Source organism: Lytechinus pictus, chromosome 5 (assembly GCF_037042905.1).
Source record: "Lytechinus pictus isolate F3 Inbred chromosome 5, Lp3.0, whole genome shotgun sequence".
Lineage (NCBI taxonomy): Eukaryota > Metazoa > Echinodermata > Echinoidea > Temnopleuroida > Toxopneustidae > Lytechinus > Lytechinus pictus.
The window spans coordinates 48368360-48629165 of NC_087249.1; the positions used below are offsets into that span (position 1 = coordinate 48368360).

The 260806-nt window shown below is 35.7% G+C and overlaps 4 protein-coding genes and 1 long non-coding RNA gene across 6 annotated transcripts; 3 read left to right on the forward strand and 2 right to left on the reverse strand.

Moving 5' to 3' along the window:
- Window positions 1-10060: 10060 nt before the first annotated feature.
- Window positions 10061-51670, forward strand: LOC129261161 (sushi, von Willebrand factor type A, EGF and pentraxin domain-containing protein 1-like). 2 transcript variants are annotated; one of them, XM_054899220.2, is made up of 29 exons: window positions 10061-10883; window positions 12551-12768; window positions 14600-14755; window positions 16238-16399; window positions 19805-19987; window positions 20704-20910; window positions 21874-22071; window positions 22852-23094; window positions 23898-24158; window positions 24401-24622; window positions 25708-25997; window positions 26363-26561; window positions 26957-27112; window positions 27888-28049; window positions 28433-28594; window positions 29310-29561; window positions 30312-30466; window positions 31740-32025; window positions 32573-32843; window positions 33040-33250; window positions 33804-33954; window positions 34739-34867; window positions 36191-36313; window positions 36924-36961; window positions 38151-38249; window positions 39390-39441; window positions 40266-40791; window positions 47916-48220; window positions 49384-51670. In XM_054899220.2, the coding sequence occupies exons 1-29, from the start codon at window positions 10429-10431 to the stop codon at window positions 49560-49562; spliced, it is 6051 nt and encodes a 2016-aa protein (XP_054755195.2). In that variant the 5' UTR covers window positions 10061-10428; the 3' UTR covers window positions 49563-51670. The 2 variants fall into 2 exon arrangements, with proteins under 2 accessions (XP_054755195.2, XP_063955197.1); XM_064099127.1 differs by having other exon boundaries at window positions 10527-10608.
- Window positions 51671-57767: 6097 nt separating this feature from the next.
- LOC129261321 (uncharacterized) lies at window positions 57768-73623 on the forward strand. The gene is made up of 6 exons (XM_064099128.1): window positions 57768-58394; window positions 65536-65666; window positions 66773-66879; window positions 68512-68587; window positions 69340-69471; window positions 70351-73623. The coding sequence occupies exons 1-6, from the start codon at window positions 58078-58080 to the stop codon at window positions 70527-70529; spliced, it is 942 nt and encodes a 313-aa protein (XP_063955198.1). The 5' UTR covers window positions 57768-58077; the 3' UTR covers window positions 70530-73623.
- A 10444-nt stretch (window positions 73624-84067) lies between these two features.
- LOC135154058 (uncharacterized) lies at window positions 84068-92634 on the forward strand. Its single transcript, XR_010293500.1, has 2 exons — window positions 84068-84342; window positions 89226-92634. It is a non-coding gene; the product is annotated as an uncharacterized LOC135154058 (long non-coding RNA).
- Window positions 92635-126083: 33449 nt separating this feature from the next.
- Window positions 126084-235349, reverse strand: LOC129261160 (arf-GAP with Rho-GAP domain, ANK repeat and PH domain-containing protein 2-like). The gene is made up of 43 exons (XM_064099129.1): window positions 234486-235349; window positions 233701-233754; window positions 223744-223787; window positions 219831-219912; window positions 216089-216157; window positions 204183-204255; window positions 202782-202834; window positions 201032-201061; window positions 191953-192006; window positions 191420-191454; window positions 190626-190674; window positions 190284-190396; window positions 189218-189302; window positions 183548-183608; window positions 182288-182341; window positions 180888-181068; window positions 180384-180471; window positions 179931-179999; window positions 179138-179168; window positions 178268-178311; window positions 173825-174164; window positions 173028-173089; window positions 172252-172263; window positions 168849-168922; window positions 168207-168309; window positions 167157-167240; window positions 165298-165406; window positions 164687-164750; window positions 163975-164047; window positions 163564-163657; window positions 162845-163057; window positions 161954-162059; window positions 160742-160826; window positions 159645-159803; window positions 158922-158990; window positions 156276-156393; window positions 154577-154695; window positions 153370-153581; window positions 151774-151815; window positions 151099-151162; window positions 149121-149156; window positions 140714-140785; window positions 126084-130207 (listed from the first exon to the last, which is right to left on the reverse strand). Exons 1-43 carry the CDS (start codon window positions 234624-234626, stop codon window positions 130160-130162), a joined length of 3768 nt encoding a protein of 1255 aa, XP_063955199.1. The 5' UTR covers window positions 234627-235349; the 3' UTR covers window positions 126084-130159.
- A 9335-nt stretch (window positions 235350-244684) lies between these two features.
- LOC129261320 (proteoglycan 4-like) lies at window positions 244685-249791 on the reverse strand. The gene has a single exon (XM_054899385.2). It carries the CDS (start codon window positions 247718-247720, stop codon window positions 244847-244849), a length of 2874 nt encoding a protein of 957 aa, XP_054755360.2. The 5' UTR covers window positions 247721-249791; the 3' UTR covers window positions 244685-244846.
- Window positions 249792-260806: the final 11015 nt, after the last annotated feature.

Consider the following 260806-nt stretch of genomic DNA (forward strand, 5'->3'; position numbering starts at 1 on the left):
TAATCACGATAAGTTGGTGACCGTTGTGTATGTGTGTGCGCGCGCGGTGTGCGAGGGTGTGTGTGAATTAAATGAAGATGTGAATTCTGGCTCTTGCGATTTAAAAATCGATCAAAAACAAACAATATAGGCCTACAAATTGCGACAATTCTTGAAAATCTGTAATAAAAAATATTTATAAAAAAAAACGCGATTCAAGAATCAAGTCTCAGATTTAACCCATTTTCCGGTGTGTGAACACCACTTAATATTTTAGAAAATCGAGAAGAGATTTGTTCGTATTGTTCTTGGCCCTTTACTTTTACTTTTACTTTACTTCCTGCATTATTCCAACGCACCAAAGTCACTCCCAAGAAACCAAGAACTCTCACATTATTCTTGACAGTCAGCCCGCTTTGTCATTTCCGCTTCGTTTTCCCCCCTAGCTGACAGAATCTACTGGATGTCGAAGTGAATGCCAAGTTTCTGCCGTAAAACACAGGAAATATGTTGTAAACATTCAACGAGCATCATCTGCCTTGTCAGAATATGTAAACCGATAAATAGTTTTCATGGGATCAAAATAAATCTTATTTTGATCCTCAAATTGGCAACAACAATGATTTTTTTTTCTATTCATTTTAATACTTTGAAAAAAATATGTTATGGACATAGCCTGAGTCAAAAGTAATGATAACAAAAATGAGTTCAATGCAAAGTTGCCAATTTGCATTTTTAAACAGCGATTTTGTTGTTTTCGTGTTACCAATTTGAATCAGCTCAAGTTAAACAGTACCGCCCACCAGTAGCGTATATGAGTCAAAGATTTTGAGGGGCCGGACATGGCGTATGGGGCAAGATTTTAAAAACACCCTGCGAAGGAGCAAAGCAAGCAAGCAAACTTTTTGACTGTATTAATTAATTATACATTAATCTAATTTTGGGGTAAATTTTGACTTATGTAAATAAAATATATATATATATCATATTTCACCTTTTCCTTCCTTGTCTTTCTGTTTTTTTTTTTTTTTTGTGAAAAATGAGTGAAAATTTTATAAATGTCATATCTTTCTTATTTTACATCTGAATATGAAAAAGAAGGAGGAGGAGGAGGATAAAAAGAAAAAGATTATGAAGAAGAAATGGGAGAAGGAGGAGGAGAAGAAGAAGAAGGAGGAGTAGGAGGAGAAGAAGAAGATAAAGATGATGAAGAAGAAAAAGGGGAAGAAGGTAAAGGAGGAGAAGAAGAAGAAGAAGAGGAAGGGAAGAAGAAGAAAAAAATATGAAGGAGAAAGGGAAGAGAAAGTAGAGGAGAAGAAGACGAAGTGTAAGAAGGAGATGATGATAATGATGATGAGAAATAGAAAGTGAAGTAGCAGAGGAAGAAGAAGAAAAAGAAGAGGAGGAGGAAGAAGAAGAAACAAAACAAGAAGAGAATAAATTAAAATGACGGAAACAATGAGAAACTTGAAAATTGACATTAAAAATCAACAGGCTTTAAGCTCGCTAACATCTTTGGTATAGTATAAGTCTTATTTAACTATGATTTAAATAATAGCCCCACCTCAAGTCTTCAACTGTTCATATTTAGCCAGGTTCCTTTAATTCCCATGATACCCATAATGCAACATTCTGAGAGTGTAGTCTTGTGATTTAAGCCCATTTGAATGGTAAATTTATAAATTAACTGCTCAAATCATTCATATCACAATAATTATCAAGAAGCAAAACAGGTACCTTTCCTCTCGACATCATTTTAGTTTCCCAACACAAATAAAATTATTGACGAATTTAATTTATCATCTACAACTCCAAATAGTAAAAGGTATATTAAGACTGGCCATTTTTAACACAGAGCGACGACACACAGTTCCCTCCCCTTTTAACATTCTAACCTTACAATTTGTAGTGACTGTTGTGTTTTTTTTCTTATCCATTGATTCTTTGTGAAAGTTTTCATTATCCTCATTTCAATACTTATCAACACATATCATCATCTGACAATGGTCTTTTAGATTTAACCAGTCTCAATACATGCATGTTTTAAACAAATATGTGTTTGTAATTGGACAAGACTTGGCTCAAGTTTGCATTATTTTGCAATTTCAGCAATAACTATTTAAAAGGAAAATAAATCTATTTTAGTAACATTGCTTCATTTTCAATAGCAGGATAAGATGAATGATCCTTTCGTTTGTTTAAATATCCTGTCTTTATTTGACAATGATTTCCTTCCTCAATAGTGGCTCTATATAGTTTCCCCTTTACTGAATCACTTTCTGGGGGTGCTGCTTAGGATCGTTGTCCTTTATGTGTTATTCATTAAATCCCAAATTTATCCCATTTTTGTTATACATTTTAATACCAAAATGTATTGTAGAACATATCATCCATATCGTCAGTTCGGGGTAGTATGGGTATCAACTGTGTGCTCGGCCTGGTCTAGTGGTTCTGACTCTCTCCTTTCAAACAGAGGATCATTGGGTTCGAATCCTAGCCATGGCGCGTTCTCCTTCAGCAAGGATTTTTTCCACACTTTGCTGCACTCGACCCAGGTGAGGTGATAGGTGTATGTCAGGATTTATTCCTGTCAATGCACTGAGCGCCGACGAAAACTGCACTCTAAAAAATATTGGGTCAAAGTGCTCCATGAGGGTAATTATGTGTTCAACCAACATTGCGCATTTCTTTTGGGCATTTTTATTTATTCACTGTTATAATTATTATTATTACTATTATCATTATTTTTTTATTATTATTGTCTCACCTGCATAGCAGAGTGATACTATATATAGGCGCCGCTTTTCCGACGGCGGCGGCGGCGTCAACATCAAATCTTAACCGAAGTTTAAGTTTTTGAAATGAAAGCATAACTTAGAAAGTATATGAACCTAGTTCATGAAACTTGAACATAAGGTTTATCAAGTATTACTAAACATCCTGCCTGAGTTTCAGGTCACATGACTTAGGTCAAATGTCATTTAAGGTCTATGAACTTTGGCCAAGTTGGGGTATTTGTTGAATTACCATAACTTTGAATGTTTATGGATCTGATTCATATAACTTGGACATAAGAGTAATCAAGTATCACTGAACATCCTGCTGTCTGAGTTTTAGGTCACATGACGAAGGTCAAAGATCCTTTAAGGTCAATGAACTTTGGCCATGTTGGGGTATTTGTTAAATTACCATCATAACTCTAAAAGTGTATTGATCTAGCGAGTTTCAGGTGGCATGACCAAAGTCAAGGGACATTAAAGGTCAATAAACTTTGGCCATGTTGGAGGTAATTATTAAATTGCTGTCATAACTTTCAAAGTGTATGGATATAGTTTATGAAATGTAGACATAGGGGTAATCAAGTATCACTGACAAGCCTTAGGTCCCATGATCAAGGTCAAATGTCATTTAGGGTCAATGAACGTAGTATTGTATCATTATATTAATTCTTATTCAGCAAAAAATTAGTTTGGTGGTGCCACTGAAGTTTGTGATTGTAAGTTATTGTTTAGCTGTCAGGTATCTTCGGAGCTATTGATTATAACTTATTGTTGTTTTCGCTGCAGTTCTGTTTTTTGTTGTTGTTTGAGACATTTCCATTTTTTGTTATTCTCTTTTGATGTTTTACTTATTCACATGTTTTCCATATTGTATCCCACAATGCATCATCAAGATGAATCAGCAATAAGTGCGAGAGGCATTCATTGATTTCTCCAGGTGCAAAATCTTGGCTGCTCTGTTGTTTTGACGTCGAAACAGGTTCCGACTGTTGTCATAATTTCTCAGACATCAAGAGTCCCCTGTGATTGCTGGTAGGGAGGTTTTTGCACCGCAAGGCAGAACCGGATACAAGAGCATCGAAAATGAATCATCAAATTAATGTCCATCATGACAGTAAACAGCCAAGAAGTCTTAGTCGAAAATTGGTGAATCAAAACAGCAGTTTCGTACCGGACTCTGGACTGGACAAACGACCTAATTATTTGCAATTTTTCGTCAGCTTCGAAACTCAGGACGAAACTGCTGTTCCGGTTCACCAACTTCCAACTTTTGTCAAAGACCTCCCAGCTGTTCTTCGTCATTTGGCAGGTATTTCCAATACATTTCCTGTGTTCTTCAAACTGTCGTGTGTCGCCGTGCGAAACTCCCCATTTTCTCACACAGCAAGGGTCCCTTGTGTTCGCCAGTGTTTCGTAGTATTCTCACTACTTTCCCACATTAAAGGGGAACTCTCTTCCCGTTTTGTCGATGTAATAGGCTTCTGTGCTCAATTACTACTCTTGATACGCATACCTTTTGATAACACAGTATACAATCATTCAATATTTTGGAAGCATATTTTACATCTGTAATGAGTATGAATGTTGTTACAAAAATGGCTTGCTAATGGGCATAAATTATATCATAATTTACTATACATGTACATATTGCATTATTGGTAGGGGGTTAGGTGCGGTAACTTGCCTATTCCTTTATTGCCAGCTCGTCCACTCATTACATGGTTTACCTTCATTTAGTCTATTGCCATTCCGTCCATCAACATTTCGTCTAACAACCATTTGGTCCAATAATGTCTTCGTCTAATCACCAGTTCTAAGACTATTTCGTCTCACAACCATTTGGTCTAATATCCACATTATTTTCATTCATTTCGCCCAATTAACAATTAGCCCAATGAGACCAAATTGTAAATAGACGAAATGGCTATTGGACCAACAATTATTAAGCGACATGGTGAGTGCACGAAATGGCAATTAGACCCTATGGATAGTGGACGGACTGATAGTTGACCAAATGATAGTAGACGAGTTTGTAATTGGACGAATTGGCATTAGACCAATTGAAAATAAACCGTTAGAGACAGCTGATTGTGCGTCATCCAACACTAAAACGCGTTCAAGTTGTATCTTATACATATTAGTTAGTAATACTGATAAAGGTTTAAATTTCTTCCGGGTGTGGGAAAGCCAAAGGCATATGTCAGACAGTTTTGGAAAGGCCCTTTTTATTTTAAAACATATATTTAGTGTATATAGAGGGAAAATAACCGTTGCCCAATGAGTTAAAATTATTTAGGGAATGAGGATTTTATAGGAAACTAAATTTTGGAAAACGTGCAAGCGAGCAAGCAAAGCGAGTGATCTAATCCAACCATGGCGCCTAAGTATACTTGATATTCAGGGAGAAACCATTATTTTTTTTAAGCGATCACACGATTAAAAAAACAAACATCCGGGGGAGGGGGGGGGGGGGCAAGACGTGTAAAAATTTCGAAGAAAGTCGAAATGCACACTTTTGGTAAAGTTTGTGAAAATGTTCAGTAATAAATGGAAGTTTTCAAAGTTTCGGGGAGGGGACACATGCCACCCTGCTCCTCAGCTTTGTACGGCCATGAATCAAAATATAAACCACGTGTTTGAAAACTCTTTAAGAAACTTGCGATCAGTTCAGATCAAATTGTGGTCCTTAAATCAGTCTTTAAGTCTTTACATTCATAAATATTCCATTTGATTGTTTGGCTGGATTCTTGCTACAGAATATAAATTTTTTTTTTTTTCATTGTTCCCCATTAATTGCATATTTGCGATCGAAATTTGCAAACATTTGCAAAACAAATTTCGTGCGGCATCCCTTACCTGGCCTTAGCTTCGCGGTATATCATGATTTGTCATGTTTCCCTTGGCTTTCTCTAGTAATGAGGGGAAAAATATTTTGAGGGTGCCAGGCATATGGCCGATGCGGGGGAAAAACTTTCTTAAGAAGCTGTGGGCGAACTAGCAAAATGTTGACCTATTTGATAAATAAAACAATAGATAGATTTTGAGTACTAGTATCCATTTTACTCTTTTCCATTTCTTTCCTCTCCTTTTTAATTATATAGATCGTCAAAAAAAATTGGGTAAAAGGCCGCTTATTGCAAGTGGTTTTACAGAGTAAAAACATATTGTGTTAAACATTTTTTTTTCTTTTTTCTTTTCCTTTCGTGCATGTCTAACATGATGGGTTATTATTAACTGAAATTGTATATATTTTATCCTACGATTGGAGATAGTCAAGCTCTGTTTCCGTTGTCACTTCTATTTACCTTATTTGGCATGGACATGAAAAAGTGCTGGTTTTGTCGATTTATCTCCTGCATGCGGATCTCACTTTTAAGGTCATAAGATATAAAAAGTGAACATTGCTTGGTATCGAATTTCTGGCCATTCCCCTTTTTGTCCATTTTAGATAACTTTAGTTTGTTAAATTCATGTTCGTGATGACATCGCGGACGTTGATGATTAATTTGTCAACTAACTCACCAAGCGCAAGACCCCAGTTCCCGCCTATTATTTCTAAATTAGAAAGATTTGTGGGTGTTTCATAAATCTCTTCGTGAGTTACGAACGACTGATGAGCCTTTCTTGTGGTAAATGCTATGAAGCAAATGTCAATTGGTTACGCATTAACGCGTAAGAAAGGATAAACAGTCGTTCTTAAAGTCGCTTGTAACTTTCGAACAACTTTTTTGAAACACCCACCAGATAGCCCGTGGTTAATAAACAATCATAATCTGGACATAATATGAACTCTAAAGATTCTTTTTACATATAAAATGATTTCAAATCAATCCAAATCTACAGGCCTAATCTTTAATATTTAGCTCCAGTCAAAAATCAATTATTTAAGTGCTATTCTATTAATGTCACTCCACCACGGGCCTGTTGCCAAATAAAGTTGCAAACAAACATAACTCCTAATCAAACCTAAGTTTTATTCTCACCCAATCAGAGACGCTCAGTTGTAACTTGCGTTTGATTGTTTTCAGTTACGTTTAAACACAGTTTTTTTGTGTAACCGGCCCCTTGTACAATGTCAGGGTCAGCTGTCAAAGTGTTCACAGGTTCATGGAGTTTTATTGATAAGGGAAAACCCCGATATTTTTCCCCGGGGTTCGAGAGCTCATCATGATTACCGGGGCCTTATGTTTGACAGGAACCGTGGCTTGGAAAACAATGCTGTAAACAGGTTTGTTTTTTTGTGAAAGGAAACGAGAGACAGTTGCCAATGAATAAATAGACCTATCGCTATTGAACACTTGTAACTTTGAGACAATATTCCCATTAAATTTGACACCCTCATTTTCGAATTTCCCACCATCCTGCCACCATCGCCCAACCCCATTTAAGTGTGGTTCATGGCCCTGATGAGCGGGAGAAGTTTGACAAAAATCACGTTTCGGGAGTGAAACCATGGCCCTGAGACGCGGGGGTGCTAACCCCCCCCCCCCCCAGATTTTTCACTATAGACAGCATCACCTGGAACTCAAGTAGGTATAATCATGGACCTACTTCAAATGGTATGCTTAATAGCATGCAGAAATTTAACCAAAATCATCTTCATTTTGTAGTCGAAACCTTTTCTCTCTCTCGTCAAATTTTTCGTGACCAAAATGCCCTTAATTCTGGAGTGAAATCCTTTTTTTTTGCTCGTCAAATTCAAACCAGTACCCCTTTTGAAATGCCCTTCCCATGGCCCTGAGTGTAACCCTTTTTCTTGGGGGGAGGGGGTGTCAAAGTTGACCAAAATCACCTTCCGTCGGGAGTTTCTTTTGGGGGTGTCATTTTTTCTGAACAAACCAGCACCCATTCTGATAAAATGGTACCCTTGCCCTTGAGTTAACTTTCTCAACGAGTTTAACATTGCAACTAAAAAAAAAACCTTGTTCAGATTAAAATTCAACTAACAAATATTTATATTTCATAGGCCTTCTTGTGCAGCATTTTAATATGTAATGATGAATGGACAAAGACATAATTTGCGTGTGGGAAAAGGATACTTTACCGGATGTCCACACACACACACACACATACAGAAAAAAATGAGGCATATGAAGCAAAACTTATTGTAAAACATTAGCCCCCCCTTCATAAATTCATCTTGTAAAATTGGTGTAAAAAATATTTCTATTTTGTTGGCCTGTGTAAAATATGTATGTTTATATTTATACATAACATAAAAAAGCCAAACAGAAAACTCAAAGAGTGAGAGAGGGAGAGAGAGAGAAAAGAGATTCGTTTACCTATATCAAAACCGGATTATTTCAATGAAGAAAAAATAGTATGTCATATTCAGGTTGTAGTGCCCCCCTCACCCCCTCTCTTTCTAGATTCCCTTGTGTCGCCCTTGGGGAAGAGGAGTGAAATATACAGAAGGAAGGGCAAGAAAGAGAAAACCCCACGAAGAGATCGGAAAGGTGATGATAAGATGATTCCGATGATTGATGAGACTTCGTTGATATAAACTTACTATAGTCGCGAGAACGATAAAACCACCAGTATACAATGCTCCTATTGATAAAACCAAGATTCATTTTACCAAAGAAAAAAAAAAGTTTCAGTTGTCATATGACATTCAGTATCTCCCTCCTGTTGCACAAAAAACAGCATAATCCCTGACAAATAGACCCTTGCATTATTATGATAGTTAATTGTAGTCGCATCGGGGAGGGAGCTTGCTGCCTCCCCCCCCCCCCCCTTCCTCCATTACTGGTAAAAATCATGTGATCCTACCAACTGTATTGTTTACTTTGATTGTATGACTTTTTTGTTAATTGTGATAGTCCACAACAAATCATCCATTTGCAATTGGGGTTGTTGGGTTTTTTGTTCCTTCTAAAGCGTTTTTGAACACGGGTTTAATTTTTTTTTTTGCTGTCATTGCATTGTGTTTGTCAAAATGTATGCGATTTCGTGGGTTGCATTTTTGATGGAAGTGAATAAGTTGAAGTCTTTAAACAAGTCACCACCCATTACATATTACAGTAATGAAATAATGATAATTTCATTTGATATTGCTCTGAAGATAAAAGGCTCCATTTCAAGTGAAGCGGACATTTCGGTAGAAGACCATAAATCCACAAACACCATCGATTTATCAATCTTTGAGTTGTATTGAATTATTGTAAATTCTGGTGAAAAGTGAGATTAAGAATAAGATCAACAAAACTTTGAGAAAAATAGGACTAGCAATAAAAGAGTTATGAGCATTTGAATGTCGAGATCACTAATGCTATGGAGATCCTCCCATTGGCAATGCGACCAAGATCTGTGATGTCACACACGTACAACTCTCCCATTTGGACACTGAAAATATACCCCAAAACATCTCTTTTTGCTCATTCTAATCATATGACAAACGATTCATCAATGATATAATGTTGTGAAACCTCTGTACTTGTCATCTCATAAAGAGAACACCTCACCTTGTGATAGACTCTATAAAAGTGAGAATATAAGTGAAATAAGTACTAAAGTAATGAGGGAGTTTACGTGTGTGATATCACAGATCTTGGTCACATTGCCGTTGGGAGGATATACATGGCACTAGTGATCTCAATATTCGAATGCTCATAACTTTCTTATTATTCATTCAATCTTCCTCAAACTTTCAACAATATGTTTCTTTGATTTTTCTCTTTGATATGGATTCAGCTGGTTTCAAGGGTTTCATTCTCCTTTAACCCTAATTACCCGTCCGGAACACTATCGCTCTGCATGCTCTGCCTATATATACGCGTGATGAGTGGAATCGTCCAGATTAATAACATCGAACCAATCACAGCTCAGTATATGACAAATGCATATTCATGATTCGAAGCTAGTCTCGGAGATGGGTAGTGCTTTAGGGTAGTGGCCAAGTACTGAATCTAGTACTCTTGGAAATAGTTAGAAAGAGGGAAAGGAGACAAAAAAGTGAGAGGCCCAAGTGGTCTGACTGTATGATACCCTGTGGTTCAAGCGAATAAGAACAAATGGCATCAACCTTTCGTCGTCCTGCCTCCACCTCACCCCCCCCCCCCCCCACCGCCAAGTCCCATGAAATATCCAGTCATCGCATGTGCTGCTATATTTATTGACATATTAGCCTTTTCTGCAAAAATTAATGTTGGTGATATTTTGTGGGCTTTGGTAAATAGTAAAATTAGGGTCTGTACGCAAAGACTTCGATACCTGCCCCAGATACCACTACTGACCAATCACGGCATAGTATTCCAGATATGCATTGTTCATGAGCATGTTTGTTGCGACTGCGTAGTACCGCACTTCGTAGGGCTGCGTGTGGATCATTAGGATATTTTGTACAGTGAAACATTCTATCGCAGGTCAGGTTGTAAATATCGCTGAAAATCCCAGAGAATCTCGTTTCATAGAGACTAAATATACTTCTCCTTTACCTGTTTCGTTCATTCGTGAAATTGAGTCCATGCAAGTCACTGCTGTCGCAGTGCTCCGCGCTATAAAACCAACGAAGAGGCTATTGGAATAATGGGATTGAATTCTTCATGAATCATTAAGTGTTTCCAAAACATCATATTCATGTTGGGTATTTATAAGTTTGTTTTGATTTCCATACCAACAAGGAGTTTTTATTTCTGTACATTAACATTGAACAATCAAGAAGGACAAGATGATGAAATTGCTACGAATTTTACTGCTTCTTCTCTTTCTTAGCTTCGAAAGTACACTCCGAAGCAATGCAGAAGTCACCCAGGAAGGAGAGCGATTCAGGATGAAACTGAAAGAGGTGTTTGACGACCGCCCCGAAAGCGAGCTCGTTTTCGTGCTTGACTCGTCAGGAAGCGTCAGCGTAAGTCAGTTCAAAGCGGCAGTCGACTTCGTTAACATCTCATTGACGCTTATAAGTGTGTCTGCGAGTACGACACGAGTGGCAGTCATCTCGTATTCGAGCTGCGATAAGATATATACTAGTGTTGACTACATCAGCTCGTCTATAGACAAAAACAAATGTACGTTTGGTCAGGATTTAAGAAGTGTTGAGTACGATGCTGGCGGGACGTGTACTGCAGAAGCTCTACAGCGTGGTCGTGAGGTCCTGACCAATGCGCGTCCTGGTGCCCAAAAGTACGCTCTACAAGTCACATTTGTATTATCAAAAATTATATCAACTAGTGGAGATATATAGCTTTTCTTGCACCGCAGCATGGGCTTAATGAAAGTGTATTTGCATGGTGTTTGATTCCGTAATTTACTTGTTGTGAGCGACTGTTATCATGGGTGTAAATTGATGACGCCATGCTATTCAAGTGAGGTTGAAACAATTATAGTTCACCCCCCCCCCTTGAACAGTAGGTTCACCGCTTGGATTTACACCAGTGGTTATCATACAATACCAGCTATCGTAGACCTACCCCCTCCCCACACACACACAAATATAATCCTTCTCCACTGCATTCAAACATATGAAAATAAACTGTCAAACAGGAGACGAAGAAAACGATATCGCGAGCATTGGAACAAAATTGAGAAAGTAGTTCGCTCTGAAAATTTTCTCTAAATCATTGCGATATGCCATCACCGTTTACTCGAAGACAATATATGTGACCGTTACTCCATTAACTTTCAGATTTCAGATTCCCACTTTGTATAAAAGTTCTTATACCAAAATATGTATATTTTTCAAATAATTGTACAGGCAAATCATATTAAGGACGTTCCACAGTTAAGTGAAATCCATGTAATTTTCACCAAACTTTGCACACAGATACTTTAGCACCTGAATAATCCAAATAAGCAAAAATTAACATGGGTCTATGTGCGTGATTTTTTGCCACAGTGCTTCAAAGTTCACAGAAACTGATGTTCTTAAGAATTGCGCATTAAAAAGAATTTGGCATTTATAGACCTCACTAGATCACTACAATGAGTTTAAACCTCTACTACTCTGTCAAAATCCATGAAAATTTCATCAAATTTCGCAATATAGATAACTGTATTCTCAAGATGGATAATATATTTATATTGCTATTGCTCTCTTAAGACAAACAGCACTGTCAGTTCTTAAAAATGGTGTGAGAGATAACAAAACCCCAATCTCAAAAATGTGACCTTTTAATAACAAACTTGAGAAGTACAATAAATGCTGTTCTTTATTCAAAACCCATGTCATTTTCACCAAACTTTGCAAAATTGTAAAAGAAGGTATATCAAAGAGGTATAAACATAAAAAAATAGGGGTTCATGTGTTTGTTTTCAAACTATCAGTACTTTTATTAGAGCAAATGTGATTTGTAAAACACCAAGACCGCGCCAAATGCTTTGTATCTCTGTGAGGAAAAATTCCAAATACACCATTTATTCAAACTCGGGGTTACATCCGTCATTCTTTGCAGCACTGCAAAGTAAAGTATTTTGAAATTGTAGAGGTATTTTGAAAATGGTCCATGGAACAAACATAACTGTGGAACGTCCTTAAACTGCATTTTAGTTCCAGTAGATCCCCTCAATAATACGTGCACTACAGGTACTATTTGCTTACAACGTTCTTTAAACCAAAATGTGCACTTATCAAAAGGTGTCATAACACGATTATTTGCGAACGAACAAGCCGAAAATGTACGTTTAACAATTTTCCATTATGTCAATTTAGCTTGTAAGAATTGAAATTGGTCACATATTCCAGGAAATTCTATGAAAATACTAACCATGCTAACGATGTACATTACCATTAGCTAATCTCTGAATACATTTCCCATGATCTAAAATTGAGATGTGTATGCCTATTTTTCCAGAGTTCTGATGCTTTTAACTGATGGTTCATCTAATGATGGTGGTTCTCCTACTCCCAACGCCGAACTTCTTAAAGGTGACGATGTTCTTATATTCACAATCGGCATTGGTAATATCAATATAGAGGAGCTGAACGCTGTCGCAACCAATGTGAACGAATACAAGTATATCCTCGCCAACTTTGGCGATGTTTCGAAGCTAGCTACCGTGACGAAACTAGGTAAGAACGATCTTGAAAAACAAAATCAAAGATAAGAGTAAAAATAAACGTCGAGATTTCCATCAGCTTTTATTAAAGTGGAATCCAACCTTGGTCATAAAATGTGTTGGAAACAAGAACAGAATGGTGAAAGTTTGAAAGAAGTCGCACAAGCATGCAAGGTCAAGTCCACCCCAGAAAAATGTTGACTTAAATAAATGGAGAAAAATCAAACTAGCATAACGCTGAAAATTTCATCAAAATCGGATGTAAAATAAGAAAGTTATGACATTTTTACATTTCACTTCACATAACAGTTATATGCACATCCTGGTCGGTATGCAAATTAGGAGACTGATGACGTCATCCACTCACCATTTCTTTTGTATTTTATTATATGAAATATTCAAATTTTCTAATTGTCAATTGAAATAACGATTAATTCCTCCCTGAACATGTGGAATTAGCTAATACTATATGGTTCAGTCAACTTGGTCCTTGTTGTCAAATCTATTTTAAAAAATTGTATAATTTGAACTTAAAAACACAAAAGAAATAGTAATTGAGGGACATCATCGACTGTCTCATTTGCATGTCACTGAGTTGTAAATATCACTGTTTTGTAAAAAAATAAGCGAAACTTTAAAATGTCATAACTTCCTTATTTGTGCTTGTTGGATTTACCTCTTTTTATTCAAATCAACTTTTTTGTGGGATGGACTTTTCCTGTAAGAAAGGTTTGGCTGCTTTAAAAATTGAGATCCCTACGACTATGTACATTTCAAATTGGCAACTGTGTAAGTAGATTATGACAAGGGGCAACGACAACGTTCCCATAGACCATGGACTTTTTTATCATGCTTTGGTGGTTTTCTCCTAAGTGCCTATATTATGGAGCAATTATCAAAATATATCCCAGGTAGCATATTGTTTTATGTCATCATGACAGAAATATATAATTTGAAGTAAAACCTTTTTTCTAAATATGACGTTTTAGCCATTTTATACATTGGAGTAAGTGGAAGAGAGGCCTTTGTCTTACATCACTATGACATCACAAATGGAACCTATTTGAAATCTCCATGCTTTTTATCAATTACCGATTTTTACAGCTTAAAAAAAATAATAACTTTCCTATTGCTTGTCCGATATTGTTCAAACTTTCACCTATCAGCTGGTCTTAATTTTTTTTATCTAAAAAGAACTTTTTATTTGGGTCGGATTCACCTTTAAACTTTTTGCAAACGTTGTAATCATTTGTCCACCGAAATTTATGATCGGCATCTTTGAATCTTTGGAACGAAAGTGTTGTATTAATTTCTCACTATTAATCACTAAAAATGTAAGACACGTATTTTTGTAATACTTACCCTGCTTGGTAAAACATACTCATAGAGGGAAATTAATTTAGGAAACGATGAACATGACGTCAGTTTAGTAACGCTGTGAATTTTCGAATCATTTTGCCCACTTTGATCGAGATGTATATACTTATTTGGAGCTACCTGGGGGAGCTACCTATAGAGTACTCCATTTTTCAAATAATGGTTACTGTTTCAGTTTTTAAAGAAAGAATCTGGCTATTAACAACGCTAAAACAATCATTCGTATATTCAATATTCAACATCACCATGCAGTTCTACGATTCTTTTATTGTTTGGGTTCTTAATAGGATAAAACCAAATTCAAAGAATAACTTTCTCGGGGTTCTACGAATGAGACAAACAAACATTTGATTATGATTCTTTTGTTTTCATTCATGTAAAATGGCACCAAATCTCCCGTTGTACATTATTATCTACTTAATAGAGTGTCATTATTATTGTACTTTTTGTTCGTTCTTTATTAACAGACATCAAGGATTTCGATGCGTACTTCGACATAGTGCAAGATGCCCAATGTGACCGTCCGTGCGACGACCGTGCTGTCTGCACATGCGCTACCCGTAGCGGTTCAACTGGCTGCGCATGCGAAGCTGGCTTCACGGGCGATGGAAATTCGTGCCAAGGTAATTTGATATGCTTATGGATTTTATTTTTAAATAATTGTTATAATAATTGTATAATGATAACCCCCTCCCCCCCCCCCCCGCAAACTTCTCTTGGCATGCTTTATACATATTATAGGGCAATCACCCTCCAGAACAAATTTCCACTAACCCCAGACGAACTACCCCCAGGACATGTAAAGCACGGTTCTGGACAAATACACCATTCAAGTTAGCCTCTTGTCGAGGCCCTGTCGGCTGCTTTCCGAGCGAACATGACGAAGCATGCAAGGGAGAGAGCGAAGCAGAGCGGCAGGCCTAATTCGCGGCAGGCCTAATTCGCTTCGCGAATTAGGAAATCCCTCGCTTCGCTCGGGAAGCAGCCGCCAGGGCCTCGACAAGAGGCTACATTCAAGTAGGATTAACCACCTCCCCCCTCCAAACAAAATTTTGTACTTGACAATCGATGATCATAGTGATAATCATGATATTTGTGACAATGATACCTTTCAGGTATAATTGCCTAGTGGCAGCAACGAAATGTAACTTGCGTGTATTATTATTTTCCCGGGGGGGGGGGGCCACTTACATTGACGAGTGGATACCATGCGCGACCAAAAAAAACACGTAAAAAGGATGTCTTTTTCAAGATAGGGCACGTAAGGGTATCTATTTCGCTAGGAAAGTTACGTGTTTAGGGTCCAATTTACGAGGGTATAAAAAATCAAGACTAAAATGTTTTATAAAGGATGTAATTTTTGCCCCAGAAGTCAACACTACGTGTTTAGAGTATGATTTGTGCGAGTTGGGCTGTACTAAACCCAATGATGTAGGATTGTAGGTAAAGCATAGATAGCTCTATGGGTAAAGGTAAAACCGACGACCGACGTGCGTGACATAACATTGAAATATCGCTGTACTTGTTTAGGAGTTCAATTCAGGAAATACTTGCCAATAGTATCGTTTTGTTTCCAATACTTGTTAAGTGTAGGCTTTCACACGCAAATACTTGTTAAGGGGTGCATTTTCAGAATATGGAAAATACGTGTTTAGGGTGCTTTTTGAGATCTCATGGTCGCGCATGGTATCCACTCGAAAATGGAAGTGGCCCCCCGGGATTATTCTATAAGTGGCATATGGCGGCGTCACAAGCTAGATGTCTCAGGCTGGACTTTCCGGTGCGCGATGTTTTTCCGTACCATGCACTAATGCGTCAAATCGGCAAATTTTACTCAGTAGGGCGACTTTATAGAGGCTATTGACCATGCACACGAAGTACGCATGTGCGTAGATTTAAGGTCTATGCATATCGTCCGGGCGAGCTTTTCTTGGGAGGTTGGTTGTCCTTTAGGGAGTAGCTATCTGGAACGAGTCCCTATTAAGTCCAAGTCGACCGTTCTATCGAGCATGTTAATGATAAATTTAGATCAGCAAATTAGAGAATAAGTTGATTTTAAGTGGTCAATAAATCGTTCTGTTAATCAATTAATCATCTCGTTACAGAGTGTCCCATTGGAACATACAAGACAAGCTATGGGAACGGCCCTTGCGATGACTGTCCTATGCATTCTACGACTACATCTGCGAGGAGTAGTAGTAGATCGGACTGCTATTGTGATGATGGGTATGAGGGCAACCCAGGCGAAGTAGGAGGCACTTGCCAATGTAAGTGATTAATGTTACCACGTTGTTGCCGTTGTTTTAAGTGAGGGTGGGTACGTGCCAGAGGGGAGGGTGCTGGTTTAAATTTAACAAGCCAAAAGTGGGGTTTTTTGTTCTAGAAAGCAAAAAAAGGTGGTTCACAAAAAAATAAGGTCATTTGGTCACGAGAAATTTGACAAGCAAAAAAAAATACGAAAAAGGTTTGATACATTTTGGTTACATTTCTGCTAAATAGTATACTTACCAGATTTCCATGGGGGTGCTGCCTTTTGAAAATAATACACGCAACACCCCCAGATAAATCTTGAGAGTGCTCCAGCATCCCCGCTTCACAGTGGTCTGCAGGCACGGACCCTGATTGAAACTTTGATCAACAAGTGTGTCTCCACGCAAAGACTAGCACATACAAAACTTGCCTTCATTGGACAAGGCATGAGTTGGCTGCACATTCAGACCCTTAATTCGAGTGAAGGGTTTGCACAGCAGACTAGCTTCACAGGGCCACGATGCGTGTGTGTGCGTGTGGTACTTGTCCGAGGACAGAACAGAAAACGATGGATACCTTATTCAAATTTGTGGGTGTGTGTGTGTGTGTGATTGGGTGCGTTAGGGTGTGCTCGCGTGTGTGTGAGGGTGTGTGCTTCAAAAATTAGGATATTTTTCTGTCGTGCTTACTCAACACTGCGTTTGTTTTTGTTCTTTTATTGACGATCAGTCATGCATCAAGTCTTGTGTTTCGTGATATATTTTACTACAGTGGACTGGGTGAAAATACATTTTGTTTTACTAAATAATGGAAATAAAGCATTGATTCAAAGAACAGAACTTTGATATGTTATGACGATTAACTGTGATTGAGGTATCTAAAAAAAGAGCAGATTTTGAATTTCTGAGACAAAGTTATGATAAATTATCGATGATTCTTTGTTTAGTTTTCTATGGGACGCATTGTATGCTTATTTAAAGTACCACCGAGAAAATACGATAAAAAATTATCAGATTACCAAGAGCTAATATATAAGAAGTTCAAAATATGTATGGTCTTTCTTTTGAAACCTCAAATCACAAAAATATATATATTTCAAAAGTTCTGGGGTTTTTTAACTGACGCTTGTACTTTTATAATTTTATTTTGTTCTTCAAAAATGGTATTGTTTATTAAATGTACAATACAAAATTTGAAGAAAAAAATCTTATTCTCTGTAAAAATCAAATGCCATTTTAGAATATTTTTTTACTTTTCTTTTCTGGAAAGTAAATCTTTTTACGAAGCCTCAAAGAACCTCTCAAATCACTAATACCCTTTTTACACAGGATTTTCTTAACCCCGGACTATCGCTAACCCCGTACTATCCTTAACCCCGTACTATCTTTTTTCCTTTTCACACATGCCAAATCGTTATTGCTAACCCCGGATAAGGAATGCTTGCTTTTCACACACGAATCTCGCTAACCCCGGACTAGTGGTAGCTCATGAATATTCACGAGCACACTGATGGTTCATTCCTTTTTACACACGCTAAAATTTCCTTAACCCCGTACTATAGGTGGGGCTAAATTGCCATTTAGCCCCACCTATAGTACGGGGTTAAGCTTAGCCCACTTTCGTTTTACACTAGCGATCTTAACCCCGTACTATCGCTCTTAGCACCGCAATTGCTGGGATAACCCTGCTATTTTGCAGGGCCAAATAATCCCGTACTAAAGGTGGGGTTAGCCCACTTTGCAAAAATGATGTGTAAAAAGAAAGTGGGCTAAGCTTAACCCCGTACTATAGGTGGGGCTAAATGGCAATTTAGCCCCACCTATAGTACGGGGTTAAGGACATTTTAGCGTGTGTAAAAAGGGTATAACATTATTTGTATGAGTAAGAAAGAAACACCTGAACAAATATGGTACAGGTACAGTTTAGTATTGAACTATTTCCGGTTGTGTTACGTAAGGAAGGGTCGTAATTGCAATATTTGGATAGGCCTTAATGCAATCTCTATATCGCGCTAGGACATGGCATATCAAAATCTACTAAAAATTCTTTAATCATGACATTACTCAACCAGGTCGTGAATACTTGGGTCTTGTTTATTATCAAGAAAATATTATGGAACATTTGACCATTACATCAAAGAACTTATACCAATACATCATTTAAAAATCAGTATACTGAGAATACATTTGTTATGAAAATGAGTTTTCTTTGCTTTGATAGAAAAGTAGTATGGTATTGTGAAAACACTACTGTAAAAGTACCAATATGTTTTTACACCAGGCCAATAAAACATTTTATTGCCTAAAATTATGATGTTTTAAAAGATTTTTCTAAGATCTTTTGACAAAGTTATGACAATATCATGTGCTAAGTTTGCTAAGTGGGGTGTCTTATAAACCAAAGAACTTGGTGCAGGTTGTGAGGTCTTTCGTACTTCGGACTATACTTCAGCTGAAATAATGTTTGTCACCTTTTAGTCATCTCTTGACACTATCAGGTAGAACTTTACCTATTGAATTAATTCTTCCGATTAACAAAAATCCAACTACAATGACTGACATTCCTTCTCATAAAACTCTTATTCCTGATAACACCACTGTTTGGCCATTATTAGCTAATCACATACAGGTTGTTTCCACGGTTTTAGTCATTCCTATTCGAATTTTAATTCATGTTTCTGAATCTAATAATACACTGTTTTTTATTGTATTTTTCCCTATACAACATGTAATTGAATTGTGTTTCAAATAGGTCTACACCCTTAATATTGAAAGGAGAGTTTTGCTCAACATCATTGCCTATTTTATGGTGCTCTTGAATTGGAGGCCACCATGAACAATCTTCGTGTAAAAAACTTGGATTACCCTATGACTCCCCAAATGCTAAATGTTATTTTCCCCCAACATTGTCCATAGTGCATGGAAACCCCCTATTGGGGGTTATCGAATTCCCTCTATATTTCGTGTCTGGCATGGCTGGTATTATTTTTCTCCTCAGAAATGTGTGTTTTCGATGTTGAATCGTAGCTCTAGAGAGCTTACCCTCAATTTGTCAAAATCATAAAATAATCCTTTTTGTTTGGTCTATGCGTAACATCCTGACTGACAGAGCAGGGGGAAATTCCATCTTTTGTTTTAAAGAAATTAGTGGCAATATGTCCAAAAAGAGAAATGTTCCTTATTTTCTTATGCAGCCTCATTCATTTATCATTGTCATTTGAAAATCACTTTGGGTGAAGACATTTCTCTGGTTCGTTAAATTGTTGCACAACTTAAAACTTTAATTGACGAAGTTATAGGGCGACCAATGTTGTGAAAACAGACAATAGTGATAATCATCTAGCTTTACTTTATTCATTATTTCATTTCTTAATCAATTAATTAGTCCATATTTTTATGTCTTCTATTGTTAAATATTTTAAGTGATACGATGTCCAGATATAAATAATGCAAACGGAAATGGTGTGATCATGGATGACTGCGATGTGACATTTTATTCAACCTGCCAGTTTCAATGTCGAGATGATTACCGACGAATAGCAGGCGACCAACAGATCACGTGCTTTGCATCAAAACAATGGTCGGGAACGCCACTACAGTGCGAAAGTATGTAATCCAAGTGTGTATAATTGTTTTATCATTATAGATACTTTTATGAAATATGAAGTAGATACTGCCCATCACTAGTCCCCATATAATGATAGATATCACTTGACGAATTAAGAAGGCCAACTATAATGAAATAGCTGCTGAATATATTACTGACTTTCATATTTACACAGCATTTATAAGTCTAGTTTAGAACTATTTGTATAAAGGTGCGAATTATATTATTTGGCTTCGGGCCAGGGTTTTATAGAGCATTTGTGCATTTGGCTATTATGGCTCAAGAAGTGTAGAAATAGTTATAATCTAGGAACATATATGATATAAGAATTATTTATTGGTATTCTCAATTGTGAATTATACTAATTTGATAATTAACCTTGAGATAATAGATACTGCTCATTCATCGTTTCAACTCATTTTTTCAATAATTTCGCAGCATTTTGGTATCCTAAATTTAAAGTTTCAACGATTTGAAATAAATCTAGAGCGACGATGAAAAGTCGCCTCATCAGCGGAGGAGTGGATTTATTGTAAATCCCAATGATTTTTTTTAATCTAAACCAAATGATTAAAAAGTTTAATGCTATCTTTAATGTTCTGCTATATAGTCACTTTTCATAACCGTTTGGATTTTTCCAATCATTGAAATGTGGAGTGTACGTAGGCGACTTACCAAATTATTTGTGTGTTATACCCTCTGTCTCTCCGGCCAGAAATCACATGCCCTCCGCTGCCGGACCCAAACAACGCCGTTCGTACCTGCAACACCGCTGACCGCAGCATCGGTACCGCTTGTGAGCTGCAATGCGAACCGGGGTATGAATTCAAACAGGATGCGGTAACCGAAGTCACATGTCAGAGGGATAGTGAAACTACCGCTCAGTGGTCTGCCGATGATACCGAACAGGACCCGTGCAAAAGTAAGGACCTACATGTAGGTGTATCGCATTTCCATATTATGAATTTTGTATTGAATATTCAAATGTTATATACACTGTATTTATATTGTAGTATATAAAATGATTGATTGATTGATTTTTTTCAGATCATAATCTACCTTTCAGATCGTCTTTCCTAGTTTAGTAAAATCCTGCAATGTTAAGAGATAATTTCAGTATTTTCCATGATGGTACTGGCGACCCTCCCCGTGCCATTCCAGTGATGAGGGGGGGGGGATGAAAATAGAATAACTGAATCAAAGAAGATACGAAAGGGGAAAAGGCCTATAAAAAATGTATGTATTCAAAATAGATCAATTTCATTTTGGGGGTCATCTTTATACTCACCTTATACCGATAAAAATGGAAATTCCGTCGACTCCCTTCTCTACTGAAAAACCCCCACAGTGTGTTCACATAAGTGGACATTGTGAAGATGTGTTCAGACTATTGAAATGCTCATATATATAACAGTGTGACAGGTGATTCCACACTGTGCTACACACTGTGTGATACACTGTAGGCATGGCCACTCATTTTACTTGAAATTTTCACTAAATCACCAAACGTGTGCACGAAATCTTTCAATGTCACTTCAGAACATAAAGAAAGTGCCTCCCGTGACAAGGTCGGCCGCTTCGCTCTCTTGCTTTAGAGCTTCTTTAATTTGTTTTATGCATGAGTCTTACCCCTTCCCCCCTGGAAAAATAATATGAGGACAGTCATGATTGTTGGACACTGTTGTTTTCAACACGGTTACGATGGGCTATTCACTCTATATCTCTAAAGCCGGGGTAATAATAATAGTAGGGCTCGCTGGGAGAACAGTTTTCAGAACTAAAGTGGCTTCCCTGGGTAAATATACCTATATTATTATTATTATTATTATATCCAACAAATAATTTGTTTCTCTGCTTTAATTCCCTTATTACCACAATGACACAGAGGTATCTTGTCCTCCCTTATCTGTCGTCAACCCTTTGCGTATGCAGCCAGCTGGCATCTGCTTGGAGATCCCCAGATTCGGCCAGATGTGTACGTACGATTGTAAGCCTGGATATCAAGCTGAAGGAACCGTTGATACTGTCACCTGTCAGGCTAATGGGACTTGGGACCCTCCTGCTGCCAACGTAAGATGTCGAGGTGCGGATAGAAATCTTTAGACCTTCCAACTTTCGATGATTTGGATGATCTTATTTTCTAATTAGTTAGCAGATAGTATTGGATGAAACAACTAATTATCCTTTCAATGAATGAACATATCCTACGTGACCGTCATTTATTTACATTGACCAATTAGTTGAACAGTGTTCCTATGTGTTTTCGTTGGCAACTCCTATGTCAAGCAGGATGAAGGGTATGGACTAGTCCAGATGCTGGCCCTTCGAGATTTTGTTTGCCCTCCACCCACTGCTCTTCAGATTAGGGGTATATCGCGTGATCAGTAGGAAAGTGCAGTGTGGAGGAAAAGCGTTTAGTGGGTGGAAGGGGCAAAAGCTTCTGGACAAGATACGATCTTACGTCCGGACACTTCTGCGTCTTGATTAAACAAGGGATTCCCTTTGAAAAAAAAGTACTTCCTTCCTCTTGCCTTCTCACTCTTGACCATCATCTTCTCATGTCTCCCCGTTCTACCAGCTTCTATAATTTCTCTCTCTCTCCCACTCTTTATAAGTTTTTCTCTCTCCCATCAGTCGTTCTTTTTGTCCCCCCTTTATATTTTTCTCTCTCTTTCTGTAACTTTGAACTTAAAGAGTCTGAGTTACTTTTTGCAATAAATGAAGGAAAATAAATAAATGTCAATGAAAAAAATGAGGAATGCTGCAACGAAACATTAAAGAGGAATATTGATGATTATCATTTGATTTGAGCGAAACTCAACACCTTTATTCTTTATATTTCCTTACTTTCTTTTTAACCCAGACAACACGCCCCCGGTTTTAATCTGCCCCGATGACATAAGCAACCCAACGGACCCCTTCATGTCAACTTGCCGAATCAACTGGGAACTGCCTGACGCCACTGATAATACCGGTGTCCCTGTCAAACTGAGATCAACACACTCGCCTCCGTATCGGTTTGACATCGGTACTACAACGGTGATGTACTCTGGTACCGACTTGGAGGGGAACATGGCAAACTGCAGTTTCACTATCACGGTCAGAGGTGCATAACTATTTTAACCCCCCCCCCCTCATCCCCCCTCTCTCTCTCTCTCTCTCTCTCTCTCTCTGTGTCCTCTTTTCTTCTCCTTTCAGTCATACCTTCAATGTCAGGCCTACACAAATTTGTTCCAATTTCTTATTTGTGCGACAATCAACAACAAAGACAAACGTCGAATAAAAAATATTCGAATAGATCTACTATCCCCACTAAACTGATTGCTTAGTGGAAGGGAGCTTTCCTCCAGTTCTGAGATCGAGGGTTTGGTCTCTTGCCGAGTTACTAATTTATTACATGCATGTAAAATGGGGCCACCCGCCTTCTAGTCAGTCGACGAGGTATTAGAATGGAATGAGTAAAGATAACAAATTTATGTTCTATAATTAAAAAAAAATAATAAAGTGTTCTTTTGAGTTAGATCTTCAAAGGACATTTTGTTATTATAGGTGTGATAAATATGTTGAAAAAAATATCATTTACTAAGTTTCCTAAGAGCACTCCTTAGATCTAGAGGTTGATACACCGAGAAGCAATGCGCGAACTGGCGAGGAGATTTTTAGTATTAGTCTTGTACCATGTGCAATACATATACCTCATCAGGGAACTTACTTTTTACTTAGTATACCCATGGTTTCTCTGTCACAGATGGCAATATGGAATTTTATTCTGCTTGGCTGTAGGGGAAAGCTGTTATGCTTATAGTTATTTCCAAGATATCAGAAATTAAATGTACAAGCATCAGGGCTGGGGTCTGATCCAATTTTCACCATATTATTTTCTTCGTCCATTCTTTTTGGTCTTGTCAGACGAGGAACCTCCAAGAATCGGGAACTGCAACGGCGAATTCAATGCCATTGATCCAGGTTTGGATCCATCTGGAGGCCTTGACATCGACGATGAGGATTGGAATACGAGCATAATTGACGATAACTCTGGGTCCGTATCTGTAGATATACTCGGTGTCCCATCGGGGTCCAATTTTCCTCTGGGAGAATCAGAAGTTGTTGCGAGAGCAACGGATTCGTCTGGAAACTCACAAGACTGCAACACGACTATCATAGTGTCTAGTAAGTCAAAGATAAACTGGTCACACTGCCCGAAACCCGAGTTAAAACGCAAGACCTCTGTTCAAACGTAATAACTTCTATCTCCTTAAGTCCTGTCAACATTGTGTAATTGATATTCGTTAAACTCCTAGATGGAAATAGACACACATTGCTTGATTGAATATCAGTATTAAGACAGTTATTGTAATCGCTTGTTCTCTTGATTTTTTTTTTATTCTAAACGATTTGCCTCTTTCACCCAGACTACTTCTGCCCGTTCTACCCCCCGCCACTGAATGGTGCGGTGGCTTGCGCCAACGTAGCAGGTGGGCAACACTGCAGGGTATCTTGTAAGAGAAAGTTCCACTTCACTGGGGAGGTGAAAAATCTCTATGCTTGTGTTCAAGATGCGAATGGTAAACACTTCTGGAGCCTACCGGATGGCAGTAACACACGATTGGAAATGCCCTGGCCAGACTGTGCAAGTAAGAATTCCGCAGGAAGATTTTCATGACCTATATTGCTATGAAGCCATTCTCATTCCATCCAAATATTTCACGGTTTGTAGGGTGATTGCAACCTCTCTCTATTAACTGTATCCTATGCCAGTAATTTTGAGGCCTACTTTCCCAGATTTAGTCCAATCTAGTTTTCCCTGAATTTTCTCGCTGTTTTAAGTCAACTTCTCTACTCCAAGTTGATTCAAGAGTACTATATAGCACAAACGTTAGCGATTTATGTGGGGTTGCTGCGTGAATTATTCTTTTTAGACAGCACCACAATGTATTCCGGAAAATGTGAAAAAATTTGAGATATATAACCAAAATGTCCTTCATTTTGTACTGAAACCCTTTTTGGTTTTTTTTTTTTTTTTGGGGGGGGTTTCAAATTTCTTCGGACCAATTTGATCTCTATTTTGTAGTGATAACCTTTTTTTTTTTCTTTTCAAATTAACATCAGCACCCCAAGTAAAAAATATCGTCCCCAGTGCCGTGGAAAATAAGGGGGTGGATGCTTTGAATGGACAATATGCTGAACTCGTAAGAAGAATAGGGGTTAAAACAATGAGGAGAGTTATTCATATAGAAGGCTAGAAGCAGAGGATGGTGGAACACCATACTCGCCTAAGTTAAATGATATGGCCGGTGTAGCGACGGATCCTGTGCTATATAGGCAGATACGGTCAAGGGAACACTATCTGCCGGCGGATAGTGTTCCAACTCCGGCGAATTCAGAACTAATTTCTCTTCGGCAGATATCGTTCTTGCTATCGTTTTGGGATCTGTATGCACACGGTACCCATTTCCTTCAAAATTATATAGGACATACAATTTATATTCATCTATTTTAATAGGAAAATGAATAATAAGAATATCAATATGGTTCCGAGTAAAGAACGATATCTGCCGTTAAGAACGATACTTGCCGACGGATAGCGTATCCGCCGGTGGAACCAGATCTGCCGCTACACTGGCTCTCAATAGAGGAGACATGGGGGTAGAGGAGAGAGAGGGGAATCTTTATTAATATTTTCTTCCATTCTCTATGTCCATTGCTCTCACTTCATAAGGCCCGCGTCGTGCCAATGCTGGCCTCATCAGAACCGGATTTCGATTCACAGGACCTTGCCTTGACAGTGATTCACAGAACCAGACAAGGATCAACTTCGTATCGGTATTCGAGCATCTCATAAACACAGGAGCTCTAGGTCCATGTTCCCAACCGAGGGTCCAGTGTACGTTTGACGATGTCGTTGTACAGTGTGGACAGACCCAACGACGAAACAAACGACAGGCAATAGATGGACGAGGAGGGACAGACGTTGTCGAGATAACTTTCACATTGCGTCTGGAGATGATGGTAATGATCTTGGAAACCTTGCGAAAACCCACCTTGGTCCATAGCCATAATATCTTGTTTGCTAATTCCAAAACATATAATTGTGAAAGAACAATTAGCTTTAATAAAACCACATTCAGCGTCTTAATGAAAGCTACAAGTTGAGAAGACCAATATTTCATCCTGAAGTTTTTGAAAACGTGCTTTCTGACTACAAAATTTCTTTCCAACACCTAAAGACGGTTAGCGCTTCACCCACCCTGCAGATAATATTCGCTCTCAATAATCAATCAAAATTATAATTTTTCCCTTGCCTCTTAATTATCTGCTTTCTCCCCCCCCCCCCCTCCCACTTCTCTCTATTTCTCGTACTCCTTCTTCCGTAGGAAACCGTTGGGCCAGATTTCAATATCTTGGAATACGTCGAAGCAGCTACTATTTCCGCACAAGACAGTATTGCCAGTGGTAACGTGACACTACGCGTGGGTGGAATCGACTTGGCTCTGAGCGATGATCCTTTTCTCCAACTGGAATATTCAGTCATATGCGAGGCCGGCCATGTTCCATCATCAAACGGGAGCTGCGGTAATTATTTCTTGTTAACGAATGGCCTAGGGAATGTGTAATACAAGGATAGCAACAGACCATAGCTAAGTGAAATTGACCTATGGGGAATATATAAGCTGCATAGTACAATAATGTATCTTTGATTCATATCACCGCTTGTCAGCCGAGTATGATTTTTAACATGTTCATGACCGGAAACAAAAGCTTTGCAATCAATCGGGGAAAATATCTATTGCTGATCAATTTCATCGTTACATGCGCATTTTTTTCAAGGAGTTAGCAGTGGGGCCGAGGCATTCAAAACTGTTTCAGTAAATTATTGAAACAATTCAATGCAAGTGATCGCGAGTATATTCTTTAGAAGGGAGGTTTTATGGAATGATCTTGATGATGTGGTTATTCTTCCAAACTAGTTCCTTGTGCCCCTGGAACTTTCGAGAACATGGGTGTATGTGAGAGATGTCCGGTAGGAACCTTCCAAGACCAATACGGCAATACCACCTGCCGGAACTGCCCTGCGGACACATCTACTGCCAACCCTGGAGCCAAGTCCGCCTTCAAATGCAAATGTAAGTATTGGTGTCCTGTTCAATTTCTGTTGATGATGAAAGGTATACAATGGCAACTATATGCACTTTCCCAGCAAACGCAGTGATGGATGAGACAAGAAATAGTGTCCTAATTTCCATCCGCTCCAGTCCTTTCACTGTCCTCAGATGTCATCCTGACGGAATACCTGGTGGGTGTTTCAGAAAGCTGTTCGTAACATACGAGTGACTTTACGAACTGGTTATCCTTACTTAAGGTTATTTCATTGATGTGGATTTAACTACTCAGAAACGATCAACAATCGTTCTTAAAGTTGTTCGTAATTTATGAACAACTTTATGAAATACCCACCAAGCACTAAAAGCTTCAAAGTAAAAAAGCTGATCTCCTAAAGCATATAAAGCAAACTAGCAAAGGATATTACGCTGCATAACTGTGTTAAGTGCAATTAATAAGCAATTATAAGTATTATAATTGGAATTATAAGCTTCGTTACCACTGAACATTTACCATGTTTATACACCATAAAAATTGCATTCTTTTGATAAAAATGTCCCCAAATTATGGAGAGCTTCTGGTTACTTTAGATTATGAAATCTGATGGAGAATGCGTGAATCATCAACTTTTGCTAATGCGTCCGGCAGAGAGAGAACATGGAAAGATTATTTTTGGTGATTCTTTCTCAGGGTTTGGTGTATGTTCTTTGTTAAAAGTCATGAAGTTAGCAGTATGCTTTAAATCGTACCAACCAACTCTTATCAATTAATGTTGATTTCTTGTATCCAACACATTAGCTCGTTGTCGGCCAGGAACCTATTCCATGAGTGGTGTTGAGTCGTGCAGCGCGTGTCCAATTGGTACCTACGAGCCTGACCGTGGTTCAACAGAGTGTAACGCATGTCCTGATGGGTTGACAACATGGACGAATGGCAACACTGACGTCGAGTATTGTACAAGTAGGTCACTTTCAATTTCTGAAAATCGTCGCGAACCATTATTCAATCTCGAGAAAATGAATGACGGCGATGAGAGTGGAGAGAGAGAGGGGCAATATACTTCCCTGATAAAAATAGAATTTGCTTCTACAATGATCGTTAATAGTATTTAACTTTCCATGAAAGAGAAAGTAATTACTTTCTCGGAAAAAATACCAATGGAAATCTCTTTTCTAACATACTGCTCATGCACGTATGAGGCTGCAATTATATACACTCCCGCAATTAAGTATTTCTATATACATGGATATGAAAGCTCAATCTCTTAAATATATCCTTAAAAGGAATTTTCAGATATAAAATATTATTCAGAAGTATGAAACTATTGTTCTTTCATCTGACAGATATTTGTCCTCGAGGTACATTTTCACCGACAGGGTTTGCTCCTTGCCAAGATTGTCCTAAGGGAACGTACCAACCGCGAGCTAGTCAGACCTCGTGTACGCTGTGTCCTGGTGATAAGTACACCCACCGTGAGAGGGCGCATGCCATACAGTACTGTCAGAGTAAGATAAAGTACTTTCAGGATATTTTTAATTTGTTAGTAGTTTGAAAATTTATCGTTGTACCGAGGTTGTCACAACGCAAACGTTAGCTTGGTCAAAGAGACACCTGATATAAATTGGGCAATGGTGTACTCACAATTTCCCACCAGTTTAATCAAATTCTTTTCCTCACATTAGAGTGACCATGGAATATTTCCTCTATCTGTCTAGCTTCCTTTATCTTCCGAAGTTACTCCCCTCCATAATATTCTAGTAGCCCAGGACTCTTTCGGATTGTATCTCGTTTCTTCGTTTACATTTTTTTTCATTCTCCCCCAATCGTCTTAACTTTTTCGTTTTTACTATCAAATTCTTTTTATGCTATCCCTTTCTAAAGATAACACCTTGGTGGGGTCATGACATAATTATTACACTCTCTCGTAAGTACATCCGCCCATCTTTTTCCCCCGAATCAACCTCAACGTTCATAAAATAATATGTTGATAGGCAACCCATTTTTCTAATTTTTTAACTTATGAGCACTAGCGTACTTCGGGAGATTTTTGCTTTCTTTTTTCTAGTTGTCAGAATTTTTTCCCCCATTTAAAGTTCAGATACGTATGCCATTTCTGAAGAGTGTGAAGTATTGATACACACAGTTATAGTTGAATTAATCCGGAAATCTAGACAGTACACGAGTTATCAAAACTGAAATAAACCTCTACTTTCCCGCCAGTTATCAACGAATGCGAGTCGAATCCATGTGCGGATGGAGCGACTTGTGTGGACATCACGCGCGGCTACGAGTGCGTCTGCCCTCCCGGTTTTACGGGCGATAACTGCGAATTGGACATCGACGAGTGCTACGGGAACGACGTCTGCCTGAACAACGGAACCTGCATCAACCTAGTGAATGCCTACGTTTGCGAGTGTGCAAATGGTTTCATGGGGGAGAACTGCCAGATTAACATAAATGATTGTCTTGATGGTGAGTGTTGTCAAAAAGCCATCATTTTTCAAAGAGGGGCCCAGAAAGAAGGTTTTTTTTACTTAACAATTCTATTTCTACAATAACTACCTCAATGAATGCAATTAACATATTTCTTTTTCAAAAGATGATTTTTGAAAATAATTTGTGAGATTGAAGAAAACAAATTTCCGCGAAATATTCCTCAAAGCTGTAGAAATTTATCGATAAGTAGCAAATTTACATGGACTTCGTCTTTTCTCCTCTTTGTTTCTCTCAAGTTTGAAAGAATCAAAAGGGAGGCAAAGATCACATTACAAGTTTATGTACTTAAAAGTACTTGGATGTATTTATGTATGATCATTGTCATTATGTGTTCACCGTATATTATTTTGTTATTTTAAAAAAATATTCAGATTTCTTTGGTAATCATTTTTGCTGATTTTTTAAAGACAAATCTATGACAGAACAATTAAAACGTGAACATTATTTCATTTTATGATAATCTTTTTCTTTGGGTACACAGTTATTATTTTGAGGGGAGCTCGGTCTCTTGCTCATAATTCTCAGAAAAAGCAATATGAGTTTGGTGTTAATTCGTTTTTGTAGGTTTTGTGTTTGTTTGCTTGTTATTTTTTTCTTATTTCATACGCAACTTTACCATCGATACAAATACTTCAATAAAACTATTTCTAAAATAATGAAATAGAATCCCACATTTCATTTCAGTCCCACATTTATTGGAGTTTTAAATGCACTTTATTTTTCTAGCCGACTGCCGTTATGGCTCTACTTGTGTGGATGGGATAGCTTCTTACACCTGCGCATGCGCTGAAGGTTTTGCGGGAGAACACTGCGAGATTAACCTTTATGACTGCGCTTCGGATCCGTGTCAACATGGGGGATCTTGCATCGATCTCAAGTCTGTGAGTAAACTACCAAATTAGTTTGAAATAATGACCCTTTTACTATGTTCATTACTATCATTATTACTAATAGTATTTTCATTGATATTTTCATCAGTATTATTATCATTAATTTCTATTACAATTTTATTTCATTTATTATGATAACAATAATAATAATACATTGGATTTATATAGCGTCTTTTCCATTCTGATTATGCTCAAGGCGCTTAGAAGAGAGCAAAAACATAAAAGTAAAGAGAACTTAGAGAAGTACAAGAAAAGGTACGTTATAAATAAGGAAAAAAATATTAATACTATGACAATAATATTGTTATTAATAACATTACATCAATAATAGTATCGTTATTAATAATTAAATCATTATTATTAATATCATAACAATAATATTATTGTGTTGTTATTATTACAACTAATACTATTATCGTCATTGATATCATCTTCATCATCATTATCATCATCGTCGTCATTATTATTAATATCATTGATAATTCTTATACTGCACCTTTTCCAATAGGCCCAAAGCGTTTATAATGAAGAAGCTATGTACAAGTATGGGTAAATTGCCAATTCGTCTACTGCCAACTCGTCAACTCACCACATGGTCTACTTTTATTTAGTCTAATGCCATTCCGTCTAGCAACATATCGTCTAGCAACCATTTGGTCCAATCATCACTTTGTCTAATCACCATTTCGTCTATGACCATTTCGTCTCATAACCAGTTGATCTTATATCTATTTCATTGTCATTCATTTTGCACAATTTGATACTTAGTCCAATAAGACCAAATGGTCTATGGACTAAATGGCTATTGGACCAACTGGTTGTTAGACGGAATGGCATTAGACTAAATGAAAGTAGACCATGTGGTGAGTGGACTAACTGATGGTAGACCAAATGATAGTAGACGAGTTGGCAATTCGACGAATTGTAATGAGGATGTTTGAATCTATTCGCTTCTCAATTTCAAATTTCTGTTATTTCATGCCAATGTGGTAGGCCTATTTATTTATTATTATTTATATATTCGGTTTAAAACATAGATGAATGATACAAAAGTCCAAGGACCAAACTGAATATATTTACAATAATACAACATAATCGTAGATAAAAACATCAAATCATCACCTTCTCCATCAAAACATTTAACTCTAATAACAGAAAAATACTCTCTGACCCTTTTCATTAAAGAGACCTACATTCTCGCATCATTCTTAAAATCAAAAGAAAATGCATTTTGTGGTCGATCAGTGCTATTTGTCATTTTCAGAACTTCAGCTGCTGCTGCGCCCCTGGCTACACGGGACGGTTGTGCGAGCTGACCAGTGACCACTGCCGATCCTCCCCGTGCCATGGAGACGCAACCTGTACAACGTCTAGGAACAGTTACACCTGCACTTGTCCGCCAGGGTTCCGGGGACGGGATTGTGAGATCAACATTGATGAATGCCAAGAACTTAGCATCACTTGTCAAAATGGAGGGACCTGTGAGGATGCTATCGATGGCTACAATTGTATCTGTCCTCTTGGCTTCAATGGACGCCATTGCCAAACAGGTGCCTCTTATTCTCCCCCTCATTCTTTTTATTCATCTCATTATTATTCTTCTTCATTTTTCTTCTCCTTTTCTCCTTCTTCTTCTTCTTCTTCTGCTTCCCCTTGTATTTCTCTCTTTTTCCTCCTTTTTTTAAATCGGGATATTTGATCTCTTGAGACGTTCGTAAAGATAAAACATAACTTGATTGCACGTTATGAGGAAGTGTAAGAATTATCAAAAAGATACTTTCTGATAAGGTTTTGAAACTTTCAAACGAAACTGCATTTACGACTGTGTTTCAAAAAGTTTGTTTCAATCAGGTGAATAGATCGTTTAAGGCTAAGACAAACGTATCAATGTCAAATCTAAATCTTGGATGATTTTTTTTCTGTTAATGAACTGAAGTGGTAACGATTTACCGTGGTATTACGTAGACAAGACTTTTCGAAGTTGCTATTTAACTAGCGTGTAATTAACTGAATATTATTATATCAGTAGAATATGTAGATGGTCATTTCATATGGAAACGTGTCCAAGTTTGCTTCTTTATTCCCATCTTACTTTAGAACTGCCGAAAGACTACGACCTGTCTTTCCCAGCCGCACGAACGGCTGACAGGGTTGCTTTAGAGGGAGTATTACCCGACCTCTATGAATTCACCCTAGCTTTCTGGATGAAGACTTCTGATCAAGATAACTTTGGAACTCCCATCTCATATGCGACCAGAGGGCCAAATGGCGCAAGCGACGTAGATAACACCATAACACTTTTAGACTACAATAGCTTTGTCTTCTTCGTGAATGGACAGTCGGCGTTTACGTACCAGCAGGCTAACAGGTGGGTACACAGAAACAGGGTTTTTTTAGGTCGGTCTCAACAATGCCTTTCACATAAAAGGGAATCATCATACAGGCAATATTAAAACCAAATTATAATAGAATGACCACTGAATTAGCTTTTTAAATCATTGATTACTCACGGCCCTCCGATCCTCACTACCCTAATCGTCGGATAACATCATACCCCCTTACAGCGACACCAACTGGCACTTTATCGCAGTAACTTGGACCAGTGAAACTGGGGCCTGGGCGTACTATCTGGACGGTTCGGAAGCAGCATCGGGAACGGGTCTATCTACTGGGACCTTCGTGAAAGGAAGAGGAATTTTTATTCTAGGCCAAGATCAAGACACCTACAACGGATCATACGTCGCCAAGGAAACATTCATTGGGAGTTTATCACAAGTGAGATTCGTTTCTTTACCTCATTGTCTAATGTTTAAATTATTTTCATGGTAATTGTGTCGTATAACATGAAACAGAACCTATTGTTGAAAGATATGTATAATTCCTTATGCTTGGAATGGCCCAATTGATATCGAACAAAGGATTTTCTGATAAGTATTCCTAGAGGAAGTTCCGTTGAATGTATACTTCGAGATTTAGGCTAGGACTCAGAGCTGGAACCATTCTGCTTAAAACAACTTTCTATTAAACAAAACAACAATTGTTGAAATAAATGCTATATGTAAGGGTATATAAATATCATTTGTAATTTTAAATGCCGTAGACAAATAGGGGGAAAACCTATTTCTTCTACAGTAGATTTGAGAATTCATTTACTCATTTGATTTGAGGTGAAGGGAAGAAAGTATACACAAAAATGAAAGAGTAATGGTTTGATGGAAATTGTCATTAAGAATAAGATGATAAAACACAATCATTCATTCGGAAAAAAAAATTATTTGACACAAAAAACTGTCAAATTCCTACAAAATTAAAACGTTCTTACATTTAGGTTAATATATGGGATTACGCGATGACTGGAGAGGAGGTTCGGTCGCTGAGAACCTGCTGCTCTCAGTCTGGTAACGCACTATCTTGGGCCCAGCTGTCGACTGGTTTACGAGGAGCTTTGCGAAGAAGTGAAAGGTCGGAGATCTGCAATGGTGAGAGTACTGAAAAAGATGGATTATGTTGATAATGATGATTGTAGAACAAATAACAATAAGCAAAATATTAATATTGATAACAGAAAATATAATAGCAATAATGACGATGATGATTATGATCATACAAAATGATAAGAATGATAAATAGTGGTGATAATAATAGTTCAATAATGATAAAAATAATGAATGAACATGATGGTAAATAGCAGTTGTAATCGTGATCATCATAATAACGATGATGATAATACAAACAATAATCATAATGATAATGTTATAATAATAAACAAGGCTGTTAATAATGATTTCTTTAAATCCTATTAAAAATAAACCATTAAAATGTCATACCAAAAAACACAGTTACATATCAGTCATTGCGGTGCGTTGAATTAAAAAAAAATACATATGACGCTCATGACACTTACTTTTGTTACGAATGTGATAGTTTAGGAGTTTGGCTATAATCCTGTATTGTTACCAATGAAACCTGGGGAGCGTTTTCTGAAAGGACTTGCCGGACATTTTGACCGTTATCATGGTAACAGTGCTTTTCATCCAATCAAAATCAAGGAAAGTTATCGGATCTGACAAATTGTCAGACAACTAATTTAGATATAACGCTCCCTGACTCTTTTTCATCACTTCCAAAAAAAAAGAAGAAGAAGAATGGTAATAAAACTGTTTTTGAAACGGGTATTGGAGTCTATGATGGCCTATAATTGAAAACCTAATGCTTCTGTCCATCACTTTGCCTATGTTCTTTCGTCATTTCTGTTTATCACAGTTGGATCATGTGGACATCGAGGTGATTGTCGTGGTCTGCAATGCCAACAAGGGGGAGAATGTACCATTCAAAATGGACATCCAATCTGTCAGTGCCCTGACGGTTTCACTGGACGACGTTGCCAATTTGGTGAGTGTCTTAATCCTCAACGTCATCATCACCATCGTCATCACCACCGTCATCACCCCATCATCATCATCATTGTCATCATCATCGTCGTCATTGTCATGCCATCATCGTTACCATAGTCATCGTCATCACCACTAGCATCACCATCATCATCATCCCCACCACAACATTCATCATCATCATTATGATCATCATCATTACCATCATCATAATCACCATCACTACCATGTACCATCATCATAGTCATCATAATCACCACCAGCATCATCATTACCATTATCATCACCCATCATCATCACCATCACTAGTATCACTATCAGCACCACCATCATCACCCCCATATTTGTTTGAAGGTAATCTTGATATGTTACCCCAAACTTCTTAATGGCGCTGAAAACCCCTTGCTCGTATTTTCTCTCTAATCAATAGCAACATCATGCGCTTTCCAACATTTGCAAATCTACTTGGATCGATTTTGACATCTTATACTTTTAAGGGAAGTTCCTTCACAATTTAGAAAAACTGAAAGCGAGCTTGGATGACTCTACACTGATGCAAACTGGTCATTCAGATGTACACTATTTCAAATCCCAATCATGCAATAATCTTACCATTGACGGATTGGACGGATTTTTTTTCATGAATCAATCTAAAATGGACTGTTCTTCTGTTATGCTGTTCTCTTATCTGCCATCTTTGTTTGTTTTTTATTCCAAAAATTATTTTGCTATTTTTTTGCAGTTCCATCATGAATAATTCCGATCAGAATATTTTGGGAATTGTATAGAAATAAATCTAAGTCAATTTTTGTGAGACATGAGAAACAAGAAATTACATTTCAAATAGCTTTTGTTTAGATTAGCTAAATGATTATACAGTCATTTTCTTGATTCGAGAAATAAATGAAGAATTTGGTTAATCAATGTTCTTCAACTTTAGAGATAGAGGAAGAATTTCATGATATACCTACTGATTTTCACTGACCATAGGCTACCAAAATCTTTATATTCGATCGCTGCAGAGCAAATAGTCACTGAAAATCACTATTTTCAATGGAATAATTTGTTAAACTTTTTTCAGCAGTCTGCAAAATAAGTTATTTTGGGTGATTAGGGGCATTAAGCGACGATTAGGGAATTCAATTATTAAGATCATGAAATATAACATCATTTTTTTATCAGTACCAGTACAATACCATATACCCTTATTTACATTTCCTTCCTCGTGTTATTTTTTTCTCTTTGTGTCACTTCTTCCCAATATCATGATGATTGTACAAACAAATTGCCCAATGAATACCTTTATTTTTTCCAAACAATACAGATATCAACGAGTGTTCGGTTAACAACGGAGGGTGTACTCATCAATGTCAGAACACCATTGGATCATTTGTTTGCTCTTGTCGTCAAGGTTACGCCCTTCAACCCGATCAAAAAACTTGTAACTGTAAGAAAACCAACATTTCTAAAATATTTCTCATCTTGAGGGTGTCTTATCAATCTTAAATTCGATCGAAGGTCCCCATATCTTCCCATTTATGAAATATATCATTTACATTATTGCGTAATTAATCTGTAGAATTATTTTGATTCATATGTCTTTAGAAGTATACAGAACATGTCACATGGTATTAGGTATACAATGTTCATGTCAAGAACTATGCTAGTTGTTTTGTTTAATTAAAAACCAGTTGAAGCTTTCCTTTTAATGGTTATCTCCTTCGAAGAATAATATAATTATGTTTGTCCACGAGTTCCTCAAAGACTATGATATTCAGTTTGTTACATTGACCTTTAAATTCCATTAGTATTTAACCATCTTTTGAATTTCATGTTGCATTTTTTTCTAAATTAGTCTGACAATAAATTTTGTACCAAAAGAACCCAGTTTTAGAGTTTCTTATTCTAATATTATTTAGTTTATTAGTCGTTGAATCACATTGTATGTAGCTAGATTCGATATTTACAGCATTGAATCTATAAAATCCACTTTAAGGGTATTTTGTGAAACTCCAAAGCTAAGTGCACCCTAACATTTCTTCTTTGGATTTTTTTAGCTGTAAACTTCTGCAAACACTATGGAAAATTTCATTCGGTAAGTAAAGATGAATTTATATTATGTTCAAAAGTTGATTATTCCAGTATATAAAAATCATCACAATTGTATTGTTACACAATGATGTTGGTCACTGGATCTATTGTTAATTAATAGGGAATGTTTGTAGGTAGGCATACTGTACTTCTTTTGCTCCTTGGGGACTTATTCGTGGACAGGTACGAATGTTTGAGGTGCCGTGGCCGAGTAGTCTAAGGCGCCTGACTATACATGGAAAGTCCGGGGTTCGATCCCAGGCCACGGCACCTATGCCCGTGAACAATCCATGCAATCAACAATGCTGCTTTATCCTGCATGCAAATAAATGAAATGCTATACCCATTCTTGTTAACTAGTTGTGCGCTTGTTTTTGTTTTGTTTTTTAAGGTATGAATATAATTAAGAGTAGCAATTGTGACCAGACAACCCGATACCAGCAATAAGATGAATAAGTCGACAGGGTAATTCTCTATAAATAGCCAAAATATTCATTTGGTTTTCAAAAGGCAAAAGGAGAAACTGACGAATTAGCTTATCAGGAAGAGTACTTTTTCTTCTTCAAACTGTCAAAATCTCAAGTAACGTACAGTTGATTAGAAAACAAGATACAGTACAAGAGTTTCTTTGACACTAGTTTTTGCGGACTGCTTGGAAGTATCACTAAGATTGAGTGAGCCCCGAACGGCAAACGTCGTTTTCTCCATGTTTTTGAAGCCCTCGCAGAATTTCTTCTGCATTCAATCAAGTACATGTACTTTTGTGGGTTATTTTATCAATGTTGACAAGTTAAATATCATCTTAAAGCTTAGGATGTACTATTTAGGGCGGTGATTGATCGTTGGTGTTGTGGTGGTTGGTCACAAATATATCTTTAATCATTCTTTTTGCTAGGCATATATCATCAGAATATTGCATGGGGTATGAAATCAAGTACAATCTACACGCTAAAAACTAAAGTTTTAAAGGAGTTAATAAGCTTTCCCAAATGTTCCATCTACCACTTTAAGATATTCGATCAAACAATTATTTTGCTTGATTTAGATATAACGTTTGGAAAAGGTTGTCACTACTCCAACATTTAAATTCCTGAATTAACATGTCAGTTTTAGCGTGGAGCAGATAGTTTATGTGGCTGTGTTGTGTTGTGTTGTCCTTAATTAATTCAATCTTTCTTTGCATTTCGTTTCAGGCTGAGGATACATGGGAAGAAGACTGTGCCCAATGTTCTTGCCAAAATGGAAGATCTGAATGTGTACCGAAACCATGTCCTAGACTACTCTGCCAAGAGGTTGGTACAACCCAGAAAAAAATGAACAGAAAAAAAGGGTCTCAATACAAAATGAAGGTCATTTGGTTACATTTCTGCTATTTAGCACACCTACGAGATTTCCAGGGGTGCTGCATATGGTGAATAACACGCAGTATCCCCCAGGTAAATCTTCAGCACCCCCGCTTCCCTGGGCCATGCTACAACTCGTGGATTCTTGAAAGATATTTTACTTACAGAGGTATCCCTTACACATTCCTCTTTGGTGAGACGAAAGACCAGTCATTTTGGAGTGAGAAAATTGCATCGTTTGAGAGTGGTATTATTTCTACCAACTTTAAAAGTGAAAGGGTCTAAAACGATGTTCAGTTCACTCCAGTAGGAGCTATAGTGCACTCTACAAGGATTTACAGTTCACTCCAAAGGAATCGGTCCCGTATAGTTTCACCCCAAGAGTCTGATGAAGGACTAGATTAGCTTTGAATTTAGAGAGCAAGAAAGAAAGTTAGAAATGTAATCTTAGATTGTCTCATAAGACTGTTCTTAAAGTGGCTTTCCCCCTTTAATAGAAAAATAAAATACAAAAATCAAACACGAAAATATCACATTTTACATAAACATGATTGAAATCAAACATGTTCACAACAGCTGTATGCATGTAAACTATCATCTAATTTCTTTTTTTTTTGTCTCTTTTGGCTCCATCCTAATGCCATTTATCGGCGGGAAAAGTACTGTCTTATTAAAAAATGGTCTAGCTTGGCTTGCCGATTCGCTAGGGATTAGGGGGTTGATTTGTTTTAAGTAAAACTTTCTCCTGCAATTGCACTTAATCTGTTTTGATTACGTCTACTCCACCTTCTCATCCGTTGTGTACGCATGATTTGTTTTATTTCTCAATAACTCTTTACTGCTTTATTGTGTGAGTATTTCAGTATTTGTAATAATGTTACCGTTTTTATCGATGTATTTGAGATATTGTTCATATTTTAACTTGTTTTTATGTTACATTTGTGTATTAATGTCTATTCCTTTACATAATAATTTCCTCCTGGAAAACTACTTTTTGAAATGGCTCATGGCCTAATTTTTAATACATCGCAATTAATGAATAAATAACAATATTAAACTTTCTTTAATTTGTTTGGTTTTTATCTGCAGATGGAAACAGAGGTCATTTTGCCTGGTGACTGCTGCCCCATCTGTATGCCAGGTAAGGCGAATAATAGTTCAAAGGCTAGCAACATATCCATTTTTCAACATTTCCACAGATTCATACTTGAAGCATAATAGCCGCATTTGACTCAGCAATTACATTTTAGAATCATTAGACATGTTAGAAGTATCAGTTTAGTATAGACAACACAGCATACTGGGCAGCATACTCTTTACTCTGTAATGCGCAGTTGAGTATAAGTCATAGTGATTGCGCAAAAATGAATGTACAAATTATTGTTGTTATTGAGTCACCTTAAAAATAATTATTGAATACTATTGTCATTAAAAGATTACGGTCTTGTTTTTTTTGCTAAGATGCAAGGCCTTTTCAAAGTAGTTAAATAAATTAGTTACCATCCCTCATGCCTGACGCTTTTCTAGATGTCAAATATTGCTTGTAGTCATTTATGTTTTATTTCTCAATAATGCTTTACTGTGTGAGTAGCGTCTTTGATATTGTTCCCTTTTCAGAGAGTAAAAACATTTGTTTGATATTGTTGCATAGGCCTGTTGCCGGTTTATATAATCCTCTTTTGTACAGTCGTATTTTGTGAATACAGTTGTTATCAAAAAGGAAAATAGAAGCTAGGATTAGATATAACAAGGAATTCAAAGCTTTTTTCAAAAATTCCTTTCTGACATACCATCTTAAATCTTTCTTGATTTCTACCAAAGCCAACACTCTTTAAAAAAATATGAGGAATATACTGTTGATGACAATGATTAGACAGAACATACTTGATATACAGTAACGGGAAAAACAAATTTGTAACCAAAGTTGTTTAATGGTTTTCTGCAATTTTATCACTTGTTTTGAAGAGATGAAAACATGTTCCATGAGCAACAGTGGCAACTACGAAACATTTGATAAATACGTATTTGACCAGCACGGGGAATGCCGATACTTACTCACCCGAGACTACAGCGGTACTTCTAATTTCGAAGTCCACGTAGAGCACCAATTCATCGACACCAATCAAACCCGGCTCGGCATAGCCGTTTTCGTGTACATCGACTGTGTCGAAGTCAAGATCACTGTCAGTGGCAGGGTGTTCGTCCAAGACGAAGTCGTCTCGCTACCGTATGCACACCGCAAGCCGGCGAACGTTCGCATTGCACAGGTCGGGGACGGAGATATCGAGGTTTTCTCAAATAAGGGATTGACCGTGACGTGGTCGCAGTCGGGCGGGGTCCGCCTGGATTTGACCGTAACGCACCGTTCCGGCGTCCAAGGATTGTGCGGGAATATGAATGGGAACAAGAAAGACGATAAGATGACGAGGCAAGGTATCTCAACATCCAAGAACAAGGAATTGCTCCACAGCTGGAAAGTCGAAGGATACAAGTAAGCTAGACTCTGTGCCCCTGTTGCACCCACAAATGTAATAACGCCCACAAATGTAATAACACTTTACCCACAAATGTAATAACGCCCACAAATGTAATAACACTTTACCCACAAATGTAATAATTTCACCCACAAATGTAATAATGCACTTTACCCACAAATGTAATAATTTTTGATCGCCCACAAATGTAATAATGACTTTACCCACAAGTGTAATAAATTTGAAGGGATTTTTGGCGAATCCGTTCTAAACTAAAATCCTATAGTATAGTAAATCCTTCATAAAGCACAAATGTGCAAAGTCTTTTTTCCAGACCCGGTTAATAAAACATTATAGTACAAGTCCAAAGTCTTTTTCCAGACCCGGTTGTTTCAAAATTATAATGTACGTCCAAAGTCTTTTTTCCAGACCCGGTTAATTAAAAAATTATAATGCAAGTCCAAAGTCTTTTTTCAGACCTGGTTGTTTAAAAAATTGTAATATAAATCCAAAGTCTTTTTCCAGACCCACTTGTTACAAAAATTATAATATAAGTCCAAAGTCTTTTTTTCAGACCCGGTTGTTTCAATAATTATAATTTAAGTCCAAAGTGTTTTTCCAGACCCGGTTGTTTAAAAAATTATAATATATGTCCAAAGTCTTTTTTTCCAGACCCGGTTGTTTCAAAAATAATAATATAAGTCCAAAGTCTTTTTTTCAGTCCCGGTTGTTTAAAAAATAAGTCCAAAGTCTTTTTTCCAGACCCGGTTGTTTCAAAAATTATAATATAAGTCCAAAGTCTTTTTTTCAGACCCAGTTGTTTAAAAAATCTTAATATAAGTCCAAACTAAGATACAATAATGATATTCCAGTGGGGAAAAAACTGAGAATCGAGCTTAGTCTTTTCTCCAGACCAGTTAATTAAAACTGGTGGAATTAATGTCTTTGTTGTTGTTTCAGCTTATATGGCATATATTGTGAATATATGCGCTAAGAGTAAATTGAGAATCAAGCGTAGTCTTTTCTCCAGACCTGGATAATCAAACAATTACAATATAAGTCCAAAGTCTTTTTTCCAGACCAGGTTGTTAAAAAAATTATAATATAAGTCCAAGTCTTTTTCCAGACCCGGTTGTTTTTAAAATGTTAATATAAGTCCAAAGTCTTTTTCCAGACCTGTTTATTTCAAAAATTTTAATATAAGTATTAAGTCCATACTAAGATACGATAATGATATTCCAGTGGAATAAAGATGAGAATCGAGCTTAGTCTTTCCTCCAGACCCAGTTAATTAAAACTAGTGGAATTAATGTCTTTGTTGTTGTTTCAACTTATACGGCGTATATTGTGAATATATGCGCTAAGGGTAAGTTGAGAATCAGGCGTACTCTTTCCTCCAGACCCGGCTATTCAAAAAATGAATTAAAAAACTTCAAATCTAAGACCAATTTTCCAAAGTTTCACCCAGTAAAAAAATATGTCTTTACCCCACACCCATTTTTTAAAAATAGTACTACGACCAGGGGCGGAAATCTCTCCCAAAAGGTAGGGGGACAAGGGTCTCGAAAATTTGACAAGCAAAAAAAAAAAGGTTATCACCCGAAAGTAAGGTCATCTCGTCCTAAAATACATGTTTTATTTCGATTTTGAATAATGAATTTCTTACCATCATAGAAGACCAGAAATAGTAGGGGGAACATTTGATAGTGTGTCCCCCTACTAATTTGAGTAGGGGGGACACGTCCCCCTGGGATTTCCGCCCATGACTACGACCCCTACAAAACACTGTAATAATGCATGGGTTAAGCAAACATCCTTTCTCCAGACTTGGTTATTATTTAAAAAAAATAAAATAGTTTGTACAAATATTCTAAATCGAATACCCAATAATAAAATTACTGTGGAATAACATGAAGACCGACTGTCGAAGATCGACTTTCCTCCAGACACAATTATTTCAAGAATAAAAAATCAATAAAACCAACAATCCTCCAAATTAAGACCATGCATGTAGAAAAGCACATGTTTAGAGCATTCTCTTTATTCCAGACCCAGTAATTTAAAAATGATTTTAACAATCTTAAAAACAAAAGACTTTGTCATATTCTTATTCTTGTGGAATAACACGAGTATTATGCTTAGTCTTTCGTCTAGACTCGGTTATTTAAAAGATAAAAAAATATTGAAAAAAAATCACAGCTAAGACCAATCTTCAAAATTAAAACCACTTAAAATGCTTGGACTTAGAGTGTTGTCTTTAACCATCACGCAGTTCTCTTAAAAAATACAAATTAAGCGAAAAATTAATCTTAAAACTTAGACCCCAGCATCTTCCAAACTATGAAACCCTTGTGATAACGCATACTTAATTTGACCAGACCAGTTTATTAAAAAAAGAACAAAAAAAAATTATCCCTCTTCCAGCCTAACATCCTGTAATAAATGATGTAATTAAACATTCACTTTTTCTTCCTGGCAAAGAAATTTATAATTAAAAAAAACATCAAAACTTAGAGTCCGGGGAGCATTTCATGAAAGGAGTTGTCTGACGTTTTATCCGACACTTACCATGGTAGCACTGCTTCTTAGCCAATCAACATCAAGGACAGTTGTCAGATCTGACAACTTGTCGGACATAAATGTTGATGAAATACTCCCCCAATCATCTTATTCATGTTGAACAGGCACAAGAATATGATTGTGTCTTAGTTATAAGGATTTCATTTATCTTATTTTTTGAAAATGACAAGGTCTGGAATAAAGAAAACTCTCTAAACTTTTATTTATTGAAGGTTCTTAGTTTGAAGGATAGTTGGTCCATAGATTCCGTTATTCTTTTTTAATGATTTTGGTTATTTTGAAATAATTGGGTCTGGAGGAAAGACTACGCTATATTTCCATGTTTTTCAACATAAAGAGGATCGTGGGTCTTTGTTTGCTTTTTTATTATTACTAATTTATTATTATTATTCATCATTTCTTATTTGAAAGATCTGGGTCTGGAGGAAAGACTACGCTATATTTCCATGTTATTTAACATAAATAGGATCGTGGGTCTTTGTTGGCTTTTTTATTATTACTAATTTATTATCATTATTATTATTCATTTGTTATTTGAAAGATCTGGGTCTTGAGGAAAGACTACGCTATACTTCCATGTTATTCAACATAAATAGGATCGTGGGTCTTTGTTTGATTTTTTATTATTACTAATTTATTATTATTATTATTATTCATTTGTTATTTGAAAGATCTGGGTCTTGAGGAAAAACTACGCTATATTTCCATGTTATTCAACATAAATAGGATCGTGGGTCTTTGCTTGCTTTTTTATTACTACTAATTTATTATTATTATTATTCATTTCTTATTTGAAAGATCTGGGTCTGGAGGAAAGACTACGCTATATTTCTATGTTATTGAACATTAATAAGAGAATTGGGGTCTTTGTTACTTTTCCACCAGTTTTAATAAACTGGGTCTGGAGAAAAGTCTAAGCTTGATTCTCATTTTTATTCCACTCGAATATCATTATCGTATCTTAGTTTTGACTTATATAATAACTTTTCAAACAACCGGGTCTGGAAAAAGACTTTGGACGTATATTATAATTTTTTTAACAACCGGGTCTGGATGAAAGACTTTGGACTTATATCAACATTTTTGAAATAACCGGGTCTGAAAAAAAGACTTTGGACATATATTGTAATTTTTTAATTAAACAGGTCTGGAAAAAAGACTTTGGATGTATATTATAATTCTTGAAACAATCGGGTCTGGAAAAAAGACTTAGGACTTATATTATAATTTTTGAATTAACCGGGTCTGGAAAAAAGACTTTGGACATATATTGTAATTTTTTAATTAACCGGGTCTGGGAAAAAGACTTTGGACTTGCATTATAATTTTTTTAACAACGGGGTCTGGAAAAAAAGACTTTGGACTTGCATTATAATTTTTTAATTAAACGGGTCTGGAATAAAGACTTTGGACGTATATTATAATTTTTTAATTAACCGGGTCTGGAAAAAAGACTTTGGACTGACATTATAAATTTTTGATTAACCGGGTCTGGAAAAAAGACTTCGGACGTATATTATAACTTTTGAATTAACCGGGTCTGGAAAAAAGACTTTGGACCTGCATTATAATTTTTCAAACAACCGGGTCTGGAAAAAGACTTTGGACGTATATTATAATTTTTTTAACAACCGGGTCTGGATGAAAGACTTTGGACTTATATCAAAATTTTTGAAATAACCGGGTCTGAAAAAAAGACTTTGGACATATATTGTAATTTTTGAATTAAACGGGTCTGGAAAAAAGACTTTGGATGTATATTATAATTCTTGAAACAATCGGGTCTGGAAAAAAGACTTAGGACTTATATTATAATTTTTGAATTAACCGGGTCTGGAAAAAAGACTTTGGACATATATTGTAATTTTTGAATTAACCGGGTCTGGGAAAAAGACTTTGGACTTGCATTATAATTTTTTAAACAACGGGGTCTGGAAAAAAAGACTTTGGACTTGCATTATAATTTTTTTATTAAACGGGTCTGGAATAAAGACTTTGGACGTATATTATAATTTTTTAATTAACCGGGTCTGGAAAAAAGACTTTGGACTTACATTATAAATTTTTGATTAACCGGGTCTGGAAAAAAGACTTCGGACGTATATTATAACTTTTGAATTAACCGGGTCTGGAAAAAATACTTTGGACCTGCATTATAATTTTTCAAACAACCGGGTCTGGAAAAAGACTTTGGACGTATATTATAATTTTTTTAACAACCGGGTCTGGATGAAAGACTTTGGACTTATATCAAAATTTTTGAAATAACCGGGTCTGAAAAAAAGACTTTGGACATATATTGTAATTTTTGAATTAAACGGGTCTGGAAAAAAGACTTTGGATGTATATTATAATTTTTGAATTAACCGGGTCTGGAAAAAAGACTTTGGACATATATTGTAATTTTTGAATTAACCGGGTCTGGAAAAAAGACTTTGGACATATATTGTAATTTTTGAATTAACCGGGTCTGGGAAAAAGACTTTGGACTTGCATTATAATTTTTTAAACAACGGGGTCTGGAAAAAAAGACTTTGGACTTGCATTATAATTTTTTTATTAAACGGGTCTGGAATAAAGACTTTGGACGTATATTATAATTTTTTAATTAACCGGGTCTGGAAAAAAGACTTTGGACTTACATTATAAATTTTTGATTAACCGGGTCTGGAAAAAAGACTTCGGACGTATATTATAACTTTTGAATTAACCGGGTCTGGAAAAAAGACTTTGGACCTGCATTATAATTTTTGAAACAACCGGGTCTGGAAAAAAGACTTTGGACTTATATTACAATTTTTGAAACAACTGGGTCTGAAAAAAAGACTTTGGACCTGCATTACAATTTTTGAATTAACCGGGTCTGGAGAAAAGACTTTGGACGTATATTATAATTTTGAAACAACCGGGTCTGGAAAAAGACCTTGGACTTGTACTATAATGTTTTATTAACCAGGTCTGGAAAAAAGACTTTGCACATTTGTGCTATATGAACGCATTACTATAGGATTTTAGTTTAGAACGGATTCGCCAAAAATCCCTTCAAATTTATTACATTTGTGGGTAAAGTCATTATTACATTTGTGGGCGATCAAAAATTATTACATTTGTGGGTAAAGTGCATTATTACATTTGTGGGTGAAATTATTACATTTGTGGGTAAAGTGTTATTACATTTGTGGGCGTTATTACATTTGTGGGTAAAGTGTTATTACATTTGTGGGCGTTATTACATTTGTGGGCGATTATTACATTTGTGGGTGTAACAGCCCCCCCCCCCCCCCCAAAAAAAAAAAAAAAAAAAAAAAAAAAACGGAATTCATATATATTCATTTTTTTCCTTTTCTTTCCTAAATTTCTTTTTTTTTTTTTTTTAAGAAGTGATAAGCCATATACCACTTCAAAAGTGAGCATATTCTAATAGTCCTCTCTATTATACTGGATGATGTACATAAGCAATTTGATCCTATATAACTCTTCCTCACCGCATTTTTGTCTCACCTGCATAGCAGAGTGAGACTATAGGCGCCGCTTTTCCGATGGCGACGGCGGCGGCGGCGTCAACACCAAATCTTAACCTGAGGTTAAGTTTTTGAAATGACAGCATAACTTAGAAAGTATATGGACCTAGTTCATGAAACTTGGCCATAAGGTTAATCAAGTATTACTGAACATCCTGCCTGAGTTTCATGTCACATGACCAAGGTCAAAGGTCATTTAGGGTCAATGAACTTAGACCATGTTGGGGGAATCAACATCAAAATCTTAACCTAAGGTTAAGTTTTTGAAATGTCATCATAACTTAGAAAATATATGGACCTAGTTCATGAAACTTATACATAAGGTTAATCAAATATCACTGAACATCCTGCATGAGTTTCACGTCACATGACCAAGGTCAAAGGTCATTTAGGGTCAATGAACTTTGGCCGAATTGGGGGTATCTGTTGAATTACCATCATAACTTTGAAAGTTTATGGATCTGATTCATGAAACTTGGACATAATAGTAATCAAGTATTACTAAATATCCTGTGCAAGTTTCAGGTCACATGATCAAGGTCAAAGGTCATTTAGGGTCAATGAACTTTGGCCAAATTGGGGTATTTGTTGAATTACAGCCATAAATTTGAAAGTGTGTTGGTCTAGTTCATAAAACTTGGACATAAGAGTAATCAAGTATCACTGAACATCCTGTGCAAGTTTCAGGTCACATGATCAAGGTCAAAGGTCATGTAAGTTCAAAGAACTTTGGCCACGTTGGGGGTATTTGTTGAATTGCCATCATATCTCTATAAGTGTATTGGTCTAGTTCATAAAACGTGGAAATAAGAGTAACCAAGTATCACTGAACATCTTGTGCGAGTTATAGTAGTTTTCAAAATCAGCACTGCTGCTATATTGAATCGCGTGATGCAGGTAAGACGGCCAGAGGCATTCCACTTGTTAATATTTAAAACATGTTGAAAGTGATTCGTGTGTGAGATCTTATCATCCAAAGTTCAATTTAAAAATGAATGAATAAACCATCATACAACTTTGATATTGCCACTTTAATGCAGGTACTGCAAGCAAAGAAATACTCGTCCTTTGACTTTCGGCTACCTGAAAATCGGAAGCTGTTCCTCGGTCAGCTACAAAGACTTTGGCCTTGCGTTTAAGAAATGCCGCGTTCTCCTCAAGAAAGCCTTCAAGGACTGCAACAAGATGGTGGATCCGAAGCCATACATCACTAATTGCATTGAGGATGCCTGCACGTGTGGCGTTCGTCAGCCGTGCCACTGCGAGGCTGTTTCATCTTACAATAACGAGTGCCATCGCCAGCTTGGTCAGGAGATTCAAGGCTGGAGAAAGTTATCCTATTGTGGTAATTCTGACTTCTTACCAACAAAATGGGTTTAACCCTATTCTAAAGTGGGATTTTTTTTTAAACCGCTTTTCTATGGAATGCTGGGATTGATAATGTTTTTGTCATATTCGTGGCATTTTAATGGCATTTTAACTGGTGCCCCTAATTTTTTTCAAGGAGTTGACCCATATTAAGTCACTCTTGCAGGGGCCGCGGAACGGTTTTCAAAGTGGGGGGCTGACCATGCAAAAAATCACTATCATATGGTAATTTTTACGTTTTTGTACACGGTTTGGGAAAAAAATGGGGGCTGAAGCCCCCCCCCCCCCCCGCTTCCGAGGCCCCTGTCTTGAAGTACCAAAGGAAAAACTATCAGGTTTTAACGGCATACACTTTGAAGGCAGTGTCTTCGAGATGCTAATTTCATTCCAATAGGATCAGCTTGACGATTCCAAGTCCAGTACTTCTCTATTTCATGTATACAGTATAGCAATAAATTCCAAAAATTTGACAATTGTGCTTTTCCGTTTGCATTTAAATTGCTTAATTTTATGTTGAAATTGGAAAATATAAGTAAAAAGAAAAGAATTTGCATCTATCATAATGATTTCGAACAATAAATAGGAAGGGATGACTTTTTTCTTAACTTTGTTTATTAATCCAGTATATCTTCCTTACAAGCTGAACGAACTGCCCACCTTTTTTATACTTTGTTTTATACTTTTCATATTCAGTTAAACCTTCGGTAGGCCCTATTTGTTATTAAAAGGAAATACAGAATATTTTTATTATCAAATTCCTAGACTTGTCTGGCTCCCCCCCCCCCCCCCCCCATCCCATCCAGTTCAGGTTTAAATGTAGGTTTTCTTTCTAACCTGATATTTCGATTTTATGGTATTTTGATGTATAAGTACTCTATTATATGTATATTTTTTGTTTTTATTATCTATAATGATCATCACAATATTGTGTATAAGTACTTTGTTGTTTTGGATTTACCTCATACAAGTCCCCCCCCCCCCCTCTTCTTTGGTCGTTACCTTCCGTACTTTCTTGAATTATTTTGAAGTACATTGTTTTCCATTGTCTGTTACATATATTTCTAGATATCTTGGGGAAAAATAAATGAAACTTGAAGTGAAGCTTTTATTTTGTTTGTTCTATTTTGATTGCACTTACAGCATTAGAATGTCCATCGTCGATGGTATATGATGAATGTGGTCCCCCGTGCCAACCTACCTGTTCGGACCCCGATGGAGAACGGTGTGCGGCCCCCACGACCGCCTGCGTGGCTGGGTGCCATTGCCTGGCGGGCCAGGTGCTGCTTAATGGCGCCTGCATCAGTAGAAGACAGTGCTGAAGGTCACCACACCTGAACTTATATAAAGAAAAGTTCCCAGCTAATTATATATAATTGTGATTAAAAACATTTCACTGTGTTATGTTATGTTTACTTCCTCTCGAATCGGGACAGAAGCCTCAGAATATAGTTATTAAATTATTTAGAAGAAAGATTGAAGAACAGAAATGTCTTAATCAACGAACGTATATGGGTGTCTACTCATAATGCAGCACTCAGTGGCTTAACTACGGGGGGGCACGTGCCCCCCCCCTTAATCGGCTGGCGAAAAAAAGAGAGGGAGAATAGAAGACAAACGTGAGCGGGAAAGAAGAAATTATTTTTCATTATAATTATGTTATATTACAAGAAACATTTTTTTATAACTTTATAGAACATAATTTGCTCAGGGCCTATGTCTTCATTGTTCCTGGTGCTCGCATTGTCTGTTTAACGAGATATATAATCCTGTTGTACTAAAACCTCCCGTTTTCAAGTCAATATACACCAAATATATTTCCTCGCACTTCGAGTTATTATTGTTTTATGTAGTGACATCTGCTTCTTTTTCATGACTACTTAAAGTGATTGCCCCATTTTAAGGTCTTAACATAAAACATTTCCTGTCCGTGCTTACGTTCGCATTATTGGATTGGTGATATATGTCTGCTTTTCATGAATTCCTAAAATCAGTCCTTAAAATGTCCCTTTTTCTAATGTGAATATCAACAATTTTCAGCTCGCGCTTCGCGCTCGCATCATTCGGTTAGTGAAATACGTATGGTCTTAGTGAATTCCTACAAACAAGCCTTAGAATGCCCCTCTTGAGTCACGCGCTTCGCGAGTGACTCAAAATTTTTGCTGGTGCCCCCGCAATGCCGTGACCCACAGTACGCCACTGGCAGTACTTACTCTGGTACTGATATGTTGACGCCCTCTACGTTCGTTTGCATTGATTAATAGTAATCCACCACTGATTTGTTCATTATTACTATACACTATGATAGTATTCAGATCAGTGTTATCCACTCTCTAGATAAATCGCAGTTCTTTTTTGTCTTCTTCTTTATTGTGTGGTGCTAATTGAAAATAATGTAAGAATCGGTACGTGTGTTCCTACGTATTTTACATGTCCATGTTTATTTTTTATCTAAAGTATTACTCAGAAAGTATTGAAATGACTGTACGTGATTAATTGATATAGGCCTGTACAATGTTATGTATCATGCTGTTCAATTTGATCACAGAAAATAGACATATGTTGTAGAAGTTGAATTTGATTAAGATTTAAGATAATGCTTTAACTACAAAAAACGTTATTCCAATAGAATTTACAATGTGAATATTTTTATTCGTATTGTTTCATTAGTTTATTCCATTTGTTTCTAATTAAAACGCGTTTTAATTGTGTCGTGGGGTTGATATCCCTTTTTAATGTAAAATATTCTCTATCCAACCGGAATTAAGTCGTCAACAATATTTCACACCACAATGGATATTTAGACATGTCAATTAGATCTTTGTATATATAATACTTTATATAAATACTTTATAAATACCATAGCATTGTGACACACCGCCCCAATGACGGAAAGAACACAGTGAGGCAAAGTATTGATCACAGTGTTTTCATAATGTGTTCACAGTTTGTTTTCAGTATGTCCACAGTTTGTTCATATTGTGTTCACAGTGTGTTCACAATGTGCCCATAGTGTGTTCAAAGTATGTTCACAGTGTGTTAATGTGTGTTCATAGTGTATTCACTGTGTGTTCATAATGTTTTCATAGTATGTTCACAGTATGTCCACAGTATATTCACGGTATGTTCATAGTTCGTTCTCTTTATGTTTACTGCGGCTTCATAGTGTGTTCCCAATGTGTTCATGGTGTATTCTATGCCAAGATGTCATTCACACTGTTGGTTAAATTGCCCGAATTTAACAGTGTGAGGAAAATCCCACGCTTCGTTCCACACTTTTGAAACATGCACTTTGGATACTGTGAGATGAAGGACTTTCTTACTCACCCCTGTATGTGGGTGATCCTGGCCCATTATGGAAAAAAAACGCATTATTACAGTTATTAAAATTCAGTTTGTATTTTTTTTTTTTTTTTTTTTTTTCTCTTTACACATCTATCGGCATTGGTTTCTGTTCCCACGATGCCAGTGGACTTTGAAATGGTACCAGAATATATGGGCTAGTTAATCGATCCTAATAATTTGTTCTTCATACTTATCAAATAATCGTCATTATATTCAAGTCATGATTGATCCAACAAAGTAATAACGGTACAGCACTCAAAATCATTTAACTTGAACCCCGGTCGTGCCGACAAGACGATCAATAGACCGAAGGGAAAAAGGATACAGAACAATTTTATATACGATATTTTTATGTAAGACACCGATGATCTATGTTTTAATTTATTCAAGATGTAACGCATGTTTTGTAAATTTTGATTGTTTTCCTGACGAATAAAAAATGCAAAGCTTAAAAAAGAAATAACGGTACAGCACGATATATATATATATATATATATATAATCATTATATGAAGTTATTATATGTGCCATATAAAATGTATGCAGCCTATACAGTTTTGTACTGACAGTTTGTAAATAAATACACGTAAACATTTCGAACTTCGGTGGTATCGTTTTATGATTCTTGTAAGTATTGAAATAATTATTTTGTAAGAGACCTGGTGAGTGTTTCATCATTATTTTTGTCCGACAAGTCGTCAGATCTGACAACTTTCCCTGATTCTGATTGGATGATATTCACTGTTACCAGGAGCGGCGATACTGGGGGCACAATGCACTTTCATATCTTTTAGAACAAGAAAAACAGTATTCTAATATTGCAAAAATGTTGCTACTTATGAAGGAAAAAACTTGTAATAATCATACTATGAGTCAAATGAGTCATACATGAGTCATGTGAGTGGGGTAGATAAGCAGTGGCGTACAGATGCGGGGAGCTTGGGGGCTCTTGCCCCCCCCCCCCCAATTTTCCACGACCAAGAAAAAACGGAGAAAGGACAGAAGAAGAAAGAGAGATGGGTGAAATAATATTTTTTTAATACTTTATGTCAAAATCTATCACAAAAATGAATTTTAGTTATAAAAATGTCAAAATTTTTGCTCACTCGCTCGCTTTGCTCCCTCGCAAATTTAACGTGCTACGACATATCTAGCCGCCCGGAAATTTTTGGCTCATTATATATATACACCACTGTAAATAAACCGTTTGTTTTCTTTGATTTAAGATTTCGAAAAAATGTCCCTTTTCACCTGTGCCCCCCACTTTCAAATTCCCTCCGCAGCCCCTGATTGTTACTATGGTAACTGTCGGATAAAACAGGGCTTGTCTAATAATTTCTTCATGAAACGCTCCCCAGCTATGTGGGGAAGGAAAGAGAATGTGTGTGGGACCGGAAAATAGTAGAGCGAGGGGCAGAGAGAAAGATTATTTCCATTCTGCGCGACTAAACCCGAGACCTGCAGGGGTTCTCAAACTATATACGGCCTGTGAGACTCTCTGCTGGGTTTTTTTTTCAATCACTTTTATGTCACAAAATGAAACATAGCTCAATATAATTACATTTTGTATCCGTGTAGACCTAACAGTAATAAAAGTAATGGCAGTCAAATTAATTTGACTTTTAAACAAAGTTCAGTGGAGTCTTTTCTGTCTGTTCGATCTAATTTCTTATTAGATGACCAGCGCTGTTCTCACCATGTTTGGATCTATACATACAGGTGCGAAAGTGCATTTTCCACAATGAACATTTTAAAGAACTAATTATACCGAAGTACCTTGACAGCGGCCGTGGAACGGTTTTCAAAGTGGGGGGGGGGGTGGCCATGCAAAAAAAAATCACAATCATATGATCATTTTTACGTTTTTGTACATGGTTTTGGAGGAAAAAAATCCCCCCGCTTCCGCGGCCCCTGCTTGACCAGTGAACATTTGCACCAGTGCCTTCGTCGGGCAATTATACCATACTTCTTGCTGCATTCAGTGTGAAAAACCAATTGCCTGAATCCAATTAATCAAGCCTGTTAGATCCAGCTGAATAGCAATAAATAAAAATATCAATTGATGCCTGACTACATGTACTGCGACTCAGCCTGAATAATTCATTTTATACTAGAGTACTTCATGAAAAGTTGAGGATGAACGGCACTGCTCATCAATTTATATTTTCATTACTAAAATTGATTGCTCCGAACAGTGTTTGCAGTATCTGTTTGGTAAATTGCCACTTGGTCTAACACTGCAATCACTCCATATACACTTCTATTAATTCTAATTAATATGTTCAAAATGCAATTTCTCAATAGAGAGGGGCGTATGTCCCTTACACCCCTGCATAGATTAGTAACGTTATGAGCCAAAAAATTTGACGTGCCTGACATGGCTTGTTGGGCTTGATTTTTAACAAGGTGCGAGCAAGCCAAGATTCCCTTTTCTCCTTTTTTTCCCCTTGGTTTATGAAAAATGGGTGGTCCATGGCCCCCAGCCCCCTATCTGTACACCATTGGTATGGGTCCACCATTCTCCATTTAAGGATGGATAATATTATTCATTGGAAATTCATCTGAAATTGATGCTCTTTTATTGATTTAGGCCTATATTTTTTTTTAAGCATCAATTGGCTTCCATGTAGGCCCCTCCATTGTTACTATTAATGTCTCTTGTTTTTAGATTTTGGCAATTTGGTGGGCTAATTAATTATCCCCTATGTAATCCTATCTGCTGTATACAGGCATTATATAATTTAGGCCCCTAATGGTTAGATTTACAACCTGAGGGCAATTACAAATGACAAATATCAACGGTTTATAAATGTAGTAAAGATAAATGCAAGTTGTGTACGATCTCAAAAGGAGTTCGAACAGAACCCATTGACTACCCAAGTATTTGTATGTATGAATAAAAAAATGTGTACGAAATGGCTCTGGGAAAAACTGTGTAATTGCTGCGAAATGAGCAAAATAAGCATGGAATGTCCCACATTATGCCACATATGCCTTTTTGTGTAAGTGATGCAAAAAAAAATCACAATCATATGATCATTTTTACGTTTTTGTACATGGTTTTGGAGGAAAAAAATCCCCCCGCTTCCGCGGCCCCTGCTTGACCAGTGAACATTTGCACCAGTGCCTTCGTCGGGCAATTATACCTTTTGTGCCAAGGTTCAAGCAACGTGTTGCTGACAGACTGTCACGTTTCCCATATTGAAAGTGATTAGACTGACACTCTTGTTAGAGTATACAACAGACATGCACTATTATTCATTCTACTTTGACTAGAAAAAATATTGATACTTCAAGATATTATCTGTCTCCCCAATACCAGGTATATATACGTACAATCTAGATTCCTTTTAACAAAGTACACAACTGTACTACAATTTTGTTATCATTAATATTGACTCTCGCTGTATTTTGAATTATTTTCTTATTTTGCCTGCGTTCCATATGAAACTGTTATAAATCTGTTGGATTAAATGCTCCCAAAGTAAGGGCCAGATTGCACAAGTGAGCATCTAGGACCCCGACCGCAAGGGTCTTTGCGCTTCGCGCACATTTTTTTCTAGGTATCCACTTCACCATGGCCCTTTCGGGTTTATTTGGAGTCTCATCTGGCCCTTCAAGGAAAATTTTGAGAACCCCTGCCCTAGACGGCGACACATTTCTCCTGCGACAATTGCTCTGTGCTTAATATCGTCTAAGATCTAGGTTGAGGTTTGCAATAGGGTTATACGTTAGGTTGAAGGGTTGAAGTTGGTCATTCGATTATTGTGTGGAATTAAGAGCGGAGCAATTGTCGCTGGAGCGAATGTCATGGGACCGACCTTTTTAAATCATAGTCTAGACATTATGTTTGATGAGCAAGTGCAGATCCAGAGTCGGACTTTAATGCATTGCGAACTTGTCTGACAGGTTTGACAAGCAAACAAAATGTATAAGTCCAAAAAGGGTGACATTTCGTCCCCGAAAAATTTGACATGCAAAATATTGATTTAAATAGGTCATCGTTTATTTTACAAGGTATGCAAATAATGCACCATTAGATTTTCAATTTCTACGAAAATATGTAGATTGCAGATCTTTGCCCGATGAATATGATGAGCAAACTGAAAATCAAACATAAATCCTCCTCCAATCGCACGGCATTATTTAAGATTCAAACACAAGACACCAGTGGCGTTATGAGCCAACACGTTTGAGAAGGCTCCACATGGCGTATTGCGTAAAAGTAATAAAAAGTTGCGAGCGGAGCAAGCGAGCAAAATTTTGACATATTTATTGCAAAAATCCAAGTTTGTGATAGAAAAAATATTCATAAAATGTTATCATATTTTACCATAACCCCTCTCTTTTTTCTTTCTTTTTTTTTCTTGGTCCTGATGGTCGTAATGGGGTCCCCCCCCCCCCCCCCATCTGTTCGCCAGTGCAAGACACTTTATTAGACATGTTCTAAGAAGTTAGGTACTGCTACTTTTGATGATTGAAAAAAAATATTTTTTTGTTTTCCTTTTTTTTTATGGCATAGAGCTATTAATAGCTCCATGTTTATGGTGTAAGCTATACGAATTCCTTGACAAATAGTGCAAGCCTAATTTGTGTAAGCAATGGTGATTAACGTCTAATCTTTACAAATACTGAAAATATGGGATTATGGGTGGGTGTTTCATAAATATGTTCGTGAGTTAAGAGCGACTTTAAGAACGACTGGTGAACTTTCTTGCACGCTTAAATAATAATCACCAATGAACATTTAATGGTGAATATCATTTACCACAAGAAAGGATCACCAGTCGTTCTTAACGTCGCTCGATGAAACAGCTTAATGAAACACATACCAGAAAGGATAAACATTCGTGCAAAGGAAGCAAAGCGACCGAGTTCCCCCCAAAAATGTGGTATTTTAAATATTCGAAGCTTCATTTTTGATGTATTTATCTATCTCTATTTTCTTTAAATTTCTTTCAAATTATTGGTTTACCTTTAAAAATACTGCAAATGTTGGATCCAATCATGCTTTAAATATGAAGAGGAAAATAAAAAAATAGATATTAGGGGCGCGAAATTTAGCAATTCTGAGAAGAAACATGTGAGAGAAAAAAAGCAAATCATCCCTTTAAAGTCTCTATAAAATATTAAAAGACAAGTTCTGATGCATTCACCATCAAAGGGGCACAAATTCTCTAAACACACCGATATCTGCACTTTCCTCCATTTTTCTTCATTTTCTCCTTTTTGGCGCCCCCATTAATTTGCCGCCAGGGACATGTGCACCATCATCGGATTTTGATGAAATTTGTAATGTTTTACTTGTTTAATTTTATACTCTATGTATTCAATTAATACTACTCAAGTTCAGCCTGGAGTACCCCTTACTCTGTTCTTATCCATAATGTGTTTACTAAACTGCATTATTGTGTGGAATAACGGGCTATCCATCCATTTCTTCTTCTTCCATAGTAAGCGCTGCTTCAAGATGATGAAGATAAACGCACTGGTGTATGTGTGGAAGTTTTCACATACTATTATTACAGTAAAAGCATTATACGGAAAATATTTGTTTTACAAAACTAAACTCTACTATTCAACAGGGTAACCGGTCTATCAGTCATTAAAATACTTTTATTAGGAAGCATTGCATAAATAAAATACATTAACATAACTATAAATGAGATATTTATTTGCCAAGATGATTATGTAACATCGGTACAAATATTAGAAGCTGGCTCTCTTAAAGATAGCTGGCCCCTGTATTTTACTGAACTACATATCACATGATTTATGTATAATTTAATTGTCATTATTTTTCAGTATTATTTATCTCTTCAATTGTTACATCTAAAATGTATTCATTTATATCTTTGTTATTACGTGATCATGTTAATTCATTATTGATTTATAGATGAAATGCTGAAACTCCTGCTAAGAAGAATCAGAGCAAATCTTTTGTTTTAATCATAAATATCAATTTGTGTTTATTTCTTATTAAATTATGTTATAAAAAATGTCTCAGAAATTCATTATAAATGAGCCTGATAGCAAATCAAGTTGTGTAATATTTTTCGTGTATAGAAAAGGAACAACCTGACGAAAATTAAGAGATTCGAAAATATGCAATATGCGCGCGAAATTTAGAGTCAATAATATTAGCCAGAAGCATAAAAGCGGACAGAAAGCTAGCCGCAAGTTATTGCATTGTAAGTATACACACAGCACCCCGGGGTTAGAGCCCTCTTTATCATAACAAAGCAAACAACAAAAGAAACCATAAAGCTGCTTGTTGCCTAGAGCCCGTATACGCGATTCACCGCACCTGTGTATAGTTTTATACCAACATCATTTATACCAGCCTAGTGGGCCGGTTCTGACGGAAGTTGTACCGGAATAATTTCCGCCGGGCGAGGAATCCTTCGTTGAAAATGCGAATTCGTTGATTAGTTTATGATTATCCTGTCAAATCGTCGATATATTTGAGCATCTGAGATTCGAGATTGTGAGCATGGCAACTGGACACATTCTACCGGGTTATGGGAATCCCGTATCACGATTCCGGTCGAAATCGGCCGACCCAACCATGACGGGGTACCGGTACCGCACCCCGGGAGGCACGGCGCTGGACGCCCCGGAGTACCAGGCGATCAAAGCCGACGCGAGGGATGCGTGGACGGAAGACCAAATTGACTGGAATAAAACACCTCATAAGAAGCCCACGACCTACGCACATAGTTTTTACAGGAAGGAGAATGTGACGGAAGAAAAACTTGCGGAAATGAGACCAACCTCTCCCCTTAGAAGAAATAAACCCCATCCTAAAAAGTAAGTATTTTTCACAAGTCAACATGCTTAATAAGGGAGTTAGGAGTCTAGCTCTCAACTCCCTGGCATATACACATTTCAGTTACATGCATGTATAATTAAAGATCTAGATCTACATGCTTAATATGCTACATCTTGCTTTTTTCTTCTACTGTATTATTATCATAAAAAATAGAATGTTTTTTCAAAATTTTAAAGTGTCCAGACACCAGACCCCCATCCTACCGTAAGCCCAGTGGCGTAGCTACGGGGGGGCCTGGGGGGGCACGTGCCCCCCCTGAGATTTGGTGTGCCCCCCCAGGTGCCCCCCCAGAAAAAAATTGGCAGAGCAAAAAAAAAAAAAAAAAAAAAGGAGAAAGAAGAAAAGAAAAAGGAAAAGAAGAAGAAAGACAGAAGAAAAAAAAGGAGAGGAAAATAAGAGGAGGAAGACGAGTGAATGAAATAATGTGAGGGGAAGACTTGCAATTAAAAAACAAATCTTTTCATGTTACTATATAAAATTTTTGCTGGTGCTTCGCGCCAGAATTGCCTGTTCGATGAGATTCATATCTTGCTCAATACTAGGCTGATATGGAGCAAGTTTTGAAGTCAATATGCAAAACATATTTTAGCTCGGACATCGAGCTTTCATTATTTTTTTTTCATTTACAAATTTAAGTGCTCTGTGAAATCGGTCCGTTTTATGGTCTACATATCAGCATTTTAAGCTCACGCTGCGCGGTCACATTGTTTGATTTGCCAAGTTCATATTGTATTCCATAATGTTCCATTAAACAAATGTATTCAGAATGCCCAGATTCTAGGTCTAAATCTAAAACATGCGCGATAGCCTGCATGTTCTTTATTTAAAATGTACTTAAATTATCCAGTTTCACATCAGAATATCAATAATCGTCTACTCACGCTTCACAATCGCATTATTAATTATACCCAATTGACTATATTCTATTTATGATTTACAAAATATGAATAGAGTGTCCCGCTTTTAGGTCTAAAATCTCAATTTTAAAATTTCTTCCTCTCGCGCTTCGCGCTCGCATCAATTATTTAGTTACATATCTACTCCATTTATTAATACAAAAAGTGCTTAGAAAGACAATTTTTTAGGTCGGAATGTCAAAAAATTTGCTCGCGCTTCGCGCTCGCATTATTGAAATATATACCGTCTTCGTGGGTAACTGTAAGCAGTCCTTAAGCAGTCCTTTTCGATAATGCTAGAACAGTTGATAAAAATTTCTGTTCACGCTTGGCGTTCGCAGTAACCATCTAGTTACATACGAATCTTGTTCAGGATCACACATAACATTGCACAGAAAATTAAATTTTCAGGAAAAAATACATAAAAGTAAAAATATAAAAAAAATCGCTCGCGCTTCGCGCTCGCACTTTTTATAAGGCTTATGAGATTATTTCATGTTTATGTTGTTTTATAAGAATAAAACTAAGAAGTGACTGATATAGGTGAAGATAATTTCGGGCCCCATCCCCTAATGGCGAAAGTCGGATCCGCCCTTGTGACACATACACACACACACCGGAAAAATGGCCGGTGCCCCCCCTGAAAAAGCAAGGACCCCCCAGTGCCCCCCCGTGAAAAAAATCCTAGCTACGCCACTGCGTAAGCCTACCTGTAGTAGTTCCTTGGAAGAAAAGTGTAAACTACATCTGTGTAAATGTTGACCTACTATGATCGATTTGGCAATTTAAGTAAGTTGTCTTGCTATTTTATTTGGGGCAATAAAATGTTAATGATATTGATATTGATAAAAAAATGGAATATGTTAACAAATGTGACATGATTGGTTGGAGGTAAATCCAGTTTGTGCCCATCTTTGAAGACCTTGTGGTTAATGTTTCAATAATAAAAATACTTAATAATAATAATAATAATCCGCTTTTATATAATAATAATAAACAGTTCTTGTATAGCGCATATCACGATTATGAATAATGTCTCTATGCGCTTCCAAAGGACTTGGATATTATTACCCCAGCTGTAGCTTGGCAGCCGTAATTACTAAGATTACAGCGCACACGCATTTAGCACTTACACATGTAATACATCGGAACGATGTGTCTAAGCGCTTTACAGATCTTACCCGGTCATCAGATTCAATCAGTCATTCCCGCACACAATGTGTGCACATCCTCCACTCCCTGGGGAGTATTCCAGTAAATCGCTGGTGAGGCGCTTACAGTACTGGACAAGCTACAATGACTTTCACATCCTACAGGGAACCCATTTAGCACCTGGGTCGAGAGTGGCAATAATTTCTCATTTACTTTGTAATATTGTTCTTCCGACAGGCCCTATAATGTTACTGTACCCCTTTATTATAAATATGTCAAGATGTGGTATGCCTTGATGGTTATTCATCAGATTAAACCCCTTTATCATTGCACTTCCCCAAAATGGTGCCCTAGCCCAGCCCCCCCCCCCCCTTATGCCACTGTTGTCTTCCCACATTTAAGTTTTCAAGTCTAAGCTCTTTATACCAGGCAGGCTTCGGGATAATCGGCTTAGCCCTCAATCTAATTCATTTGAAGCACTATACCTTCTTTCATCAGATCGCTTACCTAAGAAGCCTTTTCTTGATCTCTTGGCTTGGGGAATCCTACTCAATTCCTGATCCATTCTTATTTAGTTCAGCTGTGTGAATCTGTTAATCTAAAATCCAAATGCATGGACTCCTACTTCCTTGTAACGCTGAGAAGCCTTTGTAAGTCCTTATTATATTTAATGCTCTCTGTGAATCATTCATCATTATTTTACTGCTGGTAAGGCTTCCAGGTTGCAATTGTGGTTTTTAAACCTGTTTCTATAAGAATTTTTTTTTCAGTTATAAACTTTTGAATTTATTACACGATATATGATGTACCTAGTCGCATATATGTGAATCTGTTAATCTAAAATCCAAATGCATGGACTCCGTACTTCCTTGTAACGCTGAGAAGCCTTTGTAAGTCCCTTTTATATTTAATGCTCTCTGTGAATCATTCATCATTATTTTACTGCTGGTAAGGCTTCCAGGTTGCAATTGTGGTTTTTAAACCTGTTTCTATAAGAATTTTTTTTTTCAGTTATCATAAACTTTTGAATTTATTACACGATATATGATGTACCTAGTTGCATATGACGTCGCAAATTAATAAGTTTATAACAAATAATCTGTTTTTATGAAAATTAAGCTATCATCAATATGAAATTCTGCATTAAAAAGTGTTTTTTTTTTTAACTCTTTATGACTTTTCAGATAGACACAGGTTTTGTTTAGCATCAATATGGGGGGGGGGTGTACTTCATGCTGTAGGTCCCCAGAAAATTGAGAATAAATTTGAATAATAAACTCTCCAAATTTGTGATTATAACAACTTTTTGTTTGCTGTAATATGAAATGTGACTATGTCATCTTTCCTCTTTTTTTTGTTATTCAGAAGGAATGTTTTTAGTTTTATGAAGATATCTTTATCTCGTAAAATAGCCTTAAAAATGGACATACTGAAGCTTTTCGGCATGCACTCATAGGAGTAAAATATTTTTATCTGTTTGATTACTGCCTGGTGGAAACGTACATTTTAGGAAGGGTCCATGACCAGGTACACCAGTAAAATAGAACAGTTTTCCCCTGTACACGCTTCTCTACTTGCTAGATTGCCAACTTGGAGATTCAGAAATGTAGCAGTTTGGTGATCTTATTTTTTAAAAATTACCTCAAGATTGGAAGTAAATCTTAAGTATTCAATCACTAACTTACTCCTAAAAACTAAAACTCTCTTTAGTATTAATAAGTGCTCAGGGCTTTAATATTTGAAGAAAAATGTTTCTACTCTGTATTACTTTATGAGAGATGTGAAATAAATTGAAACTGAAACATACTTTTTACTACCCCCTCCCCCTTTTTTTTAAAGCTTATTGCACCATATAATTCCAGTGAAATCAGTGTTTTTATTATGTTTTGTCCTTATTTTTGATCAACAACTTTACATAGCATGGTTTAATCAAGGTTTGAAGGAGAAGTATAGCCCTAAGGAATGAATTTATTGATTACCTCATAGTGGGTAGTAAAAAGGATGGATTTGAACAATAGATCCAGAAAATCTCATTTAAAGCGAGGACTATTTGTACCACCTTCATCAGGAAAATACTAAAGTATCTTCTGATCAGGTACATGTATTTTCACATAACCTATGAATAGATCACCCTAGCATGTTTTTAATCATCATTATACCATACTTCTTGCTGCATTCAGTGTGAAAAACCAATTGCCTGAATCCAATTAATCAAGCCTGTTAGATCCAGCTGAATAGCAATAAATAAAAATATCAATTGATGCCTGACTACATTACTGCGACTCAGCCTGAATAATTCATTTTATACTAGAGTACTTCATGAATCGTTGAGGATGAACGGCACTGCTCATCAATTTATATTTTCATTACTAAAATTGATTGCTCCGAACAGTGTTTGCAGTATCTGTTCGGTAAATTGCCACTTGGTCTAACACTGCAATCACTCCATGTACACTTCTATTAATTCTAATTAATATGTTCAAAATGCAATTTCTCAATAGAGAGGGGCGTATGTCCCTTACACCCCTGCATAGATTAGTAACGTTATGAGCCAAAAAATTTGACGTGCCTGACATGGCTTGTTGGGCTTGATTTTTAACAAGGTGCGAGCAAGCCAAGATTCCCTTTTCTCCTTTTTTTCCCCTTGGTTTATGAAAAATGGGGGGTCCATGGCCCCCAGCCCCCTATCTGTACACCATTGGTATGGGTCCACCATTCTCCATTTAAGGATGGATAATATTATTCATTGGAAATTCATCTGAAATTGATGCTCTTTTATTGATTTAGGCCTATGTTCTTTTTTTTAAGCATCAATTGGCTTCCATGTAGGCCCCTCCATTGTTACTATTAATGTCTCTTGTTTTTAGATTTTGGCAATTTGGTGGGCTAATTAATTATCCCCTATGTAATCCTATCTGCTGTATACAGGCATTATATAATTTAGGCCCCTAATGGTTAGATTTACAACCTGAGGGCAATTACAAATGACAAATATCAACGGTTTATAAATGTAGTAAAGATAAATGCAAGTTGTGTACGATCTCAAAAGGAGTTCGAACAGAACCCATTGACTACCCAAGTATTTATATGTATGAATAAAAAAATGTGTACGAAATGGCTCTGGGAAAAACTGTGTAATTGCTGCGAAATGAGCAAAATAAGCACGGAATGTCCCACATTATGCCACATATGCCTTTTTGTGTAAGTGATCTTCAGAATTCTCGGTTTTCAGCTAAGATTTTATGATTTCACAAAGATAATGTCCCAGAACAAGTTCTATAAGAATATGATGGCAATTAATCTTGATTTCAAAGACTTTCTCATGAAATAATTGTTTGCTGCAACTACTTTCTTTTACCTTTAAGGGGCTGTCACACATGAATGGCAAGGTGTTTTATCATATTTTTTTCCCACCTTATTGTGAAGACCCAAGTTTGAATCTGACACATTCCAAGAGTTGTTCAAGGGGGGGGGGGGGGGGCTAGCTTTAATTTTTGTGGTCCCAAGACTCCCAAATTGTTGGAGATTGCCAGCCTTTTTATGGTCTCATACAATCAGTGGAATTGTTTGAAAGAAATTTACCATTTTTATTTTTGTTGTATATTGGAGAGCTAGTTTTTGCACTATACATGTTTGATCATTGAATTAAAATTATTATTGTTTTTTTTTATTAATATCATCATTATTGATATTATTTTTATTACTGTTATCATTTGTTATTATAGATATTATTATCATTAATTTATATTTATTATCATTATTATTATTTATTATTATTAAATTATTATTATTATTAAATAATTATCACGAATTTAATTCTTGATAAGAATTGTCATTTGTTAACATCCCAAAATGATTTTATTTGCATCATGAGTTTGATTATTTATATAAAAAATTAAATTGTTCATATATCAGGAAGTAAGATAATGTGTTAATGGTTTGCCATAAGCACAACAATATACAAGTTAAAAGGGCAGTACCCGTGCAACAATCTCAGACTCCAGATCAGAAACAAAACAAGCACTAACACTGCCTAGCAACCATTGTTGTCCTTCACAACCAATTTGTTATTGCATGTGGTTTGATATCACTAAATTGTCTTTTGGATGCATGGAAAATTATTGTGTTCTATAAATTATATTGATTTTCTTCGAGACACAATAATAGATTATCAAGGTCAACTTGTCTGTGTGTATTTTTGGATAATTGCTTTTGAACAAATGAAAATTCTATCAGTGGCAGCATGTGAAAACGAGTTCTACATTGCAGTGACCGTTTTGAATTTTTGAGTAAACTTTTCAATGGGAAAGTTAGAGATATGGGTTCAAAGTTTATTCTCTTTCTGAAGTTCAGTAAAGATAAAGCATCCTGTTCCCAAAAGTTTATGAAACTTTGAGGAATTCTACTTTTTAAGAGGGTCAAGTTCTTTTCAATTCTTGAGTTTTGTTTTGATTTTATCAAATTAATTACATCAAACACTGCATGTGTTGCATTGTTAATAACTTCTTATAAGCAACCCATTTTTCACTTCAGCCAACTTTTTCTTGTATTAAATTCATGTGTGTAATGGAGAAAACACATTTCAATTCAGAACAAGATCATTGTACTAAAAAAAGAAATGAATAGTGAAAACAAATTATCTTTACCAAGAAAAGTTAATAAAAATATCAGTAAGTAATTATCACCTTATGGTAGAATTATACGTGTAAAATGGTAGAATTGTGACTGGGGGTGTTTGTGTGTGTGGTCTAGTGGGACGTGAATTCGATTCCAAACCATGGCATGTTTTCCTTCAGCAAGATATTTATCCACATTGTGCTGCACTCAACCTCAGTGAGGTGAATGGGTACCCGATAGGAAGAAATTCCTTGAATGCTTCATGCATCACCTATATGGCAGCACAGATAAAGCCGGGGTGAAAATAGCAGTGCTGTGTATCCTCTGGCAAAAATCGCCCTTTTAATTATAAATCCAGCTATTATTATTATTTCTAATTTGACTGTGCTCTATAACTGCCTATTATTATTTTTATTGTTATTAGAAAAATAACTCTTATTTTCTCTCTATCCAGTGTGTTCCTGACTTGCAATCTCCAGAAGGTGCCCGGTTACCATGACGCCCATGCAGCGATGGGGAAAGAACTGGGCACGGTTCATGGCTTTCAGAATCCTGATACCACCATCAGAGAAGATGTTTACCAAGGTAGGTTTAGAAAAATAAATAAAAAATGTATCAATTGTCATATTTTCATGCCCCAGTCTCTCTCATCCTCTTCATCCTTATCTTCCTCCATTTGGGAAACACACATGAAATTCTAATTCTTATTTTCAGCAATATTTCTTGCAAAATATCATGCTTGTATAGAACAATATTGAAATTGATAGATCTCATCTCATTGATGAGAACAAGAACATCCACTTCACTATAAGAAAATAAAAAGGAAACAAACAATGCTATGATAACCAATCCATTCTAAAATGCCTGTATATTATTTAAAGAGGGATATTTTTTTATAAAACAGCAAACACACAGTCATGTACATACGCCTTTTTCATAATAGTCAGTGAAATACAAATTATTCAAAACATACAATTACTTTTTCTTCAGTCAGAAACGTAAATATGATCCAGTAAATTTAATGTAGTTAAAGGGATGCTCCGGGCTGAAGATATTTATATCTCAATAAATAGAGTAAAAATCACAAAGCAAAATGCTGAAAATTTGATCAAAATTGGATGACAAATAACAAAATGTTATTGTGTGAATTTTAAAGATTTGCATTATTCCGGTGAAACTGTTCTAGGCATGTCTTCATAAATATTCATGAGGTGGGCTGATGATGTCACATCCCCACTTTCCTTTTACTTATGTTATTACATGAAACCATAATTGTTTCATTTTTTCATAAATGTGTAAATGATTTGTCTCCATTATGATGAAATAAGTTGCAGCATAAATAACCAATGCACTTAAATAGTTGTCGATCCAATTGTTTTAGTTCTTAGTAGAAATTTTTTTAATAAACCTAATTTCATATAATAGAAAACAAAAGAACAAGTGGGGATATGACATCATCAGCCCACCTTAAATATTCATGAAGACATGCCTAAAAATGTTTCATTGGAATAATGCAAATCTTTAAAATTCAATAACTTTGTTATTTGTTATCCGATTTTGATCAAATTTTCAGCATTTTGCTTTGTGAATTTTACTCTATTTATTGAGATATAAATATGTTCCGCTTTGACCATCTCTTTAAATTTGTCTTATTGAATGACTTCTACTTTATTTTTTCTTAATTATTTCAGTTGATTCCTTATGTTCACCAGCTGAGCAGAGGGATAGATCTCATCTCAGGCACAAGTACATGGCGAGACCACGCACTGCAGGTGTGCTCGCATATCACACAGACTCGGTAAGTTACAGTTTTTATTTTCATTTTTTTATGATTGTAATTATTATGTATCCTGAAAATGAAGAGAATGCATCTATAGTGTATATATAGCAACAACACAAAATGGTAGATAAGAACAAGTACACAAATGAGAATAGAGAGTTCATGTGTAATCAATTTTTATTATGTATATGTTTTATTTCCACAAATTCATAGTTTTAACTATTGTTACTTATTTTTCAAGAAATGTATATGTTATTAAAAGATCCATATATTTTTCTATACAATTTGTGTTGGATATGTGTACTTGTGTACAATGAAGGGGAAAACAAGCTCTATTGTAAATTTGAATAATCTTTTTTAATACCAATATTTTCTAGGATTTTCAATGACGGGCACCAAGGTGGTGCAATTTTTTTCCACGGTTAAAGATCCCAATGCAATATTAAAAAAAGTTATGTTTTGTGCAATTTAAAGATATGTGTATAATGGGAAAGTAATTTTCAACTCCTCATAGAATATGGAAAATAAGTCTTAGGAAAACATATTCTTGGTGTAGGCTATTATACATCCGAAGATGTCCTAAACTGACCAAAACAACATTCAGTCTCCATGAAACTTGAATTGATGCCAAAATTTGAAATTGATTGTGCCAGGTTAATTGCAAGCAACAGTTCTGAAGACATTATCAAGTCAATAATAGCCCTTCCTTTCAAACACTCCCATACCCCGAGGCCTGGAGGAGAATCCCAGACAAAGGCCTCCTCTACGAGGTGCAAGAAGACATCCCTTTCTGAATGCTCAATCAATATACTTTCTCTGATAGCATCATTGTGTCAGTGTTTGCTAAGAGTTGGCGTGTGGCTGTAAATAGTCCTCAAGTTTGCCTCTAATCAATGTTGCTAAGCACAGCTCTCAAAAAATAGCTTTTGGGAATGGGGTGGCAGTTGGGAATAGATTTGATAGGGAATAGCAAGTTGATATGTTAGCATTTGGTAGAAAGTTGCCGGAGAGGGTTGTGTTCTGTGAGGAAAGATGTGTGATGGTCATAGATCCGTAGAAAAGGATTACGAGAACTGTTCGTTAGATACACATGTAAGGTTTTTTCCATGGGAATTTTTTATAGAAGTGAAAAATTTATTTATCTGTGCCATCAGAGAGCTAGTTTTAATTTTGTTTTCAGTATTTGGGGCAAGAATTAATCTGTATTTTATCCTGACAAGACTGTGTGATACATCAGTGGATTGAAATTATTGAATTATTTGTCTTTATTGTTTAAAATGCTTGAATAAACCAACAAAACATTGGAATTTTTATTGCAAAACAGTGATATTCTCATGTATGCATATATGATGTGCTCATATATAATGACATGTTTCATATTCCATGCAGTCATACGATCATTCCAGCCATTTGAGAAGAGCAATGCAAAACTCCTGTAAAAAATATCCATTTACAATAAAATTTTGATTGAGTTGCTTCATGTTTTCATAGAAATTGGCTTAATCTCTGTGGGAAGTGTACTCTTACTCATGACAAACAAATGGATGGAGATTTGTTATCTCTTGTAAGGGTTTATAAGGAGAATTTTGCTTTTATTATCAGTGAACCACCATAAAGGAAAATTATTGTACTTTTTTCTCTCCATCCCAGAGTACCAGAAGAGTCATCAATGATCCTTGGTCTGCACAGGCAGCTGAAGCCTGGATGAAGCTTGCTAATGAAAGAGGTAATAATAATGATTTTAATGATAGTAATAGTAATAATAATTAATAATAATAATAATAAGGAGGAGGAGGCGCAATAGCTCAGTCGGTACAGCGGGGGTTTCGTATTCCGGTGACACGGGTTTGATTCACAATTGGTGCACTAGTGCGGTTTGGCATTTAAATCATCAATACCAGGTCCCTCAGAGAGGACCTTAAGCTGTTGGTCCTCTGGTTGCTTGCATGGTTACAAGCATTGATGCTTTCTTAGCAATTGGGTAAAACATCACTACCATTTACCATGATAATGATGATAATATAATAATGACGATAATAGTAATATAATCATAAAGACATTTAAATGAAGAAGAAGAATTTAATAAAAATAATAATAATACTAACATTATTTACAGGGGCTACCTTTCAAACCTACCTTAACATTGCAGCGAGTGGGTATTTTACAGGTGTCTTTTGATCGTTTCGGAGACATAATTGCCCTGAAATCCCATGTAAATTTCCCCTGGTCGATATGTAGAGCGTTGTGGCCCAGTGGTTTAGTCTTCTGACTTTGAAACAGAGGGACGTGGGTTCAAATCCCAGCCATGGCGTGATTTCCTTCAGCAAGAAATTTATCCACATTGTGCAGCTCGAGCTGAAGCCGGGGTAATAATAATAATAACGTGCCTCGGAAAAGAATGTTTCTAGATAGATGGCGCTATATAAATGCCTATTATTATTATTATGTAGCCTGACGATTCTTTTCTTGCTTTCTCAGATCGTAAGGCGGTGCGTAACATGATAGAGAGGGCGAGTGTAAGGGGGCTCCAGATCAGCCATAGAGATCACCGGGAACCCGTCCCTCACAAGGCCTCGTCACATCGGTTCCTGAAGGCAGCAGGAGCAGGGGGTAAGACATCAATGTCTGTGGTGTTAGTGGGTGGTATTCTGGTAGTCAAACCTAGGTTTACTTTAACCCAAGTCTGAACCAGAAATTTAATCACACTTCCACTGAATGCTGGCTTCGTAACATTCCTTCCGTATCTGTGACGATTATATTGTAGGCCTACTAATTAATTCATTAAATTTCATAACATTTTTGTGTTTTTCCATTCTTCCCTTTTCATGACTCAATTAATGTTCTAAAACCTTTTTGCAGCAGGATAAGAATAAGTTTTTAATTGGTGGATGCGTTGACAACTGGGACTCCATAAAAGTGTGGTCTAAGTTAATGTCAGTTTAACTAAACCATTGCAGTTTATAAAGTTGTTGCAACTATAACCAGCAAAATTAGTTTTTTTTTTCTTTATTTCCTAACATTATTTCAATAACTTAAATTAGAAAAATATAGAAACATGTACTGTACTATAGTTGAAATACTTGATAACACGAATAGTCACATCAATGAAACCGAATGATGGTGTGTCATTGGTAATAATGTAATAGCATTTTCGGCTTAGAGTTGATTTTGCTGCTGTAATTGTAGCAAAAAGTTGAATTCTAATTGCTTCTTTAAGCTTGATGTCTGCCAAGTCATACCCAAGACTTAAAAAAATGGGACCTTTTGCCATCTTGCTTGGTGCTCAGCATTTAGATTGGAGAAGGGTAGTAATAACATGTAATGTTACGTAGGGCCCACTGGTAGAGCAATTTCCTAACAAGAGTGGCTAGTACTGGCTACCCTTAGTAAATAAAAGATTACTATTATGTCACAGTAGACTATTTTATCGTTATTTATCACTCTTGCATTATTAATTTTGTTTTGTTTTAATCCATGTTGTTGCTACAGAAGCGAAATCCGTGGATATGCTCATGCAGACCCTGAACAGCAAGCCGAAATCGGTCCCGATGAGCGGCCCTCATTATCACATCACCGACTACAGCAATCTCACGGAGCCCAACTACATCAGGGTCAAGCCCAAACACGTGCGCACAGATTATGTTATACACCCAGGCTTTCATCCTTGAGGGCACGTGCAAACACACACTGATTTCTATACAAACACCCTGGATACCTCATTGCATGACTCTATGGGGGCCATCTTGGTACTCCCAACCTACTTGTTTATTGTAGAATTACATATGTACAGTTAAACCTGTCTATTAAGGATACCCATGGGAAACAGAAAAAGTGGCCACTGGAGACGGATGGCAGTTATAGACAGGTTATATAATACATCACATGACTTTATGGAGGCCATCTTGGTACCACCAACCTACTTGTTTTTGTGTGATACAGTCAAACCTGTCTATTAAGAACACACTTAGGAAACAGATAAAGTGGCCACTGGAAATCGGTGGCAGTTATAGACAGGCTCTGTAACACATTCCTTTCAAATGGGAGACAATATTAATGGACACTAAAGACAGATTCTTACTACAGACAGTTGGCCTGTATATACTTGTTCTGTTACATGTATTCATTTTGAATGGAAGATAAATTAGATGGCCACTAAAGACAGCTAGGTTCTTATATCCTACAGACAGGTGACTGCTAAATCAGGTTTGACTAGAAATATATATACTTCTACATGTAGGTGAAATTGCTCATGTACAGTTTGTGAACTGATGATTTTTGAGGTTTTAGGTACTTGATGCTCGCCATTCTTTTGCAGGCATTTTATTTTGTCTTTCGCACAAATGCGTGAAAAACGTGCATTCATCGTACAAAAATTTATGGCGTCTTGCTTATAGTCTGTGCTGCGCCTAAAGATGCTATGTGTTTTTTGTAAATGTAAGTGTAAGGATTAGAGTGATTGAATGTGGGCGCACGGTTTAGTGGTTCTGACTCTTTGTCTTTTAAAACAAGGGTCATGGGTTCGAATCCCAGCCATGGCGTGTTTCCTTCACAGCAAAAATTTACCCACCTATTGTGCGGCACCGTCACGTCACCCTGGTGAGGTGAATGGGTACCTGGCAGGATTAATTCCATGAATGCACAGCTCAAGCTAAACCAGGGGTATTCAAAATAAGGCGCCTTGGAATAGATTCTTATTTCTAGATAGATGGCACTCTTTAAATGCCTATGTATTGATAATGATAGCAGGGCCCACTGGGAGAACGGTTTTCGGAACTGAAGTGGCTACCCTGGGTAAATATGCCGTTATTATTATTGATGTTTGGATGTTAAAACCCTATAGCACAAAACATATATATTCTGATGGAAGCTCAGAAAAAGCTGTATTTTTTTAATTATGGCATTGGTGCAACCTCAGGTTGTCTAAAGTCTAACCACACACCTTACGACTAGTCTACTACCCGTTAGAGGAACAAAATTATGACATTTCTAAGCATATCAACATACAAAATCTTTTTAGAGGTGCAGGATAACAATCAGAACCCTTTTATCAACATTTTAGATAATTGCAATTAACTCTTTAGTTCAATTTGCTAACGATCGTAGGTAATTGTACGATTGCTGAGACATCATTGCAATTCTCAATTGAATTTGCTCCAATAATTATGAAGAGGAGTGAAATAGCAAATAGTATTCATTTACATATTCATTTGATGATTCAGAACTTTTGTATGTAGTTTGTTCCTGATTTAATCTTCTCATGATTGAAAAGTTGGGTCGAAGGCCAATCGTAAGGTATGTGGTGGCCTTCAAAATGGTCTCTCAATTCATGTAGATACCCCCTCCTAGGCAAAAAGGCTTACTTCTAATGTCAGGACTTTGACAAACTTTTTGGTTGCACTCGAAGTGTCTTCTTGTTGATAAACTTGAACATCACTAGTTGCAGATGCAGCAGATTATCTGAAGTAGTTTTATGCAATATTGCAATCTCATTTCTTGAAGCTTATTAAGTGATGCATATTGTGCAAAGGATATTATTTTGTATGAAAGTATAATATTTGGATGTTTATATATACATATATATATATTTGCAGATAGTTTGTAAATAATATGGATTGGCTTTGAGAGAGATGACAAATTAAGACTTCAGCTCAAATTTTTTAAGAAAAATACCATTGTCGAACAAGTTATTTGTATAAGTCAAGGCAATTTCTTTAGACAATATTATGCAAAATGTGAATTTCAAACACAAATGGCACGCTGAGAATTTTGTGTTGGTGTTAATATGTGTATGATCTATTGAAAAGATAAGTACAGTGTTGTATAGACTGTCATGTGAGCAGATAATCATATTATGTCTGACATGAAATTTCATCATTGGCTCACTTGGGTAGTGAGATACATGTATAGCCATTGTTTATTTGTCTGTATCAACATCAATTCAAGGTTAAGTTTTTGTTATGTCATCTTAATTAAGTATTGATAATCATGTCAGGGCAGTGTGTTACGATAATGAAGACACATGAACAAATAATTAGCTATTACGAACAAAGTTTTATTAATAAGAAATCAGAAATGGCTTGCATAAATTTTGGCTCGGAGATATACTAGGTATTCCAAAAGATTAGTCCAAATGGGCTAGTAAAAACTCTTTGGGTAGTAGTCCACAATGCTGACGATATTAAAAATTATGTTGAGATGTGAAGACTTATCAAAGGCGCTGAACTGTGCTAAAATGTTCGTAAAGACAAAGTTGGGTTTCAGCGATCACTGGGTTAAAATTGTTCTCTTCAACAGGTGATCTTAATGAGAACTGATAATGACTGTTTTTGTATACTACAATTACTACAATTAATCACATGTTTCTACCTACATGTATTCTTTTTAATTCGCCCCTGAATTCACCTCATTCAAACCAATCCAAGTTGTCAAATGCACACACATTAGTCCATCTTTGAAACTTTGCACATAACTTTATGAACTGGTTTCAAATTAAGTTGAAATTTGGTATGTACATTGTTTATGCCTAAAGATATACAGAACTTTCAAGAGAGCAGAGCTATCAACTATTTTAGGTGTGTGTTGTGTTATACCACAAAAAACTTGCAAAGGAAACAAAACATATTATGGTTCATCATACAACTGGATTTGAGTATATATGAAGTATATCTTTCTTGTCAACTGAAGTGGAATAAAGTAGAATAATTATGTCGGTCATCTGAACAAATTTAAATTAAAAAAATGTATGTTTATAAATCATGGCAATCAATGTGTGCCTTTTTGTCTTAATTTTCCTATTTTGTGCGTTTTTATCAATGAAAACGGAAAATATTGTGATTAGTTGGCGTGTTTGTGTGAAATTAAATGGTAACATATCAAAGGAGATCCTGATTTAGATAAAAGGGTTAAAAGGAAATTGGAAATAAAAAGTAATTTGTCATTAAAGTTTCAAAGTTAAGTCAAATTGTTAGAAACTTTTATGTCTATGTATCACACAATCTTAATTTTTCATCTTTTCTCTGGGCAGAAGATGCAGTAACTTTTGGCTTATGATGTCAGTAACCAAGGTATTATTTGCTCTATATTTTCGAGGATCAATAATAATAGTGGTGGTGGTGATGATGATGAGGATGATGATGATGAGGAGGAGGAGGATGATAATGATGATGACAATGATGATCATGATAATGATAATGGTGGTGGTGCTAGTGGCACTGGTGGTGATGATGATGATGACAACGAAGGTAGTGACGTTGATGGTGGTACTGGCAATGATTGTGATGTTGATGATCATAATGAATGATGATGATCTTTATTGTGATTATGATGGTGATGATAGTGATTGCGGTGATGATGAAGTTATTGTGGTGGTATTGGTGGTGGTGAAAGTCATAGAGAGATAATGGTGGTGGTGAAGATTATGACGAAAGTAATAATAATGATTTTGATGATAATGATGGTGATGATTACAAAGGGAATAATAAGTGATGGTGATAATGACGCTGCTGGAGATGATAAGGATTATGATGAAGACACTTGATTGCGATAAGGAGCTTTCGGCATACAACCTAGCCCATGACTACCTCCTTCCCCCGTGAAATGGAGCGCTGCCCTCTTATTATTAAAGGCGCAGTCACATTTCCCCGACGAGTTTTAATTTGTGATATATTGATGCGAAACTGGGGCCTTGCTTTAGAATTATTTTCATCTCACAATAGCCATGCTAACGCGAAGCGCGAGCTGAAAATGTTTGGTACTCAAACCTGAAAAAATACATTTTAAAAGGGAGCCATGCAAAATCCATCGTTGTTCTGGGGGCGATTTTTTGATATGCCTTTTTTACGTTTTCCCCGATAGGCTGCTTGAAGATCTGTAAGGTGTCTTTTGGGGGAGGGTACTGAAATAAAACTTGAAGCTAAAATTAGCTTTATTCTTACAAGATATAAGATTGTTTCATAAGAACAATGTAAGCGCAAAGCTATAAGCGCAAACTTTTTGTTCTTATCATTCAGTGACTGCATATAGACGGTGTGTGTTGGAAGATTAGGAAGCGAAATATTTTTATGTTATGAAATAACTTATTACTGATTCGCTCGATCATTTCACACAACAATAGACCCTATAAACTGATTTAACTAAAGACCCTACATTTATATGAGAAACCCACCCATTTTAATTATGAGTCATTGCAATATGACTAACTTTGGAATATTGCAAGGAAATTGAACCCTGTTTTAAAACTCAGCAAAAAAAAAATCATCGAAATTACAGTTTTTCTCGTAAGATAGGCCTATCAGGGGATTTAACTTCCTTCAGTGATTTTTTTTTCTGGAAGTTCTTGTCGTGATCAAAATAAAGAAACACGAAGCGTCACTAGCGTACCTACGGGGGGGGGCAGAGGGGGCAGTCTGCCCCCCCCCCTGACGAGCCACAACCCATGCAAAGGACATATTCCTGCCCCCCTGACGAGCTTGAAAGACCTTTATTGCCCCCCCTGACGAGCTTGAAGACCTTTTTTTTTTTTTTTTTTTTTTTTTTTTTTTTTTTTTTTTTTTTTTGCTTGTCAATTTTTTTTCTGGTACAAAATCCTTCATTTGTGATTGAAGACCTTTTTTTTTTTTTTTTTGCTTGTCAAATTTTTTGGTGGACGGTTTTGCCCCCCCCCCCCCCTGCGAAAAATCCTAGGTATACGCCACTGAATATGTCACAATGATGTTCAATGCAAAGCCTCTCTCCGATAACTGAAATGCATGTAGGCCCACACTGTCAATCGTTTTAGACAACCCATGGTGCTCATCAAATAGACATTTTATTCTCGAGATCTATATTCGTCAGGGGATATAATGGTCCTCACTCCATACGTAGGCTTACACACATAACTCGTCTAATAAACGATTAACCTCTGTCCAAAATACCAGTTCAAAATACCAGGCTATTGTGCTGTACACAGAGACGCAGCAATGTTCAATGTGTGTTATCGTATCAAAGTTTATCCGTAACTATCCACAAGTCCCGTGAGCAGTACTCTTTTGCACTGGCAAAATTATCCCAAAAAAAAAGCTAAAATCCATGTTAATTTTCGAAACGAGATCAGAAACAGAAATCCTCCAAAAATCTTCCATGACCAAGAAAGAAAAAAGAAAGGAGAAAATTGAAGGGTTGTAATTTATTGAATATTTTGTCAGAATCTATGACAGAAAAAAAATTAATAAAGCCAAAGTTTTTGCTTACTCTCTTCGCTCGGTTGCAACTTTGTAAAAAAATTCTCACATGTCTTTTCTTGTGCCCCTTTTTTTTTGGGGGACTGGTTATGATACAACTCCTAAATTTTAATAAGAAATTAATTCGACTACTTTTAACAGTTTTCTCTTATTTTAAATGAAACGATAAATGAAAGAGTGAATGAAGTAACAAATTGAATTAATGCACAAAATAATAAGTGCCTAATCCCCCCCCCCCTCTCTCTCTCTCCCCTCTCTCTTTATGTTTATCTATCTGTTTCTCTCTTTCTTTATCAACCCATGATATCATAACGTGCGTCGATAATATATCTTCAAACCGGGTGCATGGTATATCATACTTAGTATATTTATTCCTGTATATTAGCAGCTGACGACGTGCGCTGTGGTTGATATAGGAACCAGTTTTATGTGCAATGACAGGCATGTGATGCTGGTGTATGGCCTTGGTATGATCTCTACATGCTTCCAGCAGACGAGAAGGAATTCCAGCTATATTCATTTTTTTGCGTTGGCTAGGGGGCGCTTTTTTTAAGATGTGATTTATTGTGGTAAAACATCTTCTGAACTATGAGTTTTTGACAAGAAAATCCTATTAAAATTCCAAAGGAATATACATAGGCCTATAATGTATAAAAAAAAAACCCACACAGAATAAGCAATCAACAGTGATGGTACACTATAAAAGTCATAACTTTAATTCTTTCAATGACTGCGAAAATGACATAAAAAAAGAACTGGAACATTTTATCGAAGCTTATACCTAAGAAAAATAAAACCACGAGTCATGATGTTAAATTAACAATTGATAATGATCAAATACCTAACAATGAAATAGCTCACGTTCTAAACAAAGCCTTTAATGAAGTCGGCTCAAGGTTGCAAGCCGCTTCGGGTAATTTCTCGAAAGATTTATTAAACAATTTACAAACTCTGTTTATTCCAGATTGTGAATTTAAATTTTATGCAATAAAAAAGGAGTATGTTTTGAAAGAACTATTACATATTGATTGTTCGAAAGCGGTCGGAGTAGATGGCATTCACCCTAAGTTTCTTAAGCTGGCAGCAGAGAGTATAGCTGGCCCTTTAACCCATTTATTTAATGCAACTTTACAAACTAGTGTTATTCCAGAAGATTTTAAAACAGCAAGAATTACTCCTGTACATAAGGGAGGATCATTTGATATTGACAATTATAGACCAATTTCTGTGCTTCCAGTCCTGTCCAAAATACTAGAGAGAGCAATACATGATCAATTGTATAAGTACTTAAATGTAAATGATCTACTTGCAAATTGTCAGTCTGGCTTCAGACCGTCTTATTCTACTGCCACTTGTCTAACTGAGATTACAGACTTTTTGTATGATAAAATGGACCGAAAACATGTTACTGGTGGTATTTTCTTGGACTTACGCAAAGCTTTTGATGTTATTCCTCACAATTTTATACTTGCAAAACTTAAGTACTATGGTATTACTGGCAATGAATACAACTGGATGGAATCGTATTTAACAGACAGAAGGCAATTTGTAATGATTAACAATTGTCGCAGTGAATTTTTGAAGATAAAATCAGGTGTCCCACAAGGATCTATACTGGGTCCATTGATATTTTGTATTTTTATTAATGACATGTGTAATTTGAAATTGCATGTACATTCTAAAATGTCTCTTTATGCTGATGATACCGCCATTTTTAATCACGGTGAATCAATTAAGGAGGTACAAAAGTATTTGCAAGATGATTTTGATTCAATAAGTAAATGGCTAGACTTAAATAATATGCATTTACACCCGCAAAAAACAAAAGCCATGGTATTTGGTCAAAAGAAAAAGTTGAGGGGTGCTCATTTGTCAGTGAAATTCAGGAACATACAATTAGAAAATGTAAAAAAGATTAAATACTTAGGTGTCATGCTCGATCCGGGCTTGACTTGGTGCGAACATATTACTAATATCGTTTGTAAAATATCTCGGGCAATAGGTTGTGTAAGGCGGATTAAGCACTTACTGTCCTTTGATATTATGAAGAAGCTGTACTTTTCTATGGTTTTACCTTACATTGATTACTGTATTACATCTTGGGGAAGCAGTGCAAAAATACATTTAGATAAGATACAAAAACTTCAAAATAAATATGCCAGAATGCTTTTGAAAAAAGATTATAATACATCACAAATTTCTTTGTTGCAGTCACTGAAGTGGCAATCAGTAGACCAGCGTATAAAATATCAGTATTGTGTTCTTGTATATAAAATAATGAATGATTTAGTTCCAAATTATTTAAAACCTTTAGTATGTAAACGGCCCGTGAAATACAGGACACGGTATTCTTTACGATGCCCCCTTCAGCTTCCCAAAGCTAGAATTGAACATAAAAGAAAATCTTTCGCATATGTCGGACCCAAATTATTTAATGCACTTCCTTCAAATTTACAAGTTTGTACCTCCTTGTTAGTTTTTAAAAAATTATGCAAAGCCTTTCATACGAATTGATAAAGAGCGAAATTATATTCCTTTGATTTACAATGCTATGTAAGTTTAAATTGTCACTTCCCACTCTATATTTTGGTGTTAATTGTTTCTGATGTTAGATATTTTGTATTTTGTATCTTTGATGTTGTTTGTTGTTGTTGTTCATAGTTATCTTGACATGTATTTTAAACTGCAGGGTGCCTTTGTAAAGCAGTTTTAAGAACTGAACAGGCCTACCCTGCAGTATAAAATAAATAAAACAAAATAAATAAATAAATAAATAAATAATTCAAGCCCCATGATACCCTTCTCCTCGCTCTTTGAAAACCTTATTCCATGGAACTTTGATTTTAAAATTTATGCTAAAATTTGATAAAGAAAGGTGATGATTTTAATTATTGAATGTTGATTCGTTAAAAAAACTTCTTTTATCAGAAGTAAACAATGCTCATTTCGTCGCCTGATTGCTTTGTTGTTGCTGTTTTTATTTCTTCTTCTTTTACTAACTCCACGATTGCAGTTATGGAGGCACCAATGTTTTCTTATAGAGGAAAAGATGTGATAAAAGTGACGTATTTTTTTCTCAGTTGAATCTTATTGAATCCTTATTGTCAAATCTATATAAAAAAGAGATATTGTACAATTCAAACAATAAAAAACAAAAGAAATAGTGAGGGTCATCATCGACTGTCTCATTTGCATGACACTCAGGTTTGCATATCACTATTTTGTGAAAATAAGCGAAACTTGACCTTTAATGTGACTAGATACTCTTAAAGGAGAACTATATTGATTATGAATGTGGTCTTATTATATGTCAATGGAAAGGTAATGATGTGGGGATTATCAGTGGGTCATTCAAAAATAACGAAAATAATACATAAGGTGAAAATCGCCGATTAAAAAACGCTCAAAATGCCTCTCCGAAATATGCCTCGCATCGGTCTCTGAATTGACTTGAATTTGATGACGTCACTTTCTGTACGAGATGCGTGATTGGCTCTCCCACGTGAAGCTCCACTTGCATGCAAAACCTGTTGCGAGGGTACGTTTTCTCCACACTGTCACTGAATACTTCGATCACGAAATGAAAGAAAACCCAGAATTTTATCTAGATTTGGATTTTCAAATTGATGATTTTGAAGATGAAGAGAATGATGATGAAATGAACAACAAAGTGACGTAGTTGGAGGTAAATTGGGGGAATTACGCCGATGATGATGAGTCGGACAATTCAACTTGCAACACGATCACATGCCGATTTTGCTTGTGCTGAAACCTTTTGCTTGCACTGCCTAAGCTTATGTGTTGGACAAAGGATCGTTACGGTTGTGCGAACATCGCACAGTAGAACAACGACGCTAATTCGTTCCCGACCTGGCAGAAGTATTTTTTATAACGCAAATAGGGGGAAAACAGCGCAGAGCATCAGGGGGGTTTCTGTGTAGATCGATGGACAAAAATTGCCGTAAAAAGTCTAAAATAACAGGAATTTGATTAGATATGAAATCACAACATAACATCTGGAATATGGAGCTTGAAACGGTATGAAAATTAAATCCTTAAACGAGAATGCCATGAGTAAGCAAGAGCTCAAGCTGGTCTGCATGGAGGTGCTTGAAAAAACGCAAGCAATTGCTTATCAAGACAAGTAAAAGGTTTGTTTTATGCATACGGTTTTAAGCAATTGCTTGATCTTTAAGCAATTGCTTGCGGACATCAAGCAATTGCTTGTGCTTGCTAGCAAAAGCATTTGCTTGCAAGCAATTGCTTATGTTTATGCATACGGATTCAAGTAAAAGGCTAGCACAAGCAATTGCTACTTTTTATGCATACGGCCCAGAGTCTCTTACCTCTGTGACTATGAAGAAGGAAAATAATGATAAAACTGTACTTACAAATAAGTGAATGTAATCCGAACCTGAAGGCAAATCAACTCAACGAATAGCAGCAGACGATATGCACCGATGATAAACTTCATGTGGCTGGGATACATTGTCACTCGTTCTGTTAGATGTAATTTTTATCTCATTAATTTGACAAAATTACGAAACTCGGGGAATTATTTATCTATATAAAAATAAAGTAACATCTCGTATTATTTTTTAAATTACGATAAAACCTTTTAAAAGCTCGTATATGTGATCGTAATCAAAATCACAAACATGCCGTATTGCTCGCTCGCCTTGGCTGAGAGAGTACAGGTGTCACGCGCGTAAAACATTCCCCATAGACTTGTGTGTTAAAATGGCACTTTTGAAAAATTCATAAAAAATAAATGTGAAATTAGAGGGTGGAATGTTTACTACCAATGGATAGGATATATATCTGACATTCCAAATCTGACCAGGAAAGGGTACCGTAGCCAGCTCATTTTAAAAATAAATCGCCATTTATGAAGATAACTATGAATCGATCGAATTCATCAACTGAAACAGTAAAATAGCCCTAATTATTCCGCCAGTCAAAAAATAGTTCCAAGTCACTTATTTATCTTCCCAATTTGGGCGAAGTAAGTTCAGTAATTACCATTTCTAGAATCAGTGTTAGATTTTGAATCACATTCATACATTTTTGTCAATCAGCAATATCAAATTGACAAAAATTCGAATGGGTTGGGTCGAACGAATATCTTTAGCCCTCCTGATGTAATTAGGCTCGTGGAACCTATATTATATGACATATGTATTTTATATTTTTGAATAGCTACTTTGCTATTCTTTTATATCTGTACACTCACACTAGCACAAAGAAATGCATTGAAAATGCCTATTTTCTATGCAATGACCCATTTTAATGTGTTACCCATACATGTTATTTTCACTATATATGGATGTATACAAATCCTACCTGCATAGAGCCCAACAGTGAATGCAATGACAATATAGGTCCCTATCAATTGTAATATAAAGGTGTATGTAAATTCTGTGTAGATATCAGGATACCAGAACTGCCCCAAACATAATTACCAAATATACATGAGATTGGATGAGGAAACAATAAAAGAATGAGATACTACTTTATTATATTTGCATTTGACCTATTCAAAGTCTTCCTAGGGCTGTTGCCTCTCAGATGTAACAAGGATAATATATACATAAATAGAGAGAGAGAGAGAGAAAGAAAGATAATTTTATAAATGACATGGTTTAATAAAGAGGGGGGGGGCTATACTAAGATTGCAGCACACAGCAGCCCCCCCCCCTCCCTCCTTAGCTGAGCACTATTAGATACCTTACCTTACTCTGTGCCCTTTTCTAAATACCTTCTTGAACCACTCTAGTTCTCTTCAGTAAAGTTTTTAAAGTTCTATCTCCTCTCTACCTACCCCCTTCCTAAGAACAATTTTAACATGAGCAATTTCTAAAGGTCTTTCTAATGCTAAGTAGGTGATGTACACTAACACAAAACAATGATAAATCAGAACATAAAGAGGCCTTGACTCTATACATTGACCAATCTACATACATTCCTAGGCTACAGCACAGACCTACTAACTTTACCTGATGTAGCTCTGCTAGCCATTAAATCCATTTTTTGCACCACTTGATGACTAAACATATTGATATCAGTGAGAAATTGTTTGCTACTGAAGAGTTTGGCCAGGTATTCCATCCACTACTAGGGATTTCTCATATTACTTACAGGTGTCACGCGCGTAAAACATTCCCCATAGACTTGTGTGTTAAAATGGCACTTTTGAAAAATTCATAAAAAATAAATGTGAAATTAGAGGGTGGAATGTTTACTACCAATGGATAGGATATATATCTGACATTCCAAATCTGACCAGGAAAGGGTACCGTAGCCAGCTCATTTTAAAAATAAATCGCCATTTATGAAGATAACTATGAATCGATCGAATTCATCAACTGAAACAGTAAAATAGCCCTAATTATTCCGCCAGTCAAAAAATAGTTCCAAGTCACTTATTTATCTTCCCAATTTGGGCGAAGTAAGTTCAGTAATTACCATTTCTAGAATCAGTGTTAGATTTTGAATCACATTCATACATTTTTGTCAATCAGCAATATCAAATTGACAAAAACTCGAATGGGTTGGGTCGAACGAATATCTTTAGCCCTCCTGATGTAATTAGGCTCGTGGAACCTAGATCTATGCACGTGTTGCACAGCTCTCAATCAAGCTACGCATGTTGGGGATCTTTTACATCTAATTTTAATTTACCTCAACGTTTTCCTTCAAAAAACGTTTTATCGTAATTTAAAAATTATATGAGATGTTATTATACATTTTTATATAGATAAATAATTCCCTGAATTTCGTAATTTTGTCAAATTAATGAGATAAAAATTACATCTAACAGAACGAGTGACAATCTATCCCAGCCACATGAAGTTTATCATCGGTGCATATCGTCTGCTGCTATTCGTTGAGTTGATTTGCCTTCAGGTTCGGATTACATTCACTTATTTGTAAGTACAGTTTTATCATTATTTTCCTTCTTCATAGTCACAGAAGTAAGAGACTCTGTCTGGACAGTGTGGTAAGTCATTTTCGTGAATTCAATTTGGCACGCGCGGTGTAGCTAGCACTTAGCAGCTGCATGAGTTGGTAGCGAATAGGCATGTGATCGTGTTGCAAGTTGAATTGTCCGACTCCTCATCATTGATTCCCCCAATTTACCCCCAACTACGTCACTTTGTTGTTCACTTCATCATCATTCTCTTCATCTTCAAAATCATCAATTTGAAAATCCAAATCTAGATAAAATTCTGGGTTTTCTTTCATTTCGTGATCGAAGTATTCAGTGACAATGTGGAGAAAACGTACCCTCGCAACAGGTTTTGCATGCAAGTGGAGCTTCACGTGGGAGAGCCAATCACGCCTCTCGTACAGAAAGTGACGTCATAAAAAATCCCCAATTTCGCGGACGTAATTCTGCGTGTTTGAAGCATTCAGAGAGAGAACTTTAAACTATCAATTAACTGAGTTCCATCGGTCTCCATGATAAATGATGTACACCATCGTGTTCTCCTTATTTTCTCCTTTGATTTGATATATGATTCTCCATTTTTACGATTTTCAATATATTTCTCCTTTAAATGTTGTTAATCTTTCTCTTTCTCATCAATTTATTCTGCAGGATTTTGAAAATGAAGTTCCAGTCTGCACTTCCATAAAACAAGACGAGCAGTAAGTTAAGATTATTGCAAGGCTTAAATTTTACACACACATCTGCTCCTCGAGCACGCGTACCTACGGGGGGCAGAGGGGGCAGTCTGCCCCCCCCCCCCCTGACGAGCCACAACCCATGCAAAGGACGTATCCCTGCCCCACTGACGAGCTTGAAAGACCTTTTTTGCCCCCCCCCCCCTGACGAACTTGAAGACCTTTTTTTTTTTTTTTTTTTTTTTTGCTTGTCAAATTTTTTGGCGGACGGTTTTGCCCCCCCCCCCCCCTGTTAAAAATCCTAGGTACGCCACTGCGAAGCGTTGAATTTTATTGAAACGACGTTGACCGAGTCAACCACTAATCAAAACGACGCATGATAATAAGACCATTGTCATGCATTGGGGCGAAACACGAGCGCACAATGGGCGGGAAATTTTGAATAGCTGAGTGGAGCAGGCGAGAGTGCACAGCAATCAACAACAACAGCATATGCCGAGAGAAGTGACATGTTCTTCAATAACAAAACATCCGACGGATTTTATTTCCCTGATATTACTGCGTATGAGACAGAGGAAAACGATAGAAACTTCAGGAAGTGAATTTGGGAAACATTAGTTTGGTGGTAACCATGCAGGTAAGTGCAATAATTATTCCCGGGGTAATTATTTCAGTGTTAAAAACCCAAGGAATCTTTAACATGTTAAAAATGGTTCAAAGAAGTAAACGTGTGCAGACGCATAGTACCAATGAAGTCACATCATAATAAAGTAGGCCTACTGGCGTTTGCCAAGATCAATTAAAGGTGTATGCCAGTTAATTGTTTTTCAAACTTAAGGTTAAATTTTTTTTTCACTGAAATAAGTTATGACACAGCTGGTCAGCACACCCCCCCCCCCCCTTATTGTGTCGGTATTTCTGCGCTCCCGCGAGGAAACTAAAGAAAGGGCAAGAGGAAAAGAGAAGGGGGGAAGAAAGATGAAAGGGAAACAAGGAAAGTGACGTTGATAAATTAAAGGAACGAAAAGGGAAGAAAGATGCAGAGAGGAAGAGGAATATGAGGGGAGAGAACGGGACAGGATAGTTTCAGTATAATGACATGAAAAGGGGACTGTTGCAGTGACTCATGAGTAGGAAATATATCTTGTCTTTTCTTGAAAACGTGCTTAAATAGGTTGGGCAACACTAGCACTAGATTTGTGCTGTAGACATTATGTGTCCAAAAAGTCAATACGTGAGTTGGCCCCAGCTGTTATTGTATATTTTGAGTGAACCATGAAGTTAAAAAAATAAGATGTATAGCGACATCTTCACATTTTCTGACAGGCAAGTATAATCTATTGAAGTGACATGTTTACACGGATCCTCACAAAGTCACACACAGTCCTAGGTCAGCATAAAGACTTTAAAATGCCTATTTTTAGCCAGTAGCCCACATAGTATAGGGACCAGTATGTATTTCCAGCGCATTTTAAGAAGTATTAAAGCCTTATTTTTCACTATTTAGGAAATTTTGAGGTAAGTTTTGAGCAATGTCTGTGATAATAATGCTAACAACGAGTATGTTAAGGTAATGCTTTTTAGTAGAAATGCTGTTTCGTTTTTTTTTTTTTGGGGGGGGGGGGTGGAGTACCTAGCTTAAAGGGGTACTCCGGGCTGAAAACATTTACATCTAAATAAATAAAGTAAAATTCACAAAGAAAAATGTTGAAAATTTCATCAAAATCGGATAACAAATAACTAAGTTATTTAATTTTGAAATGTAGTAATATTTTGTGAAAATAGTTATATGCATGTCATCATGAATATTCATTAGGTGGGCTGATGATGTCACATCCCCACTTTAATTGTTCTTATATTATTACATGAAATCATAATTGTTTCTTTTTTCATACACGTGTGAATAATGTGTCTCCTTTATAATGATATAGGTTGCAGCAATGAATATATAATGCACTAAATCAGTTGTCAATCCAATTTTTCAGTTCTTGGCAGAAAGATTTTGAATAAACATAATTTCATATAATAGAATACAAAAGAACAAGTGGGGATATAACATCATCGGCCCACCTAATGAATATTCATGAAGACATGCCTAGAACTGCTTCACCGGAATAATGCAAATATTTAAAATGCCATAACTTTGTTATTTCTTGTCCGATTTTGATCAAATTTTCAGTGTTTTAATTGTTTGTCTGATTTTTCTTTATCTGTTTAAATCATATTATTTCAGCCCGGAGCATCCCTTTAAGCTATTCCACTGGTCGGGATATAACCCCCCAAAAAATGTTTATCTTGCATCAACTGCTTAGTATGTAGATACCTTACCTATTCGGTTCGTGATTACAAAAACCACGAGAAAGATCAGTTTTCAGTCCGGAATATCAACAATTTTCAGTTCGCGCTTCGCGCCCGAATCAATTGTTTGATGAGAATTGAGATATATTTCCTTCTCATGAGCTCGGGCATAAATTCCAGGGGATTGATGAAGGATATATTGCTCACCCTCCTCCCCACTTTTCAAAATAGAAACAGTAATTAGGCCCTACTTTATCATCAAATTCATACTTCTATTAATGCGTAGATTCATCTTTAAATTTTGTTGAAATGCTTAAATTTGCCAAACTTTGAATTTAAAAAACGCAGATTTTTCTTCATTTACCTCAATTTGGCTGTGCCAAATTCCTACGTTTGGCTTTCTATCAAAGGTCATTCTGCTGCATCACGCTGTGTAGGGAGTTATTTTATTAAATTGTATGATTCCGACGACTGTTAAATATGATTATAACTTTGATCATAAACCAATCAATGTATCCTTAAGTACACTGATGAGAATGGGGAATGCTATTATCCTGGCACATTTGGGGAAGAGGGGAATAGTTTGTACAAGTATACAGTGGCGTAATGAGCCAAAAATTTTGAGGGGCCACATATGGCGTATCGGGCAATTTTTTTTATAAGTTGCTAGCGAGCGAGCAAACATTTGATTTTTTTTTAAATCCTATTTTGTGATAGATTTTGACATAATATTCAGAAAATGATATCACATTTCTACCTCCTCTCTTTCCTTTTTTTCCTCTTCTCCTTCTATTGTTCGTCGTGATTTTTTTGGGGGGCAAGCGCCCCCGACCCCCCCCCCCTTTTTGTCTGTACGCCACTGCAAGTATATGCCTTCTCCGTGCTTCAAGTGAAATTTACAATGAAATGCTGATGGCGTAAAGATGATATTAAGTCATCACTTTGCAATGGGGGGGGGGGGGGACTGAGGGTAAGGGATGTTTACTTTTATTGTGTGGGTGTGTGTGTGGGTGTGTGGCAACCACCTTGTGTTTGTGTGATTAGCAAGATTTAACAATCCTTTGCAAATTTTGTAATTTACTTGAAATTGTTACAATAAAAACGGAATAAAAAAATTGGATGATGAGAGCATGGACCCCCAAGAAATTCACGACCAAACAAAAAAGGAGATAAAGAAAAGGGAAAAGGTTGAAATCTGATATCATCTGAAAATTTTGTCAAAATCTATCACAAACTAAGACTTTTTATCAAAATGGACAAAAATTTGCTTGCTTCGCTCACTCGCTCGCAGCTCTTTTAAAATGTTGCCAAATACACCATGTCTGGGCCCCCTCAAAAAAATGTTTGAATTATTACGCCTCAGACTGTTGAAATTAATAAATGCCGTTACTAAAACACAAGAACAGTAATATTTCCCATATTTTGTAATTTTATTTATTATTCATTATTAACAAAACAATCTGAGTATTTCGGCCGTGAATGATCTTCTGTTCATTTTGAATATTGCATCAGCTCTGAATGAAATTTTTAAGACTATTCAAAATCATTCCTTTCAGCAATATTTCTATTTCATATGCATCAATGTGCTATTTTCCACGTTGAGTGAATTAGTATATGCTTATGGTCTATGATGGCAAGGGGCAGATCGAGGATTTTCCAAAGGGGATGGGTATTTTCGCACAGTGCGTCTAAAAAAAACTACACTTTTGAAATGGCTGGCAAATAAAAAAAAAATGTCACATATGGGAAGAGACCTAGATATGACAAGCTAATAAAGCAATAAAACTACCCACTTAAACAAAGGGTAGGATGAACATTTGGCTGGGCAGGAATTAGCCTTCCAATTCCTTTCAGTTTTTGAGAGTATAATGACATGAAAAGGGAACTTGCAAAATTGAGGGTGTTGTGATGAATCAATGATCAATCATGATTAAGTTCGGTTCTCTGAGCACGTTTCATGAATCATTTAATGGAAATTTAATCCATGAGGAAACATGAATTGCAATTTTCAGTGTGGCATTTTGACTTTTTCATGTGGGTCTCAGCATTGTGTTCATGGTGTGTTAACCTATGTAATCAATAATTTATCAGTAAATCAACCAGCCTAATTTTAATACCCTTTGTTTAAGTGGATAGTGCTCAAGCATGAATAGTTTTCCAAATTTATGCTGTCATTTGAAAGTTGACTTTATTGGCTTTCCATATATATTTAGGTCTCCCCCCCCCCATAGTGACGTATTTGTTTTTATTTGGCAACCATTTCAAAAGTGAATAGGGTTTTTTTTAGACGCACTGTAGAGAGAAAAAAAAGTCCTCATTCTCTTCCCACCTGTAAGCAATGATTAAATGAGATTTCATTGAATACATTTTAAATGTTAAATCTCCATTTTCTCGTATTGGCTTAAAAAGAAATACGGTTTTAGACACCAATTGGTCTTCCAAGTACTAACGATTTGTTCGATCGCTAAAAATACTAAGTCAGAATAATTATAATTTCTGTCACAATTAAACACCATTAAAACAGCCATCGAAAAGAAAATTATGATAGACATTCACTGCTATCACCCCCCCCCCCCCCTTCCACAGCACGGACGAGATTTACGCCACTGCTCGTGAGTCACTAATGAAATTGTTGTTTTGTGTTTTGCAATAAGTCTCTATATAATCGTTGAGTGTTGCCACTTGCCAGTCGGTGTTATCTGCCATTTTGCTACCTTTTGGCGATTCTTCGTGTAGGATAGTGTCAAAAATCTTTGAAATCGCATCAAGTTTTGCTAGGTAGCGCCTATAAGCTCCAGTGGGATTGTTACTTTTTACAGGAATGGCAATGACGTCGACCACGGCATCGTTTCAACTTTCAACCAATCAGATGAAAGGGAAATATTCTTAAAATCTACCAAGACAAAGAATACTTCAGGTTGTTAAAATAAGAAAAAGTCTTTTGTTTTATTTTGTTGGGGTTGTTTGTTCTTCTTCTCCTCCTCCTCCTTCCTTTTCTTCTTAATCATCTTCTCCTCCTCCTCCTTCTTCTTCTCCTTCTCCTCCTCCCTTTTCTTCTTCTTCTTCTTCTCCTTCTCCTCCTTGTTATTCTTATTATTATTATTCTTCTCCTCCCCCTCCTTCTTCTTCTTCTTCTTATTATTATTTTTATTCTTGGATGACATAGCCGAGAAACGGTATACATGTATGACTAAACTTTTCTTTTTTACTGTTTTCCATCAGTACAAGATTGAACCTGCATGGTGTCGACCAAGACTTCTCCAACCCAGTCCGTGCATATCCAAGGATCTTCAACATGTTCAAGGTGGGATCTCGGCCTACATGTACGCTCGAATACACATCACAATCCATGCAGATGGGTCTGGTGGATAGCAGAATGTTGCATGGAAGGCATCCGCGGTGGTTATCTTCTGACGGGATATGGCCAGCTCTGTCGTGTCCCGGCCAATTCGATTTCCAGCCAGTTTTCAGAGATCGAGGAATAAGCTGACGATGAGACCATGCTGATACCATGATTTGAAAGTTCACCTGATGCAGTCTCATCATGGTGAGGAGCCGGTGGTCAAGGACAGGTCAAGGATCCCGTTATTGGTCTTCTGCCTGCCTGCGATCGAGTCCGAGGAACTTTACGTTTCATGTTGTACAGAAATGTTCTCGAAGAGGAAAGGGTTGTTTTCCAATCAGGATGTGCTTTTTAGGGTCTTTTACTCACCATAAAAAAAAATACGGTATACGATGGCAAGTTATTGGGCACTGTTAGAGCAATTAATTTTCAAGAGCCAGTACTGAAATACATATTTTCTTCTAAAACTTGACCATGTCTGGAATGTTAGGATAGAAATGACTGTCTTTGTTTCTCTTCCCCTCCTCCCATTTCAAGCCCACATATATGCATCTTTATTCTCAGGGCCCTGGGGAAGATTTTTTATTGAATTCAATAGAAAATGGAAGTCAAAATGGTCTCAAGAAATTTGACCCCCCCCCCCCAAAAAAAAAAAAAAGGTTTTCACTACTAATTGAAAATCAGATTGGTCCCCAGAAAATTTGAAAAGCTAAAAAAAAATATATATATAAAAAGAGGGGTTACCCTATTTTTCCATTTTTTTCACATCTTCCAAAATACCTGGGGTGTGCCTCCAGCACTCCTGCTTCCCAGGGCCATGTTTATTCTTAGCCATCTTTAGGCCCTTACCAATCAACACTGATAATTAAAATGTGATTATTTAAAAACTGAAAGCATTAGAAGACGATAACTTTACTTTTAAACAAATAGTGAGGTATTCTGTCCAAAATGCCCTCTCCGAATTTGTTAGTTTTAAGCATAGTTATAGGACTTTACTTGATATTACAGCATTTTTGTCTCTATGAAACTGGTATATGCAACTAACTTAGAATGATTAGTAAAGGACAAAACAATGAGACAGCTACTTGATTACCCTGATTGTAAAACAACCCTAAATTATTACAGTAGAATTCGATCGCTGGAACAAAACAAATCTGATCAACCATATCAGCCCACTTTCCTTTCACGAATGCGGTATACTGTTAGGCAATCTGTTTTTATGACGTTACTCAGACGAGGTAACTCAACCTTTCTCTATATTGTAAGCGGGAAATAATTCTGCTTTAGTTAGGCCTATTTAACATTCTTGGGAACAACGTAAAGTTATAAAGGAGAAGGGGGACATTAAGCCATTTTGTATTTCCATGTCATTTATGTATATCTTTAAAGATTGTTTTAGGCTTTAGGGGGAGGGCTTTTAACTTAACTTATTAACTTAACTTAAAATAACTTATTTACTTCCCTTGGATTTTAGAAACGCCCTCTGTGATCCATGGTCAGGTTTTTTAGCGACTTTTAAAGAACAGTGTTTCGTAAAGCCAAACAATTCAACAGGCCCTTTTTAAATGGGTTACACCTTGGATATTCATTCATTGGAAGTAAGAAACATCTCTCAATCTGAACCATTAATTGATTTAGTTTTCATAATCTCTAGTTTGGCTGTTTGGAATGTAACATATCTGATATGCTTCATAGGTCAGGTCCACCCCACAACAAAAAGTGGAGTTGTATTTGAAATAAAGAAATTTCAAACGAGCATAATAGTGAAATTTCATGAAATTGGATGTAAAAGTTATGAAATTATAAATTTTTAGCTTATTTTCACAAAACAATTTTATGCTCAAAAGGGATCATATGTAAATGAAAGAGTAGATGTTGTCACACTCTTATTTCATTTGTATTTATTATGAGACATAACCTATTTCAATTTCAGAAGAATTGACAATTAGAATCATTGAATAACTAAATATTGCGAGAATGGCAATCTCATACAAGAGGAATCTATTCTTGTTTCATATCATAAACAGGAAAATGTCAAGAAAAATCATTATTCACATAATAATAAAATACAAACGAAATCAGGAATTTGAGACGCCATTTAAGTTCCCTAATTTGCATACTGACCAGAATAAAAAGCTAAAGTTTAAAATGCCATAGCTTTCTTATCTCATATCAGATTATGATGCAATTTTGGTCACATTGGTCGAGACATTTCTGAGATACACTTGGAAAATCTGAAATACATGTATAAAGTTCCTCTGCAAGTGACATTGTACAAACTTTAAGAATTTGTTATTTTGCCTGGTGGGTGGTTTCATGAAGTCGTTCGTAAGTTACGACCGACTTTACGCCTGACTGGTGACCCTTTCTTGTGCTATATTTTATATCAATGTGTAGCTGACTTAGCACCTAAGAACTTGCTCTAGTCATACATAAAGTCGCGCGTAATAACTTTACAAAGAGCTAAATGAAACATCCATCTGGGCCCCGTCTTACAAAGTGTTACGATTGATCTCATCAAACACACAACTACATGTATGGAAAGCCACTAACGTCAACATCTAAAAATGCATGTTTGTTCAAAATATTTTCTTGATATGTATATTCATACATTCATTGTTTTCTTAAATATTTAGTGTGCTTGTCTTTGCTTACAAAGGACTTTGTTCAAGTTTCCTGTGGAAAAAATTTGTCATTGATGGATTATCATAATGTAGTTGAGGTTGATCGGATCAATTGTAACTCTTTTTTAGGCTGGGCCATGGACAGTAAATAATTGTGTTACACCTCGTTTTTTGGCTTCTTGTATTTATTCTTGTACTCGGTTTTATTTAGAACTAGTCCCCCATCACTCCCCCTTTCAGACCTCTCTCTTTCTATTTCTTCTCCACCCTCTATCTCTCTCTCCCTCTCTCTTTCTCTTCTCCGTCTGTCTCTCTCTCTTCTCCCTATTCTTCCCCTTCTCTCTCTTTTAAAGGTACTTTCACATTTTGGTTGTGCGAGCAAAGCATCACACAAAAGGGAAACCCGGATTCTCAGTTTTAGGGGGATTATTTTTTTAAACAATGGCAACCGATGTATGATCTTTCATTGACATCATGATTTTTTATCTTCTTTACGTCTAATATTATCGTTATTTCACACATATTAATATATCGTCAAAACTTATTTCAAGATGTAATATATATCACTAAAACAGGTTTCCTTTTTGTGTGACGCTCTGTACTAACAACCCTTGGAAATAGAGTGAACTTCATAAAATGCATTTTACATTATTAAGCCTATAGCTACTTCAGCAAAAGATTGGAATTAAATTCCAACACTTTCTTTTCACTTCTAAAACCCCTGTGAAAGACGTATGAAAAAAAATGAAAATTCAACTTTATCCAACGTACATGAACCTTCAGCATTGCCAATTTGAAGTTATATTTATCATTGCTTTGTACATGCCATGATGCATTTAATGTGTTACTTCTCTTAAAATATAATTAATTAGCATTCAAACATACCAGTCTAATATGTGACAATATATATGGCACATTGTTAGAAATTATTGTTCGAACAAATGTATAATATAAAATACTAAAATCAAAATCTATTGAACATATTGTTTTCATTTTGTGAAGTTCACTCTTGAAATCATTTCCAAGTGAAATTATACCTATTTTGTTGCAAAATGCATTCTTGTTGAGTTATTTATCAAAAAGCAATCTACTTTTCATTATTTTTCAATTTGGGATTGACCTTGCTAACTTCATTTGGGTGGATATTGAAATAACTAATTTCAAACAGAAAAATGCAGTAGGATGCTATATTATAAAACTAAAATTAATGTGAAAGGAGGACAAAATCTTCCATCAATATCAATCCATTTTGCAACATTTTACAAAAACAATGAATCGGGGGGGGGGGGTGAATAATTGAGGGTTGCACATCATCTGCAAAGGTTTTCCGCTCTAAGCACATAATCACCAACTTTAATAGTTCTTTTATCAAATAACCAAGAAAGATAAACAAACAGTCCTTTTCAGGACTACATTCATGGTGTTTACCGCAAACTTCCATAATAAAAAAACTCGATTAAAAATTATATGTGATTTTTGTGGATAATGTGCAAACCTCAAAGGGGAGGCAATTAAACTTGACCTGCTGCAAGCCAAAATATGACATTATACTTGAAAGTAATCTATAACCTGAAAATATCAACACTTTGCATTTCACAAATTTTGCAAGTCGGATTCACAAACTTGCCACTACCTCAAATACATCTTTGCGAAAAAAAACATTTTGCTTTGCTTACAGTGAAAAAGATATTCTACATGTAAATCGGGGTAGATGAGAAAACCCAAAAGCAAATCCTTGACATTCAATTGATACTATACTTGTATCACAGAATAAGTTGATATGAAAATCATTTAAGAATAAATCAATTAAGGCTTTCATTAAAGTTTTATCTTGGCCTTCTCAAAACGTAGAGGTTTCAGAAATAATTTCGCTTTTGGCTTGCAAAAAAAAAGGTTTTGTGACATTTCTGTGATCTCATGACAAAAGGAAGCAACTCTGTAGAATAAAATTATTAGTAAATGAGGAAAATATAGATAATTGCTTTGGATTGTATAGATTAATATCAAATATCCCAAATCACGAAAAAAGACTTTTTAGAAATAATAAAAATAGTCGGGGGGGGGGGGGGCGGGCTACGAAAGCAGGGAGTTACACCCCTACTATTTTCGAAAAAAAAGTGTACTTAATCGCAACAATGACCATCATTTGCATGGTCGGCCCCCTCCCCTGTTTCAAAACCATTCCACTGCCCGATAGTTGCTTTCTTTTGTCATTGGATGGCAGATTAAACACCACCATAAAGCATAAACCTTATTGTAATCCCAACCCTCTATACAATATCCTATCACTACCCTAACCATACAAGTTAAGAGAAATGGAGGAGCAACTGATGCAGGAGCAAATGTCACATGACATTAAAGGGATGGAGAGAAAAAAGGGGGCAAGTCAAAGAATGGGGGAGGGGTGCAGGGCAAGGTCAAAGAATACAGATGCACAAAGAAATGACTGAAGAGCAAGAATTTTCCAGGGAATTTATTGTTTTAAAAAAATGTATTGTAAAAAAACTTTATAAAAAAAATGACCAGCAGCCAAGAAGATTCATTCAAGTATAGAGGTTACCAAAGCAGCCGACCTCTTGATTCAATGGAGTTTCAAACCCTTACCCCTCACAAAATGGCCGCCAGTCTGATGACGTCACTACCAATAGTCCTATTTTTAAGTGTACAGGGCGGGGCACTGGACACTGCCATGCATGACATACAACATCCATAATGTAGGTGCTTTATTTACAATTTCAATGATACTTTGTGTAGCCAAGTGTACATGTATGAGAGACAATGCACTGATTTTCTACCCCCCTTTTCTCTATCTTGCCATATGAATCGGTCTGTTAATCTCCTTTGTAGTCTCCTTATTCAACCTAGAACAATACCACCCTATTTCCTTTAATCTGCCACCCCCCCTTTCTGCATAACCCCCTCCTCCCCTCTATCCCCCCCCCCCTTCTCCTTTCTACAGGTTTACCAGTTAATCCATTAATTGTGCTTTCTCTCCATACCTCCCTGGACTATCCACCCAGGGAAGCATTTCATGAGAATTTCTGTCAGTGATTTTCACCAACAGATGTTATGAGCTATTGTAAATCACTGCATCTAGTCGGTGATGATCACTGACAAATCTCATGACGTGCTCCCCAAACTGCCAATCTTCCTTCATTTCACATTTCAACATTTGCCTACATGACTGATATTAAAATGATCTAAATAATTTCATTATACAGTAATACTAACAATTGTCAAATTTTTCATTTTTAATCTACTGCATCATTTCGTCATTGTATTTTTGCATTATTTTTTTAATTTTTTTTTTTTTTTTTTTTTTTTGGGGGGGGGGTTCATTTCAAATGAGCAGTAGCCTGAGCAGATGGACATAGACAAATTTTGCAGATAAATGCACCATTTTTCTGTACATGCAATTGTGTATCTATGAACTTCAATGAACACAACATTTTTTTTATATTTAGAAATAAACCAACAGGAAAAAAAAATGTTTTCTTTCTTTTCATTTCTTTCCTTTTCTTACTTTTTTGTTTCCCCTTCATTTATTCACCATCATACCAGAACCAAATGGTTTGCGTATGCATCCATCACTTCTTCCACAGAAATTTTGAGAGATAGAGCTATTGCATTCAGAATGATAAGATATATGCGAATCTAGATCTAACAGGTCGAACCCTCAAGATAGGCTCATCCTGAGGAAGTGCACTCTATATCCCACAATGCACCATCAATCATCACAGTACAATGCATGTTCCCTACTAGTGAAGCGCAATGTCAAATTTTTGAGACGGAACCCAACAAAATTTCCAAAACGACTTCCAGAATGGATGAAGGAAATACTTTCTTCAGCAAAAAGAAAATTAAGGAATTTCCAAAACAGCACCAAATGAAAATTTCCACAGCTCAATCCAGACTCGATGTAAGAATCCTTTGTTTTAGGAAGATCTATGATGACTGCTATAATCTAGAAAAAATGCCAAATTTCAGAGACGACAACAAATAGAATTTCCCAAACTTGTACCAGACGGATGTCGGAAACCATTGTAACAATCTAAGTAGAAGTCATCCAATTACACTCCATCAAAACTGGGTTAGGCTAGGTGCCCTTCTTCTCTGCCACAATTATTGGTCCATGTGAGAATGTTGCTGAGGCTATTCAAGGTACGCCAATCCTCTTTAATTGAATACCATACCACGGTCAAGTCTCAAAGAATCATTCGCTACAGTCCTTGGAGGGTGATGTGTGGATGCTGATGAGGCTCTACAAGCATCTTTCATTGATTACCATGGTCAGAACTCTCAGGTCTTGAAGAGGCATTCTACCCTGGCAGCTTCCCGTAGGCAATGTTACAATCCTCTACATAAAGCCTGACTTGAACCAATTTTTCAGGTTTGTCCACATAGCAGCACTGGTTTGGAGCGAATACAGTTTTCAAAGCACAGGAGAGAGATAATGTGAATTTGAAAGATGACCTGATCAACCAAATCAGATAAGCCAAGTTCCATCAAATACCTTCCCAAATACAGCAATTTTTTTTTTAATTCGAAACAGTGAATTATGCAATTCTCATTCATACAGAATGTTCCCTGAGGAAAAACTACCAGATGATACAATGATTGAACAACCATGGAAAAAAATGGAGAATTCAGGGTTGACAATCTGTTGGATCACTGCCCCACCCACAGACTGAAATGTGGATAAATTCCAGATGGCAATAAACAATATCAAAAGCGTTGCATATCAGAGTGCTGAAATTTCTACCAAATGATAAAATGACCACCTGTAAAGCATCAAGAATTATTGTAAGAAATCACAATTTCAATTTCTAATAGATAATATGCAACTTGTATGATGTTTTGAGAGAGCGCTGGATACCAACACATGGGTTGAAAAGAAAACTATTCCTCTTCATCAGAGAGTACTTGAGGATTATCCAAACATTACCAGATTTTCAAACACCAAAGGCAAAACCGTCACATGCAATTAAAACATTACTCAAGACAGCAGTGCTTGATTCAAACATCGGTCAACAGTTCCTCTCTCCTCTTCTTTGGAGTGCAAACCGGTTCTTGATCGACTTTGATCACTGCCACTAAGCCCCAAAGCCATCTTGGCTAAACTGCTCCATCAAATAAATTTGAAAAATGTGCAAAAGGCACACTGAAAAAATATTGATAAGGGTCAACCAGAAACACTACAGTGGGCAAGGCTCTTGAAGGGTAAATAGCACTTACTGGCAAGATAGAAATCAAAATTTGACATTGCACTTCTAAAACTAGATTCCACACTAACTTGTATTGCACTGATTGAAGGAACATTTTTTACCTTTACACATTGTGGGAATACCATTGAAGCACACAATCCTCATGAAAATGAGTTAAATTTTTTATCTGAAGTGGAGGAGAAAAGACAAAAGTTTTGTCTTTGTTTTTTATATTTTTGTTTTTTGACAGACGAACCGATATTGAGAAGCCACCTTCATCACAATATCATTATCATCCAACACAGGTCTGGCTAAATCTCTCGCATTCTATGTTTACATAATGGATACACACTCGGCATTTTCAAAAAAAAATTAGGTTTATGGTGAATGGGGATCGGTCCAAACATTTTGAAAAAGTAAAATTAGTCTGTCCGAAAAATCAATATGTACAGAAATAGAGAATAGATTTATTGCAAAATAATTCACACTGCTCTATCAAGGCTCTGCAATCAATTTAAAAAATAATAAGATCAAATATATATCAATTTCCATTTGAATGATTTCTTTGTCTTATTAGCACATTATTATATCAGTCATGGCATATATTATGTTGTGACAATGTGAAACAAAGATGAATCTAGAGCAGCAGCTAGAGCAGATAGTACAGAAAGGTATATAAAGACAGCAATCAATGGATCAACAGATAATGCAAGTATTGTATTATAGAGGAGATTTTTATTTTAAATCCCTCCAAATTTTTCAAATTGCGTTCAGGAATTGTATTGTTTTGATAGATTTTCATAAAAAGAATATCTTTCCAAAAATTGAAATTAGAACCTCATGAATTCAAAAAGTGCAATTGTAGCAAAATGTGGATAAAAAGCCCAATATGGGTAAATATTGCTGCCCAATATTTCCAAACTAATTGTTGCCCTTGGGAATAATTACTGGAAAACTGATTGCATTGTCTCATATACTCTAGGCTACACAAAATATCATAAAAATCATTGATAAAGCACTTACATTGTAGATGTTGTATACCATGCACAGCAGTGTCAAGTGCCCTCCTCTGCACACTGAAAAATAGATCTCTTGGTAGTGACATCACATATTGTGTGATTCTGGCAGGAAGATCCCAGCTCAAACCAGACAGGAAACCATTTTAGTGAGGTCTAGGGCCTACTCCATCAATGAGGTCAGCTGCTCTGGTCCTCCAACTTGAATGAATCTTCTCGGCTGCCGGTCTTACATTTTATTTTCAAGAAAGACAAATAAGATTGTGAATACAAAGCAAGTATATAGTACAATCACACACTACATGTACATGTATAGGGCAGGTCCAAGCTATCTGACATGACATTAGGGACAGCGATTTTCAGTTTTACAAAAAAATGTTTCCGGAAACCTATAACTCTGTTTTAAACTTGTTCTCAAATGAAAATTCTATTTTATCATAGAAAATGTACACAACAAAAACATGAAATTTGTTTTTGAAAAGTAAATTCAATGAATTCTTGCATGAAAAGTAAAGAACCAAAACAGATTTAGTGTTTTGAATTACAGAATATCAATGTCCCTAGAACATGTGACGCAAAAGACAAATCAAAGAGGTGTTTCACAAAGATTAAATTAAGTGTGACTAAAAATTGCTCATGAATTTCCACTTGTGTGTGGAAAATAACAGATCACCATATTGGTTGGATCAGAATCAGAGGATACTGCATACATGAATCAATCAATGAGAATCCAAATTATCATGTGTATAATAATACTTACAGGTGAAAGCATATTTAGTAAGTCTTAACTATTTTGTGAAACACTTCCCAGAATTGTTTTGCTTAGTTTCATATTCTTTTCATTAATTTTAATGATTTGATAAATATAAAAACACTTTTCAAGCACTATACACTATCTACATGTACTACAACCCCCCCCCCCCATATATATCAGTTTTGAATCAATGATCTCTGTGATCTTTGACCCCTGACCTTGTTACCCTTAAATCTGATTAAGATCACCCACTCACATATCTATACATGAGCTAAACTTTGAGATGTTCTCTCTAACAGTTCTTCAGAATGCAAGAACAAAATATTTCAATGTATAAAAGACCCAAACGTATACTAGTTATAGTGAGAACAAGATATTACTGTTTTTACTGACCTATGTGTCCTTTAAACTTTAAACTCATGACTCTAATATCTATTCAGATCATTGTTACTGCCATGTGCATACATGTACACAAGTAAATGGTTCTTTAGGTATCGCAATATATAGATATTTTTAGGTCTATCGTGACCTCTGTGAACTTTGACCTCCAGACCCCCCAAAATCTTGTAAGATCATTGCACTTCCAATAAACCTACATCAACCAATATTGATCTCTCATACTGTTTTTCAGTTGTCACAAGAATAAGATATTTGAATGTATAATGACCTTTGGATATTGATACCACCCCCCCCAAAAAAAAAAAAATAATAATAATAATAAATAATAAATCATGTTTTTGACTTTTGAGCAATTTTTGGTCTGATATGCCTTTATAAGATGTAAAAAAAAAACTACCTTAAGCATTGCAAATTTGGTCTCAAAAGATGCATGGACTTCAAAGACAAAAGTCTGGTAATGTTGCTGCGATTTTTTTTTTTCGATTTGGACTTATTACGCTCAGGTACCCAACCCCTTCCCCATTCCCCCCCCCCCCCCCTGACTAGTTCTACGACAAGTAGATCCAGGGTAAAAAACCAGAGATAAAATGCAATAGGGAAAAACTCTGGAAAACCTTTGGATCCACTTTTGCAGAATAGTCAGCCCAATCCCATCCACTCCCCCCCCCCCCCCCTTCTTCAACATGTAGATCCAGGGTAAAGAAAAAAAAATCGGATATAAAACTCAATGTGGGAAAAACTTTGGAAACAATTTAGATCCACTTTCACAGAATAGTCAGCACAAGATAAACACAAATATACAAACTTCACTAAGATAAATATGTAAATTTTAACTCCACAAATATCTCCTAAAACTATCGAACTACATGTATCAGCAAAGATACAATAGCTTGGACCTGCTTCTACACTAATGTCATCATGAAGTACATATCAAAATGGGTTCATGAATGAATGCATATATGCAAGTCACATATTTGATAATAAAAATATTTTTGACGATTGACATATTTGAACTGATATATAGTTCATTCAGTCTGATGACCTCCCCCCTCCCATTCACTACAGGGTCCCCAATATTCAAGATATGAATGGGAATTATAATACACACGTATAGCCAAACACCAAACATCATCTACACTCTATATCAGTAAAAATCTTGATCTTAAAAAGCCCTGTTGAAATAGGGCTTACACCAGACACACATGTAAAGTGTAAATAATGAGTGGCGTCAAGAGCAAATCCCTTCAAACTACATGTATCTCTATCATGAATAAATCATTAACACAAGATATGAAGAGTTTGGTGTCAAAGCCATCCTTATGTAAATCATACTTCACGCAAGGACCAATAACTGTTCCCACCAGACATTCCGTGTAGAGGAAGACTTGAAGATTGGTGTCATGTCCTTGTCTTTGGTGTAGACTATCTCTTATTTATTCTTGGAAGATGGTTAACACCAGACAGGGAGTGTATCCATGTTGTACCCTGAGTGAGATGTCTGCAAGTGTAAAATGAAAGGAAAATAAAAAATTCTTTAACATTTCCTTTCTAAAATTTATGGATCTTATTTTTATATTTGTATGTTTTATTATATCATACAAGGCAAAAGCGATTTTGTGTCTCGCCCACTTATGAAAATAACCAGAAATATCGTGATTTGCGAGGGCATGCAACAGAATTGTATCGAAACTTCATTGTAAAATGACTGGGATGGAATAACACTTGTCATATAAACTTTAATGTTGACCTGAAAATGACCTTTGACCTTACCATGTGACCTCCGACTGCAGCATAACATGCAGGTCCCCCAAGTCCATCTACTATCCAAGTTTGGTTGAAAAGCGACTTACGGTTGCAGAGTTAGGTGTCATAAGAGAGTCTTGCATGTAAACTTTAACGTTGACCTGAAAATGACCTTTGACCTTACCATGTGACCTCCGACTGCATCATAACATGCAGGTCCCCCAAGTCCATCTACCATCCAAGTTTTGTTGAAAAGCGACTTACGGTTGCGGAGTTAGGTGTCATAAGAGAGTCTTGCATGTAAACTTTTACGTTGACCTGCATGTAAACTTTAACGTTGACCTGAAAATGACCTTTGACCTTACCATGTGACCTCCGACTGCATCATAACATACAGGTCCCCCAAGTCCATCTACCATCCAAGTTTTGTTGAAAAGCGACTTACGGTTGCGGAGTTAGGTGTCATAAGAGAGTCTTGCATGTAAACTTTTACGTTGACCTGCATGTAAACTTTAATGTTGACCTGAAAATGACCTTTGACCTTACCATGTGACCTCCGACTGCAGCATAACATGCAGGTCCCCCAAGTCCATCTACTATCCAAGTTTGGTTGAAAAGTGACTTACGGTTGCAGAGTTAGGTGTCATAAGAGAGTCTTGCATGTAAACTTTAACGTTGACCTGAAAATGACCTTTGACCTTACCATGTGACCTCCGACTGCATCATAACATGCAGGTCCCCCAAGTCCATCTACCATCCAAGGTTTGTTGAAAAGCGACTTACGGTTGCGGAGTTAGGTGTCATAAGAGAGTCTTGCATATAAACTTTAACGTTGACCTGCATGTAAACTTTAACGTTGACCTGAAAATGACCTTTGACCTTACCATGTGACCTCCGACTGCAGCATAACATGCAGGTCCCCCAAGTCCATCTACCATCCAAGTTTGGTTGAAAAGCGACTTACGGTTGTGGAGTTATGTGTCATTAGGTTTGTGACGGACGGACGGCTCTCAAATCATTCATAATTGTCTAGGAAGTATATATAGATTATTGTCTTCACCATCGATGAATCAGGAAAGAGCACACCAAACAAAAGAAACGTACAACTTAATAAAAAATCGATACTTTTGGCTGTCCATACTTAAACCACAACTTTAAACCTGAGTTTAAGTTAAACCTGACTTCACAATACGGGCCAGTGGGTATAAAAATCCATGTATTTGAAACATTATGAGAATGCAGCAAAATGGAAATCAAAAAGTTTGAAGAAACTACTTTACAAAAAAGATAAATTTCCTTCCAAAATCGAAAATAGAACATCAGCTTTATCATTATATAACAATGACCTAAAAATCATTTCATGGTGAAAATATCTGCATATTTATTTGAAGAGAAATAGGATAGTTGAAAGAGTTGTGATTAGTGCAGGGTAATCAAGTGTACTGGCTGTATAAGCACCAACTGTCACCAGATCAAATAAAATACAAGATGCTCTTGACTTACGTTCAACCAGTGCTTTCACAGCCTTCACCGCCTCCTTTAGCCTTCGTTGAAGGTTGACAGGTCCTTTATGTGTTGCAAGATGACCAGTTGGTCGGAATCCATCCGTACCTCTTCTAGCACTCTCTCCCTTGTAATAATGGCTACAGAAAATATGAAACAAAAATCAAGATTATTACATCTAAGTGAAATGATCAATATGCAAAGTGATACATTAAATGCTTTTGCCATGTTTACCATCCAAAACAGCAAGAATGCTTCTCAGAAATCCTGTCATTGGAATTGAACTGTATTTGATACATACTTGACTGAGATGAAATATGGTTATTTTCAAAGTATGCACATATTCAGAGTGTTTGTCTAAATAGAGAACTGGGCCCGATCTTACAAAGAATTACGATAATTACGATCAACCTCAACTATATGGAAATCCATCAGAGCCATAATTTTTTCTAATGGAAATTGGCACAATGTTCTTTGTAAACAAAGAAAAGCACACTAAATTCACAAGAAATTGAATAGAAATATGAATACACAACAATATCTTGAACAAACATGCATTTTAGATGTTGACGTTGCTGGCTTTCTATAGTTTTGGTTGATCGGATCAATCGCAACTCTGTGTAAGATGGGACACTGATGTTGCAATGTAACAATGCAACCTCATTAAAGACAGAGATATATATATGATATTGCTAGTTCTTAAGTCTTGTCTGAGATAATGGTACTACTGTAGCAGTTGTAAAGAGATTCCACAGCCCTTTCCATACACCATAGGATAACATGGATAAGACCCAGGTATTTTCTAGACTAGAAAGACACACGATCACAGCAAAAATTTGAATCCTTATTTGATTATTCCAAAGTCTTCACGGTCTTCATGATTTGCGTCTGCATTACGAGAGCGTTTTGCACAAAACACAGTATGACTAATATTAATACCAGGAATGCATATGCTAAAAACTTGCTGTTCAATATAGTATTTTATTACCTATTCAAGGCATTTTAGCAAATAGATAAATGTACAAAAACAGGGGACAATATTGGCCATACATGTATTTCTGCTAGTACACTTGCCCAGTAGGAGTCGATTATGATCGTTAATTTCAGTATTTGCGAAATCTGGTTGGAACCAGTTTGTGAACCAACGTATTGTAGATAATATGCGCCGCGGCCAGTGCATACACATTCCCAGCTGACCAAACCCAAGAGCAACATTTTTACGTGTTATGTGTGCGCTATGCATAATGCTCTACTGCACGGTAACAATTTACGTCACAATTTCGCCAAGTTCGTGAATGACCTGACAGATGTAGTGATAGGCAAACAGGCATATAAATTGTTCCAAATTATAGCTTGAATTACACATTATACAGCTGTAGGTAATAATAATAACATTGACTGGCTCTTCTTTCGGGAAACATCAAATATATTGTCCAAGGTTAAAAGAACCATATTGCCCTCGCCTAAAGGCTCGGGCCAATATGATTCTGTTGCAGCAACATATTTGATGTTCCCCTCAAGGCCAGTCAATATTGCATGAATAACAGATGAGTGCCATATTGGCCCTAACAAGTATCACATTTAACCCAATTTTAACTAGGCTATTTCAGACCACACTTTTAGGGAACTCAACCACTAATAGCGTGATTGCTGCAAAAATTTGCATGAGCATAGGGTCAGATGTAATCTATGCGTTTGTATTTAAAAAAATTTAAAGAATAATTTTACACATGCAAATAAGTATGTTTACGCATTTGACTCATTTTACATGGCTCCAAGTAGCAAAAAGCTATTTGTTAATGAAAATATTGATTTTGACATTTCTAATATCTATAAAAAAATAGTTTTGTGAATTTTTAAATGTATTTCTTTGTTTTTTTAACTTTTGTTTCAAAATTTTCTAGGATTGCAAAGACAAAAAGGTCACATCTGCTTCTATTTTGACATCACAGGTGTATGTTATATGCAAGCCTAAATAAAGCATATCAAAATCCTCGCCACAGCCTTTTCTTTGAAAGTATATGTATTTCAGATGGCATCTCAGTCTTTACGTGCTATGGCGAAAATGATGCACCAAACTCCACCAAACTGCAAACTAAATGCACCCCCTGAACCCCTCCCTCCTCCCCAAATTTTCAAGTCTATAAAATATCCCTGTTTCACAAGGGCTAGAAAAATACCTAGAATTTTACAATGAACATGTGACTTATGCTCTCATCATTGGACACATCCTTGAACCCATGTTTATAAGCTCTAATATTGCACAGCCAAATCATGCTTTGTGATACTAAATTAGCCCTGAAACTACTCAATAGTAAATAATAATCATAAACAATACTCAACTTACCACTGATTCTGGTGGCATATTTCTGGGCATTTTCTAGACCTTTGACCAGAGTTTGTTGAGTTCATCCTCCATCATGACGATAACATCTTTATAATCTAGCTCCATATTCCATGCTTCCTGTTGAGCTACTCCTGCCAAATGAACCCTTCGAGTTTGCCCTTGTGGATAGCACTCTGTGCTTGCTGCAGAGAAAAACAAAAGTTAAGATCAAATTTAGTTTTCTGTAAAGATTTTTTTTAATGAAAGTAATTGTCTCAAAGTGATTGTGAAATTATATTCAAAATACACAGGTCTAAGATCTGGTGAATGCTCTTTAGTTAGAATTTTAAAAATGATAACCAATATTCTTTGAATAGTCAATGTGTTACTGCCATTATAAAGACTGGAAAATTGGGAGGGAAACTTAAAGCACCCCCCCCCCCTCCAGTCTACTGCCAGGGAAGCATTTAGTATGCAGTTCTGTGCAGTTTGGGTGAGATCCCATCCGACATCTTCAAAGAAAAGATTTTGATGTGTTTTTTGGCCCACATAGTAGATACTCATGTGATGTCAAAATAGAAAGCAGATTTGACCTCTTTCTCTGTGCAACCCTTTACCCTAACCCAGGCAGTGATTTTTTTTTCGGCTCTCTGGCAGGGGGGGGCAATCAATCACCCCTTTGAGATCTTGGCCATGGAACACACTAGCCCCCCAAAAAAATTGGCATAATAATAGCAGTGAGAGATCTATAAGGCTGGATGGTTACTTTCTCAGAAGTAATTTTAGTATACTCATATGGATTAATTATGCTAATTTATGTGTAAATCATACAGACACTAGAATGGGTTTTTTTTTGTAACAATTGTATTTGAAAAACATTTTGTATTAGAAAATTTCTAATCATTTCTGCTTTCTTTGCCAAAATTATTGCAGAGCCTTTTTGAAACATAATTATGCTAAAATTATTTAATTCTGGTTGATGAGAGTAACCATGTCTTTATGAATAAGATGAGGAAACTCCATTTGCATTGGCTTTGTACACAAAACCATATTTGGGTCTGACATGCACTTACATAATTTTGTGTCGTTTTGCATCCGCATTGCCAGGCATCGCAAATTTGGTCTTAAGAGTTGAGCAAGACTTAACGTTTAAAGTCATGTTCAACAAATTTTGTGTGGAGGAATGGTCAAGGACAATGTTGAGGGGGGTGTTAATTAGGGTTTTAGGGTTGTTTTAGGGTAAAAAATTTGGAAGTTTGCAAACAAACTATCGACTACTAAATTCATACTGCCGACCCATTCTATAATACAAAGAATGCAAATTTATGAAAGTGTTGTGGTGATGCAGCGCACTCGAGGATAAGGCTCTTACTCCCGAGTCCTTTTGCATAATATTTTGAAAACCTGAGATGCCTAAATCATCACTATAGTCACAAAATTAAAAATGTGAATTGTTTTATAATTTACGGCTCAGAAGAATCAAATTGTATTGGAAAATTTATTCGAATCCAAAATTTTCTAGGATCACAAAAACAAAGGTCCCATCTGCTTTCTATAATGTCATCACAAGCTTGTCTAGTAACAGCGCACGACACTGGAACCGGTCCGATGGTCCCAGACTAGTCAAACTTGCTGGCGATCCAGTAGTATTTCAGAAATAGCCAGATTTACTGGTCCGACATGACCAGTAAACAATATATCAAACTGATACAAATGATATTTTCTCCTATTTTGTAAATTATGAAAATGGCTCTGGCATCTTCAAAAATGGCTCCCCAAAATTAAGAAGTTGCTCTCATGAACTATGTTGTGGGGGGCAATAAAAGCAATTAAAGTCAGCAAAAGAAACCTAAGTCTCTTTTTATATTTTTTCTTTATTTTGGGGGACCAGTATTAAAATTTTAGGTTCAGACGAGTAAAAAATTGAACAAGTGGAACGCCTCTGGCAGTCTCGCCTGCATTACGCAATTTAATATAGCAGCAGTGCTAACTTTGAAAACTACTATAAAATAATCATTCACAAAAACATAATTCATATAATGAAATAATACCACGTTCATTGACCATAAATGACATTTGAACGGAGACTTAAGACTGTCAACTACACCCATGTCCACATTTCATTCACTCTATCCATAAACTTTCAAAGTTATGATGGCACTTCAACAATTACCCCAACATGGCCTAAGTTTATTGACCTTAACTGACCTTTGACTTGGTTTTGTGACCTGAAACTCACAGGGGATGTTTAGTGATACTTGATTACTCTTATATCCCAAGTTTTATGAACTAGATCCATAAACTTTCAGAGTTAGGATGGTAATTCAACAAATACCCCCATCACGGCCAAAGTTCATTGACCTTTAATGACCTTTGACCATGGTCATGTGACCTGAAACTCGTACAGGATGTTCAGTGATACTTGATTACTCTTATGTCCAAGTTTTATGAACTAGATCCATAAACTTTCAGAGTTAGGATGGTAATTTAACAAATACCCCCAACACGGCCAAAGTTCATTGACCTTAAATGACCATTGACCATGGTCATGTGACCTGAAACTCGTACAGGATGTTCAGTGATACTTGATTACTCTTATGTCCAAGTTTTATGAACTAGATCCATAAACTTTCAGAGTTAGGATGGTAATTTAACAAATACCCCCAACACGGCCAAAGTTCATTGACCCTAAATGACCTTTGACCTTGGTCATGTGACCTGAAACTCAGACAGGATGTTCACTAATACTTGATTACTCTTATGTCCAAGTTTCATGGACTAGATCAAAGTTATGATAGTAATTCAACAAATACCCCCAACTTGACCACAGTTCATTGACCCTAAATGACCTTTGACCTTGGTCACGTGACCTGAAACTCGAGCAGGATGTTCACTAATACTTGATTAACCTTATGCCCAAGTTTCATGAACTAGGTCTATATACTTTCTAAGTTATGATGTCATTTCAAAAACTTAACCTTCGGTTAAGATTTTGAAAATAATTTTCCCAACATGGTCTAAGTTCATTGACCCTAAATGACCTTTGACCTTAGTCATGTGACCTGAAACTCAGGCAGGATGTTCAGTAATACTTGATTAACCTTATGTCCAAGTTTCATGAACTAGGTCCATATACTTTATATGTTATGATGTCATTTCAAAAACTTAACCTTAGGTTAAGATTTGATGTTGACGCCGCCGCCGCCGTCGGAAAAGCGGCGCCTATAGTCTCGCTCTGCTATGCAGGCGAGACAAAAATTGGGGATCTACTGGTACGACATGAACAGGTTGGACCAGTAGAAAAAAAGGGTTAGTGTGGAGCCCTGTAGTAAGTACGCAAAGGTAAACGTATCAAAATCCTGGCACAGCCTTTTCTTTATTAATAATGCATATTTCAGATGGAGTCCCAGTCTTTACACTCCATGGCGAAAATAATGCACTCAAAATGCAAAGTGCTGCAAAAACATGCACGGCTAGAAAGTTATGTAGAATCATATAGTGAATTGTGTGAATAGCATGCACACTCCATACTGACAACATCCTTGAACCGGTTTCATAAAAACAAATGAAGTAAGCATTTTTCAAATTTGTGATGTTAATGACAATGGCAAGTTGATAGAGCATCCATCTCACAACCAGGAGGTCAGGAATTCAAACCCCGGCCGCATCAGACTAAAAGACGTAAAAAGATGGGAGTTGCTGCTACCGTTTGGAGTTCGACATTTAAGGGATGGAGCATTGTCTGTCTGGCGCTGCACAGTGGCTGCCAAGCCCATGATCACTTGGGCAAACTGTTTTTTTTTACAGTGGCCATACGAGTCGAAAACTGCCGTTTTATTCATTTTTATTCAAACAACCTACATGTATATCAAGCTGGTACAAAAAATGTTAAAACGGCTGTTTTCGACTCGCAGTACGGCCGCCGTAGAGCAAATGTGATTGAGGTATTACTTACCACTGGTTCTGGTGGCACATTTCTGGGAATTTTCTTGACCTGTGACCCGAGTTTGTTGAGTTCATCCTCCATCATGACAACGAATTCTTTATCATCGAGCTCCATATTCCATCCTTCCTGTTGGACCACTTCTGCCAGATGAACCCTTTTGGGGTACTGCTCTCGTTGATAGCACTATGTCCTTGCTGCAGAAATACAAATTATAAAACAAAAGATAAAGTTTCGTTCTAAGTTATAAACTTTGAAAAATAGAATGGTCTCTGTGATTTTGAAATTGTTCAAAATGCACCCAAGATCAGTTGAATGCTGTTAAAGGCTGTCTAAAACTTTGGCAAAGGTCAAATGGTCAATATGCAGGAATAAAAAGAAAAAAAATGTAATACTAAAAAACAGAGATACTTTTTCCAGTTTTCCACTCTGATAGTCAATATTTGAATAACACATTCTCAGATTTTATTTGACATATCTATTCTCCTAAAAATGATGGAATTATCTAGCAATTCCATAACAAGATTGTGTACCACAACATTATGAATATAAGAAAATCATTGGAATCACTTACATGTAATGGGCTTAACAGGATAAACATTACAGGAGATATTATCCTGCATATTACAAAGGTGGTTTTGAATCTGCAGTGTACATCCCTGTTTTAAGCAGATTTCATTCATTAATTAATGTGACTAATTAAATAATCAATGCACACTATTATCGCAGGGCTCTACATTTTTTGTATAACCACAAGTTTGTTGTTATGTTTCCAGCAAGAATCTTATATTCATGAATCCACTATTTATATGAATCAATCTAATAATAGACTAAAAAAAATATTTGATGCATGACTACTCGGATTCTTTGTTTCTCACCCCTAAAGTAGTGCTATAACTTTAACTATCCAGTGGAGTAATTACGAGTTGCAAACAGACAGATTATTTAGGCCACGCTGACACATAATGCTACAATACAATACAGTAACATGCTGAGAAATAAACTTAAGAAAATTGAGAAATTCCGTTGAGTATCTCATTTCCATAAATTTTGGTTGATCAAAGTTCAAAGATTAAGATTATGTGAAAGTTTTGAAAAATACATTTATGTACAGAAAAGGAAATTTAGTTCGCAAATTGATAATTTTTCAGTTTTTGGTAAACGCTGAATTTCTCCTGTGTATCTCTTCAAGTTTATTTTCATCAGTCCATAAGTCTTTGCCGAAACATCACTAGTGACAACTGGTACAAACAAATTGTAATGACTCAGGCCTAGTTCCATATACATTTTGATTTACTTTATTCTCCAAAAGAAATCATAGAAAACTCACCTTTTGCTTGAAATGATAGTCAGACATTCAGTGTTGACACTCTGGATCTGATCATGGAGATTTCCTGAAAAAGGAACAATTTAACAAAACATTACATCAGCAAAGGAAATACATAAGGGGGATGGGTAATTTCGTTCTCATGACAGCCCAAATCGCCCCCATGCTTTGGGGTGACCATTCTTTCTAGAGATGCCCAAAAGATCTGTCATAAATATTGAAGCTTATTTACAAAATCAATAATAATCTAACTATGGCAGAATAATGATATTTGTTATTACTGCATAATTGCTTATGCAGTGCACGACACTGGCACTAATCCAACGGTCCCAGACCAGTAATACTGTCGGACCAGTAACTTTTCAGAAATAGCCAGATTTACTGGTCCGACATGACCAGTAAAAAATATATCAAACTGATACAAATGATATTTTCTCCTCTTTTGTGAATTAAAAGAAAGGCTCTGTTATCTTAAAAAATGGCTCTCCAAAATTGAGAAATGGCTCTCATGAATTATGTTTGTGTTTTTTTTGGGGGGGGGAATAAAAAGTTCAAAATCAACAACAAAAAATTTTTTAAGACCTGTAAACTGCACAATGCTATGAAAATAATATTACGAGTACTGCACAATACCACACTAAAATGATTTCTTCATTTACATTTGAAATATATCAGCCACCTGACAAAGATTTGTGGTTTGTGATAATCATAGTAAAATTACTTGATCTGATTTTTACATTAACTGACTGTGTATGGTAAGGCCTACATATGAGATTGACAAATTGAAGACCATCATTATACAGTGCGTCCCAGAAAAAACGAAACCGAGATTTAGCGATGATTTATCATAACTTAATCACAAATAAAATAGACAAATGACCTACCAATGTAAAGCTTAGAATCTCCTCTTTCATCTGGTATTACTTAGATTATTTCTCCTTCACGCATGAGTGAGCAAAAACAATTTGAAGAAAGGATACCAAAAACTCCTTTGGCGGGGGGTATCTGAATTTCAACAAGAAAATCACATGTCTTAAAAGTTCAATATCTGCTCTTTAATTTGATACCTCAATTACAGAAAATGGTCAAGAAATAACAAAGTTCTGGTTATTTGAAATAAGGCTTGAATTTCCATAATTTCATTAAATAAGCTGTTTTCACCGCTATCGCATCCTTAACAAAAGACTTAATGCATGGCTGATCGTAAACAAAACGGAGTGTCGACTGAGTTTGAACGCTAGCCTGTAAAACCTCTTCATTTTATGAAATCATTGAAATTCAAGCCTTATTTTAAATAACCAGAACTTTGTTATTTCTTGACCATTTTCTGTAATTGAGGTATCAAATTAAAGAGCAGATATTGAACTTTTTAAAAATGTGGTTTTCCTTTTGAAAGCCAGATACAACCCGCCAAATGACTTTTTGGTATCCCCTCTTCAAATTGTTTTTGCTCACTCATGCGTGAAGGAGAAATAATCTAAGTAATTTCAGATGAAAGAGGAGATTCTAAGCTTTACATTGGTAGGTCAGTTGTCTATTTTATTTGTGATTAATTAATGATAAATCATAGCTAAATCTCAGTTTCGTTTTTTCTGGGACGCGCTGTATAGCATCACACTACATGTACATGTAGATGCCAACATTACACCTATACCCTGACAGTATATAGTTTTTCTCAAAGACTCAGACCAGACTAAAAAGTGAAATTGACAAATCAGACAAATCATATACACTGTACCAATCGAAAGCTGATACTAGCTTTATGCATTTTTCACCGCTTACCAGCCGAGTATTTTTGCTTAAGAATAGCTCCAATTATCAGGCTTCAAAATAGGCTTTCTTATGCATTTCATCGGCTTCAAGACCATGACGTCATGTTGTGTTTGAAGCGTTGTGATTCCATAGGTTTTTACACAGAAAACCTGGATGATTTTTCTGCTTTTCAGATTACGCAATTTATTTTCTTCACTTCATCTATCAAATAAAGATATCATAAATATCTTTTCCTGCAAGCTTGAATTCATGATATCTACAGCTACATGTAAGAACTACTTTTTGCCTTCTTTATTTCCCACTTATTTGGTGCAGCTTTCCAATTCTTCCTGCATTCAGATGACGTGCAACAACTTTCCTTGGCATATAGCAATTTAGGCAAAATAGGAGCCAAACAATTAAATAATAAAAAAAAAGAATTATAGGTTTCCATCCATTTGAGCACTGAATAATTGTCAGTGCTATTTTCTTCTGCAAATTGAAGAAAACAAATCGAATTCATAATCTTAAAAGCAAAACAGTCACCCGGTCTTTCTGTGTACAAACCTACGGAATCAAAACACTTCAAACACAAAATGACGTCACGGTCTTGAGGCCGGTGAAAAAAACAAGAAAGCCGTTCAATAGTCGAATCCCATTCATTTTGAGTTTTTCTTAAGCAAAATTTTCAGCTGTTAAGGGATGAAAATGCATGAAACTAGAATATGTATCTAATTTCCCATTTGTAAATTTCACTTTAAGCTCCATTCTAGGTCGTTAAATTTCAGCATTTCTATTAAAAAGCTCCTGATAACTTACCTACATGGCCAAATGAAATCTTATTAAAAGAACTTTTAATGTCAGAGATAAAAAAAAGTTGTTCAGTTTTTAAGGTCAATGGTCATCAAATATGACTTTATGCATTGCGAGCATCCTTTCCTTAATATCTGCATGTCACACTGGCTAATTTAGACAGAAAGAAAGAGCCACAGTCGGGACAATGCCATGTATAATTATATTGGAATATATCATAAAATTTGTAAGTTTAATGGTTCAACACAATACCTGAATTGCCAGTACCTACATGTATGTAGCTTTCATGTACTGTGTGCAATGGATGTGATATTTTCACATTTACAATTGTTGCTTACCTTGACTTGTTCTGATCGATCTGGTTGCTACACATCCGAGCTTTCCAGATGAGCTGAGCCGACGATCCAGGCCCGTTTCATAAAGACTTACAACTATCGTAACTTTGCCATTATTGTAACTTCCATGGAAATCTTGATTGTGATTGGCTGCTGAGCCATGTTATCATGGTAGTTGCCATAATGGCAATGTTACTTGTAACTCTTTATGAAACAGGCCCCTGATTCGATGTCCGAAGCTGCCGAAGTCTAGTCGTCAGGCAATGGGTCAGTGTGATTGGTACTGGTGGTAAGGGCTTCATAGCGGTCAAATCTCTGGGCGCCAGGCTGAATTGAACAAAATAAATTTATATAGTTATTACAAAATGGCCCAAATTCATTGTTTATTGAATTTCCATTCTGCTTCAATTAAGATAAAACAAAGCATAAATTTGTATCAGTATGTATAGAAATTCTTTGACTAGGCCACCTGAAGCTGAAAATGAATTCATGGTGGCCCAACAATTTCTCTGCCAATCAGAACATATTTTGATTTAATATATAGAGGTATTTTATATGCTGTTGTCCCCATCTTTTTTGCTCACCTTGTTGAGATCTGTTCTAAGTTGAGACGAGCTTGAATTCTTGATTGTCTGTTAGTTTTAGGCCGCAGAGGAGCTCAGCTGATCCAATGAGTTCCTGTAGTAGACAAGGGTAATGGGGGTTTACGTAGAAAGCAAGTTAAAATCTGGAGCATAGGCCTGAATTATAAAAGCAAAATTAATTTATGAATCAATGTTAAAAGTGCAAAAGTAATTTATTATGTATTGCATTCTCAATAGGAAGACGGAAAATGCATGTTCATGCAAGTAGACAATATCATGAACTTGTGAATGTATAGCTGCAACAATTTCTTGGTCAATCAGAACATGCACTTACATGTACAAGTTTAAAAGATCATTAGAAATATTTCATTAGGTCTTTTTTTAGGGGCGGAGTTTTCTCCCATTATATTTTACTCACCTATTTCCGATCTGGTTGACGTTTAAACTTGATTTTTGGTTAGGCCACAGGAGAGTTCAGCTGATCCCACGAGCTACCACGGTTGCAGTAAGGGAATTTCACTCAAAATCTGTAGCATAGGCCTGTATGAATTAAGCAAAAGCAAACAATTTATTGCTGAATTGCAATATTCCCATTAGGCTCAACATGAAGAAATAAACCACCAAATACTTTTTTTTTTCTTAATCCAATGACAACTTGACAGTAATGTCATTATCAGGTCTTCTCTAAACATACTGTATAGAGATTGGATAAATACTTATTTTGTGGTCCTGTTTTGTGAGAGGGGAATGCATTTTCTGTTAACTTTTGCTCACCTTTTTCAGATCTGTTGAAATTGACACAAAATAGAGATTTCTTGATATGGTCGAGGATGAGCTGAGCGGGTGAGATGCGAATGCCAAAATCAGCAAAGCCAAGGGGCGTGAGGCATACATGTACATGTAGGAATTCCAAGCCGATTCTGTAGGATTTGACAAAACAAAAAATGAGAAATGAATCATCAAAGATGTGACATAATTATACAGTTGAGGCCAGAAATTTACATTAACACAGGAAAATCAAAGAAAAGTTGACTCTTGCCAAACATAAAATTTACTGTACCTTATAAAATATTTGTGCTATCACGACAAATTTGATATCAAACAGATGAGTATGTCATGCCCCTACATCACATTGCTTTGTCATCAGGAGCTGAAAAAAAATTCCCCAAAAAAATCTCTCCATATTTTAGACAAATTAAAAATAAAAACGTGACAAAAACATTTCATATCTTTGCTAGTTAATTCTCAACAGAACACAAACATTTCAGATTGCACTTTTTGTTCAGTGGTGACATATCATGATAGAAAATATAGTATAAATCATAGATTTGACATTCATATTTCTCTGAAGCAGTGTTTGAAACTATAATAACAATAGAATACATTTGGCATGAATATTATTTTTTCTTCAAAGAAAATTCCACCTGAAATAAACATTAATCCCAACGGCATTCCAATCATGTGAAAGAGCATAATACGCTCTTTCATTTGATACCAAATTCGTCATGGTAGTATTTATATTTCTGTAGATATAGTAAATTTTATGAAGTTTGGCAAGCAAACAAATTTCACAGAATTCCATGGGTGTATGTAAACTTTTGGCCTCAACTGTATATATTCCAGTTGTATCAAATAATATCTGTGTTATTAGTGGTGGGCTATACAACTAACCTCGCATGCTTGTGTGAGTGATACAGGGTGAAAAAAAAATGTCAATGTTTCAAATCACAGAGTCAGAGGACCAGCTCCAGAGATGCAGATTATCGATTGTGCTCCTGAGGATTTTGACACCTTTTTTGGAAAAGGTACATGTATCACTTAAAATATCACTTTTGTGACCAAAAATATTAATTTCCATACAGTTGCAATTTATTTTTCAATGAATAGATTCTAGTAACTAGTTGTGTATCCCTCTTTTCCCTCCTTGGGACTAACCCCAAATGCAATCTATAATAGCATCTTCTTTGGCTCGCTTCATCAAAAGCACCAATGCCAACTTCTACTCTAGCACCAGTATCTAAAGCAAATAGTACCTAGCAGCTCATCAACCTTGTGACAGACACACTGAGAGTATACTGAGGAGATCATTTGGGTGTGGAAACGACCCACAACGAACAACAACAACAACTTGTGTATAATTTTTGTACTCACCAAAGCGCTCAAAAACTTGAATTTGGGGCATATTTTGTGTACGCCTTCGATTGGTGGAAAGTAATAGACAAGAAAATCGTCATTTTCAATCTCTACTTTTTATAATTTAGAAAAAAATAATTAAAAAGAATCAATTTTACTTAAGAGCCAGTTAAGTAATATGATGATTACTTTTAATTAGATGTATTGGAAATTATGGGGTGCCAATTATAGTTAAGACCGGAGCAAATGTCGCAGGAGCAACATGTCACCAGTCGAGGATTCACCACTTCTTCTTTTTCTTCGTGTAGGTTGGGGGGTCGGGTGTCCGGACACTTTATATTTTTGAAGCATTCTTTTTTGTCTTTGGATTACACTAAAAATATGACTTCAATAGTTGTAATCATCTTCTATTTTGTTCTCTAATATTTCCTAACACTTGTCTTTGTACTAAAAATTGATGAAACTTCGCTTGTAAATTTTTCCAAATGACTTTCTAAAATTGATCGTCCGGACGTGGACACACAACAAGTGGGTATACCGTATTGGTACCGGTATAGTGAGTGATTGTATTACCGACAGGCCTTGTATTACCGAACGCGTGCATCATATGCATCAGAAAATAATTTCATACGCTCAAAATTTTGCGACATCCTTCCAAAGAGAACTTGAATAGAAAGATGATGAAAAATGGTTAAAAACACATTTTCAAAGTCTTAATATTCTGAAAATAATAAAATATGGTAAAAATAGCTCATCAGTGATTTTGTAGTTTTCTCAACTTTTCCCATAGAAAACACACGTTCGGCAATACGATACCTTTTTCAAGTGACCAAACTATTTCACATTCGAAGCCGAAGAGGGGTCCGATTGGAAGCTTATAGTTATATAGGCCCTAGGCCTATCGTAAAAAGGAAAAACGATTTCGGCAAAATTTTTACATATTTATATTTTGTAGGTAATTGTGTATTTATGGTGAAAGTTTGGTGAATTTCATGAGAATAATGTATTTGATATGATTGAATTCATGAAAAGTGTTCGGTAATACGATCCACTACCATACATAGGCGTAAGGCGTAATTTAAGTCATGTATTGTAAATTCTCCACTCCAGTCACTCGTCGATTTGTACACACGCACTTTGTGTAAAAAAAGTGAATGGAGGTGGAAAGGGACCAATTTTAGTGACTGAATAAAATACCACTGTACGAAGTGAACAGTGGTTCCGAATTTCATAATAATGCCTCAATTTATTCCTAGAAACCCCAGTAAAAAGTAAGGTACACTCACCTCTAAATTACCCTCGTAATACAGGAAAGAAATCAACTTTTCAGTGGTCACAAAGCAGAATCCTCTTCTTGAAGTTGAACATGTTGAATCTCGCGCCACTTACCCCACTCTTATGGTATCGGCAATCGGTCATAATTATTAGAATGTTGAAGGAGGTGGAGGTGCCGTGGCCGAGTGGTCTAAGGCGCCTGGCTATACATAAAAAGTCCGGGGTTCGATCCCCGGCCGCGGCACTATATGCCGGTGAGCAAGGCATTTAATCTATGGTAGTGGATCGTATTACCGAACTCTTTTCATGAATTCAATCATATTAAGCACATTATTCTCATAAAATTCACCAAACTTTCACCATATACACTTTACCTACAAAATATAAATATGTAAAATTTTTGCCGAAATCGTTTTTTTTTTTTTTTTTCCTTTTTACGATTTTTGCTTCAAATCGGACCCCTCTTCGCATGTGAAATATTTTGGTCACTTGAAAAAGGTATCGTATTACCGAACGTGTGTTTTCTATGGGAAAAGTTGAGAAAACAACAAAATCACTGATGAGCTATTTTGACCATATTTAATTGTTTTTAGAATATTAAGACTTTGAAAATGTGTTTTTGACCATTTTTCATCATCTTTCTATTCAAGTTCTCTTTGGAAGGATGTTGCGAAATTTTGAATGTATGAATTTTTTTTCTGATGCGTATGATGCGCGCGTTCGGTAATACAAGGCCGGTCGGTAATACAATCACTCATGCACTATACAATGCTCTTTTATCCTGCTTTCAAATAAATGGAAATGCTCGGCATTATTGGTAACTTGGTGTGCGCTTTTAAAAAAAAAGTTGAAATATCAATTAGTTCAATTAAGTTCAACTAGTTCAACTGGTATGAGTTTATTTCTTTCCCTTGAGAACCAAGAACAATCCATTCATTCATGTATAATATCAATAAGGGTAAAACAAAAAAGTCAACGAGAATTGAGAATATCGGACTGTGCATCGGAAAGAGGTGATCTGTACAAAGCAAAAAAATGCAAATGCCTTCTGCATTAAAAAATGCAAATGAAAGAAGAGCTTGATAAAAGATGAAAAATATACACACGTATATATAAAACAGTGACGCACATGCACACAAAAGGAGATTAAAACAGAGGAAGCGAAGCAGACTGAGCCAGTAAGATGCGGCTGGGGTGAGTATGACGATATAGGCAGCACCGTTTGGGCAGCCCTTGAAAATGGAAACTGTCGAGATTCTACCCAAATCTCCGTCATTGAGAACCAATTAATAACCCATTTTATCGCGAACAGGATAAAGAATGAAATATAACAAAAATAAGTAGTTACAATCACTGGCGTAAATCCCGGGGGGATGGGGGGATATATCCCCCACTTTTCGAGGAGGGGGGGGGATGGCCTGTACAAACATCCCCCCCAGTTTTTACGAAAGAAATGAAAAAAATCACAAGAGATAATTGTTTTATTGGTGAAAATTCTTCCTAAAATACCGCTTAACAAATAAAACAATATTATTGAATCATAAAATGACAATAAAGAGCCAGTTCACCATTTCCAAACGAAATACTTATGTCCTTACTATAACATTGAAGAGAAACCCCCGTTTCTTCCAATTCATCAATGTTGGGGTCTTTGGGAAGGGATTAAGATGGAATGTCAAAACATTTTGAATGTAATCTCTAATAAAACCATTAACCATCATGGGGTAAAAAAGATAATAATATTGGAGGGTATTTGCCATATGGACATACAGTGGCGTAACTACGGGGGGCATGGGGGGCACATCCCCCCCCCCCCCCCATCGGCTGACCAAATAAAAAACGGGGAAAGTGGGAAAAGGAGACAAGAGGGAGAAAGGAAGAGAAGCGAAGTGGGAAAGAAGAAGATATTATTCATTATAATGTTATATTATATTATAATTATGTTATGTTACATTATACATAAGAAACATTTTTATCATAACTTTATGAAACATAATTTGCCCAGGGCCTACGTCTTCATTGTTCCTGGTGCTCGCATTGTCTGTTTAACGAGATATATAATCCTGTTGTACTAAAACATCTCGTTTTCAAGTCAATATAAACCAAATATATTTCCTAGCACTTGAGTTATCGTTGTTTTACGTAGTTACATATGCTTCTTTTTCATGACTCAAAAAGTGATTGCCTCATGTTAAGGTCTTCGTATATATGAAACATTTCCTGTCCGTGATTACGTTCGCATTAGTGGATTGGTGAGATATGTCTGCTCTTCATGAATTCCTAAAATCAGTCCATAAAATGTCCCTTCTTCTGATCTGAATATCAAAAATTTTCAGCTCGCGCTTCGCGCTCGCATCATTTGGTTAATGAAATACGTATGGTCCTAGTTAATTCCAACAAAGAAACCTTAGAATGCCCCACTTCAGGTCTGAATTATCTAAGTTTTCAGCTCGCGCTTCGCGCTCGCATTGTTTAGCGAGACAGGTACCTATCATGATTACACAAATTTGATTATGATGTCCCTTTTTAGGTGTGAATATAACAAAATTTCAGCTCGCGCTTCGCGCTCGCATTATTTGATTAGTGAGATACATATCCGTTTAATGACATTGTCCTTAAAATGTCTCTATTAGGTCAGTATAACTGGCAACTGCGCGCGCTTAGCGCACTCACTCAGTGATTCAAAAATGTTGCTGGTGCCCCCCCCCCCCTCCCCCAATGCCGTGACCCACGGTACGCCACTGTGGACATATCAATGACAATTCCTTGCATATCTAAAAACATGATTGCAAAAAAATGCCAAAATATTTCAGTCATCCCCCCACCCATCAACACGGATTTACGCCAGTGGTTACAATACTCACACAGTATTACAGTATTATAATTATAAAGGAGTTGAGTTGAATACTTGACTGTATACGGAAGTATTGCGTATTATAAAATATTTCTTTAAAAAGGGGGAAAACAAGAAAATACTACAATGCAGCACAATACCGGCATCACGTTTCATCAACACACAAGATTTTAGTTTATGCTTAAAAACAAAAGAGCTGACAGACTGCCTATAATAGAAATGTCTTTACAGTTCCAATATGTCCGTTGGTCCAACAGAAGCCTATAATTGAGTTGAGTTCCGATCGAGTTTTAAAATAAAGAAAATTTTACTTTGGTGGAAGCAAAGGGAATCGACCTAAATGGGTAAATTCAGCTAATTAAAACCTTTATACTATCGAAATTATTATCTCACCCTTGTCCCGACATGGGTAATATATAGGATCTTTACATATTGTTCTTTGAGTTAGAGTTTTTAAAAATGGTAAGCCTCTCATGTGGGAACCCATGACTACATGCGATGCTTTTTAATAGGTTCCTCATATTTCACGTTATTCAATTACTAGTACTCTGTAAAACAGTGATGAATGTAACCATTGTCATTATGTTCTTATTTACATGTATATTTGTGGAATGTGAAAGTGTGAAACAATAAATAAAATCAATACCTAGCCTATCCAGACGCGTCGAGTCCGGCGGCGCCCGTGGGCCCGTGGGCCCCCCCCCCCCGATAATTTGACAAATTAATGTTCACTGAATGTGCAATCTCAAAGTATAATTTAAAAACAAATCAGCTAGTGCAAGCATAATATAAAACCATTAAACTTGGCGTTGATTGATAAACATCAAAATTTTCAATTATTCGACCAGCATTGGGCCCATGAAATTTTGTCTTTCATTTCTGACATTTTTTTTTTCACTTTTGCCAATTCGATACATTGATCAGCGCCCATGCCTTTTAAAATCCGGGGGTCAAATTCCGAATCATGAGAGCAGATTTGTAACTGTAAATACAATACTTATATATCGATTATTTATAATAGGCCTACCCAAAAGGGAAAGTTTTCAAACTTTTTTACAACCCGTTTTACAATTTCATGAACAAGATAAAAAAAAAACTCACGGCCGTACGCGGGGGGGGGGGGGGAATTGCCACCCAGGAATTGTGAAAACTTACATTTTAATACTGAAAATGTTCAACAAATTCACCAATACTATGCACAGAATCCTTTAATTTCACTTTAAAAATACAAATGTGCCCAATGCAGTGACAAGCTGGGTCGCTTCGCTTCCTCGTTTGGGTTTTTCAGCAAATATTATTATTGCTGCCCCCCCCCCGTGAAAAAAAAATTCGGCGTATTGCTATGGATATTTTTTGTGAAAAAAAAAGCTCAACGCGCTCCGTCATTCATATCAATCCGATAGGCTGTCCGATTTTCAGCTTCACTTTTCCCCGTTTTCTTTTCTTTCCCCTCTCTGTTACCCTTCTTTTTCTCTTCCTTTCATTTTTCGTCTTTTCTCTTCCTCTTCATCCAGGCCATCTTAACTTCCCTTCTCTCCTTTTCACCCTCCCTCCCTCATTTTTTTCCTTTCTAATTTCTTTCCTGAATCCCCCTTTTCCTACCATTTCTTCCTTTCATTCCGACGATTTACCTTTCTCTCTCGATCTTCACACCTCCCTTCTTTCACAATCTCCCTATCACTTCTTTACCTTCTATTTGTCCATCTTTCCACTTCCAATTCTCCACCCTCTTCCTCCTCTTTTTCCCATCTTCATTTCACTTCTTCGCCCCCTCATTTTATATCTCCCTTTCTTTCACATCTCCCTTCCCCTTCTTTATTTTTCATTCTTTTTTCTTCTTCATTTCATTTGTCTTCCTATCTTTCTCCTCTTCCCCTCTCTCTCTCTCTCTCTTTCTCCATTCTTTTCCTTGAAGAAAACATCCTTTCTTGGTTTAAAAATTGTAATGAATCCTATACACTGTGTGCAGTAACATTATAAAATGACAGAAAAACAAGCAAATTTGTAATGTTTAAAAAAATGCTACAAAAATCAATTTTGGTAGCGTAAGGGTATATTACATCTACCACAACCTGCTATGTATAAGGCAGGCTTTAGCAGCCTTTATAGTTATATACATTGTCTTCCAGGGTAACCCTTATTTTCTTTGAAAACTAGATGGATTCTTGATTGCATACAGCAAAAAATTAGGTCTGCAGCACTGCTTAGCAAGAATATGTTCTACATCTAACTTCTGAAGTTTGACCGTTTTACCCCAAGTCAAATCAGGTCATTGTTACCCCATATGCGTTGGAAGCTAATCTCCCAAATTTGTAGAGAGAACAAGATATTTTCAGGAATATGACCTCTAAAATACAAGGTGTGCTCATATAATTGTCTCTCCAACTGAATGAATGCGCTTCACCCTATCTTAACTAGGCTATTTCAGACCAAGTATACAGGGCCTAGGGGGGGGGGGTTCAATTTGACCCCCACCCTCTCTTCCGTTGATTGCGCGATAGCAGCGAAAATTTGCACGCGTGTAGAGCCGGATGTAAACTACAAGACTGTATAGTAAAATTTTCTTAAAAAATTAATTGCTTGTATCCTTTTATGAATTAATTATGCCAATAAGCGTTTGAAATTTGCCCTAATTTTTTGTTTGTATTTTAACTCAATTTATATAGCTAGTAGAATGCTAATTTTTGGTGAACTTATAGATTTTTTTTTTATTCCTAACAAAAATCTACAAAAAATTGCTGAAAAATAATCAATTTTGTATGTATCTTATAGTTTTTTTAATTCTTGTGTATTTCTTTTGTTTTTTCAAACCTTTGTTTTAATTTTTTTTCGATGAACTTTGTTGGGGACCCTTTTGCAATCATAAATAACAAAAAATAAATCCATCTAAACCAACAAAAGTAAAAATCATCATACATTTATGATAAAAAAAAAACACAATTTGCTTTGACTTTGTACACGTACAGTAATCACATTTTGGAGCAATTTTGGGACCAAAATGCGTTACAAAATATTGCGTAATTTCGTAACCGCGTACCTGGGCATCACAAATTTGGTCTCAAAGATGCGCAAGACTTGAAAGTAAAAAGTCAGCGAGCGGCGCGGTAAAAAAAATTTGCGCGGCGGCGTAGCGGCGAAAAAGCCCCCCCCCCCCCAGTTTGATAAGGGTTAAAGGAAGAAAGACGTGACATTTAAATGGATGGTCCGGGCTGAAAATATTTATATCTTAATACATAGAGTAGAATTCACTGAGCAAAATACCGAAAATTTCATCAAAATCGGATAAAAAATAATAAATTTATTGAAGTTTAAAGTTGAGCAATATTTTGTGAAAACAGTAGTCATGAATATTCATTAGGTAGGCTGATGATGTCACATCCCCACTTTCCGTTTTTTTATGTTATTACACAAAATTAAAAAAATTTCATTATTTCATACTTGTGTGAATAATAATGTCTCCCTTATAATGAAATAATTTGCAGCAATAAATATCTAATGCACTAGATCAGTTGTCAATCCAATTTTTCTAGTTCTTAGAGAAAAAAATTGAATAAACCTTATTTCATATAATAAAATACAAAAAGAACAAGTGGGGATGTGACATCACCAGCCCACCTAATGAATATTCATGATGACTGTTTTCACAAAATATTGCTAAACTTTAACATTCAATAACTTTGTTATTTGTTATCCGATTTTGATGAATTTTCGGCATTTTGCTCAGTGAATTCTACTCTATTTATCAAGCTATAAATACTTTCAGCCCGGACCATCCCTTTAAACGTTTCGCTTAATCAAAAAAGTAGAGCGCCTCTGGCAGTCTCCCCTGCATCACGCGATTCAATATAGTAGCAGTGCTAACTTTGAAAACTACTATAAAAAATTATTCACAAAAAACACCATTCATATAATGATACAATACTAACTATACATTCATTGACAATAAATGACATATGACCTTGATCATACGACCTAAGACTAGTCAGTGATACTTGATTCCATTGATTACCCCTATATCCACATTTTATAAACGATATCTATAAACTTTGAAAGTTATGACAGCAATCTAATAATTACCTCCAAAATGGCCAAGATTCAATGACCTTTGAATTTGGTTATGTGACCTGAAACTCGCATTGAAGGGTTCAGTGATATGGTTACTCTTATGTCCAAGTTTTATGAACTAGATCCATACACTTTCAGAGTTATGATGGTAATTCGACAAATACCCCCAACATGGCCAAAGTCCATTGACCTTGGTCATGTGACCTGAAATTCGCACAGGATGTTCAGTGATACATGATTACTCTTATGTCCAAGTTTTATGAACTAGACCAATAAAACTTCAAAGTTATGGTAATTCAGCAAATTCACTCAACTTGGCCAAAGTTCATTGACCTTAAATGACCTTTGACCTTGATAATGTGACCTGAAACTCACACAGGATATTCAAGTATCACATATTCAGTGATACTTGATTACTCTTATATCTAAGTTTCATGAATCAGATCCATAAACTTTCAAAGTTATGATGGCAATTCAACAGATATCCCCAACATGGCCAAAGTTCATTGACCCTAAATGGCATTTGACCTTGGTCATGTGACTTGAAACTCCGGCAGGATCTTCAGTAAGACTTGATTGATTAACTTGATTCATGTCCAAGTTTCATGAACTAGGTCCATATATTTTCTAACTAATGATGACATTTCAAAAACTTAACCTTATAGTTTAGGATTTTGATTCCCTAACATGATCCAAGTTCATTTGACCCTAAACACTAGCGTACCTACGGGGGGGGGGGGCAGAGGGGGCACTCTGCCCCCCTGAGGAGCCACAACCCATGCAAAGGACGTATCCCTGCCCCCCCCCCCTGACGAGCTTGAAAGGCCTTTTTTGCCCCCCCCCCCCTGACGAGCTTGAAGACCTTTATTGCCCTCCCCCTGACGAGCTTGAAGCTCTTTCTTTTTGCTTGTCAAATTTTTTTCTGGTACGAAATCCTTCATTTGTGATTGAAGACCTTTTTTTTTTTTTTTTTTTTTTTTTTTGCTTGTCAAATTTATTTCTGGTACGAAATCCTTCATTTGTGATTGAAGACCTTTTTTTTTTTTTTTGCTTGTCAAATTTTTTGGCGGACGGTTTTGCCCCCCCTGTGAAAAATCCTAGGTACGCCACTGACCCTAAATGACCATTGACCTTGGTAATACTTGATTAACCTTATGTACAAGTTTCATGAACTAGGTTCATATACTATCAAAATTATGATGTCATTTCAAAAACTTAACCTTCGGTTAAGATTTGGTGTTGATGCCGCCGTCGCCGTCGGAAAAGCGGCACCCATAGTCTCACTCTGCTATGCAGGTGAGACAAAAATGACAAACAAGCAACAGCTATATGCACATCCTGGTCGGTATGCCAATGAGAAAATCAATGGCGTGACCAATTCACCATTTATTTTGTATCCTATGAAATAATTTGATTTTCTCATTATAATGTGATATGACATGTCCCATCTACAAAAAGAGAGAAATAAGAGTACAATTCTAATATAACATGAACCAAAAGAGTGAAAGAGTGACATTAATTCTCATTTGTATATTGTGCATATAACTATTTGGTGAAAAAACAAAATTTCAAAATGTCGTAATGTTCTTATTTTACGCCCAATTTTGATGAATTTCCAGCATTATTCTTCTCTGATTTTTTTTCTACATTCAGCTTCTTATTAGGATTGTCTTGCCCTGTAATAGTTCCTTTTAAATTAGCTATTATAAGAATGGGATATTTGAATGTATATGTAGTGACATCTGACCTTCCCCACCCCCCCCCCCCCAAAAAAAAATATAATTTTGATCATTTTAAAATTACATGGATCTATATACTGATGCTGTTTGATTTGTATTTGAGTCCCATGATTGAAGTTGGAGTATTCTAGCTTGTATTAAAGCACAAACTCAAATTTGACCATGTCTTAGAGTGACTCCGAACACCCTGTGTGGTAGAAGCAGCTAAAGTACATGAGCATGATTGTAGTCTCACTACTTCAGACTCAGCATTATGCACTATGCAAAAACAAAGGTTTATGCCTGCAGACTAGGAATATTCTGTGTCTACATATAAATGCAAAAAGAATAAAAACATACAAATTGAGATTTCTTGTATCCTCTTATTTTATTTATATACAAGGTTTTTCAAACAACTAAATTAGCTTAGAGATGCATTTTCATCAAGTACTGCTTTAAAACAAAATTCACTTACCAAGTACTGTTAGTCTCAATGGCAAGCTTTTAAAGAAAATTAATTCTTAAATTACAGAATGATTTTAAGCCTCTGTTACAGAAAACAGTTTATATATGTTTATTATGTTTTCAATCATACCAAATAGGATAGTAATAAGTCTGTACATGAATGTTGGCTAGATAAAGGTAATGTAATGTTTATTTACCTCTTGAGTAACACAGAAAATGAAACTTACTTCCAGCCTACTTATTTGTGGGAACTACACTCTAAATCTAAAGGATTTAAAATAAATCAAGATCAGCTGTGAATAGTGACCAGTTGAATATTGGATTTATTTTCAATCTTAAAGATTAACTTTTAAATCTCAAAAGATTTAAATTCAAATCTTAAAGAGCTTTATATGTACATCCCCAAGATTTATATCTTAATCTAATATTCGTTTGGTCACTATTTATAGCCAATCTGGATTTGTTTTGAATCCTTTGAATTTGTCTAGTTTATATTGTATTGCCCTAAAATAATCATATAGAGAAATATGGGTTTCAGAAATAAAGTTGATTTGGTGAAACTGCCCTAATTCATTTGGTCTACAACAATTTTGCCTACTTCAGGGTTTGGTCACATGATCCTATTGCCATTTTGCAGCTTCATCTAGTTAGGCTTTACTCGTTTGGTCCAATTTTCATTTGGTCAAAAGAAAGTTTCACTGATAAAGTGCAACCATACAACTATTATGGAGCAGTAGCTAATATGTTCCCTTCAAGAAACTTGATCGCAAGTCAATCTTAGGTCCCAACATCAATTCAAAATCAGGCATTCCATTGCAAATTTGTGATTGCTAGATGGCCTGCTTCTTGCATCAACAAGTATGAACTGATCTTCTTTAGTTGAAATTGATCTATTACACGGAAATTTGCATCCAAAAATTGCAACCGACTCTACATATGTTCTTGTATTATCCCTTTTACACTTAACTCTGTGTGAAACTGCACCCTTGATTGCTGAAAGGAAACTCTTTTTTTTTTTAAATGGTCCAAAAGTGAAAAAAAAATACATACTTGTCATTTCTCACTTAAAGTTGTCTCTATAGGCTTAGAAGTGTTTCTTTACAGTCATCAATTCCGAAATTGATTTATACAAAAAAAATTTTTTTTATAATCTACACAGCCTGCTGTATACATATATGTTATTACTATTTACAGCACTCATTTCATATATATATAACCTTGGTGTGATTGCTGAACAACCCATGCAGTATAATATACTACAAAATATACATGTACAATACAAAGGTCAATTAGAAAATGCTTATGACTTGTTCTATTGACCAGTCATGAGGATGGTTTATCTAAATCACTTTCTTCTAAAATATATCAACACATTACACACATCATTTTGCTCAGGCATTGAAATAAATACACTTGTTACCTTTGAAACAGTGTTCCCTGTGCGTATAATTATTACTATTTCCTCAATGATGTGTATTTGTGTACCATTACCAAGTCCTATAAGAACCTATATTGCATGATCAATATATATTTGGTCCTTTCCAATGTATTTAAAAAAAATCATTAAAACAAAATGGAATAGTTTATCTCTGGTTGTAACATTTACAACTCCCTCTTTGAATGAGATGATTACATACTTGTATCATTAAATAAGCCGGCAAATGGGCCAGAATACATACAAAATATATAAAGAGTAAATGCATATTAGTTAATTTTATACCCACATCTGATTAATTTGTGCAATTTTCAAATTGTCAGAAATTCAAAAAATAAGTCTGGGTAAGGGTATACATGAGTGCAATGGGTGCAATGGGTGACTTTGCCCTCATGACAGCCAAAATTACCCCTAAAATTTGGAAAATGGAATGCTTTGAGGCGACCACCTTTTCTAAAGTTGCCTCAATATCTTCCACAAACAATAATTCAAGAACATTAAGAATATCACTGTTCTACCCCAACATTCAGCAATCCCGCCAATAAAATGTGACAAAAAACAGCCCATAGGAATTACAATCATTTCCTACCCTGGTAATGAACATGTCATTTCCACCGCATGAAATGATATATTGTGATTTATACATAGTTAAATTTCAACATGATACAAAAGCATTACAGGAGAATTTATTTTAAAAAAGTGAATCAGAGGCACCTTTATCATTATTGCTTGCAATGGACTATACAATGATACAAAGCCACATTAATAACGTATCAAATGGAATACAAAAATATTTAAAGCATTAAAATACATCATAACTCTCTGTGTATACATACATACATACATTACAAACAAAATATATCCTTCAATAACTAGCTCAATAAGTGCATTATTATCATTATGTACTATGTGAAACATTGAAACCTCTGCCATTCATAGTCTGAGCTTTCGATATAAAAGTAGAAATGATCAGGAAAGGCATATTGCTTTATTCCAGTCAGATACTATTGGAATAACTTCCAGTAAATTACTGAAGTGAAAGAGGATTTCAAAATTATTGGTCGTGCGATCATTTATAACCATTTTATTACAAAATTCAGTCGCAAGATCAGTATAACCCTGGTTTTGTTCATTCTTAAAGAAAGAAAAGTGTCATCATTTCCTATCTGACTCTAAGATAAGTTGTTCCATATTTTTGGTATTTTTTGTCATTGCCATGCTAAAAAAAAAAACCTAATAACCCACAATAAGTTTCAAAAAGTAATTTTTTTTACTATTTATGTACAGTAATTGGAACTTACAAATGATATACTATCTGATCAACTCACCCACGTACATGTAACTTCTGTTAAAGAACTTAAGTTCTGTTGAAACTTAATGACGTAAAGTAGAAGATGACTATGACATTATTTCAGAAAAACCTTTGCTTACAACTTCTTCGTTCTGAGTCAGGTGGTCAACTATACTGTCAGCACCAAAAATCTAGCATATTCCTTTACTAAACAATATTTTCTTCTCTTTTTTTTAAATTTCATTTCATATAAAATTTGCATCCACCATTTAAAGCATTATGCAAGCAAACAATATTGAAAAAAATATATAAATATTCAAAGAAAGTAAAATATATCTAATATATGGATACAAGTCCTTTATCTTTCAAGTAACATGATAAATGCCTCCAAATATTAAGCAAGTGTTAGATGTTTTATCTGAGTGTGTAAATAATACATGGTTTAAGTTTTTCTGCCTACCCAAGTTCGTCAAACTTGCAGCATCTCAAATCACGAGTTTCTTTGAATAACGCTATCATCATGAGTTGTTCATACGTGAGGGATAACGTACATCTTACTTCATCACCGTAACATACAATGAAAAGACTTTCTTCATCTTCGTATTAACTCTGCATAAATCAACCTTCTATTAGTCAATAGCCTAAATCAGAGCAATGTTTGAAACCAGGGAAGCACTGCATAAACATTTTGGTCCAATAGGTTGTTGGTCTGATAACTTTCCTTGATTTAGATGGTAACTGTCAGATATAAACCGACAAGTCCTTTAATGGAATGCTCCTCAGATTATGCAAGAAATGTGCAATTCACTTTCAGTAAGTTGAATTTCTCAGAAGTCAAATTTCTGCAGTCCAGACTTCAGCGGATCCCTGTATACACTATGCATTCTCTTTTATTTCAATTATCCATGCATTATAAAAGCAAGCACAAGAAGATGCCTGATTTGGCATTTATAAACCTATAGTCCAGAGCTCAAGAATATTTCAGAGACTGGCCATGCCACTGCATAATCATTGAGTCCTTTTTTCCCCCAAATAGCTTTCGTACATCAAGCAATCTCCTTTGGACATGCAGCAACTCGCGTCAACCAGTAGTGTCGCACAACAAAACGCATTCCAACAAGAATTTTCATAGAATGACAGCTGTCATAGTTTCCAGCACGGTCTCCTTCCTCCGAGGCCTGGCTTTGTTGCCATGGCTACTAGACTGCATCCTTCAATTGCATGCGACGAGTTCTGGAGGATGCAGCCACGGGTTCAGTCGGTGATCGAGTTATGCCGCTTCCAGGGGACCTTCAGCTTGATCTGTGCATCAGAGAACGTTTCAGGGTTCAATAAGAACGTTTCTCTTCATTAGCATTCACAAGTCATCATCATCATCATCATGCAAAATGGGAGGACTGAAAACGGTTTCATTTAGGACCATGCATGTCTGTTATACTGTTAGAAGTATGAACCGGTGCTGCGATGTAGTTAGTATAAGCAGGTGGGTGGGTGGGGGTCATTCGTTGATTGAGGTGTTCGACGGTAGCCGATGCTTTATGGACTTTACAAAACCACGCCCTTTCTGCGTATTAGAAATATACGATACAGGATAGAGGAAAATGACAAGGAAAAATGAGAGGGTGAAAAAAGAAAATTTAAAATAAAGTAATACAAAATAATACTATAAAGTGCATATTAATATAAAGGTAATCAAAATTTAGAGGGCAAATGTCATTATTAAACCGGTGAAGTGAAGAGAAACTGATCCACAGTCACTAGGGCAACTTGTCAAAAGTCTGTACTGGGTCTATTAACAGGAATCATGCTATTAAGCTGCTATTGGTGGTACGGGGATGTGCTGCTTTGATGACCCTCTTTTTCAGACCTAATTTTCAGTTCCCTAAATACTCCAAATGACAAAACTTCCGTTCAGAAGCCACGCACCCTGCTCTCAAGACCTGTGTTACGAAACAGCTCAGTTCCCAAGCCCCATCTAAATTGTCCAGCGCGAGCATCGCAAAGCTTGCAGCTGCACGCACGGCTTCATATTTCCTCTATACCACAGCGCCCACATGCACAGCGCTATCGTGCACCGTATACCTAGTACATGTACATGTAGTAGTACAGTTCCGGGATCCCGCTCCGTAGATCCTTTTTTTTTCACACCGCCCGGTATATTTTTAGTTCCCAAGGCCCCGTATTTTACCCTTGTAATCAGTTCCTCAGACCCTCATTTCATGGTTTCTTGAGGCACACCCCCATCAGAATATAACTCGAGTGCCCCCCCTGGCATTCTCTATTGTTTTTGTCTATGATGAAGTGTGCCAGGGTATTGATAATGAAATGCTGCTTGCAGGATTCCTACTGGAAAGACACAGATCTGACAGATTGACAAGGTACCTAAGTAAGAGTCCTCAGTGGAACATGGCCCTAGGAAGCGGTGGTGGTGGGGGTGCTGAAACACCCTCTAAGATTTTCCTGGGGGGGGGGGGTGCTGCGTATTCTCCATAGGAAGCATCCCCTGAAATTCTGGTACATGTACATGTAGGTGTGGCAAAATGGAGAAATATTTTACCAAAATGACCTACATTTTGTAGTAAACCCTGTTTGTTTGCTTGTATCTCTTGGTAACAAAAAAACCTATATTTTGTAGCACCCCCTCTTTTTTTTTGCTTGTCAAATTTCTCTGGAGCAAGTGACCTTTATTTTGTAGTGAAACCCCCCTTTTTTTTGCTGTCAAATTTTCATCAGCACCCCCCTGTAAAAAAAATTGCTCCCAGGGCCCTGCGGTAGAATAAGTTCAGCGGGGAAGGGAAGTAGAGAAAGAAAATGGAAGAATGGACAGGATCACCCTTGCCAAGAGGGGAGTATGTGGGGGGGGGGGGGGTAGATTACATGTATGCCCAAATGGCCCTGGGAGTTAAGGTTAAGGATTGAGTAGTAATATGACAATGGAAACATGACAAGTCAAATTTGATAACATTAAATAATCATTATACAGTAATAATAACATGAAACTTTTGTATACTGCTTCATACAGATATTTCATGAAAAATATAAATTATTCTAAGAGCATGTTTGGATACAATCAAAATTCACAAATTTGTGCAAACATTACGACTTCAAATACCATATGCTAATGAATACATCAATGAATCAAAAGTCCCAGAAAGGGGAAATTATCTTACATTGATACATACAATGTATTCATACTAAAGAATTATTGAAACATGGCCTTCCCGCAAAGTGAAAATTTGCTATGTACAAGTGAAATGACCACATTTTAAAAAATAGATCAATACTTTCAACAAAATAAACATAGAAAAATGCTAGTTCTTGATAATGGGATTAGCTCTGTGTTATCTTGCATGAAAAGTAAATGTGTTTGTGTGTAATGTTTGATTTTTGTCAAGGTGAAATATTTCTTTGCAAGTAGGTTGCAATTCATGAATGTAGATTGAAACGGAATTTCCCAATACAGGGGCAGAAACTAAATAAAACTGCATCATGGGATGGATTTAACAGTACATAACTATTGCAAGCATGAAAAAAGCAAATGTATTTGTATATCATTTGAAAAATGGGCTTGACACTAAGGGGTATATTAGACATATTATATTCAGTTTGCAATTATCGCCCAAGTCAGAGACTAGTGCAGTAGTCCTGCTAGCTGAATGCAATACAGATACTGTATACCCTGAAGAGGCATTAACAAAATAGCAATGTGCAGTTCCTTTATTGTGGAAATTAGCACTAAAAGTTCAGATGAAATTGATATCAGATATTGACAAAATGAATTGTGATGTTACACAAGCAGGAAGAAGCAGGAAGTACTATATACAAGTATGTCTAACCCAAATTCTGGCATTTTCGTATTTTGCTGATCTAATCACTGTTACAGGACTTCAACCTTTCATCTGTTGGATACTCATATAATAATCGGTTCGATAACATAATTTTTAATCTTTGTAGTCTAAAAAAAAGAAGGAAAATTATAGGATCTCATTTCTATTGTGTATGCTTTACACAGAGATTACATGAGTGGACAGTTTTACTGAAAATACTGAATGAATATCGAATGAATGAATTCGTTCATCATCAGCTAACCCTCCTCAGCGAAATTTTTCATATCCGTATTAATACTAAATTATCAGTCTATAATATCCTATATTCTGAGCTATTCAAACCCAAGCACAAGATTGTGTATAATTATGTGTATATGCGGGCCATGAATGGTGCTTACACTGACTGCGCAGTAACAATTTACGACACAATAACTTTGCCACAATCAGAATTACTTCATCAAGTTCATGATTAACCTGAAATCAATACAGACAGCCAAACATAAGTTTCTAAAAATGAATTACACATTATGCAGCTCTAGGTAATAAAACATATTGACGGGCAATAACTTTGGGAGATACATGTACCACATACTCTCAGTAGACCCATCCTGTCCTCATCAAGACTTGAGGCAATATGACGCTACTATGGAAAAACCATATCAGGGGCCGCGGAACCGGGGGGGCTGGGGGGGCTTCAGCCCCCCCACTTTTTTCCAAAACCGTGTACAAAAACGTAAAAATGACCATATGATTGTGATTTTTAGCATGGTCAGCCCCCCACTTTTGGCTCAGCCCCCCCACTTTGAAAACCGTTCCGCGGCCCCTGCATATTGCATCTCCCTCAAACCCAGTCCACTCAATTACTGGTAATGTAGTTGTGCACAAGCTGGGTGTATAATGTTTCCTCTTTTGCACATCTTTTATTCAGTTATTTCCACTTCTCCTACAAGAGGCCACCCAATAAAACTATGACCCTGTTCTCATCTATTCTCTCCAACAAGCTTAGTGGAAACCAGTTTAATTTGTAATGGAAATGCTTGAAGCGGTCTTAGAAATGATCCTAAGTAGTCTTCCAAACCAGTTTAGAAAACCATCTCGTAATTTGGTTTTCAAGACGCTTTGCCTCGTAAATGCTGGTTTAAGCGTAGGAAAGGACACAACCATTCTTTGGGAACCGATATTCTCACGGAAGTACGAGAGTGTGTGTATGTTGGGCACGCTACTCAGTACACACTGTGTGAAGAATGACTACGCTGCGGTTTCACATTTCGCACAGAACATGTGACCCCATTGAGAGTGTTCACAATAGCAAAAAAAAGAACACTTTATATGAAGCTGTTCTGGAAACCAGTTCAGGAGTTGGTGACGAGGATTTTAGCGAAGCGACCTTCTAAACTAGTTTCCTCACTGGTTTAAGGAAAACCGGATTAATAAACTTGATAAGAACCGGGTCTAAATGTTGAAATACTGACTCTCTGGTGAAGGATTACTACAATATCATCCAACTTTGCATGTTTAATGGTATTCAGGTTTCTGCAAATATTGCGTAATTAAGTGATATGATCGTGGGTGACAATATCATTCAAAATTGCCTTAAATTTGACAAAAAAATTGATGAAATGTGTAGTAAAGCATGTGACAGTATAGCACTCTTAATATGTGGAATAAAGACAAACAAAGATGTTGATAAGATGGATTTGATTGACAGAAAGAGCATAATAGCTTACATTTCTTTCACTGAAATGAATAGAATTTATACAATTCAAAATTAAAAGCTTGCCAGAGGCTTTCCAAACCTAGCAACATGTAACAAGCTCAGAATAGAATCCAAGGTAAAATAAATTTGAACGGTTAATGGAAAATTCATCTTTTATGAGAAAAAAAATTTAATAGTCAAGCAGATGCACAGTTTTGTCTGGGTTTTCGATAAATGTGAGGATTTGTGATAAAGCAGGTATCCAGCTGAATCACAATGCCATGACTTAATTAAAGTGTTTAAGGTGACAATCCTAATTCAAAAACACCTGTGGGAATACATGATTGTGAAACTTGGGTGTTGTCGTCAAACAGTTTCTGGATAATTTGTGCTATAGCAAGCAAAATTGTCAATTTAGGAGATTTTACTCACGCCTGGTTGCATAATCATAGAAAGTCTAGCTCCGGGGCGCAAGGTAAAAATCTAAAGAAAATTTGACAAAATACAAATTTCTCTGCTCAAATGCAGAAATCAACTTTAACGTGACCTTTTGTAATATGGGCTTTAAATGCAATCAATGTACTCAAACATATACTTCAAGATAAACGATTTCAAAATTACTTCGTACAGAATAAAAAATGACTACCCAAACGTCTGCATGCATAATATATGCCAAAGTATTCTAGAACAGCCCTTCTCAACTGGTGCTTCGCGGCCCACTGGTGGGCTGCGAAGCACTTGCAGGTGGGCCGCAATAAGCTCAAGAGAGAGAGAGAAAAAATAGGGGAAAACTATAGTATACACATATACCTGTCTGAACATGTTAGAATGTTTTGTCCGATCGGTCTACTTGGGTCAAACAAAATCTAAGCACACTTTTTTGGTATCATGCATGTTGCAAAGCATACATGTATGCACTCTTTACTGTTTTATGTTTTCGATCTAACTTTGATGTAAACTTAATGTGCATGCATATTGTGTATGTAGTTAATTGTCGCCCATTTACCGGACATTTCCGAATGCTGATTAGTTTTCAAACTGCTTGTTGCGAATGTGCTTCAGAGCTTTGTATTCAAATTTCATGAAACGTTTTTTTTTTTCATCAAAATAGACGTTTTCTTAAATTTTGGGTAGGTGGGCCTCGAAAAAAATATGAGAGGCAAAGTGGATCTCGAGTAAAAAAAGGTTGAGAAGCACTGTTCTAGAATAAACTATGTCGTTCTGTGTCATTCCTAAGAAATTAACAAAAGAGGCATGGGACTCAAGACAAATGTCGGTATTTTCCGAGCAACACTAATACACTCTCCCACATGTGCTTATCTGTGTTGGCGACCTAGAGAGAGATCATTTTTCAGCTTAGATTTCATCATTTCTCAAAGTTCAGTTTGTGTATTGATGTTGGTTTTACAGATTTTCTCATGAAATCAGACTTTATTGCAACTATATACTTTCCTTTATCTTATACCTAATTCCCACTGCCACAATTAAAACTGTGGTCTCAATCGCGGAGTAAACCTAGTGATCGTATCGGGTCATATCAGATCTTATCAAATCATATTAGATCAGTCGTGGCAATCCTAATGATCATAGAAAAAAATTTGAATAGTCAAAAACTTTTTACGATCAGTTACGAAAGGCCAATTGTGGCGTTCGTAACGGATCGCACGGCAGTGGGAATGAGGCGTTAAACCATTTGGTACTATGAATGCTTCGGCTCGCAATTGAATGTCTCATTATTTTAGTAAGCAAAATGGGCTGTATTAGAGATGAAAGAAGCATTGTTTTTGTTCACGAAATCACTCAACATGCAAGTTAGAAAAATAGGATTTGGATCCGAATTAAAATGATTTTAAACCTCTAATGCAGCGACCTAAAGCATCAATTTACTCTAGAGGCATATTTAAAGCACATGTACTTTGTTAATAAAAGTCTTATACATAAAAGGTCACTTACATTGTCTCGTAATACACCAAACTAATCAAAAAGTGAAAGAAATTTGATGGAAATGTCAGAGCAAATAGTTATTTATGAGAAGGAGAATATCTAATTGCTTTGTAAGATAAGATGAGCATTTGCAAGAAAAAGAAAAATGGCCAGAATTATTGCTCATCAGCATTTTTATTTTAAGAATCAAATTTTAAGGTCAAAATAACTATCATGATTGTGATATCTAAAACAGTAAATGGTTCAGCACTTCAAACTTAATGATGTAATTAATTCACCTTAAGCTGTTTCAAACATTATAATGAGTGTTTAATGAGATAATACTCAATAGGAGTGATGTAACGCACTAAGCAGCTTGATGAAGACTGTTTTCACACAAATGGATCTTAAAGGGTAAACTTCACTTACGCCGCTCTCTCCTACAGAACCGAACTCTTGGAAAGCTACAGAAAAGCGACGTAAACCTTTAGCCTATTCAAAGCAGAGAAGTAGATTAAAGGACATAGACCTATCAGCAATTTAGAAGTCCCCCATTGGACTTCTCGTCTGATCCTCATTCATGCACTGATTTATTGACCTTATTTACATTGTTAATTTGATGTAAACATTGTTTCAATTGTTATTTACTGTACCTGAATGAAATAGATTTGAATTGAATTGAAAAAAAAAAGTCAAACACATTTTAGCCAGTTGAACTCAAGAGCCTCAAATGTATTTTGTTAAGAAATATCAGAAGAATGAATCATATTTTTTATAGCTCTATGCTCTTGGTGATTTAAATTATCTTAAAATTCCTAAAGTCATGATCACACATATACGCATACAATAAATTATTTTCTATTCAAAGAATTTTCCAGAGAAAGGAAGAGCCTAGACAACGTTAAAGGAACACCCTGGCCACAACAAGTGCATCCCATCTATCTTTTTACACCACATCATATATCTTGTCTGCCATATGAGAGAAGAGTACTAAAAGTATCAACATTTGTAGTCTGTCAAGTTGACAGATACCATAATTTTCCTTAAAGGACAAGTCCACCCCAACAAAAATTTTATTTGAATAAAAAGAGAAAAATCCAACAAGCATAACACTGAAAATTTCATCAAAATCGGATGTAAAATAAGAAAGTTATGACATTTTAAAATTTCGCTTAATTTCACAAAACAGTTATATGCACATCCCGGTCGGTATGCATATGAGGGAAGTGATGACATCACTCACTCACTATTTCTTTTGTATTCTATTATATGAAATATTAAATATTTCAATTTTCTCCTCACTATCCTGTGAAACAAAGTTTTATTCTCTCATTCTCTCATTTGCATGTGACTAACTTGTGAATTTAACTATTTTGTGAAACATAAGATAAATTTGAAAATGTCATAACTTTCTTATTTTACATCCGATTTTGATAAAATTGTCAGCATTATGCTTGTCTGATTTTTTTTTATTGATTTAAATCAACATTTTTCTGAGGTGGACTTGACCTTTAACTTCATTGGGCAGAGAGGTAGGGGGTTACTGACTGTTAATACTATGGTATCTGTCAGATGAAACAGACTTTGTCAATATCCGACAAGTCCTTTCATGAAAAGCTCCACATAAATGGACACATTGAGTTTTTGAGGTGATGATATCTAATGGAAAAAAACTGCATTATGTTCCAAATATTTTTATTTCACTTTGATTGATTGTGAATTTCAAGTTCTGAACAATTGTGACATAACTCTGAAGGTTTGTTAGTCTGAAAAGAAAATAGGGTTAATTAATCTGAAGATTCAATCATCAATGAAACTGTAATATTTCTAGCTTCTGATTTCACAACTGCTTCACATGTTGGAAACGTCAAACAAAACATGTCAACAAAGAGCTGGTAACAAGGTGTGATCTTGAATTGAATTGCAGGTAATATGCATGTGGAGCTCAGTACAAAATGCATCTAGGTTCTAATTTTTAAGTAAAAATAAAACAAAAGGATAATAAATAAGAGGTGTTTTTGTACATCTTAATGTGAAAAAGGTTATAATTTCATTCTATTCTTTTCTACTGGTATTTATAAGTTTTGTGTATACTACATGCTTAACTAAATAAAGCTCTTATGGGCATTGCAAGAAACTAGCGATCAATTGCAAGTCTATTTATTATTCCTCGATCACATGTCTTGCAATTAATTGCAAATGTGTGATTAATTGCTAATCTGCTAAAATTGATCCATCAATTGTAAAATTGCAACAGAAAATTTGCAATTGATTGCAAATATTTTCTTGCAACACCCCATTAATGTGTATGATCATTGTCTTTCATGATGGGCTTGATTGGTCAATGGATACTTGCTATTGAAAATAAGTGCAATCAAAGAGTAAAACTTGTTTTCAAAGACATCTTGAATTGCAGTAGGCCTAATGCTTCATTTTATTTCAGTCAAATATCTAAAATTGTTTTGACCTGTCAGGGCAAGAGTATCAATAATTTGGAGCTAGTAGAAATAAAAATGAAAGCCTACTTAAAGTTACTGTTTGCTAAAAATAGCAAACAATATTTTATTTATTTATTTATTTATTATCAATTCGGCAATTACAATATACAATAAAATTTCAACAAAATATGAATAAAAGCAGAGCCATAGATGGGTACATGTAGCTTTTTTTAGCTGCCTGGGTATGGGAAAAGCTAACTTGATAACTGTGACCCGAGGGTCTCCCTCCCCAATATGCTCTTAACTATGATATACAAATATTACCATTCTCAGTTTACTTTTCTTTTACTTTCTATTTTTTTCTGAATTACAAATGATATCCTTTACCCCTTTCAGAAAAAACACAATACTTGATCCCATTTGCTAATTCATTTATTATTTATTTATTGGTATATATATGCACAATAAATACTGACCAGCAGCAGGGCTGATCAAGAACAATATACAATATCATTACAAAGTAAAAAAACAAAATAAAAAAACCATAGTAACAAGGACAGTAAATGGAAGTTTTGGCTTAATGATTCAATAATAACAAAGACTGTTAAAATAAAAGGAAAATATGATCAATAAATATGTATATTCTTAGTTATTTCTTGTCAATTTTATCCTCATACCATATATATATACACCTAGTCCTAGTCTCTTCTCCTTATTAAAGTTAGCTGCTTAGAATGTACGGTACCTGAATATCTGTCCATTTTGTTTATATGTGGTACATGTACATGCACCTAATATAAATTTTTATCTGTCATGAATATTCGATCCTACCAAAATTTGAGCATTGTACATGTTCTTCTAATTTCTACCATTTTAATAAATATATTGTGCTTATAATCATGTAAACATTAATACTCCAGCTACGGCTGTTTTTTGTGTGCAGTTGTCAGTGTTTGTATCAAGTTTGTACATCAATAAAGACCATTTTTGAATGAATTTGAATTCAGTGGATTCACAATACGGTGCGCCACCTATCGTTTGCAGCGGACAGGCTAAAATTCGCAATGCCTTATGAGTTATGGGAAAAAGTTGAGTATGTTGCACGCTCTAGTGCCTGCATGCGATATACTGCACTATGGTTGCACTGTCCAACGTGGGTCGGCCGGCTTGCATATTAAAAATGATGCTGTTTACCAGGGTCCGGGAGGTGGGAGAGAAATTTCCCACATATTCATTTGCGAAATTTCGGTGAATTCTACCTCCGCCTTTGGCACTTGGTTTCATTTTTGAAGCATCACAGTCACAAATAGCGAATAGGCATGAGTGCGATGGTGCGAGATTTCGCATGAGGTGAAAGAAAGATGCTCTATTCAACGAGGCGTTAGCCGAGTTGAATAGAGTGTTTCTTTCTTTCACCGAATGCGAAATCTCGCACCATTGCACGAATAAGAATATTCGCTATTTGTGTTGTACAACGCCTTGGAGTTTAGCGAATTTATGAAAAAACAATGAGTTTTTCCTGCAGTAATCTATGAAAAGGGAGCAAAAAAATGGAAAGCGAAAAGCAAAATCCCACAAGCGAACACCTCGGGCAGCATTGCGCATTCAGCCAGCAGGCTATACGCGTATTGCACCTGCATTTTTACCGAGCGCAATGAATTGAATCGTATTGTGACGTCACCTCCTAAAGCTGTGCAACGGTACATTTTGGACGGTACATTTTGGATGGTACGTCGTGTGTGCAACGCAGTGCAACGGTACGAATGTTTGACATTCAGCCTCCCACTTGCTCGCGTACAACAAGCTAATAGGCGTTGTACAACATGCGATGTTGACCCCGAAGTTAGAGATTGGCCTGTACGCTGCAACAGGTAGATGGGGCACCGTACTGTGCGTCCACCGAACTGAGTATTCATATACTCACACTTGACGTCCTGTCTCTTACAGATGGAGCATGCTCAAATTGAGAGAGGGGAGATCCTTTGAGTTCTTGCAACTGTATGGTAAAAATAATTAGCAAATTACAAGAGAAAATAAATAAACTGTCTCTTTGATGGCTTAAAGCTCACAGACCATCAGAATATGAATAATGAAAAAAAAAGAAAATGATTGCATTTGTATTAGATTTTTTTTCTTCTTCTTTTTGCATGCAGAAAGATAAGAAGATATACAGTGCGTCCCAGAAAAAAACGAAACCGAGGTTTATCGATGATTTATCATAACTTAATCACAAATACAATAGACAAATGACCTACCATTGTAAAGCTTAGAATCTCCTCTTTCATCTGAAATTACTTAGATTATTTCTCTTTCACGCATGAGTGAGCAAAAACAATTTGAAGAGGGGATACCAAATATTCATTTGGCGGGGCCTATCTGAATTTAAAAAAGAAAATCACATGCCTAAAAGTTCAATATCTGCTCTTTTATTTGATACCTCAATTAAAGAAAATGGTCAAGAAATAAGAAAGTTCTGGTTATTTGAAACAAGGCTTGATTTTCAATAATTTCATGAAATGAAGAGGTTTTACAGGCTAGCGTCCAGACTCACTCGACACTCCGTTTTGTTGACGATCAGCCATGCATTACATGTAAGTCTTTTGTTATCGTGCTATAGCTTCTGTGGGAAACCGGTGAAAACACGTTTATTTAATGAAATTATGGAAGTACATGTACAAGCATTGTTTCGAGGGATCATAACTTTTTTATTTCTTGACCATTTTCTGTGATAAAGGTATCAAATCAAAGAGCAAATATTGAACTTTTTAGTCATGTGACTTTCTGTTTAAAATTCAGATACCCCCTGCCAAATGACTTTTTGACATCCTTTCTTCAAATTGTTTTTGCTCACTCATGCATGAATGAGGAATAATCTAAGTAGTATTAGATGAAAGAAGAGATTCTAAGCTTTACGTTGGTAGGTCATTTGTCTATTGTTTTTATGATTAAGTTATGATAAATCATCGCTAAATCTCGGTTTCGTTTTTTGTGGGACGCACTGTATAGTAAAAGGCACTGTGTCAATAATTTAATGAAAAAATATGAGAAAGATCACGAATAATTTTCTTGAAGACATTAGTTTCAACCTACACCCTCCATTAATGAAAACCATTTCTTGGTGACCCATTACACTAAAATTATTTGGGCATTTCATGGTATCTGACGTTACACGGCACAATTTGACACACTTTTCATGTCAGTGTGTAAAAGTGTGTAAAATTGTGCCGTGTAACGTCAGTTACCATGAAAATACCCATTTGTAGCTTTCAACATGCAAGACATGCAGATCATAAACTAAAGCTTTTTGTATAAGCACACATTTAATTTTTACTACTTTGATTTGAATCTTTTCTACCTGAAACCTTGAAAATAACGTGAAGAGAAGGGAAGAGGGTGAGGAAGAGGAGAAAGAGGAGGAGGAAGAGGAAGAAGAACAAGAAGAAGAAAAAGAAAAGGATGAAAAGGAAGAAGAAGAAAAAAAAAGGAAGAAGATGAAGAAGAAGGAGGAGGAGGGGGAGAAGAAGAGGAAGAAGCAAAAGGAGACTTGGATTTATAATGTAGCACTTTTTGCAAGATGATACAAAGTTCAACTATTATCCCAGCACTAACTCGTGCTATTACTTTATCAGCAGCGTTCAGTGCATTTAAGGAATCAATCCTACCAGGTTCCCATCCACATCACCTGGGTCAAGTGCAGCACAATGTGGATAAATTTCTTGCTGAAGGAAAACATGACAGGTCTAGAATTCAAACTCGCAACCCTCTCTATAAAAAACGAGTCAGAACCACTAGACCACGACGCACTCATTCAGACTGGTTTTGTAATGAGAAATTAGATTCAGATTTAGTTGAATAGATCTCTAGTGTACTTAAAAGTCTACGGTATTTTTCTTTCCATCAATTTTAATTTCATTTATTACAGCAGCCATTTCAAGATTTAAAAAAATTTCTTTTTTTAATCAAAAATATTTCAAATAAATCTACATTTACCATTAAGCAAGCAATGTTAAGAATCAACAAAAATTGCACCAAACATCTTGTTTCTTCATTATTGTTCACAGTAAAAAATATAAAAAAATCAGTAGTAGATATAACTTTAAAACAATGACAATAAAATTTCATATGAAAATTTACATTTACATATGAAAATTTACATTTACATAAAAAGGATGATAGCTATGCATAACTTTACAAAAAATGAAATATAACAAGTCAATTGGATTTGTCAATCACAAAACAATTGGATCAATTTAAGTCTAAAAACATGCAGATGGAGATTGATAATCATAATATACATGTATACACATTATGTTAGAACAAGTGTAAGTTTTCCAAAATATGAATGACCAGTCTTGTTAAAATATTTATTAAAAAATGACCTCACTGTCTGACACTCAAATTCTTGTTAAAGTCATATTACATTCCAAAATGCTTTATGACATCCCCCCCCCCCCTTAGCTCTCACCAACATACTAATTATCTATTCATTCACTTCATAATTTCAATACAAATTGTTTTGATTGCACAATTCATTGGCTTAGTGTGGTCTGTAATAACATCATACATTATGTTGACCTCAAACAGTTAACAAGGCAATCATTAAATGTCCCTCAAAAAAGTGCAAATTCTGCGTGCTTCTGAAGTTCAAATGGTAACAAATCTGCACCAGAGCTCGATAGCAACATTCAAGCCCCAGTTCCCAATGCAATGGCTTAATGAAAGGTATGATTGTCAATGAGATACATTTTGTGCAGGCTTATACAGTGCGTATTAAAAAAAAAACGGGACAGTTTTGAAAAGTCAATAAAAAATTTGTTTCAAATAATTATATCTGTAGTTTGATGTTAATAGATGCTCTGAGATGTTATCTTTGAAACGCCATTTAAAAAAATAAATTTTGTTCATGCATGAGCAAACATGTGAAGTTTTTGTCGGGGGTTCAAAAAGAGGCTTGCGCCAAAATGGCAGAAATGAGAAATTTGATGATTAGAATTTTGGCTAATCAGCAGACTTCCTCTTAATCTTTTCATGTCTTTGCCATAATTTTCAAATTATGCTGCCAAATTTTGTTTACAAATCTATTTATTTACCTGAATTATTTTGTTTTTCATTTAAACTTCTTTTACCTTTGAATTTTCCTTCATAAGTAAGAAAAGAAGACTTTTTGTCAACCCAAGTAAGAAGATGTGCATTTTTAATTGGGAGAATTTGTAATTATTCAAATCCTGTTAATTATGTGAAACAAATTATGTTCTGGTACCTAAAAAATACATGAATCCTATTTTCAAGGGGTTATTAAATTCTTCACCAAGTTTATGTGCTTGACAGGACAAACAGGAAACGATTTTATGTATTTCAACGGCAATGATGTATTGAGTCAATTTTAAAGGAGCAAGATATGGCAGATCGGGTAAAATGTATTAAAAAGTTGTGCAGCCATCAAGCAAAAATTTAAACTTTTTTATTAAAATATATAATTTTGTGATTTTGACATAATATTCAGAAAATGATACATATTTCACTTTCTATGTTTTCTGTTATTTTCCTTTCCACTTTATTTCTAGGTCATGATTTTTTTTTTTTGGGGGGGAGCACCCCAAGCCCCCATCCATCAGTATGCCACTGTTCAAAGGAACCATAACCTTTGTAGCACACAATCAAAGGATTGAAAAAAAAAACACGCTCTCCCATACTTCGGTTAAAAAAAATGTTCTTGCCTAAAGAAGGAATATTAAAAGCTAAAAGAGAACATACAAAAGGAACAACAGAACAATTCAAGCAAATAAGTAGATTTGGAAATGAATTTTGACCGCATAATTCGAAAATTATGGCAAAGATAATGTACAGGTTAAGAGGAAGTCTGCTGAATAGCAAGAAGTCCAACCATCATATTTATCATTTTATGCCATTTTGGCGCAAGCCTCCTTTTTAACCCCAGACAAAAACATTCCGTGTTCGCTCAAGCATGAACGAAACTAAATTATTTTAATGGCATTTGAAGGATAATACTTCAGAGCACCTATTGACACCAAAATATAGAGATCATGATTTGAAACAAAAATTTTATAGACTTTTCAAATCTGTCCCGTTTTTTTATACGCACTGTATAGTATCTGAAACTATGCTTGGGGGGGTCATAAAAAAAAAAATTGGTGTCCATATTTCAGCATTTGTGTATTTGGTGACATGACATTTTCTCCTACATTTGCTCCTGCGACAATTGCTCTGGGCTTAATTTACTATAAGATGTAGGGTTAGGGTTACAATAGGGTTTTATGTTAGGTTTAGGGTGGGGTACAGTGTTAAAGCCAGGGTGGAAGTTGGTAATTTGATTAGTGTGTGGAATTTAGAGCGGAGCAATTGTCGCAGGAGTAAATGTCATAGAACCGTGTATTCATCATACAGAAGAGCCAAGGAATGTTTGGTGTTCAATCAAGCATGAGATGTGCACACTGCAATTTTCGTGAAACTTCCAAGCAGCGTGGAAAAATTGGTGCAAAAGTAATTCTCGTACTGTATCTTGTCTTTTATTTAACTGTACAACTTCAAATTTTTTGACAGAATCGATAAGAAGAGTCATTCTTTACGGTGAGCTAATCACCTAATTTTTACTTTTTGAAGACCAAGTCATATTTTAAACTATTTACCGGGAACTTTCGCTTGCGACTTGCTGGTTTTGGGGTGGCAGGTCATATAATGATAATACCAAATGAATGTTAACAATAATACTCATAATAATAGTGGGTTCATAATGTATATAATGTTCATAACTGTCTGATATGACATTCAGAAAGGGGGGGGGGGGGTTACAAAGGTACATGTAACTAAATCTTACACTAATTCCATGTTGCATATCTGTACATAACACATCACTGGTCAGATATAGGAAGTATGATTTATCACTGGGTGGTTGCATGAAACTCACAATCAATTACAAGTCTAATTTGGTTTCTAAAATCAATCATAAGCCTTGCGTTTCGTTGAAATCTTTCACTGGACTGCTGCACTACTTCTTGCACCAAGGAGTACAAAGTGATGTGTTGCAGTCAAAAGTGATCTATCATTTGTAAAATTTCAATAGAAATTTCAATAGAAATTTGCAATATTATCTTGCAACACCCGGTTAGACTTCCTAATCAGATCATGCTCAACTGCATATTAATCAATATCAAATATGATGCACTCAATATCATATAGGCCTGTAAAAAGGCACCTAAGCATGATTTTTAGTAACGTTTTACTCTTTGTGAAACAGCCGCCAGGTGCCAAAATGGTGCTTGCTAAAAATAAGTATGTGCATCCTGCTAATATGTTACTAAATGATTTGTAGAAATGTAAAACTTAACATGCAAAAAAAAAAATTTGTTTTTTCCCCCATCAACCATGCCATTTTGCAGCCAAATAAACCTGAAACATTTTCATAACACCCAACCACTGAAGTTAAGCAAAAGTTTGTTACTATAATAACACAGTTCTTGTTTACCACATATCACATGATATAATGACCCTATGCACTTCCAAAAGACTTGGATACTATTACTCTGGCTTTAGCCCTGCGGCCTTTTACAGCAGGGAAGGATTTCGAGGAATAGATTCCTGCCAGATACCCATTAATACCTCACCTGGGGGACATTTCATAAAGCTGTTCGTAAGTTAAGAGCGACTTTAAGAAAGACTGGTGAACCCTTCTTACGTGCTAAACATCGCCAATTCAATATACCAAATACCACAAGAAAGGATCACCAGTCATTCTTAAAGTTGCTCTTAACTTATGAACAGCTTTATGAAACACCCACCTGGGTTGAGTGCAGCACAATGTAAAATAATAAATTGCTCAAAGAAACAACACCATGACTAGGATTTGAACCCATGACTCTCTTGTTTCAAAGTCATAAGACCAATCCACTGGGCCATAACATTCAACAACTCTATCATATTTACTTCCTGACTGAAATACATGTAGGTATTAAAATGCATCTTTGTATGTTTAAAAATAGGTCCTTTTGCAAAATAAGAGCTAAAAATATAATACGCAATTTGATTGTCAACCAATTAGAAGAGCATATAGACTTGCGATTGATGTTTAAATGCAAATCACTCTGTAACAGGGCCCATGATGCTACTAGAATTACTTTCACCTGTGCATACATTTAAACATCTATGTATTGTATTCTATTCCCTATGCTGCCAAAGTATTAAAAATCTAATAATCTTCCCCCATGCTAAAAAATAGAAACACTACTGGTTGGTGTCTCATAAAGCTGTTCATATGTTGCGAGCGACTTTATGCACAGATTGTAAATCTTTCTTCTGGTAAATGATTTACACCAAATTTTTACTGTTGATTTAGTGCCAAAGAAAGGATCACCAGTCTCTTGTAAAATCACTCATAATTCATGAACAGCTTTATGAAACACATACATGTAAGAAAAGTTATTTTAGAATGTTAGACTGATTTGTTTACACATTAGTATACTGAGGTTAATGGAACAATCCACACTTACGTTTTGCGAAACTGAGCACAGAATAAGGATAGACAATTAATAGATGCAAGGGAGAAGAATACGAAAACGAACAAGATTAGGTTAGACATGCCTTGCCAAGCATAGAATATGTGAAAAGGAAACGAAATAACAAACATCAAGAAAATAGAGTTATGAACAGCACTCAAAGCCTATAATAGGAAACATGAAGCATACTGGTTAGTACATGTACGATAATACAAACATGCATGCCTGAGGCACTTTCAAAGCAAGTTCCAGAGCAAGGTATGTGTACACATACACGAGGACAATCCACTGTTAAAATGTCTTGTTTTCAAAATCATTCCTCATAAGAGACAGTCTAATCTACATGTACAACTTATCATTACAACCCTTATCATTCAAATTAGCAAAATTACTATTTCTTTTCTTCTTCTTTTTTTTTTTGGGGGGGGGTAATCATTCATTTATATATTTGAAATAAATAAATCCTCAAGGGAATAATTTTTTTTTACAGTATTTCAAATTGTACTCGATTTAAAAAATCTGTATATTTCCTTGAAATTGCATGATGAAATAATGTGAATGCATTCCTCGTCAATTAAGAGATACTGATAATATTTCACCCTCCCCAATTCCTGGACTATTATATCAAAATCTACACATCACAATAAAAAAACGGCTAATGAAGTGAATTGAATTTATTTCCACATTCTCATTAAAAACACAAATATACATAGCATAACAAACAGCTATTGAAGAATGTTTTCTTCGATTCCTTAGATGCAGAGCCTGCAATGTAGTAAATACATGTAGGCTATTACTTTTAAGAGTGTTTTGTCCTAATATGTCATACCGAGATCCAGCTTTTAAAAAATGTATTCTTAGAAACAGATTCTTCGGTGATAAAAGTGTCTGATACTGTTAGAAATGAAAGTTCCATATATTGAATAAAAGTGTGTGGAATTCAATGGTGTACACAATGGAAAGCAGTAACCATGTGATCAAACAGCAAATAATACATGGTAAGCATTGGATTCATAAGGCACAGAAGACAATAGTCTTCTCATAATGCAAAGCATGAAGTGGATGTGTGGTGTACCCTAAGGATCTCTCTTGTTCCCAACAATGCTCTAAGATTACAAAGCCACAAATATCAAGGCTGGATTTTGGAAGCAATAAAGGCAGAAAAGGTAGGGCTGAAGAGTTTAGGCCTTTGCTCATTCTGTAAAATACATGTAATGTTGCAGTTTGACTCTATTGGGAGAAATCTTTCTTTAAATTCTTGATAATTACATAAGTTCTCTTTTTAGCTATGAAGAATAAAAGGAACTACAAAGACACCGACTTATTTTTTTTTCTAGATAGGAGATTTAAAAAATACCAGAAATTTACATTATATCTGGTGACAAGCCATTGTACATGTACAATGTATCTCAAATTTCTGGGAAAACAACTTTTGTCCCTTTCTGACAAGATAATTTATCGAATGATATCCTGTCCAAATATTAGCCATCTACACATAATCCCCAAAATGATGCCATTACATATACACCATGTCACATGGAAGGCTATCCCAATGGAGATAGTAAATGTACAGGTATAATGGCAGCCATGCTAAATTACAATTCTGAATATTTCACTTTTTTGAGATACATGTACAATGTTTTGTCGCCCAAGCAAAAATTTGAATTTATTCCGAGAATAAAGCTAATACTATCGTTAGAAGGAGAGCAATGTTGGGACAGAGAGTGTTGCTTTGAAAGTGATGGCATATGACAGGAAACAAAGAGGGCGGTATATAAACAATCACAAGCAGTAAAGAATCCGTCGTCTCCAGATACCTACTCTTAAATTAGAAGTGTACGCTGCAGCACCGGCAAGCTAATGAAGAGGAAAAGCATAATGGTTGTACAACAGTTTTCTTTGGTAGTCACGTAAATGTGGTATTTATACACAATATGTACATGTACTACTCATTCACACAAATTCAGTGAATTCATTATCAATTCAGCTACGTTATTACTACCACTGCGCACCTTCTTACCACTGATTTTTAAATTTTAACATACACTGTATGATATGACTAATGAAAAATGCGAAGTCGAAACTTCTGAATTGTCAAATAAAAATTAGTTGAAAGTCAATGATACTCTAACAACAAATTCAATTCCTAACCATAGAGGCATCATAGCTGTGGTATGCCATGTTTCAATGAAAATTTTGGCCTCTACTCCGACCAAAAAGCTCACAAATAACAACATTTTCAATATTTTTCTTTTAATTCTTTGAATAAATACTTCAAAATGCAAGAAAATTTTTCATTTGTTCCAAAAGTGGATCACAGACCAGTCGTAAAGGAGTGTGCTGGCCTGTAGAAGCTGAAGTAAAAACATCAATGAATAAATTATAAAACATAAAAATATGAATTACTTTCTTATATTTGAAATATGTGTTTGTACATGTAGATGAAAGCACCGCTATAATGATGATGGTTTCTGATTTGTGTTAAATAATTCTCCAACTATTGTATTTCAAATAAATGAATACCCTACCCAACTGGGTCTACAGTCTATCCTATTCCATGAATTTAATTTTGATAAATTTTTTAATGAGAACTAAAAATTATTAAAATGGCTTAAGATATGAAGTTAGCAGTGCTTTTTGGCATTTTATGAAAACTAGTACTTTACATTGAAATTGGACACAAATTCCCCAAATATGCCAGCTTCCGAGTCAACACACAATTCTGAAATGCGTAGCGACCCAAGGCACCTTCCTTGATTCTCATAAACTTTGTACAAAAAGATGCTTGGATGGCTTGTTATAAAGTACAAGTGAAACCAATGCACACCAATCACAAATTCTATTATTAAAGGTCAAGTCCACCCCAGGAAAATGCTGACGTGAATAAATAGAGAAAAATCAAACTAGCATAGTGCTGAAAATTTCATCAAAATCGGATGTAAAATAAGAAAGTTATGACATTTTTAAGTTTCGCTTATTTTTCACAAAACAGTGATATGCACAACTAGGTGAGTCAGTCGATGATGTCCATCACTCACTATTTCTTTTGTTTTTTATTGTTTGAATTATACAATATTTCATTTTTTTATAAATTTGACAATAAGGACCAACTTGAGTGAATCATATAGTATTAAAGAATGCTAATTCCACATGTTCAGGGAGGAATTAATCGTTGTATCACTTGACAATGAGGAGAAAATTAGAATATTTCATATTTCATATAATAAAATAAAAAAGAAATAGTGAGTGGATGATGTCATAGTCTCCTCATTTGCATACCATTCAGGATGTGCATATAACTGTTTTGTGAAATTAAGCGAAACTTTAAAATGTCATAACTTTCTTATTTTACATCCGATTTTGATAAAATTTTCAGTGTTTTGCTTGTTGGATTTTTCTCTTTTTATTCGAATGAACTTTCTGTTGGGGTGGAGTTTGAATGTCTGGGACCTACATGTACCTTTCATGAGGCCTTATTTACATAGGTAGTTGGCTTTCAAGGGACAAGAATGGTTTTATCCAAATAGTGGAAAGGCATAATCTTCAGGTTTCACATAATCGATGGATAATGTTCAGTTGAATAATAACTTTGTCATCAATAGTATAACCTTCCTGTTTAGAATGAAGAAAATAACGACATAAAAGAAATCACGTTTCTAACACCATATAAAATTCAAGCACACATACAGAGCATGTCAATGATCCAGATAGTGACTTTTATCAAACGTTTCAAATCTTTGCCATACACTGAAAAACATTATCAGACAATTGAAACAGGTTTGGAAACGGTATCTCTTACCTTACACCTGAAGAGTCCCGCTAACCACATTGTCCTAACGCTCTCTTGATCAAAACATAAACACCTGGAATACAAAAACAAATCAACACATTCAGTTCTTATTTTGAGATGACTTGTATTTTCATGAGAAACATGTATCTGGAAATGAAAATGGATCAAACAGATTTGAGGATGAATATAGTTTTTAAAAATATCAATCATTCATTTTATGCAACCAAAGGATGTTGTTGAGTAATTCTTTTTCTATTTACATAATTACCATTAGTGAAGGTGATGGGCAAACTACACTGTATGACTTTTAAGGGGAGCTGGATTTAGCTAATATTTTCAAAATAATATTCATAAAGCAGAAATTAAGGTCAAATAAATAAGATCATTCTAACTTAAAATTCATGACAAAAGTTCACTAGACCATTTACAAGACTTTTTTTTCTTTCTTTCCTAGCTTCAAATATCATACTATCATTTACAAAAATTGAAAAAGAAAATATTTCAAAGTTTGTGATAACATAAAAGAAAAATAAAATCCATCAGAGAAAATTGTGACCACAGATATTTTTGCACATCAAAATAACAATTTTTTACATATCATACATGTACTTCTATCCATCTTCTACACAGTTCCATTTTTTCAATGTTGTAAATATATTCACAGAATCATTCACTATTACTTACTTGTAATCTTTTTCTCCTGGTGAGTGGAATGTAATACCCCACCTGTTGATAGGAAGAAGAATAAATATACATATCACGTACACGTGAAAGTAATCAGGGGCGGGTCCAGGAATTTTTAAAGGGAGAGGGGGGCACATTTTTCCGAGGAAAAATTTGACAAGCAAAAAAAAGTCTTCACTTTCAAAACAGGGGGGGGGGCACACTTCTGTTTCAATGGCATTCTTAAATTACAAATTTAAATTTTGCTTCCCAAAAGGTTGGGCACGGGCCAACTGTGCCCCCCCCCCCCTGGATCCGCCAGTGACAGTAATACAGAAAGACAAAGTGCTAGTAAAACTAAACTTGCATTTAAATCATAATTAGAACATGTTAAAGGGGAATCCAACCCAAATAAAAACTTGTTTTTATAATGAAAAGAAAAATCAGACAAGTTGATAGGTGAAAGTTTGTACAATATTGGACAAACAACAAGAAAGTTATGAATTTTTAAAAGTTGTAAATATTGGTAATCACTATACCCATGGAGACTTCAAATTGGCCGCATATGGGATGTCATAGTGATGTAAGGCAATGACTACTCTTCCATGTACTCCAATACATATTATTGCTAAAATGTCAGTTTTCCCAAAAGTTTTATTTCAAATTATATTCTTCTTTCATGAAGACATAAAACAATATACTATCTGGGTTATATTTAGATTACTGCCCCAGGGGAATTGGTACTTAGGAGAAAACCACAAATCCCTGATAATAAAATTCCTTGCCTATGGGAAAGTTGTCCTTGCCCCTTGTCATAATTTACTGACCCAGTTGCCAATTTGAAATCTACATAGTATTAGTGATCTCAATGTTAAAGCAGCTATAACTTTTTTATTGCTGATCCGATTTCTTTCAAACTTTCACCATTTTGTTTAATTTATTTTTCTCCTTCCCAACACAACATGTTATGGCCAAGGCTGGATTCCCCTTTAACTTTATAACGGTACTGTATGTGTTTTATTAGGCATAGTTTGATAAGAAATCAAAAGAACATTTATGTGCCTGCATATGAAAATTGTAATATCAGTTTTATTCGTACATGTAGGCCTTGGTCATTTCCATTTACATGTACATGTATGATTTGAAAAGGTGGTGTTGCTGGATCTGCTCTGGCTAAATATTGGTTCACAATATCCACAAGGCATGTGCATGGGCAGTACTCCTTCATGTTTAAGTCATTTTAAAAATGTATCCTCGAAGTCATTGTAATCTACTGAAAACCCTGGCATTTGTTTGGCTGCAGGCTATTAAATTAGACAGTGAAAATCATCCAAATTCTTAGTTCTTGGTTTGTGACTGATGTATAGACTAATTACAATTCTGACAATAACCAGAAAATACTTTTCAAACAATCAACGATTTGTGATGAGCAGTCTGTCACGAATTGCACATGAAGAAGCGCTGACAGCTTCCATGTATTATTTTCTGATCACAAAAATATGATAGACCAAAGGTGTAAATATTTGCATCTAAACGTTACGTGCCTTAAATCCCAAATTAAAAAACAACAAAAAACATCAAAAATTTCTTGAATAGACTACACTGGCCTCTACTGACCTCGAGGGGGCGGTCTTCTTGTACTTGCTTCCAATGCCCATATAGATCTTGAGAGGAATGATATCCCAATAGCTGATGGGGCTGCCGCCACTCTTGTTGTTAACCTTGGAGAAGCGCATGATGTTGGCCGAGATCTCAAAGTAGTACTCCTTGAACTTCTTGGAGCTATCGGCGTACTTGATGGACGAACTGGACGTGACATTCTTCAAGAACTATCAATGCATCATGGGGAGGAGTTATACATGTAAGAGGTAAGAGGGTTCACATGGTTTTTAGCTTCAGAACTATTATTCAATCCTATTCTTCTTTTTTGGGGGGCATACTGGAGAGAAGCTAAAATAAGTGTAAATTGTCATTTCGTCTATTGCCAACTCGTCCACTCATCACATCTAACTTCATTTAGTCTAATGCCATTCCGTCCATCAACACTCCGTCTATCAACCATTTGGTCTCATAACCATTTGGTCCAATCATCACTTTGTCTAATCACTAGTTTGTCTACGACCATTTCACCTCATAACCATTTGGTCTAATATCCATTTAATTTTCTTTCATTTCGCCCAATTAACACTTATTCCAATTAGACCAAATGGTATATGGACTAAATGGCTATTGGACCACTGGTTATTAGACGAAATGGAGAGTGGACAAAGTGCCAATTGGACCATGTGGATAGTGGACAAACTGATGGTAGACCAAATGATAGCAGACGAGTTGGTAATTGGACGTATTGGCATTGGACCAATGGATAATAAACTAAAATAAGAACAATTCATGTCCTGAGAATACATTATATACCGAGTTATTGTTCCACATTATTTACAACACCTGATTTAAAATCAATTAATATAATAGCAAGGTTAGGCTAATTGAAATTAATAGAACATACAATATAGTAAAGGGTGCTTAATTTATTATACCTAAAAATAAAATTATCAAAATACTCCCTGCACAGGTACTTGAATATTAATTAAGTATAAAAAAGTGAAAGGAGCCAAGGCAATAAATTGAGGAGAGATGAAAGAGATCAAATTATGGGGAAGGGAGAGAGGGATGAAGCAGAAAGACAAGGAGAAATAGGAGGATAAGAAATAGAAAAAGAACAATAGGAAGAAGAAGCTAAAAGATGAGAGACAGAGAGAATAAAAAATAAAAAGAACAAAATAAAAAGAAAGGGGGGAGGAGGAAATCAATAAAGAATACCTACCACTTCCATACTGTGTAACAGGCTATTCTGTTTGATGCATAGATAGTTGCTTGCTGCTGCCGATGGATCCCATGCCCCTACCTCAGACAGAACAACCTCGTAATCAAACAACATCCGCTCTGTAAGAAAGAGAATGACCGTTAAAAACCAATTAGATGTTCAATGTGATAAAACCCATACTCTGCACTAAGGGCATTTCATGAAGCTGTTCATTCAACCGGTGTGTTGGCTCAGTTGGTAGAGCGTCCGTCTCACAACCAGAATGTCCGGAGTTCCAACCCCAGCTGCGTCAGATCGAACGATTTTAAAAGATGGGAATTGCTGGTACCCTGTTTGACGTTAAACAGTTGAAGGGAAAGAGCAACGCTGATCTGGCGCTGCACATTGGCTGCCGGGCTCATGATCAATGAGTTAAATGAATTTGAGTATTCATGTTTTTTAGATTTCTACAGGTATTTCAAACAATAAAATATGTATTTTCATTTTTCCATTTTCATATGTCATGTAAACCTAAACACATTGGCCCATATTCTGATAGCAGGTTTAACTTAAACTCAGGTTTAAAGTTGTGGTTTAAGTATGGATAGCCAATTGTTACATAAATCACTAACAGTAGAGATAGCATACTTCAGCTCATTTGGCTCTCAAATCATTCATAATTGTCTAGGAAGTATACCGGTAAATAGATGATTGTCTTCACCATCGATTAATCAGGAAAGAGCACAGTAAACATAAGAAACATACAACTTAATAAAAATTTTAATACTTTTGGCTTCCCATACTTAAACCACAACTTTAAACCTGAGTTTAAGTTAAACTGCTATCAGAATACGGGCCATTGACACGAACATGTTCTCGGATGTTAAATCAAGCAAATCTGGCAAGTACATGTACATATGTATTTCATGAGACACATAGCGAGTGATTTATAAGCAACTGAAATCCTTGCAACCCAATGGCCTTATTTCTCTGATGTTTGTAAATAAAAGCTCTTGTTTTAACAAGTACAGTGTATCTGACTGCAAAGTCTATTCATGTCAAAATTTGATTAGGTTTAAAGGAAATTAAGCCACATTTTGCTGATATAAAGTTATTTACTAGGAGTAGCCAAATACTACATGTAAGTTCTTGACTTGCATAGAGTTTGTTCTATCACTTTTTAAGAGCCACTATTGTAATTTTATGAAACGATCCAGCATCTCTGAGTTTCAGAGTACATATGAGAAAATATTAATCCAACATGCAATAAAGTTTTGATTACTATCAAACCAGTCTTTAGCAGCCCCTTGCCTATAGTGACCACTAAAACCGATTCCCATGGTGGCAGATTGTTTGTTTAAGAACCTGTCTATAGCAGCCACCTGCCTATAGTGACCAATAAAACTAATTTCCATGAAAGCAGATTGTGTGTATAAGAACCTGTCTATAGCAGCCACCTGCCTATAGTGACCACTAAAATCAATTCCCATGGAGGCAGATTTTGTGTGTATTACTAGTCTATAGCAGCCACCTACATGTACCTACATGTACATGTATAGTGACCACTAAAAAAACCATTCCCATTGAGGCAGATATGTGTATAAGAACCTGTCTATAGCAGCCACTTGCCTATAGTAACCACTATACCTGATAAAGGACATATTTTTTATTTCTCTTGTGTGGTCACTATAGACAGGTTCAACTGTACTTGTGTACTTACCTAACTGTTCGTTATCGATCACCTCAAACAGTCCCCATGGCTTGCCGTCAAGGGTCGGTAGATTGTGCTTCTTCACTACGCTCTCCACCACTTCCTTCGCTGTTGTGTTTTCTTGCAGCTTCATGGAGGAATTAAGAACAAAAAATGATCAGATTTTGCTTTAGGAGTAGACCAACTATAAACATCAAATATTGCTTGCAAAACTTTTAAAAGAGTCGACTCGTTGGGACAAACAACCTATCCAGGGGTGCCTTTCATAAAGCTGTTCGTTAGTTAAGAGCGACTTAAAAAACAAGTGGAATGCCTCTGGCCGTCTCACCTGCATCACGCGATTCAATATAGCAGCAGTGCTGATTTTGAAAACTACTATAACTCGCACAAGATGTTCAGTGATACTTGGTTACTCTTATTTCCACGTTTTATGAACTAGACCAATACACTTATAGAGATATGATGGCAATTCAACAAATACCCCCAACGTGGCCAAAGTTCTTTGACCTTACATGACCTTTGACCTTGATCATGTGACCTGAAACTCGCACAGGATGTTCAGTGATACTTGATTACTATTATGTCCAAGTTTTATGAACTAGACCAACACACTTTCAAATTTATGGCTGTAATTCAACAAATACCCCAATTTGGCCAAAGTTCATTGACCCTAAATGACCTTTGACCTTGATCATGTGACCTGAAACTTGCACAGGATGTTCAGTAATACTTGATTACTATTATGTCCAAGTTTCATGAATCGGATCCATAAACTTTCAAAGTTATGATGGTAATTCAACAGATACCCCCAATTCGGCCAAAGTTCATTGACCCTAAATGACCTTTGACCTTGGTCATGTGATGTGAAACTCATGCAGGATGTTCAGTGATACTTGATTAACCTTATGTATAAGTTTCATGAACTAGGTCCATATATTTTCTAAGTTATGATGACATTTCAAAAACTTAACCTTAGGTTAAGATTTTGATGTTGATTCCCCCAACATGGTCTAAGTTCATTGACCCTAAATGACCTTTGACCTTGGTCATGTGACATGAAACTCAGGCAGGATGTTCAGTAATACTTGAATAACCTTATGGCCAAGTTTCATGAACTAGGTCCATATACTTTCTAAGTTATGCTGTCATTTCAAAAACTTAACCTCAGGTTAAGATTTGGTGTTGACGCCGCCGCCGCCGTCGGAAAAGCGGCGCCTATAGTCTCACTCTGCTATGCAGGTGAGACAAAAACTGGTGATCATTTTTTACGCGCTAAACCATCGCCAATGAATCGAACATTTACCACAAGAAAGGATCACCAGTCGTTCTTAAAGTTGCTCTTAAAGGAGAATGAAACCTATGAAAGAAGATAGCTTGTGTGAAAACAGAAAAATTAAAGAAACAGATCAACGAAAGTTTGAGAAAAATCGGACAAACAATGAGAAAGTTATGAGCATTTGAATATTGCGATCACTAATGCTATGGAGATACTCACATTGGCAATCCGACAAAGATGTGTGATGTCACTTGTGAACAACTCGCCCCATTACTTTAGTATATATTTCACTGAAACTGCCTCTTTTATCACATCTATCAGTAGATCATGTGTTCTTTCTATAGGAGGGCATGTACATGTAATACAGATTTTTAAAAATACATCATGGATAAAAATTTTGTATCACCTTAAGAAAAAGCAAAGAGACATTTGGGGGGTATTTTATAGTCCATCAAAGGGAAAGTTGTTCACATGTGACATCACACATCCTTGTCACATTGCCAATGGGAGGATCTCCATAGCATTAGTAATTGCAATGTTCAAACGCTCATAACTTTCTCATTATTTGTCCGATTTTTCTCAAACTTTCTTTGTTCTTATTCTTTGATTTTTCTGTTTCGACACAAGCCTATTTGTTCCAAAGGTTTCATTCCCCTTTAACTTACGAACAGCTTTATGAAATACCCACCAGGGCCCCATCTGACAAAGAGTTGCAAATAATCCAATCAACCACCACTATAAAAAGCAAGCAGTGTCACCATACAAAATGCATGTTTGTTCAACATGTTTTCTAGGTATGATGTATATTCATACATTAATCGTTTTCTTGACCAATGAGTATGCTCCTCTTTGTTTACAAAAAGGACACTGTGAAAAATATCCTGTAGGAAAAATTATGACATCGAAGGCTTTCCATATACATGTAGGTTGAGGTTGATCGGATCAATCGCAAGTCTTTGTATGACAGGACCCAGATGACTCGACAAATCAACGACTCAAAAACAACTTGATATACAACATCCTTTTTTCAAGGAAATACATTCCATTCAATCTAATTCAAAATATTGAGTTAAAACTTAAAACTCAAATCGACATGTAGCCGAATAACAAATATCACGAAGCATAACATAAACAAAATTATCACATAACACATACATGTACAACATCAAGGACAATCAAATAGCACAATAAACAACACATCATAACATACATGTTACATCAATGACAAATATCCAATAGCATACCATAAACAACATCTGTTGAAATGTAAAATACGAAGTTTCATTAAACAATAAAAAGAAACAAAGTTTAATGAAGATAACAAATTATACAGCATAATCAATATCTTATATTTTAATGCAGAAGATTTGACGACTTACCGGTAGAGATATGCTATTTCCTTCATTCTTATGCCTGATGTAGAAGGGCATGACAATTGCATTTGATTGCTGAAAGAGAATGACATGAATGCAAAATAAATGCTCAATATGAGTAGACTCATTAAGCACTAGTTTCAAGAGAAAAGTCTTTTCAAATCAGGTCAGTGATTCAGCTAGTAGTCCAGACTTTTAAAACCACTTATGTAGATGAGATCTACATAGTTTAAGCAAGCCAATATCAAAATTCTATTAAACGGCAAATCAGAGCGGCATACATGTATATATAAAACAAAGAATAACTTCAGGAGAATATCTTTTCAAATCTAGTCAGTCAGTTAGTACCAGAAGTCCAAAGTTTTTAATCTGGTTAAGTCCAATCTAAATAGGGATGGCCAGATTCATGTCATGCTCACGGCGATCGTCCTTACCTCCATTTTGAAATTCTAACTAATTCCAAATCAGAAAATATACAGTACATGTAGAAAGCAATAATCATGTCAACATGTTTAACACCGGTTATGTTGATCTACAGTTTAAAATAGGTTTAGTAAAGCCAATTTTATAAATTCTAGTTAATGCCAAATCGGAATACATATATAACAAGCAAAAATGTCAGAAAAGAAAGTCTTTTGAAATCATGTCAGTCCGTCAGGTAGTAGTCCAAAGTTAAAAACCAGTTCTGTCCAATTCAAAAGGGGTTGGCCAGATTCACGTCACACTCACTTTTGGTGGTCCTTTAATAAGTTGATGCATCTCTGTCAGTTTCTTGATCTTCTTCTCCTCATCGGCCCACTCCTTATCGTCCACATCAAACAGCCACATGAAGTAGGTCATGAGGTCACCGATAACGGCGATCTCCTTCTCGGCATTGCCGTAGGAAGACTGAATAAAAAAATGGGAAAGGATAGTGAAAAATACAAATTTAGAGGATTTTTTAAAATGAATCTGGAATCCGTTGCAATTAGAGTTGCAATCAAATGCAACTCTAAAAATCACAATCAAATTGATTTTAAACCAATCAAAATTGCTCATTAGGAACTAACGCTTTATTTTGTTTGGTTAAGTTTAAATGCAACGCTTTCTGCAATGGTACCATGAAGTGCTTGCACTTGTAAAATTATTATTGTTGATGTTGTTATATTATTATTATCATTTTCATTTTTTAATTGTTTTTATTCGGCATAATCAAACATGTAAAAAACATATACAAACAATAGGATAAGGAGAGTCACATGGATGCTGTATGGGATACTCCATTTCCTGTCTTCTCTGCTGGAGAATAATACATTTTGCTACTACATCTATTTCTGCAGCAGTTATCATAAAACTTGTGACTGTATGCTAGACTAAGATTTGCTCTCTGCATTCCCAATAGCAACATCATAGCAGCTTTGAACATACAAATGAAAACAGGGTATTGTCTTTGCAAGGAGGCAATCTATCCCCCTCCACTGCACACTCACCCCCCCCCCACCCCCATCAGCCTTATCTCAACATTCAAATTACAAATACATTACAGAAGAACATGAGGATCATATATTGCCTAAACAACATTTTCATTTTCAAATCAAGATTAAATGACAATCACAATAAATATCAAACTTCGCAATATATTAAACTTTACAATATATTTTTAATTTTATTGTTTCATCAAATGTATACAGTTTGGGTGATAATTATTAAACCAATTTCCTCATAAGCTCTCATACATGATAGTCTAATAATTGTTTCCCTTGCTCTATGTATCAAGACGAATCTACAGCACAGGTGTACATTTCAGGACCCCCCCCCCCCCCACCGCTGTGCAATTAAGATCTTACATCTGGAAGGGCCATGAGGGTGGGTCCAAAGACTGATGCAAGATTCTTCTCCGTCATCTTGTTTATCCGCTCCTTCTCTTTCACCCTGTTGATATCAAGATAAGTAGAAACATAAAGAAGTTAAACTGTTAGGTCTTTATCCTTGAGTCTGGTCTAACTCTGTGCTCAATTCATGGGAAGCTGAAATTTCATAATTTTGTTAACATTGCTTGTTTCTTCTGTTTTTTTTTTTTTGTCCTTTCCTACTGCTTGAATGATACTATGATACTACAATACTATTCAGATAGTTATGACCGACTTAAGTGACAATTGTGCTGACATTTAAGATTTGTTACAATTGGCTATCCATAGTTAAACCACAATATTATACCTGAGTTTAAATAAAAACTTAATATACAAATTGAATCTCTATTGTAAGAAATTTGTGTCACAATTGGCTATCCATAGTTAAACCACAATGTTAAACCCAATTTTAACCCTAATCCAGCTGGGGGGGGGGGGTGAATCAACACCCCCTCGACATTTTCCGCAACCATCAACCAAGTCAATGTACATTCAGTTTTCTAACCTTATTCATAAAGATATGATTATTTTTACTTTTATCAACTGAAATTAAATGATTTTAGCATAATTATGCTTTAAAAAGTTTCTGATATAAATGTGGTGAAAAAACAAAGAAATACAAAGGGTAGAAAAACAAAAAAATACATAAGAAATTCATTTTAAAACCAGGACTTTTTTTATTTGTAATGGTAAAAATATATATATATTTGTAGCAATGGTATAAAGAATATTTACACAAAAACATTAGCACTCTATGAGCTTTTTATAGTGAATTAGAGCAAAAAGTATGATTTACCCATAAATTAGCCTAATTAATTCATATTTTAAAAAATCTGATGATTTCGGAAAAATTAACCATACAGCCTTGTAGATTACATCGAACACTATTGTCATGTCAATTTTCACGACGATCACGCGATCGACGGCTGAGATCTCAAGGGGGGTTGATTCAACCCCCTCCCCGGTCATAGCACACCCCCAAAAAAAGCCCGGTCTGGTTAGGATTAAACTAAGAGTTAAAAATACAAATTGAATCTCTATTGTTAGAGATTACATGTATGTATCAAACTGGCTATCCATAATTAAACCACAATGCTAGAACTTTGAGCTTACATTAAAAATGAAAATAAACCTATCAAAGACTGTTACCTTATGAGATGTGCTATGATGGCTTTGAGAGTGTAGTAGTGAACCTTAGGCAGGCAACCAAGAAGATGCTTGTACCATTCCAGTTTTATAGCATGGTCCGTGTAATCTGTAAAAAAAGATAATAAAACATGGTAATTTTGACAGATAAGGAGATAGCAATGGATAGAGACAGATGGAAAACCATGACATCCAACCTCTTCAAAGAGAAGGAACAGAGGTAAGGTAAGGTAAGGAGATATTATGTAGATGAATCAATTTGTTTTTGTATTTTGGTGGCCATTCATTGTTACCCGATTACTTTAGAAAGCATGAATGCTTGTGAGCAAGTAACCAGAGAGAAGGCTCAAGGTCCTCTCCAAGAGACCTAGTGACAGGGAAAATGTGATTTGCAAAGGGCAACGAAGTGGGAATCAGCCTGGGTCACCAGACTGCTTAACACCGCTATGCCAAGAGCGGTGGAGCTATAAACATTCTTATTTGATGATGATGATGATGGTGGTGATGATGGTGATGACGACGATGATGATGATGATGATGGCAAAGATGATGATGATGACAATGGTGACAATGGTGGTGGTGATGATGATGATAATGATCGTGATGCTGCTGCTAATGATAATGGTGATGATGATGGGATGATGATGATAATGATGATGGTGGTGGTAACAAAGATGATGATGATGATGATGATGAAGATGATGATGAAGATGATGATGATCATAGCGATGATGATGATGATGATGGTAGTAGTGGTGATGATGATAATGGTGATAGGGAATGAGGAAAATGACAATGATGAAGATGATGATGACAATCATCATCATCATAAGGGCCTATCATTTTTTTTTATTATTGGCACCTCAACTCCAGTAAAACCTTGTGATTCCTCACCTGACACCTCAATCCATTTGCTGTAGTACTCCTTGGTGAGCACCGGATCTGGGAGCTCTCGGAAGTATTTCTTAAGTGCCCCTGTTACGTCGTTCACCTCAAAATCGTCCCTGCTTATCCTGACCGACTTTGGGCTCGTCCTGAACATCTCACGGACCTTCTGAATCTTGGAGGCTGTTCCGCTCAGTCTGTAGATGCCTTGCTGCTCAAGACCTGTTTCGGATGTGGTGATAGAAACAACGATATGCAGATGCTTCAGTGTTAAAGCTAAGTTCAAGTTATGGTATACAAATCTAATTTCGAGAGAAAATGTTTGGAAGCAAGCGTAAAGTGTATATCATAAGCCAGAATGCTTATTTAGAACAACAAAGTTCAATTCAAATAATTCAGGCTTGCCTGAAATTATACTCATTTCATTTACATGCTTTTCCTGTTGTACATGTACATGTAGCTAACACAGGAAACAACATGTGAGACCACACTATAAATTGTATTTTCAGTAGTTTTTCCTGATCTCATTTGCTTATTACTCTGTAATTCTACATTTTCATGAAAAATGGTGTGGCAGATATCCTTTACAAATATTTCTACAAGGTTTATACAATTCTGTGGAAATTTTGATCAATTCTGTGAACATTTTGTTTTCTTTTTGTTACCAATTTAAGAGTTTATCTTTAAATACATATCTAAAGATCTGCTCCAAAGGAGCGACGTCTTACCTTCATGGATATAAACAAATTCAATACACTCCTTGATGATGTGTGGTATATGCCCTTCCGTTAAAAGCTGATCCTCTAACTCTGGACCGATTTGCTGTAGCAACAAAAGCACAAAAGTGAAGACTGGTCAAGGTCGGGTCTCATATTATGCACATGGTAAGAAATAATTTCTAATTTAGGGGCTATATTGTTCCGAATGGGGCAATTGCTGAAATTGTGGGGGCTATTTCTTTTATTTCACTTCTTGCGCAACAAGCAGTTAAGCTGCAATTCCTGCTAGGCTAAAAATTGCAAACTTTTGGTTTTAACCCTCTAATGAAGAATAACTCTTAAGTTACTACATGTACATGTAAAACAATTTTTTTTTTTTTTTAAACCCCAACAAATGCATGCTGATTATGAATCACTTACCGATGAATTCTTTTGTAGAGCTAACATCCAGGCATCACTTATCTGCTGCTTGTCTGCTCGAAGATAGATCGTCCTGAGAAAGAAAGATATGAATTCAGCAAGTAAGACAGCTGATAAAGGAAATATATCAAAGATGAGGTACATGTAGTGATGTACCCATCCTTGCGTACTCAAAATGTACAAAGGTTACAAGATTCTTCGTTTACATTTTGCTTGATTTTAATAAAAAAAACCTTTACTGTACTTACCCTCCTTATCCTTATCCTCCTTCTCTTCCTCCTCCTCTTCCCTTTTCCTCCTCCTCCTCTTCCTCCCTCCCCCACCCCTCCCTCTCTCCCTTCTCCACCTCCTTCTCCTCTTCCCTCTTCATCCTCCTCCTCATTTCCCCTACTCTTCCTCCTCCTTCTCCTCCTCTTCATCCTCCTTATTTCCCCCTCTTCCTCCTCCTACTCCTCCAGCTCTCCTCTCTCCCCCTCCAGCTCCTCTCTTTCCTCCTCTCTCCTTCTCCTCCTCCCTCCTTCTCCTCCTCCCTCCTTCTCCTCCTCCCTCCTTCTCCTTCTCCTCCTCCCTCCTCCCTCCTCTCTCCTTCTCCTCCTCTCTCCTCCTCCTCCTCCCTCCTCCTCCCACCTCCTCTGATCCAACCTCATCATTATTAGCATCTTTTACTACAACTACATCCATTACTACAAGGAACAAAAATATACACACTCACCTTCCCTCAATGACAATGGCTATGTCCTTGACTTGTTCACTGCTCTCTTCCTCATGGTCTTGACCTATACACAATTTATTTTTAAAAAAATATGAAGAAAAAAAAAATCATTACACACAATTATAACTTGTTTCCGGCTGTAACTATTAATGCAAAAACAGCTGTAGTAAAAAAAAATCACAAATGTCATCAATGCCGACATTCACGAGACAACTTCTGAAGAAATTGTATCTGATTTTAGAGTGATTCGGACAAAACATATTAACCCATGAAATTGTTGCATTTAATGGCACATTATTCTTTTTACATGTATATAATATCAATCAAAGGCATATGAATTATAAATACAATGCTAGCATCTTGCTGAAAAAATAATGATAATTCAAATAAGAATAGATTGAAATAGAATAAAAATAAAAAGATAATTTGAATACATAAGGGAACACAAGTTTACTGAAAAAAATATCTGTAAAAACCTGTAACTTTCTGACAACTAAAACCAAATTTTATCAGCGCAAATTATGAATTCTCCAAGTGCACACACAATCTATACTTCTCATGTACATGATTAAAGAAGGCCAACCTGAAAGGTCAAAGGTCAATGAACTTACTGATCTCCTTCGCTTTCCTTAGATCAATGATCTCCATGCCATCTTTCTCAGCCGAGTAGAAAGAGAGAAGCTTTCCTTTCAGTAGGAACCATAACCTGTGCCAGGTTGTCTGAAAACAAAATGAAAAATAAACCAATGTAAATGAGTCCAAATACACAAATACAAGAAAGCAACTTCATATTCCATGGCATATCCAGGCGGGGTGCATGGGGCATACATGTATGCCTCCTCTATACTTTGAGAATTGACCATTGAACTAAAGCTAAAATCATTTGTCATTTGTGCCCCCTACATTTCAAAATCCAGGATCCGACACTAATATCTTATAAAGTGCCGTGGTGTAGCGGTTCTGACTCTCGCCTTGTAATCAGAGGGTCGTGTGGTCGAATCCCACCATGGCCTAGCGTCCTTTGGCAAGACGTCAATCCATCATTTGCCACTCTCCACCCAGGTGTTAAATGGGTACCCGGTAGGATGTGAAAGCCTACATGTATGTAGTATGCCTAGCATTTGAGTCTTGGAACTCTTGTTGGAATGCTCCGCAGGGAGTGGAGAAGTGCATACATTGTATGCGGGCATGCAAGGATCCGATGACCGGGATCTGTAAAGCGCTTAGAGACGTTGTTCCGATGTGTTAAGCGCTATAAAAATGCGGAATATTATTATTATTATAACTTTTAACAAACATTGCCTACCCTACATGTACATATATGTATAAAGCTAGTGTGACAAACAAGGTAATGCAATATGTTACATAGCGATTATTTAGGGGCTGTATCATCACTTTTGCCAATCAAATATCATATCATAAGCTTTTCTCTTCAAGTTATATGAATAGCATCAATCCTTTCTCAAACTTTTTAACAAGAAATTTGAAAGAATTAAACTTCAAATAGGATGAGGTAGGGATTATATCATCACTTTTGTCAAACAAATATCTTGCCATAAGATTTTCTCTTTCAGTATTAATATGAAAAGCATCAATCCTTTCTCAAACTCAAACAAGAAATTTGAAAGAATTAAACAAATAAGATGAGAGGCAGAATCTTCTGGTGGGTGTTTCATAAAGCTGTTCGTAAAGATACGCACAACTTCATGCACGACTGGAACATGATCTTTACTCAATTACATAGGAATAACACTTGGCATTAGAAAGGGTTACCAGTCGTGCGTAAAGTCATTTGTATCTTACCAACAGCTTTATGGAACACAGGTAAGACAAAGAGTGCAGGGAAGGGAAACCTCTTGCCTCTCCAAACCTTTGTCTGACTATCATGTTCTATACAATATACAAATAGCGAATAGGCATGAGTGCGATGGTGCAAGATTTCGCATGAGGTGAAAGAAAGATGCTCTATGCTCTATTCAACGAGGCGTTAGCCGAGTTGAATAGAGCGTCTCTTGCTCTAACCGAATGCAAAATCTCGCACCATTGCACGAATAAGAATATTCGCTATTTGTGTTGTACAACGCCTCGGAATTTAGCGAAAATATAAAAAACAAGAGTTTTCCCTGCAGTAATCTATGAAAAGGGAGCAAAAAATTGAAAGCGAAAAGCAAATCCCACAAGCACACATGACCTTGGGCAGCATTGCGCATTTAGCCAGCTATTCGCATATTGCACCTTCATTTTACTGAGCGCAATGAATTAAATTGTATTGTGACGTCACCTCCTAAACCCGTGCAACGGTACATTTTGGATGGTATGTCTTGTGTGCAACGGTACGAATGTTTGACATTCAGCCTCCCATTTGCTCGCGTACCACAAGCTAAGTAGGCATTGTACAATACTGACAGAGATAAACTACTTGATGATACATGTACAGGTATAAAGGGACTCGATAAAATGGGAAACATACCGATGATCTTCCGATCTTCTTCCTCAAAAAGCCGGCATACTCATAATCCTCACAGTCCCGCCACATGCATTCTGGGGTATGGAACTGAAAATGAAAAAATTGAAAAGGAAAAATATAATAATCTCTTATAACATATCGTAACTAATCTCACTACAAAGCCCATTATTTGGCATCAAAGCCATAAAATATTTAGAGCATCACTTCTGCATATTTTTCATTAGATTTTCATATGTATTTTATCTAATTTTACTGGGAGCTACAACTCACAAGTCCTTATTTATGTCATTTTCATTCTTGTACATATTGTGGAGCGTTGTGGCCCAGTGGATTAGTCTCCGGACTTTGAAACAGAGGGTCGTGGGTTCGAATCCCAGCCATGGCGTACTTTCCTTTGGCAAGAAATTTATCCACATTGTGCTGCACTCGACCAAGGTGAGGTGAAAGGGTACCCGGTAGGAAGAAATTCCTTGAATGCTTGAGCGCCCGATCAAGGTAGCCGTGCTAAAGCCGGGGTAATAATAATAGCAGGGCCCGCTAGGAGAACAGTTTTCGGAACTGATGTGGCTACCCTGGGTAAATATGCCGTTATTATTATTATTATTGTATATTGTTTTTTACATTGAAGAGAAAATAAATAAATTGAACTTGAACCTTCTTATGTATGATTCGTAAATGAAATGACCACACCCAAAACAACAATAGGAGAGAGAGCAAGACCAACTTTCAAAATTTCAATATGATGTTATATTCAACCTTTAGGTAGGCAATATCTGTGTACTATTTACCTTGACGAGAGAATGCATCCAGTTATTTCTGTCAGTTTCAGCACAAGCAAATTTCAAAAGTTCAATACAATATAATGATATATTCAATCTCTAGGCAGGCAATATCTACATGTATATACTACATTACATGTATTTACCTTGACTCAAGAATGCATCCAGTTCTTTCTGTAAGTTTCAGCACAAGCACATAGTAAAATTTCAATATAATATAATGTTATATTCAATCTCTAGGAAGGCGATATCTGTGTACTACATATGTATTTACCTTGACTAGAGAATGCATCCAGTTTTTTCTGTCGGCTTCATCTTCAGCAGCAAAGAGGAAGAGCCTTCCAGCCGTTGTTCCGATCTCAAAGCAATAATCATGACTGTTGGAATAAAATTTTAAAATGTGATTGATCATTTCTGCTTACCAGTATTGACAATCAGAGACTTGTAACACAAAGCTTAGCAATCAATCATAGCACATTTTTCTACGATCGATGGCATTGACTACAATGTACAATCAATCATGAAAGTCAAGCATATGATTAATTGCTAACCTTGGTGTTATGGGACCCTGATATGTCCTTTCATTCTGTACTTCATTAATAAGAAAAGTAAAATAACCAAGAAGTGTAGCTGTATCAGAGAGAGGAACTAGCCATTTTCCCTCTCATTTGTAGCTTTTTTCCCTCATTTTCATAGCCCTCTTGTAGCTGTTCTGTACCCCTTCTGAAAAAAGGCTAGAAAACAGCAAAGTTGATCCATTTTGTGTGCAACATATCAAAAAGCCACTATTACTATTAGAATTGTAGTAACAAATGTTAATTAGATGTTGTGATTCAAATATATAGAAAGAAATCTAACGGCTAAAACTCAAAGGTGTACAAGTACTAGTATCATGAATCTTTTTTTAATAACTTACCCTTGCTTTGAGGCAGATTTGGCGACAAACACGATCTCAGTTCCTTCTATTGTATTCTTAGCAGCCTGGTTAGCCTGTCAGGAAAAAAATAAGAACAATAAATATTCAGTTCTTTTTTCATGTTATCATCTCACATATCTATGCGCACCCAAAGGATTTGAGATATTAAAATGTATTACCCTGGCCATAACCCTAGTATTTTTACAGCACACAGGAATACCTGGCAGGGGGTTTATTTCCGATTCGTCAAATCACCAACTCATCTATCATCTATTATCTATCATCAATTCGTCCACTATCCACATGGTCTAATTGCCATTTTGTCCACTCACCATTTTGCCTAATAACCAATTGGTCCAATAGCCTGTTAGTCCATAAACCATTTGGTCAATTTGGATAAGTGTTAATTGGGCAAAATGAATGAAAAGAAAATGGGTATTAGACGAAACGGTCATAGACGAACTGGTGATTAGAAGAAAAGATTATTGGACCAAATGGTTGATGGAGGGAATGGCATTAGACTAAATGAAGGTAGACCATGTGATAAGTGGACGAGTTGGCAATAGGCTAATCGGCAGTTTACCGGCAGGGAGAGGGGTCAGATATTTCTTGCATACAGTACTTTTGTTTATAATTTTATAATTCATTATTATATTCTATTTCAATTAATTTATAAATTCATTCAATCATTCAGTTATTAATTTTTTGTTTATTCAGTCATTCATTCATTTATTGGGGTTGATTAGGGCAACAGTGAGGGACAAATACCCTCAAACCTGATTATTCTGCTGCTAACTACTAGCACAAGTGTGTAGCAAACATGTGTTAAGCATTCAATTCAATTCCAATAAACATCAATACAAAGTATAGAATACACTAACAAGAAATACAATGTACAATAATAAGGCAAGAAAATTTAAGGTAGGGGAGATCGGGGTTAGTTGGAGCACGGGGTAAGTTGAAACATTTAATTTTCTTTAACGCCTTTAAATAAATTTAAGCAATACTGCCCTCAATTAATTGCTATTATCAACAGCCATCCACCATATTACAGACAACCATGTGCAACAACCCTGGTGAAGTTAGAAAGGAATTTTTGTTTTTTCACATTCTGAGTAAATTTTTTCTCTTTCAGAAATGTTTTATTATCTCAGAGAAGTTTACAGATCAAGTTGGCCTGCTTGGGGTATAATGGACACTTGTACCAAGCTTCAAAATGAGGTTATTAATATGCCATGGTGAAGTCCCTTTTTTGTGCTCTAAGCTTATAAATGTCAAATGGGCCTCTGGGGTTAATTGGAACAAAATTGAAGGGGCTAGTTGGAACATGTTCCAACTTACCCGAAACATAATTATGAATAAAAACATTGGATATGAGAAAAAAATGTATATTACATACAGTATTTCACACTCTTCTGAACATGTATTGTATACCATGCTTGTTTTGTTTCTCAGTTAGGTCTGAGTGTGCATTTAAGGCCTATTGTAGGCCCCTAAAGCAATATTAACCCTTATCAAACTGGGGGGGGGGGGGGTCAATTTGAGCCCGCCTTGACAAATTTCGTCACTACGCCGCCGCGCAAATTTTTTTTACCGCACCGCTTGCTGACTTTTTACTCTCAAGTCTTGTGCACCTTTTGAGACCAAATTTGCGATGCCTGGGTGCGCGGTTTCGAAATTACGCAACATTTTGTATGTGCATGTCGGACCCAAAATTGCTCAAAAACGTGATTCCGTGTACAAGGTCAATGCAAATTGTGTTTTTCAACCAAAAATCATTAATGTTTGATTATTTTTACTTTTGTTGGCTCAAATGGATTTATTTTATGCTACTTATGATCGCAAGAGTCCCCAACAAAGTTCATTGGAAAAAACAATAAAAAACAAAGGTTCAAAAAAACAAAGAAATACAAATTAAAAAAAATATATATATAAGAAATCACATATTTTGGAAATTTTTTGTGTTATAAAGGTAAAAATTGATACTCTCACCAAAAATTAGCGTTCTACTGAGCTTAATAAATAGAGTTAAAAGCAAAATTAATTAATTAAAAAATATAAGCAATTAATTTTTGTCATGAAACATGAAATTGCTGATAGTACACTTAATTGCATGTAAAATCAAACGCACACAAATAAGCGGAATTCTACTACACAGTCGGCTTGCGTGAGTGGCTGTATAACAAATCCACTTTTAATATTTTGAACTTGAACAAAATAAAACAAATAGGCTAAAACCATGTAATATTACGGTTGTAAGTAGTTTAAGTATAATTCTTAATTGACCATGCAGTGTTCCAACTTACCCCATATGGGGTAAGTTGGAACGCTTGCGATGGTCTTGTTCAAGGTGGATTTTTTCAGTAATCATCATAGAGTTAAACATTTTATGGGGTACAATTGAAGCCCTTAGATATATGATTCAAGCTGATATATTGATTGTTTCTCAAATAAAATCTATTTTGCTTTTACAGCCATTTTTGTCAAAAATGTTCCAACTAACCCGTCTCCCCTACATTTAAAACAAGAGAATAAATAGATACAAAATGACAATAAAAAGATGCAATATTGGAATTGGATGGTCATAAAAACCTATCAAGGTTAGTCAAGATAACCACCCTTAGATTAATGAAATAAGTCACATTGAAATTACAAATGTAGTAAAAATGCTAATTTGAAATAAAATTCAATAATTGAAATCATTTGATATTACATGTACCGGTAATACTATAAATATATACATTGTAAGTTAAAACACATTTAACCGGACATGGGATCCTACAAAACATATAAATAGAATATACACATACAGTATTCATGCAAAATCATGATCTTCACAGCAAATTAGCAATTACAGTTGGGTTATTTGACAGAATCAAGATAAAATCGTATCAATATGTAAATTAATACAAACCATAAAAACCAAATTAATTGCATAAACCATAAAAACCAAATTAATTGCATTAGCCATTAAAAACCCATTAAACCCATGCCAAGATAACTCCTGGCTATAGTCTATGGAAATTATATCATAATAATATTAAATTTAGTTCTGTCATTAATTTTCTCCTGCTACTCTAAGTCTATACTTAAGAAAGAATGGGATATACATCGGTTGTAGTCTTATTTCAAAAATATATATACTGTATAGAAAAATACTGCCAGCTTAGTGTATGAGGATTTAAATTACAAATTTAGAATACCGGGTACAAACGGACTGAATAAACAAATACATTACAAGAGTAAGACAAAATTGAAATATGAAAGGAATGTACTTATCAGAAAAAACACAACATACCCATAACCCATCAATGATTTTGAGATAAATGTAATGTGACTTTCCTACACACCACATAAAGTTTGAGAATAATAACAGGAAATATAATTAAAATATTGTGCATACCATCACTCTGAGCTATGGGGCATTGAATAATGTAGGAGAATGAAATGCAGAAAATAAAAGGAAAAGAAAAAAGAAGAAAGCAAGAAAAGGGAACAGAAAATGGAGAATGTGGAGTTAAAGAAAGGAGAAGCAGAACAAAAGAACGAGGAGGAGAAGAAGATGAAGAGGAAGAAAAAGAAGAAGAAGAAGGAGGAGGAGGAGAAGAAGAAGAAAAAGAAGAGGAAGAAGAAGAAGAAGAGGAGGAAGAGGAGGAGGAGGAGGAAGAGGAAGAAGAAGGAGGAGGAAAAGAATGACAAGAAGAACATTAAATATTGAAGTGGATATACAACAACACTTCATGTATGTTCATTGTATATCCAATCAAAGATATTCTAGTGATAAGCAAGCAATAACTTATTCACTGTTCATTAATGTTTTTTTTACATACATGTATTTACAATGACAGACACAAATACCTTTAGCAAGGTCAGCTGATCAAATCAATGAGTTTGTATACTTTTGTTTATTTTGTTTACCTTTCTTTTCATAAAGCTCAAAGTACAAATACATCAACTTTGTACCCACTGTTTCATACATTTAAGTTAAAATGCACATTTTACACTTCAAAAAGTTCTTCATACTTTCATTATTAATGTCAATTTGTTAACTTCTCTTTCTGTTTACTTTCATAAAACACACCAATTGCTAAAATTGCAATTCACAAATCAATGTGCATGTCATACATGCATTTGTGCTTGATAATACATCATTGTGTTATAATAAGACAAAACAAATACCTTATCATCCTGATAGTAGCTGAATGTTCCGTGCTCCAAAACACAGTATCGTCGTAAGAAATCTGAAAGAGAGGTGGTACATTATATATACGTGGTAAAAAAAATTAAAACAAGGTTTAAGAAAACTTCGGAATATACCTCTTTCTCAGTTGCTGATACCGGTTAATCATCATCATCATCATCACCAACTTATATCATTACTATCATAAAAAAATCTTGGCCGTAATAACCAACATCATGATAGGCATTAGCATCATCACCATTTTAATTTCAATAACATCAAGATCATCACTATTACCACTACTGGCTTAATCAGTATCATCACCGCCATCACCATCAAAACTACCACCATCACTATCACCACCATCGCTATTCCCACCACCACACTAATACTACCACCACTACCATTACAACCACTACCACTATCATCAACAGCACCATCAGCATCACCATCTCTGATACCAGCACCACAATCACCATCACTATCACAACCACTACCACTATCATCTTTGACAGCATCACCATCCCCGATAGCAACATCACAAGATTACCGTCATGACCATCACAAACACCACAACCACCACCATAATTGACACCACCACCATTACAACCACCACCACCACCATCACCACCACTATCACTACCATAATCATGTTTCATTCTCACTACCAGCATCACAATCACCATCACCTTGCCATCATCATCCATTACCTCTACAATCACCAACACCATTCCCCACCACCCCCACCACTCTCACCAAAGCACCACCAACACCCCTACCAAAACCAGCCCCTCACCTCTCCTATTGCTACCAGTCTTGTAGAGATACCCCGCTTTCCTGATCTGCTCCTGGATGCTGCCCACACTGCTCAGTAGTTCCTCGGAGGGTGGGGCTGCCTGCGTGGGGGGCGGCGGCGCCCTCCTGGCGGGCAGGGTAGGGGATCCATTCCTACGTCCCTGTTCCAGGGTTTTCCTCCTTGGTAAGGGAACCGGTGATCCCTGAGGATCTTCCCCCTTCTGTTGTTGCTGACCTTGCAGTTGCTGTGGACTGGATTCACTATCCACCGTGGAGTATGCTTCCTGTGTCATGATTTCTTGCTGGTGCTGAGAATAGTGTTTGTTCTGCTCCAGGAGCTCCTGAGGATTACAAGATTTTAAAAATGATAATATTCCACTACTACATGTATATGGACCTTTACCCATTGACTACTGGAACCGGTTGGTCCCTGTACAAAACCTACATGTATGGGAATTGGAAGTATTCAGTAGTGAATGGATTAATACCGGTATATCATCATCTCTCAGCGCATGACTGGTACCAAGTCCAGCATGCTCACAACACAATGAACGTTCTTTCTACACTTCCTTGGAACATTCCAGCAAGTTCCCAATCTCAATTGCTAAGCATACACCTCATGTGGCTTTGAGTGAGTACCCATTTAAAACCTGGATGGAGAATGGCAAAATGTGGACTGATGGCGATGCCTTGCCAAAAGAAGCTAGGACACCGACTGATTTGAATGAAAACACAACCTTCTGATTACAAAGCAAGAATCAGAAATACTACACCGCAAGAACAATACAGTATGAAAAATAATTTTGAGAACTTGATAAATTACTTTGGTATTTTGCCTTTTATTATGACAATGAATTCAGCATTCATAATTTTTAAATTTGAAGAAATTCATCCATTTTATGCTGCAATCAACCCACATGAGGTAAATAGAGAACTGGAAAGAATTTATTCCTTGTAATTCAAAGCGGGTAATAGCTGCTATTGTGTAAAGCATTTGGTTATTTTGCTGGATTATCATAGAGCACTTGGGACTTCTGATAAAGTAAAAGGTAAGATGCTATACATTATAAATAACAATCATGATCGCAGAGTAGAATGTAAACATACTAACGAAAATGGGTTACAGCACATGTATAACCCAGTCCAAAAGAAAACACAAAATGAACATTAAAAGTATCAAAAGTGTAAATAAATTGAGTGACTGCTACAATGTTACACAGCCTTCTCTCTTCAAATAAACAAGAAACTGCATCAAACTGTTATACATGTACCTTACTCATTTAGAATGATGTGCTGTAAAAAACAATGTCCACATCCTGGCTAGCACTGCAATGTTGATTTAAATTTCTCTACAGTCCCACTCATAGAGATAAAATGCATGTATACAATGGATAATCCATCCATATAAATAAGTGTCTTCAAGTGAATGTCAGGGTTTAAAGAGAAATTCCAGTATTTGCAGTAAACACTGATTTCATGAGAAAGTCTGTAAAACAAGGCTTAATTGTCAGTATATCATCGAGGATCTAGATCTGGTACAGTTACATAAACTGAACTTTGTGAAATCTTGAAATCTACGCTGGAAAATGTTCACACTGAAGATCACCAACACAGATAGGCACACGTGGGACAGTGTATTATTATTGCTAAAATAAAGACCCGACGGAAGTGACCGAATCCGCGCTTATTTTGCTTATTTCTCAGCAATCACACAATTTCTTCCAGAATCCTTTGGCACATATTTTTTATTCATACAAACAGACACTTAGGTGGTCATTATATTAGATTCTGTAAAAAGTCATTTTTAGATCGTTACCAAAACTGGAATTTATCTTTAAGTCCAGGACATATCTTTCTCGATCCAACCTTCAATGATTTATACATTAACATATATGATACACTGCGTATAGGCTTTGCTTCTGGTCACAGCCAGAAAATAAACAATTGCTGTTTATCATCCAAATACGAGGAAGTCTAGTCTAAAAAAAAGATTAAAGGTCAACATGGTTCCTAGTCCCAACAGATAATTCACAAGAGTATTTACATAATAGATCCAAATAATAGTGCAGGGAGGAAACAGACTTACACATGTATATGTGTCAACAATTCAGTGTAAACAAGAAAAAAAATGAAAAAAATCACAACCATTCATTAAAACCCCACGTGATAGTACAGTGTCCTGGGACAATACAAATATACATAATTATTAACAATACTAGCCCCAATATAAATACATAATTATTAACAATACTAGCCCCAATATAAATACATAATTTGCTTACCGGTACAGAGAATTTGTAGTTATTGTGTTTTAAATATGCTTCATTTCATATACTTGATGTAGGCCTAAATTATTCAAAGTGTTATACCGAAGTTGAATAACTTTAATCCTCTTGATATAAATAATAAGTGTGAGAGCGAGCGTGAAAGAACAGTGGACCATTGAGATAAAGTGATAAACTATTCTGGTTTCATTCACTTTCCAAGTAATTTACATGTATATGTATACATTTTTTTTTTAGGAAAGAGAGTCGTTTTTTCAAAGAAAAGGGATGCTGCAGTATGTACATAACTTCCTGTTATCCTTCCAGTCATTCACTGTTAGGTATTTACAAATCCCCCCCAATGACATCCAAGCACTCCAAAACCCCCTCTCACCCCCCTTAACCATGCATTTAACACCTAATCACTGACCATGAGAGACCAGCCCTCAGTGACATCAGCTAACTTTAAGGAACAAGAGTTATAAGAAATATGACTCATACTACCAGCCCCAGTCACTCACACTGAGCATCACTACACCCTTTATACCAGAGAGAGAGTTTGATAGACAGTTGTGTAGACCAACCAGAGCATGTTTAGATCACTCATACAATGTACCTTATACTGTTACACCCCCAAAACTAATGATATAAATAAAACTTCTTGATAATGAAAGACTCAGAGAGAGAGACACCCAGATATACATGTACAGATAGACCAACCGACTTCAAAACTTGATATCAACGTCCATTGAATATTTGTTAACCACTTCAGAAAATAGAGTTTTTAACACTTCAGAACTATTAGATTAAAAACTTTCTATATTATTTGATATCTACATGCACTTCAACTACAATTAGAAGTGTGCTACTGTTGCTGATTTTCGACGTTAAATAAATGCTTTATGATTTAGACAGTATAACTTCAAGAGTTTCTTTATTCCGATAACTTGTTTTACTATGCTTCCACTTAAACTATATTAAGATCCTGAACATAGCATTTGGGTTTGTTACTTTTACAAAATATTTAAGAGAAACTTGATAATTTTGGTTAGCATAAACCTACATGTTTGAATCTTTCTAAAACAGAGAGAGACGAAGAGCAAAGTGCTTAATTTTTTAATCACTACGTTTATATTGTAGCATGAGTTACACGTACACCTTGAAATGTATCGCTTGCTTTGATCGTAGAGGGCGACAAACATTTATGTTTTTGAAACTTGTAGAAGTTATCAGTTCACTGGGAGCTGCAGTGGTGTGCAGTTGTAAGATGTACATGTAATCTCTGAATGAATGTAGTTGATTTTATACCGAATATCTCTCAAATTGCTTCATTAGCCATGATTTCAGGTGAGTGAGCAGGTGATTTGGTATGATTTCAGAGGAATGAGAGAGTGTTATCACATGACACAATAGATTTATGTGAGAGAATCTGCCTAAAAAGATATATCTAAGTGATGAAAATGGTGGGCCGCGGTCTGAAGACTGTAAGACAGCAGAACACTACCTTGGCAGGGCCTGGTTACGCCACAATATCAAGCTTTATTCCACAGCCAATATTTAAAGGTCAAGTCCACCTCAGAAAAATGTTGATTTGAATAAACAGAGAAAAATCAGACAAGCATAATGCTGAAAAATTTCATAAAAATTGGATGTAAAATAAGACAGTTATGGCATTTTAAAGTTTCGCTTATTTTTCACAAAATAGTTATTGCACAATTTAGTTACTTGCAAATGAGAGAATCGATGATGTCACTCACTCATTATTTCTTTTGTTTTTTATTGTTTGAATTATACAATATATCAATTTTTACAGATTTGACAATATAGACCAACTTGACTGAACCATAAAATGTTAGAAAATAGTAATTCCACATGTTCAGGGCAAAATAAAACTTTGTTTCACATGACAAGGGGAGAAAATCAGAATATTTCATATAATAAAATACAAAAGAAATAGTGAGTGAGTGATGTCATCAGTTCCCTCATTTGTATACCGACCAGGATGTGTATATAACTAATAAGCGAAACTTAAAATTGTCATAACTTTCTTATTTGACATCTGATTTTGATGATATTTTCAGTGTTGTGCTTGTTGGATTTTTCTCCTTTTATTCAAATCAACTCATTGTTGGGGTGGACTTGTCCTTTAAACAGAATGTGTATACTTCTTATACACTTACCCTAATTACAAGTGAATTATCATGTCCATAGCATATTTCTTTTGCTGTAAGGAAAAAAGGAAAGAAAAGATTTAAATACAGGAATATCACACGTCAAATGCTGAATAAATATATCTGAGCACGTAGTGTAGAAACATTACTTTATCCATACAAGAAAATATCTAAAATTTATTTGTTTGTAATAATTGAACTAAACACTGAATGAAGTTAGTATGAACTTCACCACCCCCCCCCCTCTTTTGTTTTCCTTACAACGAAATTGAAATAAAGTGAAGGTAAAAACTTGATGGAGAATGCTATTATTTTAAATGAGCCTTTACAGAAGTTGATTTATCATCTTTCTAAAGAAAAAAAAACATAAGTATACAGTGAATGCAAGGTGTGGGAATGGTCTAAAAATTGGTTCTAACAGAATTCAATGAAAGTGACCACCCAAGTGTCTGCAAAGTGTATAAATATGAAAATATTGTGGCAAATGGTTCTAGTAGAAAATGTGTGATTGCTGAGAATCTATTAAAATAAGCATGGCATTCCAGGTCAAAAAATATATTCAACTTTTCTGCAATAGATATGTGTTTAATGCAATTTGGAGGAAGGACAATTTTTCATAAATATGCAGCTTTTTTATTGAAAAAATAAGGTCAGTATAAACTATTGCAAAAAAAAATTTCATTTCTTTGGGGGACATGTAACCTCCCAGCTATTGGTTGAGCTTTCAAATTGTCCAGATGAAATATCATTTACAAAGGACGCTGAACATGTCAGCATAAACTCTGATTTGTTGTACAAAGTCTATTCAATCTACTGAAGTAAGTTAATTGGAAAAAAAATCCTGATAAGCAGAAAAATAAGGAGAAAGTTCTCACATACCAGTTTTTCCATTTTCATTCACAGCATCAACCTGAAATTAAAAAAATAGATAACAAACTTCACATGAATATCATACAAACATAAGATCATTTCTTTTGGCTTATACCACATTTGCCCTGCTGTGCAATCCATTCCCTCAAGGAAAGTGGTCTGAGCATGCAGCCTAAAGTACCTGGCTTGTGACTTGTGCACAGAGAGCCCCTCTCAAAATGTATTTGTGCAAGTCTTGTGTCAAGACCTACTCAAAAAATCAAAGTTTCAATCAGGGTCTGAGCCTCCAGACTAGTCCAATAGAGCCCCTTTCCAGTAACTACATGTATACTACTAATAATAATAGTTTATATTAATACAGTGCCTTTTCCACAAGATACAAAGCACTTCAAGATGCCATTCCTGGTCAGCATAAAAGCTAAAATATATGCAAATTACAATGCAGTAACAGTATCATTCTAAGTCCAGCACATACATGGTCAGGACATAAAAGGTGTGTCTTCAAGTTTAACTTGAATTGATCTTGAGTTATTCTGAGTGTAGTAAAGGAAAACCCCAAATTTGTGGGGTAGTTTTTTTTCGAGTATAGTGAGAACAGGGCCCAGGAATTCAGAATGGGGTCGATTTCTATTCATACCAAATCATATATATTTGACCCCTGTGGCAATTTATAAGGGCTTATAATCACCCTGTCTGATCCCAACCCACTTTCCCTAATATGGGACCAATGCAAGGCCTTTGACCTGCACTAGCATAACTACATGTATGAAGTTGTTGATTGAACAAGCATCATTCTACTCACATTGGCTCCAGAAAAGATAAACCTCAGACAATCCACTAATTCACCATTCTCGACTGCCCTCAATAACTCCTGCAAAAATGCAAATAAATCATTCATTTACTATCATCACAATACCAATATATATTTTGAATTTCTTTTGTAACTACTTGAAAAAAAAATATTATTTTATCATTATTTTGTAGTCACATAACATTTGTTCCTGCAAAAATTGCTTTTTAGGGTCAGGTTTTAGGGTCAGAGTTGGGGTTCAAATAGGGTTTTATGTAAGGTTTAAAAAGATAATTTTTGTTGCTCAAGCATTCAGCTAAGAGACTAGAAATAGATCCCCCCTTAGCCCCAACAATTTCCCGGGTTTAAGGAAAAAAAGTGCAGTGTGAAAAGCATATAAGTTTACCAAGGAAACTACATACATACGTGGCACAAAAATTACGGACTGTGTAAAAAAAATCACACCTTATTAAGTGTTTCTTTCTCCCATAGAATCTGCTCACAGTATTGTCTGTCTCTGTATTTCTTCTCTATGAACAGCTTACGCTGGGCTCTGTGGAAAAAAAAAAAAGTAACCATGAAAGAATGTTAATGTAAAAGCTAGCACTTAGAGGAATTGATCTTATGGTCATCAAAGGCATTGTCTTCTCCTTCATCTTCATTATTATATATCATCATCATCATCACCGTCACATCAAAATGATCATCATCATCATCGTCACCATCACCACCACTACCACCCCTACCAACACCACCACAACCAACATCGCTATTCATCATTACCACCACTATCATAATCATAACCATCATCATCATCATCATCCCCATCATCACCATCAACATCATCAACATCATCATCATCAACATCATTATTGTCATCATCATCATCATCGCCATCCATCAACAATCATTATCACCATTATCAAACTCATCATTGCCATCACTGACACATCACTGAAATAAACTCACATGCTATCATCCGGCATGGGTTTTACACCATCCGCACGGTCCAGTGTCTCCTCCCAGAAGCCATTACTCATCCTGTTTCCCACAACAAGGAAAACCTCCAAGGCAGAGTCTGTGAAGGCTTTGACATCCATCTTCAGAGATCTGACCTTTGACACGTGAACTCCGAGGTCACGATGGATGCCTGGTCAAAGGGAAGATAAACATATTTCATTTCTTCTCTCTAATCAGAGTGATCTGTGAAAGCAATTTGTGCATTTCATAACACATAATCACAAGTTGCTTCGTAGTAGTATTAGTAGTATTTTTAAAACTACTTACATTGTAAGTCATTGTAATTATCACTATAATTCTCATTTACATCTTGTATCACCTAAAGTATAACTTAATACATCAAATTCTATCTCATTTTGTTAAGTATTTCTTTATTCAATTCAATTTATTTATTTTCCTCTTTCATTCTTTTCATATTTTCAATGACAGTTCAATTTACATATTTACAACATAAAACATTTTAATCACTTTGTACAATAAAATAACATGAAATCAAAAGGGAAGGAGACCAACTTAAAAGCAGAGCTTGTAGATTGAAGCCCCCCTTTTCTAAGGACATTAGATCTATATAAATTATGGTAGAAATGAAATTAGAATTGGAATCTAACTCATACATGTATTTGATAAAACCTAACATTTTATATATATTTTGCTGAACCTGTTGCTTACTGAAACCAGGTATTCCCTGTACAAAGCGGATGGGAATTACAGACGTCAGTAGTCAATAGGTTAACCCATTGCCTACTGGAACTGGGTGGTCACTGCACGAAGCGTATTGGAATAAAAGAATCTAGTAGTAAACTGGGTAACTCAATGTCTATTGGAACCGGATTATCCCTGTGCAAAGCCTATAGAAATCACATAATTCAGTAGTCAATGGTTTATAGCAAGTACGATGACGTCCAACTATATCCCCTCATATCTCTCTTGGTCAATGCAAAGACACATTTCTTTAAAGGTAAAAGAATATAGTTGCAGGAAAAATTTATTTCATGAGAAAGTCTTTAAAATCAAGGTTAATTGTTACCATATCATCATAGATCTAGATCTGGTACATTAACGTAAACTTATCTTTGTGAAATCATTCAATCTTAGCTGAAAACGGATAATTCTGATGATCACTAACACAGAAAAGGCCATGTGGGACAATGTATTAAAATTCTGTGCTTACTTTACTTATTTCACAGTCACTATATATTTTCTTCCAGAGCCACTTGGCACATATTTTTTTATGTATACATGTATACAAACACTTACGTGGTAGATTTATTGGATTTTGTTTGAACTCATGTTGAGATTGCTACCACAACCGGCATATACCTTTCATAATGGTTTATCTGTAAACCTACCTGAGCAATTCTTGCATATAACTATTCCAAAGTTCAGTGAGCACCAGTCGGGATCTACGGAAATGAAAAAAAGTATTGAATCAATCAGCTATAATATCATTATAATTATAACAACAATAATAATAAGAAGAAGAAATTCTTGAAGCCCTGAATGTTTTAAAGGTTTCCAAAACACAATCTTAAAGGGAAAGTTGATAAATAGTTAGTCATAAATTGTCCTTCTTTCTCAGCAGTTTCTCTGTAACTTTGATTTCTATTTCTAAAAACATTTGCTGTTGGTGGTACTCATGCATTGTATGCTTTTCTCATTTTGAAATAGTATAAGTTTTACAAATTTCACTTTATGCTATCACAGGCCAAGGAACCTATTAAATCTGAATACACTGCTAAATCAGATTACATATATTCTTATACATCAACTTTTTGGGCAAAATTTATTAATGTGCCCAGATGCCATTAAATCAGTCAGACCTCAGCGTGAATATATAGTCAAGTTTCTTTTTGTTCAATTTGCTATTGTCAGGTCTAATTTCACTAGATTAAACACAATTGTTATCACATATGTAACAGAAAAAAAAAACACTATTAATATTAGCCATTAAGAGCAGGATAAGAACCTATGCCATTACAACAGTGTAGTGTTAACCCCTCGACCACAATCAATTGATGGCAGAATAAAGTTTTCGAAAGGCATTATAGGAATTATATGCCTCTGCCTTGCTCTATCTACATGTATTTTCAGAGATTCTTGATAATTTGATCACTGTTTGGAGATACTATTTCTTTTGAAATATTGTCTGAAAATTCAACATTTTCAGACTGCAAGCTGCCTCTTTGATGTTGTTTTAAGAAACTAATTCAATTCAATGCATACTCCTTATACATGTATATATTATATAGATATATATATATATTGTTGTTTGTATATCAAAAGAAACTGTTGCTGAGCTAGCGCCATGAGCGTCTCTGGATAGTGTGTGCGCTCAATAAGATATCACAATTATTATTATAGCCAATATATTTTTCTTTTTATACGAGGCTTCCGTTTCATAAAGACTTGTTATAATAACAAATGCACAACTGCTACGACAAATTTACTATCAACCAACCAGATTGAAACATTTCAGGAGCTTTTAACTGTTATTGTAAATTTGTTATCACAATTTTTCATGAAACTGGCCCCAGTACTGTATGGGATTGCACATGTATCAGAGAAACCAGGGAGGTCAAGGTTAAAAGGTCAGGTCAAAGGTCACGTACCTGGCATACTACAGTCTGCACAGTATTTATTGCTCTCATTCTCCCAAGCTTTATGTAGATACTGCAAGAAAAATGAAGGTACACATCTTAATGTATATTACAAGTCACTTTGGATACTGTATTTTAGTTTTATTCGTTTTTAATTTGTAGTTTTATTTATACAGGGTGGCATTGTCAGTTTCAAAACTGCTTTCCACAATGGCCCTGTCATAAAATATAACTGAATCAGTAATATTTACATAATCAATAGCACAAATTAAATATCTACTTATACACATATCTAAATATATATATTTTCCAAAAGAATTGAAAAAAGACTAACAAAAACAATAAAATATATATACATGTACATGTATATATACATTAAAATCTAAACAATGAATCAATTGGTTGAATGAATGAATGAATGAATGAATGAATGAATGAATCTTTATTTCGTTTCAATTCCAATATCAAGCAACAACAATAACAACAGTAGATTATTGGGATACAAGTAAATAGCAAAGAACAATAGTAAATAATTACAGGATAATATACATAATACATGCACTACTTTTTATGGAACATTAATAACACCCATGAGAACAGACGGAAATGAAACGTGGTGACCTACTAAGAAGCTTAGCTTGTGGGCCATAGGCCACCAGAATGTTAAAAAAATTATATTAGCAATCATTTTAAAACATCATAGAACAAGCAAACAAAAAATTTGAGTAAATAACCAGAGTACAGATATACATATTTACAAAAGATACACTAAAAAGTAACAAAAAGGTGAAATGCAGAATGCAAACATTCTATTAGACCTAAAGTATAAGAATCTAAAATTCAAAAAGAAGAAAGAAAAGACGAAAATATAAAGAAAATAGGCAGAGCTCTATTTTTGCATAGATAATTGTGGGAAGAATACAATTTATAAAGTTAGACGAGATATAACAAGCAGGCATTCGTTTACTGATTTAAGTATTTCTTCAGTAAATCGGTCTTTAACTTGTTTCTAAAAACACTAAGGCTAACTGTTTTCTTCAATGAAGAAGGAAGGGAGTTCCATAATTTTGGCCCTGTATAAACGAATGTATTTAGCCGAAAACTAGTTTTGACCAATGGCAAGTGGAGAAAAGAAACTTGTCTTGTATAGTAAGAATGGATTTGGTCATTTCTAACACATAATGAATCAAGGGCAAGTGGAAGTTCTCTTTTATTTAATTGATACATAATGCAACCAAGGTTGAGATCAAATATGTCATGTAAATTAAGGAACTTGTTTTCATAAAACAAAATATTTGTGTGAGATCGTGAACTTACTCCACATACTAGTCTAATTACCCTTTTCTGGACTTTAAATAACCCATCTAAATGAACTTTAGCAGCGTTACCCCAGGCAAGGATGCAATAATTCAAGTAAGGCAGAATTAGAGTTGAGTACAACATGCATAAAATATTTTTTGGGAATATACTCTTCAATGAATTAATGACTCCTGAATTTCTGGAAAGAAGTTTACATAAATAAGATATGTGAACTTTCCAATTCAGCTTACTATCAATGTGTACCCCAAGGAATTTTGTACTCAAGACTTCAGTAATCTGAACATCACTGATTGTAATATTATCTGGCAATGTTGCTAGGGTGTTGCTGAATAACATGTAGTTTGTTTTAACAAGATTTAAGGAAAGCCTGTTAGCAATGATCCATTCGTTAACAGAAATCAATTCTGAATTGATAGTTTGCAATAAATTGCAGGGGTTCTTTTCAGAAAAAAATATGCTTGAGTCATCTGCAAACAGGATAAATGAAAGGATTTTTGAAGACTGAGGGAAATCATTAATATATATGAGAAATAAGATAGGTCCAAGGAGTGAACCTTGTGGCACTCCACATGTAATTGACTGCATAGAAGACTTAACACCATTTAAAAATACAAACTGTTTTCTATCAGAGAGGTAGCTCTTGAACCACTCTAAAACCTTACCCCGGAATCCATAGAAAGATAGTTTATACAAAAGGATGTCATGGTCAATTGTGTCGAAGGCTTTGGAGTAGTCTAGGAATATACCGACAGTATGTAGCCCATTATCTTTTGCGAAAGAAATTTTGTCAATAAAATGTAACAGAGCATGAGAGGTGGTATGTTTTTCACGAAAACCAAATTGTTCAGGAGCGAGAATATTATTAATTTTCAAAAATTTCATAACACGAACAGAAATTATCTTTTCAAGAATTTTTGAAAAACATGTAAGAAGAGAGATGGGCCGGTAATTTCCAATTTCCTGAGGGTTTCCCTTTTTGTAAATCGGCACAACTTTGGCTATCTTCATACTCAAAGGAACGATTCCATATACAATAGATAAATTGAATATATGAGTAATAGGAGAAACAATAACATCAATAACTTCTTTAATAAGCTTATTAGATAGGCCATCATACCCAGCAGCCTTATTTGTTTTCAAATTATGAACAATGTCAATCACTTCCTTTTCAACGACAGGAGTAAAGAAACATGAACAGGGAAGTCGATTACCAAGGTAATCATGGAAGAGTTTTTGACTTGCGGGAAGACTAGATGACAATTTATTTCCTATTGATGAGAAGAATTGATTACAAGCGTTACTCATTTGTACATGATCTTCAGTCAAAACCCCATCTACTAAAAGTTTAGAGGGACCCTGACTCTTTTGTTTTGAATTTAGCGTTTGTCTTATAATTTTCCAGGTTCCCTTCATATCTTTGAAGACTGACTTAAACTTTTCATCATAATATGATTTTTTAGCGTCTCGTAGTAAAGATGTTAAAATATTCCTATAGCAAGAGTATTTCTGCTTCGCTCCTAATGTTCTCCTTAGTTTAAACTTACAAAATAGTTTATTTTTCTTGTTGATACATTTCAATAAAGATTTGGATACCCAAGGCATCTGAGGATATTTTCTTCTATCTTTTTGTTTCTTGCTTAGGAGAGGGAAATTCTTTTCATATAGAGTTGTCAACAATTCAAGAAATTTGTTGTAAGCTATTTCAACGTCAGACTCATTTAAGACAACACTCCAATCGGTTGCATTTAAATCACACTTGAATCTTTGCATATTTTCAAAGCCAAAATTACGAGAAAAAATATTTTCATTCATATTCCTTGAGTTTTTTATACTTAATGGAAAAGAAGCAATTACTGGAAAGTGATCTGAAATATCAGAAATTAAGATCGATGATTTTATTGATGGTTGACCAACAGAGAAAATGTTGTCTATTAATGTTGAAGTATTTTCGGTTACACGCGTATGTCTATTGATAAGCGGGACAAGATTTAAAGACGCAAGAGCATCTAAAAAACCATTCACTGATGCATTGGAACCATACTGCATAAGGTTTACATTGAAATCACCTAACAAGCAAACCCTCTTGCCATTAAGTACAGGATTTGACAGCAGATCTTGTAGCTCATCTGTAAATTTCTCAACACTACTTTGGGGTGGTCTGTAGACAACACCGACAATGAAATTGCTTTGACCAGGGATAACCACTTCAACAAAAACTGTTTCAAGAGACTGATTCATTACATTCAGATCAGGTGTAACACGATATTCTAAGGTTGAGGAGATAAACAATGCTACTCCACCGCCAGTTTTGTTGTGCCTGCAGTTGACGACTGGGTTGTGGTAGCCAGGAAGAGAATAAAGGTTACTATTATCTGAGAGCCATGTTTCAGAGAGGCCTACAACTGAAAATTTGGTAACCAATTCTTGCAATAAAATGTTCAAGTGATCAAAGTTTTTATTAATACTACGAATATTCAGATGAAACAATGAAAATGAATTGTCATTAACAAAGCCATTTTTAAATTTGTCAATAGTTAAGTACTCTGACGAAGGCAATATAGTTTCAAAATTATCATCAACAGTGTAGACGAAAGAGTCCATGGTAGAATTAAGGAAATCAGCAATATCATTCTCTCCCTGGCCATCAATATCACTTGGGACTTGAGTCATCGAGATACAAGAACAGATGATAGAGCAAAAATAGTGCTACATAGTAAAAAGGAAACCAGAAAACAAATGGTGAAAAAGAAATTTTCATTACAAAAAGAGAAAACATGAGAATTATGAGCACACAAGCGCGATCATAGGCGAATAAATTCATACTCATATTAGAATACAAACTATAAAAAACTAAAAAAACTAAATACTAAACTACTGCAGGATGAAAAAAAAAGAGTATAGACAAAAAGATACAAAAACTAAAAATAATAGTACAATGCACAATCCAGATACATGGAATTTTAACAGGGTATGGAAAAGAAAAGTGAACACGAGATTAACAAATAGAAAGCGGAGTAGCATAGTCACTTCAAATAGAGTCAAGATCGGTCTTAGAGTTAATGAGTTTCTTCATGTCTCTGTTTGGGTCATTGGTTGGGATCAGGGCTGTAATTCGGCCATCACGGGTCCAGGCATCCTTGACACGTGGATGATCTCTGGTGTCCTTCAGGAGCTTGGCGTTAGCTGCCGTAAGATCCTCCTGAATGGACCGCCTGGAATTGGCCAGCTTCCGACGCTGGGAGAGAACCTCAGATCTTTTTTTGTAGGTTACAAACCTCACAATTATGGGGTCAGGGATCACCTCACCCTGCCGGTTTCTCTTTGGTGCTCTTGACTTAAGCCGATGACATCTGTCAATGTCATGGCCGTTGATGTCAATTTGTAGTGTTTCTTTTACCAACTTAATAACCGAATCTTCAGCAGTCTCTCCTGTGTGCTCTGGAACCCCAAAGACGCGCAGAGAATTCCGCCTGCTGTACTGTTCTTGGGTGTTAATGTCCCTTTTCAAGTTTGATACTTCATCATCCTTCCGGGCGAGTCGTTCTTTGAGCAACCGAATTTCCATCTTCTGGTCATCCCGGTGACTCTCCAAATCAAAAATTTTCGCCTCCTGTCGGTCAATGACCTCTTGTAGTCTGGCAAGCTTGGTGTCGATATGTGAAGCCACTAGCTCCACCAGCCTGCCATCTCCAAGAAGGTCCGCTAAAACCAGGGACACCAAAGAAGCGGTGGATCCCTCATTTTCCTTTTTCTCTTTATTTCCCCTAGGAGCCATGTTGAAGATGAGAATGAGTAGTAGGACTAAAGTAGATGACTAAGCCACAGATTTACGACACACAGATCTCACCAAAGCCCACACACAACAATGAGACACTGTATTCCTTAGCAATGGGGAATTCCTCACAAGGACAGACTATATACGGTGTAGATTACATGTAGCTAGTAGTAGCGAGCTATGGTGCATGCAGTATAAACATACAGCATGGGAGTGGGTTGGTGGGACTGAAGACCAGGGTAAGGCAAGTTATTCACAAAAAATCAATCCCACATAACTAATTCCTCAATGATATTTCCTCGTGATCCAAGGTCTGGGATGTGCTATAAGAGTCCTACATGCCAAGTAAAAGTCTATTCCAAGTAGGTATTAGTGAAAATTGACAAAAAAATCATGAATCCAAGAGAGCACATTTAGCACGTATAGCTGAAACTCATTACAACTTGTTATATTCAAAATAAACGAAACCCTCTAAAACAAACCGAAAAAATAATTTCTATCTTTCTGTCTTTTGCAAAAGCTTTGCAAAGGTTCATAATAATAGAAACTACACATTAGTCATTAGGCCTATGGTGGAGATTACTTACCAATTTATCAGAAAGTCCCTCGGATACAGCGTCCATCATGGCATTGACCCATTCCTTTGCTTCCTCCGGAGATTCTGCAGTGAGACTGGATTGAGAAGAAAAAAAATAGAAAGTTACATATGAGACTACACTGCTTCTGGAATACTCTAATGATTGTCAGTGGTATAAAGTGATTATACATGGAGTGGTGAGGAGTGAACCGCAGTGGGGTTCTGTTTCCCGTAGTAACTGGTGTACGTGTATATACAGTAGATGTACATGTATGGTGATAGTGGTAATAATGGTGGTAGGATGGTAGTTGAGGTGGTGAAGATGATGATGAAGAGGCGATGATGAAGGCAAGATGAACGATGATGATGGTGATAATGATGATGTTCATGGCAAGATGATGATGACGATGAAGATGATGCTGACGATGACGACGATCACGACGACAATGGCGGCAACGACGAAGACAATGATGATGATGACAATGATGGTGATAATGATGGTGATGATGATGATGATGATGGCATGATGAGGATGATGATGATGATAATGATAAAGATAAAAAATGTGAAAATGATGATGGTGAGAATAATGATGATGGAAAGAATGATCATGGCGAGGATGATAATGAAGAGGAGGAGGATGATAGCTATGAGGACGATGAGCATGATTATATGGTGACATTAGTGATAACAAAGTTGATCATGATGATTACATGGATACAAATGATTGTTATGATGATAGCTCAAGGACGATGATTATAATTACATAATGACAATCGTGATGATAAAGATGATCATGATGATTACATTGACGCCAAAGATGACGATGATGATAATGATAATAATGATGATGATGATAATGAAAATTATGTTGCTGATGATGATGGTGATGATGATGAAGAAGAAATCGACAATGACAGAAATTATAAGGATCACAGTCACTATCACGGCGATGATGATAGTAAAAGTAGGTAGAAGGTGACGACATTGAACTTGGTAACAAGCATGTTTTAGCGACAGTAATGGCTTTAAAGTGGATGAAAACAAATAGAATAAATTCACTTGAATGTACTCACTTGTGAGTTGTACTAGGTGTGGTTAATACTATCTTATCCGGCTTTTGTGGGTTAACTCTTGCATTGGCCAGCATCATCTGTATATCAGAAACGGGTACAGCAGCCTCAAAATCCTGCAAAAAGACAAATGAACTGGATATCAAATACATGACTCCTAACATGAATGGAATATTCACTTTGAATATGAATTCTCACATCCAGTGCTTGCTATGAAACTTGTTCAAATAAACAATACATTTGGAATTAAGAATATATGTTCATATGGAATGAACAATTCATGTGGAATAAAAAATACATAATAGAATGAATACCTTTATGAAAATTGTGCAAATCTACACTTACCCTTTCTGATGCGTAATAACACAGCATTTCTCCTTTAATTGCGACGTATCTGAAATGTACAAATTTGGGGAAAATATGACATGGTGTATGAAAGTAATTGAATCTCAAAGTTTTCCTTTTAGCTTAATATTTGTGTTATCCAAACTTTGCCTGCACATTGCTGTCAGTATATACATATAAAAACAAGTGTGTGACTCTTTTACACTTTGGTAGCATTTCACGAAACAAATTGAAAATGATGTGAAAGTCATTGGAGACTGTCCTTCACAGTACGTGCCTCATTGGTGACTGGCTTGTATACTCCCCAAGGAGTGGACAATGTGCATAAATTGTGTGCGGGAATGACCAATTCAATCCAATGACCAGGGTAATAATAAATCTGTAAGCGCTTTATACTTTTAGATATGTACGATGTATTTCTTATTAAAGCACATATTAATCAGATTATTATTATCATTATTAAAGAAAAAATAAGACAAGACAAATAAGGCATATTGTAGGAAAAGAAAAGGGTAATACCAATTTCTACAAGTGTGAGGTAAAACTCATCAAACACAAATCGGTACTAAACCAGGGAAGCATTTCATCAACATTTTCATCCTAAATGTTATCAGATCTGACAACTTTCCTAGATTTTGATTGGCTGAGAAGCACTATTATTGTTGTAACTGTCGGAAAAAAGGCACTTGTCAGATAAAACATGTGACAAGTCCTGTCATGTAGAGCTCCCCTGATTTTAAACCTGGAATATACAACTTGCAGTGTATTCCTCTTCTTTTATTATTTGAACTTACCTTTTATGATTGCACCCTTCCATTTTCAGATATCCCTATCAGGTTAAAGAAAAAAAAATCATTGAATTATTAATACATATCACATCACACAGAGAGAAAATATAAAAAGAAAATAATCAGAATTCCAATCTGAAATGAAAGCAGGCTTTGTCAATTAAATTTGAGAACAAAGGATATAGACAACAATTGAATCTTTATGAATATCAATATGCAATCCAATATCGAATACTTTACCAATCACAATTGAGAACAAATCATTTGTCTTTATTCAAATTATGTAGATCTAACGTGCATGCTTGATCCATAGCAGTACATGTACAGTACTTCCACCTTCTCCTCTGCTAAAATGCAACTGCATTATTTTAAATGTTGCCATCACAATCAAAATCAAACAAGCAATACATAAATTATGCAACTCATCTTTTTTTTTTATATATAGTCTTCCTTTCATATGGTGCATATTTAAAAAAATGAAATCAAAACTTTGGTCACACTTTATTAAGCTACAAAGTGTATGATATAAACAAACTTACTTGTTTATCAGGACAGCTCATATCACCACCCTTCGGGAAACCACCAGGAGGGGGCTAAAACAGAGAAGAAAAAGGTAAGAAAACATTAATTTTCTGGGAGAAGTTTCTTCATAAAGCTGTTTGTAAGATATGCAAGACTTTACGAGTGATTGGTTGAACGTGTTCCTGATATATAAACTGACCCGGGTCCAGTTTCATAAAAACTTATCACAATAACATGCACACTGTCATATAACAAATTTACAATCAGCCAATCAAATTGAAGGATTTCAGTAGCTTTTAACGGTTATGATTGATTTGTTTTTATATCAAGTTTCATGAAACAGGCTTGTAAACATGCTCTTGGAATATCAGGAGAGCGTTTCATCAACATTATTCGTCTGACAGGTTGTCAGGGGCACCGTTGCATAAAAGTTACTATAAATTATGGTAACTACCATGGTAATGCTGATCAACAGCCAATCAAGATCAAGGATTCCGTGCAAGTTACCATTGTATGGCAAGGCAAAGTTACCATAATGGTAAATTTTATGCAACGGGGCCCTGATCTGACAACCTCCTTGATTTTGATTGGCTGAGCACAGTTACTATGGAAACTCTTGGATAAAACCATTAGATTCCTATCAACTAAAATTGAAACTTGATCTTTTTACATGTAGGTTGATATTCTTGTCACTAACAAGCATCTTTAAATGTAATTACTACTACAAATTACACTTGACTTGGAGCACATGCCATGCAGAAATGGATTAAAGAGACGAATATGGTCAGTAGATTTGTTTGGAGTTTGGAGATGAATCATCAGCAGCGACTTTTCTTCATTTTTCCCTCCTCTGGTAGACAGCAGATGCTTTCAGACCAACTAAAAACCCCAAAATATTAGATATTGCTCTGATCTACCCTTCAGAAAACACCAGGTATTTCTCCCAATGTGAAAGCAAGATACTGGTAATGTTCTCAAAAGAAAATATCTGCTAAATACTAGGTATTTGTCAACATTAAGAGAAATTGTGCAGAAATTTTTTCAAGGTCATGGGTATTTTGACAGCGTGAAAGCAAATTACAAGAACCTGATTCCATTCCTACATGTATCAATCACTGTAATATGAATTAGCGAGTATTAGGTGGCTGAGTTAGCAATTTTGAATCATACAGTGTAAATCCATACATGACCATACTATTATGCTCATAAATTCAAGAACTTAGCCCTGAGAATCTCTGGTTTGGGTGGGTAAAAATATGGGAAATGATCCTCCAGTATTTCAAGCCCTAAACAAGTTTTCATCAATTTTGGAGTATTTTTGTAATCAAGTCGGTCTGAATACACCTTGTAACCCCCCCCCCCCCCCTCTCCCTCATCTCTCTCTCTGAATGGTAGATGTTGGAAGGAGTATCTGCAATCTGCATTAATCCTCACCAAGCCTGTTCTACCAATCCAATTACATGAGAAATAACTATCAATTTGCATCCCTGATATGGAATGAATTCTCCAGATATATGTGAATCCAATATTAGGCGATGGATTTACTGTCAGTATTAGAGCAGCAGCCCCCCCCCCCCCCCTCAAAAAAAGAAGTTTTTAATAAATAAAGCCTGTCCAATTAAAGCTTTAATTTGTATTACTATATTGGAAAATAATCTACACATTCCCAACTTGCAAAAGTATAGAGACTATAAAATCTCTTTTCCATCCACTAAAATATTGAATTCTAAATTTTGAGCCCTCTTACAATATTTTTTTTTCTAACGCCTTATTATGATTGGCTTTCTGCTGAATGAAAGTGAATTTATTCCTCCTTATAGGCCAAGTAAGCCCCAAACAAGTTGATTTGAATGATCAGAGGGAAAAGGAACAAGTATATTGTAGATAATTTCATTAAAATTGGATTTTAAAAAAGAAGAAACTTATAAATGGCATTTTAGAATTTCAGATATTCTCAGTGATACACATATCCTGGCATTATCTCCTACAAATATTTGATTTTTTTTTTCTCAGATAATGAAAAACATGGTTTGATTACTCATGGTTAATATAAAATCATCATTATCATAATTTCAAGTGATTAGTGAAGAGTTCTTAATATAATCAAATCTATAAAAATCAGACTATTCCATATTTCAAATAACAAAATAAAAAGAGACATGGGGGGTGTATGACTTAAAGGTCAAGTCCACCCCAAAAAATTGTTGATTTAAATAAATAGAGAAAGGTCAACTAGCAGAACGCTGAAAATTTCACCAAAATAGGATGTAAAATAAGAAAGATATGACATTTCAAAGTTTCGCTTATTTTTCACAAGACAGTGATATGCACAATTCAGTGACATGCAAATGAGAGTCGATGATGTCCATCACTCATTATTTCTTTTGTTTTTTATTGTTTGAATTATACAATATTTCAATTTTTATATAATTGACAATAAGGACCAACATGACTGAACCATATAGTATTAAACAATGCTAATTCCACATGTTCAGGGGGGAAGTAATCATCATTGTTTCACTTGACAATGAGGAGAAAATAAGAATATTTCATATTTTATATAATAAAATACAAAAGAAATTACAGTGAGTGGATGACATCATCAGTCTCCTCATTTGCATACCAACCAAGATGTGCATACAACTGTTTTGTAAAATTAAGCAAAAGTTTAAAATATCATAACTTTCTTATTTTACATCCAATTTTGGTGAAATTTTCAGTGTTATGCTTGTTGGATTTTTCTCTTTTTATTCAAATCAACTTTTTGTTGGGGTAGATATGTCCTTTAATCAGCTCCCTCAATTGCATACCAACCAGAATATGCATATTAGAAATAATCAAAATTTTAAGTATCATAACTTCCTTATTTTTGATTTAGATGTAAGTTAACTTTCAATGTTAGGCTTATTTGATGTTTTTCTTTTTATTCTACTCAGTTTTGAAGGGAGATAGAGAGAATTTTCAATAAATACCTTAACAAGTATGAAGTAAAGATTATAATTTATCATCTTTAATTCTTAGAAAGTCAAAAAGGGGCCTAAGCTTTCGATCCTAGCAGAATCTTCGTCGGAGGCAAAATGACAAACATATAAAGTGGAACAAAAAGGCCCCTTTTTGACTTTCTAATTTACTCCATTGGCTCTCTTTTATTAGATAAGCAGTTTTCAGCAGCTTCTTTTTGCCATCTTTAATTCTTACCAACATAATAACAAAATGTCTGATAGACTAATTGTACAATCTTTAAAAGTAAAAATAATATATTTCTTGATATGCACATAATCTCATGCTCCATCGCATAAAGGGAAATAACTTAAGTTCAGGGGTCATGACCTTTCTGGAAGTGTAATTCCTTTCACATCATTAAGCTAAAATTATACACAAAATAACACTGTAGATTATTAATGAATGCAAGAGGAAGTAGAGATCATATAATCAAATATAAATCATAATAATAGGAAGATGTGAATGTAAAATGGTGTTGTTAAAAAAAGAGGAAAATTAAGGGAATTATCTGAACTCGTTTATTTGAAAGCACCATCTGACGAACTTGAATCTGGTTTTATAATTGTACATTCCAAATATAGATGAGTTGAAGAAAGTACCAATTATGTGAACATTTTGTTCATTTTAAGTTTTTACAGTAGTTAAAACCATGTCTACTTGTCTAGATTCATTTGGTAATGACAAATTGCATGGATAAATTACAGCCACTTGCAAAATAAAAATTGAGGATGAAAAATTACCATTAATGCATGTATTCTTCCACTATAGGAATTTTAATAATTTAATATTGAGAAAGGCCCATAGCCCTTTGATTTCCAGCAACCAGATTCCACAATATTAATGGTTACTTTTTTCAAAATAAACACAAAGGCCCATATTATAAAGTTAGGTTTAATTTAAACTGTGGTCGAAAGTTGTGGCTTAATTATGGATAGCCAATTGCAATACAAACCTCAACAGTACGAGTCCAATTTACCCGTTCAATTTACCAGCTCATTTCTCACTCAAATAATTCATAATTGTCTTTATAACTAAAGTCATTTTATTTACAGTTAAAACATGGGGAAAGGGTAGAGTATAAAAAAATATTTTAAGTAAACAAAATTTTGACATTTTTTGCTTCCCATAATTTTAGTATATAAGGCCGTGGCCAAATTAAACTGGACTTTAGAATATGGACCAGTCATTTGTAAATCATTTCAACAACTTGAGGGCTATCTAACCGAAATAAAATAAAACAGAAACAAATATATCATGGATTTCTGCGACATAAAACAAAATTTAAACATTTTTGGTTTCCCATATTTGGCACAGAGTGAGATCATAGCCTTAAACTGGACTTTAGAACTTGTGTTATATACATGTAGTATCCTGGATGTGAGTTTCTTTTCCTCATTTCCATATTTAGACAAGTGCATATTTCATGGCCAATATCTCCATGCTCTAGTTGTTTAATGGAGCTATATGCCGAGTTCAAAGTCCACAGACTCTATTGTGGGAATGGACCTGAAAAAAATTGTGACGCACATGATTTTCAATATAAAATACTAATTTTAGAAAGGGATGCACATCATTAAAAAAGTGTTTAACCAAAAATGCAATTCACTTGGAAAGGAATAAATATCAGACCTGCTGTCCCTTTTGATGACCACAAATATTTTATTTTTCAAAAATTTCTGAAATTTTGTTAAACCCAAATCACATTACACATAATATCATATGGCAACAGACGTATTTCAGAATGGCTTTCCTGATTCCCATTTTTTTTATTATCTGTGTTGACAATGATAAAGAGCCGCAGCTCAAGGAGAATTTCCATCCAAATAATCCGCTTTTATATAGCGCTTAAAAGGATGCTCCAGGCTGAAAATATGTATATCTGAATGAATAGAGTAAAATTCATAGAGCAAAATGCCAAATATTTCATCAAAATTGGATAACAAATAATAAAGTTAATTGAATTTTAAACTTAAGCAATATTTTGTGAAAAGAGTTGTATGCACGTCATCATGAATATTCATTAGGTGCGCTGATGATGTCACATCCCCACTTTCTTTTTTTCTTATGTTATTAGTAATTGTTTCATTATTTCATACATGTGTGAATAATTCTGTATGTCTCCCTTATAGTGAAATAAGTTGCAGCAATAATATATAAAGCAATAAATCAGTTGTCAATCCATTTTTTTTAGTTCTTGGAGGAAAAAATTTGAATAAACCTAATTTCATATAATGAAAAACAAAAGAACACGTGGTGGAGATATGACATCATCAATTTGCTCATTGAATATTCATGAAGACATGCCTAGAACCATTTCGCCGAAAAAATGCAAAATTTAAAAATGTCATAACTTTGTTATTCCTTGTCCGATTTTGATCAAATTTTCTGTGTTTTTTTTGTCCGATTTTTCTTTATCTGTTCAAATCATATTTACTTCAGCCTGGAGTACCCCTTATAATACATCAGAACAACATCTCTAAGCACTTTACAGATATGTTTTTACCCTGGTCATAGGATTCTGACATGCCCGCACACATTGCATACACTTTCTCCACTCCCTGCGGATCATTCCAACAAGAGTTTCAAGACTTGATTGCTAAGCATACTACATGTAGGCTTTCGCATCCTACCGGGTACCCATTTAACACCTGGGTGGAGAGTGGCAAAGTGTGGATTGACGTCTTGCTAAAGGACGCTAGGCCATGGTGTGATTCGAACACACGACCCTCTGATTACAAGGCGAGAGTCAGAACTGCTACACCATGATGCTTCCACTTCAAAGATGAAGTTTGGACTTTATCTAAATGAGGAGCACAACTATATTTTCTATTTCTTTTAAAGGACAAGTCCACCCCAACAAAAAGTTGATTTGAATAAAAAGAGACAAATCCAACAAGCATAACACTGAAAATTTCATCAAAATCGGATTGAAAATAAGAAAGTTATGACATTTTAAAGTTTCGCTTAATTTTACAAAACAGTTATATGCACATCCTGTTCGGTATGCAAATGAGAAGACTGGTGACGTCATCCACTCACTATTTCTTTTGTAGCTTCTTACATGAAATATGAAATATTCTAATTTTCTTCTCTTTGCCAAGTGAAACAACGATTCATTCCTTCCTGAACATGTGGAATTAGCATTGTTTACTACCACATGGTTCAGTCAAGTTGGTCCCTATTGTCAAATCTGTAAAAGGTTGTATAATTCAAACAATAAAAAACAAAAGAAATAGTGAGTGAGGGACATCATCGACTGTCTCATTTGCATGTCACTGAGTTGTGCATATGACTGTTTTGTGAAAAATAAGCAAAACATTAAAATGTCATAACTTCCATATTTTACAAATTACATCCAATTTTGATGAAATTTTCAGCGTTGTGCTAGTTTGATTTTTCTCAATTTATTCAAATCAACAATTTTCTGGGGTGCCCTTGTCCTTTAACATTTATTTAAAGAAAAATATCTCATCGTGCGTGTACATGTAATAATTGTATTACTATGATTATATCTCCCTTCCATGAAACTGGAAGCCTTTTTTATTACAGATTTCCGAGAAAATTGTAGTATTTTTTTGTACATGCAGTATTTTCCTCTAAAGGCGAGACTCCGGACAATGAAACTGGTATTTTTGTCTAAGCTTTCTGATGAGAAAATTTCAGCTCTTAAATAGTAATGATCGACTTTAAGCTCCTTTTCAAGGTCTTTAGATTCCATCATGATCTGACTTTAGTAGACCAACAATATTGGCCCAAGACCATAAAATATGATATTAATAAACATACTGAATACATACATAAGGAAAATGCAAGGCAATAGAGGGTGTCTACAACCACATTTAACAAGAGAAAGAAATAAAAATCAACAAATACAAATAAATCATACAACATTCCCATAACAAAATGTTCCAATCACTGCTTTTTAGTATCCCATGCATGCAAAATATACAGTATACATGTGCGTTTCATGAAGCTGTTCAGAAGTTACGAGTGACTTCACGAACGACTGATCCTTTCTTATGAACTAAATCAAAACTCCATGGATACCTGGGGCCCGTTTCATAAAGCTGTTCGTAAGTTACGAATGACTTAACGCACGACTGGTGACCATTTCTTGTTCTAAATGATATCCCTATGTAACTGATTTAGCGCCTAAGAACAGGTTCCAGTCGTGCGTAAAGTCATTCGTAACTTTACGAACAGCTTTATGAAACACCACCCTGGTGTAGATCTTTTAGCACAAGAAAGAGTCACCAGTTGTTCGTAAATTTGCTCATAACTTTACAGACATCAATGAAACTTCAACAGGTCTAAAGGAGAAGGGATGGTTCAATAGGATTTAGAAAAATGCTATCCTCTATAAGACCAAAGAATACAAGTCCAAGGAGTGCTTTATGACATCCCATGGCACAATGAAATAACTACCAAAACAATCAAAAGTGCAGTATAAAAGGGTAATTGGCTTGCAAAACATTGCTGATTTCCCATTCAAGAAGTGACTTAATGGCCCGAATTCACAAAGGTGGTTTTAAAAACCCACGGTTGAATCCATGGTTTATGCAGATTTCCTGTATAAATTACGCCTAATTTAGCACGTACGTACATAAAAATGTCCAATGCTGATGCTCGCTTTTGTCACAGTGCGCCAAATTGACGCCTGTTACCATGGTTAGATACGCTATTTCATTCATGAGTCCACTGTTTTGAATTAATGAGTCCACTCTTCAAACAGTGGACTCATGAATAAAATAGCATATCTAACCATGGTAACAGGCGTCAATTAGGCGAACTGTGACATAAGCCCGCATCAGCATTGGACATTTTTTATATACGCGCCCAATACGCGCTAAATTAAGCGTAATTTGTACAGGAAATCTGCATAAACCATGGATTCAACCGTGGGTTTTCAAAACCACCTTTGTGAATTTGGGCCAAAATGTTTATTTTTGTTATTATATTGTATTTCCATCACTTGGAGTGTATTGGGTATTCATAAAAGATCTTTTTTTTTTATTTAGTCACAAAAAAAAATGATATGTTGCCAGAAAATATCTTGTGTAAAGTCCATTGTATAACACCTTCTTTTTACTCCTGACGAAGAGCAAAGCTTATGTGCTAAAAAACGTCAAGAATAACAGTTCTTTTCAGAGCTGTACTATCAGAAAGATAAACCAACAGCCTTTTTGAGGACTAACCTACATGGTGTTACGGTAACCACAAAACTCTCCATTCTTTTTATTGTTTTTAAATCTTTTCATTCAAAAAATAACTGAATTACGTACTTCTCAGAGAATACAAACAATCTCAAAAACTAAAAGGATTACACTTACAAGCACAATGTAAACTCAAAACCAGGCAGAACTACAAGTACATGTACCAAAACAAAAACAAAACCCCGTACAAAATAAAAGTCGGTCTATTACACGTGCAACAGTTACTTGACATTAATCATCCCGGCTCCGCTTGCCGAAAAAATTTGCAATCAAACGCAACTCTCAACATCAAATGCAAGTCCTGAGTGCTGGCTTCTGATTGGCTCCAAATCAGGTTGTGATTGATTTTGGGGAGTTGTGTTCGATTGCAACCTTTTCTGCAATAGGCCCAAGTTCAACTTTCCTCAAAAGATAACTTTGAGATACGGAAGCAAAATAAGTTTCTATCATTTTTGCTAATGCTGCGTGCTGACAATATTATGATAATCATTTTGAGCAAAAAAATCAGAGAATTCTACAAAAAAATATATAAATTTAAAGAAATTTAAAATAAATAATCACTTTTGACAAAAAGTACCTTGTTAAGGTTTTACTGCATTGAACATTATCTTTATATCAATTTTTATCTTTTGTGATTTGATTTGGTTTATTACTTTGCTCTTCCTAAGCCACACAAATAATTACAATAATGTTTCTCCTCTTTTCTTGTCCTGTCAGTCAAAACATAATGTAACTGGTGAAGCACTGAATACTTCTCATGATCTTGTCTGTTTTTTTCTTTTGCAAAACAAAACTGCAAATAAAATTATCTTTTGAGGTAAGTACAAAATGTGCAAGCAATCTATGTTGTGCTGTACACGTGCATTCCCCTAAAACTCACCACGCCACCATAGCTATTGTTGTTTGCAGACTTCAGGTTTTAGTGTAATGGGGAAAATTAAAGGAAGGGACGGATCAGTAGGGGGTATGACTATGGGTCCAAATGTTTGCCATGCATCGGATATATTTGAGATCGAAAGGATGTGGCAACATTACAACAGATATCTATGTACATGTACATGTAATATGAGCTTGAAATAATGTAATGAGATCAAATGTAAGAGGTTATTTTATGTATTTGTTGGAAATTAGTTTTCACTGCTGCTGATTTTTGTGCCATCTTTATTCAAATTAGTTCAAGATAATGTGGTTCAAGTAATTATTGAGGATTCAAATCAAATCTAGAATTGATAGGTCCATAACCACAACCCTTCTGTATATATTCAAGTTTATTAATTTATTTTAAATCCATGAAGTTTACATATATTTGCACAGAGTGCCACATACAGTACATTCCAGGGAAGAAATGTAAGAGGAAAAAAACGAGTATCAAGTAAATATTACAGTTACATGTATACAGATCTCAAAGAGATACTCCAGCTGAAAATATTTATATCTAAATAAATAGAGTAAAATTCACACAGTAAAATGCTGAAAATATCATCACAATCTGAAAACAAATAGTGAAGTTATTAAATTTTCAAATTTAGCAATATATCGTGAAAACATATGCTTGTTGTCATGAATATTCATTAGGTGTGCTGATGAGGTCACATCCCCACTTTCCATTTTCTTATGTTATTATATGAAATCATGATTGTTTCATTTTTTGTATATATATATATATATATGTGAATGAAATGTCTCCCTTTTTATAAAATAAGTTGCAGCAATGGACATCTAATGCACTAAATCAGCTGTCATTCCAATTTTTTTAGTTGTTGAGGAAAAAATTTAAATAAACCTAATTTGTTACAATAAATACAAAAAAAAAAACAAGTGGGAATAAGACATCATCAGTTTGCTCATTGAATATTCATGAAGACATGCCTAGATCTGTTTCAATGGAATAATGCTAATCTTTAAAATTCCATATCTTTGTTTTTCTTTGTAAGATTTTGATCCATTGTCAGTGTTTTGATGGTCTGATTTTTCTCTATCTGTTCAAATCATATTCTTTTCAGCCTGGAGCATCCCTTTAAGCCCATGCACATGAACAATAGAGGACATGCATCTTTCTACAATCTCAAATCTCTTAAAAGGAATCCTCTCAGCAATGGACCTGTTCTAGGAAAAGTCACTCAAATATTGGATATTTTTGTTGCCTTTTTTTAGTGTTTCACATTTGTGCTCTAATAAAGAAATGTATCCTTTAGAATAGTGACACTGCCCTAGAAATCAAAACATAAGGGCTGGTTTATTTTGCTTGCTTGCTTACATACATGTACCTAGATGTAGTTTTTTTTTTTCAAAGGGTGGTATTCTGACAATTAAACCTAGGTTTTACCCTAGACTAAACTAGGATTTTAGACCACACTTGTATGGAATGCTGAGTTTGATAATTCCTCTTGCCAATGATATCATAAGATGATAATATACCAAGCAATTCATCAAATGTTGGTAGTTTCCTGTTCTTTTCATTTCATGACACAATTTAATACTTTGGACAACTTTTTGACACAGGATTAGAATAATTTTCAGTTGTTCAATGAGCGGACAAATGGCACTCCATAAAGGGGTGGTCTACACTAACCAAAGTAAACTGAACCATGGCTATCAGAGAATACTAGCCGATTGGTTTACACTCTTACCTGGAAGGCAATGATTGCTTGCATCAAAATGTTGGCCCATATTGTACCCTCATCTGAATACAGCATGAGAGAGAGAAAAAAATGCAAAATAAGCTTCAAAACAACAATTGATAGGAGATTCAGGATATGTGATTGATGTAAATTCAAAGTCTACATTTTGTCTTTACACATGTGCATATTATACTACCTGCTATGATGTTATCATTTACAGTACTTCAAATTTCTTCTTATTATTATTATTACATTTTATTATTCATACATACATGTACAAACACTTGTGTGGTCATTTTATTGGATTCTGTTCGAACACATTTTGAGATCACTACCACAACTGGCATTTATCTTTAATGTCAGGATGAATTTCCATTTCATTGAAATTCCTTTCTTTTCTCTCTACCCTCATAGAAGTGATGGATAAAATGTGTGGGGGTGTCAGGACATCATAAAACAAGGAAATAAAAGGCTGGTTTTGGATTTCTAATTAGGAATTTCCTTTTCAAGAGACAAAAAAGGAAAAAAGAACACTTTCCTGAATATTCACAGCTACATGTACATGTATAACATCTGCATTCTGAACCATGAAAACAATTTGTTTCCTCAGAAATGTGGAAAACTCTGTAACAGAGTTAGTGCATCACTTTCTATTTTAAGAAATTTCAATGCATTATTTACAAATATGAGATTTTGAGTACATGTATGTTATTTAGTAAAATTCAGAATGAAATTCCATTATTTTCTCTTAATACACATATACCTTACCAGAAAAGTACTTCTGGTGAAAGTATTCAAGACAAATACAATTTCAGTTAAAAAAGTAATAAATACATCTATTTTACTTATGAAAAAAAAAAATCAAAATTTGTATTTTGAATTTTCTTTGTCTGTATCTATGTACAGTAGGCCTATTAATCTTGTAATATTTTACTTTCTACTTGTCATTTGTCAATGATCATTTCACCTCAAATCTGCAATTCAGGATTAATTTCAATTGGTTTCTCTCAAAATCTATAATCAGGAACTACTTACAAAAAGTAGATACATCAAATTTGAAAGTACTTATGGCAGATAGACAACAGTAATTTAGTGCAACAGTATACCAATACCTCATTTACAAAAGGCATTTCATTCACAATTATAATTTAAGAGAAATTGCATTTGTTTCCCATATCTGTGCAAGTGTCTTTTAATAAAAAAAAAATATTAGAAGGGCATTTCTAATCATGGATTCTCACAAATATTGGGGTTATAAACTTATGATTCAATGCAGAGATGTCCCTACCTGAGTGACCAACAGGCGAGCCCAATTTTCATTAAAAGTGGATATGTTACCTATTGACACTGAGCACTTCAAATGTAAGTATTTTCAAATATATATTTATCATTTTGTCAAGTATAACTTACCACCATTGTCAGTAGCCAAGTAGTACGTCTTAGCATTGGTGTCTAATTCAATACGGCTCTTCTTGTCAACAATCTATGGATAAGAAAGACGGTGAAAGAAAATGATTTTTATTAGAAGAATGCTGAATTAATTGCATGGTTATCAAATCAGCTTTGATTTCTCAAAGTTGAACTGTGTGTATTCTTTCATAGCTACATTTGGCCTGTTAACCTGATGGAAAATTTGACATACATTTTTAATAGACACTCCACTCCACATATATGCAAGCTCAGTCTCCATCAAACAGGTTTATGATCATGTAGGAAAACAATTCTACACTCTTCTGTGCTCTCAACATCAAATTCTGTACTCTTTCATACGATAAAGCAATTTATAATATAAATATTGATAATCTTTAATGGAAAAACAATTTACAAAACTTGTTTCACACACTGTAAAATAGAGATAAAACTTGGCTCACAAAATGTTTGATGGGTGGAATTTTCACTAATGTAAAGTATAATTTGAATTAATTTCATTGAATTTTCCGTAATTTTCATTTTTTTCGAAAACAAACATTTTGGCCTGAAAAAATACCCCTGGAAATTATGGGAATTCTGCTTGTCAGTTTTTTTCATTTAAATTCTTTTTCATCATCCATCACTCTATATACATGCAATTATATATGAAAATATGCAATCATATTTCCAACTACTGTATGCAGTTTCAAAGTGCCACTGCAGATACTAGTACTTAATCATAAACATATGATACGAAGCACGAGTGCAGGGGGTAATTCAGTATCAGAGTGGTGATGAGGCCTCCATTGATATATTAATATCTGGAAATATCATCTTCATAATCAGATTTCATTGACTGAGAAGAAGTATAAGATTAAAAACAAGTCTCATGAGCAAGTGCGTACACATATGGAGATTGACGCTGGGGTGATAAAGTACATTTGCGATGTAAAACTTGGAAATATTATCTTCATAATCTTGATTTCATTGACTGAGAAGTATACAATTTGGAAGAGCCATGGTGTAGTGGTTCTGACTCTCGCCTTGTAAACAGAGGGTCGTGTGTTCGAATCCCACTGCGGTCTAGCGTCCTTTGGCAAGGCGTTAATCCACACTTTGCCACTCTCGACCCAGGTGCTAAATGGGTACCCGGAAGGATGCGAAAGATATTGTATTTTTGATTTTGCCAGCGCCATAATGAGGCTGCGATGAATGCAAGAAATGCTCCCCAGGGAGTGGAAACTGTGCACTTTTCATGCGGGATTGAAATGAATCCAATGACCGGGCTAATAATATGCTGTAACGCGCTTTGCGCCATTCTGGGAAAAGCGCTTTATAAAAATTGGCTATTAATTCTCATAGCAAGTGTGAACATGTGGATATCATTATCGTTCATTAATAGCCAAGTCATTGCTAAAGTGAAAAAGGACATTTGGGATAATACTTGGAAATATCCTCTTCATCTTCGCATAATCTGAAGAAGTATAGGATTAAAAATGTGGCTCATGAGAAAGTGTGAACTCATATGGGAATCATCATCGTTCATTAATAGTTAAGTCACTGCTGAAGTGATAAAGGACATTTGCCACTGCGCTACTGAGAAAACAGGTTATGATGTACATTGTAAAGGAGAAGGATGTGACCGTGAATCAGTAACTTCTAAATTTAAAGTACAAATTAAGTGGAAAAAACACAGACCCTGAACACAGGCTTGTTTGTCTGTGTCTGTCTGTCTGTATTTCTGTTTGTCTTCGATCCACTTTATTGTCTCTCTGTCTCTCTCTCCCTCTCTATCTATCTCTGACAGAAAGCAGTAATTATTATAGGCTGAAAAAATGAGAAATGAAAATCAAGCCGCATGACAAAATGTAAAACCACCGTCATTGTGTCGGAAGGAATAAAAATGAATCAATGGTATTGGGTTGTAAATATAACGCCTCTAATGATATTGTAAAAAAAAATTCAATATCCTTCAGACAACCTGTCTCACAATTTGAGGTTTTAAAAATCATTCAAATTAAGTCATAAAACAAGATAATATCCCCATGAATATCCTATAAATAACTAAACTCAAATGAGTCCAAGAGTAAAGGAACATAAAATAATATTAATTTTCACACGTCAGCTTGCATGTGCTGAAGAAAAGTGGTATCCCGACATACGTACAGTATGTTCATTATTTGACAATTATTTATGGGGGACAATATATCACCACAACATCATGATATGTCAGCTATCCATAATACATGAATCTCTCTGATTGAATATGCAATACCATGCAGCCATAAAAAACAAGAACTGCATTCTGAAATGATTTTTTTTTTGGCCAAAATCAATTGTGTAGTAATGAGTCCTGCTTTGAACATACATGTAAACTGCACATGATCTTGCATACCAAGACATGAAAATACACCCACCTAAATGTAAACATTCATGAAACAAGGAAGTGGGAAGTGTACATGGACAAAGTTACTCAAAGTTACCCAATGATGCCATTCAAATTGAATTTTGAAGTCTCAGATAAAAACCCTGGGGGGGGGGGGGGCACTTGCATTGACAAGTGGATACCATGTGCGACCAAAAAAAACACGTAAAAAGGATGTCTTTTTCAAGATAGGGCATGTTATGTACATAACGTAATAAGAGTGTCAAAAACAATAAAATAATGAAAAAGGGTATCTATTTCGCTAGGAAAGCTACGTGTTTAGGGTAAAAACACAAATACAAAAAAAAAATTGTGAGGGTATAAAAAAAAGACTAAAATGTTTTCTGAAGGATGTACTTTTTGCCCCAACAGTCAACACTGCATGTTTAGAGTCCGATTTGCATGATGTGTGGCCGTACTAAACCCAAAGGTGTAGGTAGGCCTAAACACCAACGACTGAAGTCTGTGACATAAAACAATTAAAATATCGCTGTACTTGTGTAGGGGTTCAATTCAGAGAATACTTGCCAATGGTATTGTTTTGTTTCAAATACTTGTTAAGGGTAGGGTTTCACACGCCAATACTTGATAAGGGGTGCATTTTCAGAATATGGAAAATACCTGTTTAGGGTGCTTTTCAAGACCCCATGGTCGCGCATGGTATCCACTCGTCAATGGAAGTGCCCCCCCCCCCGGATAAAAATCAAGGCAACCTATTAGTGCAATACACTGTATAACCAACTTGATGATGATATTACTTTTGTTTTGTTTTCTGTAGGCCAATATTAGGGAGCACCTTGCTAAACAGGCATTCGAGGAGCTACCTATATTTTTACACTTTGTACATTTTATATTCAAATATCTGAAAATGATCAATGAATTAAATCAAGTTTAGTTGAATAGAATAAAATGCAAAATGACAGAAAATTACCTAAAAATTAATACCCATACTAATGATGTTTTTGTGTGTGTTTTGGGGTTTTTGCTTGTCTTCAGAATATAATTTATATATATATATATATTTTTTTAGCTTGGTCAGTTCGGTCTACTACCGTCGGTTTCACGCTTTCAGCGATCTTCAGGCAGACTGATGATTTGACGACTTGGTTGTGTCTGCGTGCAAAGAATGCCTCAACAAAATGTCAGAAATAATCTCAAAGTGCCGCCACAGACATCGGCAAAGACCCCCCAGAAAACCAATCAGGTGTGACGACCCATCGCAGCACGCAGACACAACCAAGTCGTCAAATCATCTGTCTGCCTGAAGATCGCCGAAAGCGGGAAACCGACGGTAGTAGACCGAACTGACCAAGGTATGAAAATATATATATCGCTCTGCCCCGGCATTGAGCACTTTTGGAAACCTCAACCAATCCCATACCAAGTGGATATATATATATATATATATATATATATATATATATATATATATATTTATATATATGTATATATTCCAGTCATTTATTTGTCATAACCATATAATAAACTTTGTGAAATAGCCATGGTATAATTGACTGAAACATTCAGTCGTCTATACTGTCTTCAAGATATCACTTGCATCTGCAAATATCAAAGCAGACATCGACTCATATTCTCAAATCAATAGAATCATATTTCCCTAATCCCCAATTATCCCCTTCAATCCCATCCCCTCTGGTGATCCCCTAAACGAGGTGATAGTCATGCGGATGATCTCTGTACAAGCCCTTCAGGTGTCTTTCCTGAGGAACAGCTGCCATTGCAACGTCACTCCATACTACTTCCTCCATTGTGACAGGGAAAAGGGTTCAACAGGAGTACCATGGCATTCCTGATCCCCCTCGAGCCCCTGCTCACAATTATGAGGCTTCCTTCTGTTCATTCAACTACTTGTAAAATGTCTAGAGGACAAATCTTTCTGGAACTTCAGCTCCTAAACTATTTTCCTTCAACTACTTGTCATCAAACGTTTGTCGAGAGGACAATCTCATTCTTTTTCCTCGAAAGAAAGCCAGTTTCCTGCCAAATTTCTTTTCTAGAAAAGTGCTATTAAACTAATATCATGTAATACTTTCAGGACTTGTGATCTGAAAGTGGGGATCCATCAAAGAGTAATTTAAAACTTTATTTTATACAAATCCACATTCCATCATGGACACATTTTGATGCGTGCATTTTATGCATTTTTTTTATTATGACTTATGAGTAATCATTATTCCTTTGAAATCAAGAATGAACACGTCCCAAAAATCATTGAGGAAAACACAATTTCTGACTAGTCAGCTGTAAGTACTTTCTCAAACCTCTAACAAGAAATTCTATCAGGAACTTGTCCATTCATGGTCTTCATCAAGCTACTACATACATTTCAAACCGATACACGCCTTTTACTTTTAAACTCAAACATGAACATTTACTGGCAGATGTTGAGGTAAAACATGAAAGCAATTCCCTATCTGACTAGACAGCCGTGAGTCACCAAAATGACTCTTCCTCGATGCCCCCCTTTATTCATTGCATCATTCATGTATTCTGGGTTGTCTGTTTCAGCTCAAATGCTAGGAAAAGTACATTTAAAGGAAAGTAACATCATGCATGAAGACAGGTCTTGTATCAACTTGAGTTCATGTAACCCATGTAATTCATTTTATCTTAAACACAAAATAACTGTTATGCTTGATGAGAGTAAAATGCATTTTAAGCCTAAATACAATTCCAGATTAATAATCAGTAATTTAACTATCATATTTTTTTCTTCACAATTTTGACCTGAAAATCAAAGTTTGATGATGATCCCCAGCAAGTTTATACAAGATCAGGGAAGCCAAGGTCATATCATAATCAAATCTGAAAAAGAAAACCTCTCTAGTAGCAGGATAGGAAAGCAATAAGGGTTATGGGTGATTTTTCCCTTATCAAAGCTTAAATTGCCTCTAAAATCCCCCAAAATGGAATGCGTTAGGATGATCATCTTTTCTACAGTTGCCCCAGACAATATTACAAATATTAAGAAAATCAATATTCTAATCACAGCAGAATGGTAATGGTAATATTCACTTTTACTGCACAATTGCTTGTTGCACACAAAATGTAGCCCTTGAAATGAAAGTAACAGCCCTCCTAAAATCAACAATTGCACTATGTGCAGAAGAAAAAATATAAAGTCCCTTATTTTTTTTAAAATATATTTTCTACCCTGGTTTAAAGGATTTCTGGCAATGGACATTGCATGTTTGCATGTTTTCCTTATCTCAGTCATGTAGCCTACTCTTTAAAAATAAAGCAAGTGTCAGAAAAATCACTCTTGAAAATTAAATTTCCTCGGTGGTACTAAATGTGGGATCAAGCTGTGCCAAACATCATTACACTACACTTTTTCTTAATCACCAGGTTCTGCGAAATTGTGCAATGTAAAGAAATGTGTCTTCAGAGTTTGCAGGGGGAGGGGTAGTCTGCAAACGCAGACTCACATAATGACAGGTCTAGAGTTAAAACTAGATGCCAAGGGGGGCCTCTTTCTGTGTCAGCCACAGTACGTAGTGAATCTAGTCTCAGTACTTCAGACTCTGCATTATGCACTATGCGAATTTGGAAAACCAAGGGTCCATGCCTGCAGACGCGGGGGGGGGGGACATTCATAAAAAATTTGATCTAAAATTGTTACAGTATATCTATTCAATAAAGCACATTTTAGTTTAATCCTTCACATCATAATTGTGTTGGGGTGCATGTATTAATATTAAAGTAATGAAGAGGAATAGTGACATGCATGTACATGTATGTAAATGAATATGTACATGTATGATATACCGATAGAAGTATGTACTGTATGTTTATTTCATATTATACAAAGTTTGCCTACATTCTTCCTGTATTCATGTTTGAACACTACTATTTTATGAATGACAAATTTTAATCTCTTGCAGATACATGTATAATGAAGCTATAAAATTAATTCTTATCTGTAAAACATAAATATATAAATATATATGACCTTTGCCTGTGGTGTGATACAACTATGAACATGTATTAAGGAAATGAGAAGAACTTTGCTATCATACATTGTGTACAATTTTGTATCATAAAAGGGCATCATACATGTACTTCACTACGCCTACACTGTAAACATGACATACATGTAGTGAGGGGAAGTCCCTAAAATTACCACTGCAATCATTTTGTTTAAATGAATGCCATCCTTATCATTCCATATTCAACCAGTTATACATTAGGTTCTCCAAATAAGGTAGTATTATAAGGACAATAAATAGGGGTCTGTAGGGGACGTCTTCTTTTTCTTGGGGAAAATCAGTAGAATTTCTTTCAAAATTTAGAAGTATTACACATTTGCAGATGGAAACAAGGAATCTGTTTCTTTGCTCTGAGAGTCATAAACTTGAATAAAATGGTTACATGTACTGTACTGTACATGTACACAATGATTAATGCAAATTAAAAAGAAAATGAAATTTATCTATGTTCTTATGAACTTGAAAATTAGTTACAGTTATGAAATGAGAACAAAGGTTTATTCTGGATTTGTATTCAAACAAAAGTAGGCGATCATACCTTGGTTCTAATCAATAAGCCTATTCATTAAAATAAAAAATTCAACTGGTTTCAAAATAAAACATTACTTATTAGACTAATGGTCAAAAACATCTCAGTGTTGAATGATGATCAATATATTCATGCTATTAAAGTTAAGGCCATTCTAAATATCATCATCCAAGCAAGAAAATTAATACTTATTTTCCTTGTGGTTTTGCTCCATTAAAACACCCATAACTATATCAGATTACCAAGCAATATCCTGTACATTGACGTATCCTCCAGGAAATTCACCTATATAGTATTCTTGAACGTCACCTTCATCAGCCCAAGATGTGAAATAATTACAAGACCGGTAACATAAAGCTTAGTAATTGATTGCAGGCTGCCTTTTTTTATGAAAGATCATGTACAATAGTCAATGCAAACAATCGTAGAAATCAGTCCCTTGATCAATCGCAATATGAGACCAAGATTAATTTTTGTAACAAAGACTATTGGGGTACTACAGGAAGTTTGTGATTAAATGCAGGTTTATTTTTGGTGCCCAAAATCAATCATATCATGTATGGCGATCGATTTGAAATTTGAACTTGATTGCAGGTCTGCTTCTTGCATTAAAGCAGATACGAACCAATGGCGCCATCTCGAGTCCTCAACTTCTCATACCTGGCCAGTGTCCTGACCCATAATGCGAGTGCAGTCTAGTAGTATAGACCCACTAGTATGATAACATGCCAATTAACTACTCAATACATTTATACCGCAATAATTCTGTTACCAGGTAGCAAAACAGTATCTTTTCCTCTCAAAACATGTTAGTTTCTCTATTTATACAATTATAGATCAATTTATTCTCTGTAGTATAAGAAGATATCTGAAAACATATATTTTAAGACCATGTATTTTTATAACACACAGTCAATGACAGACCACCCACAGTTCACTCCCCCTTTAAGAAGTATGAACTGATTTGCAAATGTACATGTATTTAAAAATAACCCCTAATTATTAAAACTATTTGCTAGCCTACTCGAAAATGAACAAACTCGGCCTGATAGAGAACTATCCTCCTTCTCAGCATTTGGACACCTGAAGGATTAGGATGCATTACATGAAACAAATAGGCAATGACTATTGTTATAAGCTACTGAAAGTCTTACATCTGATTGGCTCAGAGCAATTTGTCAACTGTGAAAATCACTGACAAATGCTTCGTGAAATGCTACCCCCGGAGGATTAGGAAAAGACCTTCACCTCTGATCAAATTTAATTGCATCATATCCCAATCTGTCATCAGATTCTATTTCTTCCTCTTTCTTTTGATTTCTTGGTCTTGAAAGAAGACTGACCAGTAGCTACAGAAGGTTGTCGTCTTGTCATCTTATTTCATATCCAACCAATTCATAAAGAATAATGTATCATATTGTATTAAGCATTATATCCTTTTTTATAGATAATGATAATTTTTTGTTATATTTTCTTGTCTGCTCAATAAACACGAAATGAATAAAACTAAATTCACCTTTATCAATTGATCAATTATGTTGTATATTTTTATGATAAAAATATTTTTATTCAAAATTTATGCAGAAATTCCTATATTATTAAGGAAAAACAGCTTGTACGTGTATGAATGCATGACCATGAGAAAGGAAAACAAGAACAGAAAAAGGATTTTGTACAATGACAGAAAGAAACAAGTCATGTGACAAGTTTTTGCGCAATAGAATATATACTCATGCCAATCTGAATATTTTTATTATGAGGAAGATAATTTTGTATTTTGCATTTTAATCCCTATCAAATCAAAATATTTATCAATACATGTATCAGGGTTGATTATTAGCTCTATGTACATCATTCCCAAAATGGCTATTTGTATCTTAAATCAATATTGTATCATAAGAGAAAAAGAACTATATAATTGTCGATCACTTTAAAAAATGTAATAATAAATGTACATGTATATGAATTAGGGTCGATTATTTTTAGCTACAATGTATGTGTATTTTTCCATTGCACTTTGTACACGAAGCATGATGCCGAGCTATTAAGAGAAGGAAGTAGGAGTAGTTCACGATACCAAATCATTCATCAATAAATGAACAGATAAGGGATCAGAAAATATCATGTGATGTCAATTTTGTGGGAAATGAATTCATTCTGACAGATTCATTCTGGAAAAATATAGACTCAAATTCACATGACACAGTTAATTTGGCTCTCTAGAGTGAATAAACAAAAACAAATATGGCAAAAGAAATTTAAAATATGTTTCACACTTTAAAAGAGAAATGAGAGAGAGAGAGAGAGCGAGACAAACAGACAGGCAGAGATACATGTAGAGACATAAAAGAAAGAGAAAGAGGAGAGAGAGAAAGAGAAAGAGAGTAAAAGAGAAAAGCAAGAAAGAAAAAGAACTAAAAGAGAGTAAGAAAGAAAATTAGAGTCAGAAAGAGATGGTGAGAGAGAGACAGAGACAGAGAATGGGTAGAGAATTTTTATTTTATTATATCACATGAAAAGATACCAATTCTTGAGAAGATAAAGAAAAAATGATTCTCCCCAAAAACTGTAATTTTATTAAAGAAAGTTAATCAAAACAGGTGTTGAAACCATAAGTAGGAAGTGTATAAAACTGAAAGCAAATAGTCTAATTATTTTAGAAACCACCTGAGCCTAATATTAGCTTTAACCATGAACAAGCAAATTAAAACAATGGCAAATGAGCATCATTTTACTATGAAACATGTATGATGTCAAGTCATCAACCACAAGTTGCTATGGCAACTACAGCAGCAGCAATTAGCTCGTGAAAAATACAAATATTTTGAAATGGTTAAATCACCCTCATCAAAATCAGATATCAACATGATGTGTATATAAATAATTGTTGCAGCTTAAACAAATCTCAGCTGTTTTAGGCATGCACAATGCAGTTTCATAATCCTCTGTTTTCCGTCACTATTAAAACGTTTTCCATGAATAGACCGCAGATGATCGCTGTGCAATATTGGCAGGATGTTTCCATTGTAATTTCCTATTTCCTCTCCCAAAACAGCTTGACAGCTTCGGTTGTGGATTAACAGATCACAGAATTCATCTCTTACTAAGTACTTTGTCAGCGACAAATATTGCCAAATCATATTGATTTCTAAAGGTGATATGTACATGTATGTATATGTGCGGCCATCATTGTCTGGATAGTATATGGTGAAAAGTATATGGATCTCAATTTAAAGGTTCATTATTTGAATCATAGCACCACATTTATGTATTATGGCAAAGGTGCAAACTCAAATTTCTGTCTAGCCTCTATCCATATGAGGAGAAAATCTTCCATTGACGACATGGATACCATGCGTGAAAAAAAGACATGTAAAAAGGATCTCTTTTTCAAGAAAGGGCACGTTACACACGTAACATAATAAGGATGTCAAAAACACTAAAATAATGAAAAAAGGGTATATATTTCGCTAGGAAAATTATGTGTTTACGGTCCAATTTGCGAGGGTATAAAAGACTAAAATACTTTTACTTTTTGCTCCAACACTACTTGTTTAGGGTCCAATTTGAGCGAGGTGTATGGGGTGGTATTAAACCCAATGAAAGTAAAGGTAAAGCCGACGTCCGTGACAAAACAGTTAAGATATCGTTGTACTTGTTTAGGGGGTCAATTCAGGTACAGTTTTGTTTCCAATACTTGTTAAGGGTAGGGTTGTTCATGCATGGTATCCACTCATGGAAAGAAGTGCCCCCCCCCCCCGGGAAAATCTACAATTTCTTTGTATGGAAGAGGCCTTTGTACATTATCCTTGGCCATGTAAACTTGGAAATTTGAATATTTAGTATCATCTATATAGAGTGTTTTAGGGATTCGTTTAAAACAGGTATTTTGGTCTGCATCAATTGGCTGTGCAGTATCAGAGCGTATCCCTAAAAAGGACTGAAATCCAACAAATATCCTATAGGCTCCTGTACAAAATTTGCTATTGAATATGAGAGCATATTCAACAGTTTAGGGCTCGTGCGCAAAATATACAATGCGTACAGTAATGAAAGCAATGCGATGCGCAGCATAGAGCACAATTACGCTCAATGACGTCATAATGAACTACATGTAAGTCGCATGTCAACAACCAAATTTGATCCCATGAAGTGATGTCATAATGTGATAAGTGATATGACTTGTTCAATCAAATTTCTCCCTCTTTTTTTTTGTTGGGGGGGGGGAGGGGGGGATAGATGATAATTATATTGGATGGCTTTACTTCACGGATCTGCGATTCGTGGAATATTTGCCCCAAATCTTTGAATATTTCTGGTATTCGATTCTGAGCCATCCACAAGATAATATAAATATTTTTTATCTATTGGATTCAAGGTACAAGAATGCATGAAAGTAAAGCCGCAAAATAGGAGTATATATTCATCCTCAACAGCTGGAAAAATTGAATGCATAATTGAGTGAGTTGGACATGCAGATAATAAGTCCTGAGAATTTTCATCCAACCATACACTGCAAAAACTCCAGTGTTTATTTAACACCAGCCCGGAATCTATATATGTCCACACCAGAGAAGTATTGAAACAACACCAGTTTGGAATCAACCCGATGCTCTTTTGATAATAATTGGTGTTGTATAAACACCTATCTGGTGTTAGACCAAAACGGAACTGGTGTTGTTTAACATTTCTCTGGTGTGGACATATATAGATTCCAGGGGCCCATTGCAGAAAGAGTTGCGTTTAAACGCAAGTCAAAAAATCAATCGCAAGTCCCAAATGCGCGCTGTTGATTGGTTGAAAATCAAGTTGCGCGTGATTTTTAGAGTTGCAATTGATTGCAACTCTTTCTGCAACGGGCCCCAGGCTGGTGTTAAATCCACACCGGAGTTTTTGCAGTGTAAAAACAGGTGAATATAGAAAGAAAATGAACTGAACTTACACTTGGCTTATAGATATGTTTGACATTCAGCATTGTTCCAACCGGAATTATCCCTTTACAGGTCGTCATCTGGAAATTTTAGAAACATAAAACAAATAAACAGTGAGTGTGTGACCTTCATCAAGTCAATGTCAGACATCGTTCAACAAAGCAAACAATACAACAAGTAACCACATTTTAGGACCACAACACATGTTCATTGAATGGAGGTGATTTTTCTAAAACAACATTTGAACATTTGTGTTTGCTTTAAACCAGTGGCAGATCTGGCCCGTGCCCCCCCCCCCCCTTTGAGAGTAATAACGTATTTGTTTGGGGAATATGTCAGGCATTCGGAAGTGTTTTTTTATTGCTTGTCAAATTTTTCCTGCATATGCAAGTGAGCACTTTTTTTTATTTGTTTTTTACTTGTAACATTTTTTCATGACATATATTACCATTAATTGGGGGTTAAGACCTTTTCTATTTTTGAAGTACCTACTAAAAGCTCTATTCTCCAGCAAAAACCCCAAAATATACTTAATTGTTAGAATTTTCTTTAGTGGAGAAAGACAACTTTTTTTATGAGAGGAAAGGTGGGGGGTGTTTTGATTTCCAATGAATATACCTATACTTAGAATTTTAGCTGCAAGAGCATGCTGTCTAATCATCATTTAAATTTTATTGGTGAGATTTTGTTTTAATAATATAACCAAACAGACAAAATCTACAATATATATATATTTCATATATTGTGTTTTAGGAATTATATTTCAAAATTTCTTTGAGGCATAATAGTAAATATAAAAGTCCAAAGTCAAAGGTCACACTATTTGATCAACATTCCCTCTGTTCACATCCTGTGTCTTTGTTTATTTCTCAAAATTGTCAGTTAAACAGCATTATATCATCGTCTGTCATTCTATGTGATATCTATCCCCATTCAAAATGAAGTTCTATTAAAGGAAATTATATTAAAGGTAATTCTACAGCCCATGAGAAGTTTATCATTCAAATATGTTATACAATATGGTAAGCTTGACTTTTAAAATGCCTCAAATCCACTCTGCAGAGTGCCCGAGGCGCAATAAGGGAAAGAAGAGAGAGAGGGGGATTAAAAAGAGTAGATTGAGGAGGCAAGATGTTGGTGGTCTCATAACTCCGGCGGCCCGGGCTCGAAACCAAGTCTGTGCACTTGTGCCCTTTATCCTCATACCTCATAACCAGGGCCCATATTCATAAAACCTGACATATAAGCCTAGTCATCATCTAATTACATAGACCAGTAAAGACCACACAATTCCACGTAGGTGAAATAGATTTATCTAGGTTTTATGAATATATGGACCATCCCTAGGAATTTAAGCCATAGGTCCTCTGGTTGTTTTATACTAAGAAGCATTCATGCTTTCTGAGAAGTCATCAAATTTGCAGTTTAATTTCCATGAAACTCATTTGATCATTCTTCTTCTATGTCACTCTATTTGTTACCTTGAAATACTACAATAAGTTTTAGTTGCAAACTTTATGCAAAGTACATTTTCAGCCCAGCTATGGCAACTACATGTATTTGGAAAGTAGGTAGTTCCACAACTCAATGTATCATTGTAAATATCATTTTCAGTAATAAGACATCAGACGTACTTCAGAACTAGAAAAGGCCCTGGATCAAAAAGCACGAATACAATTAAAGGGGGGGCTGCATACTGTGTGGTCATCTAACTGACCCCTGCGCTGTCATCTAGTCTTGCTACAAAGACCTTTTGATGATTCATGAAAATATAGCGTGAACACAATTTGATCTTTATCGAAAAATTGGAATGTTTGGAGGCAATTTGTGATCCTTTCATTTCCATAGTAACATATTTGTGAACAATATGAAGGTCGAAAGAGGAAAAATGACAAAAACATACATGTTATCATTCTACTGGGTTTGTATTTTAAGACTACATGATCTGAATGTTGCATTCTGGATAAGAAATGAGGAGACATTTGAACAGTTCAGGAATTTTCAATGTGACCATGGCAAGTGGCAAGGTGCCTTTAAACTACGCTCAAGCGTTAGTCTATCCGACAATAAAAAGTAAATTGAGCCCCTGTATCGGTCACAAAAACAAAACTGAAACTTGACTATCAAATCAACATGGAAGATGTCATGATATACGTACATGTATGTACACACATAAGTAGACAAGCTACATGTATATACATGTACTTGCTGTACTAGTGTATCCGTTTTCGATCTAACTTGTTATTAATGCATTCGTATGCTAGAACAATAGAACCCAACCAATCATTCATTGAAGTGTATTACGCTGTTTTGAGATTCATAGTTGAATATAAATCTCTTGAATCGTTCTGTTCGAACCTATCTCTGCATCTGTCTCTCTCCATGTCTCTTTCTTTATAAACAGTGTATGTGCATCTCTTTCTTTTCACTATTTTTCTCAATTTATTTCTTTTGCTATCTTTCTTTTTTCTCTTTTAAACAATATGGGGGAAGCGGATGGAGTTCCTATCGATTAATAATAGAGACACATACTGTACTACATGTACTTGAATGCATAGATGTTATTTCCCTATTACATGTAAGTCATTCATTCACTCATTTTAAAGGAGAATGAAACTCTTGGAGCAAGTTAGCTTTTGTGAAAGCAGAAAAATCAAAGAATAAGATCAACAAAACTTTGAGTAAAATAGGACTAGCAATAAAAGAGTTATGAGCATTTGAATGTCGAGATCACTAATGCTATGGAGATCCTCCCATTGGCAATGCGACCAAGATCTGTGATGTCACACACGTACAACTCTCCCATTCGGACACTGAAAATATACCCCAAAACATCTCTTTTTGCTCATTCTAATCATATGACAAACGATTCATCAATGATATAATGTTGTGAAACCTCTGTACTTGTCATCTCATAAAGAAAACACCTAACCTTGTGATAGACTCTATAAAAGTGAGAATATAAGTGAAATAAGTACTAAAGTAATGAGGGAGTTGTACGTGTGTGATATCACAGATCTTGGTCGCATTGCCGATGGGAGGATCTACATGGCACTAGTGATCTCAATATTCAAATGCTCATAACTTTCTTATTATTCATTCAATCTTCCTCAAACTTTCAACAATATGTTTCTTTGATTTTTCTCTTTAATATGGATTCAGCTAGTTTCAAGGGTTTCATTCTCCTTTAATACTTTCATTCACATTGGGCAGCCCTTTCAATCATAGGAAGGATTGACAAAGGGGTCCTGCAAATTGTTTTGTTTGTTAAATGCACAGTTTCTTTGTAAATTGCATCACAAGTGCATGTACCAGGTAAGCATACATGAAAATAGATGCACTGAACGTTCCCAAAGTAATTACCGTTATGAATATTGCATAGATTTATGTCATAGATTTGTGTACAATATTTAAAGTTCAGGCCATTATCAATCAGATCAAACTGTATATCAATGCTTGGAAAAGGCATAGACAGACATGTACATACTGTACATGTCTAGGACAAGGGGGTATTTCAAACCTCATTCAATTTCTACCTTCTTAACATAATCACATGAAAAATGTCAAAATGTATCTTATTCAAAAACCAATTAAATAACCCAGGCATGCATTTTAATTCAAATGTTCAGAGAAATGATTGTGAAACATTGTTGAAATCATAACAATGACAACTGATTATCATTCAAATATTTTGTTTCATTTTCCCAGATTAATTATTTTTTCTTCTGACATTTTCCTGGTAAACTGACTTACCGTCCTCTCATTCTCATAGTATCGTAGTTCCTTCCCATTGAAGACAAACCACCTCTTACGGAACCCTCCTTTCCCCTGTCTCCTGGAAAAAAAAACAATCAAGTACAGAAAAAAAAAATTTAAAAAAATAAGAAAAAATAAATGTGAACAAGGGAAATAATTATCTGGTCAAGAAAATTAAGATCATATCATGCTGATGATAATGACGAGGATGATGACAAAGATGATGATGATGATGATGATGATGATGATGATGATGATAATGATGATGATGACAATGAATATGATGATGATGATCATGATGATGATAATGATGATGATACTTAAAAGTCAAATCAAATATATTTCAGAGGTACTACTATTATCATACATGTACCTAATAACAATGGTAATAATAATGATAACAACATAAACAATAAGAAAAGTATATAGAACAATAAAAACAAGGAAATTAGGATTAATACATGTACGGTGTGAATTTCTCGTTTTTATTTTACTTAATTCATTTTTAGGTCTCTTCTGATCTTAAAGGTAAAAGATGGTAATTGCAGCAAACAATTGTTTCATGAGAAAGTCTTTACAATCAAGGTTAAATGCCATCAAATAATCATAGATCTAGTTCTGGTACATTGAAATAAAATCATCTTTCTGAAATCATGAAATCTTAGCTAAAAACTGATAATTCTGATGATCAATAACACAAAAAGGCATATGTGGGACAATGTATTAATATTGTTTGGAAAAATACCCAATATTTTGTGGAATTCTGTGCTTATTTCGCTTATTTCTCAGCAATTACACACTTTCTTCCAGAGACATTTGGCACATATATATTTATTTATACATACATGTACTAACACTTGGGTGGTAATTTCATTGGATTCTGTTAGAACTCATTTTGAGATCATTACCACACCTGGTATTTATCTTTAATTACTTCACTTTTACACAAAAAATCATCTCTAAACCACAAGAAAACATGAACCATGTGTCTTCTTTCTTTTTATCTGTCATAATATTATTATGTATTACCAAAGCTAGATGTACATGTATACTGCTATATATTAATGTACAATGCTCCCTTGTGGTATATATGCACTTTCTCTTGCCACAATCAAATATGAACCATATTCTGCTTATCAAAACAAGTTAGCCACAAATACATCCCATGATTCAATTACACAGGGGGAGGTTAACCACTCAACAAGCAATGGTATGTGCTAATCCACATTACACCATGGCTGCCAATAAAATTTATCAACATTTGGCGATATATAAAATTGAATTGAAAAAAAATTGAATTGAATATACGTTGGTCTGTAAAAGAAAATATAATACATATTTTTTTGTTATTTTCATAATTTTTTTGTTGTTATTTATTTACTCATGAATATTTTATATTTTCATCTTAGGCTAATTCATTTTTTATTTACTTGCTTTTTTTAATTCATTATTTTTCCAATATTTTTGTTTACTTTTATTTATTACCATTAAAGGGGAAGGGGTTAGCAATTAACTGGATTTTCAACAAAAATTAATGCATTACCCGTATATGCCAATATTCTGTTGATGATCACTATCAAACATTGTTATTTCCCTTTCAAAAAACAAGGTCAATTCTTTACAATTCTCTTGCAAGATTTTGCTAAAAAGCAGGTTATTGAGAATGATTAGTGTGAAAAAAAAAACCATTAAAACAGCTAAAATCGGTTATCATTTGCAGATGAGATATTTACAATTGTTTACAGATAGGTTGAATATAAAGCCCAGTCAAAATTACAAACTTTGGAAATAAACCTAATTCTAACTATTAAAATCCATGAAAACCTGTCCAGTGACGTAAAATAAATGCTTTCCCAGCCCCATCAGCAGTTAATGGAGAGACTGAATTAATTCCTATTGCATTATTAGTTTATCTAATCAATCAATTAGCTGAGCCACTATCATATACCTGAACGGGATCCATTCATAAATGGTATCCATAGGGTAATTGGTTTGATTAAGCGCTAACAGGTGAACAGCTATTAGTTCCTGGGTTTTTCCTTTGTAAATTACTAGTTGTCCAATTCAGTTAGCCAGTGGTTCTAAATAAAACAGCATTGTTACCCTGGGTTTTTTTTTTATTTAACAGATAAAGGGTATGGTTGAAACTACCCCTTATCGACCACCTAATCTTCTAAGCATCGTATCTGCGAAAATATTCATCAATTTCACCCAGTTTTCGTCTCATTTGTGCAGAAAATTGAGCAGATCAGATTCCCATGTTTTGCTCGGCGACTCTGTTTCAATCCGCGTATATATCGACGAACAACGAATACGACGATTTTACATTTGCTCATTTGCACCCGTCTTTTGAAACCGACCACCCGCGGTACATTAATTTTACGGCCGATTCTTGTCGCGGTGGCGAAATATTTTTACTCTTCCAAATCAGTTCTATGATGTCAACATGCTAAATGATCGTCTCACTACTTCCACTGCGAGCTTCGGCACATGATTCAACGATTGACGACGGATATTTGTTCTTAAGCCGTTTCCTATCGGATTTCTTGGTTTTCAGCGGGATTTGGGTCTGGTCATTACAATTTTGATTAATTCTACTAAATGTTTACTTTTTGTTGCTTCTTTTTTTTCTCGTAAAATTGATTCTTACCGTTTCTATGGACACTGCGCCTATTCTCCCGCGCGTATCGTTTGTAATACGCAATAATTTTAACGCGCGCAAGGTGGTCGGTTTCAAAAGAGGTGGTCGATATGTGGTAGTCTCACCATACTTCAAAATGTACTTTTCTGTGACAATTAGAATATCCCAGATAATAACACTATTTTTTGTGATTACAATACTCAGTTTATCTGTTTCCCTTATAAAGTGGCCTTGGGTGACTATAGTCACAATATTGTAAAAGGCCCCAGCTTTGGATCTTTTTTTATTACTATTATTTTGGAATTCAAAAAATGAATTGACATGGATGTTGAGATCTTTGTTAATGAACTTTATTGTTTGCAGTAAACAGCAATATAAAAAAAACAAAATTGACCCCCCCCCCCCCCTGCGATTACTAGAGAAACTTCTTTATGAAGTTGGAAGTACATTCACATACAGTCCGACCTCTCTTATCCGGACACGTTGGGACCAGCACCAATCCGAATAAGGGATTTATCCGGATCTGAGAGACTCAATATTAAATACACGCAGCTGCCTCCCAACAGCGGTAGCTACACGTAATACATTGTACTGGGCGTACAGACAGTATTCACTGCAGTGTCAGTGCAAATTATAGGCAGTATTTTTACGGAAAAGAAATCGATCGATGGCCAAAACTCTTGGATGATTTACCTGCTAAAATGATTGAGGTATTCATCGAGCATACCTCGAAAGAAAGAAAATGACTCGATGAAACTAAGTTTTACAATTACATCATCGCGGCGGGTATCGCAGCTTCGCAACATCAGCCATTGTTATACATGTAACTGTAGGCTCAAACATGATAGATGGCGCTGTCCGTATTGAGGCCTATAGTGCTAGCTAGCGAGACATGTGTTGTTTTTTCCTCGTGAAATGAAAAGAGATTGTGATGAAATGTTTGCGCTGTGCCCTGATTTACTGGAAAATTATCCTGTCGAAGTTCTTTCGGTGATTTGGGCGAGATGTTTTCATGAAAAATAATGTTGTTGTGGGTAGACTATATTGGATAATATATGTAATCAAAGTGAGTTTGCGGATAGGATTGAGTTTAGATTGAAATCTCATTTCCCCACGTACTAGACTGAATTGGAAAAAAAAAATCTCGGCAAGTGTACGTCCGGATAATAGAGAGATCCGGATAAGGGGAGGCCGGATAAGAGAGGTCCGACTTTAGTTATAATCTCCACTCGCTCCATTCTTGAATGAGATACTGTCCAGCCAACTTACCCTTGACCACACTTCCATAGATAGCCACTTTTCTCAAGCTTTGCCTGGAATGAATAATAAAAATACAAGATATTATGGTTCCGTTCTTGGAGATTATTATGATATTTCGCCACCTTTTCACACATTATCCTTTGGAGAAAACTTAAAGATATAATCTCAACTGAATTTAGCGAAATTATGAATCTGTACGACTGTAAGCCTACAGCTATTAAACATTGTGCAGAAAAATTATATCATTGGACTTTTATTGGCGAAAGAGCGACAAAAATAATACTCTATAAAATCCTAACTAACATACATGTACTTTGAATGATAAGACCTGTAGAACAAAATGTTTTCAGTGCAAAGCTACCTACTTCATAGCAGTAGCACACATGGACAACCTGGGGGCACTTCATAGATTTTCTGAACACCCCCCCAAAAAAAAATTAAATAAAGAGGGTTAAGGGTCAATGCCATTTTTGGATTTGGAAACCAAAAAATTTCACCTCCCCCTCCACTCACGTACATGTACACATGTGTTTCAGAAATCTTCCCATAAAATGAATAACATACACATAAAAAAAAATTATAATACCACACACCACAATGATGGATTTAAATTTATAATATCTTTTGTTTTCTGCACTTTAATGTTTCTTGTATTTCATGGAATATATTTGATATGCATATTCTTGTAATGTCGTTTAATTTGTATTCCATCTTTGTGAAATGGATTGTTAGCCTTACAATGCGATGATCTTTCTATTCAAAGACATTTGAAGGCAGACTCCTTACTGAGATTAAACTTGTAAAAGCTAAATACATTAAAGAGAGGGGGAAGTCCATGGGTAAAAAAATTAGACAAAAAATTGCCACTTGGTCCACACCCACTTCGTCTATTACTATCTGGGGAGCGTTTCATGAAAGGACTTGTCGGACGTTTTATCCGACAAGTCCCATTTTATCCAACAGTTACCATAGTAACAGTACCTCTCAGCCAATCAACATCAGAGAAAGATGTCAGATCTGACAACTTGTCGGATGAAAATATTGATGAAACACTCCCCAGGCCTCATCCCACATGGTCTAATTCTAGTTCATCTACACCCAGTTCATCTACTCTTGGTCTAACTATAGATCATTTAGCCCATTTACCTTTTTTCTTCCCATTCAGGCTATACCCATTTTGTGTGATATCATGGACCTACTGTAGTAGGTCCATGATAATATCCACTTGGTCTTTAATACTCCACTGTAATTAGATAAACTGCTCAATAAAAATCAAATTAGATTTGACAAATTAGGTGGTGCTGCACCAGCCCGAGTTTGCTAAATCGCAAGATTTTAGCCCGATTGGCCCTCTTCGCGATTAATCTCGAGATTCAAGAAACCCCGTCTCCACCATCGCAAAAAGAGCGATTCCTGCTCGAGCGAGGCATCAATGCATTATGGCCTGACGCTGTGAATAAATAATCCTGAATACGTCTGCACCTGCGAATTAGCGGGATAATTCGTAAAATAGCGCGCTACTTTGCAAACAATCCCAAGTTGACTTGGGATTGCAATCTCGAGGTTTATCCTACAAACAAGCGATAATTACGTCTCCATTACAAATAATCTCGAGATTGTTCAGATTGGGATAATTTGCCGGATCAGAAATAGCGCACTAATTTGAAAACTCGGGCTGGTGCAGACGGCCCTATTGTACAGATGATTAGTAGACAAAGTGAAAATTAGGACATCTAAATGAGAATTTGACTGTGTATAGACCAAGTGCAGTGTAGACCAAATTGATATTAGAATGGGTTTAGCCCAAGTGGTATTAGACTATCTATAAAGTAGACCAACTACTCGTACAATGTAGTAGACTTAATAGACCAAGTGAAAATGAAAGTGATGATTCCTAATGTGTCATTCCACTCAATCTGTGTGTTCGGTGAATGTTACCATAACATGACAGAATCAAAATTTTGCCTACCATTAATACACCTCGACTAAAAATCTAATTTTAATTTAAAATTCACTCAGTTACAATTCATCATGATGTTTAAAAATCCCTTTGCATACATGACTGCTATGAAATTCATGGGTCTACGAGATTAGTATGTAATTTCAATATTAAATATTTAACTGCTGTAATGTAACAAAATTGGTATGAGAATGGAAGCACTGTGACAGGAATTTCAATGGTCAAATGACACCAAATGATAATTGATATACATGTACATGTACATATTGTATTTTTCTGTTTTGGGGTTCTTTTTTTTCTTGGGGAGGGGGTGTGTGCACAGGGTGAGGGATTCAACCATGATGTGGATATTGCTGCCCAGAGGAATCCCATGAACAGGTGATACAATCAAATGATATGATATGATATGACATGATACACATAATATCTAAAATACTCTGTAACACAGAGCTGACAAATCTTATATTTTAAATGCATTTTGGGAGAATTAAAACACTCAGAGATAGACTAGGGGGATTGTTCTACATGTACATACCTGCCCTTATGCTTATTGCATCGCAATTTATCATGTGATGGAATTGTAGTATGTCAATAGCATGATCATTGAAACACTGCGATAATCAACACATTTTTTTTCAAACCTTGATTTGATGAATAAAACACACCAAATTTCATTTGATTATATATAATTGCCTTTTGAAAGAAATAATCTTTTTTTTTCAGTTTCTTTATAAACTTAAATGCTATCAAGAGAGAAATAATGAGCACATTGTACAATTCCATTTAACAGTTAGAGTCACAATACACTTGATAAAACACTGTAAATGCAGAAAATACTTTAGAAATTAAATTCCAACTTTCTTTCCTCGCTCAGCAAAGAGTTTGAAAATAGTGAACTTTAAAAGAAGATGAAATAAAAGTCACAATAAAATTGAAAGGGTACTTTATGCTAGACATCTGAATTGTGACTTTAAATTGCATGCATAAAAAAATTTGGCAAGTTTGAATTTATGTACAATACGTACATATTATGTAGTGACTTTGCCAGTCAATTATTCATGTAACCTTTATAATATCTTTTATGATAATGCAAATATGGTACATTAAAGTGCATAAAGTTTATACATGTAATTATGATGCCTTTCACAAAAGAATCTATTTAATGAGAAATTACCCTTTTTATAAATCATTAATTCAAATTTCATCTGAGAACATCCTTGTTCTCACTTCAAGATACTTTTCCATTTTATATCATGATTTCTTTCTTATCACAGTTACGTTCCTAAAAATCAACCATTGCGATTATATACACCTCATACTGAAGAAAATATGATATATCATATTTGATTCAATTCAAGTAATAACAAATATATGATTTGAGTCAGTAAGTACACCATACATGTAGTATTAAGATAATACAATAATTCTTGCAAATACATGTATTCACCAATTTTAAATCAGATTATAATTATAAAGATAAAGAAAAGGATTTGATAAGACAAAGAGATAATTGATTTGACAGAATCATCATTATTCCTGGTAAAGGGTGTTCATCAATACCATTCTCTGTAAAGTATATCATGCATTTCCTAATGAACAGCCATTTGTTTTCAAGGAGAAGTTCACCCTGACAATAAAAAATTTGTAAAAAATTATAAAAAATATTGGTAAAGGTTTGAGAAAAATTCATAAGCCAGGATTCTGAAGTCAGATTTAACTTAGACCATGGTCTAATTCTGTGCTAAAGCTAAAGTGTCAACATTTTTATTAAGTTGTATGTTTCTTATGTTTATTGTGCTCTTTCCTGATTCATCGATGGTGAAGACAATCATCTATTTATACTTCCTAGACAATTATGAAAGATTTAAGAGCCAAATGAGCTGAAATATGATACCTCTAACTGTTAGTGATTTATGCACCAATTGGCTATCCATACTTAAACCACAACTTTAAACCCGACTTCAGAATACGGGCCATAGGGGTTTTGATTTGTCACGTGACATACAAGCAGCTTCTCCATATGTTATATAATATAAAATGTGTAAATTTCCTCTTTTTTTAAGGGTCATTTTGACTAAAATACTTTTTTTACTTCAGGAGCAGATGTGATTTTTTTCTGTTGGTATACTGAAGGTACAATAAAAATCATTTACAATTTTTTAGAGGGACGGCATTTTCATTGATTGTGTAAATTCTCGATACATGGAAAGCTGCTCGCATATGACGTCACAAATTTAAAAAAATAAATGTCTATCAACTTTTTTAATCTTTGATGGATTTTACTCAAACCTTTGCCAATATTTGTATTCTTTTCTCTCCTTTTTTTCACAATAAACTTTTTTTCAGGGTGAACTTCCCCTTTAACTTGAGCCACTCATTACACACTCTTACTATGCAATCCCATGAAACAGGAAAAAACAAAATCATTGTTCAAAATGCAAATTGGCAACTATTCAGTAAATCATTTCTGTAGTGTAAATCATTGATTTTTTATTCATTTTTCAAAGTATGAAAATGAATATATAGTTAATGATTGTTGCCAATTTGATGAGCAAAAAATATTGATTTCATCCTTACATGTAAAGAAAACTTTGTATACAGGTTCCTTGATATGGAATAGGACATGCAAATGAAACTTGTGCATTACTCACAGAAGGAAATTAGAGAAGAAAATAGAGAAAAATCAGATACTAAGAATTTAAATATTTGATTTTGGAAATGTGTGTGGAGTATTTAAAATGGATGACATATATAAAGGTGACACATTATGATTAGTACAATATTGGATGAATATCATGAATTATGGAATGAAGTTGATTTGAACAAAATTTGGTTAGACCCCAAGTCAACCCCATATAGCTCTCTAAATAGTTTGATCAAATTCAAGTGACATTTTACCATCATGCTTTTCCGGCGGAGGCCATTGGAATCAAAAACCTATTTGAATATGAAACATTTGAGATATGATACAATACTACTATACGATACACAGCAAGAAAATGATCCACCATCCTGCTGCAGTCAACCCAGGTGAGATAAATGGGTACCTGGCAGGAAATGATTCCAAGAAAATCTGGTGTTTGTAATGTTTGTATTCAAATCTTGTAGGACTAAAGACAGGGTAATAATAACCAAAGTCCCATTTGGAACACAAGAGAAAATTACACGGGGGCTTGGGGCAAAATTCCCCCCCAAAAAAAAAATGTGAAAAAAAGCCCGTAAAAATAAAAACACAGACCTCGAAATTCCCCATTCACTGTAAAGCTTATCCAATGCTGCAGATTTAGGCAATCAGTTGTGGCAAGTAGCCCTCCTCCCCCCCCCCCCCAAAAAAAAAAAAAAAAAAAATTGCCTGCTTTGGCAGCACATGGACACATCAGATGATAATATGCACATTAAAATATGTGCTATACAAGAAATGAATATCATTATCATTAATCTGTCTGGGAGATAGTGGAAGTGGATAGGCAATACACAAAGGAAGTGTCTATTACATTATATTTGATGGAAAAGATAACTGAAATGGAATCAAAACTGGGTGAAATTCTAATGTTAAACTACAGGGAAATAACATTTCAACAGACAACATTTGTATAAAACTACATGATAAAAGGCAGATGTAAGCATGCAGACAATAAGATGTTCATTAAATAATTCATAAATTTACATTTTATTTCATTGTCTTATACTGATTAATTTGATTGCCAAATATGGAACATCAGGTTTATTCACAACTCAATATAAACCATATACAATCATGTAACACCTCAATTGTGTATTTTCCTTCATACTTTCATGAATTTTCTAATTTTATTTATAAATGTGTCGAAACCTTTGAAAATTTTAAACATTTATTCATACAAAAAAACTTTGGGGCGGTTTCTAACATGCAAATCCGATGATAGGAACAAATAAAGTGTTCTATGGTTCAAGCTGCTCACAATGTGTTCCATTGCATTTCAAAAGAGTTTTAAAAGTACTTTAGGTTATTAACCTCATACACTGTACAAAATGTGAAATTTTGCCAAGCAAATTTAAAAAACATGGGGCAAATTTTGCTAACCTTATCTCTTTGTACGTCTGGGAGAAATCAACTTTTGAAAAAACAACTCTTGGCTAAGATGTTGTATGATATTTCATTATGGATATAATTTTTTAGTTTTTTTGCCAAAATTATAGAGGGGAAAACCTTGCCCATGTAGTTTTTCAGCTTTTCATGTACATGTAAAATAATCTGAAGTACCTGCTGACGTAATATTGCACTCTCATATCAAAGGCTGCCAGGAGAGAGAGAGAGCAAGAGGACACCAGATCTGAACTTTTCTTGGATAACATTATATGTGTTGCAAGAAAAAAATAGTTCAATATAAAAATAAAGCACAAGTTCTAAAATCCAGTGCAAGTCCTTTGATTAAATGCAAATTGGTAGCTGATGATTTAATAGCGTTCCAACTGCAACTCAACTTTCTTGCAGAAACGGCTAATCACCGGCCAATCATCGGACTTTCACTTGATAAATCTGGGACTTTTTTTAATTTTGTTCATATTTTGTAAATACATGTTTAAGGGCTGCATCACTGGGGACGGGCAGGGAGCAACTGCCCCTCATGTACTTGTCAAGTAGAGAAAAAAGGAGGGAAAGGGGGGTATTGGAAAAAGGAAGAATAAAGAGTGAGAAAGGAAGAAAGAAAGACAGACAGACAGACAGACAGACAGACAGAAAGAAATAAAGAAGTGTGTGAAAATACTAGAGGTCTGGATTGTGTAACTCGATATTACCACTGTTATTCAATTGTGATGTGTTTTTAGAACAAATTTGAAATAATTGAATTGGTCTAAAGTTTGTGACACAAGTATATCCCATTGACTTTAAACAAAAACACATTGCTGAGTGTTGTTGCTGAATTTGTTCCTGAACAAGACTGAAATGCGGTAAGACCCTTTGGATTTTATCTAAATAAAAACAATCTGAAATATCTGAATATTGGTAAAGTGTTTAAAAGATTAATTCTATTATTTCATTTGTATACAACTCATAAAAGTATTGTTAGAAAATTCTGAAACTCTCTACAATTCATGAACTGCTCACGCCACAAAGTTCTGTTGCTTTTCATTGTTAGTGTTATATTTATTTTAATTTTTACATGCACTGTAATGTACATAGATATTTACCCTGAATAAATATTATTATTTTGTAATGCTAATAAGCATATTCATATACCCTACATCTATTCAATTTTTGTTTAACATTCCCAAGCAGAGCATGAAATTTAAAAGAATAGGTAATACAAAGCAAAATAAATAGACACTATTTGATGCCATAAGCCTGGTCAAGTCTCGTGAAGCCAAAACAAACTGGATTCTGGACCCCGTCGCATAAAGCTTAGTGATTGATCACTGGGATCATTTCTACGATTGATTGCATGGTTTATTGTGTATGATCAATTTAAAAAATAAGCAATACCATTGATCGCTAAGCTTTGTGTTATAGGGTCAAGAATGGACAAAAACATTGCTCATGGTTCCATTTCCTTCCTTCTCTCTATCCAAACAAGGATATATAAGCCTGGTACATGTATATAGGTTGCGCTCATGCAATGTTTTACCCTAGAATCATGTTTTTCACTTTTTGTTTAGATCATAAGTGGATGTGGTCAGGCCATTAATTCATACACGTCGAGTTAAAGGATCATTTACCCTAGAATTCACATTTTTCAAAGACATTATGTTTAGATATATAGATTATAGATGTATTAAAGGGATGGTCCGGGCTGAAAATATTTATATTCTAATACATGGAGTAGAATTCACTGAGCAAAATGCCGAAAATTTCATCAAAATTGGATAACAAATAATAAAGTTATTGAGGGGTAAAATTTAGCAATATTTTGTGAAAAGAGTCATCATGAATATTCATTAGGTGGGCTGATGATGTCACATCCCCACTTTCTGTTTTCTTATGTTATTACATAAAATCATATTTTTTTCATTATTTCATACTTGTGTGAATAATATGTTTCCCTTATAATGAAATAAGTTGCAGCAATAAATATCTAATGCACTGAATCAGTTGTCAATCCAATTTTTCTAATTCTTGGAGGAAAAAATTTGAATAAACCTAATTTTATATAATAAAATACAAAAGAACAAGTGGGGATGTGACATCATCAGCCCACCTAATGAATATTCATGATGACTGTTTTCACAAAATATTGCTAAACTTCGAAATTCAATAACTTTGTTATTTGTTATCCGATTTTGATGAAATTTTCAGCATTTTGCTCAGTGAATTCTGCTCTATTTATTAAGCCATAAATACTTTCAGCCCGGACCATCCCTTTAAAGTACTTTTCATCGACAATTTGTGTTCAAGTGTTCATTTTCTCATCCTGAAATCACTTTTTTAGAGATATTTTGTTTAGAACACAGATGCATTCAGGCATAAGAATGAACACTTATTGATATGCAAAACTTTATTCTCAGTCACATGATATTGCTGAACTTGGGTCACTAAAAATCACTTTAGAGAGTGTTAAATCAAACTTTATAGACTGGAAGCACAAATTTAGAGCTGCTAATCTTAATTGTGAAAAAAAAATTATTTTTATCCTTTCAAGGCTAAGATCATTTTTTTTTCTTCAAAATTTTGAATAAAAATAAAAAATCATCATTCTTACAATTTTCAAAAATTCAATTTTTAGGAGAAAATTATATTAAGGGCCTATTCGCATGTGAATCTTGAATCATCATTGTAATAATGATTGCAATTCATCTTTAGAATCATCAGACCTTTCACACGCTCACTCGAAAACTAGGATTTGAATTCGAATTCCCGAGCGAAGGCGGTATGTGTCCTTGGTGAATTGTCAATCAAAGCACTGCATAGCAAATACAAACTATGAGTGCATGACAATTGTATTATCTACCGGAGGTGCTTGAAAGGTCACGTAAGCTCCAAAAGATGTTTTGGAGGTCAAGCCTTTCACACGCAAATTTTGTACCGTAATCTGAGTGAAACTTAACTGGAATTCACCTCCGGAGTAGAATTCATGATTGTGATTAGCGTTCGTGATTCTAATCATGTTCTAGTTTGGTTTCACAGGTGCTAAATATTTGTCATTAGCCTTATTTTTTCACTGGAATCATTCAGATTACGAATTTTTTTAACAGTGTGAAAGGGGGGTTAGTGTCACTTTTTGTTAAAATCCTAATACTTGGCAGCCTTGCAAATTGAAATGCCAACTCAATACACGGGTATTTCGGGAGAGCATTTAACCGCACTATTTTCTCCTCTTTTCAAGATGACCTATTGAAGAGCAATGAGTTTGACCTGGAAGTCAAGGTCAAATTTAAAGGAAATTGAGTCACCAATTTGAATAATAATGGGGTGTTTTCTTGGGCACTGTTTTGTTACCGGAATTTTTGTTTTGGTAATACTTGAAACAGATATCCTGTTTATTGATTTATGTTCATGACGAAGCATACAGTCCTTTTAGTGTTCATTCTGTTGTCCCATAAAACAAAACCAAAAAAAATGAATAGATATACATAGAGTTAATATTATATAAAGGTATGTAATTGTTTTATCTGGAAATTTCTAAAACTCGCTTAATAGTTCATTCATACGTGTACATTGTAAGTCTTCATTTAAATCACTGAACAAATGAGTAAATGTATTGAGCAACTGAATCACTGAACCAATGAATAAATAAACAAATGAATAAATAAGCAACATAGACATACATTCACAAACATGCATTGCTATAAAAGTACATGGTTTCACAGGCGCGGACCTAGCCGGATTAGACACAGTAGTTTTGAGAGGCTGACTATTATGCAAGAACAATGTGACCCTGGAAATTACATTGTTTTCAACCTACATGTAGCTAGATCCGCCACTGGTTTTACATACACGATCATGTATATATGACAAATACAGTGTATGGATTAACAATTTGAATTTTAGTAGCTTGCAGTAATTGACATTGGAGAATCATTAAACTTACCGGAATATTCCCCCTAGTTGATAATCTCATGGACAACCTTCTACGAGCTTCCTCCTAAGACAAAGAATTCAAAACATCAATTATTACAAGTAAGTTTATCAAGGAGACAAAACTGTTCATAAAAGTCAGAGGCTCTGTGCAATTTCAAAATTTGTTATTCTAATCTGAACTCACAGACTAATGAACTCTCACAGATTCATTGGCAGGTGGCAGACAAAGAGCTGGGATTTTATGTAATCGATAGTTTGACTGTCTTTTGAGAATTAGACTCACTAATTCACATGCATTATTAATTACTACATCATTTCATTGACATCTTGATCGATTTGTTTTTTTTTTTCTAGTATTATCTTGATTTGTTGACCACTCAGGTTCACTTTCAATAGTGTCTATTGAAAAGTTTGATATACATGTATGTACCAAAATTTATTGATCTATGCCATAATTCAAGAAAATTACCTAAAAATCCAATAAAAGTAAGAATGAAAGGTGTTGAGAGAGCTGGATACCCCAAACACGAAGGTTAGGAATTAATCACTGTATGAAAGAACAAATCTGATTGGTCCCTTAGTCAGTCTACTATTAAGCAAAATGCGCATGCAACAATGGTCTTGATAAGCCATTTCATTTTAATAGCGATAAATCGCTAACCTTTGTGTTAACGGGGCCCTGGGAATAATACATTTCTGAACAACATTCAAATCTATAAAAATGTTCACAATTAATTTTCAACAACGCAGGGACATTGAAATTTTGAATGATACATGTACATCAATCAAACTTACAGGAACTTTCCTCTGGTACGGTCTGTCCGACTGCCGAATACTCGCGTAGTAGGAGCTCTTCCTGTCGATCGAATCGTCCACGGCTCCGGTGGACGATATCCCCTGCATGGTGGGGGGCAAAGCACAGCTTATTACAGACATGGATCAACTGGACAATTCTTAGGAAAGAGAGGTGTCAATCCCTCAATGGGAGGAATGGAGGAAACTTAAAAGGAAAATCTTGGTATTCCTGACAGAAAGGAGAGACCTTATAGGAAAATAATGATCCTGATAAAATGGAGTAAGCTTTGAAAAAGAGAATAATGTTCAAGAGAGTGTTATTATTGATGATTTGGCTCCCACAAAATTGTCCTCAAGTTTGGATTTACTAGAGGCACTTCAACTCATTACACTCTCATTTTATAGAGATTCTGAAGTTCTTTAGTCAGGTCAGCAGAGGTTCCTTGATAAACAGTTCCAGGAGATTACCAAATTGTCCTTTAAGGTCTCTATTTCCCAAACTAAACAATTTGCACAGGTTCAGTGTATGATTGTAATGTTCTGAATCAATCCAAATCACCCATCACTAATCTCCTAGAAAGTATTAACAAACACAGTAGGCAAGAACTTCACTTCACTTTACCAAGGAGCTTCAAAGCTCCTTGCTTAAACTTAACTTCTTGTAGAATGAATAATGTAAAGCTATGATGTTCAGTACAAGTATTTCCAAGAAATCTCCAAAGGGGCATGTATGGATTGACATCACTTTATCCTCTGCAATCGCAAGCACATGAATGCGTCGGGTACTGTATTGTCTAAAATGGAAAGCTTTCCCACTAAAATACTGTGACGTGTGTCTGTAACAAGCAACATAACCATTGTGCTGATCAACTGATCGTGTACATGTAGTTCTCTGAAAGTAAAGTAGTCAAAACACATTCAATTTTTGAGCAAGCGAGACAGCTTTTAGATAATGAATCCCATGTTTTTGCGCCAACTGCTAATTAAGTTACCCAGCTAAGGTCAGATAGTATCCAAAGCTACTCGGTGATTGTTTAGCTCAAAAGCTCCGACAGGCAGGGTTTTAATTAGTTTCTAGATCTCCAAGTTGATTGAGTCACAGAAATAATCATCCAGAATTTGTTGTTCAGATTGCAAATTAAAGGATCACTTGGATGTGCCAATGAGAACATTCATTTGCTTGCCAATTTTAACTCTTTCAACTTCAATAGTTGACGTAATGCAACTTGCATTTGTGTCACCTCAGATATAATCAATGAAATTAAAACCAAACTTAGTAATTTCAGGTTTACTCTAAACTCAATACCAAGTAGGGCCCTCGGCCTGCGGGGTCTAACTTTCAACTTTAAATATTTCTTTTTTTCAAATAGCTTACATGTATTTTGGTAGTGGGTTGATTGGGGGTATCTTCAATATCTTTTGTATTTCCCTAAAACTAACAATTCAGATTTAGTTCCATTGAGGTAATTGACAAATGATTTTAATTTCATGCAACTATTCTTTTTTTATATTCCAAGGGGTATTGTCATCCTGAAACTATAAAACAAGTTTATGTTGTATTCACATACAATGTAGCAAATACAAGGATATTTAATAGGAGATGAATCTACATGTTTCTTTAAATCGTGTGTATGTCAGTGGCAATGAAGGAGTTAAATAGCACTGGTCCAAGTTGGTTTCCCTGGGGTGTGGCCCCTAACCAAAACCTAAACGTAAATCTGATATCAAAATCTGCCCAAAGCCATAAACCCGGAACTGATTAACTGATGAAACTTCTTGATCATTTTCATATTCTGAATCTCATTTGGTTATAAGCTAGCTAAAGCTTAATATGCCAGTTTCCACTATTAAATGCTAGCCAATGGTAAACCTGATCTTTGCAGTCCCATGACAAAAGTATTAAACTCTGTGGAAAGAGTTTTTATTTTCTTACTAAATTAGGAAATTATATGATTTTATGTTTAAGTACATGTATATAGAGTAATTTCCTTTGAAACTGTCATTACTTCAGTAATTGGGGCTACAGTATGTGACTCTAATTCCTTGAACATCATATCTAGAGAAAAATGTCAAGAATATATCCCAAGTCAAGAAAAAAGTCAATTTTGAAAAATATTGTAAAATTTTGCTTCCTTGGGTCATGGATTTTGCACATTGAGGGAAAACCTAGGGGTAGAATTATGGGACTAAATAGAGGTTCCAAACCATTATTTGATTCCATTATTGTTTTAAGGTTTAATTCAATCGCAATAAAATGGAGAATGAAGTACATTTACCTCAAGTTATAACAAAATAGATAGATAACAAAGAAAAAAATAAATAATTTCTCGGAATTCAAACACATAGCTGCAAGATATGAAGGGCAGGTTCAAGCTATTGTCCCCTCTGAAGCCAAAATTAAATCTTTGCCTAAATCTTACATGTTGTATGTCATTTTAAAGCTTATACTCTGAAACTTTTTGCCCTATATTTTTTTTGTTCTGGAAACATAAAGTTAATGAATGCCAAGGTCACGATTCCAAGAAATCATTAATTAGCGTGACATACGGGACATCACATTTCTTGATCTGCAGATAATGCAAATCATATATTTGCAAATATTACTGTGGGGACTTGTAGTGCTAAGTTAATGCAAACATTTGGAAAAAAAATAATTTTTAAAATTTATTATGCTAAGTTCACACCACCGGCGCTTTGATGGCGCTTTAAAGCCGCGTGCAAGCGGCGGAAAAGCGTAACAAATCTTAATTAAAGCGTAAAGACCGTAAGAGAGCATGAGAAAGCTTTGAGCAATTCGGGACATTCGGCACGAGCGCCAAATTTTTTTAAACTGCTTAAAAATTTGAGGTGATCTGTCACGGATTGCGTAAAGCGGGGAGATCGTATTAAAGCTTATCAAAGAGTCACAAAGCTTAACAAAGTCGTAGGAAAGCTTAACAGAGTTTAAGAGAGCTTGGTTCAAAGCGGTGACCCGACTTTGTACGCTCTTTCACCAATTTATTTTCTTTCTAGAGTTTAATATATATGTAACATACGTGACTCATATGCGTAACAAACATTACCAAGGTTTAAACAGTCACTATTTCTTTTGTCATATGGTGACAGAGATTCTTTGAGAAAATGTGTAAGACAAATCCATCTAAAAACATTTGGCAGTTATCTGTAAGTTTTATGTGTACGAATCAAAATAATAAAAGGAACAGTCTAACTTTATACAGTGCGTATCAAAAAAAAGTTTACACTTTGAAAAAGCCCTGTGAATTAAAAAATATACAACATGTGGGTAATTTTTTCACATATAATCTTGGGTTTGGGTCTCATCTATCCAATGAAAGTAAAAGTTTTGACAGAATGTTACACTTGAGTGAGCGCTATCCATTTTTGTAAAGCTCGCAGAAATCTGTTTGCGCAGAAATGCTCGTTTGTCAAGGGGAAAGGGCGAAATCAAACTTACCCTGCAAAACATTTCTCATACATTTTCCATTGCACTTTTTGTCAATTGTAATAAATGGATACATTTAAGCATTTTGTAACAATTTTGCCACCCAAATTGAAATTTCAACACTAGTAAGCACAACCAATCAGGAAGTACCACCCCAGCCATTCTTTGTTGCCAGTCAACAGCACCCACTGGAGAGACGAAGTATTCTCTGAGATGATCTCTCTGATGTCTGGCATCCACAGTGGCGAGGTTCCCCCTTGCAGGTGGTTGCGGAACATCTTCCCAGTGAGGTCCATCTCTCCAGGCCCCTGGTGCGAAGTTGTGCTTTTCATCTTTGTGGTCCACCGCATTGGCTGCCAGCGCCACCCTCTTCCTCAGCAGGTTGTGGAGCACCATAGTAGTCTCCACCAAATCTCTGACGTTATCTACCTTCTGTTCCAGTGTTCCCAACAGGCACCGGAACCTGTTGGCCATGATGCCAAAGGCATTCTCCACCACTCTTCTCCCCGTTGAGATCCTCTGTTCATCTGTCATCCCTCTTCTACTGTATGGCTTCATCATGTAGCTCTTCAGGGCAAAAGCATCGTCACCCAGGATGAAGTAGGGAATATCAGGCTGATTTTCTCCAGGGAGAGGGCATGATGGTGGACCCATCTTCTAGGCATTCAAAGAGCTCAGAGTCTGTGAATATCTGGGAGTCAGACATGTGTCCTTTACCTCCCAGCTCAATCCAGATGAACTTGTACTCTGCATCTACCAATGCCAGCAGTGGTCTAGAGATGAACCCCTTGTAGTTGTGGTAGAGACTGCCTGTGTTTGCTGGCTTCTTAATGGCTATGTGCTTTCCATCCAATGCACCAATTGCATGGGCGATATTCCATCTCTGTTCTAACTGCTGGGCAAGGGTGCTCCATGCTTCAGGGGTGGTAGGTATGTTGAAGACCTCATCTTTATACGCCTCTACAATGGCCCTGCACACTCCTGGAATCAACTCTGATATGGGTGAGATACCACATCTGAAACCATATGCCAGTGATCTGTAGTTGTCCCCAGTGACCAGATGTCTCAAGGTGATTGCCAGTTTGAGGCCAGCTGACCTGCAGTTATAGTCTCTTGATTCTGGATGACTGGTGCCACTCTCGCAAGGATCTCATCGAACACCTCAGGGGTCACTCTAGTGATGTTTGTGAAGGCAACAGGGTCCTCTAACCTCAGTTGTGTGTCCAAGAGGATAATGTACTGGCCATACTGCTGTCTTCTTTCTTCAGTGAGCCATGGCCTGGTCCAGCAGCACCTGATGAATGGTCTTCTCCCTCCTGCTGGTAGTTCAATCTCCTCTTGTCTTTGCTGTTCTTCCTCTCTCTCCTCTGCCTCGAGGGCTAGGATGTAGTTATATTGCAGGGAGACAAAGGTCATGTCTACATCATAAGATGGTTCATACTCTGGTACATATTGAACTTCCCTATCTTGTTCTACTGCCAAAGATGCAATGATTTCGTGTATCTGCTGCATCTTTATATATACTCTGGATCAGAGGCGGGATGCAATCAGAATCTCCAATTTTGTCATTGCGTAACAGAGCTTAACAGAGCCTATCAATGCACAAGAGAGCTTGATAATCGTATCAGAGCGTTATTTAAAGCGTGATAAGCGCATCAAAGCTTATCAAAGAGTAATAAAGCATATCAAAGCGTGATTCAAAGCGTAATAAATATCAAAGCGTGAGAAGCTGTAGCGATTCGGGAAATTATTTGTCGCCCAAAGCGGGAATGAACTTCGTATCAGAGCGTATCAGAGCTTATCAGAGCATAACATATCTGAGAAGATCGCAAGATTTTTTGAAAAGTAAACCAAAATGACGCCAAATTGATCGCCGATTTAAAGGGATGGTCCGGGCTGAAAGTATTTATAGCTTAATAAAAAGAGTAGAATTCACTGAGCATAATGCCGAAAATTTCATCAAAATCAGATAACAAATAACAAAGTTATTGAATTTTAAAGTTTAGCAATATTTTGTGAAAACAGTCATCATGAATATTCATTAGGTGGGCTGATGATGTCACATCCCCACTTGTTCTTTTGTATTTTATTATATTAAATTACATTTATTCAAATTTTTTCCTCCAAGAACTAGAACAAGTGGAACGCCTCTGGCAGTCTCGCCTGCATTACGCGATTTAATATAGCAGCAGTGCTAACTTTGAAAACTACTATAAAATAATCATTCACAAAAACACCATCTATATAATGACATAATACCACGTTCATTGACCATAAATGACATTTGAACGGTGACTTAAGACTTGTCAACTACACCCATGTCCACATTTCATTCGCTCTATCCATAAACTTTCAAAGTTATGATGGCAATTCAACAATTACCCCAACATGGCCTAAGTTTATTGACCTTAACTGACCTTTGACCTTGGTTTTGTGACCTGAAACTCACAGGGGATGTTCAGTGATACTTGATTACTCTTATATACCAAGTTTTATGAACTAGATCCATAAACTTTCAGAGTTAGGATGGTAATTCAACAAATACCCCCAACACGGCCAAAGTTCATTGACCTTTAATGACCTTTGACCATGGTCATGTGACCTGAAACTCGTACAGGATGTTCAGTGATACTTGATTACTCTTATGTCCATGTTTTATGAACTAGATCCATAAACTTTCAGAGTTAGGATGGTAATTTAACAAATACCCCCAACATGGCCAAAGTTTATTGACCTTAAATGACCATTGACCATGGTCATGTGACCTGAAACTCGTACAGGATATTCAGTGGTACTTGATTAACCTAATGTCCAAGTTTCCTGAACTAGATCCATAAAATTTCAAAGTTATGATAGTAATTCAACAAATACCCCCAACTTGACCAAAGTTCATTGACCCTAAATGACCTTTGACCTTGGTCACATGACCTGAAACTCAAGCAGGATGTTCACTAATACTTGATTAACCTTATGCCCAAGTTTCATGAACTAGGTCCATATACTTTCTAAGTTATGATGTCATTTCAAAAACTTAACCTTCGGTTAAGATTTTGAAAATAATTCTCCCAACATGGTCTAAGTTCATTGACCCTAAATGACCTTTGACCTTGGTCATGTGACCTGAAACTCAGGCAGGATGTTCAGTAATACTTGATTAACCTTATGTACAAGTTTCTTGAACTAGGTCCATATACTTTCTAAGTTATAATGTCATTTCAAAAACTTAACCTTAGGTTAAGATTTGATGTTGACGCCGCCGCCGCCGTTGCCGTCGGAAAAGCGGCGCCTATAGTCTCGCTCTGCTATGCAGACGAGACAAAAATTGGATTGACAACTGATTTAGAGCATTAGATATTTAATGCTGCAACTTATTTCATTATAAGGGAGACATATTATTCACACAAGTATGAAATAATGAAAAATTTATGATTTTATGTAATAACATAAGAAAACGGAAAGTGGAGATGTGACATCATCAGCCCACCTAATGAATATTCATGACGACTGTTTTCACAAAATATTGCTGAACTTTAAACTTCAATAACTTTATTATTTGTTATCCAATTTTGATGAAATTTTCGGCATTATGCTCAGTGAATTCTCCTCTATGTATTAAGATATAAATATTTTCAGCCCGGACCATCCCTTTAAAGCGCGACATTCGCCGTTGGTGTGAACTTAGCATTAATTAAGTTAATTATATGTTGTCCAATAGGCAGTGTCCCGTACGTCACAATTTAGCATATATGTTTGTTTAGATTCTAATTAAGGAAAAGTTGAATAGTTTTCTTCACACTTTGGAAAGTTCTAATTTATATTAATATACATCCAAAAATTGAAGTGAATTTACTGAATTAATTTCATGTTTAATTATATCAGCTAATTAAGCTTTGTGACGTATGGGACACACCATACTTTATTATACATAGGATTTCTATGTAATTCTAATTAGGGTTATTTTTCAATTACATGTAGAAGCAAAGAAAGTAAATTGAGATAATCAGTGGTTGAATATTGGTAAAAGGCTGATCATAAAGTTATTTGTAGTAAATAACAAAGGTGCATATATTATTAGCATACTTTAAACATATGTCTTAAATGTAATCAATTAAATCTTTCATAATTATAAGGTCATTAAGTGTTGTATGTTTTGTTTCATCATATACCATAATAAAAATACAAGTATATATCAATCATAATAATCCATGTAAACTTACTTACTTTGGTTTATATCCAGTTAATTATAAATTATGATGAAATTTCACTTTCCCCATTCGTTTAACACATTAAATTATTTGCAAGACATCTTTCATAATATTTATGAGGTCGTAAAGTGTTTTCTATGTTTTGTTTCATTGTATACTATTAAAGAAATATATCAATCATGATAATCCATGTAAAAATAACTTACTCCGGTTTACATCAAGTTAATTATAAATTTTGATGAAATTTCACTTTCCTCATTCGTTTTACACATGGACAAATGTCCCATACGTCACAGCGCGGATGTTTATATTTTGAGCTATTACATAATAACGACAATGAGTTCTATCATTTCATTCATGGCTAATGAAACTTGATAAGATACAAGATGAAAACATGATAATGAGAGATTTCCAGCTTATTCCAATTCACAGAATTTTGATGACAAACTTTTTTTCAGAAAAATCAGCATTTTTCTGGTCCCGTACGTCACAGCGCATATTAATCAAAATATTACATCGTTAATGGAATTGTAGATCAATAATTGTTTTACTGAATAAAGAGGGCACAACTGGCCTTCCAAATCCATAAAAGATTCTCTGAACTTGTGCATTTATTTTTTATGTTATACAACTTTAAATTCTCTAAATGTCCCGTACGTCACAAGTCAAATAGCTTGGACCTGCCCTGAAATAAACTAGAAATCATAAATTTCTAAATTGATTGATAAAATAACTCAATAACATGCAAAAGACAGTAATGTGTTAATTTCTTACATTGAATACAAAGCTCCATAAAGGATTTTCATCAAAATTAATAGAATTCCTGTACTCCTCTTCATCTGCATAGTCTCCTATACATCTAATCTTGTACTGACTACTAGATAGACGTTAGCCTCTTGTCGAGGCCCTGGCGGCTGCTTCCCGAGCGAAGCGAGGGATTTCCTTATTCGCGAAGCGAATTAGGCCTGGCGCGAGCCAGGGCCTCTTGACATCTGAGCTGAATATTCAATGCTCTTTGATATTTCGTCGTCACTCTTCGCCAAGAATCCACGGGTCGCCATTCAAGATGAGCTCATGAATATTCAATATGACGTCATAGCGGCCCGCGCTCTCATTGGATGATTTTCACCGACCAGTTCTTGGTCGGAATATTGGTAAAAACAATAAAAAACAAAATAAAGTCGGTGAAATTTGGCCCAGATGTCAATAGGCCCTATCTCGCGGCACTCTGCTTCGCTCTCTACCTTGCTTAGCCATGTTCGCTCGGAAAGCAGCCGACAGGGCCTTGACAAGAGGCTAGATAGACGTCTACGCCTGTGCTGACCTCTACTCCTGTCCATGAAGAAATGCATTATGTCTTAAACAGTCTTGCATGACATTCAAGTAAAATGTATCTTACGGGCAGCAATCAAAAAGGAAATAAACCGACCTATTACTCAAACTTTTTTAATCTTTCTGGTTACAGTCCTTTTAAGGACTGTACACTAATTTCCAAAAAGATATTCTGTTGCATAAAGAATAAAGTACTGTAGCTTACAGGCAACCAGAAAGGAAAAACGCTGACCTTTTCCTCTTTGTTTTTTCTCTCTTTCTGGTTTAGGCCTTTTAAGAACTATGTAGGCCTACACTTATTTCCAAAAAAGATACTCTGGTTGCATACAAATTCAAGTACTTTAGCTTTATACAGGCAGCAACCAGACATCTGCAGGAAATAAACTGACCTATTCCTCAAACTTCTCTACTCTTTCGGGTCTACAGTCCTTTTATAAAGGACTATCTCATTTCCAAAAGATACTCAAATTTCAAACCCCCCATTTCTCGCCTCCCTATTTTACTTCTACCTAAACCACTTTTCTCAGTCCTTTCCAAGACTTTACACATGGTGTACCTAAACCACTTCCATGAAAAGTAATAAAACCCTGCCCAAACCCCAATCACGTCCACAATAATAAATATTGATTCCTTGGATCTTTTGTATTTACTACATGTACAGTAGTCTACATGTACATGTACATGTATGTGACAATCAATAAATCATAGATAAGTACGTCATTGGTGTGTAAACAGAGGTCGTTTATCAATAGAATTTGATCCTTGGCCTATCATGGAGGAAATATGGAGGATCTGAAACAGGAAGTAGAAGAAGCACCAAAGACTCCAATTTTCACCTCAAATCATCAAGGAACCATTGGTGTTCAGGCCTTTTCATACATACAGGTACAGTATAATTCTGAGAATCAGTCAGGTATTGATTTTATGGATGTGTTCTGAGTGTACACACAAGGTTTATTGAACAATAATTTTAATATGTATGTATAATTTACAGTCAACTCTGCATATAAAGTCAACCAAAAGCCAAATAATTGCCTAACATGAAGCATTACTTCAAACTAGAATATATGCATAATATGTACAGTATTAACATATTTTACATAAAATTTCTAACCCTTTCATCATGTTTCTGTGGTCTGAAGAGATTCAACTATTGAAAGCAGAGACACCCGTGTTGATCATTACCACACACAGTAAACATGTATTCTCATGTCAGACTAAAGTTATCTAGAATTTTATCAAATTCACCAAGGGTACCATCCTCAAAAAGTTAAACAAGAATGAGGCAATATCACGGGGAAAGGGAAGTTTAAAGACTGGGAAGACAGGTTCGTGCAGGGGAATATGTACAAGTAATGAAATAGAAGTAGAAAAATGTGTCATCAATAGCTTACCGAGTCAATTGACCTTGCTCCATCTAGAATAGTAACATGGAAGTTATCTTCCTCATCCGTGTCAATATCATCTTCTTTGAAGTCGATGACAATCACATCATCCTCTTCAGGCAAAGAACTTTGGGAAGATGACTTTGGAAAGTGTTCTAGGAAGTCATACCCATCTTCAGCCTCTTTCATATGGTCATCCCCAAGCTGCATGAGGATGTCTTCTGCAGAATGGGATGGGGAAGGCCTGTCAACATTCTGAGAGTCTATCCTGACGGGAGGGGCAGGAGGAGCCCTACGTACTGGTAAAGGTGGTGGAGAACTACTTGGAGGCAAGGGGATATTGGTGCCAGGCAAAGGGGGTGCAGGACGGGCTACTGAGGAAGGTAATGGAGGTGGGGAATATTCAGGCATGCCCTGATCAACAGAGCTTAATGGTCCGGCTGGGACACCCAGAGCTTGCGGTACAGCGCGAGCAGTCAAGGTTGGAACAGGAGGAGGCGGACCTACAGGCATATCATTGTCAATGCTGCTTGATATTCCAGGTTGTGCTGCTGAGGCTGGCAGGACAGGACGAGCTGACGTTGGTACCGGTGGTGGGAGACCTTCTGGCATGTCTGGATCAGTGGCGCCTTGCGAATGCCTCTCCGGAGTTGGTGGTAGAGGACGGGCTGCCGAGGTTGGTATTGGTGGGGGAGGGCCTTCAGGTATGCCCCCTTCAACAGTGCTCAAAGGTCTCGCATCACCTGTGACACATTGCATCAATGGTAGATATGTAGCATCTTCAGAGGACTCACCAGCAGGAGGGGGGTTCCTGTACTGAACAGAATGGACCTGAGGTAGTGGTCGCGATTCCGGTTCCCAGATAGCCCCATAGAGGCTCTCATTGTCGACAGATGTATTCAAATTTGTGGAATCTTCAGTAGAGTCTTCCTGGTTCAAAGATGTATCAGGGCTGGGGACACTCTCTTGACTCGGGGTCATGTCTCCCGACTGTCTGTAATCATCAAGAATAGAGATAATCTTTTCACTGTCTGTTGAGGCAATACTTGATAAGGTGCTATTGGGGTTTAATGACACACCATTGAAGGGTACATCACTATGATCAGAGTCAGGCCAATGTGTAGCTGATGCCATGTGGGTGTCATCTTGGCTGCTCCTGCTCGAGTGATCACTTTTTCTATTGGAATCTATTGAAGGTGATGAACCATCTCTGCTAGTGTTTGACTGAACAAGACTGTTATCAACTGACATGCTTTCATTAAGGTCCTTGCTGTCAATATTTGCATTCACTTCTGAAGTGTTCTTCATCCATTGATCTAACATTTCCAGATCGGCTATTGAAGATATTGTATCATCCATAAGAGATATTGCAGGCACAGACGGTGCAACTTCAGAAGTACATGTAGGAATAGGTCGGGGAGGAAGGGGAGGGAGTTGGACAGAACCCTCTTCAGCTATCCCAGGAGGTAGTGGTGGTGGAGGGTTTCTTGTTTTGAGGAATTCATTCAAATTCTTTGGTTCTGATACTGATCTTGGATGTCGCAACTTCTTCCCAGGAAGAGGTGGTGGTGATGAAAATTCCCCCTGGAATTTTTCACTATCTTTCACCTTGGAGGAAGTAACTTCCGGTGGTTGTGGCACTGGCCTCTGATCAACTCCCTTGAAGCTAGTAACATCAGGTTGTTGTGGCACTGGCCTCTGTTCTTCCCCCTTGATAGAAATAACTTCAGGGGGTTGCGGCACCGGCCTCTGTTCTCCCTTGGCAGAAATAGCTTCAGGGGGTTGCGGCAATGGCCTCTGATCTTCCCCATTTAAAGATGTAACTTCAGGAGGCTGTGGCACTGGCCTCAGATCACCCCCCTTGAAAGAAGTAACTTCAGGTGGTTGAGGCACTGGCCTGTGAAGTAAATCGTCCACAGGAATATTGGGAGGACTAGGAGGATCACTTCTAACTGGTGGAGGAGGAGGAACAGGTCTTGTACTGAGATCAAGTCCTAGTTTGCTTTCAGGACCATCATGATTAACAGTCACAGCGGAGGGTAAGGGAACATCAGAAGTCACCGGTTTACTGTCATTAAAAGGATTAAACGGGCTGGTAATAAGGGGATCAAACTGATCTAGATCATCAGGTTCATCTATTGCGCTAAAAGGATTTGTACTAACTGTCGAAACCACCTCCGCACCATGTATGGCCTTTGCTTCTTCTCGAGGTTGACTAGCGATTGTAGCATCAGGATCAACTTGACTTAACGGGAGGGAAGACCCTTGTGGAGGAAGAGGACCTTGTGGAAGCACTTGAGGTGGAACCGGAGGTGGTGCTCTTGGTTGAGGAACTGGTTTCCCCCTCTCTGGTAATGGTGGAGGGTTATTTCTCTTGCCTGTTCCTTGTTTAACCCTTGGCTTAGGAACCGGCTTTTGTGACCTAGGTCCAAGCAGTTCATTGTCACTTTTGCTCCTGAAAGAATCATTTAACCTAGGTGCGCTCTTCCTAGGAATATCCTCGCTTGACAGGCCCATCTGAGGTGTCACCTCCATGTACTCTGTTTTATCAATACTAGGTTTCACGATGGCTGGTTTCTTTTCCTTGCGAGGTGATGGTTTAGGCTGTCCAAGGACTGATCCATTGGTATTTGAATTCTGGCCGGAGAACTCCATGACAATGAGATTAGCCTCACTAGGCAACCTGCTCAAGATGCGCTTCTGATACCCCACTTGTGTGATTCCAAGTCGCACAAGGTCTGCCTCTGTGATGTGGCAGCACTTGGACAGGTCGGTATAGCCAGAGAAGAGGAAGTCATTGAGGAACTGGTTGAGATGGAGTGATTGGAGCCACTCTTGCACTGATGCTGGGCCGTTGCCAGACCCCGCCATCAATGCTCTTCTAGGGACCTTCCAAACGTTGGCTCTTAGTCTACACTTTGGCGAACGAGGTGGAATTTCAAACCAGACTGGATTCCTGCTACATATTCGCTGTCCCAATTTCGATTAGGTTCATACACAGATCCACCCTGTAAAATGGAAGAGAAAGAAAATATCTGTAAGTGGTAGCTCTCACAAAAAAGTCATTAATATCATCTGCTGAGAACCAGGTACATGTACCGTAATTTATCCTTTGAACCAAAGATCAAATATCACTGAATACTGATAATTAGATTATTCATGTACCCAGCCTGTAAAAAACTTTCTGTTTCCATCAACAATCACTCTATTCATGCGATGAAAAATATCAAATCAAAAATTGATCGCATATTGATTGGCTTTATAGTGCAACGCAATATTCATGCAACACAAAATGTGTCAGAACTTCCACATGAGGGTATTCCATGTTTTTTTTCTTTCTGGCTCTTAGCAGATGATATCCTGAGAATTAAACATGGCAAAAACATAAACCATAATACAATCTATGCATGTACATGAATGTATGTTGTTCAAGAAAAGTGAACCTTAAACACCTATGTCAAGAGGCCACCTACATGTAGGCCAATTACTTTTACACTTGGTCGAAAGGCCATACTTTTTGTGTCCCTCAAGGCTATCAATACAAGTTTCACTAGACAGGCTTGTGTACATGTACTACATGTACATGTACATGCTGGGAAGCAGACAGCAGTCACTGTACATTCAAACTTTAGCAAAGACAACTTGCCTCTTCGTCATTCTCATATCCTTTTGTACTTTGTCCTCACAATAGTGCACATTATCAAGCATTTACAATAAACAAATGCTTCATTCTCATATTAAATCCTCTGCACCTCTACTACATGTACATGTACAATGTAGACCTACATTGTACATGTATAGTCACACCAATGAAAATTACCCCAGACCAATCAAATTCATTCTATTGGCATATCATTGATTAGTTTCTGTTTCATATGATGAAGACAGAATCAACACAGACCTTAAAGACAGACATATTTTGCCATGCACATACATGTATCATTCAATTCTAAATTAGAATACATGTAGCTGCCATGTTATGACACACCTCTCACAATTTCCACCAAATCAATTGCTCAGAGCAAAATATAAACAATGCTTCATTTTTTTAACAACAAATTCCCTTTATCAAATACACTGTATTGGCTTTCAAGAGCAAGTAAAATCCTACGATAGGCCTACTGGTTTCTGTACATAAGAATGAGGAGACTTTGTACATACTACATGTAAAGTTCTAGACTCATTTTTAAGAATTTATGGAAGTGGGAAATCCCAAAGTTCAAGAGGTTACCATGTAATAATTACAGTGAATTCAAAAAGAAAGAAAAGAATGAATATCAAAGTCCTATTTTTCAGTGTTCTGTTCTGAAGCAAAACTATTGGAAATCTGTGAAGCATAGGAAAAGCATTTTTTTCACAATCAAGTCATGCTGGTCTTTATCATAGATACTATGCAGGCCTTACGGGTTGAAGACCTTTCACATATAATAATATTAATATGCACCATTAATATTCCACCTTTTACTTCACACACAAGCCCAAGGCAAATGGAAAAATTCTAAATCTGTATTTACATTGTAGTTATAGTTCAAAATGGTTTATAGGCCTCCCTCCTTTTATAATTACAAATGTGGCTACCAAGCTCAAAACCTGGTATTCATATTGTTGAAATAAGCACATCCTATGCGTAAGTTTTAAAGTGTTATTTAACTTGATGAAATCAATCAACTAAAATCCAACTCACTGATTGAGTCAATAAAACGTTGTTTCAGACCGCCTCGAAGTTCGTCAGTTCCAGGTATTTTCTGATCGGGAAATTTTCCCCGATCGATCAGAAAATACCAGGTAATATTGGCAATGTGAAAGCAAATTACGCGTAATCTTCCTGAAAGAAAATACCCACTAAATACATGTAGTAGGCCTAGGTACTTGTCAAAATTACGAGAACTTTCGCAGGGATTTTTCCAAGGTCGCATGTATTTTGGCAATGTGAAAGCAATTTACGGGAACTTTTAGCCTAGCGTGTAGTTGGACGCGGGCGCCTTGGGTGGCTGCTGAGCTAGTGATTTTGAATCTCGCGCCTTGCTTGCTTATCAGACCATAATGGGCATGCTTGTAACTTCAGGAACTTATCCCGTAGGGTATGTTTCGGGTCGGTGTGAATGCAGGAATAATTAATGGGTATTTTTAAACCTTAAAAGGTTCTCGTAACTTAACGGGGATTCTCATGATCGAGGCGGTTTGAAACCACCTAATGTAACATTTCAAGGGAGACATGTATTCAAAGAACAAAAGGAAAAGAAATTCTTGTACAGATCCGATAGTTGGCTAAATCTTCATGACTTCATTTTTATAGAAAGTACTAAAGGAAGAGGTGGGTCTTTTTTTAGATGTTTTAATTTATATAAATTTTGAATTTTAAAAATGGAATATCTATTTCGTCTTTAATATAAATTGAGAAACTTTCCTAGTGACTTGTCTGGGTTTTGACCAAACTATACTGTAGATAGAGTCTTCAAAACAGATATCCGTGTACTTACCAATATGACCAATGGATTCTGACAAACAGAATGCACATGTTTTGATTGGTACAGTACAATGCAACCTTTCCTGACCTCCAGCATTCCAATAAAACCAATAATTTTACCAACTCCATTTCCATTTATTATTAGATTATGATGTTGATGTGTGTAACCCACATCAGTCCCATCATGGTCCCATTCAGTAAACCCAAACGTGCAGTACAGTTTATTTTGATACTAAGCATTACCTCCTCAAGTTCTGAATGTCTTTTGATATAATATACAATGTAGATCATGGGCCACTGGGGACGTTTCACAACGCTGTTTGTAATATTGTGAATGATTTTATGAACTTCTGAATAATGGAAAGCCAAATGGGGATTCTCAATTATTTTCCAAACTCTCCTTTGGTGTAAATTAAATTTTGAGTCCATAACAATCGGGCAAATTTTTTTTTTTCTTTTGGGGGGCTACTTTTCACAACTTACTGCAACATTGGGGATTTCCTTTTTTGGGTTTCCAGGGCTCTTGATATTGAACATTTTGGGATTAAATCACCCTTAGCCTCCATTTATTTTTTCCCCTGGTACCAATACCTCATTGTACAGACCTACTGTAGCCTACATGTACATGTACATGTACAGTAGCAATGATCAGTTATTCTTTTAGGCCTCCAGGTAAAATGAATAAATAAACTTTTTAAAAACTGTGTTCACTGATCGATATTGAATGCCTTATGGCCTGACTGGCCTCCATCAGGTTCCATGCCAACAAATTTGTAAAACACAATTTTACATTCCCAGTTCTTGTTCATAAATTACCTCTAGTGTGAAGAGGCTTGCTGAAGACCAGACAATGTCTACCATTTACCAAGCGTTTCTCTTTCTTGACTCTACTCAGCTGGAGCTACCAGTAGGTAGTCATATGACTCATCTTTTAGAATCAAAACTAGTATTAAAAATGAAGGAGGTCTCTAACCTCAAGTTCCGAACATACAAAAGAGATAACTTTGGTAATAAATGACAAGAACTATTTCAAGTCTACAAGGGTGATTACTTTTCATGTTTTCACCTGCCTGAACTAAATAACAAATGGAACGCCTCTGGCAGTCTCATCTGCATTATGCAATTCGATCTAGCAGCAGTGCTTCCTTTGAACAAGTGGAATGCCTCTGGCCGTCTCACCTGCATCACGCGATTCAATATAGCAGCAGTGCTGATTTTGAAAACTACTATAACTCGCACAAGATGTTCAGTGATACTTGGTTACTCGTATTTCCACGTTTTATGAACTAGACCAATACACTTTATTATAGAGATATGATGGCAATTCAACAAATACCCCCAACGTGGCCAAAGTTCTTTGACCTTACATGACCTTTGACCTTGATCATGTGACCTGAAACTCGCACAGGATGTTCAGTGATACTTGATTACTCTTATGTCCAAGTTTTATGAACTAGACCAACACACTTTCAAATTTATGGCTGTAATTCAACAAATACCCCAATTTGGCCAAAGTTCATTGACCCTAAATGACCTTTGACCTTGATCATGTGACCTGAAACTTGCACAGGATGTTCAGTAATACTTGATTACTATTATGTCCAAGTTTCATGAATCAGATCCATAAACTTTCAAAGTTATGATGGTAATTCAACAGATACCCCCAATTCGGCCAAAGTTCATTGACCCTAAATGACCTTTGACCTTGGTCATGTGACGTGAAACTCATGCAGGATGTTCAGTGATACTTGATTAACCTTATGTGTAAGTTTCATGAACTAGGTCCATATATTTTCTAAGTTATGATGGCATTTCAAAAACTTAACCTTAGGTTAAGATTTTGATGTTGATTCCCCCAACATGGTCTAAGTTCATTGACCCTAAATGACCTTTGACCTTGGTCATGTGACATGAAACTCAGGCAGGATGTTCAGTAATACTTGATTAACCTTATGGCCAAGTTTCATGAACTAGGTCCATATACTTTCTAAGTTATGCTGTCATTTCAAAAACTTAACCTCAGGTTAAGATTTGGTGTTGACGCCGCCGCCGCCGTCGCCGTCGCCGCCGCCGTCGCCGTCGCCGCCGCCGTCACCGTCGCCGTCGCCGTCGGAAAAGCGGCGCCTATAGTCTCACTCTGCTATGCAGGTGAGACAAAAACAGCAAATGAATAATTATTCACAGAAGAAAACATAAAGTTAATATGATGCCAATTCAACACATACTCCCAACACGGCCAGAGTTCATTGACCTTTAAATGACCTTTGACCTTGGCCGTGTTCCTGAAACACACACAGGGTATTCAGGGATACATCGCTGCTATTATGTCCAAGTTTCATGAACTAAATCCATAGACTTTTAAAGTTATGATAATTCCAAAAATACCCCCAACATTACCAAAGTTTATTGACACTAAAATGACTAATGACCTTTGACCTTGGTCATGTGACCTGAAATTCGCACGGGATGTTCAAGGATGATTGATTGCTCTTATGTCCAAGTTTCATGAACTAGATCCATAAAATTTCAAAGTTATGATGACAATTCCTCAAATACCCCTAATATGGCCAAAGTTCATTGACCTTAAGTGACCTTTGACCTTGGTCATTTGACCTGAAACTCGCACATCATATTCAGGGATACATGGTTGCTCTATATAAGTAAAATTGTAGGAGCAATTACATTCATTTTATTTAGTTATTTTCTCTTTAAGGATATTCATAGCATAGAATGATTAAGAACATTCCAGACTGTCTCACTAAAGCTTTGTTAGGCATGTTCTTTAATACTAATAGGCTGAATAATCTCTGTTGTAGCAGTGAAAAGAACAATAGGCTTAGCTATTTGTTGATATTGTTAATTTCACTGAGGTCATTCAAGAGTCTTCTAAAATTAGACTGCTCTAGAAATTGGCAGAATGTTCTTTTTGTAGACAATACTAGAAGCTTCCAGAATAGTGAATAATTTGTATAAGATGGCAGTTTCTTCAAGGACATCATCACATCATATCATATCAGATCAGAACTCAGAGTTTCACGCCAGACTTTATGTCAGAGCAGAGTTTATTTCCACCTGGAATATTTATCTTCTGTGGAATTATTTGCACGCCATCAATGAACTGTTTGCAGTTACTTTGAGAGAGGAATTCTCAGTTCTCCTTGAGATCATCAAGCTGTTTTAATGAACGCTTCTCAACCCAAGGATTGCCGAAATTGACTGTTAAACATCATCAACATCGTCTTCACAGACATTTCAACTCGTTACAGTGACTCTTTTTATTCATCGTGCTTCAACATCAATTTCATCATCGCCATCATGATCATTGTGAACTTTAATTTAAGGAATCTTCGCCAACCAACTGGGATTTTATTTGGATATATACTATCGTAACCTTGGATTGTACATCTGACACTTCAAGAGATAGATTTAAGATGTATGTATTTGTTAATGACTGTTATATTTCATGTAATGGAAAAAAGGAAATCAAATTTAAAACTAAATGTTCATTGTTATTTGTTGCAGTATCGTAACACGGGATGTTCAAGGATAATTGATTGCTCTTACGTGTATGTCCAAGTTTCATGAACTAGATCCATACAATTTCAAAGTTATGACAACTCCTCAAATACCCCTAATATGGCCAAAGTTCATTGACCTTAAGTGACCTTTGACCTTGGTCATGTGACCTGAAACTCGCACATGATATTCAGGGATACATGGTTGCTCTTATATCCAAGTTTCATGAACTAGATCTATAAACTTTTAAAGTTATGATGACAATTCCTCAAATAACCCCAACATGGCCAAAGTTTGTTGACCCTAAGTGACCTTTGACCTTAATCATGTGACGTGAAACTCAGGCAGGATATTCAGGGATACAATATTACCCTTACTAAATAGGTTCATTATTGCGGGCTGAAATAATCGCTAGAGGGTATTCATTTGTCTCGCAATCTACTATGGTCAACAAGGAAATTCGTGATCACTCTCGCAAAAAGTGTTCATTAGCTTTCTAGGAAATTCGTGATCACTCTCGCAAAAAGTGTTCACTAGCTTACAAGTTCACGAGCTTTCGAGTGCCGCTGCAACTCTTTATCAAGTGATGAAAATTATCTGAGTCCTGGATAACGTATGCCCACCTATTGTTCCTGCGTTCGTGCGTACGGTCCTGGGGACTGGTATAAATAGAATACGTTATCAGATAATTTTCGTCACTTGATAAAGAGTTGCAGCGGCACTCGAAAGCTCGTGAACTTGTAAGCTAGTGAACACTTTTTGCGAGAGTGATCACGAATTTCCTAGAAAGCTAATGAACACTTTTGCGAGAGTGATCACGAATTTCCTTGTTGACCAAAGTAGATTGCGAGACAAATGAAATGAATACCCTCTAGTGATTAATATTACCCAAATGTCTAAGTTTTATGAACTAGGTCCATATACTTTTGAAGTTATGACAACATTTCAAAAACTTAACCTTGGTTAAGATTTCAGTATTGATTCCCCCAACATGGTCTAAGTTCATTGACCCTAAATGACCTTTGACCTTGGTCATGCGACCTGAATGATTCAATCTCAGGCAGGATCTTCAGTAATACGTCCAAGTTTCATGAACTAGGTCCATATACTTTCTAAGTTATGATGACATTTCAAAAACTAAAGCTTGGTTAAGATTTCAATGTTGACGATGCTGCCGCCGCCTATAGTCTCGCTCTGCTATGCAGGCGAGACAAAATTGTAACCTGTACCAAAGCATTTTAAGGACAGTAGGCCTACATGTACATCTGTACCTGTGGCTGCTTTCAAAATTTCCTCTCTATCCTAAATCCTACATGTAGATCAGACATTTTTAAGCTGCCTACATTGTAGTATTTACTTGGAAAAGCAAGATTTGATTCACATTTAAACAAAATGAGAGAATTTCTGCCCATTGCCATTCGTTCTAATTAAAAACAAAAACAAAAGTATATCCAAATTACAGGCTACCATAATATGAGCTTCAATAATTTAAAGGGATGCTCTGGGCTGAAAATATTTATTCTGAATAAATAAGAGTAAAATTCACAGAACAAAATGCCGAAAATTTCACCAAAATCGGATAACAAATAAAAAAGTTATTGAATTTTCAAATTTAGAAACATTTTGTAAAAATACACGTCATGAATATTCATTAGATGGGCTGATGATGTCAATTCCCCATTTTCATGTGTGAATAATATGTCTCCCTTATATTGAAATAAGTTGCGGCAATGAATATCTAATGCACTACAGTATATCAGTTGTCATTCACACATTTGATAATATACATTCAAATGAGGAAGTGAAGCATGGAATACTTTTAAAATGTATGATACATACACATGTAAAGCTTTAAAGGCCAGGTCCACCACAATACTACAAAACTATAAATTTGAAGAGAAATCAAACCAGCATAACACTCTAGATGTCATCAAAGTCAGCTGAAAAATAACCAAGAACTATGAATTAAAATGCAGTAATGTACAGTATATGTAGATCTATCCTGTTAAAATTATGCTCTTTGCACAACGAATTTCACAACATAAGTGATACAGTATCATAGAATCAATAAAATTTACTAATCACTTTTTTTATTTTGTTATACAAAATTTTGTTATATTAATCTTCTGTTCTTTTCATTCCATTTTTGTAAATTGGGTACAGTTTGTACAGAAGCCCTTGATTGAATCTTTAATACATGTACTACTTCACATTAAACAGGAGAAAATGTGAAACCTATAAAACTGTAATTAAATTGCCTCTCTCATTTGCTGCCTTTGATTTGATTTGATTTGAAATGCTTTGATTCGATTAATACTGGATTTGATTTGATTGTTTGATTTTATTTGACTCTATTCTAAGATTGGATTGGAGTGGGTTTTTTCCTTCTGCAATTTAATACACTTTTCACACACATTTAAAATCAGATGTTACAATTAATAGTTGTTCTTTCAACTTTAATGTTTGCCACTTGCTACTACACTTTTCAAAATCTTTTCATTTTCAAAATGAATTCGATAATGAACACATTTGAAGGTGAAGTTCACCCTGTAAAAATTGCAGAAAAATAAAAAATATTGCTGAAGATTTGAGAAAAATCCATCAAATAATAAAAAAGTTGTGAACATTTGATTTGTGAATATATGTGCGAGCAACTTTCCTACATATCATATGGTAAAAAAAAATCAAATGTAATTTTCTCAGAAAATTTGTTTTTTCTGTATCATCAGTACATAATAAACAATTCATTTCACACCCGTTTCTAAATAATAGAACCAAAATCAGTCATCACGAACCATTAAAAAATTGAAATTTATGCACTTTATATGACATAAAATGGGGCAGCTGCTCGTTTATGATATGTCACAAATCCAAAACTTAAAATTCTAATAACTTTCTTTATCCAAAATGGATTATCCTCAAACCTTCACCAATATTTTTATCATTTTTCTGCTATTATTACACCAAACTTTTCTTCAGGGTGAACTTCCACTAAATGACTTGAACCAGACAGTGAAAACATCAATTCAACCCGGAGACAGATACTCACCCATGCATAACATTCAGAACATGGAGTAAACAATTTCTTTAAAGAGGTGATTGGCATCACTACTTTAATAGGGGAAAACCCCATACTGTACATTGTCCAGGAGTTGAAACTTGGACATTAAAATGTATAAGTTTGATCAAGGAGATAGGTGACATCTCCTTGGTTAGATTACTCCTTGACCCTGCACAAGCCCATTTGTACATTTTTTTTTTCAAAATCTATTTTCCAGTCTCTACAATGTTTGATTTCTTGATGCACATTTTAATTTGATACAATCTAACCCTGACTGTCTTCTGGCAAAGGGTGGTACATCAATCTATCAAGGGAAAAATCCACACAAGTCAGCTGATTTATACATGTACATGTAAGTAGAATAACCACAGGAACATTTTGTTTTCCTGGAGATTCACAAAATTATCTATTATGAATAGATAAAAGTGTTGCACAGTAAAATTAGGATGACATCAAATGCATTCTATGTACAATATACATCTAATAACATATCGCCATGTTTTAGAGATTCCGTATGGTTTTATCATAAAGATTATAGGTCTATAGTATTTACAGGACAATCAGATACACCCCCCCCCCCTTACATCCACTCATCCTGAACCATAAAAAAGGGAATGTCTAGAATCTAAGATCAAATTACAAATGTATGCTGGAGCAAAAACTACATCTCATTTTAAGTAATGTCACAACATAAACAGTTTTAAAAGTCATAATTAGTCTGTTGTCCTTGATATATTTTCACCAAACTTTTGATGTCAGGGTGGACTTCCCCTTTAAAATAATTTAGCAGAATATGTACATTAGCATGTATTGTCAAGACAAAAATGTAGGAAAAAGATCCTGATCCACGTCTCCACCAAAAATTGGTTAAGGTTTGAGGAAAATCCATCAAAGTTTTAACATTTATTAGAAGTTTTAATTTATTTATGATATGCCAGCAGCTTTCCATGTATCATGAATTTAAACAATGTACAAAATGTTATTTTTTTCAAAAAAAAAATTATTTTTATTTTACCTTCAGTACCGTATTCCAACTGACAAATAATTTCACACCCGCTCCTAAATTAAAAAAAGCATTTTATTCATAATAAACCATCAAAAAAAATATTTATGTGCATTTCATAATTTTCATCACTCATTCAATGAACAAGGTTACATATGGCATTTTATATTGGCATATTATATATTAATATTTATATTATATTACACAACATGAGGCAGCTGCTCATTATAAAATATGCCATCACAAATCAAAAACTAAAAATTCTAGATAAGGCCTACTCTGTCTCTAACCTAATTTACACCACTTGTTCACTGCAACCATCCTGCCTGTGGGGAATCTACAGGTAGGACTAAGGTATGCCAATGTTGTACAGAGCACACACTTTAAAAAATAATTAAAATATAACTTTTGTGACCAAAATTACTAATTTCCATACAGTTGCAATTTATTTTTCATTAGTAATTTGGGAATAATTTTTGTATTCACCAGAGCGCTCAAAAACTTGATTTTTGGGCATATTTTTGTGTATGCCCTCTATTGGTGGAAAGTAATATGGCAAGAAAATTTTCATTTTTTTATCTCTATTTTTAATTAAGAAATAAATAATTTAAAGAATCAAATTTACTTAAGAGCCAAGTTGTATGACAAATAGGTGTAATGAAAACTGTCAGTGTAAAAAAAATCAAGCATTTGTCTCAAAGAAAAAGAGAAAATAAGCCAAACATTGCCACCCTTATTTTGCCACACATGGAGATGAGAACAAGGTTATATCATAACCTTGTTCATTGAATGAGTGATTTACACCTAACTTTTAGATTAACTAAAATTTGATGCCGGATTTTTGGGGACCTTCACTTCACAGTTCACCCACTCATTCAATGAACAAGGCTACACATAATATTGACTAGGCCTAATCCAAAATAAATGAAAATTGAAAAAAAAAACATCATAGCAACATTCTACATGATGTAGCCAGGATCAAAATACGGTACCAGTATATCCAGTAAAAGGCAGTAACACGTCAATTGTCATTACTAGTACATATTCTACAGCCACTGTACAGTCACACTATATGCACCACCACAGAACTCAGCCAGGCACTGAATGCACTTTAAACGTGCATTGCACACTATTACTACTGATACATTGATCTCACTTCTCAGCTACATAGTACATGTATCTCAGCTCACACTGGTATCATCACAAACCTACCACTACCACCCGAGCGGTGGCCAGCTGCGAGATACGCCGAAACGCTCCCGAGAACAAAACTTGCAATTACCGATTCAATGACGGGCGTGGTGAGAAAACAACAAAAGTAAATAACATTACAATCACTTACCCGTTTGTCATATTCCACGTCTTGAAAAAAAAGTGAGAAAATCCACTGTCTATTTATTCCACAACTAGCTGAAGTTACTAATTGCTAGGGCCGTTTACAATTATTGGGTAAACTTTACTTCCGTATTTTCCTTTTTTTATTCCGCATTTTGCTCGTATGATAGTCTTTGTTAAAGGAGCTAGGAATCCGAAGTAATATTAATCGAGCAAGGATATTCTTGACATTTTCCAGTGGGCATATTCACAACCACGCGGCGTGGTTGTGATGAATATGACGCCATATCACCATCCCATTCATCGGACCGAAATAAAAATGACTTCTCGATTTTACCAAGTATGAACTTAAAGTCAGGAAGAGGTTTACATAACATCTTTAAAAAATACAATTTCGAATAACATGCAACTTGATTTGCTTTTTTCTGACTCCAAGAAGAGCTCGAGAGCATATAATGAAAATTATGAAAATTGCTACATAAAAAATATAGATACAAATCGGACAGATTGGATTGGGTCCAAATGACCTAAGTAAGAGTACTACTTCAAAGAGTTAAATGTTTCTCAGGCCACATGCCTACTGATAGGCATGCCTTAAATATTGTGGCATTTTTAGGGCCCTGCATGTAACTTTTCTTAAGGGCACATTTCTATTAGGATTATAATACAGACAGCATGCACAAATGGGAAGGATATGATTTGAACGGATAAAGTAAAATCGGACCAAAAAAAGTCTGAAAAATTCATCAAAATATGACGAGAAATAATTAAATTGTGACATTTTATAGCTTTTCAATACTTTTTTGCGATAAAATATGTACTTCCTCATGAATATGCAATGAGTAAAGTGCGTGAAGCTGATCGATGATCATCATATCCCCACTTATTCTTTTGTATTTTATCATTTATTCAAATTTTGTCCAAAAAGATTTTTTTTTTAATTGACTGCTTTAACAACTAAATGCATAAAATACTTCATTGCTGCAACTTATTTTGTTAGACATAGGCTCCTGTCACAAAATATTAATAGTAAACTTTAAAATGCAATAACATCTGTTTTTTAAATCAGATTTTGATGAAATGTTCGGCGTTTTGCTTTTTTACAATTTTTCCAGCCTGGAATACCCCTTTAAAAAATGACAATCATAATGAGAGAGCTAGGCCGTACAACGAAAAAAATCAAACAAACAAACAACCCCCCCCCCCCCTAAAAAAAAAGTTCTTGAAGCTGAAGTCTCGTTTTGCTCCATGGATGCAAGATTGGGGCGGGCCGAAATTCTGAATTGAATTGAATAACTTTATTGTCCACAAAGGAATTTTTTTGCGGGCTATTACACACAAGTCATGTGTAGAGACAATGTATGTACACAAACAAAACAAAAAATTGTGATAACAATCATGTCAACGTAAGGAATTTGTTTTGACTCAGGTATTTGAAGATTCACGTACTATACGCAAGTGTTTGAATTACAAGTCCTGGGGCCCGTTGCAGAAAGAGTTGCGTTTAAACGCAAGTCAAAAAATCAATCGCAATTAAGTCCCAAATGCACGCTGTTGATTGGTTGAAAATCAAGT

Bases quoted from the DNA above. Each gene is read 5' to 3' on its own strand.
- LOC129261160 (XM_064099129.1), bottom strand. From the start codon at position 234,626: ATGTCTGTAATAAGCTGTGCTTTGCCCCCCACCATGCAGGGGATATCG. The intron at 204,256-216,088 runs GTAAGTTCAGTT...TCTTATCCATAG, and splicing joins AACATATCTATAAGCCAAGT to ATTGTTGACAAGAAGAGCCG. The intron at 159,804-160,741 runs GTAAGATCTTAA...TTTTTTATTCAG, and splicing joins CCCTCATGGCCCTTCCAGAT to TCTTCCTACGGCAATGCCGA.
- LOC129261321 (XM_064099128.1), top strand. From the start codon at position 58,078: ATGGCAACTGGACACATTCTACCGGGTTATGGGAATCCCGTATCACGA. The intron at 66,880-68,511 runs GTAAGTTACAGT...TCTCCATCCCAG, and splicing joins TCGCATATCACACAGACTCG to AGTACCAGAAGAGTCATCAA. The intron at 68,588-69,339 runs GTAATAATAATG...TTGCTTTCTCAG, and splicing joins GAAGCTTGCTAATGAAAGAG to ATCGTAAGGCGGTGCGTAAC.
- LOC129261161 (XM_054899220.2), top strand. From the start codon at position 10,429: ATGATGAAATTGCTACGAATTTTACTGCTTCTTCTCTTTCTTAGCTTC. The intron at 28,595-29,309 runs GTAAGATAAAGT...CTTTCCCGCCAG, and splicing joins TGCCATACAGTACTGTCAGA to TTATCAACGAATGCGAGTCG. The intron at 34,868-36,190 runs GTGAGTGTCTTA...CAAACAATACAG, and splicing joins TGGACGACGTTGCCAATTTG to ATATCAACGAGTGTTCGGTT.
- LOC129261320 (XM_054899385.2), bottom strand. From the start codon at position 247,720: ATGGCGGGGTCTGGCAACGGCCCAGCATCAGTGCAAGAGTGGCTCCAA.